The following is a 204,172-nucleotide window of genomic DNA, read 5'->3' on the forward strand; positions in this document are numbered from 1 at the left end:
ATTGTTTGGCTTTAAAATCTTCCTTGACATGAGTGTTGTGATTATGTACGTCCTCCATTCTTATTGGGAAGAAGGAGGTGACTTGTAAGGACCCTACAAGTGAAAAGGTTCTAAATGCATAACACAGGCTGAGAGGTGAAGGACTTCTTTTTCATGATGAAGATCTTTCAGTTCTTCACCGTTCACATACATTTTTCACTCTTGAATTTTATTCTCAGTGAGAATTGCCACCATTTGGAGATTGCATTTTACACTTCATAAATCTTTAAGTGCCCAAAATTGACAGCAGCACACACGGGTATATGTGAGAGCACATGCACACATTATTCATAGCCCTAGCTGGATAGAGAGCGTTCCTTTTCACTTCCAGTAATTCTCAACTAAGGCAATCTCACAGCCATAAATTCCCTGCAGAAAATATGCTAAAACTTAGGCGAGAAATGAGAAATGCTTAATTCTGTAAGTGCAAATGTATTCCACTTCAGCATTGTGAGCAAAATATGTCTTGTAAATTTTTTTTTTTACCCCATCTCATTTTATTGCAACCACACTTAGGAGTGGCGGGTGCTTCTGAACAGAGGGCTTTCAGATATTACAAGAAAGCAATACCAAGAGCTTTGGCTCTTACCAATTCCTTTTGATGGAGGCTTGGCTGACCCACAGTCCCCATGTAGTCACATTATGTTGGTAACGTCCCCCCCACCCATTTCTCTACTGGTACATCTCTACAGGCACTTATTGCATCCATGTCAATGCTGTTTGAAAAGACAAGTATCAGACCAGAAACTCAGGCGAATGAACTCTTTGGAGGAGCTCTTGTGATCCTTTTCCTGCCACTCCTCAGTGTCATTTTGTGTTCTAATGTATTAACTGAAATTGTCCTTATTTCCTTATCGTTTCATGACTGATGGAGAAAAAGCCAATTTCCTTCATTGTGTCATTCTCTATATGGCTTTATGACTTCATTTACTGCTTTAGGTAGGGCTTGTCTGCAAAGCATATTCTTTCTTCCATTGTGTCTTTCTCAAGACTAAGGTCTCCCTGCAGGTAGGCACAGAATCATAGAATCCTTAGAGTTAGGAGGGACCTTTCAAGGCCATCTGGCCCAATTCTGCGACAATGAACAGGGACAGCCACAGCTCCATCAGGTCCTCAGACATGGTTCAGCCTGGAGAGCAATTATATAGAAGATGCATTTAAAAAAAAAGCAATGCCACCTCATCTTGCAGCCAAGTGGGAATGGGGAATGGCTCCACCTTCAGTGATGGAAGGTGTCTGTGCCATGCAGCAAGGATATCAGTGCTTGCTGACTCCCTAGCTATAAGCACATAGCTGTAGTCATGTCTCACACATGACTGTGCCTCTGTTTCACTGGGGAAACAGCACGAGCATTCCTCTATAGAGAAGAGTTGCTTTCATGCTAATTGAATTATAAAGCATTTTAATCTTCAGGAGCCTCTTCGTGTCTCAGAGGAAGAGCAGGGTGGCCCAAAGTACCACTCTGCATCTCAGAGGAAGGTGAAGAGGATGCATGGGCCACCACTGCCTTCTGTGGGAAGCCAAGAGTTGGGTAACTCCTGTAGCCCAAAATTGCAGGAGGCAGTAAAAAGCCCCTCTGATTGCTGCTCTGAGCCTGCAGCCTGCCTCTGTCAGGTGTCACAGTGCAGAGTACCCACACCTGATGGGGAGCAGCTGTCACCTCCAGCCATGTGTAACACAGGTGTGCCAGAGGGGTGTCCTGACCTCCACCAGCGCTCAGTGCTTGCTGTGTGGTACAGAAAGGAGAAAAAGAATACCTTTCTTGACCCACTCACTGGCTCTAACACATGAGTTCTGATTGTTTTATTGTCTTCAAAGAGAGATGCAAGCACTCCATGTCTGCAAGCTCGAGACCCACAGAAAAGCAGGTGAATTTCAATTCATTGTCACCATCACTACAGATAAAATAGACAGCTGTATCTGTGCTATTCTCCGATGGCAAAGGCAAGCTTCCTTCTTCCCCTCCCTCTGAATAGAAATCCTTAGAAGTTTAATTTAGAATCAGCTCCATCTGACATGAAAAACAGTGACGTGATGTTTTTATGTGAATGCACAAGCCCTTCCCACACAGTTTGGAAGAACCCCTGCATGCTTTTGGGTGGCCAGACCCTACACCAGGCCGTGTGGGACAGGTGGCTGAAGGTCTTTCTGGGACCTGAATAAGAAACCAGTAGGAATGAAAAAGTAGAATGTAAAGTGAGAAGCACTTGATTCTGAGCAAATCACCGATATTAACTAGGAAAACCTCCATGGGCAATTGTCCCATTTGGACACCATTTCTATTCTCCTTCACAAAAGCACTGGAGCAGCCTCCCTATTGCCTGTGCTGGTGTGCACTGAAGTATTTCAGGAAGGGTTTGAAATGCACTTTCCTTCTCCACAAACATTCTCATCAATAACAAGAAGGCCATCACTTGGACTCCAGCGCATCACCATCAGCCACAGAAACGCTCCTCTGCCATACAGGAGAGAGAGCAGATGGAATGACAGCATTTAAAACCAATTCTATAGGGAGCACTCGAGCAATAGCAACCTTTGCAACTGCCATTCATTATAGGTGCTTATTGTTGAAGGTGTAAAGAGAGCCATAATTATTGATTGCTCGGCAGAGCGAAGGTGACAGCTAGTAAGAAGTATTAACACCTCACATAAAGAAGCGAATAAGAAATCACTTTTCAGAGAGTGGGTTTATTCTGGAGATAGATTGCAATTTTACAGCCCTCAAGAAAATTAAGTGCAGGAGCAGAAAGGTCTGCTTACACTTTACAGCTGGAGAAATACAGAGATACAGCGCATCGCTTGTGCGTTAGCATTCATCAGTGAATGCTGAGCATTAATGCAGAGACACTGTGGGTATCCCAAGCCATCGGCTTCTCTGAAATTATAGCTGATTTATGCCTTCATCCACAATATTTGTAGTGCTTTTGCTGTCCACTGTACGAACCGTTATTATTACAAACATTGGGAAAGAGACCTGTGCCTTTAGGACTTGCAAATATTTCAGTGACCTATGTAGTAAATTTATTGGAGAACATTTGAGGGGACAAATCGACAGGTCTGGGTCAAATGTAGCAAAGAGTTTTGGCCTGAAAAATACAGAAAAACATGACAGGCAAAGTGCTCCAATTAGATTTGCTTAAGAAAACATTCTGGTATTTCATTTGGAGAATGGCATTTTGAATTAAAGATTGACCATAAAAAATAATTGTGTTAATCCCCTCAAATTCACGGAACATCTAATTTCGGTTTAAGAAAAATGTCTCGAAATGAGCTCAAAAGATTCCATCCTCCTGTCCATTTCCTTTCCAGTTCACTGGGGTGGGGAAAAAAAAAATAAAACTGAATAAATCCTTGTCTCTCAACACTCATCCCCAGAGCCGAAACTTCCACACCCCGGGGCACACCTCTGTTTTTTGCAGTGCTACACATTTAATCCATCAGGTTGCACTGGGGTAGCTGCATGATTTTCACTACAGATTCCAGCCGTATCATCACCAAGAAAGGTTGAACTGCAATAGTAGAAGCGATTATAATTTACAGCAGGATATTGTGGATATAAATTGGACTAACATCCCATAATTTCAGGTCTGTGATCTGAATTACCTGTCCAGACTCTCTGTGGCCAACTGGAGAAAGACAGATATACCTTGTGAGGACATCTCATGTAGCTTTTCCCATCTCACGTGAGATGGGCACAGAGGGAAGGAGCAGAGGCACAAGTAGGCACATAACACGTCGGCAGATGATGGTCACCGTGGTGATGGGGAGAGCCCATCCTTTATGGCTGCTGAGATTTTGTACTGAGGGACATGGTTTAGTGGGGAAACACTGCTGGTAGGCGGATGGTTGGATTGTATGATCTTGGAGGTCTTTTCTAACCTTGGTGATTCTATGATTCTATGTTCTATGCTTGTCCATGTCCTCAATTAATTCCCTGAGTCTTAACCTTAGCATGGGTCTTCACAGAATTATTGCTGGCTCTGCCTGTATCTCACCTGTCTGATTGTCTTTACTGGGTATCTGTCTGATTCTTACTGAGCCAAATGCAGCAGTTCAAATAGCCTAAACATTGAGTACTGTGTCATTCAGTGCCTTAGGGTGTGCAATGCAACAACGGCAGCCAGCAGCTTGTTCATCAGTAAATAAGAGCTAACGCAGATGGTATTCTTACAGCTGAAGTTTCTTCCCCTTTGAAAATGAAAGCTTCATTCTATTAAAACATCTCTCTGGAAGTACAACCTATTGAGTTATTGGCTGGCATTTCGATTTCCTCCATCAGTGGGAAGTGAAATTCAACACACAAACACAGCAACCTTTCCTTTTCCATTCAGTGGTACGTGATGAAGGTCAAAATGCAGTTGTGTTCTGGTATTACATTGTTTAAATATTGCCATAGTTGGCTGTTTATGGGTTCTTTGTGCTCAAGCTGTTATTTTTGTATTTCCTGCTATGCTTGTTCATTATTGTAATACTTTGATGTTAGTAATCAACCCGTATTTTTTAAAAAGCACAAAAATCTGAACACATGCAGCCCAATTATTTGTACAGAGTAATTCCTCATTGCTTCTATAACTGGGCTTGGCTGTGATACAACTCCAAGAACAGAAGAGGTGGAATTAAAGCGACAAATTAGCCTTCAAACCCAAGCACTGAAGTAGTTCAGCAGTCTCATACCTTTTTGAAATTCAGTGGAGCTCAGATTCTTAAATGCCTGCCTGACTTTTAAACAAATGAGACCTACAGGACTTCTAGAAAATACGTATTAGCCAGTTATTCTGAAACAATTTGCTGGGTAATGGAGGACCATTCCAAATGAGAAAGAAAAAGGAAGTAATTGGAGCTATCAAACAGATACAAAGGTCATGAGCTGATCTCCTCCAACCCAGCAACACCCAGCTCCACTCCACCTCCCATCTTGGGTGGAAAACGTGCTGAAAAGATCAAAACTTTCTTCTGTAGGTGCTTAAAGGGTGGTGCAATGCTTGACGATCAATTGCCACAGCGTGAAATGTGGGTTCCATTGTGGTCATTACAGAGATACATCCCCTGAGCTCGGTGGTGGGAAGCTCTCTGACCACTTCCCATCCGACTCAGACTGCTGTGGCATGGCTTTCATCCTTCAACTAAACTCTCTCGTTCCCTCCTCCCCAAAATAGGGTGGTGTTGTCCATATTGATTCCCAATCTGTTCTCTCTGAATGCTGGGAGGAGGCATCTGTGCTTGTTGTCCTGCTGCTCAGGGGAGGAGGAAGGCCTGGCCTCCCACACGGAGCATCCCAACCTTGGGCTCCCTCACACTGGTGTTGGCTTTTGTCAATCATCATCTGCCTGACACTGAGCACAGATGCATCAGGTTCACCCCCTCTGGTTCAGGGCCTTTCTCAATGGATGAGAGTCATGTTCCTGTTTGCCTGATCCTTTTTTTAATTTTAATTTGTGCACGTGTTGCCACGCAATGAACTGAATAATAGGAGAAGTCCCTCTTTGAACTATGTCCCATAGCCTGTTTGATTTGAGGTTGAAGAGGTTTTGGATCTCCCAGAACTATTTTGTTGGAGGGCCTCGCAATCACCTATGAGAACTCTGACTTCAGCTGCAGTGAAACAGATCTGTTTGTTCCTTTGCTCCTGGCAGAACTAGGGTAGGTGAAAATAAACACCCAAATACAAAAAGCCTTAGAGAAGTTAAGAAATAAATAAATAAATTGGATTAATTTAGTTAGCTAACATGCTAACTTTTGGGAGATCTCACTTGCTATGTTCAAAAAATGAAACAGTTCTCTAAACAGAACCTAATCCTTTTGTAGTCAGCACGTCTTACGTCCCGTTTGAGTGAGTTAAGGCACCTATTTTTCTCGTGTTTCTAGAGGAAGTTTCTTTTAATCTTCTGCAAGGGGCGTTGGTTGTATTTTCTTTCTTCTTTAATTTGATAAAGCAAGAATAGCTCAAATCAATCATCAGAAAGGATGTCATACATAAAAGATCCAAATGAGATGGTGGGGGAAACAGAGAAGGTGGAATATTAAACATTTTCCTGGGAAAACAGGAAGGAACTGAGTCACACAGCTGTGCCTTGCTGCACGATGGATCTCTCTGCTATTGTGGTCAGCAGGGCTATGGAGGGGATGTGCCCCTCTGCGTTGCAATGGGAGACCTCACCTGGAGCACTGCGTCCAGATGTGGAGTCCTCAGTACAGGGGAGATGTGGACCTGTTGAAATGCATCCCTGGAGAAACCCAGGGCCAGTTTGGACGGGGCTGTGAGCACTGATGGACCTGTGGGTGTCCCTGTTCATTGCAGGACAGTTGGATCAGATGGCCCTTAGGGGACCCTTCCAACTTCTGACTCTATGATCCCTTGCTCTGACAAGCTTGCAGGGCACCTGGCACCCAATCGGATACAGTTTACGTGTTAGCATTTTCCTCCCTCTGAATCATCTTCCCTGACTGACAGTTTAATTGTGCACCTAAATGAGCAATTTCAGGTTCTTGCTCAGATACCACCCTGCAAGTTGAATGACTGAGATTAGCATTTGAGAGCCTCAGCATTCCGTTAGTCATGCTAGTGGAAGAGCCATCCCAGATACCAAGCACAGAGATTTTCTGCTTCCATCCAGCTGCAGGGAGGCTCTTGGCACCAAGGTGAGCACAGAGGTCAGGGAGCTGGCAGTGCCATGGCTGCTTTGTGCCTATGGGCAAGGGGAGATGGAGGGAACTGAGCAGTTTGGGCTTCAGGACCCATGCCAACCCAAGAACACATTCGGATCCAAGGGCTGTTCCTTTGTGAGCAGGTGTCAGCTAACATGACCACATCCCCACTACTCCAGCCTCAAATTTGCCCCATCTGCTTAAAACAGACTGCAATAACTGCAGCACGGCAGATATCTCTGTTATCATTGCACCTCCTTGAACCTTCCTTTATTCCTGGCCTGCTTATGTTCTATTGCAACTGTTTTCCTGCACCAACGTGCTCATCAAATGGAAAAGTACTCCTCTGCTTTCATTTACAAATATGATATTTTAACTATTTTTTCTAAAATAAAGAATGACAAGCGATGTGCAATGAACAGCCCCACTTATACAACATGCTGCTTATTTGCTTGGATTTTTTTTTAGAGCTCCATGACCTCACACCTGAAGTGCAAAGTTGCCTCAATTTCTGATTGCCAGTTGGATCAGCAATAGAGGATCTATTTGGGTAGCTCTGTTAATGTCCACATTACAGCCTGTAAGTTCTGCTAACAGAACTGCTACGTTTCAACTCCATCTAAAAAAGAAGCAGTCGGGATGATGCTGGTCTGTTCCCATGAGGAATAACTCGGGGCAGCAAAAGGACCCTCCTGGAGGACCTTGGAGCTTTTTTAAAGTCATTCTGGAGTTTTGAAGTTGGATTTCTTTCTTTTTCGTAATGCCTGGGAACTTGCTTGCAGGCTGAGCTCAGAGACTGTGAGTGCTGGGAAAGCCCAGCAGCTTATCATTCCATGAAGGAGGCCTTCAAAATGTGTAAAGAACTATGGACACATAGAGGGATTTCTCCCCTTTTCTCATCTCTCTGTGAGCTCCCAGCGCTGTATGGTTTAAATGCAAAGTACAGGAGCAAGACAAATGCAGGCACTAAACTTGCAAATACCTGTGATCCCTTATCACAAGGCCATAATCCTAAACTGGATCTGCATAGCACAGAGTTATTTCTGCAGTTGGGTGTCCACTCATATAAGCTCTGGAATATGATATCCTTTTCAATGACTGTTTTCTTGTTTTTATTGTCTTCTTGGGTTGACATGTCCTGAAGATGAAAGACAGGAGGTGTGCAGAAAGAAATCAGGGACAGGATTGAGGCTAAAGACAAGGGAGCTCCAGAGGGGCAGCTGGAATGGGACTCCTGCACCAAGTGTAAGGCATGTGCCAGTGTCAAAACAGATCAATCTTAAAAGCTGAAATTCACCTTTCACAGTCCTGTGACTTCATCCCAGACCCGTAGTGGAAGAAGACTGTTGGCAGTTGGAGGATTCGGAAATTTAGAATACACCAATTCATTCCTAGCAGCTCTATACAGGGCAGGATTTCAGCTCTCTTTGAGCACTGCCCTGCAGAGATTTCCAGTTTGGAGATGTCCCCATGGTGGTGGGGAACCTCCCTCCAATGGGCACAAAGAACACTTTGGACTTTGGAGAGTTTCCTTTGACTGCAGTAGGCTGCAGACGACTCTGTTCCTCTCAACAAACACGTTAGCTTGGCTCAATCACCATGCTCCAGCAGTGAGGCTAAGGCTTGCTTTAAAAGCCATGTCTCCAGTTATAGGTTGTGGTGATTTACACGGTGCAAGCAGCTTGGTGATCAGCCAATGTCCTACAATCTGGAGATAAATCGTAATAAAGAATGTATGATTTCAAGCACTCGTGCAAATTAAGGAGTGAGGAATGCGTGTCTGATTTTAATGGTTATAGAATAATAAAGTTATAAATATCCTGAATCCATCATCCATGCACAGGCGCAGACTCACGCACTGTGATCCCATAAATCTTGAATGTGCAGTGGTGACTGTAACACAGAATGGTAAAGAAAATGCTAATGATGTGTAACAAAGAGAAGGGCAAAACAGGAACATAAATACAGAGCTTTGCTAGAGGATAGAAAGAACAGACTTGGTGTTTTATAGAAGAGCACCTCGCCTTCAGCTAGCATCCATTTGCAGCTCGGTGAGGCTGTAAATATCTGAATACTTGATAAGATCTGCTGTTTTGTATTGTCTCATTATTTGTACGTGATAATTTATCTTTGGCTCTGTTGTATCTGTAGTAAGGGAAGCAATGGCATTTCTCAGTCTGCACTCTGCTGCTTTGTGAGCTCTCCCAGGCTTTGTGCTCAGCTTTCACGAGTTGCTAATTGAAGGAGACAAGACTCATGAATCATTGAACCTTAAGTCAGGTTTTAATTAAACTCAGCGGTGTAGGCAATGAAAGCTAAAGGGCTCAGCCTGCGGAGGGGAGGTTGCTGCCTCTCGTGTGATAGTGCCAGCTCTCACCTTCAAAAGAAGGTCTCTCAAATTTGGTTAAGTCACTTCCCTAGCATCAAAAGAGCTAAGAACATTGCAAAATAAGTGAGTGCATAATTCCTTTAGACTCTCTTGATGATCCTAATCTACTTGGCTACTCGAAGTCTATTTCCTCAGAGGGCAACCAAGAATAAAGCCAGGTGAGAATGTGGAGGAGTTCACAGTCCCTGCTGTGCTATGGAAAGATATCAACATTTGAGGTCATCGGTTGCATGGAAAATGGACAGCTCTTGTATTTCTCTACAAGAATGTGCTAGGAAAAAAGCCCAGCACCCCTTTGAGATCCTCCTCTATGTCTGAGGAAACCCCAAATGACCTTTTACTTCTTCACCATCTCCAAAAGAGAAACGACCCAAAGATAAATGCATGAGTTCCTCAACTCATGGAGAACATCTGCAGTGTTATGCTGCCAGTCTAGAAAATGTATTTGGTGTACTGGAGGATTTGGTCGAGCTACCTACAAGGGGGCATGGCCGCATGGGATGCTGAAACCCAGAGAGGGATGACTTGTGTCTGCTTGTAATCATAGCCAACAGTGCTGATAAGGGGAAGGTGCCAAATAAAGCTTTATCTGTCAAGCTTGCACAGCAGGTCAGGAGTGGAGCTGTGAGCAGAGCCCAGATGGGTTTCAAGGCTGGGTCAGACTGGTCTGGTTCTTTCAGAGGTCATAAATTCAAACTATATTTGCATTAGCCTGGTGCAGGGTGGACAGCACAATGAGAGAGTTCAGAGTGGAGGGCAAATCAAAGGCGTTGGAGATCTGCAGGCTACGTAATGCAAGCACAGTAAATCCTGGATATTTACATCCTCTGGAATCAGGGGCATTTAGTTCTTGGTTGCATTTTATGGGAGAATGAGCTGCTATTTTTAATCCAGTCTTGAAAAGAGCAAAAGCAGAACACGGTGTCAGCACCTTGACCAGCTGCAAACTGGCACAGTGAATGGCTCTGTCATACTCTGCCATACAGTTTGCCTGGGCAACACTGCTGGACCTCCACCATAAGGGCCCTATTGGCCCCTCCAGTCCTGTGGGTTGTTCTTGTTTAAAACAGATGGGATTCTTGTCCACCAGCAAGCAGCCTAACAAAAAGGAAAGATGTATCCTTCTCGTCCCTCCTCGTGCCTCACTCTGCTCTGGCATCCCTTGCATTGCCATAAGGACTTGTGATCGGTGCTGGAAGCTGAGCCTCAATTGTTATGAAGAATTCAGCAGGAACCAAGTGAGGAAATAACCAGACTGGGGAGGGCTCTGGGCACCTGATGGAGCTGTAGGTGTCCCGTTCACTACAGGGGAGTGGGACTGGATGACTTTTAAGGGCCCCTTCCAACTCAAACAGCTCTATGATTAATTCTAGGAAAGGTTTAAAAGCTTAAGCAGAATCACAGAGTTCCAAGCAAACAATTTATTTTTGTTTATAACCTCCTATAAAGGTTCAGCTGCTGGATTCACAGACAAACTGGAGCTTAAGCTGTGTTGCACCTAGTTTGTCACTGGGGTAGTGGTGGGACTGCTGTGTGTAAGCAGCACACGGAAGGGTTGTGTATCAACCTTCATTAAACCACTTCAAACCACCTGAGGTGGCTCATTTCAATTATCCATTTAAAAATAGAATTGTTTTTCATTCCCTGCTCTGCTGATTCCTGCCTGCTTTACTTTAGAATCGCTTTGAGGCTTAGAGGCAGAAAGTATCTAAGGAGGATTTAGCTCAACAGATGCTTATCTGGCTGCTTCTCTTTCACACTTGAAATGCTATAAGCTATCTTGCACAGGCTGAGCTTTTAAAAATGGGTCACCAGGTAATCAGTCAGTGGGGAAATCCACACATATAGTGGGGAAGTCTACAAACACAGGCATGCTGAAGAGCAAAACAATGCAAAGCCTCAGCCAAAGTGAAGCTTTCTGGAAATGTGGAGGACAATATGAAAGAACGCAATTTAATACCTCTGTAGGGTTTGTCTTCAGGCCAGGGAGAATACATGGAGTGGGCAATTGTGTCTGACAGCAGTTCTGAGAGTTTCAGGGATTTTTGTTGCCATGGGTTTTTCTCTTTTTAATTGGTCGTCTTTATTTTGTTGTTTTGTTTTGGTTTGATTTGTAGCCGCTTTCAGGTAATTCACACAGAGAAAGAAAGGCACTTCAAGAGTACAAATCCATATGTGAAAATGAACTGGGCGTAATGCGCTTCTCTGGCAGTCGATAAAATGCGAGAAAAACACAGAGAAACTGCAATGTTGAGAAACCTCATGGATCTGAAAAGCCTGGGCTGTAATTTTAAGTAATAATGGGGGACAGATGAGGAGCTCATCGCTTCTAACGAGACCCATTCAGTTCTGTGACTGCCAGTTCGTTCCCCACACCTGAGGGAGCACAAGGGCGTGCAGAGGGACACGGAGCCCAAAAACATCAGTGGAAAGAAGGCCCAGCACCCAGCACAGCCTCAGCCCCACAGTCAGGGGGTGAAATATAAGACAGAAGGGGCATGGGTAGTTTGGGGAGGAACAAGGATGGGAAAATAGAAGGATGAAGAGATAAATGGGGCAGGCCATGTGTAATAGGGCCTAGTCATGCTTGTCCAGATTGGTGCAGGTTGTCTTGCCTCGTTAAAATCCATTTCTGTCCACTGCCCTTGGTAAGGGGCTCCCTGTTCTGCAGGAATTTGTGCCTGCGGGCCTTGAGTATGAGAACTGGAGTCATGTACTCCATAGGTGTGTACGTGTTCCGTGGGTGTGTGTGTCAAAGTGTGATCACTAGTGAATATCAAGCTAGCCTGGCGTGAAGCTTAGGAGTCAGATATTGGTGTGACCATAGGCCTTGGACCCATACTGGAGAGAGCAGAGGCTGACAAGTTGCTACTGTAGAGATGAGAGCATCAATCCAGTTACTGCAGAGACCACGAGGTCCGGGGGTCTGCTAATGGACCCTGCATGTGTGTGTGTTTCTGTAGACCTTCTAGCTATCTGAAGCCAGCTACTGGAAGGATCTCTGTGAAATGTAAGTACAGCTACGAGACGATTCTTTCTTCTGGTAATCTGCTTTGTGTGCTGGAATAACCACCCTTTTTTTTGATTTGCTTTTCTACTGTTACATTCTCCAACGCTTACCCCCTGATGGCCTCCTTTTGGACAAATGGCTCTGGGCAGCCTGGTCTGCTGGTTGGCGACCCTGCACATAGCAGGGGGGTTAAAACTAGATGGTCATTGTGGTCCTTTTCAACCCAGGCCACTCTATGACTCCATGACAATTTCCTAGAGCTACCTTACCAACTGATGCTTTCTCTCCTGCTGCCATTCCCCATCCAGCAGTTGCAGTCCATTCAGGAATACCACTCCAGTGATATCAGGTACCACTGGATAATTTCCCACCAGCTGGATCATCCTTACCCTCCAAAAAGTGTTTTTGCTGCTGGTTGACTGTTCTAAGGAAAGCTGTAAAGGACAAACTTGAAATGACTCCCTACAGCCATTCATCTAAAAGTAAAATTGCTGTTTCTGAACTCTGAGTATCCATTTGACATTTTTGAGGATTGTTTTGAGACTTGGAGGCAGGCACAATTTAAGAAGGAATTAGGCAGATATTTATCTGTCTGTCTCTGCCTAATTTCATTCCTGAAAGTTAATGCTCTCTGTTGTCTGGGTATGAGTCTTTTAAATAAGGAATTTAATGTTGCTGTGGACTGGTCTTTTTTTTAAAAAAAAAAAAACAAAAACAAAACACGAAGTTATTACTTCACAGTGCATTACTGAGCCATTCTGACATATTCTTCAGTTTCTCGCAATAAATTAACCTTAGCTGGCTGTGGCTAACCTCCAAATTCCATACAACAAGGCAGAATCTATTTCTTTATTAGAGCAGTGTAGGCAAATTATTGAAGGTATAGTTTCAAGCCATTATTTCAGGCTTTGATTCAACAGTTTCTCAGCACTTCTTTGAGTGCTCTGTGATACTAGATATGGTGGTTATGCACCTTTTGTATGGGAAATGCCACCTGGAGGTTGGGAGAGCACTCAGAGTCAAAACTGATAGATGGGTCATCTCAGGATCAAGGCAGCTTCTGCAGATGGCTTCTGTCTTCCTTTCTTACAAGTTCTGCTATGGAAAAGGGAAATAAAATGGAAGCATTTTCCAAGTAAAGCCATGGATGGCTAGACAGCTATCTGTATTTATAGCATATGCATCCATTCAGTGCTTGGAGACCTACGGTAAACAGTGTGCAGCAGAAGCTCAATAAAACATTCAGAGTGTGTGAATAGTTTCAGTTCTGAGATACAGGTTTGTCTACACTTGAGTGCCCAATGTTTTTATTGTCTAGTTCAAACAAGACGTTGATAAATTCCTGGCCTGGAAGCCAGGAGTATCAGACAGCTGCTGGCGAGAAAGGGAGCCAACTGGAAACCACCACTGATCTGGCCTGAAACATGAAAATCTCTGTCCTTGGAGATAGTCAGAACACAGCCAGACAACGTTCTGGGCAGCCTGGCTGAGCTTCCAAATCCTGCTTTCAGTGCGAGGTCAGACTGGAGAGCTCCAGAGGTCCTTTCCAACCAAGGTCATTCACCTGGAATAGACCCACAGTATCCATCTGTCATTGTGATATCTCTAATCTATCTCTCTCATCAAATGAAACAGCCAGAGCTATGGGGGAAAAAAATATCTAGATGAAAAGGATATCTCTAAGATGTCTCTCTTGGGCACAAAGGTCTGCGTGTTGTTTTGTGATCCACGGTGCCCTCCTCAGAATACCCCATAGGACTGATGGGTGAGAATATCGATGCTGCTGGAACAAATGAAGTTTGGATGAAACTCACCAACTGGCAGCGAGAGAGAACAAAGGTCTGAGACAAAAAAATGAGGGTTGCTCTACCACAGAAGAGATGAAGTGGATAAATGTGTGAGAATGTAAGTAAATACAAACCAAACAGAGAAGAGAAAGCAGAACGAGCTGTGCCCATACCGCAGATCTTCATGTTCTTCACCCAGGCCTCTGTTAAACTGGGTGACAATGGGTTAGCTTTAAAGACAAATGGTTCTCTTCTCCTCTCTATATATTTGAAATCAATTCTAGATCAGCCATCTACTAATCCTGCAGTGATCTTTGAGGTCTCAGAACAAATAGGAGCTTTCCTGAAAGGTTCTTGTTGTTTCCTGCAGCTATTTCCAATTCAGAATCATAATAAATTAATTCAGCCTTGTGCTCAGCAAGAACCTCGAGCTCAGCCCCAAAGTGTACAAATGCACAAGCAGTTGTTGCTGCTGCAAGCACTCTGTGCTGCTAAAATGCCTTCATACCAGGCTGCAAACGTCTCTAGGGATATATGTAGGTAGCTCCAAAAGTAATGCCTCCTATTTATTTCCATGGAAACTACAACAGCTACAAAGAGCACAACAGCGCTGTTTGACAGAGCAAATTCTCAGCTATGAAACATTTTTCAACATGGTCACCAGTGTCACTGTTCCCGGAGGTGTTGAAGAAAAATGGAGATGTGGCACTGAGGGACATAGTCAGTGGGCATGGTGGGATTGGGTTGACAGTTAGACTAGAGGATCTTAGAGGTCTTTTCCAACCTTAATGTTTCTATGATTCTAAGAGCCTGCATGCTGTGCTCATAAATATGGCCATCCACAATGTGGCTTGTCTTTCACGTCCTGTCACCACTGCTGAAATGCACCACCACCCTTCAGTGTGCTCACGTCCACTCTTTGGTCTCCATTAATGTTCAGCAAGCATTGATGAATGTCAGTGGGTGCCATCTTTTCTGCACTGAGGGACTCAGTGATGTACCTTTGCTTCACACACACTTGATCTTGAGGAAGGCTCCCATCCCCCGTCACATCCCTTCATCCTTCTGAAGGAGGAATGGGCATGCAGAGAGGAATGCCAGACTCCAGGAAGCGAGTCTTCACTGTAAAGCGCTTTTTATCCTCAGGTTTTGCTTTTAATACTGCGGAAGAATCTGCTGCAGGTTCAGAGGTTTAAGAGGAATTTGTTTAAGACTACAAATAAGTATTTAGGGGCTATGAGTCAGATAGTTTCCAAGCTAGCTGGTGGAATCGGTGAGGTCTGGGCTGGGCTCACGATAGAGGTACAGCAGGAAATTGTGAATGCTGGTGATGCCTTTTGGAATAGAGGGGAGTTAAAAATCAACCAGGTGTCCTGGTCTCGAAACCAGCATGTAACATTTGAAGCCCAACCAGGATGCAAAGGCAAAAAGCAAAAGCAGTTTTTTTCCCTTCCTTCTGTCACTGAAGTTCAGTGTTAAGTGCACTTTGTAGATGGTCGCATAAGGAAGTAAGCTGGAGGGACAAAAGATTCTGGCATCTTATTTCTGTCCAGGTGACAGTATCAGTAATTCAAATGAGACACAAAGCTTTCAAGTCAGAAGCCAGCTGATAAATATTTGCTGAAATGCTTTCATGCTGGCCTGAAGTGCATACACCTCTCCAGCAAACTGACCCTTAATGACAAAAGTGCTTTATTTCCCTACTAATCAGCACAGGGAAAGCAATGATCTCACCTTGCACACCTGGCTTTCCAAGTGAGCAGCATCACTCTGCCACACAGAATTACACGTCAGATTAGTTTTCAAGTGTTTAATGCTCACTAACCTCCACTGCTCTCATGTTCCTGGAGTCCTTACCAAAGGATGAGGGTCTCCTCCTTCCTCCCATCACACCATGATGTTACATTAGCAGGTTGCCTAGCATTGCTCAGATGTCCTCTGAAACCATAGGGTGCATAGAAATAGAAATCAGGATCATGAAGGTTGGAAAAGACCAACCCCAACCCACCTCGCCATGCCCACTGATCCCTCAGTGCCACATCTCCACTGTCCTGGAACACCTGCAGGGATGGTGACAGAAAACACACCCAACAGCCAACGACCATCTTTTCTCACCTGTGGAGCTTAGAAAAAAAAACACGCTTTACTCGTGATCAGAGAAGTTGTCCTTCCCAGCTTTTGCTGATACATGTGGAACACACTTTGCACAGAAATACCAGTGTGGAAGACTGCAGAGTGAAAGTAGTTTGTGTTAGGGAATTCTGTTTGTTATTCCTGAGCACAATGTTGAAAATCAAATGTTTGCTGGGTTGGAAAACCTGATTTGAGTGGAAATTATCTGTGACTTTGTAACAGCACAGCAGGAAAAAAAAAAAAGGACTGAAAACAAAACAAGAACTATCAATTGTCTGCGTGGCTTTCTTTGTGAAAATTTCAGTGAGGGCAATTACTGAGTAACTTAATTTATCAGCAAAAGGTATTTTGGGAATCTAACAGCATATTGCCTCCTTGTTCCTGGCAGGTGCCCTTGTCTTAAAAAGAAATTAAGTGATAAGAAGCAGAAAGGGACATAAATCCTGCAAAGTAGAACAGCAGGGACTGCAGCTAGGTAGATGGGATCGGCAGATGGAATCAGATCATCTTTAAACACATTAGGCTTCATTTTGATAGAATAAATCTGGAGAAGAGGATGGAGAAATCCGTCAGGAGTCTGAAAAGTATAGTAGGTGTGCTCTCATCTGAGATGGAAACCAATCCCAACACATCTAAATAGAATCTCTAGTGGGAAGGTAAAGTACAGATGGTGCAAGTACAAGGAAATTAAAAATAGTTGGAGTACACAACTGTGGTTGGGATATTGCTGCGAGAACAGGGTAGAACCTGGAGGTCTGGTTATGTTATTTCTCACACCTGCCATGACTTTCCATAAAGGTTATTTTCAATTGCAGGAAGAATCGTGAAGAGATAACAACAGCACCAAGATGTTTTCTGTGAAAGGTCTGGTATTTTGATTAATCCAGTGGAAATGGCTTTAATCTCATAAACTTCAATTTAAAGTTTGACCGTGGTCTCTCATGGAAGGTTTACTCCTGTCACTGCACAGCACGCCCAACTCATCTTCGCAATGCCAAGCTTCTCATACAACAGGGCTTTGTCAAACTGAAGGGCAATGTCAATGTTTTTAACTGTTTTTAAATGGGTTATTGTCCAACTCTGGTAATCAAAACATGGAATGCACGGAATGGGCACGTGGTGCTCAAACTTGGGGAATTCCCACTGGCATTTTGTACCTGCTGAGAACCAGGTGAAACAAGGATCTAGTAGAAGGACTGCTTCTGGAACCTGAATGACCATTTCTTCACCTAACTTGGGCACCTCTGACACTGCTGCAAGTATAGCCAAAGGTGAATGCAAAGGGCAAAAAAGTACACTGAATCATTTAAAACCATTGTTTAAAATTATAAGCAGAAAAATGGTATAAGAAAACAAAATTTTGGCTTGTTGATCCCATTTGGCCAAGCTAAGAGTATTAAAAAAAAAAAATTAATTTGAACTTTTTGGATGGACCTGTTAACATGGACTTCAGAGGCTGGAAGTGAAGGATAGATGAATTTCCTAGTGTCTATTTGCCTTTTTATTTTGTAAGGGAAGGCACTAGTAGGTTATTACATCCCCTGAACAATCTGATGCAGGCACCTAAATGTGCTGCAGATGCTGTGAAGGCTAGCAGAGTATCTAGTATCAGAGCTGGTTTTTGTTATTCTCCAACAGCTCTGGGTCTTTTTAGTGCTGGGGGCTACAGGCCTGGACTCAATACCCCAGGTGGGGAGTATAATAATAATTACAGAACTCCAAGAGGGCAAAGACATATCCACCTATTCCACATGTCAACAACTTCATACCCCAACACCATGCTACGGTGTGCTGTCCATTTAGATAGTGGTTACCCCTGTAATTGGGGTATCCCTGCTATTGGACACAGAAGAACAAGGTTGAGCTGTAGTCTTAGCCAGCAGCTTGAAGATATTTTCTGTTAATATCCTGGATAAACCACATGAATTCTGAAAATCACTTGGGCACACTGGAAAATGCTATCTTCCATTCCTTCATCTGTGTCTGCATGTGATAATCATTTTCCATGCTGTGGAACCGAGAGAATAAACACACCTGTGTTTGCATGTAAGGCAGCTCATGGCAATAACTGGCCTTACAAGAGTGTGATAATGAGAGTTATTAACATCACTGTTCCAGCTGTGCTGGATGGAAGGTGGCAGAAAGTAGTGTTGTTTCACCCAAAGATGGAAGGGTGTAGTTTCAGCATAGATATGGGTTGCCAATGGATGAAGCCCAGTGACTGTTGGGACATTTGTGCTGCAGCGCTCTGGGTACAACAAAGCTATCAAAGGTGTTCCTAACAAGTGCAGGACAGAGAGAGTTTTCACCACCCTGAATGACTGGGGAGGTGATTTTCCCTTTTAAGTGGTGCTGGTGCTCAACTTTGGGCCCCTCACTACAAGAACTAACAAGAGGGGTGGCCAGCAGGGACAGGGAGGTGATTGTCCCCCTCTACTCTGCTCTTGTGAGGCCCCATCTGTTATACTGCGTCCAGGTCTGGAGCCCCCAGTACAAGAAAGACAGGGAGCTGTTGGAGAGGGTCCAGAGGAGGGCCACGAAGATGATCAGGGGACTGGAGCACCTCCCCTATGAGGACAGGCTGAGGGAGCTGGGCTTGTTCAGCCTGGAGAAAAGAAGGCTGTGGGGTGACCTCATTGCAGCCTTTCAGTACCTAAAGGGAGCCTACAGACAGGAGGGGAATCAACTCTTTGAAAGGGTTGATAACTGCAGGACAAGGGGAAATGGTTTTAAGTTGAGGGAGGGGAGATTTAGGTTGGATGTCAGGGGGAAGTTCTTTACAGAGAGAGTGGTGAGGTGCTGGAACAGCTGCCCAGAGAGGTTGTGGATGCCCCATCCCTGGAGGTGTTCAAGGCCAGGTTGGATGGGGCCCTGGGCAGCCTGGTTTAGTATTAAACGTGGAGGTTGGTGGCCCTGCATGTGGCAGGGGGGTTGGAGATTCATGATCCTTGAAGTCCCTTCCAACCCTGGCCATTCTGTGAAGAATGATGTTGAGTTGCTCAAGAGTTCACAGGCAACGACGAAGCTGGTGAAGGGACCAGAAAGCAAGAATTATGAGGATGGACTGAGGGTACTGGGGTTATGTAGTCTAGAGAAGAGGCTCAAAAGAGACCTTATCAATCTCTACAGTTACCTGAAAGGCAGTTGCATTGTGGAGGGTGCTGTTCTCTTTTCTCAGACAAGTAATGGCACATGAGGAAGGGTCTCAAGTTGTGCCAGAAGAGGTTTAGTTTGAATGTAGGAAGAATTTCTTTACAGAAAGGGTGGTTGGGCATTGGAACACGCTGTCCAGAAAAGTGTTGGAGTCCCCATTGCTGGAGGTATTTAAGACACGTACTGAAATGGTGATAAGGGACATGGCTAAGTGATGGGATGCAGTAGGGCAGGTGGATTGTTGGACCTGATGACCTCAAAGGTTTTTTCCAGCCTTGATGATTCTATGATTCCATGATCAGAAAACTTGCAGATTCTGCTCACAGCAAAGTAACAATTGGGTCTTGAGGGAGAGAAGCCTCAGCAAATATAAAACTGGTCACCTTAAAGACTGCATAGAAATGTCAGCATTCAGATGGAACTGTGGCAGCATTACACAGAACTGATTAACGTCAAGGTCATGGCCATCCAAGGAAGAAGAATGTCACTGCTGCCATTTAACCTGGCAAACAAGCCTCTATTCTGCATGCTGAATCAGATGGCAGCTGTGAATAGCAGAGTAGAACAAATCGCTTCAGTGCATTTGCAGAAGGTCTGGTTCTGCACAGTGACTCAGCGGAAGGAAGGAGTAAGAGCATCTGGATCATGGTGTCATCTCATAAGCTTACTAACCAGGTGGCAGGTCATGCTTGATCTGTGACTGTGAGGCCTGAGAGCTACTCACTGAAAGTCTGAGGACATTCCAGGTGAGAGGAGCTAGGAGCAAAAGGGATCTCTGTGTCTGAACAGCAAAGCCAGATGCAGCTGAAAAATTTGAAATGGGGTTGATCAGAATCACAGAATCACAGAATCAAGGAATCTCGTAATGGCCTGGGTTGGAAGGGACCTCAAGGATCACAAATCTCCAACCATTGCCACATGCAGAGCCACCAACCTCCATATTTAATACCACTTCAGTCTGCCCAGAGCCCCATCCAACCTGGCTTTGAACACCTCCAAGGATGGGGCATCCACAGCCTCTCTGGGCAGCCTGTGCCAGCATTTCACCACTCTCATAGTAAAGAACTTGAATCAGAGGCCCTTATAACTTATGCAAAAATTCCCTTTGTTGCATTCTCTCTGCCAAACTTCACACTTAGCAGAGAAGTCAAACATGAAGTGAACCTACCATTGCAGCTAAGATGCCAGCATTGAAAAGATGGTTAAGGAATGCCTCTATTCTTCTTTTCTGTAGTTCACCACATAGCACAACAGGAGGTGGAGTACTGCATAACGTCAACATTACGTGCAAGTTTGCTGCCTGCACAGAATCACCATCTTCAGCAGCACCACAGTCTGACAGGCTTCCTTGATGGGGGGGTATGGAGAGACCTTGAGATGCTGCCACAGGCAGCAGAGAAGGAGGAGAACTGATTCTAAAGGAGATAAGGGAGTCAATGCTCTCAGCGTTGACAGAAAAGATAACAAAAGACAACAACTGCAACTTGCAGCTTCCAAGGTTCAGGCTGGACACTGACAGTGACATTTTCATTAACAAGAAAGGAAAACATTAGAATAGGTTGCTCAGAGAAGTTGTGTCTCCATCCTCACCTCATCATCCATGATGCACCAAGACAAAACCACATCTGAGTTAACCTTGATGCAGGAGGTCAGATTGGAGGTGTACTGTGGTCCCTTATCTGTCATGATTTAAAGTCTGCTAAAGGTAACAGAAATAATACTTAGAAAACACCTATTTCTTCCTGTTATCACAGTGAATCTTGACATAAGCACAATTGTGGCACTGTGGTCATCAGTATCTGGTCTGGTGATTCCTACCGTCACTTTTAAAATCATCTTAATTGTCCTGGGAAGGAAGAGGGGAAAGATTTAATGCATCTATTTATTATACACTGTCTGTGCTAAGAATTGACACCCTGTGACGGCTGGGAGGACAGTCTGAGTGCTTTCATTATCAAGTTACCATTCCATGTTTGGTTTATACGTACAGCTGTATGGCACAGTGCTCTTCAAGGTGTGAGCTGAGACTGCATGACGTTCTGTTTGAGCAAAATGGCACCGTACAGCACTCATAGGGCACGTCTCATCAATGAAAGACGAGCTAAATGTCAGAATTTAGACATGTCTGCCAATACAGGATCACTGTTATTTATGGGATATTTGTAGAGCTTTTCAGGAATTCAAAGTGGTTGGAGACTTCCTGCCATTTTCTGGGAATAGATAAAGTGGTGTTTGACTGTAAGGAAAGATAACAGCACCCAGGCTTGTCATCTGAATGCCTGAATGTGACAGAAAGTCGTTTGCCTTTCAACCCCCAGGCCCGTGCTCTGCCATCAAATCCAGACTCTCTGGCAGTGAATTGCAGCTCCATACATCCAAGGTGGGGGCAAGGAGAGCACATTCAGCATGTGTCCTTCAGCCCTGCAAAAATATGGATCCCATGAATGTAGTCCAAACAAACTAGGACATTGCTGGCTAATTTAGGTTGGTCATTGAGTGTGTTTGCAGAGCATATTTGAAATGTGTAAAGATGATTATTCTCTGTAGAAATGCAATTCTAGCATCACTGTTCCCTCCCTATGCAAAGAACCAAAATGCAGAGAAACTACCCAAAACATCCTCAACTTCAAATCCCTGTGTTCAAACCAACCAAATAAATGGCTCATAAAGAAAGAACAGACCAAGAATCACTCACAGATGTGATCTGCCACATAAATAATTTCTCTGGACTGTTGCACAGAACAAACATGGAATACCAGGATAAACCAAAGTTTATTTGAAACCAGGAGCAAATATTTGCTGAACATCTCTTGAATATTTGTAGTTTGAATGACCAAGAATATGAGTATATATACCCAGTCTGCTGTGCTCTTGGTATTTAAAGGTTCTTCAGATTAGCAAATGTCCCACGCTTTGGTATTGCCTGAAAAATTTGATTTATATTACAGTCACATCCATAGCTTTATGTGGCCTGGAATAAAATATTTCTAGCTATTCGTTTACACATCACTCCAGCAGGGGAATGAAGGCTTTTTCAGCACGACGGGCTCAACTTTCTCACTGTTTCTCACTATCCTCGCTGCAGTTTGGACTTGCCAACTGTTGACACCGAAGCATCAAAATCCTACCATTGTGGGAGGGTGTGGAATTTGAGCCAGCTGTCTCCCACATCCAGCTTTTAAAATGATGAACAGAGAGAAAAACAACTCCGATAGAGCTGGAGAACCTACAGAACCCTAAAGCCACTCCTGCCCAACGTGAGCTTGGGAGTTTCCATGGGACATACCCAGCTCTGCCCCTGCTGAACGGGTTTGCAGGATGGCAGGATGAACTGATAGAGGGGCTTTCTTTCACGCCTTCTTTTCAGATATCAGCACTGGATTACAGAAGGGAGTTCAGAGAATCCCTGCCCCAGAGCATTAGCAGAAACGCTGTAGTTCGACACCATTAAGAGCCCCCAGATAGAAATATAAGATATATCCCTTCAAACAGAACCTTTCAGCAGTGCCCAGTGGCCCAGCATCACACCTCTCACCCCTCTGCACCTACAACATCCACAACGCCAGCAGTTCAAGAGGGCTCTTATGTTTGATCAACAAAAGGTCTGACCACAGGGGCAACATTTCACTGTTCATTCCAGGAGCTTTAAGACTCCAATTCCAATCTATCTGCTGTCAGATTCAGGTCAGAGAATTGCCCTTGTCCTCCTGTATTACAGATGGATGCTGGTGCTGAGTGTAAGATTTAACCTTTAATCAACCAGTACCATCCAAGAGCACTTGAGAATAGTCATCCCTTGCTCTTCAATCCATTCACTGTCCTCTAGATGCCACCTGCTTTCTGCCTGTATTCTCCCACTTTGTGTTTAAATTAACTCAGTCAAAATGATAAAACAACCAGCAGAAAAAAAAATAGATGGGCTGTATGTAGCATTACCCAGGGCAGAGCTCGGGGGGGGTATGTGTGGGTCCAAACGGGCTTGCAGTGCTGCAGAAGTGACAGCTCTTCTCCCAGTCCTTCTTAGAAAAGCTCAATCCACAAAAAACAGCATCCTGGTTTGTAAATGCATACGGACAATATCCGAAAGCTCTCAGGGAGGAAGCAGCTGCAGATTGCCACAGGCAGTTACAGATGAACTAGCTGCTGCTCATACCATGGCTGTAGGGCCTTGTCAGTACCTGAAAAATCCTGGGGGGAATTTTGTCAGGAGATACACTGCAGTAATAATGCCTGAATAATGCTCAGTTCTCATTACCAGTCACTTTGGTCTTTGCAGTAAAGACTCAAACTGCCAGCTCTGTAAATTGCATATTGCTCCTGTCTGCAAGGAAAAGGACAGCAGGAGCTGCTGCTGCTGCTCAGGTGGTGCCAGAAGCACACGTTTGCACTCCATAAAAGCTGTGTGGGGCAGGAGGAGGGGTGGCAAAGCAGGGCAAAATCCTCTGCCTGCTGTCAACAGTTTGCAGCCACTGATGTTTCAAATCCCTTCACTGCAGTTTCAAAGCCCTCAGACAACACAAATCAGCAGAGAGGCTGTGGATCTCTGATTCTGGAGGTGTTTAAGGCCAGGTAGGACGGGGCCCTGGGCAGTCTGATCCAGTGCTTGGTCTAGTGGCTGGCAGCCTTGCCTGTGGCGGGAGGGTTGGAACCTGATGACCCCTGAGGTCCCTTCCAACCCAAGCCATTCCATGACTCTATGATACGATTCTATGAAGCTCATGGAGTCCCCTGGTTGCTGCTGGGTGCCCTCTGGATGCTACAGCATCTGCTGTGGGCACCTCATTATTCCCAACACTGTGCTCACATCCCTGTGCCCCTCTGTGATCAGTGCTGTAGTGGAGAGAGGAGCTACCTATAGGTGCCTGAAGCACCTAACACAGTCCATAGCAGTGTTACCAACTGCAACAGGGACTGGAATTGTTCATTTTTAATGAATATTGCAAAACGGCCCCAACAACAACAAACCCATAAATTTGTGATTGCGATTAGCCAAGCAAGCACAGCTGACCTTACACAAGAACAGACAAAATGCATCACACAGAAACCTCCTCCTCCCTCTGCAGGCTCCAATGGCTTGGAGGATAAAGCAAATGCTTGTTCTTCAATTAAGCCTAGTTCTTAGAAACATAAAATATTATTACCCAGAAGAGAATATTTACTGCTAATTGCTCCTTTCAGATTTGTAAACAAGGATAACTCATCTGAAGAGTTATTTTCTTCCAAGGAGGACACAAAAGCCTGCTGCAGTCTTTCCACAGAAGATGATTTCTTGATGTCAGATGTTGAATTCTGGCATATACTGCTTGTGGCCAGGGTAGAAGGCATGGGTTATGTCCTGGAGTGTTTCGATAGGAATTTCAGGGTGGGAGGATAGTAAAGGAGTAATAACTGCTGGGCAAGGGCAAACTACAAACAGAAACAGGAGAATAAATCACTCACTTAGGGTTATTTGTTAATTCTTGATGATTGTGTTTCAATTCACTTTGTGCTGTCTTTCTCTGAACTGCCCTGATCAAGTTATGGTTGACCTTCTTTGTCTTTTTAAACAAGGAATTGACTTTGTTTCTATTTTTATTGGACTATATAATCCCTTTTTGGACTGGTGACATTAATATCCTCAGGGGACTGTCTCGGCTCCAAGTCAGTGAGCTGTTTGGCTTTCCTTTTTCCATCTATACACAGCAAAGGCATTACTACTGTCAATTAATTCAATAATCCTCTGGATAGAGGAGCACCTTTCCAAGAATCTTGTATGAAGTGTCTTCTGAAAGTGTCAGGCTCCACTGGACTTCCAAACTGAGCTTTCTGAACTGCCTTAATCAAGTTGAAGGATGATTATGAAAATATGAAAAAAAACCTAGAAAGATGGGATCTTAAACCATATAACTGGGAAGACTATTGAATTAAAATGATCAGGGTACTGGCACAATGCATGATGTTGTGAGAAAGACACAGATCCAGGGCTGGGACAAATTTTGGGACACCGAGATTCTTCAAACTCCGTATGCTGATTTGGGCACTGGTCACAATTCAGTGCTTGTGGGCCTGGAGTGACAAAATGACTGGTGGGGAATGATGAAAAGAGGAATACATCAGAAACACTTCTTGATTCCAACACTTTCGTTTACTTAATCACTGACATAAAAATAGGGTTCTGAGCCAGAACGTCCCTAGGGGTAGAATGTCTCAAAATGAAGGGACACAGAGAAATACTTTCTTGGTATTTGGATGGAGTGTTTCTGCTATTTACATTAAATATTGAAGTTGGGGAGTGTGGGGATCCAGATTCAAGGTTTGTCACTGTTTTCATCCCAAGCACTGCACAGAGGCTGGGTTGTACAGCAGCCTAAGCAGTGCCCAGGGCAGAGCTGCATGCCTGAACATCCTACTTGTTCTCTGCTTTGCTTCAGTTTCTCAGAGTATTCATCAATTGAATTTGGTCTCTTTTCTCATGGACAGATGAAAACCACCTGGTGGAGCTAATAGAAGAGGTCTGACCTTCAGTGCCACATCCTCACCCCCTTTAGCTTCACCTACACTGAGAAGTTAAAGTGTGCCAGGAGCTGTTGCTAGAGTACAAGCATCTCTCCTGTCAACAGGGAGTGCTGCTGGTCACATCTCCAGCCTGAGCCAACAAGCATTTCCTGGATGGGACAGGAGTCAACACACACCAGCATCTGTTCCCAACAGATTTTTTGGATGAGGCCCCTCTCTCAAAGGCCAAGTTTAATACAATGTAGAGTGTTCTCTGCTGGTTGCTGCCCAGGGCCAGGGAATGCGTTTAACTTATGGATATTGCTTCCTTGCTTGGACTCCATTGTACTGATGCAATGCAGTTTTGAAACCATGACCACAAGGATCCCAAAACAAAAAGCAGAACGAGTGGCAGAGAGCTGCTTGCTTACCCACTATATGACGCCCAAAAAGCCAACAGCCTTGTTTAGCACTCCCTGGAGACCATCACACACAATCTCTGTTTTAGACTATGCTAACATGTTGGAGAAATTGCTTTCGAGCAAGCACATGATTACAAGAATCACGCATATCCAATCCTTCCATTTTCCCCAAATCTTCTATCCAAGTGATCTCCAGTTTCAATGATCTCATTTTCCCAAAGTTGTATTTTGTGGTGCTGTCTGTCTGAGTAGTGAAACAACCATAGAAAAATCAACAGCAGTGGTAAAATCTGTCTTAGACATGCGCAAAGGAGGGCTGGGTTGGGATGCCTGGATTGGATGTGGCACAGACTGCTTTGGGATCTTCAGCTCCCTTTACTTAGCACAATGTATCTTGCACTACTCATGGGCACAGGAGGACAGGCACAGAATCTTCAAAGCAGCCTTTCTAAAAATAAAAGACTAAAGCACTCACCATGAGGGTCGTGCTGCTGCTGGGATTTCAGTGAAGAATTTAAAGTCTGACTGCATCTCCAGGGTCAAAAGCCTCATGTTAACACAATAGGGAAATGCAATGTTCATGAGTATCCTATGGCAGAGGAAGGCAGGCACTGTTCCCAGACACATGCTGCTATTTTTAAAGGAGCGCTGTCTTATGAAACAGATGAGCCTGTGTTGCAGTTTTAAGTAGGAAGCATACATGTGTGTTAACTGAGCTAGCAGGAAGATTGTGTGAATTACTGTACTTCTGTATGTTTGAAATGGAGAGACAGCCGAGTGGACACAACCCAAGAAAGTAGAACAGATTGTTGGGATAGAAGAGTGGCATCAAGTTAATGCATTCATATCCCAGATTAAAATCATCGCTGTTTTGTGCACTTATTAATAAACAGCCCAAGAATCAGGTGAAGTGAGGGTGTGCTGAAGCACAGTGCTGCCTTACCTTGCTGCTAAGAGCTCTTGGGTAACTTTACATCAGATCTTAGCAATTGCAGTCAAGATCAGCAAGCCTTAGTAGTTAAGACCTGGTAGATTTTTGTTGTTGTTTAAATGAAAAAAAAAGGCTTGCAAAGGCTCTTTAGCAATGAGAGCAAAACTCGATTTATGATGTGGAAGGAAGGAAGGAGAAACCAAGGAAGCCAGTAAGGCCATCTATCTTTTCTTTGGAGCTGCTTCTTTACCTGCTGGGTATTCAGTAATCCTCCCTGTGACCGTTGTTCAGAAGTGATAGCTTTATCTCAGCTACACCTAAGCAAAAATCACAGCTCCGTGTGGCACTGTCTGCAGCAGCAAAGCTCGTTCATGCTCCCTCACTGTCCACTTCCATCTTCTTACCAGTTGGTTTGCACCCTCACTGGGCTGCTTTAACTCATTGTGAGCCAAACTACAAACCAGGTCCCTAGGGCAATTGGAGTGAGACAAAAAAAAAAACCAAACAAAGGTAAACCCTGTTGCTATTTCTTCCACTTTATGTTTGAAGAATATCTCCCAAAAGCTTTTCAGGTACACCGTCTTACAGCCACATCTCAAGTAATGAAAAATCGCTCACCTCCTAATGGGGGTTTGGGAGTCTTTGTAAAAAGTTGGTCCTGTTCCACATCGTAGTAGGCAGCTGTCGGGCAATAGCACGAGCTATAAAATGCCTTTGTCAGGGAGCAGAGCGGACCAGCTGCTTCCTGAGGCACAGAGAGCCAGGAACCAAGAATGATAACCCAGCATGATGAGACCTCACAGGAGATTCTGTGTCCCAGACCGAGGCAGATCCGGAGAAAGCAATCACAATCAGTTTTGGGAGCACCAGTTTTTTACTTCGACATCAGGCCACAGCTAAACAATACAAAGCATCCTTTCAGGGTCTTCATCAAGGACTCTACTGCAGCATCCATCTCCTTGTAAATCAGCCAAGTACTCAGAATTAGATCACGTGAGCTCTACATGGGGGAGACATCCTCTGTCTGATGAGTGCATTAAGTGGTGAGTGGGATGACATACAGACTAGAAAGCAGAGTGCTGCTCACAAACCTGTGTGGCGAGAGCAAAGGGCTCAAGCTTTGTGTTGTATTTCCATCAATTAGTTCATCTGCTGCAATGTTTTCTCTCTTCCAAGGCCTCCACTCCAGCATCACCTAAAGATAGATACTGTTCTTCCTTCAATATCTCATGAGGCCATTAGAAAAAGCAGTGCCATTAGCCTGGCTAATGAGGCACTAAATCTAGCCTAATAACCACATGCATTTTTTTCTTGCACAAAAACAACTACTCTTACTGGTAACACACTGAAATACCTTCAGTGCATTCAGTTTGCTCTTGTCTGAAGGGCAGGAGACAGGGTGAGGCCTGAGAAATACAATGTGATGCTAGAACCAAAGAGTTAAACAAAATCTGCCTCCCTGAAAAGCATAACAGTCTTTAATTTGTCCAGGTGATCCCAAGCTTTCCACAATACTTGGACTCCCAAGTCTTAGATCATAGAATCATAGAATCACCAAGGTTGGACAATATCATACAGTCCGACCGTCCACCTGTCAGCAATGGATCCCACCATCCCTCAGCACAGCATCCAAACCCTCCTTGAACACTTCCAGGGTTGGTAACTCCACACCTTCCTGGGCAGCCCATTCCAGTGCCTGACCACTCTTTTGGAGAAGTATTTCCAAACGTCCAACCTGAATCTCCCCTGGTACAGCTTGAGGCCAAATCCTCTCGTCCTATCACTAGTTACATGAAAGAAGAGGCCAACAGAATGAACCAGACTTCCTGACCGTAGCACTTCATTCTTGCTGGGGATTGCCATGTCCTTCTCCTGATAGGTTTCTGTAATCCATGCATTTACCACCTTTAGGCTACGATCTGGGGACTCACTCCTCACTACCTGTACACCAGCAAGCACAAAACGTGGATATTTGTATCCCAATGGCTCCATCAATCCAATGGTTCTCAAAACAAGGCATGGGAACAAACTCCTGTGCACCGCTGATATGTGGCTATGGGGAAAGCTGCTTAAGAAATTCAAGTAACTCTTATTTTTTTTATTTTTTCAGGAAAGATTTCAACATCTCAGTTCTGGAGAACATCCTTCCCATTCTGAAATTCTCCCAAAACTTCTCTCACCACCACAAAACAAAACAACTAAGCCAGAAAACATTATCGCCTTAAATCCATTCTGAATTTGAGAAGGTGGAATGCCAGAGAATCTGCACAATACTGCTGGTGCTCTTGATTGTATATGGACAGCAATGACATACTGTTATATCTGGCAGCATCTGTCATGAAAGCAGATAGATTATGGATAAATCCCGTGGGAAAAATCTATGTTCTGAAATATGCTGATGTTCATTCTAGTCCCAACCAAGCTAATTCTGGACACGGAAACAGTATAGTTGTGTCTGTAAGATGTTCCACTCAGATAATTAGCCTTGCTAATTGACCCATCATAGAGCTTCTTTCTGAGAGGTGTATGACCTGTGGCAAAATGAGTTTCCATGACTGTCATCCACAGCTTCCCACAGAAAAGAGAGCACACATAACTCTAGGAGACCACAATGGCAGAGCCAGATGTAAAAAAAGAACTAGTCTCAGAAGATGCACATCCTAGCAAGAATCAACCTTAGTTTATGCTTCTTTTTGCACTGGGGCCTTGAAAGCAGGCCACACCTGCTAAGATTAAGGTGTTCATGACCTGAAGATTTCCATGGAGTCGGCCAGATCCCCAAGGTCAGTTGGTGTGTCTTTCTATTTAAAAGCCCTTACTAACTTTTTTTTCCCTTCAATTTGTCCATTCTATTCATATATATTCCAACGTTCTGTATTTAATAATGTGTATTTCTGTATTTTCTACATTTTCCTTTGCCTTTCTGAAAGATTATAATGATGGGGAAAATATACAGTGTTTTTCCCAGTTCAAGCAGGGAAGAGAATCTGATTTGTCATTCCCCGTCCTTAGAATGTCCCTGGAGACACGCAAGTGGGAAAGGATTTGGAGGAATGAGGGACATGATTTAGTGAGAACTACTGGTGACAGCTGGATGGTGTGACTGGGTGATCTTGTAGGTCTTTTCCAACCTCGGTGATTCTATGATTCTAAGATGTGAACCCAAAGGCAATTTATGGAGAGAAGGCTGTCATCCTCATTTACTCTATTTTTCTTTAATTTCATTTCCTTCTTTCTGTACCTATATTTCTACTGTAATTACATAGTACAAGTTTCTACTCAATTTAAGAGTTCTTGAAGGACTTTAACCATTCCACTTCTGATTAAGTATTTGGGAAACATGGAGCTTAATTAAAATTGGAGAAAGAAATAGATTTTCATGTTCACTTGAAATTCTGACAAGTGGGAAAAAAATCAATTTAAAGTGGATAATAGAAAAACAGATTTATCCATGAAATGAAATTAACAGTAACATCAAATACTGTTCGTTTGGAGGGAGTCACATTTTTTCATTATGATTTCTGCCTTTTGTTTCATGGGACATAAAGTAAAACAAAAACTTGTTTTAGAATGGAAAACAAAACCTGCTGCTCCTGAGAGAGTAAGCAGAGAGTATTTGTATGGATGTTCTTTTCTGATATATCAATACAGTGCTTTATCAAACCTGACGTATTTCCATGATGCATTTTTCTTTTGACAGATTGACATTTCCCAGCGGGAAATCATTCCCCAGGAATGTTTCTGATGGGTCGTTTCAGATGATCTGCAGTTCTTAAAGCAAAGGCAGAATGTGTGGGACGCTGAAAGGAGTTATAACAGTTCCACTGGGATGTGGAGGAAGGGTGTGGAAGCAGACACATCACTGCATTTTGCATTCTGCCTTAATGAACTGCATAAGCAAATACTAGTGCTTCATGGAGCAGGTGACCCGATGCCTCTTGAGACCCATGAGAACACAGCCTATGTAAAAAATCCTTAATGTGAGACTTAATATCTTGACTTTTAATAAGCATTCCCCTACTAATCTGTTAAGTCTCAAGACTTAAATAGCTGCTCAGGAGCTCAGCAGACTGAATGTACTGCTAAGTGAAAAGCATGCTTACTGAAAGGCGTCTATTTCTTGAAAACAAATGGACTGGGCCTCAGCTTTTAAGGAAAGATGCCATGGAAAGCAGTGAGCACTACAGCCTTTTGCACACACAGATGACAAGATCTGGCTCAGAATTTAGACAAGGTTATATCTATGAAGCCACAAGTCGTCTTTGGAACTCTTTCACTAAGGAGCATGAACCTGGAAATCATCATATGCTCAACTCTGAGACTGGGAGAACTACTGATCTTACACCATGAACAGTAAGAGCAGTAGGAGATACTGTAAGCCAGCAGGCTACAAATGAGCACAGCAATTTAAAGAAAAAAAAAATAGCAAAAAAAGCAGATATTTGTGAGCAGTTCCTGTCTTATTATTCTATTTCCATTTCCCAGTGATATTCTGTGATTTTACAATGGACTCTATTGCAAATCCTACACTGTCTGTAAGATCTGGTCAAGGGATCTTTTTCCTTCAATTCAAGAACTAAATCAAAACTACCACAGGTCTGTTTTAAAACTAATGGCAGAAAATGATTCTTTGAACTGTGTAAACTATGAAATTCCTTGACACAGCATATTGTGAGAGGTAATGGTTTACATGAGTGCAAAACAACGGGCATATACAGAAATACATTTGTAAGGTTTGTAGAATAGAAGAAAACATAAAAGCTATATAAAAAAACAAGTATTAATAATTTTTAAATGGAAAGACATAGCCCATTACATAGAATCATAGAATGGCCTGGGTTGAAAAGAGGTTGTAGCGATGTGGTGTTGGCCTTTTCTCCCAGATAACAGCGACAGGGCAAGAGGTGATGGCCTCGTGTTGTGCCAGGGGAGATTCAGGTTGGATATTAAGAAATGTTTCTTCTCAAAAAGAGAAGTGATGCACTGGCACAGGATTCCCAGGATGTGTTAGAGTCACCATCCCTGGAGGTGTCCAAGAACCTCAGAGATGAGGCACTGAAGGCCGTGGTCAGTGGGCATGGTGGTGTTAGGTAAAACACTTGGACCAGAAGATCTTAGAGGTCTTTTCCAACCCTAATCACAGAATCATAGAATCATAGGATGGCCTGGGTTGAAAAGGACCACAATGATCATCTAGTTCCAACCCCCTGCTGTGTGCAGGACCGCCAACCAGCAGACCAGGCTGCCCAGAGCCACATCCAGCCTGGCCTTGAATGCCTGCAGGGATGGGGCATCCACAACCTCCTTGGGCAACCTGTTCCAGTGCCTCACCACCCTCTATGTGAAAAACTTCCTCCTAAAATAGAATACTTAATAGTAGGACAGAGATTGCCTGAGAATGGGTAAATACTCCAGGGATGTAATGTCTGCTTGTCCCATTTCTATGGTATCACACAGCCCGTGAAGCACAGTGGGAGAGTCCTTTGTCCTTCAACCAGGCACAGCCATCCTAACGCAGCCATACAGACCACAGCGCTTTTACAACGCTGCAATTTCAAGGAGGCAACTCCTCATTTAAACTACAGTGCTCACACACACATGTACTGGAGTCAATGGCACCTGCACTTTCCGTGCATTGTGGTTTATTTTTCTTCGTGGCCACATATGCTCCCAGGTGTGGAGGTATGTCCTACCAGAGCTCATTCTGCAATGAAGTCACATCCAGGTATTGAAGCTTGTGAAACTGGGCTCAATAGAGCAGATGTGCTTGAAGGATACAAATGTTTGCTCAACACATTCATCCTTATCCATTTTCCATAGCTGTGTTTCCTCAAGCTCTTGGAAAGTTTATCAACGTGTTTGTCATTGAAGTTTCCACTTACTTTTGACACCACTGCCTGTTGCTACATGAAATGAATGCAAACACCGCAGACCTATTCACCTGACTGCAGACCTATTAACAACATTCTTTGCATGCTTCAGTGATTACAGACAAGCCATACATCTAATAAGTGCTTTTGAACTACTGTCAAGCTCCTTTTTAAACCTCATTAAGATTGGATTACTTGGTTATATTAATCTCGGTGGCCCTACGCCAGCGGTCCTGACTCATACTGGTTATTGTAACACATTGCCTGTAAGAATACAGGAAATGTCAAAGTCAGTTCTGAGGCAGAAAGGCAAAAGCAAGATGCTGCCCCCAAGACATTTCTTCTTTCATAGTACTGTCCACAGGATAGATGGAAACCAGCATCCTGTGATTTCAGCATGCAGTGATAACGCTGTGGAGAGAGATATGCAGCAGAGGAGAGCTCTCTGCCTGCCACCCAGGCACAGAAGCATTTCACAGAATCATAAAGGTTGCAAAAGACCACTGAGATCCCCAAGCCCAACCCACTGCCACCATGCCCACTGACCACGTCCCTCAGTGCTACATTTCCACATTCTGGAACACCTCCTGGGACGGTGACCCCCACCTTTCAGCCTTTACAGGTAGGGAAAACAGAGAAATAAAGACTTGATTTGAAACACAATATGCCAGCAGTGGAACATGAGAGATTTGAATTCCTGGCTCTCAAGGTCTTGCTCAACCCAGAAAACCGAGGCTGCCTTTCTTCCCTTGTTACTCTTTTGTTTTGTTTTGTTTGTCTGAATTCGAAAATCAGGATATTGGATACTGGGGTGGTTTCCTATATCACTGAGAGGACGTTTTCAAAAACATGCCCTGAATCACCAAAGGGGAGAGGTACTGCTGAAATGGCCTTCCTATTCCACTGGGCACTGCAGTGGAAGGTGAAAAAGAGGCACTTAACAGGTGCATTTAAGTTTGCTTTTTATTATTTTTAGGCTTTACTTCCAGAACCTCGAGTCTTATTCTGCAAAGGATTTCCCCCATGGGGCTCACTAGAGCAAAGCCTGGTGCATTTGTTTTAATCCTGACTGTTCTAAGTAGATGAACGTGATTACTCTGGATAGGGAGGTCAAGAGAAAGGCTGTTTGTTGTTTATTTTTCCCTCAGCTGTGGAAGATATTTGAATAGCAAGTATGATCCTGTGCCAAAAAAGGGGATGCATCCTTTTAAGCAAGCACTCAGCTATGGGAAACTTCCTGTACAAGTGCCTTTTCCTTTCTTTCAATAAAAGTATTTTTGTCTGTCTTTTTTGGCTCTGTGGCCTTATGCTTTATGTTTGTCTTCTCCAACATTTGACTCCTGTGTCAGATCAGACTGTTAACTCAGCTTTCTGCTGGTTCCATTCGGTTGCTAACATCCTCAGCAAGGAGGTGCGTGGAAAGCAAGTCCAGGTTTCTGGAGCATCAGGATGTGAAGCATGGCTGTGCAACATCTGACTCCTAGCATAAGTCACATAAAGAGAGCATAAACTGAAAACATCCACGATCTGCCAATAAGTAATCTTCACCTTTTCCTCCTCAGGAGTTCTACAAAGACTTTTCTCAAAAGAAAATTAAATGGCAGTGAGATACAGAATGATAGACAAACTTGAGTTGGAAGACTCTCCCGAAGATCTCCAATCTAACAACTGCTCAGACTGGGCTGACTTCAAAATCAGGCTCAGGGATTTGCCCAGTGAGATCCTGAGAATCCCCAACCTTGTTTTTTAAATAGGTAAGTCACCTGAAGCACTGATAGGATCTCCAAGTCCTTTTCTAATAAATAATGCTGAATACACTGGAACTCTTTCCGACTTGGATCAGAAGAAATGCACTAGCATGCTAGGAAATGATGGTTTCATTTATTTCTGCTGCTTGCTTTCTATCTCCAGAGAGGGTCGTTTCTAGGTTTTTAACTCCTACAAAATGTTTTGGAGTTGAATAGGGCACTCTACTTAGAATTCTTGTGTAGTACTTCAACTCCTATCTTAACTTAATTCAGGCATAATAAGAGCAATGTGATTTTGCAGTCCAGCTTGCATTTTTACCACTGCACCTACCAATGATGCACAGGCAGAAGTGCTGTTTGCAGGTAACATTCTACCTCCATTCTGGTTTTTTGTTGTTGTTTTTTTTTTTTGTGGATTGAGAGAAAAGTCTGTGGGGTCTGCCTACCATTCAGCCAGTATTATTGACAGCTGTAGGTACTTGGAGAATATTATTTTGTCAATCCTGACATGCCTTGTCCAGCTGTTTCAAAGATTTCAAGTGGGAATGAATGAAGCCTTTGTTAAGTCAGCCAATTGCCTTCTGTCTCTGTTCTCAGAATCTAAGATGAGTTGAACAATTTTATACATAAAGCTTCAGTCTTTCACAGCCTAGAACTTGTTATTTTTTTTCTGGGAAGAAGCTCAAGATTCAATCAATTGCACTCATCATCTTATCCGGAAAAAAGTGTCTTGCTTGCTTTCCCCCTATAAAAAGAAGATAAATACATTTGAAAAATCACACATCCTTAAGCAATTCAATTGCATACGCCTTAGTTCAGTCTCCCTACCTCTGTTTTCATTGTAGTGTAAATTGCCTTAGTCCTAGCAACAATCTTTGCCTTTCCTTTTTATATCTGTGTGTAATGCAGCATTCATTGACAAACAGCCAATACCCAGGGAACCTGATTACTGAACAAAAAAAATGAATCTTTGTTACCAGTTCTTTGGTAAATAAGCATGAAATGATGCAAACCTATTCTGTTACCATAACTCATAAGTCATCCTTAAACTTTGGAGGATCCATCCAGCTTCATCTGACCTTTCAGGTGGGAGATTTCAGTACAGACATCTAGCCTGGAAAAGGCCCAACTACCCTAACTTAAAGTAGCATAAGTAAGCCATAATTTCTTGGCAAAATAAGTGATTGTAAGGCCCACAGAATGGCCTATTAGTGAAAATGGAGACAGTTGGAGCTAATGACGTCTAACACAAAAAACCCCCATGGAAAGGAATTATGACTGCTCTTCAGAAGGGCTGCAGAAAATGAAGGCCAAGCCACAGTAAACCCTCTAGCCATCTATTTTAATTAGAACCTGACTGTATTAAGCATTGCTCTGTAAAATTTCATACCCCAAACCATCATGTTTGAAACTGCTTTAGCTGATTGCTGAAATATATAGGAGCAGATTAACGAAATGACTAAAAGGTCCTATAGCTTTCCTTCCTGTGAGGCCTCTCCCATAAAATAAAGCGCAGTTTGGTTCATACTCTGGGTGACAGATGTTCATCATAGGCAACCATTGTCAAAAATGCTGCGAACAAGATGGGCATCAAAAATCAAATGTGCTCTTAAGCTCTTTAAGCCTGTAAGTAAGATTCAAGCATATTGGGCCATGTCTTCATTCACTGTGAACTGTCACAATACAGTTGCAGTGCAGAACAGCCAAGTATGTAGCAAGAAATATAAACTGCCCTATAGGGTGGCTTTTTTTTTTTTTTTTTTTTTGGAAAGATTGGATGGGATTCATCTCATCTAACTCGATGTCTGCAATGTAGATATTCCCATCTGAACTCCTTGCTCTCAGCTCCTCTCATAGCCAAGGGAAGAAACAGACAGAGCAGGGCTGTGAGTCAACAGACTGAGTGTAGACACTGAGTTTAGGGTGATGTGAATGAAGCTGGCCTTTTCCAACTGTACTGATGAGAAATCCAGTGATTACAAAGGGAGCCTGGGTAGATCAGAGCATCTGTAGGTACTCGCTGATAATGATATTCATAGATAATTTTATTCAGCCCTGTCTTACTTAAGATGGCAGTTTGTTCTATACTGGACATGTCGTGAACGTCTCAAGCAGAGACTGAAATACTAACAAGATCATCTGCTTAGTATGCAACCTGTTCACTCGCATTTATAGCTATTTATCAGCATATTTTCCAGCCCTGTTGCTTGCCAAATGGAGTATTGTGCTGCTAATGACTCTAATAGCTAGCAAAACTGAGGTGACTGCACAAAGATAAGTAAAAGGAAGAACATACTATGTTCAAGTGTCTTTTTCTTTCTTAACAAAAGACAAGTCATTTACTTGACTATTGCTTCTTGTCAGTAAGATTTTTGCAAGCAATTTGTATATAATGCAAATGCTGCCAAAGCAAACTCTACAGTCACACTCGGTAACTTCAGGATAAGTTTTATAACTATATGGCCAGTTTGAGAGTCCTAACTTCAAGAAATATTGGATTCTAACTTAGTTTGCAAGGATACTTGTCTTGTTGAAGGGAAGCTGGTACTTATACACATACACATGTTGCTTACATGCCAAATATAGTTTCAAGTGGCTAACTTTAGCCACCCGGAATGGAAAAATGCAGCAAGCATGATCCAGAATAGATGACTGTTATTCTTGGGAAAAGCTGATGCTTTTCTTTGAGAATGACACAACGCTATTGGGCTACAGAGATGAAGAGAGATAATTTATGTTGGCAGCTGAATTCTGGGCAAGAGGATGTGCAAATCCCCACTTCATGCATTCTTCCACTCTGTAAGCCTGGTTCTCCGGTGCGTAACTCCACTATTACTTCATTGAAATCCTGCTGGTATTATTGCTGTGACTGACAAGTGGATGTTTGTAAAACTGTTTCTAACCCATTTACCTGCCAACTGCTGAGGCAAATTTTAGAGGCTCCTCCACTACAGCTGACAGTGTCAGGCAACTACATGAAGAAATACCATGAACATTTCTTGTTTGTTTGCTGTGCTGTGAGCTTGCTCCTGGGGGAAAAAGAAAATAAGAAGTGATTTTCAAATGTGTCACTACAAAAGCTAAACAAGCACAACTCAGTTACTGAAATAACTGAGATCCCACGATTGCAAAGCCAGGCTGGATGTGGCTCTGGGCAGCCTGGTCTGGTGGTTGGCAACGCTGAACATAGCAGGGGGTTGGAACTAGATGACTGTTGTGGTCCTTTTGAACCCAGGCCATTCTATGATTCTATGATTAAATTCAGAGCATCCTACTCAAGAGGAGGATCCTCTCCTAGGATCATCTGCTGAAACTGCACTTCAGCAATGAAGCTTTCAAAGGCAAAGATGAAGCTTGTCAGAAATGACAGGCTTAAATGTGGGGAAATTAGTGAAGGTCTTACTGAATTACCAAGTGCTGGCTGCAGTCACCTGGCACGTGCATGCACTCAACCCACAGCACCTCAACTTGCCTAAGACTTGTGATGGGCTGGGAATGTGCAAATTTGTGGAAACGTGGTTTGGCTGACATGCAGTGCAAGATTCTGTACAAATGTTAAAGCACGCTGTATTTAGATGTGTCCACACAACTTGGCTGCCTCACTCTGGTTAATGGAGACCTACTCCATACAGGCAGTGGAATGTGAGCCCCAAAGAGATTACCTTTGTTGGGCATCAAAGTAGCTCTTGAGGTTTCACTGGATTCACCAGCTCTCCACCAAGATATAAGCTCAGCATTAAACTATGGTGATACCTATGCCTATTCTTCCCAGTCTGTGAGGAGTCCTGCACAAGGTAACTTATTTAAATTGCAGGACTTAATACACTGTCTGACTCTCGATTCAGAACAGAAGCTACTTCAGAAAGAAAGGCTTGGTGCTCTTTGAGGTTTGTGGAGGTCCAGAGAAGCCAAGAGCTGATTGCATTGCCTTGGCAGCAGCATGTACAAAACACCGAGCTGGGCAACCTATCTCAAGGAAAAGCCCTGCACTGCTCCATGAGAATATGGTATCAACATGAGTTCCACAGTAAAGAAAGAAAAAATGTATTTTATGCCCAAGGGGGGGATGCTTCCACCTAATCTTCCTCCTCAGTCCCCACTCTTAAGGTTTATATAACACTCCAGAGACTTCACTATTAGGAACCATTTCAAACAATGGAACTTTCTTTAAATATAATTATTTTCTCCTCCATCCCACTTACATTCTTCATTCAAGTGTAACTGCAGGCACTGAGGAGGAAGAAACTATGTGCCTCTATACTGCCAGCGTGATTTCTATTATCCCAAGCTGTGCTTGTTACCAACTCTGACCCATCATTATTTCAGGAAACCGTTACATTTATTATTAATAAGATCCCTCCAGCTAGCTTTCTTCCCCAGCAGACTTTACGCTGGCTTCAAATGTCATCATTTGCTCTTTTCTCTGTGGCATTCACTCACTCTGCAAGAAGCATGGGACTCCTCCCATTCCCCTTCCTAGCCTGACTTTCCTCAGATCCAGCATACCCAGACCAATGCACCTAGCTCTTCAAAAATGATGCAGCCAAAAAGGGACATGTCAGCACAACACTTTCAGAGACTTGAAGATGCTATGAGCTATCACAGCATCTCTGAAAGGAGTTTATTAGTTTAAGAGATGAATAAAGCACCTCTGATACGTACTACAATCTGGATCCACTCAGACACTGCACAAGATATTTAAACCCTACTTGAGATCCCAACTGGGAATCCAAACAGTCTACCTTCCACAGAAGCTTACAACTTGTGGATGCTGAAAATAGGAGTGAAACCTACATTTTGCCTTGTGTAGAGAGGGCTTATGTAGAGATTGAGACTACACACCTTAGCCCAGGCTGTATGTTTTTTTTTTCACCCAGTGAAAGTCTACCATAAAATGCAAGCACTACCCTGCAAGCAACCATATGCCTGTGTTCATCACTTACTTACCTTTTTCCGACCCCAGGACTTTTCAGTCCGGGTTCAATTTCAAGAGGAGATACAGAATGTGTCTTTCAGAACACTTACAGGACAGATGCAGCAACTGGAGCTCAGTTCCTATAGACTGATCTTAGGACAACAGCTGAATATTGATGGTGTTCTACTTTGTAGATGAGCAGTCCAGTAAAGTCATCCCTGCCATAGCTCTGCTGGGAACACTCACAGAAGAGAGCTCTGGATGTCACCTGGAGAGACATATTTGATATTTCTTACTGGTTCCCTCTCCTTTTACTGTAAGATGTTTCATCCATCTGAGAGGTGTTCTAATATTTCAGTCCAACTCCACCCTTTGGATACTTACGTACTGTGTAATGTCTCTGTTACTATAACTGCCTGTCAAACTACCTGGCTTTATTGTGGAAACTTCTCAGAGTTCCAGGTGTGGCCAGAACCTTCCTGACTTGTTACACCAAGAGCTGGCCATGTCCTTCCACCAGTGAGGATGGATTCTGTATTGTTTCCCCACTGGGACCCAGTAAGAACATTTGCAGGTTTAGGGTTTGAGATCTGCTTAAATCTTTTCAGGACTTGAGCTTTGAAAAGGAAAAAAAAAAACAAAACCACAACACAATGACAAAGAAACAACAACAGAAAACTCAAATCCCCAGATAAGGAAAAAGGACTCACCCTTGTATGGTCATGACTGAAAGTAATATCTGAAAGTCATTTGAGCAAGAACTAAGCAATTGGATCCACGCCATGATCCTATATGGAGACTCTCTCCATCCAACTGGTCAGAACTGTCATGTTCTCCTGCATTCCTACATCTCTGCTTGTTGGTCTCACGGGTCTTCATCTGCTCTCAGAAAGAACAAGGCTTGTATCTCATATAAAACATCTGCTTACGTTGCGTGTATCTATCCGTATCTGTATATATCTCTCTGTCTGCATTTTAAATCTTTCACCAGTCTTACACATAAAGTCAAACAGTATGATGAAGGTCCCCACAAGTTTTATAAAAGGAGATGATTGTGAGAAGAGCAGCCAGAAGCACCTTGACCGAAGGAGAAGCTTGCAACATGAGCTCAACCCTTAAAAAATATAAGGGAATCTGAAGGGGATTGACCTTCTAAGCAACCAACCCAGTCAACAGATAGCTCTGGCTGGATTTTGCAGTCATCCATAAGTGGAAAAGTCCTAGAATCATGACAGAAGGAATGATCAGTTTAATCCTTAGATAGTCATAGTTTGGGGATGTTTTGTACTATTTCAATACAGCGTTAACATTATGAGCTTCTCGTTCTGCGCAGTGTAATAAACAGAGATAAATCATAACAGAAAGCCATGGAGTAGTGTGATGGAAAACCTCTCTGGTTTCAAGGGAACTGACCTATGTCTATGCACTTGCAGCTTCAGGCTTCTTTCACCAGTTCTCATGAATTCATGCCATCCCACTGCGTGTGAGTTTCCAGTCCCGGAGGTGGATGTTTAAATGCAATAAAAACTTCTGCTGGATTTATTCCTCCTTTTGCATTTTCATGAAAGCATTCATATTAATTGGAAGCATGCAACACTGAGTTACTTTGTTTTCTTTTAATAATGAAAGGAAACAAATGGTGGAGCACAATGACAAGAGAGGAAAAAGTAGGAAAGCTTAAATATTTAAATGCATTCAGACTGTTGAATAATTGAAAGAAAAGAGAAAATAATGTGTTTTTTTTTTCATTTTTTTTTTTCCCCAGGTCTACTAGTCTATAGAGTCTATCTATCACCTTGCTGTGATATTCACATTGTATTAAGCTCAACCTCTGCATGGGTTTAGGTACTTCAGTCTCCTTGTAGGTGTTCTGGAGAGGGTGAGAAGCTGTTGCTTTATGCCTTTTGTGATCAAATGACAAAAGGCAAAAGAATACAACACCCCAGAGAAAGATGTCCAGGCACTTCTCACCCCAAGAGAGCCTTGCTAAGCTCATGCAAACCCTGGGAATTTGTTGTGCAAAAGGGACTCTTTCCTCTTTTCTTCTGTGCTACCATGACCTTTATGCCAATCAATTTTAACTGGGGACACATACATACACACACAAAAAAGCAACAACAACAAAGGAGAGTTGTAGAAAGACAATGTCACAGATAGGAGGAGGAGGCACTGACTCCCTGAAAGGAGACCACAAGGTGCCCAGGGTAGGCTTTGCTCACTGGGGGTGACAGGCAACGCATGACTCTCCTCTCAGTGGAAATCCAGCAGCTGGGCTGGGAAAGAAGGAGGTCACATCTACTTCTGCTCCACAGCTGTGACTCAGGACATGGCTGGGCTTTTGGGGACAGTCCCAGCTGCATCTGTGGGCAGGTACTGACACTGATTCACTGGGAAGCCCAGACCTTCTGCCTGATGTCTGCAGTCTGACAATACCACAGATGCATCCGCTGTAAGGATGGCCTTAGCTAAGGATGCTGAAGGCAGTGTGTAATTGGTATCTGTTAGACACGGGAGCTTTTGGGCCCCCACAGGCTCTGGCATCCAAATTGATAAGATTTTAGTTCGCTTATAACTAACAGCCATCCTAGGGCAAGACAGCAGAAGGCCAGATACTCAATGGGCAGGTGTGCTAGTGAGTGTATGGCATGAGGATAATGGGGTGCACCTAGTGGCCATTGCTCCTGTATGATGGTGAGGGTGTATGCAGCACACCTAGAATCACAGAATCAAACAGGAGGGGGAAAGACTGTTTACGAGGGTGGATATTGACAGGGCTAGGGGGAATGGTTTTAAACTAAGATGGGAGGTTCAGGTTAGATATGAGGAGGAAGTTTTTCACCCAGAGGGTGGTGAGGCACTGGAACAGGTTGCCCAAGGAGGTTGTGGATGCCCCATCCCTGCAGGCATTCAAGGCCAGGCTGGATGTGGCTCTGGGCAGCCTGGGCTGCTGGTTGGCGGCCCTGCACACAGCAGGGGGTTGGAACTGGATGAGCACTGTGGTCCTTTTCAACCCAGGCCACTCTGTGATTCTATGATTCTGTGATTAGGGTTGGAAAAGACCTCTAAGATCTTCTGGTCCAAGTGTTTTACCTAACGCCGCCATGCCCACTGACCACGTCCTTCAGTGCCTCATCTCTGAGGTTCCTGGACACCTCCAGGGATGGTGACTCTAACACATCCTGGGAATCCTGTGCCAGTGCATCACTTCTCTTTTTGAGAAGAAACATTTCTTAATATCCAACCTGAATCTCCCCTGGCACAACACGAGGCCATCACCTCTTGCCCTGTTGCTGTTATCTGGGAGAAAAGGCCAACACCACATCGTTACAACCTTTTTTCAGCAAGTTCTGGGAAGTCTGAGTTTTGGAGAGGGACACCGGTTGTGCCTACAGCCCGGGCACGGGGAGCTGCACTGCTCCTGGAGACTTTGGGGCAGCGGAATCCCCAGCAGACGGGAGATGGCCACTATTTCTGGAGGCTCGCATTGAAGGCAACCTCCTCACACCTTGTGCTCGCGGAAAGGGCTCAACACCGCACTCAGCGCTTGGGGAAGGGATGACCTCACAGCTTCAGCAGGGCTGCGCGCAGTGAGGTCACTACAGGAGCCGGGTGAGGGCGAGGGGTGACTCCTTTTACCCCCACTGAAGAGGCGGACGGAGATCCCCGAGCTGTGGGGGTCGCGCTCCGCGGGGGGTTCGGCCGCCTCCATCCCCGCGGCGCTTCAGGCGGAGGGCGGGCTCGGCTCCCCCGCCAGGCTCCCTCCCTCCGGGGGTTTGCCCTGGGACGCGCCGGCGGCACCGGGGCCGGCTGCGGGGCGGCGGTGAGGGGCGGCAGCGGGGCGGGGGGGGCGGCAGAGATGCCAGCGCAGGGGCAGCGCGGCTGAGCGGGCAGCGCCGGCCCCGGGCAGCCCCCCCGCAGCCCGGGCAGCCCCCCGCAGCCCCCGCCGGCCCCATGGCGGGACGGGCGCCGCAGCGCAGCCTCCCGGCGGCGGCCACCGCCGCGCTCCTTCTCCTGCCCGTAAGTGCCCCGGCCGGGGAGGGGGTGGGGAAGCGCGGGGCGGGAGGGAGAGCGGGAGGCGCCCCACGCCCCGCCGGGCGCCCGCTCGGTCCGCGCCGCGGCTCCGCGGGTCCCGCCCGTCCCCTCAGCGCCGGAACGCGCCGGTGTCCCTGCGGCCGCCGAGCCCCGGGTCCCCGCTGAGCTCCCGGGCCGTGCCGTGGCTTTCCTCGCTTTCCCCTTATCCGTGAAGGAGTTTCGTGCCGCAGCTCGGCGGGTTGCCGTGCCGTGCTTGCTCTCCTCTCAACACGTGCTCCGCTTCCATCGCCTCCTCACGCGGTAGCTCAATCCATGCGTCTGCCCTAGCGTTCGCTCCAACTTTCTCTCGAGTAGAACATCAGAGAGATCCTTCCTTCTGATCTTTCTCCATCACCATCCCTGGGATGAGGTCGGCCGGTTTGGGTTCAACCTGAAAACCCAACATTCCCAACCCACGGTGCCCCGTCTGGCTGTGTGTGTGTGAGGTGTGCAGAGACGCATTGATCTGCCTTCTAATTCATGATGGTTACTCCCGTAACATAAAAGCAGCAGATTTCTGGACTGCTCTCGTCTTCTTAGCTGTGCTTTCCCTTATTTATTTCCATCGGTCCAGAGCAATAGTTCAGTTCCCACACAGACAGGAGGACTCCTTGCCATGAGGTTATCAGAAGTACCCAGGTGCCCACTGCTGCCAGACTCATTCTTTGTTGCTGAATAAAAAACGCCCTGTGTTTCCCCTGTAGATTTAATCTATGGACACGGCTTTTTTCTTCAGTTTCCTGTAGCTTTGCATTGGAATTGTTTGTGTAAATTTGGGTGGCTGACTTGTTTCTTTAGTTGCCCTGAAAGAAAGGAAAAAAAACCCACTAGGAGTCACATCGCAATGCCAAGTGTCTGTAAGAGGTGTTTATTCAGAGATGCTTACTTTGGGTATACTCTGAGTATATAGATGGAGGAGCTTGTTGGGAAGGAGCCTTCTTAGGCTTGTAAGTCCCTATTTAACTTGAAAACCTTTCAGAGCTGATTGGAAGTCAATGGCTCCATTCACTTACCTGGTTTGAGCAAAGGCATGGCTGTTCATGGGATTAACTACTAAAGGAAGCTGAAGTCTTCACAGCAGCTGAGCATTGTGTTTTATGGGGACTGCAGGTATGAAACAAGACAGCTTTCTAGCACAGAATTGGATCTGCCACGTGAAAATGCTGGTGCAAATGGGCTGTCAGATTTCACAGGGCCGGTCAGGGGGTGAGGACTTGCTCAGGCTCTGAGATTTATGTTCACTTGAAGGGTTTCTGTACATATGATACACTGGAAAATGCAAGTACTTGGATGTGAAAGCAAACAGGCAAACCACGAAGCAAAAGCAAATGATTCTTTTGACATTCTGACATAGAGCCCTTGCTGAGCTCATGTGATTTGGAGGAGGGGGCACGGAGGGAATGACTGAAGATGGTTGATGGTAGTTTTGCCATGAAATGTTTCAATGATTCTCGTACTTATGTTCTTCACTATGAGAGTAATGAGGTGCTGGCACAGGCTGCCCAGAGAGGCTGTGGATGCCCCATCCCTGGAGGTGTTCAAGGCCAGGTTGGATGGGGCCCTTGGCAGCCTGGTCTGGTATTGAATGTGGAGGTTGGTGGTCCTGCCTGTGGCAGGGGGTTGGAGCTCCATGATCCTTGAGGTCCCTTCCAACCCTGGCCATTCTGTGATTCTGTGATACTTGCCCTTAGCTTGAGGGAAAGCAGACTTTAGCTTTCATTCGTGTAAGACATCTGCTTGTATTACTGTTCTGCCAGGAGCAGCAGAGGTGTAACAATCAGGTCTTCTAACTCTGTGTCTTCATTTTGCAAACCAGAGCTCAGCTGTGCTCGCCTGCTGAAGCTGATGAAGAACAGGGCAAAGCAAGGACCATCAGGTCCACACTTCTTGAGTTTCAAGGTTGTTACATCTGCTGGTACATTAAGATTGCCAGGACAGCCATTCAATCTTCAGGCCGGATGCCCAAGCGTGGCTCGTGCCCATACTACTAAACTCCTTCAGCCTCTAAAATGGGGAAACTGCACAAACTGCATATTGAGATCAGTCCACGGAGCAGCCTAACTCACAGGTCATTCCTGGGGACTGTTTGAGATACTGCTAGATTGCTTGGGGCAAAAATGTGGCCAGGAACCATTCTAAAAATTTAACAGTGTAAATGATTAAGTGCTTAAAACAGACCTTTGCACTGTTTGATTTATTAGCTCCGATGGTGCGTGCTTTACTCCCATTGCTCAGAGCTCTCACTGAGTGCCCGAGGGAGGCATTTTCCTCTAAGCAAACTCTTCATTGCTTTGAGCTCAGCGATCAGCTTTCTTTCTGCTGGAGATTACTGTGGGATCCTGCTGGTGATGTGATGAGCTGAGAGATTCACAAAGAAAGCACCAGGGCAGTGGGTAACACCAGCTTATAAGGGAACGGCGTCTCTGTGTTTCCTGTTATTTTTGTTTTGCTCGTTACGTTATTAAAAAAGGTATTTAAAAAAAACATTACTATTAGAAAAATATATGTATAGTTATGGATTTTTGAAAAATGAATCTGCTGCTTCTTTTTTAATCTTGTGGGGGAAATGAGTAAATGCAGGTGGTAGAAGCACACTAATCACTGCTGAATTTGATCATGTTTAGCTTATGTCACTTTCAGCTTTGCAGCACATAAGACGTAGAAGGAGGCCTTGTGGAAAGCTGCTTTGTTTCAGTGTAAGACTGTATCCAGTAAATGACATTTCAGTAATTCACATTTTCCTCTACAAATCTCAATCGTGTAAACATCTTTCTTTTGTCCCATACCACTTTTGATCGCAGGTGTTGACTGTTCCACGTGAAGTGCAAACATGAATTCTCAGATGTGAGGCTGGAGCTCTGCAGTGGCCCCGTGGCACCTCCTTGCCCCCTCTCCAGATATGCAGTGCTATGTGCCAAGGCCTTGCAGAAGCATCCTCTTTGCCTCCTCATCTTTCTATTCCTAACAGCCAGCCTTGACAACTAAACACTTGCTGCTGCTTTGCTTTGTCAACCTGTTTCTTTGTATGGAATTACTTTTTTCCCCCAGCTAATCCTTTTCTTTATATGTGAATAGCTTTGAAAATAGCTGTATTTGATTTGAGCTGGCAAGCGTTCGGCGCAGAGCTTTAAGTGTTTCACTTTTTTTCTCTGAAAAGTTTGGTAAACTTTGCTGTAGCCTTTATTACAAGGGAAGACAAGTAGGAACTAGCCATTTAGCACTGAGAGTCAGCCTGCAAGAACTGTCCTGCAGATCAATGGCTGCTTGAATTTCATCGACCACGTCCCAGCGTAGGAGAACTGCACTCCTTGTTGCAGTGCAGTGGGGATGAGTGCAATGATCTCTGACAAACAGCATGTCCTGCTTTTGGAAGCACTGATCAGTTCCCAGCGTAGGATCGTTTAGATCAGCTCTCGCAGGCCTGCTTGCCTGCAGCATCCCAACAAAGGCTATTTGGGAAGGCTGTGCAGTGACAGCAGCATTCTGAGAAAGCCACTTGGCAGAGACAGGCTGTAACATCCTGTCCTGACCTCCAGTTCATGAGCACCTCGTAGCTGGGAAAGGCTGGGGACGTGCTGCCCATGCACACCTTGTTCTGACAAGACTCATCCCGACAGCTCTACTGTGGATCTAAATGGGTGGAGGACTTGGAAGCCGACCTTCTCTGGGAACAAGCAAATAAATGGCGTGTGTTTGTACGGAAAGGTGGCTTGGTTTCTCTAAATAAGAAAGGAAATCCCTTAGGTTTGTCAAGAGATGAAAAATATTTCTTCAACAGAGCTGTAAGAAAGTGAAACTAATTGAAGTTCTATGAAGTTTTTACATAATACTGGATGAATAATGATCCACTTTGGGATGTGTATGCTGGGAAAGTAAATAGTGAGTAATGCCAGTGGAGATTAAAATACATTAGCTGTCCTTGCTACAATGCTAAACCCTTGCCCTGGTAATAGTAGCTGAAGTCGCCAAGGACTGGAAGGGATCCACCTGCCTGTGAGAGCTTTGGGATAATTTCTCTTGCTGTTACTCAAGTCCCTGGGACATTGGAGGCTTTGTGATGCTGATATCTGGGTGCTGCCTTAGTTTTGGGGGTTCTGTCATCTCCCAGGGGTGTCTTTTCCAGTGGGAAGTTGTGGGAGGAAGGAGGGAAGGAGGCGAAAGTGAATTAAAGGAAGCGTGTTGATGAACCTGAACAGGCTGTCTGCAGGGCTGGCAGCCAGGCTCTGCTAGCAGGCATCTCAGTGCAGGGACTGAAGTATCAATTCCCTTTGAGTGGCAGTAGCAGGCTCCCACAGCCCAGCCATAGCTTGGGTTTCAGAAGTTTCATGCCAGCAGGAGCAGAGGGATGGTGTGTGAGCCAGCAGCCATGGCAGAGCTTTGTAGTGTGGACATCATAGGCACAACTGTTCAGCTTTCTCCGTTGCAGGCCCTGGGGCTGCTGTGCTGCTCCTGCAGTTTCCTTGTCTTGGGAGAGAGGACATCCGGGAGCCAGGCTGCACCTTCTGTTGTCATTGGATTCTTTCAGAGCAGGGAGGAAGGCCAGAGTGATGGCTTGGAGACAGGACTTTGAGGAGGTGAGCTCCAAATCAGAGGGAGGGAGGATCTTTCCTCTTCTTGCCTCTTGTCTTCTCTGCTGGGAGATCAGCTATAGAGACCATTGTGAACTTGAGAGGCCCTTCATACAGTAACAATCCCCCAGCAAGCCAATTCCACAAATACTCTCGAAGGAAGGAATTAGTGGTGGTCCTAGTGTAAAGACTTAGGATAAGGGCTGATGTGAAGCCAGAGCTGTGAAAGGCTTGCTGCCCTTCCAGATACTGAACAGGATATCCATGGTTATGGGCAGTGAGGAGCAAAACTCTTCAAGTGTAATGAAACTTGAAAGCCTGTCCTTTCTACAGTCTTATTTGAAGACAGATGTGGCCTATGATTCAAACATTATTTTAATCCTTTTTAAGGTCTCTTTAAGGTTTTGGGAGGGATTTGGTCAGACAAATCCAGCTGATGGGTGGCTTTGCATGCTGTGACTCAGAAGGCACACAGTGCATGCAGTGAGTGAAGAATGTCCCCCCATCACCCTTAATCAGCAGAGCACATAGGCAGATGCTTAATGAAGGTGTAATGTCAAGTTTGGAAGACAGCAGTGCTATTTAGTTGTTGTCTCAGTGTAGCAGATGCTCGAAACTTTTTAATTTATTTCTGAATTACATTTCGTGCTCAGAACTAAACATGTGTGTGGCTGCTTTACTGAACTGAGGTCACATTTCCCGTTCCTTGCAGATGCATATTCTGCTTCTCCAGACTTTCTGGAAGAACTGCAGAATACCTGCTAGGCATAAGATCATAGAGCAGCATCTCCCAGCTCATCTGGGGATCAGTAGCTGGCAGCATGGTTTTATGTAGCCACTGGGATTAACTTAGAGGCAGGTAGTGACAAGGAGGTGAAAGAGCTGAAGGATGACTTGAAAAGGAGGCTTTTCCTTGAACTATGTTAGCAATCTGTCCTTCTACTGTAACCTTAGCTGGCTTAGGCTTCAGGTTGCAGATTCCTGTGAAAACTTCTATTTAGACCTTCTGTCACAAATGGAAATTATTTTTTGGTGAAGCAGAGCCAAATGACTGCATACAGCCAAATGCTGCTGCGTTAAGCAAAGCTAAGTAACAGAATTGGGAAGGCCTAAGATATCTTAATCATAGGACTGAATTTTTTTTGGTTCTTCAGCAAGCAAAATATTTCCACTGCGATGACCTTCTGGCACTGTCTTTGAGTTACCATCTCTCCTGCATACATCTTGGGTGCAAAGGAACTGCAGGACAGGAAAGCAACCATCCTCACTACAGGAAAGCGCCATCCCCTCCTCTCCCAGGCTGTCTTCAAAGCATCTGTTTTCATTGGCAAACACTGGTGATGGCAGGAGGCCCTGTAAATCTTTGCCCACATGCCCTGGAAGCTCCCTAGCTGTATTTGAACAAGTATGGGTTTTGTTGAGGAGAGGTGGGATTTGCTTTGAATTTGCTGCATTAAGCTTTCCACTAATTGTATTTTCAAGGCAAAGTTTGATGCATCTGATTCCCTAAACTGAGCTTCTGTGGGTACAGGCTAACATTTCTGGCATTTAATTGGGCTGCTGCTCTGAAATGCTCCTTCCCGATTCTGTTACACAGCTCTAAAAATTGCTGTGGCGTACATTCAGGTGAATACTTGATCTCATTGTAGAAATGGTGCATTTGGAGAGCTTCAGGTTGCCTTCGAGCCAGAAGGATTTCTCAAACTAATTAATTTGAATTGCCTAATGACTAATCTGTCACCACAGATCTGTACTCGGGATGAGTCGTTACGGGGTATAGATACCTACTTTAGCCTGAAACTTTATGTGGCAATGGAGATAGAAGATGGATCTAAATCTTGACAGCTGTGGACAAAATGAATGTTTTGTGGTTGATAACTACAAAACTGGTGTTGGAAGGCTGTTTCATCTTGCTCAGTGTGTTCATAAGGTCATGTCAGATTCATGTCTTCTCTAGCCATGAAGAATGCTTTTACCTATCCTTTTATATTTGTTGTCTAAAGATAATTTCTTTACTATGAGAGTGGTGAGGTGCTGGAACAGGCTGCCCAGAGAGGCTGTGGATGCCAATCCTTAAAGGTGTTCAAGGCCAGGTTGGATGGGGACCTGGGCAGCCTGGTCTGGTATTGAATGAGGAGGTTGGTGGTCCTGCCTGTGGCAGGGGGGTTGGACATTCATGATCCTTGAGGTCTCTTCCAACCCTGGCCATTCTGTGATTCTGTGATTCTGTAATTTAGTAGGGATTAATGTTGTTGAATGTATATATCTGCAGCAGATATCCCTAACAACTTTCTCAAAAATGTTGGCTGCTAGTAGACAACTAAAATACAGCATCTGGAAGTTCTTATATGAGAATGAAAAAGCAGAGTGTATGCATCTGTCCATGTTTGGCATTCACTGCCTCACGAGCATCCCTCCCTTATCTTGATAGCAAATGTTGCACTGTTGTGTGTCATCTTCTCCCACTTCAGCTCTTTCCATGACTTTCCAGTCATGCTGACTTCATCCTCTGCTGCTTCTTATTATGATATAGTTAAATTTCAAGATGCTGTCCATTCCATCTCTATGGTGATCTCATGCCTGTACTGACAGTTTTGCATCCCATTCATACCCATTTGGACTCGTTTGTGTTACTGTGACCATTTCTTTGTGTTTGAGAGAAGAAACCAACCTCTCCAGTGTGAGTGACATGAGATAAAGACCTGTCATGGATTAATGAAGAGCACTGATCATGGCCAAGGGAAAAGATCTAAGATAACCACAGGAGAGGCAGGCCACTGACCAAAGGCTCCATACGTTGTTCTGCAGTCAGAACAGGCCTGCAGACCAATCGTTGGTCTCCTTCCTGAGACAGTAAGGGACTCCATTTCACTTTAATCTCTGTCTCATGCATTGCTTTTGTTTGTTTGTAGATGTCCTCAGTAGAAATTAAGGTAGACATTTCAGGTCAATGTGCAAGACAACACCGAACTGACTTGGTGGGAGGAAGACTTGGAACGGTAGCTGTCTTAGGAGAAATGTTGTGTGAGCAAAGTAGTCTTCTAGTAGGAATCAAGAAGCAACACTTTTTTTGCTGTTCTTTATTATTGTTGTATACTTTATAAACATTTTTAAATATTAATTGTTAGGATTTGCCTGCTTTAAATACAGTTTTTGAAAAATATCATACAGAAGATAGCTGTTCACTGTGGTTAGTGGAGAGAAAATGAAAGCAAAAGTAACTTAAGAAGCAGAAGGTGCTTTTCTCTCTAGCCAAATGAACCCAAGTTGACCCTAAAGCAAATGTGACATTTAACCTTTTTCGTTCCTACACATGCTGTGCTAAACTTGACCTCTGTCTGTTCTTTCCCGTCATCTTAGGAAGCGGACAGCTGAACATGCAGTGTATTTACAGTGCATGGAGATGTCTCAAGTTTCTTCTTTGAAGTGAGCCAAGTGCTTTGCCTGAGAGGAGGCGGAATGGTGGAGAGATAGAAGGGACGAATTACGTCTGCTATGTCAGCTCACGTGGCTGGGTCTGACACAACCATAACAGAGTCTGCTTTCAAGCAGGTTTGCTTGGAGTGCTGTCCCTGCAGGATGGCAGCCCTGGCCTTTCCACATCTCCTGGTCCTGACCATGCATGGCCACCAGGCTGCAAGGCTTTGCTATGGGCAGCTGAGGTTCAAATCTTCCTGCTGGAGATCATGGTATTTGTTCAAAAAGAATAAAATTTGAGAAAGGATTTTTGTTTGTTTTCCAAGACCTGCTCTTATGTAAAATAACAGCAAAGTGAGAAACACGTAGAAGTGGTGAGAAAGACATAGAAGTGGTACTGTACAAAGAAAAGTTCTTTCCAGACCAACATTGCTGATGAATTCTATTGTCATGGTCATTCATTCCACTTCTTATTGAGCTGTAGGGAATTTGGTGATATAAAAAGGGCTCTGCAGTCACTTAACTCATCTGAAAGCACTGAAATATAGTGTCAGCATTCAAAGAGTGTGGCTGTTTCCCTGTATTATGTTAGTCATTCTGCGTAAGTAGAAAAACAAAGGCATTTTGTCTGTTGCCAAGGCTTTACATCCCTCCAGAAGAAGTCAGGAAGATTTTGTTTCAGAGTATGAAAATGGAGGTTTCTGTCATTGATGTGTGACTCCTGAATTTTTTCAGCACTTTTAGTGCTGCCTTTCTTCAAGGGCTTTTCAGGAGCTTCTCTTGCTCCCAATTCAGCTGCACTTTGAGATGTATAATTCTATTGGCTTTTGTCCTTTGTCTGCAGTGGGCACTTCAGTAATTTTAATTTTCAAGCTTGAAAATGACAACATATTTCTTGGTTTCGTCTCTGCACGTACATTTCCTGAAATCTATTTGGTACCATTATCCTATCTTGAACCTGCAGCTTCCTTAAGTGCCACGTTGATGATGCTACTTTTGCTCTTGCTAGCACTTGCCCTCAGAGCAATGGATCACATTACAGGGATGCCACCTTTCCCCATGCAGTCAGTGGAGGCCCTTATTTCAAGTCTTTTATCATAGAATCATAGAATGGTTTGAGTTGGAAGGGACCTGAAGGATCATGAAGCTCCAACCCCCCCTGCTGCAGCCAGGGCAGCCAACCTCCACATTTAATACCAGACCAGGCTGCCCAGGTCCCCATCCAACCTGGCCATGAACACCTCCAGGGATGGGGCATCCACAGCCTCTCTGGGCAGCCTGTTCCAGCACCTCACCCTTGCCCTTTGGTAATTCCTGCCTCTCCTTGACCATGTAACAATTTTTAGCAGTCAGGTAGGCTTTTAAGTGTAGCTGATAAAAATTCAACCCAAGACTTTAACGGGATTTGATTAATCTACTTCATTGTAGACATATACTGTTAGGAGAGCTAAATTGGCTTTGGTAAGGCCATTGAGTAGGTGGCACAAGAAAAGATCCAGTGTATGTGGCTCATTTGTAGATGTCTGCCTTTAGACAGATGAATTAAACCTGCTGTCACAAACCAAGGCAACTATAACCATAAGTTTCTCTGTCATAAGGGAATGTTTGTACCCAAGCTGATTATGAATGGGAACTGCTGAGAAATGCTGGGGGGCTTTGTAGTCATGATTAAGAAATTCTGCACTTTGCTGCTGAGTTACTGTTTGTTTTGTACTGCTTCTGTCTGTTCATCCAGATAGTTCTCCACTGTGAATCTTCTGTGAACCTGCCCTTGTCTGTTCTGCTGGAAAAGTACTGTGAAGCTTTGTCAGCCCGCACCAATGTCACAGGTATTTATTTCTCTGTTTCTCAGTGGCTTCTTGTTACTGTAGGATCTGTTTTCAAAGTGTCCTTGCTCCAGGAACATCTTTCCCTGCTGAGATAAACATAGTGCTTCCAGCCTTGAAATTTCATTGGTAGCAACGTACAGTGGTGTGAGGTGGAAAGAAAACTTTGAATTTTGCACACCTGGAAAGAGCTTCAAGTGAAGTAATAATGACAGCTTTTTTTTTTTTTTGTAATTTAATCTCTTGAGTCGACATCAATAAGATCATTGAAGGGCAGTTACTTCCAAAGCTCCTGTATCTGGACTGGTCTGGACTCAGTGCCACAGGCTGTCTGCAGTTCTCCTGGTGCCACATGGAATAGCCTGCCTGGACAGGCAGAGGTGGCCATAGGAGCCAAATCCTGTCCTTGTATGGCATTCACTGAAGAACCAGGTTCTCTGACCTGACTGACAGCTTATATAAACTAGAGATGAACCTTGGACCATTTCAGTCAGGCCAATGGATTATTTTCTGTGAAAGACATCAGTCCTTCAAATCAAAGCATGTTTAACCTTTTAACTTTACAATTTCTGTTTCCTGATCTTAAATCTTCAAAGCCTGACTCTTTTCATGTTAGGAGATAAGTCTTTTCTGATAGAAGAGGGAGACAGTACAGGGCAACGGGCAGTGGGATGAAGGGAAAATGGAATATCACAGATTCTCCAGAAGGTGAATGCAGCCAGGAGGAGGGACTGAGAAGGATGTGAGGAGGATTTAAGGCTTTCCTTATTCCAGTTTTTGAGAACGGAGCAAAGCACCGATTCATGTGTTTCATTCTTGGCTAAAACGCATCAGCACAAAAATGATTTGGTAAGAGATGTGAAACTGAATCTGACTTTGCTTCAGGAGAGGAGAGGCACAGTTAAAGTCAGTCACTGCTCTGCAGGAGGACTGAGGGTGCATGGTGCAATGAGTGATTCTGCTGGGGGCAGATGTAGGGTTGTTTTTTGCTGCTTTGCACTATGCTTTCCCCACACTAAATCCTCATAGAGGGAGGAACTTAAATTGTCTTGTTATTAATCGTGCAGCTCTCCAGCCTAGAGAAATGACAAAGCAAATGAGGTTCAAGGAAGAAACATTCTTTCCGTACAGTATATCAGATCAGTTGTGTTTGACTTAAGGACAATAAACTGATCTAAATATTCTGATCAGACCAAAGTCTGAAAGTTGTGTTGCCTTAACTGCCTCTTCATCTGCATATAAATGGGTGCATTGACCTGTATTATGAATCTAGCCTGAGCTCTGTAACTCGTGCCATTGTATTCCAGGGAGCAACTGCCTTGTGGCATATTCACTTGTATAACTTCTAATGACCAACTATTCCATTTTGTGGCTGGAAACAAAGGAAAGATAAATGAGGTTTTGTGAAAGCTTCCATAACTTTGAACCTTTCTTTCAGGTGTTCTTTGACTTCTGAGTATTTTTGTAAATACTATTGTAAAACTCTCAATTAATTCCTAGTGTATTCTTTCTTTTCCAGGACTTTTGTTTGCAAAGAACTAAATTTTACAGCAGACTGTCTTAAAAGTTGGCAAACATTTTACTTCTCAGTTGTTGGCAAGAATTTAATTTTCTGGGTTATTTGCATCTATGAATGCAAGGCATCTTCTCAAGCTGAATGCAACTATTATAATAGAATTTTAAGATAAACAAGGTAGAGAGAACTCACAGAAGTCTCTTACAATGCTCTATTATTGTAAGGTACCACTGATCCAAGAAGTAAAGCACTGTCCTAGATTTAATGAGACTCCATTGTTATGTAGAGACAATCCAGCATACCTTTATAGAGTGTTTATGGAATTTGCCTTCCTGTGATGCTTGTGAACACAGCCGTTCCTGCGGTGTGCTTCAAAACCCTATGAGCCTGTAATCTTATCTGAGTGTGGGCTTGTACAAGTAGTAACCCCCTAAGCTGCTTCATTTTCAGGCAGGTTGGACATAGGCCTAGATTCAAGCACAACTGTGGGACACATTAGTTTTTTTTTGTGTAAGTCAATGTGATGGACCACCTAGGTGGTGCTTCTAGAGACTGCATGCTCTTCTTGTCTTACGTGACAATTGCAGGATCTTCAAAAAGGTCTGTACTTTTCAGCTATGAGTCTTCTCATTAAAAATGGAGGTCTATAGTACAGAGATCTCCTCTTTATCATCAGTGAAGCTCTAGTCAAAATTGCAGAGCACTACTTCATCCTAAAGGAAGATCTAAAAGGAGACAGAGTTATTATGCTTGCGAAATGGTTTTGGGTTTTTTTTTCTCTAAAGGGATAAAAGAATAAAAGCTCCTATGAGTAAATCTGTATTGTTGATACCCAGAATTAAGTTACTGTGTGCATCTTGAACTTTGGACCCTTATAAAATCAAGAATATATCACAGTCTCCTCTGCCCAGCACTGTAGATGTGCAGAATCAGACCAGAGCCATTGTCTGTACGTCTGAGTCTTTTCTCTGGCTCACAGTCTTTGACACAGTGCAGATATAATCTTTGACAGAGGAAAATAAATCCACCAAAAAAAAAAGAAATAATCCAAGGAGAGCCATATTGAACGCTCTCTATTTATAGCTGGTAGAACAGAAACATGCAAGTTTTGTAATTGGATATATTCCTTGTCTCTTTTTCAGAAGGTGCTGTTAATTAGTCCAATATGTTAATTTCCTCCCCCTCCCAGACAGATGGGGTAGAATGGTTTTGAGATTTTCATTTATGTGTAAGTGCAACAAATTGCTGAGTGAACGACATTGTAAATTCAGTCTGAAGTGATTTAAACCAAGCAGTTGAAGAGGTGAAATGCAGTATAACTCACTCACTCTATTGGGTTTTGTTTCCTTGAAAAATTCCTGAATAATGCCTTCATGATTGCTTGGGTGCAGCTTTTGAGCTTGATGGGATTGTGTGTGTATTTGTGGACCTGAAGAGGAATTTTATTTTATTCTTACTTCTTTTTCATATGAAAGAGATACTGGTTGAAACGGCAGGATTATTCTACAGTGGTTCAGCTGAAGATGTTCCTGGTGTTGTAATCTCTTCATATGCTGTGACTGCAATTACATTAGTCTCCAAGATGTCCTGTTGACTGTAACTCTCTCTATATATCTGATACACACACTGAGTTACGGCTTGAATTTTTATTCAGAGGATGCGAGTCCTCTGTTCATAGTAATGTGGGATTTGTTGGTTTTTTTCAGTGGGTTTTGTTGTGTTTCCTTTCACATTTTCCTATTTTACGTATTTCCACTAGAGACTACAAGTCCTGTGTTCCATCTGTTCCTACTCACTTTTGATCTCTTGTTCCATTAACTTGTTTGGAAACAATCTTTAAGACCTTGTCAAAAGTGGATTAATCTGAAAACAGGATTTTCTTTCGAAAACTAGAGGCTTGAAAGAAGGTGAACGGCCACTGTAATTGCTGTGTTAATATAGGAATTACATTTTCTGTTTTCTATCTTATCCTTTACTCGCACTGAAGATAGTAATTTGCATTTATGGTATTTAAAGCTATTCAGACAACCCCCTAAATGGGAGATACTAGATCAGATGTGTCATGCATTCCATTTCATGAAGTTCTGGGATTCACTGAAAGAACAAAATGATGTCTTGCTCTTATTTAACTGGATCCTCTCCAGTTTAGGCGTGGTTGCTCGCTCCTATTCTGGTGACTTCATACTATGGTGAAGGACTGGTGTCCCACAGAGAGGGCATAAATCCCTTAAGTAGTGTAGGATTCCATGTGTACAAAATCTGTACTATATGTATGTACAAACTATACTACTTTGATGTTGTCTTCTTAAGTCTTCGAGGAAGCTCTAGTAGAGGGACCCTCTCAGAGTATGAAGGGGATGTGTCCAGTGTTGGATTCCAACACGTCTCCTCAGTGTTGCTGGTCAAGTATCAACTAATCTGACTCCATTTGGAGATTTCTATCATTTGTTCTGTTGCTGAGACAGTGAGTCACACTTGGGGCTTCTCCAGTGCTTCACATAAGGCAAAACAGGAAAGATCCTAAAAGTTGTGTTCTTATTCTTTCTTGAACATCCCATAGTGAACCTCATCAAACTTGTGACATAAATAAGCACTATTTCTTCTGCACAGGTTATTTCTGACCTTTGAATACCACTGAAGTATCATGGATCTAGTTTCATGTCCAGTTAGGAGAAGTACTGGGGAGAGTACGTGGATGTGTGTGTTTGTGTAGAGTGGTGACAAAACCATATGAATTGGGAAACAGATCCTAAAATGCGGGTTTCTTGTTGAAATGGTAATTTGAAGGCTTTACTTGGAGAACCAATTAAATATGTAACATAATTTAACCTCTACTACAAGCACTGTATTTTTCTTAACTTTAATTTGAAATATTCATGTATAAGAAAAAAAAATACATAATTGTAAAGCTTTATTTTAAACATGAAAAACTGTCAAGTGTATCTTCAGAAAATGATTTCCCCATCCTTTTTGGTCAGAAAAGGTATGAACACTTGATACTAAGTACAGTGTTTCTCCCACTCTGAAGCTGGCGATTCATTAAATGCTTTTAGTTCCTTGATTATGTCCCTAGACAGATCTGCTTCAGTGAACTTGTCACAAGTGCAAACATCTATAAACAAATTTTTGTAACTATTTGTGAGAAAATGAACTTCACAGACATGGTGAATAGTTTCATTTTTACATAATTTCTGTCTTCTTGGAGCTTTGTTTGAACAAAATCTGAGTTTTCTAAGTTTTATTTATGGAGGTTTTATCTGTGCTGCTGTAACTGGAAAGGGTTCTCTCGTTTGTGTCTGGAAGACTTTCTTTGTCATCCAGACTCTTTCCTTTCCAGCGTAAGAGCAACATAGGCCTTCTCTTAGGGCAAGCTCAAAGCCTGTTGGAAGGATAGTGAACTTGGGAGTTTGAGAGCAGAAGGTCATAACTGAAAGTGCACGTGGTGAGGAACCAGCATGCTCATCAGGGCTGTCCTGGACTCATGGGATGGGGCTCAACTCACAGATTTGTCATCTTGAGTATTCATGTTTACATGTAAATTAAGTGTCTGATCTCCCATTATTGTCACTGGGATTGGATTTAGCGTCCTGGTGCCCTTTGAGATGCTTTGGAGCACTTAAGACCTGTGGGGCTGGCAGATATGGCACAGAACCCACAAGAGACCTGTGTCTTCTGGAACAGCTGCTGCTGGCTGGAGGAATGTCTCAGGGATCTGGTGGCACTGGGTGCCTATGTGTGGTCATCCGAGTCCTTCCTTACATCTCCATTGACTCTCACTCTACTGGGTGAGCTAGATGAGTTGAACTAGAGGTTCCACTCCATCTTGGCAGCCTTATGTAGGCATTTCCACATGGGACTTTCATTGAGGTCTGACATATATCACGTGGCCCGCAAAATGGGAGTTAAATCCAGATTTGAAATGCATATGAAATATTCTCTAACAAGATGATGGCTACCGAGGAAAACTGTCGTGAATGCTCATATGCTGCAGATTTTGCTTGGCTGACTGTTGTTATTTTTAGAAGTCAGTTTCAATCAATCATTCTTTTAGTAAATGGAGGTTTCATGACAGACAAACATATTCTATAATTGGCTTCCTATCCAAAATGGCGTAGGTGAGACACTCATTGCTCTAGGGGTTATTTATTTCTGTGCATTGCCCTACTCTGTTTCTTGGAAACAGAAAGTTTGGCCTGATAACATCTTTGAATATCCCTCCACGGTTATGGCATGGCAACATTTCTCACAGTTTCCCTTCAGATTTTCCCAGCAGGTTACATTAGCGAGCCCTTCCATTTGTGATGATACTTGGATGAGCTATTTATTTTAAAGTGTGCTCTGTGCTCCCGGTGCTTCAGCCTGTTGGCTGGAGCATGGTCTGCCCACTGGGCTCTCAGGAACATACTTTCATCGCATCCACACAACTCAGTTACTGCTCACAGGCATAAAATTAACCTTGAACAACAGCATTTGCACGAGCAGACCTTGAACTTCCTATTTTCAGATGTTGCAGTGGCACTATTTAAATAGAGGCGATGATGGTGGTTTACTTTCTCACTGCCTCATATGACATACCAGGCATTTAGTCCAGTGCTGCTTGTTTGGACTTCCCAAAATAAAGCTGAGTGCGGTGGACAGTATTGCACAATTCATATTGTGGTCGCTGGTCCTTATAAGTTAAAATGCTACGTTTCTCAAATCTGGGCCAGTTCAAGGCTGAGGTTGTGCGGAAACTCTTAGGTATTAAGGGACTGTGCAAACATCCCAGCAAGGTCTGTGTCCCACCAGCAAGGATTATTTGCTGTTAAAAAATAAACAAATAAAAATAAAAGAAGTCTTGTTTTTGACAACATTTTTATGGGTGAGATTTGAAAACATATGTGGGTGAAGTTTCCCACACTTGCCCCAGATATCCGAAGACTGACCAGTTCTTCCAGAATTCACTGCAAAAAAAACCTCTGGGCTGTAGAAATCATAGAATCATAGAATGGCCTGGGTTGAAAAGGACCACAGTGATCATGTAGTTTCAACCCCCTGCTATGTGCAGGTCACCAACCAGCAGACCAGGCTGCCCAGAGCCACATCCAGCCTGGCCTTGAATGCCTGCAGAGATGGGGCATCCACAACCTCCTTGGGCAGTGAAGCTGTCAGCCTGAAATGAGGCTGTGAAGCTCTCAGCCATCACGGTGGTGACAGCAGCACAGAGAGATTGGGGTTTTGTTTTTCCTTTGTTCTTGTACTTTTAAAAAGAGTACCTATAGTTCACGGTCTGACTTTTGCTTTGATTCTGAATGTGAAAATGTGCTTTAATATGGACTTGCTCCAGTGCCTTGAACCATATGTGAGCACTTCTGCAGAACCTCAGTACACTTCTCAGTGAAATAGCCTTGCCTTGAAGAGGGACCAACTACTTAGAAGTGGTTTTGAACGGACTATCAACAACCTTAATGTCAGTAATCACTCTCCTTGAACTTTGCATTATGCAGGAAGGCAGCAACCCTCCAAACACCTCCATCAGCAAAGCCTCTTAACGGCATCAGCACTGAACTGGCTAAAAAAAAAATCATCTGTAGCACAACTGCATGGAGTGTCAGAGGTGCTGGGTACGTGGGTCTGAGTGTAGAATAGGGCTGCTGATGGCATGAAGTCAGGGCAGATCCCTGATCCCATTAAGGAGTAGAAGCACTGACATCAATCAGTCTGATGGCATTGGCATGGTGGTTCTGTGCTGCCAGCCTGATATGCTGTGAAGGGTAAGGAAATGGGAAAGGAACAGGGCAAAATGCAAATAGCACAGGCATAGCCCATAAACAGAAACATGTTACAGTGGGGACGTGCCACTGAGTTGTATTATTTGGCATATCTGAATCCTGGATCTGTCACTGCTGTGTGACATGTTCTGAGCAAATGCTCGGTAGTGACTGCTACAACACCATGCTTCATCAAATAGGCTTAAATCTTCAGATTTACACGTTTGATACAGTAACTACCATTTGCCCAGTGCAGTTTCTAAATTAGATATTTTCTTACATTTGGCAGATAAAAATATATTTTGCAGAGCTTCTCATTTTGTAGAGATTTGCTGAACAGATGTAGTGCTTTTTCTGTTCACGTTGAATCTGGTCTTAAATGAAAACACCTGCTGTCCTTTCAGTTCACATTTCCGAAGGGTTTGTGAATTGATGAGCCCTCCAGGAAGGGAAATAATACTGTGGCCATTCCACAGAGCAAAGCCACATAGCAACCGTGATACCACAAACTGCACTATTTGGGAAGATGGGTGGTTCATGAGATTTCTAAAACATAAAGTGTAGCAGGATAATTATTATTAGGAAATGGTAGAGGTGGTCTACAATAGGAAATCATTATTTTTTTTTGTTTCTGATTTGTATAGAATGATCAAGACGTTACTGGCTCTGTAGTTTAGGAGTGGGCTTCTGAATGTGTTCTTGTTGGCATCCAGTGGCTCTCACCTTTTTCCTCCCAGCTTTTGGCAAAATTGATGTTTCCATACTGCTTGTGAAGAAGTGTTCCCAAGGCACAGTCAGAGCCACCATATAGACAGATTGAGGTGAGACAGAGCTCTATCCATTTCTGTGTGAAGGTATAATCATAATTCTGATGTGGCTTAGGCCCATGTGTACGGACCCACACCTGCTGGCACTGCTTCACTTTGGCAGTATCTACCAAAAGCTTAAAAAGAAGGGGACCTTCTACTGTCTACCATCACTATATTGAGAGATGTGCTCAGAAATGCTGTTTGAGAATACAGTGGTTGGTCTGAGGAAGAGAAAGCGTGGTGTCACACTGGAACAGGTTGCCCAAGGAGGCTGTGGATGCCCCATCCTTGCAGGCATTCAAGGCCAGGCTGGATGTGGCTCTGGGCAGCCTGGTCTGCTGGTTGGTGACCCTGCACACAGCAGGGGGTTGAAACTGGATGAGCACTGTGGTCCTTTTCAACCCAGGCCATTCTATGATTCTGTGATATGATGCTTCATACTAGCTGATGTTTTCATGGCCTACTGTGGATTAGAAAGTGAATACAGAAAATGGATTAGAGATTCAGCTTGCATTCATCACCTAGTGTAAAGGTGCATCTGACAGCTCATCCTTCCTTGTTTAGCTCTCTGCTGCATCAACTTGTTTGGCCTTTTCTGAATAAAATCTGTTAAGCATGGAATTGATTTGCCTTGGCCTCCAACCCTGCGATGGGGGCATCTTATTGTATTATTCCACATATGAAAAAATAGCTAATCACTAAAGCTAGGCAAAACGCAAAGCTGACCTGTAAAGCTCCAGCTTTAAATTGTTTGGTTTTCTTATTCCATTACAAAATAAAAACTGTGCAAGTTTTTTTTTGTTTTTTTTTTTTTTCCCCCTCCAGGCATTCATCTTACTCATTAAGCTGTCAAAGTATGCAAGCTGGCTCCGTAAGAAAAAGATAATGGAAAATGTTAACAGAGTTTATGTAAGCCTCTAAGACCTGAACTGTTCAACCACTTCGCCCTGCGTATATCTTTACTCATGCAAGAAGACTCAGGCACTGGAGATGCACCCCGCTGAGTGATATTACTCTTGTGCATAAATGTTAGGCAGAAAGATGGTTTGTGGATTCAGATACTTGAAGTACACGTACCCATGGCTAACAGAGGAAACAAATGAGAAACAGATTCCCAAAGGTGTAAATGCTGTGTGGTATCTCATCTCCGTTAATGCGCTGCAGGAATTGAATTCCATCACTCTAAATAGTGTTGTAATGAAGTTGCTAGCCTGTCTGTGGGTTTGTTTGTCCTTCCTAACACCCTGCCACGAGTGCAGTGCAGGGAATGTTTGCATTGCAAGGCTCTCTCTTTAAACTGTCTTGTGCAGATGCCTCTTGTACGTAAGGCCAAGCATTCAGGAGCCAATATCTTCCTAGCTAACACTGTGAAATGCACAGAGGTTTACTGTACCAGAGAAAGCTCATCCTGTTCAGAAAATCTCCTGAGGTTAGTATGATGGCTGGGAGAGTGCTTATGCATCTCCTGCTCTCCCCTAAGCACCCACTTAGTGCTGCTGTTGGAGATGGGATGCTGCAGCAGCTGGAGCTTCAATCAGGACCAATAGGGCTGTGCTGGTCTTTTAAACAAGCCTGGGTTCTTTGTTGGTTATAGAGACAGCCTAAGGCCCACGTGGCTGCATATGTCTACTTTGCAGTGTCAGGAAATTAATCACTCCTAGGAACCTTCTTTCTTTGAAAGCATCCCTGAGGTGATTTAGCAACGTGTGGAGGACTATTACTTTCTGCCTTCTTTGTAAGTAAAGGGGGAAGAGTTAATAATTGAAAGGGAAATATATTTGCAGTTTCACTGTTAATCTGCTCGAGGAGACTTCTTGTGAGTTCATCACTGTGAACATGGGAATGAAATCTTTAGGTTAATCCTCCGTGTGCAGACATGTTCCAGGGAGTATCAAATCTTTCAAATGTGAATTAGCAAGCTAGAACCACAATCTCTGGCAAAGATGGATGGTGTCCTATTCGACCAATTTGTTTTGCTTTTACATGTATATATGATAATATCTGTGTATTTATGGTCATTTGAAGAATGATAGATGTCACGATGCTGTAATTGCCTTTCCTCCAGTAGCCACCGGGTGAACTTGGCAAGCACAATATATACTGCATATTATTTTTCCTTGGGAGAGACTGCCTTATTGGCTCAGAAATGAGGCTGGTGTTCTCCCATGCTGTTTTGATTGATTGCTCTTCTTCTTGTACTTAATTTCTTAGGAAGCCGTCTCAGAACCCAATGTAAAACTTGTATTAGCAGGAAAGATGTGTTTTTTCGGGCTGCTACAAAATATCTTGCTTTAGTATTAAAGACACAAATCTGTAAGATAAGTGGTGCAGTAAGTAGCTCAGTATATGTGCTTTATAGGATAAGCAATGATTTTTTTCATAAAATGACAATTAAAATGAGAATGGCCATCTATTTTGTCAAACTTCTGGCTACTGTTTCCCTAACTTGAAGAGTTATGGGAACATTTTCAGCAGGAATGCAGAATGCTGAGGGGCATCAGCACACACATGCACAGTAGAAATGATTACGCCTTCTATTTTTGTGTTACAATCACTAGAATCTCATCAACATCCGTAAGAAAACGAAAGAAATGCATCCCTTTAATTTGAGAAAACACAATTGGAAAAAAAAATGTGTGCAGTATTATATGCTATTACTTAGTTTTTCTACAGTTCTATAGGCTACAGATGAAACAAGCAAAGCATACTTAAGTTTTGGTCTGCATTGCAGATTTTGGAGCACATTTTAACTCTTCCTGAGGTTTCAGGAGCCCTGAATCTGTTGCCGAGTGTCTTAGCTTACCGTCAGCATTTGCAGTTACTTTTTGTTTTCAGTGTTGCAACACATAGGAATACTGTGTTCTAATTAGATTTCCCAAATGAAATACAAAAAAAAAAAACCTAATGCCAAAAACATCCCTGTGTGGATCCTTTATCTCTGCTTTATATACCATAGAATCATAGGATGGCCTGGGTTGAAAAAGACCACAATGCTCATCCAGTTCCAACCCCCTGCTGTGTGCAGGGTCACCAACCAGCAGCCCAGGCTGCCCAGAGCCACATCCAGCCTGGCCTTGAATGCCTGCAGGGATGGGGCATCCACAACCTCCTTGGCAACCTGTTCCAGCACCTCACCACCCTCTGTGTGAAAAACCTCCTCCTAATATCCAACCTAAACCTCCCATCTTAGTTTAAAACCATTCCCCCTTGTCCTATCACTATCTGTTCTTGTAAATGGTCATAAATGGTGAAAAGTTGAAAGATTTGCCAAGACTTCAAAGCCAATTGCTGGAGGAATATTAGAACTGGAAATGTTCTGGCACAGCAGCCTGCCTATGGTATTTGATTGATACGAAAAAGACAGCAATCAAAAGCAAGGAGCTGACATTTTTACATTACAGAAGTTTTAGATATTCCTACATGAAACACAATGATACTTTCTAATTGACTGATCCAACTGCTCTTGCTTTTGTTTTTATTATTTTTCATCTCCAGAAATCTCAGAGGCGCAAAGATGAAACTGACATGGGAAAATATGGGATTGAATTTGGATTTCTTTGGCTGGTATGAAGTTCCATGGAATGGAAGCAGTGATTTTGGGGAAAGAGGACAGGGAGGAGCTTTTATTGGGAGGAAGTTTTTCTAAGGGCACGTAGCGACAGGATGAGTGGAAATGGAAGAGGGTAGATTTAAAGAAGATATTAGGAAGACATTATTTACTGTGATGATGGTGGTGAGACATTGAATAGGTTGCCCATTAAGGCTGTGGATGCTCCCTCCCTGGAAGCTTTCAAGGCCAGGCTGGATGGGGCTGTGAGCTGGGTGGGCTGGTCTAGAGGGAGATGTCCCTGCCTATAGCAGGGGGTTGGAACTGGAGGATCTTACAGGTCCCTTCCAACCCAAACCATTCTGTGGTTTGGTATAGAACCAGGTTGCCCTTTATTAAAGGCTCAAATTAAAACATTTATTGTTAAAAACTGTTATTTTCAATTTGCCTTTAGGTTTGGTAAAGCAGCCATTAGTGGCTGATGCAACAAATAAGCAAGTGAGAAACCTCCTCATCGTAAAGCTATTTTGTGTGTGTGATGGAAACGGTGTTCCATTTAAAATTTGACCTTTTCCCATGATTACCTTACATCTTGCAAATAGCATTTCTGCTTTGTAATTACCACCCTTTGCTCTCTCCAGCCCCGAGTTAACGGGGCGGAGGAGACGATGCCACATTACCAAAGACTTTGCATGGGGAAGCAATGTTTTTCCATCCCCGGTTCCACTATCTTGCTGGATGATTTTGAATGTGTCATTTCACTTCTTTCTTCCCATTGCTTTCTTCTTTGATTATTTTTTGATATCAGGAATAGTTGGAAGAGAGTGTATCCTTGCAGAGAGCAGTCCCTAACTCACAGCTCTGCAGCTGCCATGTGTTGCTTAGCTCTACTTCGTGGCTCTGGATCATGTGGTTGTGATTGCCTATGGGGAAATTAATTTACTGCTCCTTGCAAATGAAGAGGTCTCACTGAGCTGGTTCCTGATACAGAGCACAGAAGGTAAAGAATCAGTGCTAATATCCAAATTTCCCTGCCTACGAAAAGGATGAGAAGCCTTGGGAGAGGGAAGATAGCATCTCTCCCCACCTGTCCAGTCTCTTCCCCACTCTTTTCTTCCTGCTCGTCCACAGACAACTGATACAGGACATCTCTCTCTCACTCCATCTCCTTAGGACACACAGACTCTCCTCCACATCTCCCTTGTTACATTGTTCTGGAAGTCCCCACCATTCATCCTCCTAAGCCTGCCAAACTGTTAGAAAGATGGGGCTTTGGAGATGGGGCAGAGAAGCCTCTAGAGCTGGGCTTCGCAGGGGTTGGTGTCTGCAAGATGTTAAGGTTTTCTTCTTCTGGCATTTCTGCTCATGATCATTGGTTTAAGACTTAAGGGAGAAGAAATTATCCTGGGATACTACAATCAAAGTTTTTAAAAGTGTTTTTAATAAAAATCTCTATTTCTTCTCACTGGATGCTATGCTAAGGTCACAGTTTCAATCTGAAACATTCAGAAGATCTGAGAAAGCAATATTCTCAGTAATTGATTTCATGGCAGAGTGTTTAAAAACAGATACTCCTAAAAAGTACCAAGAAGCACTTAAACACAACCTTATTAACAAATCAATTTTTAAATGTGACCCAGATTAAAAATAATAAGACACAGTTGCAGAAAAGCAATGTAAAGTAAATGCTGGCAGTGTGAGCATTCAGTGCTTTTCTTTCAGTTCCTCCAATGTACCAAAGGGTTCCCAAACGCTAAATCATAGAATCGCATGATTCCACAAGGATCACAAATACAATATAACACAATTAGTGTCAGAGTGCTATCCATTCCCTCTGTTTAAGAATGTCCAACATCAATTCTTAAGGCAGCGATAGCATAAAGTTCCCCATACGCAAAAGCGAAACTAAGAAAAAAAAATCCACTCTGTTAATGCTGCTGATTGCTACTAGATATCTAAATGAGAATAAAACAAATTTAACTTCAGGAGGACTTTCTTCTTTCTGTGACATCGAAAAGGTTTTGGAAGCATCTTTCAAGTGTTCGTAAAACAAAACAGAGCTTACTTAACTGGCTTTTATTGCCCTTAACAAACAAAACACACCAGAATGTCAGCCTGGAAGAAGAGCAGCAGGATTTTTATTTAGGATACAGTCAGATACATACTTACTGTTACAGGTAGCTTTTAAACAAGGCATTTCCCCTCTCCTCTTACACGCTGAAACTGATTTAGACAATTTGCTTTTCATTCAAGTTGATGGTCTTACTGTCAGCTCCCAAAACAGGTGGAGATTTCTCAAACTGTGCTAACCTTGTCATGATTGACCACAACTCTCTTGCTGTCGTTGACTCACCTGTTGACAGCCGAGTCCAATGAGAGTATAAAATGGATGGAGAGAACAGCAAACTATGAAAGGACCAACAGTAATTTGGTGGGCTTTGCATCTGTGGAGCACTGGAGGTGGTGGAACTCCCTCTGGAGCTCACCAGTTCTATTCTAGAGGTATCCTGGAGATGAAGTCTGCTGACTTCCAGTAGTAATGAGGACAGGGTGAATGTTTTCCTTCAGTTTCATCTCCAAATCAGGCAGATATTGAATGACCTTAGAAATGTGTTTAATTTTCAACAATTAGTGCCGCAGGGGAAAAAAAAAATCTAGGTTTATATCAATCTAAATGTTTTCTTTTGACAAGATAAAAAAATGAACACCCTCAAGTTGAAAATTTCAGACAATCCATTTATTAAAAGAATTACATTTGATCCAGGAATGGAACAAACCTCTTTCAAAGCAATTTCCTTAATGTATGCCTAGTCAGAAAACAAGTGGGACTTGTCTGAGACATTTCTACACTGTAAGGTATGCAGGATAAAACTCACCCTCCAGTTTGGATGCCTGAAATGAGGTGAGATGAATTCTAGCCCACTTGTTGGTACAATCAGTTCTTTGCTGTTAAGGTATCGTGCAAATTTTCTTTTTTTAACCTTTGGACCATGTATTTCTGTGCTTCTTTCAGAAACTGAGTAGTAATTATCCAAGGAAAACGCTGTTCTGAAAAACTGTAGGGACTAATTAGGGAGAGTGGTAAAAGCAGCTCTAAAAATTATTCGACATTTTTCTCCATTGCTGTGGGCTTCTGTCCTGCTTCCACAGTTTCAGTGATTCATGATGAAGAAACGTACTTTAATCCTGAAAAGATACCATTTTTTTATCATCAGCACTCTGTAGTGTAGATTATGTAGTTGAGAGACATTCGTTTTCTCTTGAGGTCTCAAGGGCAGTGCTATTCATACTTCTGGCTTCTGAGAGTTGTAATGGTTGTTAAAATGCAGATGAGCTTCTCCGAAAACATTACAAAACCCTTTTTTTTATCAGTAGAGAAATGGGCACTTGTGACTCATTATGAAACTGAGAACATCCAGTTGTGTTGCTGCAGCTGGCTTGGAAATCCTGATTTTCTATTCCTTGCTCTTTGCCAATCCATGCACACTCAGTGTATATAGGTTCTAGCTCTCTAGGCTAATAGTCATAGAGTCATAGAATGGCTTAGGTTAGAGGGGACCTTAATGATCACCTTGTTCCAAGTCCCCCACCATCAGCAGGGTTGCCAACCATTAATCAGGCTGCCCAGGATCCCAGCCAACCTGCCTTGAATGCCTCCAGAGATGGGGCATCCACAGCCTTTCTGGGAACCCAATTAGAATTATTATTACTCATTTTCAAATTATGATAGTATCTAGAAGCCAAATCAGATCAACTCTGGGTAGATACGAACATGTTCAGAAGAGAAATGTTCTTCATTCCTCGGACAGTGAGGGTTGTAGCCTCTCAAAGACTAGTATATAGTTGCCTGCTTCATTCCCTTTGTGTTTAGACTGGGAAGCACAAGCTTAAATGAAGTTTGCACCCCTTCCCCAGTGCCCTTAGAATTGCAGCACTCCCAAACTGATGGCTGTATTGACAGTTGAAAGGTATCAAAAGGTGCTTTCCACAAAAAATAGAGTCGAGTCAGCAGCAAATCCCAAGCCCAAGTTTTGCATAGGCTGGATATTTTTGAGTGCTTTTTGTGGGAAATATTTCCAAAGCTTTATTTTTCTTCCATTATCCCTACATGTTGCATCCCTATCCCCAGCTTTAAAGATTTATAGTGCAGACGTGTCCCAGTGAGCATGTCAGCCCAGGTATACTTTATAGTTAGTGGGTAAGGGAGACTTGTAGAAGATAATTTGTCTGACCCAATTTAAGTATTTCCTTTAGGGTGACAGAAATCATTCAGAAGAGTCCACTGACTGATCCCTCTCTGCTTTGAGGGAGCCTGGAGGTTTCTCTGCCCCTTGCAGCTGCTCCACAGACTTTTAAACTGGAACAGCTGCATCATCTGTAACTCAGAGGAGAATTGGTGCGAGCAGCATCCATCAATCAATCCTTTTATGGACTTGGTCCCTTATATTCTCTGCAGATTTTGCCTCCAGCAAAGAGTTGTGTAGAACATAATGCATAGAACATAATGCATACAGTCTCGTACAAATCTTCTGGAGAGGAGCAGCATTTTCCTCTAAAAAGTGCAAATTGCTTCTTTTTCTGAGAAGTTTTATGGAAGGAGGCTATTAGGTGCTTATGTGTAAGAGGGTGAAATGGGCTGATCTTCTATCTCTGTCTCAGAATCATTTATTTCAGGTGACACCCTGGCTTTCTGGTGCAGGAATGCTCTCCTATCGAGTTCAGTGGGGACTGGAATTTTAACCCTAGTGGTCTGTACTGGAGGAGTAATCTGTGCTCATGCTCGGGGTGGACAAAGGATACTTCTTACCCAACTTTAGCTATGTTTAGTGTAGAGAACTGAAATTGTCAGACACAACAGAAGATTTTCCCCCAAAGGGTGGTGAGGCACTGGAACAGGTTGCCCAAGGAGGCTGTGGATGCCCCATCCCTGCAGGCATTCAAGGCCAGGCTGGATGTGGCTCTGGGCAGCCTGGGCTGCTGGTTGGTGACCCTGCACATAGCAGGGGGTTGGAACTACATGATCACCATGGTCCTTTTCAACCCAGGCCATTCTGTGATTCTATACAGGCAATGACAGGTGTATTTATACATCCATCTGGTTGAAATGTACACTTTGTAATGTGACCAGCCATGCCCAGATGCTCCTGTTTCTTTCATTGACTATTTCAGCTCTCAGGCAGAGTCTACAGATCTGCTTGGTCAGAGTGTTCTCACCCAGAGCTTGTAGCCTGTGTTTGCACAGCATTCACTGCAGGACCAAGCACAGAGAAATGGTTAACAGGGATACATTCCAGATTTCATAATGGCATTTGGGATAAGTTCATCCACCTCTTTGTTCAGGAAACTGCAGATTTCGGAAAAGCCTTTGAAATTGATACAAACTCCTGTTCCAGATATTGCATCTTTGTTTTCCTGCCTGTATGGCCGTCACCTGCCAAACTCTATCCCAACTCTAGCTGGTCTTGTGTTCAAAGACTGAAGCAGATTCATAGAGGCCAAGAATACCAATTTTCTCACATTATAAGTAGTTTTCCTATCTGTGTTGGAATGTCCTGATAAAATAGTCATAGACAGAACTGCTTATTCAAAGCCATTTCTTCTGAGTGAAGGGAAATAAAACATCTTCTACCACATGTGCCTTCTACAAGGCTGAGGGCTTGTATCTCGCAGCTGAATACATCCAAAGCCACTCAGAGAAGCAATGCCAGAAAGAACGGCAAAATCCACATTCTTCCAGAGATGTGTAGGAGATGGATGAAAGGTTCTTGATCTCTGGAGACACTCCTTCTGGTTCTGGCCTTTTTAACTCGTGCCACATGCAGAGTGTTTGGGTGAATAGGAGAAGAGATCACAAGTAGTCCTGCAGCTAGGAAACTCAACAGAGAGATTTTAGATGTATATATAATATATAGAGAGAGCTACAAATATGTATCTACATGATATATTTATATTTATATATACATGTATATTTATATATACATATGTATAGGGTGCCTTTCTGGAAGTGCACAACTTCCTGTGAGGCCTGTGAAGGCTGCTGTGCTCTCTGCACATCAATAGGATTTCCATTTAGTGGGGAATGGAAAAGAGAAGAGAGATTTTAACCCAGAGTATATGTAAGAATTTGGTTGATCTGTGAGTTACAGTGGGGTAAAACGGAATGAAGCAGGGCTATACCACTGGTTTGCCCTCATCTCAAGGCTGTATCCATCCCAAGTAATTATTCTGGGATGAGCAAAATTGCCTGCCTGTTATTTTGGCATTGGAAACACTTTCTTAACAAAAGATTTAACAAATTCTTCTGTTTCCCTAAGATTATTTAAGTTTAACTAACTCAATCGTTTGGATTAAAAAAGAAAAAAGAATAGGAAGGGAAAAAAAGCAACACTTTGTTAGAAATGCTCAATTGGCAATAGTCTGCAGGTTCTCACAACAGTGTGGATTTAGCAGGGGAATGAAAGCCTTTCATGATCTCTTTCCAAGGGATGAGCGTTAATGCGAAAAGGATGAGATGAAGGATCCATCAGGAAAAATATCAGATCAGCCAGGGTGATGGGTCTCAAGGTGGGGAAATAGATTGGAAATCAGATGACAAAAGTCTGAAAGCACACTTGGTTGAAAAATGAGTTGATCTGTGCAGTGATTTCAGAGTGAAAGGATGTGGTCTGGGAAGGACTGGCTGATGAGGACGGAGGCTGCTGTCCATCTCAAACCCATCATCGCTTCTGTGGTTGATAATCTTGTGTGTAAAATGAAATTCTCTGTCCAGCAAAATTCATCTCTCTTACTGTAGTGACATTTTTTGCTGCCAAAGAAGGGGAAGTGAAGTGCACTTTGTCCACATGCAGATCGTCGTATGAACTGATGAACTCTCCTGTTTTTGTTTTGTGTTTTTATATCCAGGTAACTATAAACAGGTTTTCCTTTTTAACGTTATTAAACTTCAATCAAACGTGGCTTTTGCAGTAATGGAGAATTAGGAGAGCCCTCCAGTGGCCAAGCAAAAGAAATCAACATTGCTACGGCAGCGAGCCAAACAAGGCTAGGAGCTAGGGAGAGAAATATGTGCTACATATTTAAAAGGTAGTAACTTCCACTTCTGTTAGGGGTGACTTATTTCCTGCTTACATTGGTGCCTTTGATCCAGAAGAATTCCATAGCACTTGACCCGTGCTCTGTCCGTCCCTGAGCGTAACGGTATGTATTTACTCATTCATCATTCCTGTCTAGGAGAGCTTGTTTGCATAAAGGGGAAAATACTTCAGGGATGAACTAATAGGTTTTATATTTAATAACTTTGTACAGGAAATGAAAATGAAGAGAACTCGGTCCTCACCAAAGTAATTCTTAGTACTGACATTGCAGTAGCTGCAGAAAAAAAATCTCTTTGCAAAGAAAAAATCAAATAATAATTATTTCTTCATTAAATAGCCTCCCAAAGGCAAAGTTGAGATGATCAGGTGACCAGGTGCTTCTTGCATGCAATATTGCTGTAAGTGATGGTTCCGATGATTTTATTAGCTGGAAGAAAGCTGCTGAAAGAAGTTCTTTTCCAGATATCAGTCCACGTAGTTTGACATCTGCTTCTGATAATTGCCAGTTAGCACCATCAGGAGCGACTCTTCTGGTTGGAGGTAGGAGATTCTGGAAGGTAAACAAAGAGAATGAATGGGTCCATGAGAGAAGTAATACAAGTTATACTCTATTTGTAATGCAGTGTGAAAGCACATGAATGACAAAATATTTAATCATAATGTTCTGTGTTTTCCCCAAATCTTTCTTTAATATTCACTGGGTTGAGGCATGCAGTTTACCAAATACAAAGCAAATTAAGGCATCATGGGGAAGGAAACACAGTTGTGCTGTCACGTAGATCAGAAATGTCACACTTCCCAGAATTAATTTTTTCTGCACCTGTTATTAAGACAGCTATCACAATTTCAGTTATTTCACTTGATGTCAGTTCCTTGCATTTTACATCTGTTCTAGAATGCATCTATTTTAATGATAGCCCTTCTTTTCGAAATTCAACAGTTTCACATTGAATCCTCGGGGATCCTTGGCTTTGATAAAAACCCAGTGCCAATGTAACCAACTATAGACTGAGCTTTCTGTCTAAATCCTTTAGAAGAACAGAAAAACATTATTTATTTGGCTTTCAACCCTGTTCTAAGGTTAATTCTTTCTACGTTCTGACCCGCAAAACAGACTCGGTTTACGAGTGGCTCTAAACTTATGTTTTAGAATAGAAAGCTTCTATAAGCTTTATACAAGGCAAATAAAGCCTAATGGAAAACGTCAGAGTTGAACACCTACACGTGCATTTCAATTAAAGCAGCATTTAAACCCTAGATCAACAAATTGCATCCATTTTATGAGGCACTGAAATGCCTCCTTAATTCCTGAAGTCAGTGACAGTTACGTGTGTGCTTCACTGGAATTCCCCACCACTGAACCATCTCTATGAGCAATAGTTAATATAATCTATCGTGTAAGGATAACGTAGCCATTTTTGTTTCTGCTTTGGCGTGCTCTGTACTGCACTATGTGATTTGTCCTCTTCAAGTTATGCTTAACATCTGTCATATATCTACAGCTCCAATGTCTGTATCAGGTACGTGATATATTGGAATGGAAGAGCTCTGTATGAAATAAAGATTTATCTAACCATTTCTTGGGCTGAATTACAACCTACTTAGTAGGACACCTAAGAATTATGAATTTGAAGAAAATATTTGTCTCAAAATCAAATGGAGCATCATTCTCTGAAAGTAGCCAACTCCCTGTTGAGGAGCCAAGATACACTGCCTTGTCTAGACACCCACATTTCAGATGGCTGAAACTAAGTGAGATGGATCCTTCTGCTGTCATGGACCTCTCAGATATCCAGCTCATACCCATGCAAGGCCTGAGTTATGCTGTGGTACAGAATCAAAATCACTATCTGTGTTCATATAAAGGTTAAAGGACGGCAAGTCCACACTGGTGAAAGATCTGAAGCAAAGTAGATGGATTTGTTATCCCAGAAGGTATCTGAAATTATATAGTTAGCAAGAGTCACAGATTGCAGACAGGCACAAACTAATGCTACAGGCACAGAAAATGTTCCTTGATCCATTCTGTTCTTCTGGGGCTGCAATCTCATACAGTAGCAGTTCAGGAGTGCTTCTCAAATCACAAATGAGAAGGTTCCTCCTCCTCAGTTACCATGACCTTCATGCTATTACTATAATCCACTTTTCATGCCTCATCATTCCACCTTCTGCATAGTGTGACTGGATCCTTCCTAGCTATCTGTGACTGAATGATGCTTCTGAGAACAACTGTCTCACTTTCTGAAATGGACATGACCACTCATAATTTCTTCTGATTAATTCCTAGGCATTTTTTCTGCTGCTTGCTGGCTATCCTCAAACTTCTGCAATAACCAGCTTGATACAAATCTATTTTACAGTGTTTGTGGTGTGTGAATTTCTTTTTACACATAATTATATTCAATATGAGACAATGATGTCTGTAAGACATACATGCATGTTGCTGGCATTGTGACAGTAGTGTCATAGCACGACACTTTTTCCTCATCGTTATTCATGATGTGTTTTGTTCAAATTGTGTTGGTTTGAACTCCCATTAAGTAATAAGCCCGAATTCAATGAGGGTAGGTGCTATGGGCATTGGGAATTGGCTTGGCAGCATTTTGGCCTGTGTTCTAGACATCTGGAATTGGACTCGCTGGACTAAATGTAGACATTTACATCAGCCCTAGTTGCAATATATCCCCTTTCAGGCAGTGAGGATCTCAGGGCATTGGATGGAGCTGAGGGCAAAATCAATCTCATCCTAAAGTAGATGACAACAATAGATCAGGTGAATTTCATTACAAAAAAATTCTATTTCTTTCCACTGGCTGCAGAGGAAACCCAGGCTAATTGGCTCCTCTGGAGATATCTGTGCTGGAGAAACCCAAAGAGATGTGACATGAAACCATTCCAGAGTTTTTTTCCTTCCTTTTCTGCTAACCTTCGTGTGACTTTGGACAAACTACTGTACTGTGCTGTTTTGTTTGATTTTCCTCCTTTCTTTTCTACATCTATAGTGTTTGAGAGGGTGGAGACTCTCTCCTCACGTGTTCATAGATAGACCATTGGAGGAAGGTCCTACTGTTTTTTAGGATATCAAAATACTAACAGGAGAATAATTGGGAATTTCTATGTAACTGCCTCTGAAATGCTGTGTGTTTAGCAGTTACAAAGTCTTCAAATGCCAGTCAACCTTTGTGAAGCTATGAAATACCACTAGCTCTGCACTGAAGACAGAAGCACGATGAACTTCCAAGGCTGCCTGCCGAATCACCCACTGCTTTTTTGCTTCCCAGCAGGACCAATTGAAAATTAGATTTAGTTTCAGGCTTCGGGGAAGATAAAAGGAGCCAATACAGGTTTCTGGTCAACTGGAAAGTCTCACTGGGGACTGTAAGATTCTTTCCACATGTGCAAGATGTATTAGTCAATATATGTAGAAAGCTCTTAGCAACCCCAATAACCTAATCCAGGCTTTTGATTTCTTTATTCCTAAAACGCAGACTAATATTCTTCTCCTTTCCACAGCCTGGTATTTTTAGTAGGTCAGATGAGACTCTTCTTGTGGCTTTCAGGCAATATCCTGCCTGGCAACTTAGTTTATGTTTTATAGCCTGTTTTTAAACATGGCTTCTTCGGGAAGAGACATTTTTGGTTTACTCTTCATCATTCTCCTCATGGACACATTGGCTAATTCCAATCAAAACTGATTGAGAGGCCGAGCTCCAGCTTTTGTGAGCTATAAAGAGGACACTCCATCTCTGAGAGGATGCTGTAAGCTTGACAGCTCAATGAGGACAAAACATTGGCAGGAAAGCTTCATTTGCTCTCAAGGTTACTTCTTCTGCCCTTTGTTTGTGTTTTCTTTATGAAGGATTCAAAGGCCCACAAATTCTTTACATATGTTGAAGCCTAAGCAATAACAGTGAGTCTCCCTAGGGACGTACTGATGGTGGGCATCCTCCCTTTTGTGTAAGGTCCAATTTTTGTTCAGTCTCATATTAAATATCCTGAGTAGAGGTACATAGCAAGAGACCAAATGGCCTAAAAGCAAATTTGCTGTTGTTTTTCCTTGCTGACTTGGACAGTGGTAAGGTACTTCTGGGCACTTAGAGGAAAAGAGTGTTTCCAAGTCAGTTATCATGCATAGTGTCTGTTTTCAGAGGAAATGGTAGATTGACTACAGAGAATTTTATTATTCTCCACTTTTTCTTTCTGTTCTTCCTTTTGACTTGAGACTTACGGGATGACTACTCAGATCTTCCTAGCATGCACTGAAAAACATCACGCTGAAGCAGAGTGGGAGGCAGGGGCAGCAAAAGCTTGACTGGTACAGCCTGAATTATGCCACAAGAAATCTTGCTGCCTAATGTATTGAAAGGAAAAGTGCAGGGCAAGACCCCTTAATCTATACTTATGTGGCAGTGATCCTATTATACCTGACTGAAAGAAAGTGGGACTAATAAGATATGACCTAACCCAATTTTTATTTTATTTTACATTCCTACACCGCAAACAGAGGACCAGGCCATTGCAAGGCTTAAATATACAGATATATTTAACACACACATATACGACCGTAGGCTGCTCTGAAAGTAATGCCTCCTATTTATTTCTGTGGAGACTACAACAGATACAAAGTGGAGGTGACCCAGTGTTTCACAGCTGCTGTGATTGCATCACTGCTGAAATGCACCAGCCACTGCCTCACTGTGCTCTCATCCGCTGTTTGGTCTTCATAAATATTCTGCAAGCATCAACAAATGTCAGTGGGTGCCATTTTTTTCTGCATGGAGGAATTCAATTCCATCTCTTTGCTTCATATGCACTTCCATGTCAGACACCATTCAGTCAGGCTGCCCCTCTGCTGCCATCTGTCTCACAGCAACAAAATGTTGTAATGAAATATTGGTGGGAAGGTTCAACCTCTATTGCCATCCTGCCATCATCCACCTCTGACATCGCGGGCCAACGTAATAAAATAGAAGGTATTACTTCTGGAGCAGCCCTTGGATATAAAGTGGGTCCTTTGTGTTCTTATCTGTAAAACACCGACCCTGAGTTTGACCTTGCATAAAATCACAGCTATTCTGAAATGAATGTTTCTGTGCTCTTGTGCAATGTATGGTGTTTTGCACATTCACTTGAAGCAGCTCACTTAAAAAAATAACATTGGCACTATATGAGCATGTCAAGGTTGGTTCTTTTGTGTGTTCTTATAATCTCCCTGCAGCGTCTCATCATTCGTCTCATAACATGATTCACTTGTACAGGTTTTGTAGCTGTAGAGAATGACAAGTGTATTAATGTGCTGGAGGAAATATATTAATGTGTAGCTAGAAGTCATTTATTATTTATGCTGTTAGAATCTTTTTACACCCACGGTAAATATTTTCCAACTTCTATGAATATGGAGAGATTCATCACCACAAACCTGCATTTTTTAATTTTGTCTTTCTTCACGACAATCATATTCCCAGCAAAAAAAGGCTATCTCCTGTTTCTAACAAAACTGAAACGAAGATTTTCATGTGTATGGCTGATCCTCCCCTTTGCATGCGATAACTTGCAGCTGTGCTCATTTTGTGTTCATCTCGAGTACATGCAGCAAGGGCCAGGTTTTGATTAGAAGAGCTGTACTCTACAGGGGAATCACAGCATCACAGAATCACAGAGTGGCCTGGGTTGGAAGAGACCTCAAGGATTATCAAGCTCCAACCCCTCTGCTGCAGGCAGAGCCACCAACCTCCCCATTTAATACCAGACCAGGGTCCCATCCAGCCTGGCCTTGAACACCTCCAGGGATGGGGCATCCACAGCCAAGTGGAAATGGTTGCTTTAAGAGTCTGTCCTCAAACAGCGTACAGTTCATGGTGAGAAGCCATAGTACAGTATAGTATTTTACCAGGTTATGGCCACGTTGTTGCTGCATTTGAAAGGCTGGTTGGATCTGTTTTACAGTGCATGTTGAGAAACTTTATGGTCCAGAAGCCCCTCTGATAAATCAGTAGCTTCCTTAAAGTGTGTGATCTTGCCCAACTGAATAGTCCCACTAATTTAAAGATCAGATGCTGAAATGCCGTTGCTTAATAAGGATTCTTGGGCTATGTTTCAAACAGAAGAGGTGAGAAGAGACTTCTTGTGCCATTTGAAACCCTTCTGTCTTATACTAAAAAAAGCATAGAGGTAGGCAAATGCAGAGGTAGGCACTAAACTCCCAATTACAACAGCCGAGTGGGGAGGAATTAGTTGATGATCCTGCATTTCTGCCATCAGCTGTAGCTCTGCCTTTCAGTTGGCCTCTCAGGTTTTAAATAGTTCAGTTCCACAAATAAGAAATGTATTTCATCCTCCTTCTCCTTCTCCTCTTTCGTCTTTCTCTCTGCCTGCTGTTTTTCCATCAAAACCACGGTAGGGAAACCTTTCAGATTCGCCTGAGTCTTATCACTGAGAATGTGATAACCATCATAAAGTGTTCATGGCTTTTCATGTGCAAGTCGATTGAACTAAGTCAGGGAGAGCGGTGGTGTAACGAGGTGCCTTGATGGGCAACGTGAATTTCTTGTGCCAATCATTGTGCTGCACAGTGGAAGAGACTGTTGCACATGGAAAGCTTTCATAGATGGGAAAGAGCTCATCACATCAGTGGGTGGGGAGATGGGTGATACAGCAGCCATGCGACTCTACCACATGTGGATTGGCTGGGGAGTGAGAAACTGAACTATGGGAAGTAGTGCAAGAGCTGGCATACGAAGACTTCTGTTGCCAGACAGTGTAGGTCTTGCTCTTGGGCAGAGCTGATTCCTTTTCCAGAAGTGCCATCGGTCACTTTCCAGTCTCCACTGGAACAGGTTGCCCAAGGAGGTTGTGGATGCCCCATCCCTGCAGGCATTCAAGGCCAGGCTGGATGTGGCTCTGGGCAGCCTGGTCTGCTGGTTGGTGACCCTGCACACAACAGGGGGTTGGAACTGGATGAGCGTTGTGGTCCTTTTCAACTCAGGCCATTCTATGATTCTGTAATTTGACTGGATCCAGCCAAAGGAAAACTGTGGCTTAGTACTTAATTGTACATGAGGAAAGTTTTCAAAAGGAGCTGTTCATGAAGAGGCCAAGGTAGAAATGCAAAGAGATCATTCAGCGAAGGTGCTAATTTGCGGACCAAGGATCAATAAGTTATTTTCCCCACCCAGATTTACTCCGAGACTTTTTTTTTTTCATTACATCTTTATTTTTGAGGGCTTTTGTTGTTGTTCAGTATATGTAATACAGTAGCATTACCTGATGTACTGCTTCTGATTTTCTACAGGGAGCTGAATTGAGAAGATGGCAGGGAGAATCATTTTGGATCGATTCTCTAGCTCTTCTCACTTAAATGAAGAAACCATTTTCTTCACTGTGGAAAATATATTTAGTTTAATTCAGTGCTTTTTTGGAGGGGTGTTAAGTGCCATAAAGAATGGTTTTGAAATTAAAGGCAGCTCAGCCTTTGTAATATTGGAACCACTTGAAGAATCTTCGTGTATTTTTGCTGGAAAATACAGGACAATATTTAGAAAAGTGAAGGGTTTACCAAATGTAAAAGTAGCTCAGCTTTTGAAACTGTCATTCTTTCAGTAATTCAGAAAATGATTAATTCCTCCAAAAGCTCATCAAACTCTGCTGCCCCAATCCTTCGGCCAAGATATTGCTGCCAGTGCAGAAGGTGCTGTGCAAACAGTGAGAAAGCAGGCAGCAGGTGAGGGATGGAGGCTGTTGCCCAGGCTCTGTGACTCTGCCTTGCACAGAAGCAACAGGAAAAGGAAAAGGTCTTTGAGGGACAGATCCCTGTGAGTTGCTTGGAGGTTTGGAGCACCTCTCACTCCAGAGTTCCCAAAATAGAGTTTCCTCCTCAAGCCCTGCTCTAAGACAACCAGTATTGTGGTGGTCGTGATGTGTGAATGATGCTGAATACATTTTCTCTCCTGCTTTCTAGGCCTAGTGATGCGTGGGATGAGGAGATCTGGAAGTGCTGACGAAGGTCAATGTGTCAAAAAGCAGATTTCTCAGAAAGGACTGCAGTTTTAGGAACATTCCTTTGGGAAGGAGATCGTAGCTCTGGACAGAGCATTGTTCACTTGTTTCAGAGCATCGTGCTGCACGGGTAGTTGGGGCGTTTGTTGGTTTTGCATATTTAAAGCAAAAAATACTCATTCCAAAATTCTCTCCCCCTCTTGCATTGCCATCTATGAAAATGATCAAAAATCTCCAGTTTCCCAGATGGCAAGATAGTTTTCTGGCTAGTTCTCTCATCAGTGCATGTTGGCAATTTGTTTGTCTTTCTAGCCCAAGTGTACTTTTTTCCTTTCTTTGGATAGCATTCCTCTTTCTGTCCTTGAAGAGTGAAGAATGAAGCCTTTCAATCTTAAGTATGATCACCAGGAAGATCCAGGCCATTGCAGAGTGGGAGATGGATGTTACCAGAAGTTCTGTACTATTGCTTAGAAATCAGTTTAAGCACCGATCTAAAGCTGTGAATGCAGACTGTAAACAAACAGGAGTCCATTGCTGGATCCCTTTTTTTCTGTCAAAATTTCTTTGTTGTCCTCATCTTCAGTTTCTGCATTAATTTCTGCTACTATGGCATGCACTTATTTTGCTTTTCCCCATTAAGAGTCAGATTTCTATTTGCTTCCTAAGATTCTTCTGAGTCCGTGGTCCCAGGTGATCCTCCTCAGCAAATCCATGCTTTTTTCTTAAAGATTTCCTCATATCCTAGTGTCACAAGCCAAAAAAGCCTGGCTAGGTCAAAGCCACTCCTTACCAAGTCCCAGGCTGCCCAGTTCCCACTGAGCTCTCATTTCCCCAAAAGGACCAGCTTTCTGAGCATCTCCATCCAAACCTCTGAGTTTACTCTCACCTCTCCCTTCCCCAGACCTCTCCACAATGCCCTCAGGTTCTCAAGCCCTTGGCACCCCTGCCTCCCCGCACCATGGTTTCCTTGCCCAGATCTCTTCCCCCTGCTTCTGTCTCAGTCTGAACACTCATCCTTTCCAAACTGTTTCTCTCTCCAGCCGCTGGAAACCAGTGTTCTTTCTTTACTTCTTTGTCCCCTTAATCAGAGAAACAGAATTACAGAATCATTAAGGCTGGAGAAGACCTCTCATCTCCAAGTCCAACCCCAGCCCACCCCACCGTGCCCACCAACCACATCCCTCAGTGCCACATCTCCATGGCTCTACAACACCTCCAGGGACGGTGATTCCATCACCTCCCTGGGCAGCCTGTGCCACTGCATCACCACTCTTTCTGAGAAGAAGCATTTCCTAATATCCAACCTGAACTTCTCCTTGTACAGCTTAAGGCCATCAACTCTCATCCTATTGCTGTTACCTGGGAGCAGAGGTTGACCCCCACCTCGCCACAGCCTCCTTTCAGGAGCTGTAGGGAGTGATGAGGTCTCCCCTGAGCCCCGTCTTGTCCGTACTGAACAACCCCAGCTCCCTCAGGTCCACTAAAAGTCCATTCCTCATCCTGTGCCCCACTCACAGTGCCCTGCCCCATCCCATTGTCCCCCCCAGTGCCACCTGCCCTGCTTTTCCCCTACTGAGATCTCTATTTTGATACTCCGGGTCCCTTTGTTCTGATTCCCCCTTCCACCAAACCACCCCATTTTATTATTTCTGCCTCTTGCTCCGGACATAACCCAGCACCCCATCTGCTGGGCCGGGTCCCTTTTTTCCACTCCCTATCCAAGCATCTCTGCTCATCCTCAGCTCTGCACACCAAAGGCAGCAATCGCCTCGCCTTTCCCAATTAAAAAAAAAAAAAGAAAAAGAAAAGAAATGCAGTTTTATTGCTTGTGATGGCTTTTCCTTTTCTCCCTGGCTCCGATTCGCAGGCGTTTTTGCAGAAGCGTCCATCTCTGATGCTCCCAATAAGCACCGGTGTGCGAGGGGAGGGAGGGAGCGGAGCGTTACCGCAGCCCGGCGATGCGAGGCGGCACCGGGGAGCTGCGAGAGCAGGGAACCGGGCTGGGAGACGCAAACCCCTCACTCCGGGCTCAGCGTCATCCCATTGGTTCCTGAGCTGCTGGTTTAAAGCCGAGAAAAGCTCGGAGCCTCACAGGCAGACGGAGAGACTCAGCCAAGTTGCCAGCACGCTGCAAGGGATCGCTGGGTGTCCGCAGCTTGGCGTGTCCGAAAAGGCAAAAAGGAGAGGGAACAAAAAACAAGCAGAATAAGGGGGGAAGGAGACTGACCCAGCCCTACAGCCCCACGGGGGAATAATGGACGTGACCATCTCTCAGTTCATCTTAGAAGAATTTGATGTCAACTGCAGCCTCCTGGATCTACAAGAGACTGTTTTAGAGAGTTTCTCTATCTCTTTCCTGGGCTTTCATGGTAGGAAACATTACCTAGCGCAGGGCTCCGAAAAGCTTGACGAGTGCTAAGATTGGGTTTGCTTTGTGATGCAGTGTGTTGCTTTTGTGTGCTTTCTCAGCTGCTCCTTTTTCCCTTTCTGTCTCTTTTTCTCACTCTGAAGGTCTGTACTGTAATGCCACCACGGATCAGATCGGGACCTGCTGGCCCAGAGCCTCGGCGGGGAAACTGGTGGAGAGACCCTGCCCGGAGTTCTTCAATGGGATCAAATACAACACCACAAGTAAGTGCAAACTCCTTTCCTTCTCCGGCACGTCTGATGTTGAGAAATCACCTGGGGACATCCAAATTATTTCTCCCATGAAAAAAAAAAAGAAAAAAGAAAAAAAGAAATGAGCATTTCCCTGGGAATTAACATTTCCTCCACATTCCAGCCTGTATACTCAAAATTCCTGCCTGGAATGATGCAGATTTCTCAGAAGTTCTGACTTTTGGACACTGATTCTTTTTTGGTTAATCGTAATTTGGGCAGATTGGGTAAGAATGCCCCCATCAATCCAAGGAGGGTGTATTGTGCTGGCTGTCAGTGTGTTTATATGCAGATACGTATGGCTGCATGCCTGTAGTAATGTTGCAGTGCTTCAGCAGTTTGGGTAATTAAAGATCCTCTGGCTTGCAAGGTGTTAAGACCAAACAATTGTATTTTGAAAGGGCTTCCCCTTGGAGAGGCTGTTTGTGTGAATGGGGACAAACAGGGCTGGAAGGTCTATCTGATGAGCAGAAGGCTCTGGGATCTGCTCAGTAACTTCACATTCTCTTTTAAGTCTGGGGTGGCTGCATCAGTGCTGCAAGAGAAAGGGGAGAGGGTACTACAGAGCAGATGAAAGTCAGAGCAGAGGAATATGGGGGCTCCTTATAATCTCTTGGAACTGATGCTTCAGTCTTAGGGGTAAACAGTCGCGATGACTCACTGAGAATGCATTATTCAGGCTGTCGGACCCAGGCACTCATTTCCTTTCCCTTATCTGTCAATATTGTTTGGACCTTTCATTAAGAGGTTTTCATGCATTACTTCCAAAAACGTCTATCCTACTTGTTTGTCACTTCATTTTCCAGCTACTCCGGGCGCCTTTAGCTGGGAGCATTTCATTCTGTGTTCCACTCCTGACTGTTGTTCAGGTGTAAATCTGATGTTCAGGTAGTGTTGCTTTCACGGCGCTTGCAATGACCCTCTCATCTTATTTTTAAACTTGTTGAAAGTGACTTTCCTCTTTCCCCAGGTCAGACAACTGAACAAAAGTTCTGTGCACGTGCTGTGCAAAAGAAAGCATCTTTCCAGATGTGTTCTTAGGGATCCATCATTATTGCCTTTAAGCAAAGTAAGAGAGTTACGGCTGCGGGATTCTGTGTTCTCTGACCTGTGTGCTTTGCAGTAAGATAGATGGCAATGGGCTGGGTTATGCTATCTGTGATTATGGTAAATATGGTAAACATTTCCAGTCTCGGTTGAGACAAACCCCCACCCCCCCATACACATTCTCAGAATTAAGGACAGATCGAACAAGAGCAAGCGTATCAGCATGTACCCTGAAAGAGCAAGCAGAGCAAAGGTGCACTGAAGAAGTAGGAGTATTTTTTTTTCTGTTTCCATTTCTTTGGCGGAGGATGTCAGTATTTCCACTGGATTATTTTTGTTCCTCCAAAAAGAAAGAATAAAGGGGAAAAAAAAAAACCTGATGGTTTCTTATTTATGTCATAAATACACTGGAGAGAATTTAAATGCTTTTCCTGTGCGTGGATTAAAAAAATCTTAAATACCCCAGTGTATTTTGATGAACTGTGTTAATGCTTTCAGTAGTTCTGAAAGCTGTGCTGATGTAAAGTTCTTCTCTGGTCTCTCCATTGATGGCTAATTCTCATCTTACAGTGACATACGTCTCCTCAAATACATTGTTCTTAAGGCAGTGGCATGTTAATTTAAACTGAAGAAATACTGATGAGGTTGGGTTTTTTTGTGTGGTTGGTTGTTTTGGATTTTTCTTCTTTTGAATGGCAGTAATAATTTCTTTGTCATAGCCTGGGAAAATGGACATTTTTCTCTTTCAGTATAAAATGTGAGCATTAATGATGAGAAAATGCATGTCTGCAGGTCGGGCTCACAGTGGGTGCTGTGCTGGTGCCCAGATGCAGCAGTGTGTATAGCTTGAAATAGAGAACTAAGCTATGCTTTAGCTTGCAAGTGGTCTTACACTCCTCCATTTGGGCAGCTCTTCCAAGCTGTGTCACAGAAGACGAGCAGAAGGGCTATCCTGAGGTTTGAGTAGATTTGTACCGTCAGTAGCTCGCTGGGGAACAGTATTTGGTGGTTACAGCTTGGAAAAGCAGTGGGGCAGCGAGCTCAGGTTGAACAGAGAGGGACGACCTCTCTTGTGGTTTGAAGGAATAGATTGTTAGTACATGGAGAACGTGCCTATAATTTGGAGAGGCCAACCGTTCAAGAAACGTTTAGATGTTGCACTGGGGGACATGGTTTAGTGGGAAATACTGGTGATAGGAGGGTGGTGGACTGGATGGTCCTGGAGCTCTTTTCTAACCTTAATGGTTCTGATTCTGTGATCGGATTCCTTTTACTTGCCATATTAGTGGGATGACTAGCTGTCCATTTGTGGAAGGACTCAGTGTGCTTAAAGCCTAAACTATGTGTGCTGGTAATAAAATAAACACAGGGAACTGATTAAAACAAAACAGGGACGTGAAGCTTGCAGATTTCAGAGGTGAATAACCCAGCTGCAAAGTCAAGAGTTGGTCAGGGAATGGCTTGGAGTGGCGTGAGATTTCTGTCTTGGACACGGAATGTAGTTTGTCCCATTCTGTTTTGCATTTTGGTAGGACAAAGGGAGATTTGGTTGTGTGTAACACTGTACCGAGTTGGTTCTGAGAGACAATTCAGACAAGTATAAAAAAACAATCTGGAATGCTCTTCTTCTTCTAAGGGCTTATCCAGTTCTGGTTTGTGATTCAGCTGTTTGTTGCGCTGCCATGAATCCTGTATTTGAAGGCTGTTGCCTTTGAGGAGCTGTAACATAGTGTTAGTTGTGTTTTACATGCTGTTAGCTTATTTTTCAATCTAACGCATATAAAACTTCTGGCTCCATTTCGGTGATCTTTTTTTAGAAATTAAGACCTCAGAGATTCAAAATTTGTACCCATTTTCTATAGGCAGTTCATCAGCTTGAGGACACAGACCCACAGAATTCCTCTTTAGAAAAGATTTTGCATTCCAGGCACCAGAAAAGCCCAAAATGTATGGAGAACATACAGCAGGCTCAGTCACGCTCAACGCTCCGCTCCATGGCAAACCAGCCTCCCTGAGCCCTGGAACTCACAGGTTTATTTCTCTGCCTTATTGTAGTTTTTGTGCATGTAGTGTATGGAACTCAAGGCAGAACCACACATCAGCTCATTGAAGGCTTTGGATGGACCTCTTGCTATCCATCTTGTCAGCTGTTACGTTTTGACCATCGCTCTAACTCAGCAACCAGATGCATGTGAAATCTCCAACACCCTGCAGTGTACCAGCACAAAAAATACCACGTAAGAAATAGTGCATTAAAATATATATATAATCCTGTTTGCCTTATTTTTCATAAAATATTTCCATTCTAACTGCAGAAAATTCCCGCGGCAATGTGCTGGTGTGCCTGTGTTTCTATGCGTCCCCTGGGAATTGCTGAGTGACTCAGATAAGTTTCAGCTGGATTCATAAAACACAGTCTGTCAGTTTGGGAGTATTTCTCACCTCTGACACTTTGTTACTTTTTGGGCTTTTTGTTTTTTTCCTTCTTAATTTGAGAAACACAGTCATGCTGACAAATTAATGTCTGGTTTCTCCGGAGTGCAGTGGGTGAGTATAGGCAGAAAGTTCTTTGGCCAACCATCTGAAAATGATACTATCCACTTAGGGCTTTGCTTTTTGGCAGCGAAGCTTTTGTGTTAAACCTAGAGGGAAAAAGTAAAAAACAAGGGGGAAAAGTTGGTGCAGTGTGTGTGGCTGTGCACTTGTCTCTGTTCAGGATCTATATTTAGCTAAAGATGACAGTATCATTGCTGCCCTCTAGATGTGTTTATGCTTTGACACTGTGAAGCTCTTATTCCTCTTTTAGAAAACAGAATAATTCACTTATTAGGGTATCCTCAAGCTTGATTAATTCAGCAGATGGGCATAATGAGGCTTTTTTCACGGCTCACAGAAGAGGTGGTTGTAAGTATTTGGAGCATGTCACAGGCTAAAGTATGTCTACTTCAGCTCTTTCCTATCATTGCAAATTGCCTTCTGTAATGGGGAGTTCCAGTGTTCATCAGATAGCAAGAGATGGCTCTAGTAGCCATGGCTGGGTGGTTGGAGTTTGGCTAAAGCAGCCAGTGCAGTGGAAAGGGCTTTGTGGTGAGACAGATCCCCAGGCTGGCTCAGCATGGCAGATGGTGGTGGTAAGCCAGAGGTGGAAGCATTGCAAGCCTCTGGTCTATAGATTAAGATAGAGCTGTGGAAATGCTGTCACAGCTTGAAACAGTGATTGAGCACCTGGTGGGTAGGCAGGGCCAGCCCAGGGGAGCTCAGGTGCATGCAATGCACCTGAATGACCAGAAAGTGTGGACTCTGGCTTCACCCCTTCCCAGATCTCATTTAAGGGCTGGCAGTGGAGGTGTGTGTAATTGTGCTGGGTGTCTGTAGAGCTGAAATGAACCCAACGTGGGAACTGGCCTTAGGAGGTCATGCTACTTTTGTGGCGAGTGGGGATAAAAGGTCTTTGCAGCTCTCTCTGTAAAGCCCATCTCTCTCTCTCGGTACATGAAAACTCTTTGAGACAGGCACTTCAGGTGAGTGTTTTGGGTATTGCAAAAAGCATCCTCGTTTTCTCCAGACGCTCTGCTGCTGAAAATAGGCTCGTAAGCATCTAACGGGGCTCTGATCCCTCACTGTCTGTTACAGGGGTGTGCTCACCACCTTTTCCTTCTTGGCCCTGTAACTGGAGGCATTGTGGAGAAGGATATGGGGAGGGCTGGTGACTTAGCAACTGGGCTGCTGTTGGTGTGGCCAGACATGGGAGAGGGTGAGCCACTGGCATGTGTATCACAGCTGTATCTGTTGACACGAATTGCATCACACTGAAAGAAAAAAATCCCTCAGCTCTTTGTTGCCTCATCGCTTATAATCTTTTGTGTAATGAGGGAAGGGTGAAGAAGTGAATTAATAGCACTCTTTCTTTTCCATGCTCCTCTTCTAAAAGGGGTTAGAGGGATTATTTTTCAAGGAGCAGAAGAGCTAATTTTCAGAGGTTAAACAGCCGTTGTTTTGACAAGATCTAACCTGTGCTACTTTTCCTTCAGATTAATTATTGGTCAAAGTTCTTCTGGAGCACTGGTTTTAACCTTCATATAAAACATAAGCCTTGCTTGGAAATCATCAGTCTTAGAGTCTTGTTCAAACTGTGTGGATAAGATCCACCCTGGTAATTACAGAAACATGTATTTCTATAAGTGGCTGGCCTAGAGGCTCAATTAACATTTTCACATTGTGTTCTACCTTGTGTATTTTACCATCCTGAGCAGTCCTGTTGATCACATGCACATGGCTTATTTTCTCCTGAGTGATTATTACGGTTTGATTTCTGAAGGCTACATCCTTGCAGGCCAAGTCCCTTTGTGATAGATGGAAACCATTTATGCTATGGTGGCCTTTCATCTTTAGGGAGAGAAGGAAATTAAAGGTCCATCAAGAGTGCCTTGTCAGCATGAGTGGCAGTTCCTAGAGGCACAGCTGGATGCAGTGGAGGTGTGGGCTGGGGAGAAGAATGAGGCAAGAGGAAGTGTCCAAGTGGCAGCCAGCAGATGCTGAGCAGTGCTGGTATGCTGCCATTTGGACCAAAGGGTTCTTTGCATATTTAAACCACATTGCTGAGATGAGGTTTCGAAAGTTGCATGCAAAGATTTCTCCTTTTGCTAGGCAATGCGTGTGTGTTTTCAGACCTACAGAAGTGTTACTAAGCCCTGTCACCTTCTTAGATGCCTGGAAGGCTTTTACCCCACTGGATTCTTTAGTGACTGGAGAAGATTTGGGTCAAGAAAAGATGCTTTGTAGCCAGTTTTAATTATTGACTCACCACAGAAAGGTAATAAAAGAAAGTCTCCAGTCATGCTGGGGTGACCAAGACAGTATTTGCCAGTTAGGGAGTAAAGAGAACATGAAAGTTAATGGAAGGAGATGGATGAGAAATGGGGGGAAAAAAACACAGCAGAGGGAAAATAAAGCCGGAATTGGAATTCTGGAGGAGGGAATAAAACATATTTTTAACCTCATAAAACTCTCTCTGAGGAGCCTGAGTCTGCGGCTGATGAGGTCAGCTTGACTCCAGTAGAGTTGTATCCAGATGAAAATTTCAACTATCTTCGTTCATTTTCTCTTGCTACTTTAGGTTGAGTTCTTCCACAAATAAAGCAGCGGGAAGCTCTTGATTTCAGTGCATACACAATGGGGAAGGCTTTACATTTTTTCCTCAACTTTTTTTTTTTCCTTTTTTTTCCCTTTCCATTGTGAGGCGTAATTTGCAGTAAAAGATCTCTCTGCTTTTATAGTTGGAAATAGAGTGTTGGAAACAAAAGGAGAAATGAAAATAACTCATCTTTCCTGCTACTATCATCCTGTGAAGTGCGTGATATTTATTGAGCGTAGAACAGAAGTTAATTGCATGTAGTAAAACAAGGAAATTACTAATGCTGTTTCACTCATTTGAGGGACCTTCCCTGCAGCTAATTAAACAATGATTAGTATTTTTGTTCTTCACCAGCGAGCTATGAGCTGGCTTTGCTATAATCCTCTTTTGCCTACTTGGGATGCTCTGAAGCTTAAGCTGGATCTTTGGGGCAGATTTGATACATTTCCCAGAGCCAGAGCTTACTGCTGCTGTTCCAAACCTATGCCGAGGGCAGTTGGAGCTGGCACAGTAGCTGATGTCCTTCCTTTGCCCTGACCCTTGCTGTGCCCTGACCTTGAGCTTGGGGCGGAGCACTCATCTCCTAGGGTCGGTTGGAGAAGTGGCTTGTTGCAGTGGGGTGAGAGAGCCTGAGCCCCATGGCAAAGACTGGATTTTTGGATGTTTCTTCTCTAAGATGCCTACTGCACCTCTCTGTTGCTTGCCTGAGCAAGCTGTTGTCTAAACAGCTACTTCCAGCTGGCAGACAGATGATTCCCACTAATTGGGAATCAGATAACACTTGCACAGTCGTGTGCTTCTGGGTCCGGGGGAGGAATGGAGGAGGCAACAGCTCATGAGAACGTTGGAAAAGGGAAGAACCAAATGCGTTACAGTGGGATACAAAGCTCATCTCAGAGGGTCAAAATGAGAGGGGAAAAAATCCCACCCAGTTAGATCAATGTGGGGAACCTCGCGTGGATGTGGGATTTCTTTGGTTATTCTTCATCATGACCATCTTCCACCTAGCTGTGCTGTTTGAGGATGAGGTCTGAGAGCTTATTGGGGAGAGTGTAGCCAAGATGTGACTCTGGCTTCCAGGGAGTGTCAGCGGAATGGCACTGAGGGAATGGTCACCCGTAATTCTTCCTCTCAGCCACAGGGTGTCACTTAAAGTGCAGGTAAAGTGTCCACAAGCATCTGCACTGAGACACTTGAGGGTGAAATGATGGATGGTGTAATGAGAACCGGTGTGACCAGTGGTCCTGGATGTTGTCCTGCTGTAATCACTGACAGTGATGCTTTAGCAGCTGCCACATCCTGCTGGGTGGTAAAGAGGGCTCCCTGAAGGGAAGCAGTGACCAGAAAACAGTGGAGGAGGAGGAGGTGGAGGATGCTTAGAAGGAGCCTGGCTGTCCTTGGCCTGGGGGAGCGCTTGCTGGGCAGCAGACTGCAGGATGGAGGGAATGGCTGGTCTGGTTTCACCAGGACTGCTAAAGGAAGGGAAGTGCTAAGCTCTGTTCCCAAGCAGGTGTGTGTTAAGTCAGAAGAGCTGAAGCATAGTGCGGAGCATAGTGCAGCCATTTCAGGTGGAGCACCTCCATGAAAGATGCGTAAGTGGGCGACTTGCATTTGGCTGACAGAGGAATTCTTCCTTGTTGCACATCCTGTGCTCATTACCGTGCTGCTACCTGTTGCATCCCTTTGTCTCTCCTGTCTGAGAGTAACTGCTGGATCCCCTCTGAGAACCCTCAGGTGCTTGGCAGATGCTGTAGGTTCTCCCTCTTAACAAGAATAACAAACAGATAAAGGAAATGTGGTTCAATAGATTGCTATTTGTGGCTGCTGAAGTTGCCTGTTGCCAATGGGAAGGCTGTTCTGCAGCTCAGGAAGTCCAAATCCACCAACTAGATTTAGATGCTTATTTGTATTTCCTTCTTTGTTCTTCAGTGGCATGGAAGTATCTTTGATCTTCATGCAGTGGTGATTGTTTGCAATTTCTGTGGCTTGGAAGAGCAGTATTTTTAAGCTGTGTCTGGGTCCCAGCAAAGTTCTAACTGCCAATGTCATGCAAGACTTTGCTTGTGGTCTGCTGTCCTGTGAAAAGGAAGCTCTTACTCAGTTTTGGACCACAACACTGCTTATTACTTGCTGTCAGCTTATAGTAGCCATTCTTAGTAGCTTGGGAAGACAATGAGAAATATGGTATCCCATGGAAATCGGAGGGAGATGGATTTTTTTTTTTTTTAGTAGCTATTTTCCTTTTTCAGTGCTGTTTAATTCCAATCAGATGTTACTTGTGGAATTAGTAACCAGTAATCTCTTGGGACAAATTCCTAAAATCAATAAAACTCAGACTGCATTATGCTGACAAAGTTCTGCAGTGCTTGGAAACAAACTGGAGGGCCGGATGCTGCTCCAGAAGAGACCTGTAAAATAAGAAGCAATCTATTGAAGCAAATAATAAAAACAAAAACTGTCTCAGTATTTTAAAAATAAAAATCTTTCCCTGGGAAAATTACAGAATCGTAGAATTGTTTTGATGGAAAGAGACTTTTAGAGGCCATTGGGTCCAACATCCCTGCAGTGCACAGGGACACCCACAGCTCCATCAGGTGCTCAGAGCCCCATCCAGCCTCATCTTGAGTGCCTACAGTTATGGAGCATCCACCACCTCTCTGGGCAACCTGTGCCAGTGCCTCACTGCCCTTATGGTATAAACCTTCCTCCTTACACCCAGTTGTAATCCACCTGGTAGGTGGCTAAGCACCACACAGTCATTCACTCCCTCCCTTCCCAGTGGGAAAGAGGAGAGAATTGAAAAAAGAACACAAGGTAGAACTCATGGATTGAGGTAAAATAAAATTATTTACTTAGATAGAGGAAAAGAAAATGATAATAACTATGACAAATATATATATACATAAATGTATGTAACCAGTGATGCTCAGCTTGCCCCCAAGCAGTGGAAGAGACAAAGAGATATACTTCCTCCACCTTCAAAACTGCTTCTGCATGATGCCATATGGTATGGAATATCTCTCTGGCCAGTTTAAGTCAGATGTCTTAATTCTGTTTCCTTCCATCTCCCTGGGCCCTTTGCTGAGAATGACCTTGGCTCTGTACAGCATTGCTTAGCAGCAGCTATAAACATTGGTGTGTTATCAGCACTGTTCTACTCCTAGAATAGAAAACATAGCATCATAACACCCTGAGGAAAACAGCTCTATATCAGGTGAAACTAAGACATCCACATAGGTGACATCAGTGGCTCCTCCCCTGTCCATCGATGCAGTTACACCATCATAGAAGACCATTTGATTCCTTAGGCAGGATTTGCCCTTGGTGAAGCCATGCTGTTATCCTCTATCACCTCCCTCTCTTCTATGTGCCTTAGCACAGCTTCCAGGAGGATCTGCTCCGTGATCTTTCCTGGCACAGAGGTGAGGCTGGCAGGTTGGTAGTTCCCTGGGTCAGCCTTTCTACCCTTCTTAAAAATGAGCCTTTTTTCCAGTCAACTCTCTTTTTTTTGTTTTTTCCAACTCTTTGAAAGGATGGATAATATCAGGACAAGGGGGGATGGTTTTAAGTTGAAGGAGGGAAGATTTAGGTTGGATGTCAGGGGGAAGCTCTTTACTGTAAGAGTGGTGAGGTGCTGGAACAGCTGCCCAGAGAGGCTGTGGATGCCCCATCCCTGGAGGTGTTCAAGGCCAGGATGGATGAAGCCCTGGGCAGCCTGGTCTGGTATTAAATGTGGAGGTTGGTGGCCCTGCATGTTGGGGGGGTTGGAGCTTCGTGATCCTTGAGGTCCCTTCCAACCCTGGCCACTCTGTGATTCTGTGATTCAGTCACCAGGTTCATCACCTGACCACTATGACTTTTCAGACATCATTGAAAGCAGCTTGATGGCTACATCAGCCATTGCCCTCAGGACTCTGGGATGAATCTCATCAACACCCACAGACTTATGGATGTTCGGGTTGCTCAGATGGCTGTAGAGCTGATTTGTGCATATAGTGGGAAGACATGGCTCCTCCAGTCCCCACCTTACCACCCTTCTGCTTGAAGGCTGTGTGAAGAGCAGTTACCAGTGAAGACTGAGACAAATAAATTGTTGAGTACATCACCCTATTGACTCCTTGTCTATTGTCACCAGCCTGCCTGTATTGCTCACTAAGGGGAGTATGCTTGCTTGGACTTTCCTTTTCTGGTTGATGTACCTGTAGAAGCCAATGGAAAATGGAAGAAAGAAGAATCTTTCCCAGTGTGCCTGCACTGTCCAAAACCCTGTATAGCTGGAAATTGCTGACCATAGAGTGTCCCATAAATTAATGCAGTTCCTTATCCTCCTGAGTCAACCAGGGAGCAGAGATCGAGCTATGGAAATGAGAAAGACGAAACAGGAAATTACTTTTTTGGTGCACTGTTACCGTCTCAACTAAACTCAGATGTGAACTCCTACCGACTCTTTCTCAGTGCTGAGACTGTTAATTATTGGCAAATTATGCCACTAATACCTGAAACATCTGTGTATCGCGATACACTTGGACAACTGTGAGCTCATGCACTTGTTCTCTGAGTGATGTGGGGCTGCAGGGAGCCAGGTGACTGCTGCCAACTCACAGGTCCTCTGTAGAGTCACAGCCTTTCATAGTTCCTTACCAATGCTTTGCACTAAGGAAAGCCAGGACCCCATAGATCCATATTTGGTTCATTTCAACCATCCAGTGTGATCTTCAGCATTTCCCACTTCAAATAAGCTTCGTGTGTAAATAATTCATAGTTAGCACGTCTGCCTCACGTTGGGCCTTCCTAAAAATGACCATTTCCACCTGTCAGCTCACAGCGCCTCATCAGAGTTGGTTGTGACACCAAGGAAACCTTTCTTGCAGCACTAAAATAAGAAGGGTTGTGTTTTATTGGGTTTATTTTGGTTTGGGAAGGGAAAAGAGAGAAGAAAGATCTTTTTGGATCTGCACTCTGCTTCAGAGTTCCCTCAAAAAGGACAGGGTTGGACCCAAACGCATCTAGGATGTGCTCTGCATTACCAGCCTGGAGGGGAGAGGATGTAACATTCTGAATACAGATATGTACTGCAGGTTCCTCTTTTGTCCTTGTAGAGATCTAGAAGACCATCATAAAGATTTTTCTCTTATAGTTAGGTCATTTCTATCCCATTCTCAGCCTGCGTTTGCCTTTTTTATCCTGATGTTTCTGTAACGCCTCCATCTCTCCTTTCTCCTACAAAATGAATTCTGACAACAATAATCACAGTTTTATTCCCATTCAAGAACCATTTGGAGCTTTCTTTTATCCATTCCATGAATGCTGAGGGAATAGATGGATCTGTGAACTGCACTGGAGAGGCAGGTCTGGCAGAAGAGGACAGGCATCATAGCAGCATGTTTCAGTTTACGCTGTCATGAGAGCATGTAAAATGTTTTCGTGTCACTGGAAATGTGATAAATAGCAGTTTGATTTTTCGGCAGGTGTGTGTAAGGTACAGGAGATCCTTGTTTTGCTGATTCCCTTCTAGATTTCAGCTGCAGACCCATGACTGGGTTGCTGCAATTACATCAGCACTCTATGGATGAGCAGAAGTAGAACAGATGATTGCAAATACGGGTCCTCAAGAGATTTTTTTTTATTGCTATTTTTCATCACTTTTTCAGCTGGTTAGTTAACTGCATGCTTTCTGCTTACCTCACCTTGATGTGCTTCCAAAACCCCGTTCCTGGCTCCCCACTCCTGCAGCACCTTGACTAGGCACTGAATGTGTCCTTAATGGGGCAGGCATATGAATAAGTCACTGATGCTCTGCAGACCGTGTGGAAATCAACCATGAGTTGATCAACGAATTGAAAGTTGATGAGTTGAGAGAAGATGAGTTCCACTTAGCTTCTGGTAAACCTGAGCTAAAACTCGTTTTCTTAAAACTCAGGAGAATAAATTCATTTGGTAAGTTGGTTGTCCACCCAACTCTTTGCATTCAGGAGAAACTTTGAAAACTTTGCACTGATTTAACCAATTTCTTCTGGAAATGAAGTGTTTCTAGTGATTTTGAGTGCTCAGTTTCCTGTTGGGATTCCATATATTTTACCTTTAGAACTGTGTAATTGCTCTGCACCATCTTGTTTGCTTTAGTTCACACTCTGCCTGATTTCTGGGGAATCAAGTGAGACTCACAGGGCGCTGACCTTTGTCTTGTTGCCGTGTTGCCTTAATGAAAATCAACTGGAAAAGGCAGGGCTAATTGCTTTGATTTAATCCTGTACTGCTGATGACTCACTGATGGCTCTTTCTGGAAAGCAGATACTCAAGATAGAAGGACTGGATAAAAATAGCTTTCTTGAGATGGAATTGAATAGTTTAAGTGCTGGAAGTTTCAAGTGCTTGGGTTCTGAGTGTTGTGTAATGCTTGCTGAAAATCTTGAACTCTGAATTTCGTACCCACTTCTACTTCCATCTTGGCGTAAGAAGAATAAAGCTCCTTTCCAGCTCTCAGCACCAGTGACTTGGTTCCAGATGTCCCTGGGATGAGCCTGGAGCTTGCATTTAAGCAGTGAGGTAAATTTTTGAAGTCCCTTTCACACCTGGATGGCTCTCTGAAGTCATCTAGAAACACACACATTGGCTATCAGAATTTAAAGCTCTCTCGTCTTATTGGGACTGACTTGTTTGCAGTGCTGATTTCTTTCCTTTACTCTAAGGGGAAGGAATTACAGAAGGTACAGGAAGAGTGAAAGTATTAATATAAAAGGATAGCAGAGAAAAGAATGGGTAGAAGAAGAGCAGAGAATCATCCTGGCAGGCTGGGAATGAAAAGGGAGGCAATCAGTTGAGACGAAAGTGAGTGGAGATGGAAACCTCATGCATGAGTTGAGCCACGGTGGGAATGGGTGAGGGGACAGTTTATGCAGAAAACTTTACTGAAAGGGTTAAGTTTATATGCAGAAATGACTTTACACAGGGGTTGGCAGCACTGCATGGCAGGTTGTGAAGAGGAGAGTAGCTGCAAGCAGCTCGTAGGTGGATGTTGAGGGATTGGATGGAAAGATGGCCTCAGCTGCAGGCTAGGAATGGCTCGGACTCAGTGCTGCCTAAAAATGTAGTGTGTGAACCCTGATGGAGGGATGGGGCAAGTGTTAGGAGACACACAGAAGGCATTTGTAGAGAACAGCTTCAGTGCCATGCATGCCAACTGTGAGATAGTAATGAAAATGCGAGCAGTCATCCCAAGGAGCAGAGAGTGGGAGAGGGGAACTGTTGGTTAAATATCAGATACATAGACTGTATCTGTACATGTCTGACATGCTGTATGACAACAAGGAATGAAATAATGGTCGCAGTAGCCAAGAGCAGTGTCCCCTGGAGCATCTGAGCAAGCAAAACTCAAGAAAAAGTGAAAAAAATGGATGAGCCAATGTATCTGTCTTGCAAATGAAATGCTGTCTGGTTTGGTATTTAGTGTGTGTAGCCTAAATGCTTGCTCAGTTTGCGTGCTCCTATGGAAAGACTTGTCTACAGATTGTTTCTCTTAATGATCTGTTGCTGCCTCTCCTTTGGCTTTCTGGGCTTTTGAGTCGTTGGGCAGGCAGGCAGCAGGAGCACAGCCCTGTATTAGAACTGATTGTGACTAATTGCCTCAAAAGAGCAGTTTTCACTGCGAATACAAAGACCTGGCCATGGATTGCCTTGTGTGCCCAGGACACCACTAACATGTGGGGTTGTTCTGCTACACAGCTGCGGTCGGTAGAGAGCATTTGTGGTTGTGCCAGTTTGAAAGAGGTGGTGGTAGGCAGGTTTCACCTCTGACTGTCAGAACAGACAGTAAATGAGACCCATTCCATACTGTCAAGCATGATGCTTTGGTCTCCTGCCCTTTGGTCTCACCCTTTGTAAAGAACCTCCAATAAATCAGGATGTCTGAAGCCTTACAGCTCTTCTAAAGACCTCTGTTGTGATTTTTTTGGTTTAGAGTGCAAGAAGTTCTCTGATAAAGTGTCACCTTTATTCCTCAGTGCCATTAATTTCTCTGTTCAAGAAGGACAGTTTTGAGGACAGAATTGGTGTTTCGCAGTCCTTTGTAAGAGTTTTAATACCACGGCTTTCAGATGTGCAGGGTGCTGAGTAGGCTGTCAGAATTCAGTATTGTAATATTATTGTCTCCAGGGCTCTCTTTCAGTAATAGAATCTTTTATTTTCAACAAGAAAACGTGAAGTGAATGGGAAGCACCCTTCTGTGTGGCTATCTGGGGAAACTGAACATTTGTGATTAACATACTCAGAATTACAGAAGTATGCGTGAGCTTAATTTTATAATCTGTGCAAGTGATCATCACAGTTGCCAATATGTTTCTCTATTTGAGCATCTACTTTTGGAGTTCATCTATCGCTCTTTATTTTGTTTTGGTGCAGATCTGCTTGTCTCCAGCACCTGCAATTTTTCTGCGTGCCAAAGGGAATGCTTAGTTATCAAAATCATAATTCTTCTGCTACTTGGTGCTCCTCTCTGCAATGCAGAGTTGTTTGTTTCCTAGGCTACATTTGCTATTGTAATACATATTCTGTTGTCAAATAAACTATCCAGTGGGTTTTGGCCTCATTCCTTGATTCACTGAAGATAAATTATCAAACTGTCTTGCTTTATCAGTGGAAATTGTCTTCAATTTCTGTAAACTGAGCTCAGTTTTGCAAAGAATTTTTTTTTTGAAAATGCATTTCAGATACATCATTCAGCACCAAATGAAGAGGAATTCAAGCTCTCAGGAGATGATGGAGACATTGTAGAATCAAAACAAAGACAATATGCTAAAAGAAAGTAAACTTTGATGAGGCTGTGCATTGCCTTTTCATGCTGAAACCAAAGTAGAGGGTATGTTGACTTTCTGGAGGCTTATTGCCTGTTAGATACAGGAGACCCACAAATGCAGTTGAGTTTTCCAGCAGAGGAGGAACATAAAGAAAATAGGGAAGGGGGAGGGTTGTCCCTGGGGCTTTGCTCTGTCACTGGGATTACACCAGTAATACCATTTGGCATTACACCAGTGGTCTCTGTCCATCCCAAAGCCAAGCTTGTGGACATTTATCAGTTCACAAGTCATCTTCTGGTTTGCTCCAGTTACAGCAGGTGTTGGCTTTAAATTGGTATCCTTTGGGTGCTCTAATTCAGTGGTCATCTCAGCGACATGTGCTCTGGGATGAAACACAAGCAGAGCTGCTCAGTTGTACTCTGCAGTCCTTATTTACGAACAAATGTCATTAACTTTCCCAACGGTTCAACCTTCACAGCTATTTCCATCAGCAGCAATGACTGGGATGAGCTAATTACATAGATTATGCAATTTGGTTGTATATCATACATATAATTTTGTAATGAAGGAGGAGTGCTGAGTAGAAACCATTTGCATCAGCCTGCCTTTGACTAAAAGGGAGAAACTTTGCATAAAATGGCCAAATAAGAGTCAGATCATTGATAACAACAGCTTGAGACAATTCTGTGTCCATTTGGAAGCAAGTGCTAATGTATTAAAAATCTTATTTGTGGATAAGTAGCTTTCAGCTGCAGTACTAGCAATGTCCTGGCTGCTTAAACGGATCTTATGAATGTATGAAAATGTAACCGACCCTCTGCAGTTTCTGAAGAGTTGATTTCATTTTTTGCAAGGCTAGGCAAGCAATTTGCTGTGCTGTGTGCATTGTTGTCATGGTGTTGTTTGCAGTAATTTTTGTCTTCCTTCCTGTATGGATAAGATTGTTGATGATTACTTTCATTCTTCTCGTGCTTCTGTAGTGCCTTGGGATTGGGTCTTTGCTTGGCTCCAGACAAATAATGGAAAATGGCAACTATTAGGAGGCTCTAGAAAGCCTTTAGCAGACCAGAAGATATGGTATAAACGCAAAAAACCTCATTCTGACAGTTTTTCAAAATCATAGAATCTTAGAATGGCCTGGGTTGGAAGGGACCTCAAGGATCATGAATCTCCAACCCCCTGCCACATGCAGGGCCACCAACCTTCATATCTAATACCAGACCAGGCTGCCCAGGGCCCCATCCAACCTGGCCTTGAACACCTCCAGGGATGGGGCATCCACAGCCTCTCTGGGCAGCTGTTCCAGCACCTCACCACTATCATAGTGAAGAACTTCCCCCTGACATCCAACCTAAATCTTCCCTCCCTCAACTTAAAACCATTTCCCCTTGTCCTGCTGTTATCTGCCCTTTCAAAGAGTTGATTCCCCTCCTGTACCCTTTAGGTACTGAAAGGCTGCAGTGAGGTCACCCCACATCCTTCTCACCTCCCTCAGCCTGTCTTTGTAGTGGAGGTGCTCCAGCCCTCTGATCATCTTTGTGGCCCTTCTCTGGACCCTCTCCAACAGCTCCCTCTTTTTCTTGTATTGGGAGCCCCAGACTTGGACACAGTGCTCCAGATGGGGCCTCAGGAGGGCAAAGCAGAGAGGGACAATCACCTCCCTGTCCCTGCTGGTTACCCCAGTAGTAGTTGTAGGTCGGAATCTCCATGCACTTCACCCAAGCTAGCTCATTTCTTAGTGGTATATCCTGCCATGATCGTGGAAGGAGATTTTTATTTTTTTTCTCCCAAGAACCACGGTCTGCTTTGCAGTCTGGAGGTGTGATTTCAACTATTGGCTGTTGCAGGTGCACCCGTAGCCTCAGTGCCAACAGCATCAAATGTGTAACAGCTCCATCTCCAGTTTCTGGTGCTCAAACCCAGCAGGGACAAAAAGACAGAGATGTCAACACCTGGATCTGTGCTCTCACTGCCCAGTTCAGTTGGTTGCATTCCCATTGCTTCGTGGTAGATATTGCCAGCATTCGTAATTCTCATGGAGCTGTTTTGGTCAGCACTGGAGATCTGTGCCTGAATTTTAAGTGAGTTGTAAGTGCTTTAAATTCAACACCTGGCCCGTTGCTAAATGTGCTGCTTTTCAGTCTCAGAAAACCATCAGAATTCATTCAGTGTGCTGCCTGAAAACCATTTTTGTCTCTTAGCAGCTTAGTGAAGTCCTATGGAGAAACTCTCTTTGCCTGAAGCACAAATCCTTTCCTAAAATAGACACCAGGCTGCATTGCTTTGTTATTTTTACTTTAAGTTCTAGGGTGGCTGTCTTAGTTCAAAGGATATCAAAATGGGTCTTTGTTTTCATTGAAACAAACTCACTGATCCGAAGTAATTATCTTCATTCACTGCAAGTACTTTTATAGATACAGATATAGAGAGAGACTTTCCTGGAGTTTCTGAAGCCATGTCCTATTTAACATGGTCCTGAAAGCTGCACATAAAAGCTGAATGTGTGTTTCTGCCTTCTCTGACTTTGCTCCAAAGCTGAACCTCCCTCACTTTTCCCCACCTGCTGCTATCAGCTCACAGCTCCAGGCTTTCCTTGGCTAGCTCCTCTCCATTCAACTCGTCTTTAAGAACTTCAGTTTTCATTGGAGCAGCATTTGCCAATCCGCTTCCCTCACAGTTACTGCAAGGCCATCAACCCCAAATGCTCTGGGATTCTGTGATCTCAGTGTTTTAATTCTGAGGTCAGTGACTTTGGCTCATCCATGGGAAAAATTTTTCCATTAGTAAATAGAAAGATGGTGGATGGATTGAAAGGAGGGTGTGTGAACTGGCTGCTGTCACGTGTAATCACACAGTATTCTCTGCAATTGGAAGCATCTTGTGAATGGTTTTTGTAAATGATTTCCAATACTAAAGTAACAGAGGCACTTGAGGTAATTGGTGTATGCACTCTGCATTGTAAATCTGTTTAAACAGAGATAATGACCTCTGCTTTTCTGGTAGACAGAACTAATTCCTGAGTAATTCTCTGAAGCTGAATGCTTCTCCCTGTCATATGCTGGATGTACAATCATGTAACAGCTAATTAGGGTGATTAGCTGAATTTCACATATGATGACCAGAAGAAACTGTTACATGATGTATCTTATTGTACAGGATATATTATTGTACACAATGGATACCCCATCCCTGCAGGCATTCAAGGCCAGGCTGGATGTGGCTCTGGGCAGCCTGGTCTGCTGGTTGCTGACCCTGCACACAGCAGGGGGTTGGAACTGGATGAGCACTGTGGTCCTTTTCAACCCAGGCCATTCTATGATGAGTCTATGATATAATTAAGATCAGACACTGAGAAGAACCAAAATTCTTGGTACAAATTCTTATAAAAAAAAAAAACCTTGAGGGGGAACTATCCCAGTATACAGTAATTGTGTAACTGACAGCAGGGCTGTCTTTTATTCACTAAAGTTTCATTTGGGAAATGCTATGCAGCAAAGCTCTCCATGCACATTACAGCAGGTGAAAGGGTTCAGCTGTGAGATTTTCTTTGAGTGCAGGAGCTGTGAGAGCAGTTTCTCCTTGGTGTGCTCTCTGAGGTCATCATTGGGAATGCAGGTGGGCTCCATTGGGTGGATGCAATGGAGACCTGTCTTAGAACAGCTGTTTCCACCACCGAATCAGAACTTATTGCTATGGATCTTTATACAGCATTTTGTTATTTAAAAAAAAAATAAATCCAGCATGTACTTTCACGTCTTTGTTCCTTCTGTCTTGTCTAGAGGCAAGGTCTGACCCGCATATGGAGTGAGATGCCTTCAGGGGAGGAGAGTGCACGACTCAGTAGAAAGCTACGTGCCGTCCAGGAGGGGTGTAGAAGGGAGAGGGCAGAGCAGTTGCAGACAGACTGGGTCACCCCACTGCAATTTGTGAAAATAAAATTCCTGGGGTAGAAATGAAAACAAATAATGTTAGGCTTTAATAGAACAGCGCTTACTTGGGCTCCTGAGGCGCCGGGCCAAAAGGAACATTTCCAGAGGAAACTGTAAAAGTGAATGCTTATTTTTCTGACAGAGGAGGCTTCAGGATTTGGGTGCTCATTTCAATGCTTTTATATTGTACTGCAGATTTTTTTCCTGTTCACGTTTAATTGGAAGTAGGTTTAAACTGTCACAACTAGCATGCTTTTTTCAACCAAACGTGGGGTTTTGTACCCCGGTTGTAATGTGAACGTGAAGGCTGTGCGGCCTTAAAACATAATTCACTGCTCTTTAAAGGTAAACAAAGTTCCATCCTAACTTAAAGAAGTAAAGAAGTTAATTCACCTATCATAGAATCATAGAATCATAGAATCACAGAATGGCCAGGGTTGGAAGGGACCTCAAGGATCATCAAGCTCCAACTTCCCTGCCATAGGCAGGGCCACCAACCTCCATATCCAATACCAGACCAGGCTGCCCAGGGCCCCATCCAACCTGGCCTTGAACACCTCCAGTGACAGAGCATCCACAGCCTCCCTGGGCGGCCTATCAAAGAAAAAAACTCTGACATCACCTTTTCCACATTAAATATATAAGGCAGTAGTAGCTCAGTGTTATTTGGGAAGTGAAATCCAAGTTGTGCTGCTCAGAAAAGCATTAGAAATTAAAGACACCTCTTCACGCTCTTTGCATTCTTTGAAATGTGGTGCAGTTTGTCTGTCCATTCACGCATTTTGTCTTTTCTCCAGTGCAGTTGTTTTGGCAAGCTTGGGTTTTGTGGTTCAGGACCAGAATATGAATTAAACAGTCCTCATTTGAATGCCCAGTGTTTAAATAGTGCACACTCCATTTGCTCTCTGGGAGCAATTCCACAGTTGAAGTGGAAAGGGCACTGGGAATAAATCTATCTCGATGAAGGAAATTTAATTTGTGAGTACTCAGTGATGTTGTACTTTTCAGAAGAGAAAAATCTTTTACCAAGGAAAGCAGTAAGTGTAGAAATGGGAGAATGTGGAGTAAATGGAAGCACATGGTGAGCACTAAACATTTCTCCTAGATGGGTTAGCACTTTCTGACATATATAGATCTTCTAGTTCTCTTTGCAAGGAAATGATAAATCTTTTTAAAGTCACTTTTTTGTTATTTTTGTTTTGCTTTGAGTGTTCTAAAAATCCTCTTCTTGCATTCTCAACTGTAAGCAAGCAGTCTTCGTGTCTGTCTCCCATGTCAACATGACAGGAAATCTGCAGTTGATTAAAGAGCAATCAAATCAGCTGCTGAATGAGAGGAGCTCTCCATGGCTTCCTGCCTTATGGTCCCTTTGTGCAGTTATATGTATTACACTTCAAATATGATCGTGCATCACCAAATCTTTTTTTTCTTCTCTGAACACGTAGAGCATTTTCTCCCACCCTACATTCTTGGCTGATGTCCTTGCTGGATTTGCCATTGGCATAAGGGTAGTGCTGTGCTGAGATGCCTGCCTTGCTCTCCTCACCTCTTCCTTTCCTTTCCCAGTGCTTCATTGGTGCTTATGCTGTCCTTTGGGAAGGCGGTGCATAAACCTGTGGCTGGTGAGACATATCTGTGTTTTGAAAGCCTCAGTTCTAGAGCTGAAGAGAAGGCTTTATATAGTCAGCCTGGGGAGAAGGAAGGCATGGGTGTGATAGGAGGAAGTTTTTCACTCAGAGGGTGGTGGAGGCACTGGAACAGGTTGCCCAAGGAGGCTGTGGATGCCCCATCCCTGGAGGCATTCAAGGCCAGGCTGGATGTGGCTCTGGGCAGCCTGGTCTGCTGGTTGGCGACCCTGCACATAGCAGGGGGTTGGAACTGGATGAGCATTGTGGTCCTTTTCAACCCAGGCCATTCTATGAGTCTATGATAGGATTCTATGATATGCAGAGACAAGTTTTCCTTTTCCTTAACATAGTCACCTTTCCCTCTTGGTTGGAACAAGATCCTGAGCAATCTCAGAAACGGAAGAGGAGCTTTAGTGTTCTAGGACATGAGTGTGATGGCTTAGAAACCAGCACAGACAGGCTTGGGATGTTGAGCACACTTACAGTATCCACCCTCCTATTTGCACAGTGTGCAGTTTTTTGTGTCTGTAAGAGATGATTTGGTATTTCCATCCATTTCCTTGCAGGTCTGGAACTACGGGGGGGGTCAAAAGGCAGTAGAGACCCCATGGCAATTGAAGTTTTTGCATTAAACGGCTGCCCAGATGATTTTGTATTACCTTGACTCCTCTGAATCATAAATTGGCTTAAGTTAGAAGGGACCTCAAAGATCATCCAGCTCCAATACAATGACTTCTCCGTAGAAAGAACAGTCCTTCTTGGGGCGGGCTGCCAAGAGGAGGCACTTCTCAGGGCTGAGCATCACTATAAGGATGTCTCACAGCCTGCTTTGAAACCCCGACCCTTTTCACAGCAGGGTTTTATGGAATTGTGTTACAGACAGCCATAAAATCACATATATGTGGGTCTGGTGTGGCGACATGGGAACTGCCACGCAACAATTATCAATCTGTGGTGAACCTCCAGCCAACTAAAGTGAGATGTGTCGGAGATTGCCTACCAATCACTCTTAGTCAAAATGAGCTCGGGCTTTTAAGACCCATCAGAAAGCACAGCCAAAAAACGAAGCTGCTGAAATGCTTTTCTTAGGCTGTCACAGCATGTGCTGACAGAACCCACTGTATGCTACAAAATTAGAAGAGATTTTTAAATCTCCCCTCTCCCTCCCATGCCATTTCAAACCCCCAAAGAGATAATAATTATCAGCTGATAAGAAAGCACCTTCCCACATAACAGCAGGTTTTCCAGATGACGGATGCATTGTGTTAATAAGGTTATGTCAGGGGAACAGCCTCTCTTCCTCTTTTCCCATCTGCCTGAGCTTGTTACAGATTAATCATGGCTTCCTGGCCAACATGTGGTCGCTCAGCAAATTGTGCATGTGGGCATTTCGTATAAGCAGAAAGTTCATTAGGGTGGGAGCTAGGAGATGCCTTGGGGAGCTGCACCAGCAGAGAAAGAGAGCACTGCAGACAGCCCCATCTTGCACTCAGAATGCCAAACACACATCTTGGATCCCCCTTTTCTGAGTCAGAAGGAGTTGTGTCCATGAAAACAACCCCCCACAAAACAATGTGGTCTTTTGCAGTCCCCTCTTAGAACAGAGCTTTATCACTTCGTTTGTGCTATCACTTGCAAATTGAGTAATTCTGTGCTACCTCTCCAGTACTAGTGAATGTTAGATGAATCAGGAACCTAACAGAAATTATATTTCCACTTAAGGTTTTTATACATACTGTCCTAGAGGATGGGATAGGAACATGATTCATGTTTCGTGCTACACTGTAGGGAAAACATGCAAATGTGTCAGTGTTTACAGCTATGGAAGCAATGATATAAGGCATAGGAAGGGGAGCCCTGGGTAGTTTAGAAGTTGGGCATTCAAATTCAGGATCTAACGATTAGATGTGTTAGCAACATAACACATAGCGCATTTTTAAAGTCAGCTGGTGCCTGCCTCTCTTCTTACCAGGTGAAACATCTCTGGACACAGTGTTCCCTGTAGCAGTGCTGTGCTCAGTTTGTGTTATTTATTCAATGGACCTTTTGGAACTGGATTCAGGGGTGATCATGGAAAAGCTGGTAGACAGAGAGGCAAAACTGGAGCTCAAGCCCGGTGCTCTTTAACACAATTTCTTTAACAAATTTTTCTCCATTCCTCTTTGAAAAGAAAGAAGAAAGATGTGAGGTGGGTGTTGCTTTTCTCCTGCCAAGTGTTTTCATGAATTTGTTCTCAAACCTTCCTTATCCTGCTCCCCAGTGGGAGAAGGGAGGCATTTATAGGGAAAAACAATCAACAGAAAGCAAAGTGCTATTATTAGGTGTAATAGGTCTTCAAGACTTAGAATTACTGTTGTATTTCCCTCTGTCTGCAGGGACTTTGCCTTCTTATTTCCAACAAACCTGATCTGCACCAGCTTATAGGAGCTGTTTATATCCTGTCACATCAGCACTCATCTCAGCAATCAAAATTCAAGCCCTTGGTCTTGAGTTTTTAGCTCAACCTGCGGGATGGTGGGGTTAGGAGGGATTTTGTATTATTGAGAATCAAGTTGTCTTCACAGAAATTGGGACAACTTGCCCATTCTTACCCCTTTTGAAGTTATATTTTTAGGAAGAAGGCTGTGGCTCAGCAGAATGGGCTGGCCCGTATCTGCTGAGAAGCACCTGGAGTTTTTAAGCTCTGGTATCACAGTTAGTTATGAAAGCTGGTAGGCACAACTTTGACAAATCAACATCTGTACCATGCCTGCACTGAGGAGAAAGGAGTGAGAGATCAGTAGGATGGAGCTTCACTGCCCGTCAGCGTTACACCAGCCCACGTGTAAGTGTAACAGGATCTGTCTGATCAACCTGGAAGACTGGAATTTTCCAAGAGGAGATGATTCTTATAAAATACTAGATTATGATCCAGACAACAGTCTGAAATGAATACATTGGAACACTGGAATACACACAGGAACAGGTTGCCCAAGGAGGTTGTGGATGCTCCATCCCTGCAGGCATTCAAGGCCAGGCTGGATGTGGCTCTGGGCAGCCTGGGCTGCTGGTTGGTGACCCTGCACACAGCAGGGGGTTGGAACTGGATGATCATTGTGCTCCTTTTCAACCCAGGCCATTCTGTGATTCTATGAATAGGCAGCCAACAATAAAAATCCCTGCAAAGCTGCACAACTGTTCAGATAAACATTCCTGACAGACAAAACCCAAATGCTGACGGTGTGGTAGTCAGGTGTTGCAGATCCTGGCACACGTTGTCTCCTGGCTGAGGACAAGTCCACCTTCAGGCTGCTTTCCCCTCTCTCCTACTGCTGTGCTAATCAGATCATAGTGCTTCTTAATTCCACTGTGCTTTATCTGTGGGTAATAAAGCACAGTTACACCTCTTCTTGTTGTCACTGCCATTTCTCAGTGCGTTCAGTAATTACGGCAAGTGACTAATTGAATTCTGAATTTCAGCTACGAGGCAATTATTATAAAGTTCAAATATTATTATCGGTCCTGATAGCATCCCAGAAGGGAGCTTCATAGCTCTGTGCTCTCCAAGTTGATCAAGCTGAGAAACAAGCTGGGCTTCAGCCCTGGTAATGATATCTCTCCTCCCAGTTTGTTGCTTTGCAGTGACTCAGACCCACCACAGAATGAGGGGAGAACCAATGGCCTGTTGGACTGACCAACAGCGAGAACTTTTTCTTAGATGAAGCCTTCTCACGTTTTCTGTGTATCTCTATACATGGATCTTCCCACATACTTGTAGTAATTTGTGTGTGACCCCGATGAGCACTACTTGGATAATAGCCTTCCTTAGAACAACTAAATCATCCAGATTTCAAGTGTGAGAAGCTTTTAGAAGAGGCGTAGGAGTGGTTGTTCCACATCTAATGGCAGCTCTGTTCAGGACAGCTACACGAAGTGAACAGCCACTGGTCTGCTGAGTCTCTGCATGCCCTGTGGTGACTGCAGTCCCTAGGGATCAACTTGCTTGCTTAAACATAAGATTAGAGTTCTGTCTGTGATGTCCTTGACTGAGGACAAGGAGTCCATCAGGAGCCTTGATGTCCATGCCTTGGACACCATGGGACGTCTTGAATAGAACTTGATGTCCATCTAGCAGTGTGTACGTGATGACCTCCCCTTGCAGATGGGCAATTGTAGAATTGAATAATGATTATTTTGCCGAGTGATTAATAGGTGTTGTAAGCAGGGATGACAAAGCAGTTTCCAGGCTAGTTCCTGAGTCATGCTTCTAAGGAGTGATTGTTTTGGGAAAGGACAACTGGTTTAACACCATTCACACCTCAGTCCTGAACCAGCTCCAAATGAGGATGTAAAGAGACAGAATGTACACTGTATTGGAGATGTCCTTTATTGCACAGGTTTTGTTAACCTCGGATGAGTCAAAGAAGTGAAAAGTTCTGAAAGATGTGTTTATATTTCCCGAGAAGAACTGTGTGGCATTGATTGGAAGGGAATTGGAAAGTCAAAAAGAACGTGTACTTTGTTTTCCATTATTTCATATTCGCAGGAATTTCATGGATCAAAGATATATAGTGCCACGTTTCTGAGTGCTTTGTGCAGTTTATTCCGTGGGGTCTGTCTTAATGTGTTGGTAAGGGTATATTTGCAGGCAGGCAGCCCCAGCCTAGGACAAGAGCGAGCAGAGCAGAGGTCCATCAGCATCAGAAACTCTGAACTGAGATGATGTTGTTTAGACTGTAAACTTTATCAGTATGTCTCATGGGCCTCGGGTTGGAAATCTGGAGATTTGTTTTCTGAAGTGAAGAAGTCTGGAGGATTTCTAAACTCCTTAAAAGTTCCTTTCCTGACTTTGCTTTTTGACACGTTGTGTGACCTGGGTGAATCACTTGAGCTCTGTAGCAGATAAGAAATCAATACAGAAAGTGAGCATCATTAGACTGCTTGAGTTTCTTGTAAAGCATTTTAGAATTTCTGGCAAAGGAAAACAATAGAAAGCTGAGCAGCGGTTCTGATGTGCTTTCAAGCCTGGAGAAACATCAGATTGGTGGGCGGATAAAGCTGAGGTCAGACATATTTTTCTAGGGGAACATTCATTGCCTGAAGTACTATTTGTCTGCCTTCCAACCCCCACCTGTAAGTGCATAAGCATTCAAGATCAATATCAAAAAAAAAAACCCAAAATGACAGTGTGATATCTGCAAACACCCCTTTGTACAAAGGCTGGCTCTCAGGATGGTGTTTGCTGGCATACAGAACAATAAGTGTTGGTCGGATAACTCTTCTTTCCTCTCCTTATTTTTGTCTGAATGTCTCCTTCACACACAAATGAAGTATGTGGAGAGATGTTTTTCTTTTCACTCTCACGCACATCTGAGTGCTGTTACAATTGCATCCAAGTGCTACCACTGTCACTTCTGGTTTCTAGAAATAGCAAGCAGCAGACTGATGCTCAGTGAAGCCTACCTGGCTCCAGCTTGTCACTGCAACATTCAGAAGAAACCCATCACACGTCTCAGGTGGGAAGGATGCACATGAATAAATAATTCATTGCTCATGATTCAGTCCCTATCTTTGGAGGCTTGCTGTTTTTCTGGGACTTTGAAAAAGGGCTAAGAATAGCATACACATGTAGTGACATATCCTTTATACAACACAGCTTTGTTTTCTGTCTCATTGGATCCTATGAGATCTGAGCAGTCAATGTGAGGAGCTTCTGTCATAGACTCATAGAACGGCCTGGGTTGAAAAGGACCACAGTGCTCATTCAGTTCCAACCCCCTGCTGTGTGCAGGGTCACCAACCAGCAGCCCAGGCTGCCCAGAGCCACATCCAGCCTGGCCTTGAATGCCTGCAGGGATGGGGCATCCACAGCCTCCTTGGGCAACCTGTTCCAGTGCCTCACCACCCTCTGTGTGAGAAAATTCCTCCTAATATCTAACCTAAACCTCCCCTGTCTCAATTTAAAACCATTCCGCTTTGTCCTATCACTATCCACCCTCATAAACAGTCGTGCCTCCTCCTGTTTATATGCTTCCTTCAACTATTGGAAGGCCACAATGAGGTCTCCCCTATCATGAAGTTGCTTTTGTTTTTATTGTTTATCACAGTGGATAAGCACCTAAGAAAAAGTTCTGCTTGATACCAAGTGAAATGTCTTCTATTAAACACGGTTTTAAATTGAATAAAAATTATTTAGAGATGGAAGCTCTAACTAAAAGTGAAATAGAACTTTTTTTTTTTTTTTTTTTTTTTTACCAAAGCATAGTGGCTGTCACTTCGGGGTACACAAAATACAACTATTTAGTTTTAAATACTGGAGGAAACACTGGGAGAAGTTGGCAAATCCCTGTGATCAGGAGATTCTAAACGGAACAAATCCACTGACTTGGATTTAAGTTCCTCCTTGAAGGCCAGTGGTGGAAGGAACAGAGCTGAAGTTCCCTGTGTTGTAAAATGGGTACAGTGGCCAGGCTGGATGGGGCTGTGAGCAACCTGGTCTAAAGGGAGATATCCCTGCCTATAGCAGGGGGTTGGAACTGGAGGATCTTAAAGGTTCCTTCCAACCCAAACCGTTCTGTGATTCTGTAATGTTTGAGGATAGAATGTTAAGGGATTTTTTTTTATTTTTATTATTATTGTTCTTGAGTTGTTTTTCAGGAGACAAGAAGAGTTTAATAATTGTTTTAATAGACTTTTCCCACCAAGATGATAGCAAAAATACAATAAAATAAAATCCCAGTATTAGCAGACTCTCTTAGGTTTAGCAGACTCTCCGAAATAGTTTTACGAAGCCATTACTAGAACTTCTTGGGGCTCATTCTTTTTCATCTGGGCTGAACAAATCCTATCAGCAGGGAGATGGACACCATGACCAGCTGTGCATTCCAGTCATTTGCTGCATCCGTGCTTCTCTGAGGATGCCACAGCTCTCCTCTTTTGAAAGTGTGCTTTATAGAGACTTTGTTGAGTGGGGATTTGATTGTCTGGTTGAGGGCCTCAGCACCCAGCCTGCACTCTGGTACCCCTAGCTGTGCACAGCTCAGAACTTAACAAACCATGCTTTATTTATTTATTAATTTGCCTGTTTATTCCTTTGATCCAGCATCAGATGAACTTGTCTCATTATTTTTGGGCACGTGGGATCCAGGACAAAAGGTATAAATAGCTGGAGAAGGCAGATTTCTAGTTTTAATGACGACTGGAAATGCATACCGTGTCAAAGTCATCTCCGTGAGGCACAGCAAGATGATAAATCATATCTATGATGTGATTCTATGATATGATGAAACTCTTCTTAAAAATCAGCTTCGCCCCAGTCATCAAAGATAAGCTCCATTACAGTAGTGCTTGCATGCAGTGCCTCTTGTCTTTCACCTGCTAATGACTGCAAGGATGTGGTTAACTGCCTGCTGAAGATTGTATCCAGTTTTATTTCCCCTCCATTCATCTCTTGTTTATTTCATGCTTTTAATAGAGTTTTACTGACTAAATACAAACCTGCCGCCAGGCCAATCCATACAGATTGGATTATCAATTCACAAGAGATTTTATTTTCTTCAAAACAGGTGATAAAGGAGAGAAAAATAAATAACACACACATCTAATACCCCTCTTTGTAAATTCCATTCGGAAGTGCCACATCATCTGCTTTTGGAAATGAAATGAAAGTCAAGGTTTTAACTCTGAAGTTGATGTAAACCATTGATACTAAGCTGTGTTTTTTAAGTTCTTCCAGAGCATAGTAGTGTCCTGTGATACAGCTTTCATGGCTACTCCGTGTGCATGTGCTTTTGTTGCCTGATGGTAATGGTTACTGATATGGTACTGATGGTAAAATGGTACTGATATGGTAAAATGTTCATGTGAAGACTTGCAATTTTGAAGCAGATACACTGAATACCATCATTTATCACCATCACCCAAATTCAGTGATTTCAAAGTATCAGAATGAGTCTCTAATTTGAGTTCCTAAGTCCAGAATGTATTAGAAAAGTATGGAAATCACAATTGGGACGATAAATATTGAATGTTGCTGAATCATTTCCTCATTAAACAGAAGACTGAGGAATCTTTTAGAGGAATCTCTGGCAGTTCTGTTCATAAAGTGTACTTTGTCGGGGAGGAATTTATTTTGCATGAATTTAGGTAGCAACAAGTCACACTTCATTTTTCTAGACTTTCCCCAGGCTCATCGTGGTATGGATTGGCAGGGATGCTGAAAGGGTGATAAGCAAAGCTGAAAACAGTTTTGATGTCTCCCCCTCTTATCTAAGACCAACTATCTTGAGTGTGAGGAATCCTTCAAAATCAGAATCACAGAACTGTTTGTGTTGGAAAGGACCTGTAAAGGCCATCTGGTCCAACTCCCCTGCAGGGAACAGGGACACCTACAGCTCCAGCAGGTGCTCAGAGCCCCATCCAGCCTGACCAAGTTCTATTTGTATTATGGAATAAACGAATAAAGTCTACAAGCTTCTACAAGACCTTCCTTGTCAAATCTGTATCATTATGGGTTGTTAGAGTTAGGATAGTATGGTTAGGTTGAGGTTGGACTTGATGATCTTGAGGGTCTTTTCCAACCTGAGCAATTCTATGATTCTGTCATTATCCCTTACTGACTTATGGGCTGTTGGGGATACATTGCTCAAATCCAAGTTGATCTACTTCTCTTTATCTAAACAACAGACGGGCCGGGGTTTCTTAACAATCATATTTCCTCCCATACTGATAGAATTGTGATTATCATGCTCTGTGTTCAGATAAAATTAAGTGACACTGTATTTTTCTTCCCCACTTAAGGAACCTTTGACCTTCGTCTTGGAATTTCTCAGTTATTCTCCACTAAGAGCAGATCAAGTTTAATGTAGTGTATGCGTGAGTTTGTATGTATGTATGCAAGTGAAACATTCCTGTAGTTATTTGATAGTTTTTTTCTAACTTTATTCAGAAAAGAATGGTAAAAAATAGACTGAGCTGGGCAAGCTTCTCCAAAAACTGAGGGAGATTTGGCACCGTGCTGCTATCTGCAGTGTCCTCACCATGCTGCAGAGGCTTTTATTTCCTCTGTCTCTGTGTATGTAGGTGAATAAAGGTTTCAAAACTAATTTTAGACAGCTGGAGCTGAAATACTGGTTGGTGTGTAGACTCAGGGCTTGGCATCCTGCTGTCAAAGCAGCAGCCACCAAGCAAGAGCAGCAGTGGAAGATTCAGCAGTGCTGTCTGAAGGGCTGCAATTGCTGCAATTGACTCTGGGAATAGTTCCATAGCTGTCACTGGCTTTATTGATGGAGTATGACCATGGTCTGTATGGCTGAATCATTCCTAAGAACATGAAAATGTCCGTGTTTTAGTGGCTGGGCTGGAGGGGGCGAAGTATATTTTTTGGAAGCTAGCAACCTGAGTGAAGGGCTGAGCACTACTGAGTATTTCTTGCTATTCAGGGATTCCCCTTTTACCTCCTTTCCTGTCCCTTGGCATGATGATTAAGCGGAAGCAATCAAGAGCCAGAAGTGTTGCTAATAATCTGCAGTGAAAGGAAATCAACGTTTTCAAAGTCAAAGAAGAGGCCATAGCTGAGGGCAGAGAAATTAATATCACATTGTGTGTCAGAAGTTGTGTGTATAATGGCTGTCTGTTGCCTATGTCATCATGACTCATCCGCTGCTCATTTTTTTGCTTGCACAAAGATTAAATCTGCTTGTCTGATTGTATTACATGTGTGCAAGTACACACAGGGCACAAATAGCCAGAAGTTACAACTTCCAAAAACCTCTTCATTAATTTTATGTATGTGATCCTTAGAAAAAAGTCAGTGAGGCGAGAGAAGTGAAAATACACTGCGTTCCTCAGCATCCCATTTGTCTAAGGAAATGAAAATTGCCACCATTTGTTTCACTACAAAGAAATAGTGCATTAGCTATCATTAGCTATTGTTGCCCTAGAAAGATCCTGTATCTATTGTCTTCATGGGCATTCATTGTGTGCTCCTACAATGGAGTTCTCCATCACAAATCTTCCTTTTTGCTCCTTTTTCATGAGAATGACTAAGAGCAAATGGACTCCATCCAGTCTCCTGTACACAGAGCTTGAAAGCAAAGTGCAGTAATTGTTACAGCAAGAAGCACATTAAAACCAGTTCTCGTTGGAAAAACAGGTGTGGAGGAATATTCTTCTGCTTAATAGCCAAAGAGATCACAGAGTTCTTTTTGTAAAATCACTAGTGGTTTCTCTCTTCTCTTTCATTACATACTCCAGAGCTGAGGTGTGTCTGCCTTCTATTGCTGTCTCTGGTGTTTTGATCATCGCTACAACTCCTCATGTCCTAATGACTCAGCTTGTCATTGAGTCCAGTCTGTGTTATCTCACCTTTTCTATTCCACTTTTGGCAGTAAGTAGGGGTCTATGAAAGAACCTTTGGTCACTATGGAAAGAATTAAGATGATTGTTCATGATAGAGAAGCAGAGGGGCAGCACTACACTCTTCTCTCTGGTGATAGTGACAAGCCCATGCAGAAGTCAGATTTGACTACGAATCCCAGACTGACCATAGGACTCCCATCCATTTTATTAGTGAGGTTTCATGTGAAAACAGAGCTTTGTGACCTTCAATGGGACCTTTTTGCATTGTCCAACTATGTCAGCCCAGATGAAAAAGGATAGGAAAAGACCCTCTTTGAATATCTGACAGTAAGAAAGAGGAGATCGAAAGAACCCTCAGTAGATGTTTAATGTCACAGTCAGCTAGTGTGAACCCAGAGGAATAGCTGGGTGCCTCCAGTGATTCACTGCGGGCCATGGGAGCCTCGTTTGACAGGATTATTTCTCAGATAGTGATAGTGTTCATTTCTTTGCTGGGAGGATTTTCAGGTGGCCATCCTGTTCTGTGAAAAGTCATTTATCCTTCTGTAAAGAAGGTTGTAATGAGCAGGGGAGGTGCAGTGAGGAGACGGAGGCACCGTGGACTGATAAAGGAGAAGGCACGGTTTGTGGTGGTTTCTAACTCTGTTACAGTCCTGCCAGGTCAATTTCAGGAAGTTGTGCACGTGTTTTGCTTCTGTTTTCATACCTGTAAAATGGAAATAGCGCTGAGAAGTGGAAGGAGTATGTGGGGATGGGGAAAGAAAGCCCAATATTTGTTATCAACCAAAAGGAGTCTTGGAAGGGAGCCACGAGTCAAATGGTTCTTCTTCCCCTGGTTTTGACACTTCCCCTCTCCTTCACCCAACTTCAAGCTATTTCTGTTTGCTGCCAATTTCTCATCTGGGGCATGAGAAGAAGAGTGGTTTTCCTTTTTGGGTGGATGAGTAACACTGATTCAAATGTGCCCTTCCTCTCTGGGTTTCTCATGGATGATATCCTGAAAGTGGGATTCAGGATCAGAGTAAGTACCAAAGCTTCCCACTGTCTATCTTGGAGAGCCAGGTGTTTGGTACAGAGACTCAAAGTCTGCAACTGTTCTGCACAGAGGGCTGCATCCTTGGCCAAAAGGAGCAGCCAAAGTGAGGGACTTTCAGCACTGTTCCTCGGATCTGGCTTCTTGAATGCCACTCAGATCTGCTCTCAGAGAAGAGGGGAAAAGATGTCTTGAGGCATATTTAGCCTGGTATGTTGAATAGTAATAAGCATCAGTGAGGAAAGAAGCCTAATCACCTGCTTCTTTCTCAGGTGAAAATTGCATGTAAAATTGCACGGAAAATGGCAGTCTGTACCTGATTTTACTGTGAGAAGGAGCAGGGACTGCATGAATTTGCCAGTAATAGCTGACAGAAATGGAAACGGAGGACTTTACTTTTAGCCTAAGTTTTCTTAGTTGATCCAGATGTTAGCAGTCATTTCTTTTGGCCATGTCTCTGCAAGAAGAAACCGTGCAAGTAGAAAAGAACTGCATGAAGTTCAGTGGTCTGAACAGATACGGTGTAACCTGGAGCATGTAGGTGAATGGTTGTTCCTGGTTGCTTTCCATGTGGACTTCCCTTCTCTACAGCAAAAAGCACCTTTTCAACTCTTCTCAGTGGCTTTTTTCATTGCCTATTGCCAACAGCACTTTTAAGAGCATTCAATCTGATGCTTTCACTTGACATCTTATTTTCCTGATGGCTGTGTTGAATTATACTGATTGACCATGGCAAAGTCCCAGCAAGAAATCGGATAAAGGGCAGAAAGAACTCATGAAGAGTTCATTAGGAAGTTATATGTATCCTTTGGGGATCTGAATTTCCTGTTTTACTTCAACTTTCTTGTTTTTAAGACAGCTGAAAATAAGCATGGAAAAGTTTGTTTCATGGGACTAGCTGTGCTTTTCATGTTTGGGAGAAGGTATTTTATTCTGTATAGGTACCTCCCTGAATTTTGAGTTCTTACCAGATGTTGAACCCCTTACCCCACTTCCAATGCAGACAGTTCCCGGAGCTCCTCAGGGTGACATTGCAACTGGATGCGAAATCTCTGTTCTTCAGTGAAGTAATTGCTGATTTTCACTCATGGCTTGGGAGAAATGGCACCTTGGAAAGAGATCAGAAGGGTTTTCTTTTTCATAGAAGATGGGTGAATGCATCCTACCCGTTTCTAAGGTCTGTTCATGTGTGACCTCCACAGCACCTGCCCGTCCCATGGTTGGGAGGTGTGGTTGTCTTCCTCCTCTTTCAGATTCCTTGCAGAATTTATCAGTAATGCTGTTGCACTGGAAGATTCTAGAAAATCAATATCCAGTATTGGGTTTACAATGGGATAAGAGGAGAGTGGAGCAATGTTTACTACATGCATAGTATTTTCCTAGTTGGAACACTTAAAACCTGAACCTTTCTGCCTGTGTTTGAATACACCTTTTGTAGACACGTTAAGTTTTCTCTTGAAATCTCTATTCCATGCCTTTGCTGTCTTTCAAACCCATTTTTTTATGGAAACTGTTACCAGTAAATATCTTGATAAACTGATGGTCTCTAAGATGTACTTACATCCCTTATTTCTCTTCTTCCCTCCTTTTGGCAGGCTGTCCTAGTCTTCAGTCCCCATGGAGGTTGGGATATTGCTGATTTGCGCTGTGAATAATCTGTACTGTTCACCTCTTCTTAATGACATGAATGTGTTAGACTGAACTCTAGCACAGAGTGTTCATTTCTCTTTTATTTTGGTCCCTACCAGGAAATGCCTACAGAGAATGCCTGGGCAATGGGACGTGGGCTTCCAAGATAAACTACTCTCAGTGTGAGCCTATTCTGGATGACAAGGTCTGTATTTTTCCTTTCCTTCGTTCTTCTCAGTGTCATTTCTCAGCATATATGAATGCAAAGCCAAGCTTAAGGTTAACATACTAATTTGGGGTTTCTGAGCTGGATTCCATTTCTGTCTCTGCAATGAATCCTCCCTGTGAGTTCAGTCAGATTATTAATCCATTCTCCACATTTCCTACTCAAATTTTTATTAAAAAACAAAGGATGCTTTACTAGATTCTGTCTCTGACGTTGTATGTTTATGCAGATCCTTCTCAGCTTTGTTGAGAGCCTACAGCTGCTACAGTAAATGTTATTAATAAGAGCAATAATACCAGAAGCTTCATTGGGAGTGAAATGTAAGCTTTCATCAGCTGATTCCACTCCCTATACGCCAGTTCTGAAGTCTCATCCACAACTGGCCTTTCCAGATCTCAATGCCATTTTCCCTAAGGCAAATATGTAAAGGAGAGGCAGAAGAAAAATACATAAAAAGCAAACTCAAGTTCCAGCTGTCTTTAAAAGACTGAGCCAGCCTGACATTATATAGGAGTTTACAGAATCAACTTAACATGCAGGGGTAAGCTCCTTCAGAAAAGCTACAGGCAATTATGCAAAGTCCTTTTTTTTGTCGGATGTCACCTTCTTTTGGACACATCACAGGCATTCATCCTCACACAGCTTAAACCTTTTATCCTTCCGTGCCATGTTCTCTTTCCCTTCTTCTTTTGATTCTGTGGTGGGGCACACGGGCACATTTAGGCTTTGTCCTGTCTCTTTGCCAAGGGTGGCCAAGCCCAGCAGCTCAGACCTATTTATGTTTTGGGCTTCTTTGCACTCTTTTGTCATAAGAGTTGTGCCATGCCAGGTTCAAACAGAGGATGAAGACAAGGTTTTGCCTACTGCACGTTGCTTGCAGAACTAATCCAGATTTCAGTCTCAGGACTGTCTGCACCCAGAACAGTCGTAATGTGGCTTGACACCTGTCCCATAAAATCCATGTTGCTGAATGCGGGTTTTCTCAGATGAATGAGAAAGCAGGTAGCTACACAGCAGGTGCTAAGGAGTACCCACTCATTCACTGGCGAGGTGGAATCCACCCCCCAAAAAAGCTAGGGGCTTCAAGAAAGTAAGAGGAATGCACTAGAAAATAACTATTCTCCTTCAGGACTGATAAGCATTCAAGGTTGTCTGGCATAGTGGAGAGGGCACCATGACACCTCAAGCTGAACCACTTTGGGACTGCTCCAGTTCAGCCCATCCTTACAGTTACCTTCCACTGAAATGGAAAACCCTTACTTGCTTTGTGCTTTTCCAGCTGGCTCAGTTCCCTGAACCATCATATTGCAGTATTGCAGGAATTTTGGGGACAAGGCACACAGTGGGAGGGAAGAGGTTGCTGGGATGGAGGGGGCAGCCCATGGTAGCTCTGACTGAGGAGGATTTTCAGTGCTGTGAATTGAGTCTCTTATCAATGAGCAGCACTGGGGGTTGAGTGAGGCTGAGTTAGTGCTGAGTTAGGGAATGGGGTAAAGAGCCAGGCAAAGGCTAAGCATGTTTTTGGTGGTTAGCTCAGGAAACCTGAGCTGACATTAGCTCTGTTTTTGCTTTTAAAAACTTTGCAGCTATGGTGATAGTTTAAGGATTCTTAAGTAGCACGTTCCTTAAACAGAGGAAAGTGCAGATGTTCCCTCCACCCCTGTTTGCAAAAGCTTAAAAATTCATTTACTAGACCTTTAAAGATTGGTGACAGGCTTTACAAATTTTAATATTTGTGAATATTTTCTAAATCTCTGCATAATGCTCAACATTGCAGATGAATACTTGAGTTGCTTTGTGACCTCAAAACAAATAAAGACAGCAAAATCCATATGGATTTCCATAATCCTCAGTTTTGGTTAAAGGTGAGATTTGGGCACAGACATGAGCCTGTTGTTTGTTGTCTGATCCCAGCAGATGCCACATATCTTCAGGATGTATCCCCATGTGTTTTGTCTCAAGCTTGAGCGCTTACCAGAATTCTAAGGAAGGTTGTAACTGGACTTCAGATGCAGCTATCAATACATAATACATGGGGACAGGAACAGGCATTCTCAGGATCAGCCCAGTGTCAAATGCTACGTGCTTAATGGAATCGTGGGGCCATACCACAGAAAACTGCAGTTCTTTTCAGCTTTGGGTCAGTTCCAGGGGGCATAAGATCCTGAAGCACACATTCACTGATATACTGCATTCATACATGAGTGCTTAACCTGTGGCCATAGCTGATAAAATCATGCTCTGGGGCTGTTTTGCTCCTAGATAGGCATCTGGGCTGAATTTAGCTTCCCCTGTTAGCTAGGCAGTGTGGTTTAAGATGCCCCAATGCATCTCCATCCATCTGGCAGTTGTGACACAGGTCTTCTGGGATAACGGTGTCCTTCAGCAGCAGCAATTTGAGGTTGGTTTGTTGCTGGGACTGACAAGGAAGCACAAAGTCTCCTGCATGCACCTCAAGGGATGCCTGTGTGTGTGCCACAGCTGTTTCCAGCCCTTGCTTCAGCCGTTGGTTCGGATTTGGACAGATATCCCAATGTAAATGTCTCAATATCAGACCGAATTCCACCCACTGAATGATCAGTTAACACCTTCTCCAGGCAACCAAATCAGGTACAGAAGCTGATTGTTTGGCATAACATGTAATAAATGGAAAGCTTCTACTTAGCTTGCAGTCTCCTGTATCAGAGATCCTTGCTGCATCTAGCACAAATCTGTGCTCTTGTTAGAAGATAAATGAGAGTCTCAAGCAGCAAAAAGTCTGCCTCAGCCTTCATGAGGAGCTATAAATCAAGAAATATGGGTTTGTTTATGTGGCCTTTGGCAGCTATGGATTTGGCTCTGCTGCTCTTTTGAGGAGGCTTGAAGAAGTGTTGCTGAATCAGCACCATGCTGGACCTAAGTTAACATATCCTGCTGAGGACCACAGTCATGTTAGGCACAGCCACCCAGCTTCCAGCTGGCCAAGAACAGGAAAACAGTGAGCTCAGAGGCAGCTGCCTCTCCCCTCAGTCTGACAGCAGTGAAAGTTTGCCTGGCTTTCTATTCACTTGTTTGGTGTTGAGTTATGATTCATCTCAGCTGATCTTTAATTGTCCAGAAGTTACACATTCGGTCCAACTAGTCGTCTAGCTCTCCTATGCAGCCAAGAGAGCAATAAAGAGGCCTCCTTGAGGAGTGAGTCATTCCTGTTCCAACTGTTTTGCAGAAAGAATTGAACTATCCTTGCACTGCACTTTCCCTGACTGCTGGGAGCCCAAGGCAGTCTGCTTTGCTTGGCCACTGAACAGCAGTCCAACAGGATGAGATGGCTCCCTTATTTTGGACATCAGGGAAGATAGAAGGAAGAAGGAAAGCTGTATTAAGAGAAAGCAGAAGTAGTAATAGGCCAGGCTGGATGTGGCTCTGGGCAGCCTGGTGTGCTGGTTAGCAAACCTGCACGTAGCAGGGGGTTGGAACTAGATGATCGTTGTGGTCCTTTTCAACCCAGGCCATTCTGTGATTCTATGATAGTAGAAGCCAAAGAACACCAGTTTGTGTTAGGGCAGCATCTCATGTAACACATACACTCCTAGTTTGGCCAAGGTCCTGGGCAGCCTGCTCGAGGTGGTTCTGGGCAACCTGCTTGGCCTCTAGAACTCCTTTCCAACCTCAGTCATTCTATGACTCTGCTTCCAAAAGTCTTGAAAGAGGAGATATGGTATATTCAAACTGGTCAAACTCATCCCTGGACTGGTAATGAGGTCATCCTAGCAACAGAAGGAAATCTGAAATGACTGATGTGGAACTTTTTTTACAGTTATAGAATCATAGAATGGCCTGGGTTGAAAAGGAGCACAATGCTCATCCAGTTCCAACCCCTGCTATGTGCAGGGTCACCAACCAGCAGACCAGGCTGCCCAGAACCACATCCAGCCTGGCCTTGAATGCCTGCAGGGATGGGGCATCCACAGCCTCCTTGGGCAGGGATACCCTAGCAAAGCTGAAAGTCTTGAGAATAGAATGACTCCTTCACGCTGGGAAGCCCAGAATGCCTTGAATTTGAGAAGTTGATGCAAGGTAAAAGAATAAAGCTGCACTTCCTCATTTTACCTGGCAGATAGCACTCTCTGACACAGTGTGATTTCAGACATGGGGTATGGAGTGGAAGAGAGCTCCAGTGACATGCCCACTGCCAGCAGTGTCCTTGCCATCCCCTTTTCTATTTCCTTTCTAAGATAATGACTCTCCTTCTAAACCACAAATAGGATTTAATCTGCATTTTAGTGTAGTGCACTAGCTTCCTGGAAGCAGAGGAACATTGTGTAGCAGTAGAAGTTTCTTAGCATTTTAAATGCATCAGCCTTCAAGACAGAACAGTTATGCAAGTATTTACATTAACTCATCTTTGACCAATGTGGCTCATTCTGGGCACGTGTTTTTTCAGCCCTAGAGGTGTTGTCTCCACTTCTACCAGAGATGCAGATTGCATGTAGGCTGGTGGGAAGTGATCTTGCAACCCTGTCAGCTTCTTTTTTCATAGGAACAGAGTCACTTCTTGTTTCTATGATATTCAAATTTGCCTTCAGGAAACCTTGGTTGTGTCAGCAAAGGGAAAATAAATAAATTCAGCTTTTCTTTCAACATGCATATATCAAAGAGGACCTTAATTATTTGCTGGGGTTTTTTTCAGTCAATTTTTTTTGTATGTTTTGAACCATACCTTCTTAAAACTGAAGTAAAGTCAAAATAGAGGTTAGGAGCCAAAGGAGCAATGGAAGGGTCAGTGTCACACAGCAGATGCTTGGTCTGGGAGAAGCACTGCCGTTTCTAGAAAACTTCTAACACTACATGAGCAATTAGTCAGGAAAAAATTAAGCAAGCCACTTTGCCAGAGCATGAACTGAATAGCACAGCATTGCTTTTCAGGCAGACACATCAGTTGGATGTGTTTTCCTCCATGAGGTGACCTGGTGACTTAAAGCTTAATTCAGGAATTCAGGTCTTGGGTTATGGTTGGTTTTTCACTTTCCTCCTCTAGGCTATTCAGAAAATGGGCCTGTGCTTGGGAAGTTTATTTTAGGGCATTTTATAATAGACTTAAAAATACCTTACGTGGTTGAGTTCAGTCCAGAAACAGCACATTACTCCATAAGCTGAAGATACAGGCAGGTTTCAGCGTGGAAATGGTTCCAAGAGGGCTCGCTCTCTGGCAGAACACTGGGAGATGCTATCTCCATAGGACAATGGTGCAGATTAACTACAGCTGTTGGTTGTAGCTTCATCCAAACTTCCATTCACTGACAAATTCCTCTGACTGGAATAAAATGTGAAGGGAAATGGCTAGAAAAAAATGAAACAAAGTGAGCTCAACCGAAATTAGAAAATTGATGCTATTTGCAGGATTTTAGTTCAGTATCTTTATCAAAAGGAAGGAAATTTAGATTCTAGGTCTTTCTTTTCTGAGGAAGGAGAACATCCCAAATGGGGAAAAGTATGCTTAACCTGGAAAGAAACAAGACGTTCCATTCACTTCAAGGTCAAATTTTGGCCACATTGCATCGTTCCCTGATTTAGGTGGGAGCACTTTGTACTTATTTTTCAATCTACAGGATCAAGAACCTACCAATAAAGCCCTCAGCATCCTAAGAAACAGACTCTAATACAGTAACTTTACCACATAGTTGGACCCTGTTAAAACCAAGAGCTCTGTTTCATCAAGTTCTCAAACCTGAGAAGTCCCCACCAGCTCTGTAGCAGTCCGTATCACTTGTTCTGCCCTCAGAGAAAAATAAGGCTCATAGTTTGCAGGAAGGCTCTTCAAAGAAAAATCAGCTCATATGGAAAGGGCTTCTTCTGATTCACTGATTCATTCTATATGAAAATCACACCCATCATACCCATTCATTTCCATATGAAAATCAGGCCATGTGTGAGGGAAAGTAGCATAACCTGCCTCCTTGTAACTGTGTAGGCTCCAACATAGGAACATTCTATAACGTATTGATGTTTTGCAGCTGTGAGAAGATCATTGCCTGTGTCTTCGGTAGCTTTGTTATCCCAAAAATACAAAGTTTTGCAGTTTCACATGATGATGAAAATAAAAGATCTCAAGGAAATTGAGGAAAACGAGGGAAAAGTGATTTTTCTGCTGAGATTTGTAAGAAATTCAGGATAAATCCCAAACAGAAATGAAACCAAGCGTGTACTTTGTGCCTGGGCAGCATGTTTGGCTTGTATGTAGGCATCAGCCTGGGGCTGTTATATCATTTGAATGTCGAGAAAAGTAATTACTGTTTCCTAAACTGATTAACTGTTCCTTAATGTCAGTGCTCAGAGGGTCATGCTGATTTAATCATGTTATCTCTTTACCTCCAGAGGAAGTATGCACACCATTACAAGATTGCCCTCATCATAAACTACCTGGGGCACTGTATATCAGTAGGGGCCCTTATAGTTGCCTTTATGCTTTTCTTGTGCTTGAGGTGAGTAATCTGTTTGCATGCTTCTAACTTGGTTGGGTGTTACTGGGTTACTCAAGCCCTTTAATTACACTGTCCAGTTTGTGTATGATCTTGAAAGATTGTGGCTTTCCTGCTCTGGAGCCTGTATGTGTCTTCAATGGTTGCTGCACTGGATGAGCTGTAATGGTGGCTGCCATGCTTAAGAACTGAAGCTTATTGTTATTCAGGAAGAGGACTCTACATGATTTATTGATGCAGCAAAAAATTCACTGAGCGTGGAATGCTTCTTTAAGGGAAGCTGGGATTTGAGTGCTGAGTTGCAAATTTGGGGGGCAAGTTTTCTAAGGCACTGCGTGATAACATGAGGCGTTTCGTGTTGCCTGGCAGACAGTGCCAAGATCTAGACCCAGGGAGATGAAATTAAAGCTTTCAATTTTGATTTGGGTTAATTTCAATTCTTCTTCCATTAAAGAATTTTGGAATTTTGCTTAAGTAACAACGGGAGCATCTTTGTAGGACCTTTATCTCTGCAAGTGCTCATGAAACAAGGAATGCAGTCACTGAAACCATGTAGAAATGCTTCCCTTCTCCTGGTCAAGTGGGAGTGACCTGGTTGAAGGATATTTCCATGTTGTTTGTGTGGCCTTGTCTAGGAATGTGCAATCAGACCCCATCCAGGACTCTGATATGCTGATAGACAGTGACCAAAGTGAAAACATTGCTGCTTTCCTAGGCTGGAGCATCCCTCCAAAGGCTTACACTGAGTCTTTCCCTTAAGCAGTGCTAAGAGGAGGGATGGTCTTGTTGAATCTTCTTTCACCCCAGTGTGTATAAGCAGAATAAACTGTGCCCATGGGAAGAAAAAAAATAAAGCTTTAAACATTCTCTGGGAACATTTCTGATGCATCAGTTTTAACTTCCACTTCAACCTTTTCACTTAGCAGATAGTGCTAATTCCCATCATGCTTGGAGCCCTGAATTAATTCACACTGGATAAAGAACGCAGATTATTAATTGCAACTATATTCTCTGCTTTGTTGCTGAATCTTTTATGAATGCTTAAGTAAATAAATGCAGAAACAATTAGATGAGCCTGGATCAACATATCCAGCTTCTGTTGGAAGTCGCCTCACTGATCTCTTTTAAACTGTTTTTCTGGTATTTAAATTCTGATTTTACGATTTAAATTTTGCAGCATGAAAAAGGACTGCAGCAATTAAGTAGCTCCCTATACATGCTGTGAATTAAGATATTCAGTCTCTCTACATTTCCATTGCACCATGCAAAAGAAAAATCAATTGCTCTGATAGAACTTTCCAACCTGTGTTAGCCAGCATGAGCTATCTCAGTCTCTGCAGAGATGAGACAAAAGATGCTCCAGTAAAGGCGGTCCAGACTGCATTACTGTTTTCCCCTACACGTTTTCTAGGCTGTGTATGTCTTTATCACCCTTTCCTCTAGAAGTGTCCCAGGAACAAATCCATTCTGATAATTGAGTCTTGTTATCTGGGGCTTTTTTTTTCTGCTTTAGTTGGGCCAGAAGAAGGCATCTACCAATTGGGTGATACGAGAGAATCATAGAATCACCAAGGTTGGATAAGACCTACAAGATCATCCAGTCCAACCATCCACCTGTCACCAGTAGTTCCCTCTAAAGCATGTCTCTCAGCACAACAGGAATGTAGATAATTCCTGCCTTAAAGAAAACCAGCACACTAGAAGACCTTCAGGGCAAAGTCTGATAATTTCTTATATTGGAATTTCCGTAGTGAAAATTTATCATTTCCATATCTCTGCCCACTCTGCCATCATCCTTACTTCATCGTGCTTGCTGAGGGTGAAGATGGAGTACACCTCCAGGAAGGCTCAGATTCTACAACTGCATAGTTTTAGGCTTCTCACTCATCATCTGCTTGATTTGCCCTTTGCTTTGTTAATGCACATGGAGACCCAAAGACAACCCCGTCTCAAATAATAGATAGGAGAACACCTGCTGCCTTGGGAAACAACTGCTGGAAGGGCTGGGAGATCTCTCACACTGGAGGTTTCAAGAGCAGGTTTAGTATATGGCAGGAGTGGCAAGGAATGTTGCTTTGGTTACAACAGTGAGAGGGGTGCTGTGCTTTTGGAGGTGAGTGGCTCCATCACTGTTGCTGCTCCAGCCCAACCTGTTGCACTACACAGCTGGATGTAGTCCTTCTTCTTCCAAATGTGTCTTGGCTCATCTCTTCCCCAGTTCCATCTTCAGTTCCTTATGCCACTTTCTGACCTCCATTCACACTAGCAGTGTTCTGTCCCAAACCCCAGGGAATTTTACACTGAAAGATGTTTTGAAGGGCAGAAAGCTCAGACATAAAAGCAAGCAATGAAATCAGCTGCCATCTGTTTTGTGTTATCAGGAGCCCCCAGAGCAGCTGAGAAAGGAGGAGGGTTCAGCCAAGGACTCCCTTCGACTGGGAAGACCTATTCTAACCCTTTTTTAATACAGCTCTGTCACAAGCCTTCTTCCTGGGCGCTGTAATAAAAAATATGCAAGTAAGCATTTCATTCAGCGCCTAAATACCAAAAAGTGAAGCCCAGCTCATGGGAGAGGAGATTATTATGATTGAATGATTCACTGAAATTTCTTCTAAAGATCCAGGTCACGGGTGTTTCCTCAGGGTCTAAATGTAGGTGCTCTTAAAAGTCTAACAGCCGTGCTGTTACAAGGCACAGCGAAACCTGCAAGCACACGAGCAAGAAGAGATATGCTGAGAAGGGAAAATGAGGCATTTGTGCATAAAGGCAGGTGTGCTGGAGAGCTGTGCTGATCCCCAGCACGGGACCTGGAGAGATTTGCTCAGTGCACTTCAGAGGGTGTCGTTAAATGCATCTGCACTGCTGTGAGCCTCCTGGGTTGTGTGTTCTCCTCATTAATAGTAAAGGTTTAATTCATCCCGCAGGTGCACACAAGCAATTCCTGCTGACGTGGGGCTCACCTTCCCACATAATCACATTCTCACACTACTAGAGAAGTTTTCCATAGGAGCAGCTCTGCTAAAGTTAATACCAACCAAGCTAAAGGGAAGAAAGAAAAGAAGGATTGAAATGCTTCTTTTCACTAATAGTTTGTTTTGCTGTTGCTGAGAATGCAGAAACCCAAAGCTTTCTCTTGCCTTTTTCCTTGTTAGCATGCTGTTTTATCCCTCTCCGAGGTGGAGTATGAGTTCCTTGTAAAACTCATCTCTTGTTATCAAACAAAGTGATGGCAATTGCCAGCAGTGAACTGGCTGGATTTGATTTCCAAATGTTTTACTTGTGCATTGGTGACTGAAGCAGAAGCACCAACTACTGGAAGACGTGTGTTTGTTCTGGGAAATGTCGAAGCCACTGCTGCATTTTGAATCCAATAAAGAAGGATGGCACTTAACGGGAGATTGAAGATTGAAAATGACAGGTCCTCCTGCACAGGTTGCAGGATAAAGACAGCTTTGTAAAAATAAAAGCCACAGCAACTTTTTCTGCTAGCATGGTAGTAATGAAAGTAAATTGAAGTGGTGAGGGAAACTTTGCTTTCCTGTTCTTCCTAATTTACCGCTTTATATTTCCACTTTAAGACACCTGAATTTTTATTTTGCAAGGCAGTGTGCCCTTTCTTTCTGGAATAACAGCTAGGTTACTGAAACCTCACATTTTTTTTCTCCTGACAGATTGAATTATTACTTTTTTTCTTTCAGCAACATATTCACCTTTCTTTTTTAATTCTAATCAGCTCCCAGGGCTGATTGTCTTCTCTCTATTGTCTTCTATCTTCTCTTGTTCCACATTTCTTTCAACTCTCCTGTTCTTCACTCTTGCACACAGTTGGTGAGACTGCTACAGGTCCTAGAGCTTACCCAAAGAAGGGCAGTGCAGTTGAGGAAGGGTCTAGAGCACAAATCTTCTGGAGAGCAGTTGAGGGAACTGGGATTGTTGATAATGGAGGAGGCTCAGGAGAGACCTGGTCACTCTCTATAGCTCTCTGAAAAGATGGGAGATGGGAGTTGGTCTCTTTTCTCGCATCGCTTGTGATAGGGTGAAAGGGGATGGCTTTAAGTTGTGCTTAGGAGAGGTTCAGGTTGGACATTTGGAAAAAAATTCTTCACAGATAGAGGCACTGCTTAGGCTGCCCAGGGAGGTGGTGGACTCGCTGTCCCTGGAGGTGTTCAAGAGCTGTGGAAATGTGGCACTGAAGGATGTGGTCAGTGGGCAATACTAGTGATAGGTGAGTGGTTGGACAAGATGATTGTAGAGGTCTTTTCTAATCTTAATGATTCTGTGGTTCTGTGATTTCATGGAGCAGAGTGATCTGAGAGCTGTCAGAGCCTTGATGATGTATCATCATGGGTAGGTGAACTCTGCAATTCCTACTGAAAAGCCATGAGGTATCCAATGTGATCAGAGCAAGTAGGCTCCAGACGTAAGATACAGTCCTGCTGTGGGTACCTTTCTGTCATGGAGCAAGGGAAAAATAGCAAGTCCTAAGATAAGGCATCAACTAAAATTCACATTAATGCTCTGTTTTGCCCTCCAGTTTCAGACTTTCCACCTACCCTTGTTCAGTCTGCTCTATTTGCTACTTAGAATATCAAAGCTTTTAATGATCATTCAGGTACAGGGCATTTTTTAAACTTTGTAGTAAATACTGGTGATTGAAGAGTATGTGTTTGGTGGATGGTAATGGCTGTGGATTTGAAGATAGCACTCTGTCCAACCATGTAGTGTTGAAGTGTGAGAGTTCTCAAAGTGAGACAGGAATGAAAACGATGGAGCTCTGTAGATAAGCACATTTGCATTCAGATGGTCTTCTGTGAGTACAAAACATCAAGTGCTGTGCTGCTTGAAACCATCTGTGGCAGGGGGGTTGGAACCTGATGATCCTTGAGGTCCCTTCCAACCAAAACATTCTATTGTTCTATGATTCTATGATCTGAAGTATCTTGTCTCAGAGGCTCAGATAAAAGACAGAAGCTCATTTCCTACTGATTAGCCCTAGGCCAATGTCTTTGCTTCCCACTGCTCTTAATCACTCCCTACTCATCTTGTATCTGTATCACTTCTTTCTTAGGCATTTGTATACAGCCTAAATAAATCACAAAGAAGCAGAGCTCTCCTGATGTCCTAGAATAATTACGAGTAATTAAAAGTGTCCCCAGAGAACTATATTCTCAAGATGTGGGAAGTTTCATAAGCTGTACCTGAAATAATAATACTATAGACTAACAATGTGAAGTCTGGCGAAGAATATGATTGCTGATTATAAGTACATGACTGTTGGATAAATATCAGAAAGAGGAGAGCTATGTACAATCATGTGCAGGACTGATGCAAGAGGACATGAGCATAGACACTCTATGGATAGACTTGTGAGTGGTTATTTTTGGATGATTTCCAACCTAGAGAGAGCAGAGAGGTTCAGGAGCAAGGTGACGGAGGAAAAAATGAACTTGCAGTTAAACTAGAGTTTCAAGAATTTATGAAGGTCTTTAACTCAATGGTTGCCTGGAGTTTGGAGGCCAGTTCCCATCCTGAGCTTGGAGTGTGCTCCCAGAAGTGCATCTCTGCTATCACCAAGATTTTAGCCACAAGATGGTGTCTTTGGAGATGGGCACAGACCTGTACAAATCCTGGTCGTGTAAGTGCCCTGTGCAAGACTGTGTTGAATGACGAGCTAAAACTTGTCTGTGCTCTGTTCTCCTATTAATGATGATGGAATGGTTTTGGGAACAGTGGGGCAAATCTTGCAACTTTTCCAAGATTTCAGAGGAATAAGGAGAGCAAAGTTTGGTCTCTGTAAGTTCTTTTTTTTTCTATTTTCTTTTTTTCTTTTTTTCTTTTTTTCTTTGTTAGACATGAATAATGCTCAAGAGTGCCATTTTCTTCCAAAAGAAACATACCCTGTAGCATTTCTGGGCAGGAGAATCAGAATGTATTAAAGCCTGGATGGTCAGAGCTACTCACAAAAAATGCACCTGCAGGTGTTTAACCACTGAAAGGTTTGATTTCCATTTTCACCCAAGGAAGCACACACATCTATATCCCACAAAAACTCTACTGCAGGTGTTCAGCACCTACTCACCTTCTCTTCTGTCTAATAAAAAGTCTTCTATGGTGCATTGTTTTGTCAATAGATGTGCCACCCCTAAATAGGGAATGAATGCTCCTTCTAGTGTGTAGGCTGCTTTTGTGTGTTATGGAAGCAGCAGATTCCTCTGAAGGTGCCCAGGCTGAACAACAGAGAAACATTTCTACATCCTTTGGAGACCTGTCCAACTCAGGATATTCGATGATTCCGCAGGCACTGAGCAGCACGAGGCCAGCAAACATAGGCCAACCACAGGAATGAGTATTTGGAAACAGCAAGTTATGAATGATCTTATGTGGTCTTCCCTTGCCAGATACTCTAATCATAGAATCTTGGAGTCATTAAGGTTGGAAAAGACCTCTTAAATCTTCTAGTCCAACTGTTGACCTAACTGTTGACCGTGCCCACTGACCATGTCCTTCAGGTGCAGTATCTCCACAGTTCTTCTACTGTGGTGACTCCACCACCTCCCTGGGCAATAATGAAGCATTCCACACCATGTTTTGTAGGAAATGAGGCCAAGGAGATCATGAACAGCAGCATCAGCACCTTGGAGTTTGCTTCTTTTGTGTATCTACTGAGGTGTCATCCTCAGAGGGCTGTGGCTAGCTAATGAGCATCTGCTAATCTGAAGATAGTGTGTGAGAGGAGACAAAAATTTTGGCCTGCAAGGAAGCTTCTGCACAGGCTGTGGTAGTGCCTTATAGTTACCCATCCTGTTCATTCTCAGCTTGCTCATGGGTACTTTGGCTGCAGCCTTCCAACACAAGGAACATCAGTGCTTTCCCATTTTGACTTACCAGCAGAATCCCTTGTGCACTGTGTTTAAGCAGAAATAGGGTTTGGAAAAAGCTCAGTGGAGCACAGATAATTCCACAGTGGCTTCCTTTTAGTGCCTGTGCCCATCCTAAGCACCGGTGGAAGTTGCTGCTAACCCTAACCCCTGCCCTCAAAATAAGGCTTCATGGCTTTCTTCCCTTGCAACTGCCCCTCATGTTTCATGTGGGAATATTTATATTACCCTAGGCAACTGCCACCAAGAAACTCATTTTCCCTGCCAGCCTCTCCAGCTGCGTTTCCCATTTGTAAGCAGCAGGAATTCCAGAATATATACATGAGCACACAGGGGAAACCGTGAGGTCCTCAGGGGAGGGCTCCGTGTGGATGAAAACAAATAGGCTGTGACAGACACCCCGTATTCCCAGACAGCCTGGGAAATAGCTGTGCAGTTAGGTATTCCTCCTGCTCCGTGCCATTTATGGATTGTCTACAAGCTTTGCCTGCACTCAAAAAGACTGAAGGGGAAAAATACTTTTTTTTTTAGCATTGCCCATGGTTTTCCTTCCTGCTTGTTCGGCACTCATGGAGTGGGAAGGACTCCAGCTAAGCGCTTGCAGATTTCTCATGCCAACTGTTTTCAGACAGACTTCAGGATGGCATTTAATTGAACATCATTATTAATAGAATACTATGTGAACTAGTAGAAAGTGTCCAAGCTTCTTTAATAAAGTTATCGTTTGCATTATTTCTGTGCAGATGATTCTACTAATTCAGCTAGCTTTCAACCATGCTGGCACATTGTGATGATTGCGAATGTTAATTATTTGTATCATGCTTTGAATCAGACGATAGTAGCTCTGAACATCCCAAAGGAAAAAATAGCACTGTATGCATAGAGTGAGAAGAAAAAGCATGAATCAACAGAAAGGCTACACTGGGTTTTACCAGTGCTGTTCTATAAGGCATTTGGTAGACCTCCATTTCTGAATCAGGGAGATCACCTGTATGGGAACAATGGATAAGTTTCCTGCCTTTTCAGCTCTCAGCATTTCCCAAGTCCAAAGAATGAATTTTCTGATTCTTTGCTTTCTACACCACATCATGCAATTAAGATCATTTGACTGAGATAATTAGCAGAGTGTGCTTTTCTCTTTGAACAGTCAGAAACTCTGCCCACTTCTGACACAGGCTTCAGCCAACTGCAGGAGAGTTTTCCTTGCTTTTCATTTGCAGCTTGTTCCTGCTATGGAAGCCCAGTTATGATATCCTGCGCAGCAAGCGATTCAGGATGCCAGGGGTATGGTATTAAGTCAGAAAATGACATTTGAGCTTGAAACACGATCTGTTCTCAAATCAAATAAAGAGGTCATTATGTGTAATTTCCCACCATACACCTGGCTTTTGATTACTAGCTAGGAGAGCCAATGAGAATTATGTTTGCTTTCACCTTAATTGCTTCTTTGCATCTAAGTTTCTGCTGTAGGGCTGAAGCTCATGCTTTTGTGGGGCGCTGTGGTGTGTGTGCAATGGGAGATGTGTGCTCCTGGATCACCTTGTCTGGCTCTGTTCAGCACAGAGACCTGCTGCTAGTTAAGTAGCAGTCTATGTGGGAAGTGGTATCCTCCCTGCACGTTGGAAAGCTCATCATCTTTCTCTCCTTTCCAAGGAAGCCCTGTTCCTTCTGCCTGCTCATTTGCTCGGTGTCACCTATGCATCTTTTCTGGCATTGCTTGCTTGCTGTATTTCAGGGGGTACGTCAGGCCCAAAGTCTCCTTTCAGGCACAGCCAAAGGTGAAATTGCTGTGTGAACTGTGCTACCTCAGGAGCGTTGCCTTTTGCTGACAGCCTCAGCCTCCATGGCTCATTGGTGTGACTGAATATGGAAGTTCCAATGTCTTTATGTTTTGGCCTTAGTCCTTGAATCTGTTCTGACTGAATTGCTCCAACATTTCTCCTTCCTACTACCCTGGGACCCATGCACCAGGGAAGAGTGAGGAGAAGAGCCCAGCCAAGGTCTCGACCAACACATTTTGTCTGAGAAGGATTAAGAAAATACAGGAGAAAGATTTTTAGTGAAAATCCATAGCATCAGTGCATGGTGTCTCCGCTGGGATGTGCCTGCCTAGAGATGCTGTGGATGCTCTATCCCTGGAGGTTCTTAAAGGCAGGTTGGATGGGGCCATGGGCACTGAGCTGCTGTGGGGCAACCAGCCCATGGCAGAAGGTTGGAACTGGATGATCTTTAAGGTCCTTTCCAGGCCAAACCATTCCATGATTCTGTGCTCACTGGGATGGCATCTACTGCTGCTGGTCTTGGAAGGGGGGCTGCACACCTCCATGGGCAGCAAGGGCTGTAAACAGGCAGAAATGACAGAAACAGTGATACCTGACATGTAGATGAAGATGAAACCTTCTGTCATCCAGTATTTTAGTCTGGAGGACTTAAAATGGCTCTGTAATTCACAATTTCTTCCCAGAAGTGCTTCAGTTGTATCTAAGCATCATTTCAGTCACCCATTTCTTCCCTTTCATGACTATTTGGCTTCCCTGTATCAGGAAAACATCATTTTCTTTATACTGTCACTGCCACACTCCAGATTGCAGTGTCTCCCTGCTGAGGTAAGAATAACACCTCAATTCAGAACTTCTGAGTTGCAAGGAAATGCATTCATGCCATTCACCTGACTTTACAAGAGTTCAATTCACTAACTTGTCATACAGCACAAATTCCACCTTCCCCTACTCACAGTAATGATGTGAGCTCCTTTTCAGGGCTGCCCGTGAAGGCAGTTATTGCTGTTCCTGGAACACTGACTTGTTTGCTTTCTCATTCCGCAAAGTGAAGCCGGTAATTAATCATGGAGGAAGGAGCTGTGGAACCCATTCCCACAGAAGACTGTTGTGTCTTCAGGACAGGTCATTTTTATGAATAGCAGCAGTATTTCAAAGCAAATTAAGGTGTGTAAGTTTAAGCTTGCTTCTACCTACCAAGGGCCAGGAAGAGAACAAATGACTCTGAGAATTATGAGTTTCTTCATCAGGCTCTGAGATAATTATGAACGGGTCGGCTTTGTTCCTCTACCAAACAGCAGATGCACTGCAGCTCTCCACTTTGTTGTGTTGCAAATCCTTCATCCTCTGTCCACCTCTTAGGTATCCGACTACACAAATAAAATTTATGGGCAGGCTCTGGGGACCGTTGTCTCAGCCAGTATCCCTCACAGTGCTTTATCCATCGTAAATAGCCATGCTGATACTCACCAGCAGTTCCTGCACACGAAAGAAGCTTGTTCAGGTGGCTGGCAGGAGCTTTTTCCTTATATACCAGTTGGCTCAGCTACAGTTCTCACTGCTGTGCACTGCAGCCTCCACACACTGCACTACCCTGCTGTGTCTCCCTGCCCAGCCTGAATCTGACATGCTTCTCTCTCATGCTTTTCCTACCCTTGGCTATGAACTGCATTGTGGACACTGTGATTTTTGTGCTAGTACTGGTTAGTAGAAAGAAACACAGAAACCAAAAGAGGAAAAAAGATAACTATTCCATGTCTGGGGTATCCTCACCGTCTGAACCACTGAGAAGTCCTGCAGCACATTCAGACTTGGCACCCCTTGGCAGGGATGATCTTTGAGGTCCCTTCTGACCTGACTTGTTCTATGATTCTATGATACATGTCTCAGCCTGAGAGTAGTGTTGTACATTCAAATCCCACCTATTTACCCTGGCAGAACAGTGGCCCAACCATCACAAAAGCAATTCCTGCCTCTCACCTGTGCCAGGGCAGGGAAGTGGGTTGGAATGTGACTGGGGAGGAACAGCAGATTGTCCTACCTTGCTCCATCAGCTCTTAAGACGTGAGTCTTTTTAGTTGGTCAAAGCATGTGCATACCAGCTGTGCCACACACAGAGTGTCAGAAGGGAATGAGACAGCATTACGTGGGTGCTGATTCCTAAAAGATGTCTTTTGCTAAAGGCAGTGGGTTGTGGGAGCCAACTGTCCACGTTTCATGTCCAAAGCATTATTTGACAAAGTTCGAAGTCTCATATTGGTAAATCCCAGGTGTTGGTTGTATTTATACTTCACTTAATTTTATATCAGGACCATATCTTCCCTCATCACATTGTAAAGTGTTGTGTTGGTTTTGTTTTTAAACAAGGAATTTTGATCTTCATCATTCCCTGCATAACTTGGGAGTTCCCAACACAGACCCTACAATCTTGCTCTTGGTGCTGAGCAGACATCACTAAAAGTCAGTCTCTGTCCTCAGCATCTAACAGACCAAACAAAAGCCAGTGCTGAGTGTAAAGAGATGGGCAAAGGAGACAACAGTGTGAACCAAGAGGCAGTTCTGAGGGCAAAGACTGAGGATAGTGTATGCTAGGGTTGTCTTTGTATTCCAAGGCACAGAAAAGAAGGTGATTTTGATGACTGGGATCCTGCTGGCAGGAAAGCTCTTTCTAAGAACTTAACCAAAAGATCTGAAACAGATCCTGTTTTCTTCTCCAGTCCAATGTTGTGCTGTGTGCCTAGTGGGAATCAGGTTTCTTCCAGCCAGATGTAGTGATGTCCTAGCATATGGATGATGAAACTACATCCCAGCAGAGGCATAGTGCACTGGATCTGTTTTGCTGCTAGAGTTCTCAAAAGCAATTAGTTTCATGAGAGCACCTCTGTCGTTTGACCTGAATTTCCTCAATTTTAGTCCCCTGCTTCTTTCCCCATCCCCAGAAGTAGTATTTCAAACTCCTTCCTTAATTTGCTAATCCTTAACTTGACAGAAGTGATTAAAACAGGAGAACAGAAGCTGCAGGACATTTGTGTGCAGAATGATCAACAAAGAACGAAGCTTAATAGCATGTTTCGAGGTCAGTCTAAAGCCAGATGGGTTCTTGGGGTTCAACACGAAAGGCAGTGGATGTTGGTTGCATGCTTGCGTTGAAAGCCTACCCATGAATGCTGGCCTTTGGCTGGAAGTAAAGTTTTCAAAGAACTGAGACATCTCTGCCAGGTCCGCTGCTAGCACCGGTTAGCTGAGAGCAACACTTTTTGCTTTGTACCCTACATAAAAGTGAATGGATGTCAGTAGCTGGACTTCTTTTTCCTTTTTTCTTTTTTTCTGTATTGACTCCAATCATGAGTCACTGGGGCTCTGAAAACGAAACACTGACTTTACAGCCTGAGTTGTTAAACTCAGAAGCTGTTTTGACACTGAGTTTGTAGGGTTATACCTCAGAGCATCGTTGTGTACGTTGCAGTATGTCATATGTGGGAGGTTTTCCATTTGTTGTTTGCTGGATTGCTGTGAAGTCTTTGAGAGGGTTGTGAGGCTGAAAAACACAAACAGAATTGCTTCTGGCCCTGAGGTTGACTAATCAGGTCCTTGGAAAAATGCAGTAGGGTTTCATGATAGCAAAATGTTTGTTACGAAGGAGGCTGGCTTGCTTGCCATACAAAAGATCTGAGGTAGTAGCCATGTGGGCTATTGGATTGTGCCTTCTCATTTTAAGGAATCTTTGCTGTCAGTGAGATGAGCAGTTGCTAATTACAGTTAACCAGGTTTGAAAGCACCACTTTCTGAATGTGTCCCATGCTCCAAGCAGGGAGGCTGATATGCCAAATGGGGAATCCTAACCTGATGATCCCAGGAAGCACACTGGCTATTTGAACCCCGTATGAAAGTGGTTCTGGTAGCTTGCTTTCTGGAAGAAAGGCATACAGCAAGCACCATATATTTTACCATCCATCTGCTGCTGTTTTGTATTCACACCATTTATACGCATTGTGACTACACTGCAAAGTCCAATTTTTGGCTTTGGCACAGCTGTGCCATTTACCTGGAGATCAGAGAATTGGGCCTGGCCCAGTAATGCTTGTTGGTGAGGATGTGCTACAGGCATCCTCACAGTCCATCATTGCTGAGCATGGAAAAGAAGAACCTCCTTTCTCATAGAGTAAGAAGGTTATGGGTGGGAATAGATTATGAGGAACTTGGCAGGTGAACAGAATTAACTTGTGTATTTTATATACTTGTATACAACTTACTTTATATATATGTCTATATATTCACTATACATAATGATTTAAATCCATTTCCCTGTTTAGGAGTATCAGATGCCTTCGGAATATTATCCACTGGAATTTGATCACCACGTTCATCCTGAGAAATGTGATGTGGTTTCTGCTCCAAATGATAGATCACAACATACATGAAAGCAATGAAGTAAGTGCTTGGAGGTGGTGTGGCACACAGTTTGGAGGTGAGCTGAGATGCTGAATTCATTCAGCTGACTGAAATATACCAAAGGGCACACACTCAGAGCATTTTTCGTGTCATTTCAAGAAAAAAAAAAAAAGGAAAAAATCTTAGGTTTTCTAAATTTCCATTTATTTTCTCATTGCTGAATGTCAGAATTTTTAAAGTCATAATCCGGCTCTAAAAATCTCTCTGATCTTCATTGCCCACTGAGATTTTCCAAATACTTTTGCTTCGAGACACAGTATTGTGGTTCTCAAATATTCTTGTCACAGCATCTTGCAGTGATTGCATTTCTGTGCAAAAAACATTCATTCCAGAGGACAACACCTCCACAAACAGGAACAGAAATAATTGCTTTGGCTGTTTAGGCTTTCGGTCAGCTACTTTGTCTGATGACAGCAGGCACCTTTCTGTCTGGAGCCTGAAGGACTCTGCAGGAAAAAAAAGAAATCAGACCTGAAACAGAACAGTTTTGCCCCTTTATATCTTCGTGGTTCCATTTTTCTGTTAATCCCATCTTCACTGTGAGGTTGTGTGAGATGGGCTGCGTCCAGGGACGCATTCCTCCAGGGACGCAAACTCTTCACTCCAGCTCCTGCTGCTTAGCTCTAGCTCTGCTCCTCTTCTTGGTCCCTTGGGGAGGGCTGAATCCTTGGAGATGAGCTCACTTAACTAGTGGGAAACTAGCACAGCCAACATAATAGCAAAGAAGAGGTTTCTGCTTCCTAAGTCAGCTTTCTTATGGGTGATTGAGGGTAATGGCTGCTCCAAGGGACAGGGCAGATCTACACAGTAAAAAATGGGAGGGGGACAAGAAGTGGGGCGTCTTCCATGCATGGCACTGTGCACTCTTGATAAAAACAAGACGTCACCACGCTTCCATTTCTCTTACTCTTATTTCTTGTTCACTCATGAAACTCCCAACTGATGCTTCTGGTTTAAGTGAGGACATGGAGTTAGTACTGCAATGCCTTGCCTTAACCAGAAGCCCCAGTAACTTGAGGATTTTCACAGAATCACAGAATCACCATGGTTGGAAAAGACCTTCAAGATCATCCAGTCCAACCATCCACCTATCATCAATAGTTCTCACTAAACCACATCCCTCAACGCAATATCCAACTGTTCCTTGAACACCTCCAGGGTCAGTGACTCCACCACCTCCCTGGGCAGCCCATTCCAATGCTTGACCACTCTTTCAGAAAAGTAGTATTTTTAAATTATTAAAAATAAAATATAATAAAGTAGATTTTGAAATGGATTAAATGCACTCACTCATAAAGAAAAATACTTGTTCTCAGTTTTCTTGGGAAATAATTCTATACTTCCTTGGGGAATCATTCTTTTTGATAGTCCCCTTTTACAGAGTTTTTACTGTTCTCAGTAGTATTCTTCTAGTGGAACGTTCTGCCTTTAGGACTGTTTCCTGATAGCTACCTCCACAATAAACAACTTACCATTGTGTTATGGATACATACATGAACACACCCTTCATAGTTTCGCTTTGGAAAGCAAATGGCCTAAAGTGCCCATAGAGAAAAAGCTGGATCCCTCACTGATAGCAGGCAGTGTGTGCTCCTGGAGGAGATGGTTCTGCAGAAATTGAAAACTAGTTAGAACTAGATGATCACTGTGGTCCTTTTCAACCCAGGACATCCTATGATTCTGTGATTCTATGATCCCACAGTTTGGAAAAACAAACAGCAAAGTCTTCAGTACCACGATAAAAGCGAAGCCCAAGATTCTAAATTTTTTTGTCTTATCTATGCATGACTGTATTACTCTTCAAGTAGATACTCCTTTAAGAAGATGGAGTTTTCATTAGTTCCTTCTTTGCTTTGTGTTTTTTGTCATTTTCAGGCTATGAAAGATGGTGGGATATGAGCTTTACTGCTGATAGTTCTGTGCCGTGTGGTTTGCTTTCGTGATAATACTGAAATATTAATGCAGATTTTTACCATTATTTTGGAGTAATTTGTTGCACTTAGAGACTCAACTGTGTTTCAAAATGGCACCACAAAGTGCTCAGGAAAGTATAAAGCAAGGAAGACAAAGGCAGATCCTCACATGGCTCAGTTTGCCATTACTGCTCACCTTTTCTCCGCAAAATATCGCAGGCTTTTTTTGGGAGAGTGCTTTATACAAATTTAGTGGTCATGCTCTTATTGTGATGGAAGTCAGCAACAAAACAATGCCTCCAAAATCAATGAGAGCAGCATAATTTATGGCAGCTCATCACGTTATCTCTGGGGTTAATCAAAGGAGACTACATTTACAGAAACGTAAAGGACTCAACATGAAAACATTTTGCATGAAGTCGTTGTGCTGATGCTGATAAATCAAGAAGGGGAAGTGCTGGAATGGTGGATACATGAGAGGACCGAGTGTCCTCTGGCAAATAAATGAAATGGCATAAATTAATGAGTTCTGCTAATTGGGTTTATTATTTGATAATAACAAATGCACGATTCCGATAGGAATTGCGTGGAGTCGTTAAAATTCATTTTGTTCTGGTTTCCTATGGAAACAGTGCAGAGGGAGATCTGACAGCCTTCGTGTGTGTGGGTCTGTAGGTGTCCCTGCACGTTCACAACCCACGGTGCAGTGCCACTCAGTTCTGACAGAGGAGCAGCAGGCTGAAGTACAATTAGCTGTACAGTTCGTCTGAAAAGAAGAAAGGCTGTGTAAGTTTTACAGCTGAGGGGAAGGGCAGAATAAGAGTGTCAGTGTCACATCGGAGCATTTACATGAGATTGAGGCCACAGGGAAGGACTTAATTCATGTTTATACCTTCTTAGACAGCAAAAGTAAATATGAGACTGAGTGCCTTAGGTAAAATGGTCTTAGTTTGGGAGTCGATCGGGAATGAAACCAAAGTGCTTGGTAGTAGCCAGAAATAGAGGGGAGGGTTTCCTTTTCATTCTACTTCATTTAGGCTAAACAGAGACAGAAAAAAAAATATCTAATTTGCTTACACTAAACTTGGAAAGGGTAGATAACAGCAAAACAAGGGGAAATGGTTTTAAGTTGAGGGAAGGAAGATTTAGGTTGGATGTCAGGGGGAAGTTCTTTACAGAGAGAGTGGTGAGGTGCTGGAACAGGCTGTCCACAGAAGTTGTGGATGCCCCATCCCTGGAGGTGTTCAAGGCCAGGTTGGATGGGGCCCTGGGCAGCCTGGTCTGGTATTAAATGTGGAGGTTGGTGGCCCTGCATGTTGGGGGGGTTGAAGCTTCATGATCCTTGAAGTCTCTTCCAGCCTGGACCATTCTGTGATTCTATGAATAAAGTTCGTCTTCTGCTGAGTTGTTTTGTTTTTAAGTCCCATTGAAAGGATCAGGGCAAACTACATTTCAACTCTTGATGAAATTACACAAACATGAAAGGTGGTAACAAATCCAAAAGGGTTTTTTCTTTCTGTTTGTTGAAGCTCAGTAAACAGAAGTGTCCGTGTTTCTTGCCCAGTAAGTTTTTAGTTCACAGAATTCTGCTGGGCTTGAAAGTGCATCTGTTGCTCTGTTGAATGCCTAGAGATCGTCAGTACCCAAGCAGTTGAAGTCCAAAATGAAATTAACTGAGGGTCAAAAGTTTTGAATTCTTCAGTAGAATTAATTAAAAGGCTGGAGAATGGTGAGACCGAAAATGACATCCGTGCTACCAGCTAACATAGGTAATTAATGTCATGCTTCAGGGAATACACCGAATGCATGCTTGGCCAGGAAGGAATTTTCCCAGACTTCTGTGTGTAGCGCTATGGAAATCACCATCAGCAGCTACTTAATGATTTATTGATGGGATGTTACCATCTGCCTCTCTGTGAAAATTGCCTGTTGCACAGCTGTGCTCTCCCTGCACACTGCCATAGGAGCTGCCTACATTGAGCCTGACCAAAAAGTATTGTTATGTCATGACGAAATTCAGGGCTGATGTGTGCAGTACTGCAACTTACAGACACAAATGGCAGGAATAGAGGGGATGAAATAGTTGATAAACACATAGCTTAAAAGTAAAATATCCTTTTTTTTTTTCTAAATGTCAGTATTGCTCCTTCAGTGGAAGTGAAACGGGACTGCAGCATTATCTTAAATTTTCTTCAAATTGCTCAGCAGATAAGTAGTACTGCCTAAGAGATGCTCAGCTCACAAGCTGTCCTTGGAAATGGCCCCAGGCTACGGCTGTGCCTCTGAGGAAGATCCCCTGTAGTCAAGTGGCTGCCTCCTCTTGTTTTCTTTCCACATGGCTGCTTGCAGACTGCTCAGGAGGGCACGTCTCCTGGCGTGTTAGCTTCCATACATGCTTGGTGCAGAGACTCCTGCATGCTGTGGGCAAAGCCAACCCTCAGCAGAACGTGACAGACATAGCTGTGAGCTCCCAGCTGCAGCTAAGAAACCACAGTTCCAAGTCCCGGGTATAAAGTGCATCCTTTGAATGACTTCTGTCATTGATTTTAAGAGAAGAGCGAGAAATAGTGTTTTTGAAATGGTCTTAACGTTATTTTAAGATGTTATTTCCTGTCTCCTTTCCAGCCCTGGTGTCGGTGTATTACCACTGTCTACAATTATTTTGTGGTGACCAACTTCTTCTGGATGTTTGTGGAAGGCTGCTACTTACATACTGCTATAGTGATGACCTACTCCACGGATAAGCTGCGGAAATGGGTCTTTCTCTTCATAGGATGGTGTAAGTGCCTCCTGCATTTAAAATGGTGTTGTATGGTGCTGAGCATTAAAGTGATGAGAATAAGAGCAGCGAGGCAGATTAAAGGGAAAGGGGGACATGGAGATGGGAACTTCTCAAGCACTGCTGCAATGAAATATATATGGTTAAGGGTAGATGGATCCTTTAGAAAAGAGCAAAAAAGAATGAATTCCAACCTAGCAAGAAAACAAGAGATTCTCTTCAACCTGTTTCACAAGTTCAGGGCACAACTCAAATTTGTTGAAGATGCTGAAAATGAGTTTCATCCCCAAATCCAACTAAATTTACAGTCTTCTTGCAACCTGGGAAACAAAAATTTAAGCAATACCCACCTCTAAATACTCTCTATAAAGTTTTGCCAAATAAACTGGAGGAAAATGAAAAGGGATCAGAATTGCCTATGAACGAACCAAAATGTTCCAGTAACATTTACAGAAAAATAGTAATATGTATTTATGTTGTTAATAATTTTATCAACTTTTCTTACTAGTACTGAATTTCTTTTCTTGTTGGTACCATTTTTTAATACATAAAGAAGTCACAGCAATTGCAGTGTCTCACATATACCGACATAGGACCACTTGCATTTAGTCTACCAGTGCATTAAGCAAGACTTCCTATGCTCATTACAAATCTCTCTCTGTATCTGTATCCTCATCACATAAATGGACTGCGATTAAATAATGAATTTGTTTTGTTGTTGCAGGTATTCCTTGCCCAATCATCATTGCGTGGGCCATTGGCAAACTGTATTATGAAAATGAGCAGTAAGTGACGTTAACATTTGTGTTTATGTGGCTGTCTACATAAATTAGGAAATTCCTACAAGCTGAACTATGAATTTAGAAATTAGACCGTTTGGAAATAGAAGAGGTCAAATCCCCTTCATCTAAACCCAAACAATCTCAAATTTTGGAGCACTATTTGAGCCAGCTCCTAGAAGTATCAATACTTTCCCAAATCTCCTTTGCCAAAGCCCCGTGTTCTCATCTGATAGCTTTGTGTATGATTTACAGTCAGGTTAATCTCCTTCAGTGAGAGTTCTGCTCCAGTAAAACATTGGTGAAAACTACAGTTGAGTGCTAAAGGGCATGCAGAATTCAGTTGTCAGCATGCCAATAATAGTCTGATGGTTGGCGTTTTTGCATTTCTGGTTCTCTCTCTTCCATCTGAAAACAGTAAGTGCTTGAAATTGAAATACAAGGAAGATAAACAAGCATTCCGTGTTGGGATTTTTTCCCCCAAACTTTAATATTGATCAGATACATCTTGTACTTTGCAACTGGTGTTTGGATCAACATCTGCTGGCTGTTACAACCCACTTCTCTTAACCATAAAAAAATTCTTTTCTTTCCAAATCTGTTATTCATATGACCAAAACCTGTCTGTTTATCTGATTGAATGTAAGTGTCTGCCTTGTAGGTTTCTGCACTAATCTGTAGTATGATTAGTGGTGATCAAACAGTAAATGCTGAGTGGGGTGCATTTCATCTCGTCTGGAAGGAGATGTCCAAAGTAGGTTGGATGAATGTGATGTGCACGCACTATTTCTTTCTCCTAGAGAGAAAGGAGTCTAGAAGGAAGAAGGATAGGATGAGTGGTTGAGCTATGGATATCCACACTGTGGGAGGAATTCTGTTCTGCACTACTAAATTCCTCTTCTCTGCTCCCCACTGACTGTGGAACCCTTGACCAATCTCTCCTTTATAGCTTTAGTGGTGACTTTGAAGGTTATAATCCAATTCCCAGCAGTCACACATACTGACAGTCGTACTACACCCTTTCACCAGGAAAAATGGTTTGTGTGATGCCATCCCTGTCTGCAGTGATCATATGAGGGAATCCATGATGTAGTTGCAAAATGGGAAGAAAATCTTCGTTTGGAATCTGTTCCTTGGGTGTTCAAGTCAAGCAGCCTCGGATGACCAAATTTCCCCAATTTCCATGCTCACAGACTTTCCTTTTTCTGTGTGAGTGAAGACTTCAATGTTCTGGGTCTCACAGTCAGGCTCCTTGTAGCTGTTGCCTTGCACAGGGCAGCATGGAGCCGTCTCACTGTGATCGTGATGCACATAGATGGATGAATAGAGAAGCCACTGCATCGTTGGTACCACTGCCTCCTTTCACCATCACCTCTACGCCTGCAATGTGAATGTTAAAGAATCTCACTTCGATGTACCTTACTTAGATCAGAAGAAAGACATGATAGGTTTCTATTGGCATGTATGCCACCTTTCAGCAGTGAAATGTAACTTACCCAGATTCATCACAGCGTGGCATTGTGAAAGAAAGGAGGATGCATAATATTGACAGCAGGTCAAGAAGGACAAAGTGATGCTGTTCACTGTTCTGAATCTTATTTGGTATGTAGACTGCTCTTGAGTCTCTAGGCTAAACCTCTCTGTCTTGGGTGGATTATGAAATGGAGCTTAAACATATAAATTTATATCATGGGCAAATCCGTGTGCTCTAACTCATATACATCATTTGGCTCACATGGTTGCTGATCAGGAAGGTTCCAGGTTTTCTTGGCTGACCCAGACAACTTAACCAAATGCCTTGGGATGCTTTCATTATGCTGATGTCTGGCTTGTCGCAAAACATTCACGATGACCTCATTGCACATCACAGCTGCTCCAAATCTGTTGTGCACTGAGAAAGTCCTTTTGGCTTCTGCCCACAGTAGTGTGAGGTGTAACGACCAGGAGCCTTAGTGTCAGTGGTTGGATCAGAACTGCTGTTCTTCATCACTCTGCTTGAGAAACTGAGACTGTATGCTTGATGCTTTGGTGGCATTCCTTTGATCTGACACATGCACACACAGAGGCAGAACTCTTGTAAATGAAGAGCTGTTGAGGGCAATAAGCTATAAGGCAAAGGACATTAAGTGAAACCTACTTTTCACATCTGTGGTAATGTCTATGGAGGAGAGACTCAGCAAAGTGAGTGAACTGGAGCAAAACAAGAAGTGAATTTGCTGAGAGCCTGTCAGTTGTCATAAATATTCAGTCATCTTCTCAGGCACATGATATTTCATTCAAGCTGTAATGTGAGTTGTTTGGATCCTGAACTGGGGTTCATGTTATGCAACTCATAGTAGCTTAAAATATTAAAATAATGCACAATTGCTCTTCAGTATTGAGGGAGTGTTTGTTTATTCTTGCAGACATAAAAAAGAAAAAAGAAAATGGCTTTACATATGTAATTTCACACAGCTGAGATTAAAATTCTGAGGCACTGTGTAATTGTCAGTGTTTTGGATTTCTCTTTTTGGCTTTAAAGAAACGTGTAGTGCAGGTTTTACTGAAAGAATAAAGGCTTATGTTGGATTTGGAGCAAGAGTTAAGATGACAGACAGTCTGCAACACACCAGCTAAGACCTCAGTCTGGTAAGGTAGACTGAAGGTATGAAGTGCAGCAAAATAAATGTGGATATGTGTAATGTCACCAGCATTTACCTATCCTCTGTCCTTACTCCGTTGATTTAATGGGCAGATTAGAAATGTTTATATTGCAAATTAAAAATATAGCCTAATTATAGCATAACGAGATGAATACCATCCTAGAAAAGCTTTCTGTATCTTTTTTTTCTCTACTGACTACAAAAGGAATCCGGATAGTCAAGCTTGCCTGTGTTGTAGAAGCCTACTTTGGCAACAACCCAATTCCCTCAAATTTTGTGGAAGTGTTTATATATACATGTTATTTCAATCCATACAACTTTGGTCTGATACTGAGCTTCAGACAGTAAATGTTAGTATTTTGCTCTTCAGTATGATCTTGCACTTAAGCAATATTTGAATTCCAGAGAGCAGTGAGCAGCCTTTGCTCTGTAACCTCTTTTGTGCTCTACCAGCATCCTTCCAGATTTTTTTTGGATTTCTTCTAGCCCACAGAGTCCTGCTGCATGTCTCAGTCTCTTATTGGTCCCATTTGAATTCTTCTGCTAGAATAGCCAGCTTCCTAGAAACTCCTTATTAGCTTTTGGTTCTACAATTTTCAGGCAATCTGTAATAGTTGCCTCAAAATGCCCTTCAAAAACATCTCTCAACGCCAAGTTCTGGAGAGTTGCGTTTCCTGCCTTGGCATATCTTAGACTTCATTTTTTTCATTTCTTTCCATCCCTCTAATCCAAAAAAAAAAAAAAAGAAAAAAAAGAAAAAAAAAAGTTTCATTCTATTAAAGCTGCCTTGGGGATTCTTCTTGGAAGAGAAATTGGCTGCAGAAAGTACCTTATTCCAAGTCTCGCTCCTACTGCCAGATTTTGGGAGATTAGTTGCAAAATTATCAATTTACACTAATTTGCAGTCAGTGAACCAGGGAATAACAGATGTGTTTTATACCTATAAAATGTTCAAAGCCCATCATTCATTTGAACCTTAAAATATTACGGAAAAGCAGCCAATTTTGTGGTACTGAATTGTGTTCCTAGAAACCTACTGCGTATCTCAACATTTCTGTGGGTTCACATTGATAAGAGCATTTTGCAGTGAGCAAACAGTTCCTTCTGTTTTAGCAAGCAATGCCTTTTGGAGAAAGATAGGCTTTGGGGCACTGTTGGAGTGAAATTATTTCCATTTGAGCTGCCTCTTCTCTTGTTTTATCTACTTGTGAGCTTCTATCTTATGGACTGCAAACTGGAAGCAACAAGTAATACATCTTTCATGTTTGTAAAAGTGCAGATCTGCATCCATATCAGATGTCCTCTTAGCTCAGTAACTGCCCTTGTTTTCATGTCTCCAGCCCCACTAGCCTTACATTTAGTGACAAGACTAATGCAGAGAAGACATCATTTTTGCAGATTTGTGTAGTGTTCACAAAGAGAAAAAGCCCTTGTATGCTTGAAGTCCAAAAACTACTTCCTAAGGGACAAGATTTGGAGCTACAATAACATAAGCCTTAAGGCGTTATGGCATCATGGCAGCAGAGTTGTCCCTGCTTGGTGGAACCGGTATCCAGACTTTGTGGCTGTGTCTGTAGAACTAAGTCAGATGAGCCTGAAATCACTAGTGGGACCAGTTCAAACAGCATGGACTGAGTAGCCTGTGGACTGTTGGAGAGATTCTCTGGATCACAGTAACTCCAGATTTGTTCCCTTGAATTGTCTGGGAGTTGGCTGTTGTCCGGACTGCAACAGAACCACACCAAGGACAATGTAATGCTGTAAATCATTGAGTCTGTGCCTGAACTTTGCTTCTGTGGTTTACTTGTGGTTTCATTTAACCTAAGTTCATTCCCTTTTAGTAATGTTGGATCAGGTATTTGCTAGCTTTATTTTCTTTGTACTAAGTGTTGAATTTGGTGTTCACCAGCTTGGTTCAAAGCCAGCTGGATGAAATGCTTATTCATCCAGTACCTTAGTTAGACATTATTTCCTTGCAACTTGAGACACACTTGATATAATAGCCCTTCTTTGAAGGGTGTGTGGGCATTGCAACAAATAACAGACTTTTTCCTTAAAAATGATCTCTTTTTCATCCCTTTCAAACCCAGAAGGTTACATCTTTTGTGTCCTCCTGATAGCGGGTTCTCACTTTTCTTGGGAACAGTTATATAGGCAATGATCAAAACAATAGTTGGAACATTGATTTTCTGATGGTCTTGGAAAGTGGAGCTCAGACCTGTGTCCAAAACAAAAGAAGGCTTTGTAGCAGAAAACTCCATCACTGATGATTATATACATAATTAAAGAAGTTAGAATATAACGTATCTCCACCGTGTCCTTGATATTACAATCTACCTTCATTCCTTTTATAAACAGTTTTCTCATTTGTTTTGTTTCTTACAGATGCTGGTTTGGAAAAGAACCAGGGAAATATATCGACTACATATATCAAGGGCCAGTGATTCTTGTTCTTCTGGTAAGGATTTATGTGGGTGGAGCGACACTGTCATCTCCCATTGAGGGATATTTCATAAGCACCTGTGATGTTCCACTTGTGCTTTCAAATACAATAAGACACAAACAAGGTGAAGCACCTTCACCTTGGTAGCCAACACGGCACGTCAAAAATTGCTGTGCTCTGTTTTCGGTTGTTCCTTGACCTTAGGTGTTCTTCTCTCCTTCCTTTGTGATACTGTTTGCCTTCCTTTGTAGAATCTTTTGAGATGCAGCAAGGAAGCACATTCAAAAACAGTAAGCATGCGATAACATCTGCTTCTCCACTTGAGGCTCTTGAGAACTAAATCTCTTCCATCCTGCACACTGATTAAAAAAAAGTAGCAATTGTGGTAAGGAATTGCATTTCCTTGTGTAGTCATCTGCGTCTCCTCTACCCCCATTATTGCAGTGTATTTATCTGTAGGCCTTCGTACTTTAACTTCCCTTCTCAGAGCTGCACACAATTAAAGGCTGTTTATCTGTGTAGCCAGCGCTCTGTCCCTGTGCCAACCAGCAGCAGGCAGAGAAGGTAGAAAGCTTATTCAGAAACTGTTTTGGACCTTCAACATAAAAACGGAGATGCTTTCCCAGAACGTACTTTGTGTGGATGGGCAAGATCAACCTTATTAGAAAGGACAACACGGAAAAAAGCCAATCTTCTTACCACGGTAAGAGCCAGCTGGGAAGAAGACAGATGTCCTGGCAAAGTTTCCAGGCTCAATGGATTCCCTTTCACTTAGGGCACCAAAAAGGGTTGTAACTGTCCTTAATGCTCCAGCCTCCATGGAGTGGGTATAAATGCCTCAGAGCTTTTTCAAGGCTAAAAAGCTTTTTCAAAGCTAAGCCTCGAGTTCTCACCTTGTCAGGTCTGTGCTTTTCATGTGATTCTGCATGAACTTCTCTGTTGCCTAGGATGCCAGCTACTAATTTAAATGTTTCCTAACCTGGATGTAGAAAAGTTAATTGCTGAATTAATTGTTAAGATGAGGGAAATAGATCACACTGCATGTGGCTGGAAAGAGAAAAAAGGTCTGGTTTTATGTAAAAATTCTTTACAGTGAGAAATATATTTGGGGTGACGCGCAATATAATTGTAAGTGAGCTCACTGATACAGAGACCAACTCACATACAAATCCTATTTAAGTAATGCAAATTAGCAATCCTGCAGTATTCAAAACATTTCGTTTTTACATCATGGCCTAGAAGTCTGAACTTTGAATCTACCATAGATCCTTTGTGTGTCTCTAGAAATCCACGAGATCTGTAAAATCCTTGCATGTCACTGCTGGTGGATACCATAGGTAGATCAGAACCATAAGAATAACTTTTTCGTCACCAAATAGCCCTTTCTGCATAATGACACCAGAGAGGAATAACAAATGGAAGAACAGTTGAAGGCTCTGTCTATACAGACCATTTTCTCTGCCTGTAATTTAGAGCAGCCCTTAAAGCCCTTTAAACCAAACCAATAACGAAACCAAATCCTGAGCACACCCCATAGCTAGCGAGCTGGTGCCCAGCCAACCAACCAACCTGACCTATTAAACCATTCCACATTGCCTTGCACTTGAGTTCTAGTTAAAGCACTAATAAGTGATCATCAGTAATTATACAGTGGGGTGGGGAGCAGCAGGGTAAAGTCCTTTTTTGTTTTCCTCATGCTTCCTCCCATCAGAAAGCACTGCAGAGTAGGGGAAGGAGCTCTCTGCAAATGTATTCTGAAAGGTGAATCTGAAAACTTGTGTTACAGTACAGCCAAAATGTGTTGTGGTTTTTGGCTTCTCTTTAGTAACTGTTAAGTCTTGTGTTTGTAATTAAGGATGAGTGGCTTTACAGTGTGTTAAAGCAAGCTGACAGGCTCATGTTGTGCTTGTTATGCAAGTTAAACTGTACATAATGATTCAAGCATCATTTAGAATCACAGAATCTTTTGAGCTGGAAGGGTCATGTAGTCCAACTCCTCTGCCTTATCATAGATGGGAGCAAAGTACTGCATCCAGCTGCCTGCTTTTCTCTTCCTGTAACTGAAAAGTGGCCATTAGAAATGGAGGGCACAAAGATTTAAAAAAAAACACAGCTCTGCCCCTGACCTCGTTCAGTTACAGCTACGGGTTGGATTTGATCTAATGAAGAATTAAAAGTGTTGGGTAGGCTGAGCTTCGTGTTTTACAAAAGGACATCCAGGATTGATTCTGAGAGAGAGCCATCCTAGTGCTGGGATGATAAGGAGATATAAATGCTACTAGAAGAAATCAGTGTCATTTCCAAATGAGGGCTCAGTCTTAAAATTCCGTTAAAGTATATGTCCATATGCAAGCACTCAGCCTGTGGCCATTAAAATGGGTTTCACCCACAGAGAAGGAAGCTTTAACTAATGCAGATAATTGTTTTTCTCGGTTAGTTGAGAGCCAAATGCTCAGTGTACAATTCAGCTGAGTTCTGGTCACTTGTTAGGCAAACCAGAATCGTATTCTTTAAGAGGGATCATTATACCAGCCCATGGCAATACAGAATCATAGGACCACCAAGGTTGGAAAAGACCTCTGAGTTCACCCAGTCCAACCATCCACCTACCACCAATATTTCCCACCAAACCATGTCCTTCAGTACAATATGATTGGAGTTGATAAATATTCTCTGTTCCAGAGGGATGAAAAGTGCTTTTAAAGATTCTGAGCCTCTTTAAAGGATGGGATTTAATCTGTCAAACGTTATTTGCACTGGTTTTGATCTCTCATTTGTCTCTATGCTCTGGACTGTTGCAGTCCAAGAAAGCATAACACCAAGGAAGAGATCTGATCATTACTGGGGAAAATTTAGGTTGGCTGAGAATAAAGCCTTTTTGATCATGATGACTGTCCTGAAGTTCATCGTTAAACCATATTACTTTGTTGTGTCTCAGTGTACGAGGACTTTGAACAATGCAGAAGGCATTTGTTTGATTGATTTCTTTAGAAAAAACTTGAACATTGACCTGCATTAAAACAGTTTCAGAGACAAAGGAAGCTGGATATGAATTCTGATCCTAGGAACCTGTGACAAAGATTGTGAAATAGAAAACATCCTTAGTCATTCTCCATTGTTCAATTCCTGAGTGCACATTGGCTTCAACACATCCCAGGAGAGACTGAAGCATTCAGTGCACCGAATGCTCTGAGATTCAATTTCTGATAAAACCAGAAAATGACATGGTTGGTTATTTTCTGTTCAAAATAGTGGATTTTTTTTTAATTGTTATTTTTTAGTGTTATTACTATGATATCTTTCCTCAGAATGGCATAACCAAGTTTTCATCGTACATCCCTGTCAGAAAGTAAAGAAGGGGCAAAGGGCTGGAAATGCATGCCAGGGAATTGAATGTCAGCATGAATTTATTAAGAAAAATGCATTAGTTACATGCAATTTTAAATGTAATTCCTGTCAAAGAGCTGGTGAATCATGAAAACACAGCAAGACTGGAGGAAGAACCTCAGCATACAGGCTCCAGGGATGGCTAACTGAGCTGCATTTTTTCTCATTAATAGCTGTTGTGAACTGACCCCAGATGTGAACCACACTGTGATGTTTCTCAGAGCTAAGACTGTTATTTTTTTAGTTTTTCAAACAGGCATTTCAAATATTTAGGATTTTTTCAAACGTTACATTCAACTTTAACAGCTATTTGGTTTTTATGAAGTGATATTGCTACTCTTGGTCTCAGATTCTCCAACCATAAAGCAAACTTAATGATGTATCTCTTCCTTCATAATGTGCTTTGAGATCCCTGGATGCTGTAGAAGAATGAAATGCCCTTAAGAAAATGGGCTCACCCTTAGAACGATCTTGACCAGGAAACAGCTGACATGTGGTCTTTGTGATGTGCTAATTAGCAATGATTAGGATTTGGTGCTGAGAAAGCTGGGGCTATTCAACCTGGAGAACAGAAGGCTCTGCAGATACCTTATAGCAGCCTTGCAGTACTTAAAGGAGCCTACGGGAAAGCAAGCTTTGTCAGGGGCTGTAGTGATGGGACAAGGGTTTAAAACTGACAGAAGGTAGATTTAGATTGGGCCTTAGGAAGAAATTCGCTCCTATGAAGTCGGTGAGGCACTGGCATTGGTGCCCAGAGAGCTGTGGGTGCCTATCCCTGGAGGTAACCCAGGCCAGGCTGGATGGGCTGTGGGTAACTTGGTGATGAGAGGCAATCAGCCTAAGGCAGGGGATGGGTGGACTTCAGGGTCCCCTCCAACCCCACCCATGCTGTGATTTTTTTGGGGGGCGTGATCAAAGTTTGCCACAGTACTCAACCACGCCAATGGATTTTTGTAGCAGCATCATCTCTGTTTTATTTTCTTTCTTTCTAATTCCAAACAAGTTTTGTTTCTTTTCTTGAGTGCTACAGGGAACCGAGATGAGATTTTTAGGGAATTAGCTCATTTCTTTAATTAAAATACCCAGAGCTCATAACTCTTCATATGAAGTTAAGATTGCTTTACTTCCCCATTGCATTTAACTTTATGTCATGTGATTTCGTGTGTCATGATTCACTTAGTAGTGTGAGTCCCTGTACAACTCTTTGCAATCAGCTTTTATTTTTGCTATCCTGAGTAGCTTAATATCCTGTCAGCCTGCTCCTCGTTCCCTTTTGTAGGTCTGCACTGAATAGCATAAATCCACTGCTGGCCTCTCTCCATTGAGAAAACAGATTATACATTCCTGCATTTTCATTCTTGTATTTTTTATGTGATGCTATTCCATCCAAACTTAGCCAGATTTCTAAAGGAGCCTTTGGAGAAATGCTGAATTCCTTCCAGAACCTGACTGCCAGTAGGATCTCCCATGTCCCCATGCTCACTCTTTCATAGGACTTCACAAACCAGGTCATTCCTCCCCTTTAATGATTGTAATTACCATCAATTACCAAATGATTGTATATTACCACTAATTTATCTAAGCTAGAATAATCAAGTTCATGACATACATGACCCATCTTCCAATAGAAGTAAAGGAATAGTAACAATTTAAACGAATTACTTGAGAAGGTATTTCCCACTAGTGCAAAGGATGTTTCAATACAGCAGTTTATAATAGCTGTTTGATTTGACTCAGTATTTTTTCCCATCCTGTGTCTTAGTTTATCACTTTAATTGCAGAAGCACTGCATCTATGTATGCATCTATATGCATTTCATGGTTTCTTTCTCTGAAAAGCATCTCCTACTTCTTCACAAACGTCTTTATTACTAATATAATTACTTCTCTGAATATTTTGTTAATTTCCATTGACTTTTCTCACTTCTGCTTGCATTGGATTGTTGATTAGTTTTCCTATTGATTTTTTTTTTTTTAATTTCCTTCTCTTTACAAATTCATAGTTCTTCCAATGCTAAGATGATTGTAGTTCATGCCTTGCAAACTTGTGACATATCTGAGTTTCTCTTACAAGACATTTATCATCATTTTCACTGGTTTGCAAGCATGCTCTCATAGCTACATATCCTTAGGGTGGAGATAAAATGCTAATTTAATTGAATGCCATCAAGAATTTATCACCAATTCTGTCATTACTGCTATTTTTTTCTTCCTCATGTTTAAGCTCTGCAGCTCTTGAGTCAGTAGTGCCCTCAGGAACAAAAAGCAATGCATCCACTCTCACAGTGTCTCTTTCTATAATTTCTAATTCTGTTTGTGAGACACGTTCTACAGCTGATAAACTTGACCAGAAGCAGTTGCCCAGAAAAATCTATCTGAAATTCATCCTGTCAGGTGTCTCCTTGTATTCAGCAACCTTTCAAGCTGGGAAATCACATTTCATCATCTGTGTTGGATGGTTACCCTTTGAAGAAAGACTCTCTTGAGTCTGTTCAGATAACACCTTGAGCCTCTGCAGCCTGAGCAACTGCCAGGTGAATATTCACAGCAATATGCCAGTGTTTTAGGCTGTCATATCATTTTGGTCATCTTCAGTGTGATGGGGGGTGATTTGGTTGTTGAGGGACTATCATTAGTAGATGTAGGAAGTTTTTCACACAGAGGGTGGTGATGCACTGGAACAGGTTGCCCAAGGAGGCTGTGGATGCCCCATCCCTGCAGGCATTCAAGGCCAGGCTGGATGTGGCTCTGGGCAGCCTGGTCTGCTGGTTGGTGACCCTGCACACAGCAGGGGGTTGGAACTGGATGAGCACTGTGGTCCTTTTCAACCCAGGCCATTCTATGATTCTGTGATATGGTTCCATTCAGGTCAGGATGGAATTAGCACTTACTATAAAGAAACACTGCATCTATTAATGCATCTGCATGCATTTCATTTTTGCTTTTTCTAAAAAGCTGATGACTTTAGTTTTCCTATGATTTTTTTTTGTTTGTGTACCATTGTTGTTTTTACTACCATATTTATTTCCTGGTGTTACAACATTCAGTATGTTCCTGGCTTGCCAAATGGAACAGCTGGAGAGAAGCGTTGTTGAGTTATGTGACTAGAGATCCCATGGTGGGTGTCTTGACTTGTAAGAGTCCTACAGTGTTTTTCTTTAACAAAACATTTTGAATATGACATATTTCAGGGGAGACAGGTGTCCTGGAAGAGTAGTGTGAGGATCACAGGGCTATAAGATTGGTAAAAAGGCACTAGACATCTGATGTATGATGCAGGGCTCTAGCAGTAGCTGGTGTCATCCAGACTGCAGCTGGAGTTGGATTTGATGTTAGGTCAAAGCACAGACGAAGACAGGGCTCTGTGTGCTCATGTGTAACACAAGACATTAGGTAGGGAATTAGCCACTCATCTACCACCTTCTCTTTTCCCCACCAAAACTCCATTCTATCCTACACAATCTTCAGGATGCACGCAGTCCTCCTGTGCTTGCCCAAAGCATTGGTCTTTCACTGCTGTCCTAGAGAGACTCATCCACTGACTCCCTGTTCCTAACCATCCACTGTATTATGTCTTGCTCCTCTTAATCACACCTCATTATTCCTGATCAGAATGCATTTTCCATCACTTTGCTGCATGCCAAAAGAAGACATTATAGTGCCCGTGACCTCCAGTAGGGGAACTCCAGTAATAAGAGGCCTCTCTGAGAATCGTGTCAGGACAGTGTGATAGAACAATTAAAAAGAGGCACGAACTGGCAGACTTCATTTGAGGTCAGGATGACAGCTAAGATGACTGCTTTGATGCCAATTTGGGGTATTTAATCCTAGAGGGGATTTTACCACATTGCATAAAAACGCAAAGGCTAAGTAGATTATTATTTACATTCCTGGGAGTGAGGAGGAGGAGCAAGCATTCTGGGAAGCATAGAAATACAAGCTTTCTGCGAAGCATAAAATAAGAAGCCCAACAGAAATGATGAAAATAAACGCAAGCTGCCTATTAAGCTCTCAAAAGAAAAGAAGAGCATAACGACTTTGCATTTAAGTTCTTGATTTTAATGAAAACTGCAAAGAAGCCTTTGTACTCTTTGGAGTAGTGCTGCTTGGAATATTTTGGCTATTTCATCTCTGAGGGAGCTGAATTGGAATTGGAAATGGAATTTGAGTGGAAGGAAATTCAGGGGTTTTTTTGTACGTTTTTAATAACCAAAATCTCTCACTGTAAAGTTTATTTTGGTTCAAAAGGTCTTCCAGGTTTAAAAATTCAGATTAAAATCAATATCTGCCAAAACAGGTGGTCCAAGTGCTTTCTGGATCACTGGCTTATAAAACTATTCTTGAGCTCGGAATTTTCATCCCAGTTCGGGAAAGGAAACAAGAAACCTCCAAAGTCTTGGCAAGTAATGAAAGCTACTTCTTTCCCAGCTGTAACTGGAGAGGGTCTTATTCCAGCAATAAGGATATTCTTAGCACACCACAAATAACAGTGAGAGAATAAGAAATAAGTTCTTTTATGCTATATTCCGGATCTTGCCTTTGGATTGATTTTATCTGCCAGTGCATATCAAGGGAAAAATCCTTAACTCTCTTTTCCATTATGAAGCAGAAAATGTGTTATATAAACAGAACTGAATAAAAATATCAAATCAGATTAAAGATAAGTAAAAAGGATGTGCTGGCTGTCATCACTGCTTCTCTTAAATATCCATTCATCAGCCTCCATTAACAGAATCGATGTGTGCGCTTTGTTAGAGCTGCCCAGTTCTGAGAGAAATTAATGTGTTGACACAGAACTGCAGTAATAACAAAAAAAGTCCTTAAGAGGTAATTGTGTACTTAGTTGGATGTGGTACAGAGGCTTTTCTCTAGGAAAACTCACTTTGCAGTGGTAAGCTCTTTTCTCCTTTGAGATGCTACTGTGTGCATACATAGATGTATACGGAATAAACACCACTGACTTGATGTTCCATGCTTCTAAATCAGAGTCATTCAGGTAGTCCCTAGAAACATGTGGTTCTGCTCCAGCTGAGAAAACAGCTCCATTTTCCCTTCAAAGATTTCCACTTCAAGTTACGTGCAGCAGTCTGTTCCCTGTTTGATTCCCAGATTGTCTTCTCTCCAGAATGAACTCAAACTGTGAATTAACTTCATCCCTGTGAGCTGTGATGTGAGATCCACCGCGGGCAAATGGATCATAAAATCCATCTGATTACGTGTTGAAAATCTATCTTCACGTTAGAATTCTGAGTGCTACTAATAGGTGCAAATGAGCCACATGTCCTTCTGTAATGGTCTTCTAATAGCAGTCATTACAATGGAACACAATCAAGTGTGCTTCTGGTAGGCAAAACCTGAAAAAAAAGTATTTCAATGTTACCCTCTTGCATCTTTTGTCCTGCAATTTTCTGCTTGCTGAACTCTGATGTTGTCCCGTTCCAGCTCTTAAAGACCTCCCAATGAAATGCAAATGGAGGCAAAAAGGAAGCCTTGGTGTTGGCACCACTGAACATTTTAGAAGCTTTCATATAGCATAGTGTCACAGACACTCAGGAGGTACAGCCACCTTCACTCCATTCCAACTCAGGTGGGATGCCCCTAAATGATGTGAAATACCACTTTGGATGGATGAACTTTGTGTGGGTGACTCTTTCAAGCCCAAGCACTATTTTTTCCCCAAACCTGTTCAGGCCTCACTGTTCCTCTCTGCCAGTAAAAAGGCCCTAGCAGACCTTCCTCTGACACCTGGGCAACCTTTTACACTGAGCACTGCTGTATCTGCATTCCCGTTGCTGTTGCTGTCATGTGTGTTAGTGCCACTTGTAGCCCTCACCTGTGCACGAGTTCCTTGGACAAAGCCATCATTTATGCCTGGTAGCTGAGTTCTGTACTTGACGTGGCCTCCATTGCCAGTCAGCATTAATGCTGCCAACCAGCTAAGCAAGCCAACTGTCACCAGGGATCGGGGCAAGCACACGTGAAAGTCTAGGTGAGAAGTATTAATACATCTCTTCTGAATGTCAGCACTGGTTTCTTTCAGCAGCCCTTGAATCGGGAAGCTTAGGGAAAGGAGTGAGGGAATAAAAAATTGATTTATATAGAATAAGAGTATCCCTGGTGAAATAACCCTCAAAATTTTCAGCTCACAATTCTCCGTCTGGACCTGACGAATCGCACAACACAATTTAATTTCAAAGAAAATCAAAAATCCTAATCTTTCTGATGCAGCCTATGGCAATTTAATTTCTGTTCCCTGATGTCACATCAAACTAGAACTCTTGAAACTTGAAATGCTTTCTCCAGTCCGGTTCATCATGTTAATCCCATGTGATTAGTCCTCATATTTGAAACTTACCCTTGCCTAAGAGCCTATAATTCCATCCACCACTTTCCATTATGACTGCAAAGGTGGCAAGTTTTTGATCAATGCCTATTCTGCCTACTCTATGGAAGTGACCCAAACCTGACTCTGAGCTGATGAAGAAGCACAATACTTGGTAGTTTAATTCCAGAGGCAAAGGTTTTCTTTCTGTGGGTGAAGGAGACCCCCACCTCCTGCCCCTCAGTAGAGTCCAAACGTTGCTACTGAAGGACGATGCAGTCACAAATATGAAGAGTTTAAGATGCACATCAAACCAGTGATTTGAGGCAGCTGTCTCTGATGACTGAAGTGAGAAACAGTTGACTTCAATTTCTGAAATACAACAGAGACAATTCTAGTAAGAACACGTATACAAACTGCGCTGTTTTATTTATTTCTTGGACTCCCTGTGGCCCTGCTCTGCTAAGAAAAACATTTTTTAAAATGTCACATAACCCTTAGAGCAATATTGTGGTCTTAGAGCAACATTTTGGTCTCAGAGCAGCATTTTGCTATCTCACTTAACATGCATTTAATGTACAAGATTCCCTACACTGCCAGTCTCCCATTGAGTGCTTACTGCACCATTTGTTATAAATAATACTACAGTAACCACAGGGACTGCTTTGATGGATGCCAAGATATTGTAATCATGGAAATATATCGCATTTCATTGGGGAAAATAAAGAGCATATTTTGAGAACACCTTTATATTAGCAGCTCTGCTGCAGTGCCCATAAATAGTTGGAAGTCAGTAGGAATTGCTCTGTTCACAGACTACAGAATACCAGGAGCCCTCAGAATCTGGAAATGAGAGAGAAATATGTTGATAAATATCTTTTCTCACAAGCTTAGGTTGTGACCTCAGCAATCCAGAGATAACTGCATTTCTATCAGAACACATTGTCAACAAATTTGAGACAAATCAGGATGTTGCAGGCTTTCCCTACTTTGTGCTGGAAGCAACACACGACTTGCTTCTAGGTGCCAAATTCCTCTGCAGGTCAGAGTGTACAATTCAGAATCTTCTTTTCAAATTTTTTTTTTTCTCTTTCCTGTTTACACTGGGAGGAAACTTGTATAAGAAACTCGCTAGCATATGCAAAAACAGCAATTAGAGCAAATCTCAATTCTCAGCAGTGATGTTGCAATGGAAATAATCATTACCTGCCTCAGCAGATTAAAAAGGGAAATGATAAATCCATCGTCTCACCTTTAAAGACAGTGCAAAAAAAAAAAACAACCACCACGTATTTGCAGGTGGGATTCATCTGCTCTGTTTTAAATGTCTCTTGTAGAGTGCAATGAGTACACCCCATTGAATCTAATGGGAGTCCGGTGTGACTGGTTTATATTTGGATTTCTGCACTGCAGTCTTGTACTTTGGGTCTGGGGAGTCCTGCCTAGCCCTTACAGCCAGCCATGTCAGCACACCACAGAGCTGCCAAATACACCATGCGGGGAACCTGGGTGAGCTGAGCCAGAGTCAGGTGCAAAGAGCCAAACAAAGCCCACCCTTATCTCCTTGTGGCACCCACGGAAGGAGTAAAGGGGCGTGAAAATGAAGCTACTTGCTGGGACCATCCATTTTGTTCATTTCTGTTGTGAAGGGATTAATAACTGTTGGGTATTTGCTGCATTATCTGGTATTTCTGGTAACTGCTGCAGTCAGTGATAAAGCCAGGAGGCTGGGTTTGATCAGATTGGAACTGCAGCATGTGCCTTTTAAGGTGTATCTTATCCTTTAAGCCTCTGTTTGACTCACTGATCTTACTTTTTCCTCTCTCTTCCTTCTTTTCCAGATCAATTTTGTATTTCTGTTTAACATAGTTAGAATTTTAATGACAAAGCTGAGAGCTTCAACCACTTCGGAAACAATACAGTACAGGTAAGTCAGCTGGTGCTTCTTGCTCCTTGTGTGGTAGCAAAGAACTGCCTTGCCCGTCCTGTCCTCATCCCATCTTTGTCTTTCCAGATGCCACTATGACCTCAGGAGGGTATCCTTCTTGCCCCACAAGGATATCTATTATATTATATAAATATGTCATGACAGTGAGGGTTAGACCATTCATTCAGCTGATGTGGTGGATCAGTGGAAAAGTGTTCAGTCCCTTCTAGATCTCTTCTGTATCCCAACCTCCAGCTTTGTAGATGCAGAACAATGCAATAGCAAGACTTCCCAATAAATCATGTGTGTGTGTGCATCTTAAGATCTACATTTATAGTAAGATTCTAACAGAGCCAGGGCTTAAAAAAAAACAGGGCCTGCAAAGCATTCATATCATATCTGTAATCAATAGCAGTATCACTGCTGATTACTGTGCACGTGCAGTAGAGTTTAATTATATTTTTTAGTGCTGAGTGTGGGACAGAGGGCTGTTAGTGCTCTTTCCTTCAGCTGGCACCAGCAGTAGTGTAACCACTCAGTGGGCTGCATCAGAGCACTACCCATCAACTGCCAGTTTATGGGATGCCTTCTCAGGCAGAGCAGTTCCCTGAGCTGGCTGACCATGCCACCTCCCAAACTGTGTGGCAGAAAGAGAAGGATGGAGATGTTTAGCCCAGAACAGCAGAAGGAAGGCAGCCTGGCCCCTCTGGCAGTGCTGTGAACTTATATCAGACCCCAGCACTCCCAAAAGAAAATTGGGAAAAGAAAAGCTGAGTGCCTTTCCTCTCTCGCCATTTATAGTGTCTTGCCAAATGGGCCAGTGTTTTGGATCATTTATGGACAGACAGGTTATCACTCAGAGAAATAGTACTGTTTTTGTGGGGTAACATTGTCCATAACATCATTTCTAGATAAAATCTCAGTGTATCAAACTGAGGCTTGAATGCTGATGTCCTCAAATCAGCCTGCTCTTGACTTCAGAGGCAGTTCTGAATGGAATTTTGTTTTCCTACCTGGTTCCTTTCTTTCACTCCTGTCTGGGGTCTGGGGACAAATGTGAAATTAATGCAGTGGTCTGACATTCTTCTTTGTGCATTTTATGAGAAATGAAAGGGAAAAAAATATAGCCTTTTTTCATGCTCAGAGCTGATGCCATGAAACTAAAGTTAGCATTAAAAAAAAAAAAAGTACACCAAAAAAAACAACCAACCTACCCAGCACCAATTCAAATCTCATTATACTGTACTCCCTGCTGCAGTTGGCAGGGATTAGAGATATTAGATTTGGAAGCAATCTAAAGTAACTGCCTTTGTCCTTGAACAGATGATATCCCCACTACAAGCTCTGTAGGTGAATCTTCTATTTCACAGCTGAAATAGAAACCTTTTGGATTCCTGGAAGCTGGAGCAAGCCTTGCTTAACATTCGTTAAGCAAGTAATAAATAGTGTGGCAGTGTGGCAGGTAGTTTGTTAAGACCATTGCTGTCTCATGATACTGGTAGTGTTTTTGTGCTCCCCTGCTTGCCTACCTGTCTTTATCCATCTCTTACAGTCTTACTATCTGTAAGAGATCTGCAGAGACTTAGCAAAATGTGTTGTATGTGCTTGTAAAGTATTTTACACAATGAGGTTGTTCTGCTGGTAGCGTCCCAAGGCACTGTTATAGCCCCAAAAATAAAGATTAGCCTCTGATAATTCTATCAGTAATAACTTATGCTTCCATGTGCACCATATATTTGTTATTGTAAAATGGCCCTAAACCACTGTGTTGAGGATACAGATGCTGCAGAGAGGGAGCATTTACACTCCAGACAGAATCAAAAGGTGGGCATAAGGCAGGTCTTGCTTGGCTGTCCTGGCCAGGTGCAGGATTTATCACATTATCCTCCTGAGGTATAAGGGCTCACTCACTAGGCCTGTAAAGAGTCTCAAAGCTTCAGCCTAATTGTCACGGAGATAGGACGGAAACTGCCTGGAGGATGTAGAGAGAGATAGAAGGGTGTAAAAAAGATTTCAGTTTGTGGGGACAAAGAGGATTGAAAGACAGAGGCTTTCCCAGGACACTTCTAGTCATCAAGCACTGGTCAGAAACAATTCACAAGCTCTCTCATGGTTTCAAAGTGAAGGCTGATGTTTTTTCCCTTCTCCCTGCTAAACTCAATCCAGCCTTTTGTGCTGAACTTGTGCTGCCCTTTGCCTGAGGACTCCAAGAGCCTTCACCTTTCGTCCCACAATAAGCTGGTCTTGAACCTCAGGCCTGTTCCTGTAAATGGAGGCCAAGAAGTGTCCAAAGCTTGGATGTCCTCCTGGGCAAATGCTCAAGTTCTTTGGCTATTATGCAAATAGAGACCTCTACTACTGCCCTTAGAAAATGCTGAGAGTCATAGAATCCTGAAAGTTGGAAAAGACCACTAAGAGCACCAAGTCCAATACCAGCCCATCCCCACCATGCCCACATCCTTCAGTGCCACATCTCCATGGCTCTACAACACCTCCAGGGATGGTGACTCCACCACCTCCCTGGGCAGCCTGTGCCACTGCATCACAGCTCTTTCTGGTGGAAAATGGAGGTACCTACTAGGAGTACTTGTATTCCCTAACTCCAAACACCCGTGTTAAACACTGGGCAGAACTTTACATGTGAATGTCTATCTGAAAATGGTTCTTTTCTCTTGTGACTATACATATTGGACAGATCTGAATAGCTGTGTCTTAGGACATCTTTCATACTACCCCATGTTCAACATGTAGAGGTGCTGAATAACTTAAGCAGGCACCTAAGTTCCCCATCCAGCTAATGTAGGTACTTCCCTCTGAATTGCTCTGAGTCTTGTGCCCGCTCCCCATTAAAGGACTGGGTTTTTTTGGTCTGTGTGATTATAGAGTGGTATAATGTCAGGTAACAAACATGGTTCTCTCCTGTGTTCACTGGTGGTTTCTATTTTCTCCCAACAGGAAGGCAGTCAAGGCAACTTTAGTTCTTCTGCCTCTGCTAGGCATCACATACATGCTTTTCTTCGTTAACCCTGGTGAAGATGACATTTCCCAAATTGTCTTCATCTACTTCAATTCATTTCTGCAGTCTTTTCAGGTAGGAGGACAATTTTATATTTGGGTATTGGCTACTGCTAAAAGGATTCTTAGTGCTTTTCGACCATGAATCTTACAGCAATTAATTATATGGCAAACAATTACAGTTGAAAAGAACTCAGCTTTGTTATTTATGCTTACTTAATAGATGTATACAGCATATCTCATGGAGTGGAGATCTCCCAGGTGTGGTCCAGAGGGATTCACCTCCCTTATCAGCACTGTGTTCACTCTATAGCTACAGCCCCATCTCAAATCAGCACAGAGATAATGTTTCATCCCATCATGAATTGCCTGCGAGAGGATGATGAATCACGCTTCCAAACTGCCTCTCTCTCTTCACAGATTGAGCTGAGATTTAAACTAGATGTTTCCAAAACAAAGGAAAACAGCTCCTGCCTGTTGGGCATACTTGATTAAGACATTAACGATGTCTTAAATATTACCCAGCTCCCACTCCAGCTCTCCTGCAGCACCAGACTAACCAACTCTATGAGTAGTTGTACTCTATTTCCTCTTTCCATTGAATTTTACAGGATTTCTGCCAGTATGTAAAACACAGTGGAAGGTAATTGTCCCAGCTTTCTGAATCTGGTAAAAAAATACCAAAAAAAGGCAAGGTGACTGAGATCATTGAGTTATGTTCAGCCACTTACCTCTGTTTAGGTGTGTTCTATAACCTTGCTTCTGCTTGAAGATCCTCTTCAACGGGAGTGGAATTGTTGCTGTTAGTAATATTTTACTTATGATATCTACAGGCACAAACACTCTGGATGCCCAGAATCTCAGTCCAAATGTACAGCACGCAGGCTGTCAAGCCAAATCTAAGCCTCTGGAAACCAAAAGTTTTGGATTACTGTATTTGCTGACTGCATGTTTAGCTTTGAAGCACAGAGCATCCAACCGGAAATTGAAAATCAAAAAGGAAAGTGACAGTTTTAACCAACAAACAAAAGAATTTCAGACCTTTACAGTGAATCAACTCACGTTTTTCATTCCCTAAAATTAACTGTATTACTCAGTGTCTCAAAAGCTGCTACGCTGCTTGTCTTATTGTTAGCATTACAAAGGCATACATAAGAAAGGATGCATGGTGAATATCTCCTTTATGGTGACAATAATTGCAGACCATTGCTGAAAACATAATAAATGGGACTCTACTCATGGGTTTAAAAATGAAAATGTCATCATGTTGTCATCTAATCTTACATTACAGTCATTACAATCTTTGCAGTCATTAGAGAGGTGCAGTCAATAGATTCCTCAGAGCACTGCAGCTCACTTGAATGTAAGCAATCCAGTGATGCACTTGCCCCCACAGGAGCATCTGAGGCCATTTGACACCCTATGTGGTATGTAAGACATCTGCATTGAGTTGGCAGGCATGACCTGTGAAGGGCTCTGCCGCTCTGCCATTTTGGGGGAGACAGCTGGAAGCTGGAGAGAGGCTTTAGCACAACTGTATGGATGATTTGCTCTACCAGTGTCTGGGTCGTAGCTCTCATGTTTTAAGAGTTTGCTGCAAGATACCTGGAATCTCATGAAATTGTAGGCTAAAGATTTTGTCTGGCTGTAAGAGGATCATCAAGACATCAACAAGGTTGTGTTTATGCTCAGGATGATACCAGGATAAAACACAGCCCCCAGTTCTGCGTGTTAAAATACCGAATAATTGACTGTTTTCTGTTCTTTCCAGGGTTTCTTCGTGTCAGTATTTTACTGCTTCTTGAACGGTGAGGTAAGTAGTGTCCTCCGCTGTCAGTGCCATTAGTTCTCAGGAGGTGGAACCTACTTCAGTGCTTGCTTGTACAACACGAGATGTTTTCACATGGGGCTGCAGTCCCATCAGTCTGTTCTTCTTGGAGAAGTTTCTGCTAACGTGCATCTGAATTTCCCAGCTCTCTTAGTGAGTGTCCTTTGTTCAGAAAGCTTTAACCCATTCTGCTCCAACTGGGAGGCAAGGGCAGAGGAAAAGAAATATTCTCAGATTATATATTTTTTCCTCATTTAAAGACTTCTTTCAATTTTCTCAGTAATTTCAAATACGATTTCTGGGCATAAATAAGCATTACTTCTCATCTGGGCTCTTGTTAAGGACTGTGCTACAGGTGACCCATTTTTTATAAAGGAAATGCCATGCTGAGGTGAGTGAGCTTTTCTGTGAGGTTCTCTCTGAATGAACAATCCCTGCTGTACTCAAAGAAGAGGGTTGGGAACAAGGTCACTGTGCTATTTTGGATTACTTTTAGGGACTAATACTCATGTAAGGAATGTTTCACTAATAACTCTTAATGTTTGACTAACACCCTAAAGTCTGAGAAAATTACATTTTTTTCTGTGGTTGCAATGCCTGCGTCTGATTTATCTGCATTAACACATCTTCTTTGTCCAGTTAAAGTTTGGGCCTTTGCAGAAGTCAATTTTATTTCTTAGTTACTCCTGCTGTGTCAGTATATAATATATAGATGCTGGGCTTTGGTTTCATTGTTGACTCCCTGTGTGCCAATATGAGAAAGAATGGGCATGGCTTCTCACTCAGCTGCTTTCAGTTTTTCTATTATCTTTTTCTATATCTCAGCTATTGGAATCTCAGCCATCTCACCAATATTTTGGCTTGGGTTGGTTGGTTTTTTTATTGTTTTTTTTTTTCCAACTAGAACTAAGACCAGTAGGCAATTCATACCAGGATTTCACTCTTTTGGCTGAAATAGCTCCTTCACTGCAGCAGTCTGAAGTTCTCTGTCTAAGATCATGAGCCCACTTCCCATCTCTTCCAACTTTAGGAAGTTCAGACATAATCAGACACGGCAGTATGAATTATTTATGTTTGTCCTCTATGCCTTGATAGCAACCTAGCAGATCTGGAAGGATTTCTGTACCAGTGATTTTCCCAGTTATATCACACTACCATTGCAATTTACATTTTTCACTTCTTTGGTAGTCAGTTCAAGGTTAAGATACCCAACTTGAGTGATGTGAGGCTTGATTCATTTCCCCAAATATGGGTATCTAGTGTCACTTGAGAGGCTGTCAAGTATTTGAGGCATCCCTGTGGCTCTACCAGATGTGATTTATGACCTGTAAGAAATCCACACCTTCTGGGTGGGCAGTGGGAAACCAAAGGGGATACAGTGGGGTTTCTGTGCAACAACTTCAAACTGGCCAGTACAATCTCTTTCTCATCAGCATGGTCTACAATAGATTTGCTCACTGAAGCAATTCTAGACTTCACTGACAGTATGGACTAGCTCTCTACTCACTCTAATGCTTGCCTAGATATTTGGCTCCCATGCAGACACCTACAAACAGCTGAAGTTGTGAGCTAAATCTTCCCTGTATCCATATGTTTACATCTCTTGTGCTAATTCAGGTTGACTGGCTAAACCATTATATCTGCTTTTTTGAGATAGAACTTAAGGCTAAGTTCCTTAAATATTGCAGCATTTTCTCTTTCAAAAGAGAAAAAGAAATGTGGACTCATGTTATGGTACTATGAGTATGATTTTAAAGTATCATAAGGATTTGAAAGGGTGAAGTCACATGCTCTGTTCTAGCTTCAGATCTGCAAAGCTTAGAAACAAGTAGAAAATTCAATTAAATTCCAGAGACTTTTGAGTTTTCAGTGCCTCTGCCCAGAAAAAGATTATATCTTATAGTGCACTGTTACAAAACCTCTCCCTTGCAATAGTGCCTATCCTCCCCAAATCTCCACACACTCAGAAAGCATTCCAAAAACAGATGATGTTTCTCACATCACATTCTGAAGGTCACGTCACATCCCATTGCAAAACTTTGCCATTATGCTGTGTCTTACTTCCTTGCGAAGGGAAAGGCCTTTGAATTGCCAGCCGAAGGCACAGATGAGGGCTTTGGTGGTTAGCATAGTAAAAGAGCTTTTCCTTGTTGTTAACTTCCGTATCTCAGCAGTCAATGCCATATTGATTTATTGCTCAGGTAGGTACGCAGTGTCTGTATTTCTTAGTCCATGTGAATGGCATCGCATTGGAAAAGAAGTACCAAACTACCATTTGCATTCTCCTGACTTCAGTTGCCCTCTGACAGTCATCCCCAGTAGGAGCGGTGATGAAGGGAATGCCACTCCATCTCCCGGCATCATAAGTAAAATCCACAGCAGATTTGGCTCATTGAATAGTTATTTGCATAATATGATGAGTGCCCCGCTATGAAGACTTTTGTTGGAGAAGTGAATCAGCGTAAATATCCGTATGGAAGTGTGACTGCAGAACTTTCATAAATTTCCTCCTTGTAGAACTGCACGAAATCTTTATAAATATCACCGAAGCCTTGATGAATTATCATCTCTTCAATCAACCTAGCATTCCTGTCTGTGTGATAGATGGGCTGATGATTTGCTATCTCAGAAGTTTATAAATACTTCAAGTTCTCCAGTTATGACAGACTTGGGTGCTTTGAATGCACGTAATAGTCTTTAATAGGTTATTCAACCCACGCAATGCCTATCCTACTCTTGATTATGACACAAGCAAAAGGATAGAAAATACATTAATTTAAAGCTTTAATAATGCTGTGATCTCAGCTGCATCTCTGCCATTTCATATTTGACACTGATGCCAGTAACTGTCTGTAGTAGAGCTAATAGCCATTGGCAGTAGCACTCAATATGGATCACAGATGACACCAAAGTTTCTATCTTTTTTGTGTGTCAGTGTTCTACCTGTTACATTCGGCAAAAGAAAAAGCAGGAAGGAGTTTTTGCTGTGTAACATCTTGTAGCCTCCCCAGATTTAAACCAACTTGTCCTTATGATATAGAGCAGAAATTTATTTCTGTGTGCTCATTTGCCCCAGATCAGAGACATGACACAAGATGTATTACTTGAACAATTCTAATTTCCAATTGGAGAAGGTACCTCCAGCACTCCAACTGAAGATGGTACATACGTAATACAAGATTTCACCATAAAAGGTCCTGGTCTTGATTTTGCAGTGCTTTGGTCTGACAGTTCTGCAGTGGAATCACTGAAGAGAAAAACAAACTATGAAACTGATGATCTCAGTGCTGAATTCAGTTTTCTATAATACAGTATTCTACAATACTGGCATAAAGCTGTAATGAATGGAATACACTTGCAGAACATTGGACAATTCTTACTACACTTCACTGAAAAATATTTAGGATTTTTGAGTCGATGAAATTTATTCTATCTAGATCATTTTGCTTGTAACAATATAATAGTGTATAAGCAGTGTTATGCTTCCATGCTATTTCATCTTCATGTAAGTAGAGATGAGAGTACAGATTTGTAAAAACCACTACATCATCTCTTTAGCATCTGCAGTGAATTCATCCAGTAACTGGCAGTGTGTGTTTAATTAAAGTTTTTTAGAGGGATGTGTAGCATGGGAAGAATCTTACATGGCACATCTTATTTTTCTGACAGTAATCTTCAGAAGTGAATGTTGAAAGAAAACATCACTACCTATCAAGGTCACAGCCAGATCTGAAATTGGAAAAAGGCTTGGTGAAGGTTCTAGACATATGTGGAGGATCCTTAGAGCTGCTTGCTTTTCACGACATGAAATCCAGGAAAAATATTTGTTATAAAAAAGAACCTCAGTTAGGAGCCTAACAGCTAATCAATGAGGACAGTTTAATTGGGCTTCATAGCCCATGGGCTTTGCATAGGGGAGCATTGGGGAAGCCATAGCGATGCTCTATAGCAATTTAATCACTGTTCATCTCTAGGCTCACTGCTCATCTGGGGGTTCTTTGTTCTTTTGTCTCCAGGCTTTTTAGTAGCTTCTGCTCACAGGCAGCATTTCTATTAGCTTATTAATTGATTCCTGATAAAATATCTTTAAAGGAAATGGGTCTTCCCTCTAGCTTTCTTTCCATTGTATCCAGACCTCCTTTCCAGCAATGATCTTTTCCAGAGAGAGAAAAGAGAGGTAAAAGAGTTCAATTATTATATTTCATATTCCAAATATATCTGCCTGTAGGAATCTGTTAGCCTTGGTCTTGCAGCTGCTGTTGGTTGCAGTCTGAAGAGCAGGAGATCAGATCTCAGATGCTTCACCTTCCCCCAAAAATGAAATAAAGTATTTCTGGTCAGCCTCTGGTAACCCTTCAGAAAAATGAGAACTTCACGATAGGCCTTGCTCCAGTCCTCTTACGTCAGCAAAAGCATGGTGGAAGCAAGATCATTAAAGGGGAAGGATCCTTGCCTCCAGAGAATATCTAATAGTTGCTGGATCCTCTATGTAATTTTCAGTAACCATCAGAGTTGACTTTTGAGAAAGTTCTGTGATCCTTGGAAAACCTAGCAACCATAATAGGAGATAATAGCACTGTACCATAGCAAGATGCTTAGGAGTGGAGGTGGTGACGTGTGAAAATGACCCACATTTATAAAGTGATAGTGCTTGACAAATGGATAGACACAGAAGTCCCCACTATCGAACTGAATGACAGAAATGAGGCAAATCCCGATTAAACATTGTGGGAAAAGATCTAACTGGGGATGTGTGAGCACTTGAAGAGAGGTCAAGAGGTGTATTGTGATGTTTATCTTTGGATATATTCAAAATGACTGGATATATTCAAAATGAATTCAAAATTTTAAATCTGGATATAAATTCTGTGCTGGTCTTGGTTTGATCATAGTGTTAAACCTGAAGCCTTCTGAGGTCCCTTCTAAACTTAATTGTTCTACAATTCATGAATCCTATATCTGTATTAAGGTGGTTGTCCTTTATCTCCAGCCATTTCTGGTAGGATGCAGAACTAGCAAGGGCTGTGTCAGAAATTATCCTGCAAAGAGTGAATTCTCAGCTCAAGCAGATTCTAGTATTATCAGGTCAAAATCAAGGATCTACTATAAATTAACATTTAAGAAAGAAAGCAATTATTCCTAAAGAGGAGTAGAAGAAGTTACTTCATTATATGGCACCGTAAATTATTCTCACAGCTAGATGCAAGTCGAGGATAAATATGTTTATTTTATTTCTTTTATATATTGACCCTTTACCCAGGTACCATCTGTCTCTCAAAATCTATTAAGCTCAAAGTGGCTTACTTTGATCTGATCATCTTGGGAGGCTATTCATTATAACAGCCAGCTATGAATCATGACCTAAATGGTTAGCCCATCAATCTAAGCAGACTTCACATTAATCATTCCCAACCCAAAGACATGCATTAAGCATTCCTTTAAAGCACTGAATAAATATGAATATAGGGCTGGACTTTGAGGGCTAAAATTTAATTTCATCTTTCATAATTATTGCTTTTTCAGCAAAGGGGCCCAGCAATTAGTACTACTAATATATATGAGTACTACTGCTAAATGTCCCCGAGGATGACTGGTCCAATATAAAGTCAAGTGAAAGAATAAAGCCTTCCCTTTGGGACCATAAGGCCACAGTTTACTACAGGACTGCAGTCTCCTCCCTGTATCCATCTCCTCACCCAAGTGTGTTCTGGTAGAAATTCACCTTCACAGAAAACCACCTGTGACTCCGTTAGGTCTGCTCAGGCTGATGTCCTGCAAAACAGAGAAGAATGAGCCAAAGCATGGGGAAGAATAGGAACTCATCTAAAGATCCTTCCACACCTTATTTTCCTTTATCTGCTGTCACGACAGCGACACCAGAGCACTCCACAACAAAAGCACATAGCTGTGGCTTGGGTTGATAACGCCTATGGCCTTCCTCTCAAGTGTCTGGTTTGCTTTTTAGCAGTCCCTTTGTGGCCCAGAAAAAGGGAGCAGCATTTACCTCCTGCACAAAACCTGCAACAAATCTTTTCAACTAGTCAGAACTCTGATATCTTCTTGAAGTGTTATATACATTAAAAGGAAATCACACTGTTGTGATCTTTGGAAATTAACTTCAATGTCTTAGTCTGGCAGGTGCTGTAGAAGTATAACCCTGTTACTAAAATGTACAGAAATGCTGCTAAAGATTCTTGGAAAAAAGAAAAATAGAGCTGGAAACCACTTAAAACGGATAATTTTGAGGGAGAAAGAGAAACTCTGGTACATAAAATAGCAGTATGATGTTGGCTATTTGAGGGAAGAAAAGAGCCTACCTTTTTGTGCAAAATTACAGGCTTTCTTACTGTGTTTCCTTTGAGTTTTGCAGACTGTTTTGACTACATCCCCTCCATACCCTAATAGGATGGTATGCTGTCATGGTTTCTTCATTGATAATTTTTTTTTTTGACAATTTTTTCAGACCAGATGTGAATTTTAGAGGTTTTCATATGTGATCTCAAGGTTTGAAAGTCCTCAGTTTGGCAATCCAGCCATCACTCTCTGACATCTGTCTCTCCATCACCCAAATTCCTTCTCTTCACTGTCCAAAAGCAAGCCCATGGAGAACAGTGCCAACACTCCATAGGCAGAAGAATGACAGTAAATCGGATTTGACCACACATTTGGGAACTGTTATTGTTCATAGTAGGCAAAATGCAGAGTTTAAAGTAGTAGGGAACAGTTATTTGGAAAAAAATGACGGAGTCAAACAGAACTGAGCTGTTTGCTGAGCAGCACGGAGAAACTTTGCCATGTCAAGCAACTAAAGGTGCACAGGGATGAAGCTTATAATTTTATTTACGAGGCTGCTTGATAGGCTTTAAGCACTAATGATGATCTACGTACTTCTTTTGACTGTTACTAGCTAATGCTGTTAATTTGGGGTCTTAGAGGAGCTAGTGCTGACTCTGGGATTTGGTACTGACTTTACAAATGCTTAATGAATTGGAGTAGTGCCTCTCACAGTTAACAACTGTCTTTGAAGATGCTACTTTGCTTATCTTTTTATGCTCTACTTCTTTCCCTGTATAATAGCTTTTTTTTTTTTTAATGTTATTAGAGCAGTCACAGCCTTTTTTCTTTCTTCTTTTCTGACTTGAAGTTAAGCAATCTTTTTGTGTCTGAGTTCAGTTATAAGAGATAAATCCGAGCTTAACCATTTCTGCTTCTGCTTTGTTCACATCCTAATTGCAGGGAATTATTCTCTCATTAAAAAATAACTTTCACTCAGCCTTGTAAGTGTAAGCAGAGTGTATTTTCATATGCCCAGGCCATTAGGAATGGCTCCAACTGCACAAGACAGCACTTTTGTTAGTTACTACTTTTTATCCTATCTCAAAGCTCATAAGCAAACCGTATCATAAACAGCATTCAGACAACTGCTTGTTTAGACTCACATCTTTATCTCCAGGTGTCTCTTTATGACTTGATTGGTTTGAAGCTCAAATGATAAATCTAATCTGGCTTCACTGGCTGAGTAAGTACCTGTTCACACAAGTTGCTCAGAAACACAAAAGCCCATGAAGTCGCTCCTCCTTTCCGTGGCCCCATGAAATGCTCCCAGAGGACCACCTCCTTGAAGGAGTTAAGTGGGTCCCAGGCTCTCTGTAAAAGGGTGAATTTCACACCTACAGAATGGGAAAAAAAATACCTTTTCTAACAAAACCTAAAAGTATTTGGTGGCATCTGGGGAGAAATGAGCATTCAGTAGCCACCATTCAATAGCCACCATCCCTCTGCAGACGTTCTTCACAGCACACTTTCAAGACATCAGTTACCCTGTGACAATTCACATATTACTAATAGCATTTGCCTTAGGTGCCCAACATCTAGCTGAGATAGTTTTGCACTCAGTGGAGCAAGTTGAACTAATTTAATTCCCCATATCTAAATCACCTCCTTTGGGGGAGCATCTTTCTTTCTGCATTGACTGCATTGAAGGCATAAATAATTGGCCAAGACTAAGTATGAAGCCTTCAGATGATACGCATCCCCCTGGCATGTTCATGATATATTAGGGTCGCTATGGTATGTACTACATACCCTTAAATCCAGAAGCAGGAAGAAGTACCCCATTGCCACTCCAGGTAGGACAGAGTAAGCAGCACAGCTCACACAGAACCAAGAAAATAACCAAAGAAAGAGATCCTCAGGTCCTTTTTGCCCAATCTGCACCTTCTAGAGGGACTCTGGTAGAAAATACACATTTCCAGCTTCAGGATTCCCTTGACAAGACATTTAAGGGTGCAATTGCAGAACTGTTTTCCAGACTGATACTTGCCAACCAAAAAATGTGGTGTATTTCATCCTCATGGGTCACTTCCAACTGGAGATATTCTATGATTCTGTGATACACAAGCAAAGCTGGGGATGAGGGGTCAGAGTTCCTAAGTGCTACAGGCACTTAGATACAATTCTCTGAAAGCCCACCAGGAAATGGTAGGATTGAAATCAGCTGAGAAATGGAGTGCAGTTCCTCCCTTCCTATGCCATGCTTACAGATTGTATGTTTTAACCATCAATTCATCCATCATTCCTGTTCATCTGAGACACCTCATACTCGCAGTGTCAGGTTTGGGTGAGGAACTCCCTTCTACTGGAGCTCATCAGCTCATTTGAGCATCCATTACCGACAGCACGTTGGAGCTGGTCTGGTGAGTGTGAGTTCCTCATGTTTCAAATAGGCTTCACACAGCACCTGAAGACAGGATACAAGCTTTAAAAAAAACAGGAATCACAGAGTCATAGAATCACCAAGGTTGGGAGAGACCTCCAAGATCATCCAGTCCAACTATCACTAATAGTTCCCCACTAAACCATGTCCCTCAGTACAACATCTAAACTTTTCTTGAATGTGAAAACAATGGCTGTGCAGCTTCAGTACCATATTTCAATGCCATCTTCCCTGCTGTCCCAGTGGTGACCATGGATTCACCCAGGATAGCTTTGATCTACCTCAGAGAGGTGCTCAGCATTGGGAAATGTCACTATGGGTTTCTCACCAGCTGTGCAAGCTCACCTCAGACCTTGTGTAGTTTCCACGGTAGCAGAACCACGTTGAGGTCTACTCTACAACAACATCACTGCTATTAATACCCGAGCTTTAGCCTGCCAGTGGTAAAAAGGGAATAAGAGTGCTCCTTAAATTTTGAGGGATGCAGTGAAGGTAAGTTCTTTAAAGATGGGAAAACATTCAGAGTATGATATTAATATTGTCTAAATTTAGCTAAATTTATAATCCAGACAAATTTATAATCTAAAGCAGAACTAGTTGTCTAGCCTCACTTTATAACTAATGAAAAGAACTATGTATTTTTCATCTTATCACAGTATCTGTCTTACTTTGGTGTCTGCTTTAGGAGAAGATGAATCATGACTTTTGACCATACTGAGTGGTTCTCTCTTGGTCAGGAAGAGAATTGGGGGTTGATAGCTGAGGTATAATACCTACTGTAATTTTGAAGACTTACCTGGCTGCTTGGGTTAGGGAACTGAATTGCTCTCAAGACTCAACAGTAAGTTCAATAGGAGATCCTATAGTAATGGAGATCAAGAGGAATATCCAGAAATTAGTCTAACTTCTTTATTTCAGGCTCTAACTTTGAGTCTTGTCTGCCAGTGTTTTGGCAGAAAAAAAGTTACATTTGGTGTTAGGAGCATTTCCAGCCTTTTCTCCCACTGTGTTTTAGGATTCGTGTTACCTGTCTCTTGCTTATATACATGCATATTCCAGATAGAGGCCCTGGGCTCCCTCTGCGGTCTATGTAAAAAATATGCGCTTAGGATTCATCTAGCCTGCTGTAAGTATCTGCTGGAGGATGATACTTCCATTGACTGTACTGAGAGCCCACAGGCTCAGGTTCGTCTGCACCATAGATGCCAGTGTTCAGTTAGATGGTGTGGGATTCTCCATTGTATACAAGGAAAGCAGAGACAACTGCCTGTGACAGGTCTCTGTAAGACAACCATCAGGACCATCCATTCTGAGAGCTTGATTTAACTGTCTTAAGCATAGATATGTATTGCTATTTGAAATGCTCTGGCATATTTGAGACATCGGATATGAGAGGTGAGGTCTGAGAAACCCACTTTCCTCAGACTGCAGTACTCAGGAGAGTACGGACTGAACTAGATGCACACATGTAGTAATCTGAATCAAGCCCTGCGTTCCAATGGCTCAACTACAGCTGTCATCATGTTTCTCAGTGCTATATAGTGTCCCTTTACTGAGGACACCCGTTTATTCCGTGCGTTCATGTCCTTTCCTTCTTTCTTTTTTCACCAGGTCCGTTCTGCTGCCAGGAAAAGATGGCACCGCTGGCAGGACCATCACTCGCTCCGAGTGCGTGTGGCACGTGCCATGTCCATCCCCACATCCCCAACACGGATCAGCTTCCATAGCATCAAACAGACCGCAGCCGTGTGATACACCCTGCACATATATGCACCACCTGGTGGCCTTCAGGGTTCTTTCTTCAGTCTCCCCAAACCCCTTTCTTCAGACTTTCTTCCTTTACTCTGCACTGCGCAACGAGGTGCCCGTCATATTTTTGTGGACTCTCATTTCCTGTGTTCACGATGCTGCTTTAAGACAACCAGGCAAAAGCCTCCTGGAGTAAGGGGTGGCAAAGCAGATTCAAAGAAGAGATTTAACACTGACTGCACCTTGAGGGAGTCCACGGCACAGTCTAAAACAGCACAGTGGCAGGAACAATAAATTCATTCTCTATTTTTTTTCTTTGTTTTTTCCTCCCATAGTGTGGTGAACAAAACTATTTTTGACACACTGCCCGTCTCACCCTGTACATTGGCTCCTAATGATTTCAACAGATTTCGTGTGTAGATAGCCCATCTCATTGTTGGTTCTTTGTAAAAGTTTCTTCTTTGCAAGAAAAAGAGTATCTGAGAAACGCTGTGAAGAATCCGAATTTATCTACCTTCCCCGTTTCTCCCTTTGATAGACTGGGAATTGGCCAGGGCATTGCTGGACTGTTCTACGTGGGGTGTTTGCCTTGCAAGAACCATGCCCTTTTCATGCATAAGATGTTGAAAAGGACAGCAGTATCTCTAGATAGCTCTATAAAGTATCCTTAACCCTCTCACCCCTGTATTTTCCACACAGTGTAAGTAGCCTTTGGAAGTGTTTGGTTTTAGCTAAGGGGACTGGGCTGGGGAAGGACAGCAGGACATGATTTCTGGGTTTAAAAAATAGAAAAGGGAAGCACTGCAAAAAACAAATCAACCATGAGAAGAGGATGTTTGCATTCTGAAGATAGTGCTATATGCTGCACAAAGATTATCTACTCAGCATTTTGAACTAAAGCAGTTGTATCTACTAGGCTTTTTATGTGATGTTCAGAAATACTGTATATTTTCAATAATAAACACTACTCTGGGTTGGTTTCAATAAAACCAGGCATCATTTTTTTTTACTCTGGGAAGAAAAATGAGCCCTGACTACCTGTAGACTTAAGATTGTTCTTGTATCCAAGATTAAAAAAGAAATCCAGTTTCAGGACAATATCTGAGGAGTCCAGGGACCAGAACTGCAATCAAAGAATTGCCAGATGTGAACCTAGATGTTGTTAGGTTCAGGTCATGCTTCTTTCTAGTCACGTGGTGTGGCTAAAGAAATAAGTCTTATAGAGACTCCGTGAGCTGAACAGCCCAAGCTTTAGCAGGAGTGCAGTAATCAATACAGCTGACTTCAAATCCACGTTGTCCAGACCAAACCCAGACGTCTGGCACCTGAAGAAGTGAACTAATGTCTCTATCAATAGACACTCAGCTTTCACAACCTTACAGTAAACCACTGCAGTGCTAAATGACTTAGGGCACCAACCTCGTACCAGTCTTCTCAGGGCTGTTTCTAGGATGCCTTATTTTCACTCACAGTAAATACTCATTAAGCATTTAACATCACGTAGATAAAGACACCTCGGATGGTTGCCCAGTAAGGGTGCTTCATCTCCATCACTAAACATTATTCCTGAATTATTCTCGAGCTGTACTGCTGTTAACAAGGGAATGAACACGAGCATGCTGTAGCCGCTGTATTTCTTTCAGGTGCACATCAGGGGGGCTTGGAAATTTGCTCATGTTCTGTCTTCAAAAGAAGCTTCTTCCATTGCTTTCTCCTGGTGTAAGGGTGCAAAGATGAATCAAGTCTCATCTGCTTTAGGCAAGACTCTCTCTCCCTGATATCGCAATACCTTTCATTCCCCTATCTCCCTTCAATAAAATAATCACTCAGTGCATGGATTTGGGATGATTCAGATGTGCCTTCTGGATCAGCAAGAGAACTCTCAGTGTGCCAGGAAAATGGCTGTGGATATGTTGGAGTGACAAACTGTTTGTGTGTGTTTGCATACCAGTGTATGCATCGGTCCATGCACATCCGTTTGCGGGTGGATGAATGTATGTCTGTGTATATGAACAAAAGCAGAGAAGTTACATCAGATTTACAACATACTGTCCAGGAAGAAAAGGAGGTTTCTTGGTTTTACTGAGTTACTGTGGAAACGAGCATCCATGAACTTGAAACAGAATTCATCAGAGCTCTTCCAGGAAACACCTTGCAGTGCTGAGTGTTGCAGATAATACACATGCTAAGTGCCATGTGAGAACAAGTGTAAGCTCACTTTGGATCTGGATTAATTGCTTCTTTCTGATGCTATTTAAGCCTTTTTACCCCCCTTTCCAGCTCGCAGCGGAGAGGACATCCTGTGTCCTCCTGACTGTGGCCTCTGGGAGTCAGCAATGCTGCACTGCAGTTCCATGGATGCGAGGCTATCAGCTTAGGGATTGTGTTTGATACTGAGATTTGTGTCAGATGGCAAACACCATTTGAAGTGCATGGCACATGGTGTCCTTCTCTGATGTCTTTTACTTCCAGACTGAGCTCCAGCCCCCAGGAGGTACCAGTAAAAACCCTCTGCACCTGGAACAGATGGTCATTGAGCATTGATAGCAGCCGTTCCACGGGAGCACATATGAACTGTGCTAGCCACCAGATCACAGCAGAGTAGTTTTCAAAGGTCAAAATGCCAAAAAAGAAAAAAATAAAGATCTGCCATTCTGAAAGACACAGCAAGCCTGGGGGCACTCTGTTGGATGATGAGAAAGAGACATGGAACCATTCTGTGAGACCATGTCTGTACACTGGGAAATCATAGAATCACAAAGTTGGAAAGGGCCTACAAGATCATCTAGTCCAACCATCCCCCTATCACCATTACTACCCACTAAGCTACCAAACCATGTCTTGTAGCACCTCATCCAGATGCCTCTTGAACACCGCCAAGGTTGGTGACTCCACCACCTGCCTGGGCAGGGAGATTGAAGGATGTACTTCCAGGCACCAAGGTCAATATGGCTTAAGAGCCAGAGGAAGAAAGAAGGAACCACTGCTTTCTGCAGAGTGACTCTGCGGTCAGGTGAAGATGTTGAGGTCTCAAGCAAATAGGCAATGTTCCCCTGGAGAAGGTCTCAAGGATGAACACAGCAAATAGTTGATGTCCTCTAGAGAAGTCTTCCCAGAACGGGGGAGGGGATCTGAGCAGCAGCCATGCCAAGGCTCCCCTTCAGCATATGGAGAAATTAACCTCCTTCAGCACTCCCAGCATCCCGACAGTAGCAGATACGAGAAGAGGAGGTTTGGGACAGCCCTTTGCTGCCTCACATGTTCTGTTCTGCAAACAGAAGTTTGCTTCATCAAACAATCCCCATAGACTTTCCTTTTAGTAGGTGGAGAGAAGCCAGTACTTTGGAGATCACAGTCCTCTGAGCTCCCCACCCAGAAAATGGCATTTGCCCACACAAAAAGAATGTTATAGGTTCACAAATATGAAGACTTCACTGAAATCCTTCAGATTTTCATGGATTAGTTCACTTCATTCCTTTTCTCATTTAATGCAGAACAGTTGGAGGTTAGCTGGCATCTCTGGAGAAACTTCTGGAAAACAAAGCACACCTACAAATGGTGGACTGGTAGCAAAATACGTGGTTAAAACAAAAAACATGCACATTGGAGTTATTATTGCGTTGAGGTATACATCAGTTTCTTACATTTCTCCACGTGCTAATTAATGTAGCAGGAGGAAAATGCTTCCGATTAGTATAATTGCCACAGAGCACTGCTGTAGTGACCTTCAACTATGAAAAGCCAGAGCTTTAAAAAAGAACTCATAAAACTTTAATGAGTTCCCCAGATGCTAACGAGGAGGCCAGCTTCCATTAAGGGTATCGGTGCTTCGCAGTCTCCAAGGCTGTGAAATGAACATCTGACCCTTCTGACACATCCCCCCTCAGTGCTCCCAGGCTGCACAGGGCCATGTCAGAGGCTGAAGCCATTAATTGCACTCTGGGTATCAGCGTGTGCCAAATGAGTGATTTCGTCTTCTGGGGGAGAAAACTGACAAATTATAAAGCTGTTGGTAAGGTCATATGAAACAGCAACAACACTCTGCAGGGATGTTTTGCTCAGAATCCAGTAGTGTTTTCTTGGCATGGCTGCTAATGAGCTGCCTGATCCAGGCTGAGCAGGGAGCAGAGCTAACGTGGCTCATCCCGGTGCTCACCAGCCACATCCAGCCTGAGAGCACATGTAGATGGTGGGAACTTCTGAATGTCCTTCAGATGTCTTGCATGTGATCTAGGGGTTGACTCAGCTTGACCTTGGCCATACCCATTGACTGCTGGCTTACAGCTCAGGAATTCACTCACTGGTCAGCTAAAGGACTCACTGCTCCACAGCCCTATCCATCTGTGGTACAGAATCACTAGCTAATCCTCTTCAGGGTCTGAAGCAGGGGTTGTTTCTCCCTAGCACAAGGAAGGCAGCATCTTAGCCAACTCAGCAGCAGCACACAACCAAGGCAGTGAGGAGTTCTGGGGCACCCTGAGTGCTGCCTGGCTCCAGATTTGTTTATGAGATCTGCTGATTGCTGTGATTTCATACCTTATGGGCATCCCTACCAGTCTCTTCTCCTTGCCTGCTATCCAGGCTGGGAATTTCTCCATTCTCAGTGTGTGCATTTCAGATAAGACATCAGGGCTTGAAGAGCCTCTCCTCAGTGAAAAGATTATACGTCATTTTGGGAGATGAAAACAAACAAACAAACCACAACTCCACCAACTACTCATCCTGTACTGTGTTGCCACAATAGCAACACTCGAGGGAAAGATGGAGTTCACTCTGAATAGCTAATGATGCCTTTTCTTGGCCCTCAGTTTGTTTGCATGTATATATAGAAGCACACATTTTTATAATCCTGTTGCTTACTTAAGATGTCTTGTGGCTAGAGGATGACTCACAGAGCAAGAAACTCAGAAAGCAAATAAGTGCTGAATTGGGAATAGGACCCCTGAGCACTCTCTCCACTTCTGTAGATTTTTGGTGCCACTCCAAGGAAGATTCTTTTCTTTTTTCCTTTATTAGCTTCTTCCTCCATTTGTCCAGCTGAGCACTTAGAAGTTCTCTGGGGCACAGACCTCTCTTGGTGTACGTCCATAAAACATCCAGCACCTAACGCAGCATGGGCTCTTTTTCAAAGTGCAAAACCACAATACAAAAAATATAATAATCTGAGAGGTGTGCAGTTCAGTGCACATCTGAAACCTGGCATACAGCTCTGGGTCAGAGCGGTGACTCATCACAGACTGCAGAAGAATGAGTCGTGTCCATTGTGCTAACAACAAGCACTGCTAGAAGTGGTTGATGAACACACTATTGCTCATAAATAATGTGAAAATAGATAATTTTTCAAGCTAGCAACCGGTGTTGGGATCTAGGCATGCAGGTGGACACCTAATGGGACTTTCAGACATCTCTGCATAAGCTGAGTGTGGAATTCTCATTGATTTCTGGTGGAGCTGAGCACCTATCAGATTTAGAACCATAGAACCGTAGAATTCTTAAGGTCAGTCCTTTGGTGCACACATGTCTTTCAGCAACAAGTAGAATGTCCCATGAACTGGACAGAAAGGCTCTGCTGGAGCTCAGCAGGCAGTGCTGGACATGGCTGTGTCCCTTTGGACAAACCCAGCCATGAAGCCAAGTGCCGAGCCATCCATATCATTTTCTCTCTTCAGATTTTTCTGTAAGCAGTGTTTTTGTTTTGCAAGAGCTGGTATGTGCAGGTGATACCACCTATATTAGATCCATACCTCAGATCAGTTAACCAGAACAACTTGACATTTTCCCAATAGTTGGCAAATTCGTGTGTCATTCCCAAAAGAGAATTTCACAGGAACTGAGGCTGTTCACAAAACTGAAGGAAAAAACAGGTGGTTCAAAATGCAGTTCCTGGTGACTAAACACTGCATTTCACAGGTCAGTGTAAGCACTGACTTTTCATTAAAAAAAAAATAATTCTAGATTTGACCAAGATTTAGAGAGGGAGAGAGAAAGGATTTACAAAACTACTTATGTGAAATAAGAAGGAAATTCATTACCTGGTGCTTTCTTCTGTTTTTCCCAGTTTCTCTGGCATTTGTGGGTTAGCAGAGAAAGCTGAGATGTCTACATGAATGTCTCCAGACTTAATCCTCGCATCAATACCTTGTAAAATGGACTTGTGGAAATGGGAAATTTTTACTGGTCTTTCCTTTCTGCCTTAGATATCAGAGATGAAAACTGTTTGACCAGCTGTTCGGTCAGTCTGACTGCCATGCACTGCCTGTTCCCAACAGGATGCTTCATGGTGGCTTTGCTTTCAGGAGGTCAGCAGCCTATGGAGGAGATGTGTACCACTGCAGTGACCATGACTCTTAGTCTCCTCCCCAACCTGCCCAACCAGCATGTGACAAAACATTCTCCAAAAAGAGGGTAGATTTGGCACTGAGGGACATGGTAAGTGGGCATGGAGAGTGGGTCGGGGCTGGACTAGAGGTCTTAGAGGTCTTTTCCAACCTTTATGATTCTATGATTCTATGAAAACACAGATTTATTTCAGAACCCAAAAACCACATCATCTTTGGACATACAGACAGATGCCTGGCTTATACAGCTCACTTATATGACAGTGCCTTTTGTTAGAGATATTGGCAGCACTGGAGAATGTCAGTAAGCTTTTGTCACATAATTTCTCCTTCTTCATGTACTGTACTGTGTGGTTTTATTTGTCTTACATTCAAATTTCACTAGAGAAACATAATGTTTAGCTTTTTACAAAGTCTTCTCCTACTCTCTCCCACCAGACAGCATCCAGCACACCCTTAATACATCCAAGGCTTTTTTCTCCTGGATTTTGTTAGCTAGCTTGAGTACGTGGCAAATGCTGAATGGTCAGAAGGCATAGGAAACTCCATGGAAAGTCCTGGAGCTGGAGTAGGCAGTGATGTTCTTGTGTTGGTCATGGGCAACTCCATATGTGCAAGGAAAGTTCATTGCCTGGGATAAGTAGCATGGGACAACAACACAAATGTCCAATACCATAACCAATAAACTTGCTTGAAGGTTGTGATTCAGATCCATATTTTCTCATTGTAGAACCTTTGAGATTATTCTCCCTGCATGTTTTCCATGCTCACTGCTAAATATCCATGGCTAGCAGTACATCTCCACAAGTATGCTGTTCTCCAGGCGAGATTTCACCTTGTTAACAGCAGCTTGCTTGCTCATCCTCATTCATTTTCCCCTCTCAGTGTATAAAGGTTTTCAAAGCATTTTTGCTTTTGTCAGCACTGACAAATACTGGGAAGTTGCTTGCAAAGCAATAAAGACCAAATGTTGCAAATGTTGCATTTTATCAAAGTTTCCAACTTCAAAAATCTTGCAGGAAGGTTGTAGTTCCCCTCCTGCTGAACCCACATAGTCAGAGATGTGAAATGAAACAGATTCAATCTGCCACCCCCTCCACCTTACTCCAAAGGACTGAAAGGAAAGCCTCAAGCTTCTGCAGACCTCAACCTCATCGAGCGACTTCTTCAATAAATCAGCCCTTCCCACACGTTCTGAAATTATATTAGCTCCTAGCCACAAGACAGGCTTCTTGGGAAATGATTACAAGCAGTCCCATCTGCAGCGTAACACCAAAAGTCTGTGCAGTCAAAGGCAGTTAAAAAACAGATGCATCAAAGCTCCCAAAACATGCTTCAGCAAGAAAGGATCACACGTTTTTCCTTTGTCAGTGACTCATCAGCACCATTTTGAATGGTGTTATTTATTCAAAAACATATACAAAACAACAACCCAAACAATCAAACTGTCTCAACTTATTGTTTACAGACAATTTGTTGGAAAGACAGTGTCTGTGTACACCTTGAGAATCCCATATATCTCATCTGTGCCATGCTGAAAGAATCATACCTTTTTCTTGGTCCAGATCACATCTCTCTCCAGAACCACGTGAAAGACTCGTACTGTCCACGTGTAGGTGTTGGCCATTGGGTGACCCTATACTGGTGTTGGCCATTTGGTGGTGATATTCCTGCTGGCCATACGAGGAGTTTGGAGGCTGACTTGTAGACACCTGCATGTAGAAAGACACGTCTCTCAAGCTACATCTCAGAAGCTGGTTGACTTGCCTACACTTAGCTGCCAAGGGCACCTGAGGTGGCCTATGGTGTCTGAAACATCCACAGGGATGACACTGTGGGAAACCAGAGGCTGAGTGGGTCTCCAAAGGCAGTAGATACCTGTAGGTGAATCACTTGTTTAGGGCTTTTCTGTATCAGGAGTGCTGTGTGACACTATCATTTTGTGTCAAGCCAAAGAAAACCACTTTGTATTTTTTTAGGCTCTCTTGTACCTTCTGCTCTTTCTCTGCAGTTGAAATGTTTTGATTACCCTGAATTAGTCATCCAATTTTCTTCCCTTTGTCATGTCCTAAATGAAGATTTTTATTCATTTTGTTTTTTTATCACAGCTTTGGATGGCACTGGGGAAAGGAGAGGGAAAGCCAACAAGAGTTATTTCTCATCATGCTGTGACAACTAATCCAGGACAGTGCAGCAAGAAGAGACCAACACATGCAAACTCAGATGTGGGCTTGGTGCTGGCTTGGGCTTCATCTGATGAGACAGCGGTGTGAGGGAAGGGAGCAAAGTAATGAAGAAATGTACAGTGTGACACCATCATATTTTCTGTTATACAGGTGGGTGTTGCATGCTGGCTCTCACCCCTATGAAGGGATTGCAGTTCTAACAGAAAAAGACACTCTTGAGTCCACCATCACCAGATTTTCTACCACCAAGTTACTCACAAGGAATGAACAATACCATGTCTTACTTTAGTAGATAAGTTACAAGGTCGTGTTTCCCAAGATGGAGACAAGAGAATGCCTCTTCTCCAGCAGTATGACAGCATATCACCTTCAGGGGCTCAGCAGCTGCAGGTGGGACCTGGCTCCCATCTGGTTTGGGGAGCCAGGAGCCTGCACACAGCTCCCACTGACATTATCAGCAACGACACGGGTGACACTGCACCAGATCCCACAGGTCTCACTGCCACATGTTCGCCCACATACGTCCTCCACAATGCTCCCATTTCTCCTGCACCCACCTACTGCCCCTTGTTCCTGCGCACTGTGTTTCCCCTGCTAGAGCCTAAAGCCCATATGTCGGACAGTCTCTGCCCTGCTGTGCTTGTTCCCCAGGAGCTACCAAATAATATCTCAGTAGCAGCGTCATTACATTCCCTTATTCACAGTTCAGAGTGAAGAACAAAGTGAACATCAAAGCATTTCCACTGAGAAGCAACAACCCTCACATCTGACCTCCTGTCATGTTCATTATCTCCTACTCTCTACATTTAAATTCCAGACCGTGCAGCAAGTACACTGAACATAATATAACATTTTATTGACTTTCATGGAGGCTTCGCACACATAATACTCTTTTTGAATTACATCTCTTGTGTTATTGATGAATACTTGATTACTGATACTTGCAGAATCCATGCACATCATTTTTCTTGGGTAATGCATTTCAACACTTAGCCTCATTGATGAAAAAATAAAATTGCTTACGTCTCAGCTAAACTGCAGAAACCTCTACCCTAGCAATTTTTCTCCCCAGAGACAATGGGGATGCACCTGAGTGTAGATGCCCTCAGCCTAGAAGCTGTATTAGAACAAGTCAGACCAGGTCAGTAGAGGCTGCAAGAATAAATGAATATCAGATTCTGCTTGTGTAGAAAAGTTTAAAATTCAGATCTCATCTGAGAATAAGAAAAGACTGACTCCATTCAAATATGCATGACTAAGCTATAGCGTGTTTGGATCTAATGCTGCATCCTAAGGACTCTCTGACTTTCTGAAACCAACGAACTGTGCATGCATCCCCCACCCCCAGCTCTCTGCCTTCCCCTCTCTTACTCAAACACTGGCCATGACAATCTCCATCTGACCATGGTTTTCAATGAACTTCTGTGCATGTATCACGTGCAAGAAGGTAAACAAAGCAGGGCTTCACAATTTGCCCAATGCAGGATTTGGCTGCAGTCTTCTCTGTTGGGTTTATTAGATAATGCAAACACAGCCTGGATCAAGAGTCATTACATTGTGTTTTGCCAGCACAAATTCACTGTAAGTAAAGAATAACTAGTTCGTTCAATTAGTGCTCAGCAGAAAATTGAAAGAAAATTGAAATTCAAGCTTTTATACAAATTAGTAAATGCACAGGCAGCAGTATTTGATAGTCAGACATGTGGAAATTAAAAAAAAACCTTTTCTTTCTCACATATGGATATTTTTCCCTATCTCTCGCTGCCAAATATCTGTAGCCCTGTAGAGAAATCAGTGAGTTTGACTCTTGTCTGTGCCATCTTGCCAACTGGGAGCCTTCAGGGAGCACCCAGCTATCAACCAGAAAGGACCCAGGACTCTCTTGTCCCCATGATACAACTCTTAGAATCACAGAGTCATTAAGGTTGGAAAAAGACCTCTGAGATCCCCAAGTCCGACCCCAACCCACCCCCTCCATGCCCACTGCCCACATCCCTCAGTGCCATATCCCCATGGTTCTGGAACACCCCCAGAGATGGTGACCCACCACCTCACTGGGCAGCCTGTGCCACTGCATCACCTCTCATACTGAGAATACATCATTCCTAATATCCAACCATATATCCAAGTCTGACTGCTGTAGAGTGAGTGCAGATGAATTCTTAATCTCACCTGCATTTGCCACATTGTTTCTAAGTACTGCAAATAATGGCATTGTCATAATTATCATCATCATACTGCTATGTTAATCTAATTTGAACTGATCCAGCTTCAGTTCTGCCTGTGCTCGCATCTACTTTGCTGGAGAGCCATATATGATCACAAATCTCTCTCTTTGATTTCTTCTCTAGATCATCATCAGATCTTTTATCATCTCCCTCTGGTTCAGACAAGCAAACTCAACATGCAGACTGGCATTCCTCTCAGCACCTGTATTCACTGAGCTTGATTTTGCCTTAATCTTCATTCTATGCAATGGTCACGAAGACCTCTCACATGTGGATATCGACACAGTGGGTACTTACAGTTCTACAGTTCTACTTACAGTTCTACAGGGAAAGTCCAGGCTTTTTAGCTTGCATAGCACTCCCATCATAAGATCATAGCATCATGGAATCACAGAATCATAGAATCATAGAATGGCTTGGGCTGGAAGGGACACCAGAGATCATCGGGATCCAACCCCTGCCATGGGTCTGGTTGCCTCCAACAGCTCAGGCTGCTCAGGGTCCCATCCAGATCGTTCTTGAGCACCTCCAGGGATGGGATACCCATACCCACAGCCTCTCTGGGCAGCAGTGCCAGTGCCTCATCATTCTATGCTATTCCAAGTCCATGTGTACAACACTACAGAGCATTTCCAGTTTCTAAGCAATCACTGTCCTATATGTGTCAGAGCTGTTGGATAGAAAAATTCATCTCATGTCGTGTGGAATGCCCATGATGTGGAAATCTACCTTTGAGCTGCTCAATCAATGCAGGGGAAAAGAATGGGCACTCTGTGGCCTCGACTCACTCATAGAATCGTAGAATCACAGAATGGCCTGGGTTGCAAAGAACCACAGTGATCATCCAGTTCCAACCCCCTGCTATGTGCAGGGTCACCAACCTGCAGACCAGGCTGCCCAGAGCCACATCCAGCCTGGCCTTGAATGCCTGCAGGGATGGGGCATCCACAACTTCCTTGGGCAATGAGTTCCAGCACTCATCCTCTTACAGATCCTGCCTCAGGTGTCCAGGGCTCCATGGACTATGACACTGACTTCTCATTAAAAATAAAAAGATTCTCATTGAGCAGTCAAATAATTCATCCTTTATTCCTCAACACAGAAACAGCCCATATTCTGTTTAAGCCCACTAGGATCACCTAATTGATGTATCATCTCATTTTTACATTAGTACAATATGTACAGTAATGATGAATCACACCTACAGTTTTCCACAGAGCTCCATTTGATGAAGGGTGGCAGAAGTGGGAGTAGAAAACGACTGATGAGGTCATCATGCCTCTTGAGAAAACCATTCCCTCAATCAGTCTGTCACTACAAATTTATTTTGTGAAGTTGGACACTGAAATATTTATTTCATGCTATCAGCTGTATTCTTGAATGAGCACTTATTTGCACACACAAAAGCACACAGCAAAAATAAAGTAAAATAATAAATCGTTCTTCAGGAGTGAGGACAAAACAATCTCCAACTGAAAAAAGAAAAGCTCAGAAACTAAAAAAAAAACACAAAAACAACCACACATTATTTAGTGCCTTTTCTCCATTCCACTTTTACAAAAGCTGACAGCAGGAGTGCTGTTCTTTTCTGTAAACATAGTTTCCTCTTCCTCTTCTTGCCAAAATTCTTGTCCCTTCAGTGTTGGGATAGCAGCATGGGCACAGCATTTCCATTTTCCATCCCATGGACTGCAGTAAAAATAGAGAATCATCATGGCAGGGAATTCCAAACAAGCTCCCCCATGAAAATAAAGGAGACTTCCATCATGCCTTCATTTTTATGTTTAGCACCACTGCTGGTCAATAAATAGGTTGGGTTAAAATCATAAGTGCAGCAGCACCAATAAATGGTGATTCGACCATCACAGCCAGGTTTGTTGTTGGATATTCTGCTTGTCCTGTGAGGATGTACACTCTCACACCAGCTCATGGCACTTCTCTGGGTGGAAGCATCTCTTTTGAGTTAATTTCCCTGTGTCTGGGCAATCAGGAGTCCAGAGCATGTGTTACCTCATCTCAACACGGGCATCTGAAATCAATTTTTAGGCATCTGCCATGTCTTTTTCTCTCTGCTGGAAGTGAAGGGAGCTGAGGAGGACTGGCCCCTCTGTAGACATTTATGAGGATGATAAATCACACTGGTCTGGCTTTTGATGTGGTTGCAGACAACGCACACAAGACCTGCTCCACACAGCTGAGGATTCAAGGCACTCACAGGGAGCAAGTCTGTAACCACAGCAGCAGCATAGGATAATGTAAAACCGGCATGCCATAAAACTGTAAGTAGCAGCAATTTTGTTGTATTTAAATGCTTTGTTGACTCTGTTGACAAGTATAGGGTGGGGGGGGAAATAGGCTTTTTTTGTCTGTTCAAGGTCTTGCTAAACATTTTCAATTTAACAAAGCATTGGTGCAGCCATGGAACTAGTCCTGAAAACCCATTTTTCCTGGAGCAGAAACATACTGTAGTCTGAAGAAAAATATCAAGAGCTCTCAGCAAAAATCCCAACCTTTCAAGGTATGTGCAATTTAAAATCCATTATCCACCAATAACACATGAGCTGTGTTTCTTCCACCACTTTTTCCAATGAAAACCTTGTCTCAAAGGCTGGCAGCTGTCATAATGCTTTGATCCATGTTCAAATTGCCACTCTGGATTTAATATGAAAGTTTTAGCTGAGTCAAAGCAAGAGAGGTCTCCTTAATCCCAGGCTTTGACAGCCTTCCTGTCTGCAGCCATCTGCAGATGGAGGAGCTGGGGAGTTGTCATGCTGGAGTCTATTCTAGGATCTATGCTAGATGGAAGATACCAGCCTAATCCTTGTGTTTCAGAGAGAGAAGAAAACCCACACCATGAGCCTATTCCATCCTCCCACACTGCTCCCAGGCATGTCACATCTGAAACAAGCTATTTGCTACCAACACCTAGCATGAGGAGACCTATGGGTCTGTGTTAGCACTCGGTTAGTGGGCTTGGTGGTGATGGGTTAATGGTTGGATTAGGTGATCTTAGTGGTCTTTTCCAACTTTAATGAGTCTATGATGCTATGATTGCAACTTCTGACACCAGCAGCAGCACAATAGCCAAGATTTGCAAATATTTTCCATGTGGAGGAGGAATCAGGACCCCAGAATTTAGTATTATAGGAGACTTTATAAAGCTATCAGGTTGGATATTGAGAGAAATTCCTTCTCAGAAATAGTGGTGATGCAGTGGCACAGGCTGTCCATGATGGTGGTGAGGTGTTCCAGAACCGTGGGGATGTGGCACTGAGGGACGTGGTCAGTGGGCACAAAGGGGACGGAATAGAAGATCTCAGAGGTCCAACCTTAGTGATTCTATGATTCTGTGATTCTATTATCTGAATGTAACTTAATGCGGTTACGCATGCCCACAAGTCCTGATACTAAATAATCCTGAAGTTTGTAGGATGATCCCAACAGTTTTCTGGCAGTATTTTGGCTTCATAAGTGGCTCTAACTAGAGTTGTACAAGATGAGCCAACTCACCCTGCAGCTCACAGTGGTCCATCTCTGCCCAAACTGCAGTGCATTTTTGGAGAACAGAAATATCGGCAGCCCAAAAGTAAAGTGGCATTTGAGTAACTCTCAATTAGCTTTAACTAATTGAGCAAACTGTTCTGACACCTGTATTAAAAATACCCCACATAACTAAATATTGGCCATCTTTCCACATGGATAGGTGCAGTGCAGAAAGCATAGACCAGGCAATGAGCTAATGGAGTCATCATGCTCTCGTTCAGCACTTTGAACAGCCCTGATTTTGGCACCAGCCAGCCTGAGTGTGAAATCACAACAAGAACACAACTGTTTCCTGAAAGCAGCAAAGCAAAATGGGTGAGGATTCCCCTTACAGGAATATTCACACCTGTTCACACTCAGCTTCTCCAGAAATGCCCAGAAGCCAAGCCCAAGAGAAACACATACATGCTAGGAGAGAGAGAAAGGAAGATGTCAATGCTCAGGATGGAGTTCTGTTTGATGTGCCACCACCACGGGACAACAGGGGTTGCACAGGGACTGTCTGGCTGGCTCATTTCTGTTTTACACCACTGACAAAAGGACCCTTCCCCCACGTAGGTGTCTGCTGAACTGAACATAAATTAGGATGGAACATAAATTAGTCTGACAAACCTCTGAAAGGAATCAAGGTTAAAGGACACAGATGAATGCATTAAACTCATTAAACTGTTAAGCACCAAGTGAAAACCACAAATTGCTAAACACAAATTACAGCTAGGTACAGAAAATATCCATTCTTGAGTGTGCCTCTGTCCCATCAGAAATGTCTCTGTGACAGTAGGGCATTCGCCATAAAGATCCTTTTCCCAGCTTCAGCTGTCACAGCCTTGACCCCTTGCCTTCCAGGAGCCACTTACTGGCCCTGTGAAGGACACAGAGCAAAGCAAGGCAAGCCTGGATTCCAAGATCAGCCTGGTTCCATTCCCAAGTGATGAAGCTATATCTCCTTCTGATCCTCCCCTTGTATCTCCTGGGAGTCTGTATCCTGCTATAAGAAAGTGACAAAGCTGAGAGAATCCCAGTCCTGCCCAGGGTAGGTTCATACCATCAAAGCTTTGGGAAGACCCTCATGTTCCCTCTATCACTGAGCCTGTAATCTTTGCAGGTGGTGCAGGATTTAGTGTGCTGTGAGGTCTGCATCGGACTGATGGGGATGGGACTCCTCTGCTCTCTCCATTTCCTTGCCAACATGGAAGCTGAAGTTCTACAGTCTAGTTCCAGCAGGCTTTGGCCTTCCTGTTCCTGGCATCTTCCCTTATAGCTTCACCAAAAAGACAGTTGCAAGGCCTCCATAAAGATGATCACAGGTGGTATCAGCCCAAAATGCATCTTGAAGGGACCCAAGGGTTAAGCTCCTGGGGACAGTTGTCTTCACACCAAGTAGCTCCATGAGTGGCCTGCTGCCTTCATGAAGGACCATTAGCCACACACCAGTGCTAGGAAACTCACTGTGCTGTTTACAGCCTGCTGGTCATGGGGAGGGGCAGCCCGTTGCTCCCCAGCCCAGTGTGCTGTCTCTGAGCTATTCCAACATGGTTGCAGTGTCTCTGCTGAGTGCCTCTCCTGCAGGACCCCTGAGCTCTGGCATCTTCCCCTGTGTTTGCAAGCTTTCCTCAATTAACCTAAAACCCTTAGCAGGTCAAGCTGGCTCCATCTTTTCCCTTTTGTAGTGGACTATTTCCTCCTATCACGTCCTCTAAGGCTTCCTGAGGAGCTCTCCAAGGAGTCTGTGATGTCAAAACACGTTGTAAATCACTTCTCTGAAGCTTTCCCAAGAAGGAGCCCACAAGTGCTGCCATGTCCCTTTGGGTCAATTCCCACCATTCTGTCAGAGCTGCTCAGTGGGTTCTCAGCCTCCGAAAATTCCTTCAGCTCTTTCTCACTGCATTGCAGAGAGCTCAAGTGGGTGCCAAAAGCTGAATCCTGCACTCCCTACATCCTGACTCAAAACAGATATCAACAGAGAATTATACAAGCTGTGCAATGCATTATCCCTGCAGAAGCTTTTCCATGCCTTGTCCTATTAGAAGCCAATTTTTCCATTAAATATGTAAAACCATCTCAGAAAAGGTACAGAATCTTATGCTGTCTTACTGTCTCCAATTTTTTTTTTTTTTTTTTTTTTGAACAACATATTGGCAGCTTCTCTTCTAAAATGAAATGATTGCTTGAGTAGTCAGCTGTGATGAAGAGATGAAGAAGCATTTCTACAAACCTCAGTGTGTTGGTAGCAGAGTGCTGCCTCACTCCTACCCATCTCAATTCAGTTGATAATCTGCTCAGATATTACTTTCTCACCCATTGCACTGTTCCAGCAGCAGTACTATTGAGTAACCCCAGACCAAAGGAGAATTCTGTCTGTCCTCCCCTGGAGGTTTTGAATAAAAGTGTAGATGTGGCACTCAGGGACATGGTCAGTGGGTGTGGTGGAGATGGGTTCATGCTGGATTTGAACTCAGAGATCTTTTCCGACATTAGTGATTCTGTGATTCCATGACTTTTTCATGTAGAGTGCCTTGAGCAGAGCAATGGCATTAGGGAAAGGAAGGGAAGCTGATGAAAAGTCCATATCCGACCTTACGATTTCTTTGAGTTGTCTGTATCATGCAAGGAAGCCGACCGACCCTGGAGAAGACAAGGAGGGAAGGAAGAACATATGACTTAGCTCCAAGGATGCCAGCACATTTCTGACGCCTTGACAAAACTGGTTCTTATCCAAGATGTTCTCTGGTGTCACATTTTTGCAAGACCTAGAGGGCACATCCTTACACTGTCAGAGCTTGGCTGAAGGAGTGTGAGATCCACGCTGACTCCACAGGCAGTACTGAAATGTTCTGTAGAAGTGACTTGGAGTTGCTCTGGTGACAGAGTAACCCACATGTTTTATTTGTTTTTATAGAATGGCTTGTGTTGGAATGGACCTCAAAGATCACCCCCTTAGCAAGGGCAGGGTTGCCATCCACTAGATCAGACTGCCCAGGAGCAAACCCTATCTGTGCAAAGTACTCACCAGTACTCACCATGACAGGGAATAAACCAAGTAGTATCCCACCTGCTTCTGCTCCCACTTGCCTCTGCTTTTCTTCTCCTATATCCCTTGCATTACACAAACCTGATCCAGCAGCAGGTTCAGAGCTGATTCTCAGGATCAATCGACTAAGATGTTCCTAAGCAAAATCACTCAAAGCCGAGCCATGCATCTGCTCACTCTGTGCTTTCTCTTCTCCCTCAGCACAAAGCCAGGAATCACTGGTGCTCTACAGTCAGTAAGGATATAAAGAAACAGATTTTCCTCATCAGCAAATCTTTTAAGCTTGTGCTGTGCTAAGTAATGTAAGTCACATTGCCTGGACAGCATTAAGGTTCTCTCACAAACCCTCACCTGGCCTTAAGATGATGCAGAGGGTTCCCTGAACCTCTTTTAGCACAGAAGGACTGTTGTGTTTAAAATCCTTAGCAAGAGAAGGGTGGTGAGTAAAACAATACCTTTTGTTAATCTAATTGGTGCATCTCAAGAAAGCAGACAAGCTGTTGGGCACACAGGCTGTTTCTTTCTGCAGCCTGCTATTTGGCCTTCAAAATAAAGTGATTTTGAGAAGTCATGCGGAACATAATCAGTGGCTAAATCTGGCAGAAAAACAGGGTTTCCTTGTTTTCCTAAGTTCATAAGAAATGCAGGATGCTTGCCAGGGTGGGGTGTACGTATGTTTATGAGTGTGATTTGCTGGAGGGAGAGGGAGAAGGCAAAATATTTCATGTTTATTTTTATCTGGGGTTAGCAGTGACTCATAAGGAAGCAAAAAGGAACTTAGACCAGTGAACAAACAAAATTCGGGGTGGTGGATTGCATTTGGTGTCTGCAAATGATGAGGGAACCTGGCATTCCTGTTGGCCTCATCAATCCCATGTAGAGTTTGATGCCCTCGGCTTCTTATCTCTGAGCCAGCACAGGGCTGGGAAACTCACCACTCCTAGCACCTAAGGACTGAAAAGAAGAGCCTTCTTTATGCTGGCGGAGGTTCACTGCACGCTGGGTGAAATAGCTCAGTCAAAAACAGACCAACATTTTTAGACTGAACTTTGTGTCGCTGGAAAGTCTCCCAGAAGCTCTTAGATTGAGCAGCTACCTTAGAGGATGTTCAGTTAGTGTTGAAACCAGTGAAGGAGAAAAGACAAAGAAAATGTGTTTCTATAGAGTCTTTAAGTAGTGTCCGTACAGCTCTGTGGGTGGACTTCATGATCTCAAGGTTTTTCCTAATTCTAACGATTCTGTGATTCTTTGAGTGGGCATGGTGGGGATGAGTTGGAGGTTGGACTAGATGATCTTAGTGGTCTTTTCCAACCTCAAGGATTCTATGAATTCTGTACCTGAGCTTCTTATGGGACTTCAGCTTGCTTAATCAGACCCAGCTTGTCTTTCCCTTTCCTCCTCTGGAGCTATGAAGTTTTCAGGGCTGTTCCTCCGTCTTCCAAATTACATCAGATTTCCTCTCCCAAGAGGCCCCAGAGAAGAAGGAATCTGTGTTTACCTGCCCATACAAGGTCCAGTGACATCTCCTTGGCAGGCAAGCAGAAGACCAAGGGTAACATTTAATCCCTAATGCAATTCTTCAATTAATCACTTAATCTGCAATTAGACTAAAACAGGCTTATCAGCTACCTGGGTCAGGCCTTTCATTCCTAATTCCATCCACCAGTCATCATCTCAGTCAGATAGAGGGAGTGACAGGGCTTATACTCCAGAGAAGGGAACTCATTTCTGTATGGTAATTAGAAGTATTAGCATTAAAAATGCAGTTGTACTTCCTCTCACAAGCTTATTGTTTTGAGTGACTCAATTTGAGTGAGTCCAATACAACCTAATGCGCTTATTAGTTTTCATGATGATTTTTCAGAGTGTGACTGTGCATGAAACTATTCCATCTATGGAGTGTCCCATCTGCCACTTACTCTGTGTTTATCTGTGATGCAAAAGCATGTGAGAAGAATGTACATGGCACTGGGAGTTGGACTAGATGACCTTTGAATATCGCCTCCAACTCAAATGATTCTGTGATTCTATGATAACAGCAGGACTGAAGAGGATTGCAAAGGGTATCATGGTTTTGTGTATTCATACTGGACCTTCAAAGGATGCTGGTGTAAACCTGTGCTGTGCTAAGCATCACAGAGGAAAGCAACTGTTACATAGGGGAGTTCAGCTGGTGCACACCTCTCTGTATTGGGAGGACGTGCTCTGAAGGAGAAGGGAGAGGTCAGGGATGCACCTCACCCAGGCTGCTTTCACATCAGCATAAGGCATTGATCCCTGGTGTCAAAGGGCAGGTGATTCAGAGAGGCCAGCAGATCCTGTATGTGACTGTAGGATATATCATCCAAGACTAGGGGTGTGATGAAGTGTTCACTGTCATTAGTTTATATGGGTTGGCCAGTGAAGGTTTGACTCTCTAGTTTTCATATTACTACATGTGCATACAGATAGTCTGAATATATAACATTATGTACGTTGAAAATTTTATCACATGTACTCAGTACACCCAAATGTCAGCACAGCTCTGACATGAGCACCCATGGGTACCACAATTGGCACTGGCAGAGAAGGTGAGCCCCTTGTCAGCAATATCACTTTCCAGCTTTGTGTCATGGACTTCTCTGAGTCGTGTAGTATTAATGATGAGTCTCTTGCTCTCTGAAATGCTTTTTGCAGTGTGTCCATGCCAAAAGCAGGTATGAAGCTAACGCTGTCACTATTCAGGAGCAACCCAATCCAGCTGTGGCTGTCCCTGTTCATTGCAGGGCAGTAGGACCAGATGACCTTTAAAGGTCCCTTCTAAATAAAACAGTTCTATGATTCTATGACCAAAATTTCCCAGGTTTGATAGGAAGACAAGACATGTCAGCTCTGCGATTGCTCTCCTGCTGTCACAATTAAACTTGTGTGGAAAGACATTGTTAAGATAATAACAGATTGAAGCAAACCTTTGAGAGTGTGCTAGTAAAGACTGAATTATTGCAATAGAAATATTCCCTGTAGAAATGGTGAAGAACTTTAGGATAATTTTCAGTCATACCTCCTGTGAATCTTATAAATAGAAACAACACCAGCAAGAAATATATCAGAGGAAGGAAATCAGGAAAAAATATCCTGGAAATCTTCATGTTACAGCTCCATGGAGTTTGCAGCAAGCAGTGGTCAATTTGGCATAGCTATTTGTGAGTGACACAGGAAAGCAGTGCATCTCTCTCTATTTCCAGAAATGCCAAATCATCAATCATAGAATCATAGAATGGTTTGATTTGGAAGGGACCTGTGTGATCAACAAGTTCCAATATCTCCCATTAGACCAGGTTTCTCAAAGCCCCATCCAGCCTGGCCTTGAACACCTCTATTCAAACTGTGTATTTTTTTTCCTGACTACTTCAGGAGACAGAAATAGTGCTTGAGAAAGCAAATATCTGGGTATGCAGAGCCAAGCTGGGCTGGGTCCCAACAAAAACAAAAATATTCTGTCAACCCCATGCCTGCGGACAGGCTGCATCAAAATAAGAAGGCTCTGCTCTGGTTAAGGACATTATTTTAGAAAAAGTCTTAGAATCCGAGCTGCACAGTAGAATGTTTGCTTTGATTCCAGCAATGAGTTTGAGCTTTGTCATTAAACATAAACGGAAGCATCAACTGCAAGCGATCCCTGGTCACTTCATTGGAGAAATGAGGTCAACCAGCCAGGCACAGTGCTTGACCTGGCACCTAACAGAGGCTGTGTGCCAGGATGATGCAGCCCTTCTTGGATTCCTTAGTTCAAGGTCTGTAGAAGAGAAATCCTTTCTGCAAATGGAGCCATTGAGTAAAGCATTTTGATTTGGTCCTGAATGCAGAAAAGAGAGTTTGAAATCTCTTCCCTAGGGAGCCTTACTCTGGTGCAGTAGGAACTGAAACTAACACATCCATCCCTTTCATAGAGATGTGGAAGATTTTTCTCTCAGGAGAGACTGAAGTTAGGAACCTGATACAGATATATTTTTCAGTTAAGCTGTATCTTCTAAACACAAAGCATTTAATCATAAAATGATGCTTACAGCGATGTAGAACAACAGACCTCTTAAACCAGTAAGAATTTTACACAGGAAGTCTTACTGTTTGGGAAGGAAAATAATCATTCTCTGCTATGCCATCTTTAAAAACATTCTTTTAGGCTTTCATTGAGTGAAATTATTTTGTAAAACAAAAACAAAAACAAAAAAAAAACCCAACTCTCATTAAATGTAATCATGATAACTGGTTCATTTTAACTACTGTTAAAATTAATGATTGAAGAGCTTGCCTCCTTCTTTCTCCATTTCTTCCTATGCATATATACTTTTGTCAAGGTCAAAGCAATTAAGCTTTCCTCTTCTGACATAGCTTGCTGCCTGGAAGCCCAGGGGAGCTGGGAAGACAGAGTGTGATTTCAAAGGCAGGATGCTGGGCGGATGGAGGAGGAGAGGGAAAAAAAGAAGCACGCGGGTGCCATTTCCTCAGATAAAATGACGTGCTTGGGAACATTTTGCCCATGTCACTGCAGAAGTGTGTATGTACCCAGTGCTTATCAGTGGACAAGATGCCTCAAACAAGAGTCAAATGCCTGCACAAAGTGAAGTTAATGGAAAAAGGGGCCTGGTTCAAAAGATGCTTTAGAAATGAATGATGTTATCTCGAGTGTTTGGGAGATGACTGAACTGGGCTGAAAATGCATGCAGCCCATGACTGTACCATGCTTTGTCACCTCTCCTGCAACTCTATGAACCTGTGAGCGTGTGAGCATCTGCTGAAGTTCCTTTTAAAAAGCACTTCACTGATCCAAAATGTATGGATTTGGAAAGTGTCTTGGCATTCACTGACTTCAAGCAATGCAAACTCCCTGCTGTAAAGTGGCAGTGTAATGGGGAAAAGAGCCCCCCAGGCAGGGGCTGGAGGTCCCCTCCTGGCTCTTGCAGCTCACTGGTGAGCCCTTCTCTGTTGATTTGCTTCCCTCCTTTCCACGCTGAGCTGTTCTTGCTGTGACAAGACCAACTCTCTCTTGCTGAGGTCTCCCGAAACTAAATGTTGTAGTACTACGAGTAATAAAAACATGCCAGAAAGTTTAGCACGCCATCTAAGCTCCCAAATTCCTTAAGGGATAATGCAGAAACCCTCCCCAAGCAATTCCAGTTCATGCCCTCATCATCGCTTTTTAATATCTGTTTTTTATTAAAGCCTTACTTTGCCTAAAACCACAGATCTCACATGTAGGTTAATTCTATAGCAATGAATCTCATTTGTATGCAAAAATATGTCAAACGATGCACCACTGTTTTCCAAAGAAGCTTTTTCTGGTTTTATGCTAACAATTTTTTTTTCCCTCCCTCTGTTAGGCTGTTATTATTGTCACAGATTAATGTAAGAATAAAAAGTACAGAGCAAGGAAAGAAAGCCCACAAAACAGCCCCCTGTCAAAATCAAATGCTTTGCATTTTGCATTCCCCCCAAACAACTGCAAACCCAATCATTTCTCACATAGTGGTGAGCCATCACTTTTAAAGGTTTTGGTGAACCCAGTTGCTGGTTCCTCTGGTGTAGGAGAGCAGTCCGGCAGCACAGAAAAAGGTTTTTTCATCACCAATAAGAAGTTGTCTCACCTAACTTTGGGCTCTGTAGTGCCTGAGCATTACATGGCATGTCTGCCCTTCCCTTCACAGTACCACTGAGATAAGAGGGCATTTGTGGAGCATGTGTCTTTTTCTTGAGGTCTGCTTTCAGCCCAGATTAATTGTGCCTTAGAAACATTTGGAGGGAGTCACTTACAAAGGGATTTATATGTGTTCTAGGTAAAGGTTTCATTCTTATCCTGATATCCCATTTAGAATTATCGAATCGTAGAATCATTAAGGTTGGAAAAGACCACTATTATCATTTAGGCATATACCTGAAGTGTCACCATCCCCATATGCCAGTTGGCCCAACTGAGTGAGCTTGGCACACACTCAGATCCTTCTCCATTCAGCAGAGAGGTCACTGCCAGCAGAGTCTTCCAGAGACATGAATCCATTCGGATCCCCATAGATCCATGATATATCACCACTCATCAGGGGCTCACAGGCAAAGCGTGCCTGAAACCCTGCCCAATTCTACTAAATTAAGCACCTAAGTCACACTGAAATATCTTCCGTGATCCATTCCTTGAAATGTAAATGCTCTTGTAAGGCAAAGCATGGGGACTGTCCCTAAAACAAGTTGGTTAATGTTTTGCATTACATGACCAAACTACATGAATTATCTTAACTTTCCCTTTAAACAGATAGTTCTAATTACACTTCATAAGTCTTTTTTTTTTTTTTTTCCGGATTCTAATTGTTTCTTGTAAGAAACAGATGCCTAGCAAAACTCCATGCTACATAATGTCTTCCAGTCTTAATCCCTTGAGACTGAGGCTGTACAGGCCAATGGATGGCTCAGAAAAGGAGTGGCTAATAATGTATTCCTGGGTGTTTGGGGGGAGAGGTTGATGGCTATGTCTTCCTCTGTTTTGTTCAATTCCAATTGCAAGTCAGACAGGATGCCTTCAATTTCTAGAAACGATGGGTATATAACTTGATAAAATCCTGTCTGATTAGAAGCATTTCTCAGTTAATGACCATCGATTAATGCTAATCTCCAGTGAGTGACAAAGAAAATAATGGGTTCCTGGTGCCTACACTGTGCTGTCCACACAGATCAGACAATATCCCTTCCTGCATTGATGAATAAGGAGTGAAGAGCATCAGCGCATAATTCAGAAACCTCAGCTGCTGAATCTGGAGCACCTCGTTGTGTTTGCCATGAAATACTTTGTGAGGACTTGGTCTTAACATGTGCTCATCCACTGATAATCATAGAATGTCTTGGGTTGGAAGGGACCTCAAAGATGATCCAGTTCCAACCCTCCTGTCATGGTTGCCAGTCACAAAATCAGGCACCAGATCAGGCTGCCCAGGGATCCATCCAACCTGGCCTTGAGTAACTCCAGAGATGGGAGCTAATGCATCACTGGGAGCTAACACATCAGTCTTCTCAAATCACTGGTGAGCATGGAAAAACATCTTGATGATACCTTCTTCCTTGCAGCATGGAACATATTGCTGGCTATGATGTTCCCATCTCCAGGGATTGTAGATGTTAGATTTGCCCTTGACCAGTGACATCCAAATGTATCCTGGTGTATGGCTCTGGATCAGTACAGCAGTTCTCTACTAGACCAATAGCCAGGTTTTCACCTGTTTCTTGGCTCTTTTTCCCTTCTGATAGACAGACAAAGCTTCAGGTAAAGAAATGCTCTCTGCCCCTGTGGCAGAGAACGGCAGCGCCCTCCTGAGAAGGAAACCACAGCACCACGACCTTCTTGGCATCAGTTTAGAAGAGTTGGCACTGCTGAAGCAGTTGGCTCCAAAGGTGGCTCCAGGGGGTCCTAGAGATCCCTGAAGCAGGACACTGGCAGGAGACCTGATAACTGATAGACAATATCCTAAAGCCAGTGCAAGGGCACAACTTCAATCTTCCAGGAGCTCCCCTCTCTTCTCTTTTGAAGTTACTATGGGCAAATATTTCCATAAATGGGCCTTTACTCTCTCACTGCCCAAGCTTTACAAAGGGAGGCGACAGGAGATTGGCATGTTTTTCCTTAAGAGTCATCCTCTCCACAGAATTGATGTCACCAGCAATTAGAAATTTTCTTGGAGATTTCCAGGGGAATCTCTGTAGTTCTTAGGTATGACCTCGGGGAGGATGTGCCATCAGCTCGGGCTGCCCAGGCTTTGCTCACCAGGGTAGAGCAACATGCTGCATTAATCTGTTCCAGGTAACCCAGCTGTGCCACATTTTATGGAGCCAGCTTTCTCCAGGACCAGTTATCAGTTGTCTTACAAGGCATTACCCTACTTAGTGTTACAGGAAATACAAGTGTATGGGCTATCTGATGCTAATTGTGAAGCAATTATTCCTAATGACAAATTTTATGTTGAGCATGTCAGTGGTAATCATCACCTTTTTGAAGCTTGGGTCACGAACTCTCAAAGCTTAGCAGCCAGTCTTAACACAGCCTCTCTTTGCAGACCACAAAGAGAATGGGTCAAAACTTTGCTTTTCTTGGTCATCACCAATAACTGGAATAGCTCCTCTGAGAAGGCTAGCATTGTGCATCCCATGAATTTTCATCCTACTAATTTCCCTTTTTCTCCCCCTGACAGCTCACAAAAGCATTCATTACCATTGGACGTGGCTTTTGTTGCACTGTGTTTGTACATGAATGCAGTCCAAGACAATGCAGGAAGAGCAGAGCTGGCAAGATCATGCACTCCTCCCACAGTCCTGCAATTACTGTGGATTAAATTAAGAAACAGAAGGCAGTTGCTACAAACATAGTTAAATATAAGTTGAAAACAAATTAGCAGAGATGTGGACCTTCTGTACCAAATATCAGGTGCACAAATGCTGAAGAAGATGGAGGGAGGAATATTTAGTCAAGTGCAAGCATCTGGGAAGTATCTATCTCCACCTGAGCCAGTCACCTTCAGATCTGAAGCCAGTAAAGTCAATTTAGTCAATGGGACATGAGGCACAGTTCAGGCAGAAGAGGTTTAATTTGGGCTTTGTATTTTCAACAAGCATTTCTAAGGAGCAGCTGACACCTCTCCACTGCCACAAATGTGCAGAGAAATTCTAATTCATAACAACTACCTTCATTCCTGATAGGTGGAAGTCTACGAGTTACACAAAACAACAGCTTGTTGGGTTGTTTCTAAATCCAATGCCTTCACATGGTTCATTCAATGATTTCCCCAGGAAAAAATTCTCTTTGTAACTCCATCAGTGAGCAGAGAGGTCTCTTGAGTGTCCCTGAATGTAAGAAGGTCCAAATAATATTCTTCCATTGGAAGAATTCAACAGAGTTCAGTTCCTATTCCCCTGTTAGGAGCATCCCTGCAGTAGATTTGAGGGACTGGAAGATCAGAGAATATATTCTGCTTAAGTATGTGCTTCAAGATCAGTGACAAGAGCCCAGTTCCACTCCAGCTGAAGACAGTATTAAAGTTCTCATCGACTTCAATAGCAGAACAACAAAGCTCTAATGCTTCAAAGGTGCCTTTTGTGGTTCTTATCCTGCAAATAAGCACCATCTGCTCCTTTCAACAGGGAGCCATCCACCAGTTTCCTAATGTCTCCATGGACATGGCCCACATTTATGTAATCACAGCAGGTCCCCCACACTGTCAGGGAGGGGACAGACAGCCTCCCCCTGTACCAAAGGAGCTCTTGAGAATCAACAGGAGATTTACTTCTATCAAATTCATTGTGCTTGTGTTGAGAGTCCTCACATTTTTCAGTTCTGTGGCACAAGTTGCTAACTCAGCCCAGTCCACAGAGTGCTTGGATTAACACTAATTGGGACTTATTAATGCACAATTAGTATTGGTTAAGGAGATATAGAAGTCCTCTGTGGAGGTCAGAACAGCATGGCCTAAAAGCATGCCTTCTCACCGTGGCTTAAGAGCATCCATTCTCAGGTGTTTTTAAAGCTGAGACAACTCTTGAATACAACAAAAACTTCTTTTTATTTTACTTATAGTCCTGGAAATTGGGGATATTCAAAGCTTTCTGAACACAGTCTGGCAGGTTTGCTCAAGTATGAGATAACTCCTGAGCTCCCTTCCAACCTCAGCCATTCTGTGACTCTGCCAAATTCCTTTAGGTAAGGAATGAACTGTCTGTTGAACCCCAATCAAGACTGGGTGTCTTTCTAGAAGACAGGCTATTAATCAGAGCTTCACTTTTGGATATGCTTCCATATGATAAGTTTTCATGGTGAGAGTTGGTTAACAACAAGGACAGTCCAGGGTCTTATACACATACAAAGTAAATCTGCATTTCTCCATCCATGGAGACATCCCCATCCTTGGAGACAAATCAGGCTGAACGGGGCTCTGAGCACCTGATGGAGCTGTAGGTGTCCCTGTTCATTGCAGTGGGGTTGGAGCAGACGGCCTTTAAGGATCCCTTCCAACTCAAACAATACTATGATTCTATGATTATAAAAACAAATCTTGCTCTGAATTCTCATCTCACATCAATCAGTGATACAAGATACAGCCAAACAGCAAGCATGTGCTCAGATGAAACACTGCTATAGAACATTGTTTGAAGTGAGGGGGAAGAAATATCCTTATATTTACTGTCTCAGAGAAGCAGGTCTTTTACCATAAAACAATGCCAGCAAATGAGCTAAGACTAGGAGCTTCAAATTAATTGCACTGAGAAAAAAATCACATGTCCAAAGAGCAATGCTACTCATATTGTTTTCACATCCATTATGTGCTCGCAAAGAATCACGGTTGGATGTCATTATTTTGTCAATTTTGAGAACCAGTGCTTGCTCAAGGTTTTGCTTCAAATAAAGGATATTTCAAAGAAAACAGGGAAAAAAAAAAACCCAACACATGAGAGTGTGTGTTTCCAGCTTTGTTTTCTGACCTTTAATGCATCCTTTCCTTGGAAGGCATGTAAAGTACAAGAAATCAATGTCACTCATTTTCTCCACCACCAAAAGAAGATTAAGAAAGCAAGACAATAAATCACGAAATGTCAAAAATCTTTTCTCCCTTGAGTCAGCTCCCAACAAATCATTGTGACTCTGTAAGCTCAGACTGGAAGATGCTGCACTGTGACTGTGTAGGCATTTTATCATGAAACCTGGGCAGATGATAAGTATCCATAATTAAACGTCAAGAAGTTTTGTTGATGGGTCTCTCACCATAGGGCCTAAAGCTCTAGGGACTCAGAAGAGCAAACGATGCCCATGGTGCCTGAATCTCTAGGAGCATATGTACATTAGAGTCAGAGAATCAATTAGGTTGGAAAAGACCTTCAGGATCAACAAGTCCAACCAACGGCCTGACCTACCATGTCCCATTCCTTAGTGCCACATCTGCACACCTCTAAAATACCCCAGGTGTGGAAGTCCTAAATGTCCTTGAGCAGAAGGGCTCCCAAACATTTTCTTTGCACATTGGCCTCCCTCTGCATCCTACTGTATGTTCATAAAGACCTCATTTCTTCCTAGGTTTTTAAGACTGGTTTTTAAGACAGCATGGCTTGAATCCAGAGGGTTTTTTGACTGTGCTAGTTTGGACCACACTTTAAACATGAATAATATCATAGAATGGCTTGAGTTGGAAAGGACCTTAAAGATCATCTAGTTCCATCCCCTCTGCTGTGGTCAGGATTGCCAACCACCAGATGAGGCTGCCCAGGGCTCCATCCATTCGAACTGGCCTTGAATGCCTCCAGGATGTAGCATCCACAAATGAGTCTTTGGAGAACAATGCAAAAAACTTCAATTCCACTGACACTTCACATTGCTTAGAATAGGCATATTTGTTTGCTATTCTCTAGGCATTTGAGGAAGTCAGAAAAAATGATACTCAAGCTTGCTTCACCAGCTCTGCAGTTAAAAACACTTTGAACTTGAGTATTTCCACTCCCTAAAAATGTTTCTATTACCCTTGTCTTGTAGACTATCTAGTTTTGTAGACTGTATATGGAAATCCTGACTGCCCTTCTTCAAGTGAGGAGGAGTGAGCCTGAAGAACAGAAGGCTCAGAGAGATGACACCAAACAACTACTGAAAGAAGATGGTGGACATGTTGTTTTGAGAAAGGGACCCTGTAGCCAGAGTGAAGGGAATGTGATTCGAGGGATTAAGGGTGGCCAGATCCCAAAGTCCTTGTAAAGCCCCAGCTCCTTGCTCCTCGTGTTGGACATCTGGAGGATCAGATGGTTGGATCCCTCCCACCATGCCTACATATAAGAAGTCCACCACTTTCCACGCTGGTGCCATCATGCTGAGAAACTCCAGGCAGCCAGACCAAGACACCAAGAGCCCACTTCCAGCCCCAGACATGCTTGTACCCACAAGACAGACATGGACAGGTAATGGTGACCTGGATGGGTTGAAATCAGTGCTGGCACTTACTGTGCCCAAGTCACTTTTTCATTTCAGGCCCTTATTCATCTGAGCATGGCAGATACGGAATCAGCCATGGACTCTGTCATGATTCTCATGGTATCAGGATGGGAAGAGGTGAGCTTGGGCTGCACAATGAAGCTGTAAGAGCACCTGAATGAAGCTGCTGAAAACAAAAAAGCTTTTCTTGTTAATCAGATGCTCAAAAGCAATTAGAGAAGGTAGGGTGGGGGAAAATTTTTATTCTCCTTTGTCACATTTGCCTTACAATGAGAACTGTTTCCTAAATTAATAACAACAATCTATGGTGCACTGAGCCTCAGCTAGCACCTAACGTGTTTGCTAATCTCAGGAACAATCACGGTCTGAACAAATAATAGTTTGGGTTCCTGCCTCCCTTATCTCCCCTCGCTGCATTGTCCAGCTCTCCTGCTTTGTGTGTACCCAGCACAGCAACCTCATTCCTTTCAGCCTCTTGATGTGATTAACTGTGGCATCTTTAATAAAACCTGCAGCAATATTTCCATTGTAAAGCAGGGCGAAGATTTCATTTTTCTTCCCCTTCTCCTTTACTTTGCCAAATTCCATTTTTATTTCACTGTATAATTAATCAGCCACTGGAGCATGTGACAGCTCAGCTTATATTTAGTTCTCACTTCTCGTGTGCAGCCTCATTGGATACAGCTGGTTGGTCAAACGCAGAGTTGGATTTATCTGAAAAAACAACACATGAATTGCCAGACTGGGTTGGACCTTTCCTCCACCAAGCCTAACATCTTGTTTCCAGCAGCAGATAGCATTCTGGTATTACAGCATCTACCAGTTATCCATCCATCCATCCAGTTTCATTCATCCGTCTTCCTGCTAAATGTCAAAGTACACAAGCTGGTTATTGGGAACATCTCCCAGCACAGGACAGGGCTTGGACACATCCTGCCAACACCTGTATGTATAAAGGGTTGATGTGACACTGAGGAATATGGGTTATGGGGCATGGTGGTGATGGGTCAACTGATTTGATGATCTTAGTGGTCTTTTCCAACCTTAATGACTCTATGATTCTGTGTTTCCACTGTCCATGTTAGGTCATTGGCCATGATGGACTAGAAGAGTTGGCAGGTGAAGAATGTGGGGAGTTGGGTGTTTGATAAGAAGGGGGATGAGGGAAGGAGCATGAGGGTGAAATTCTTGTGGAGACACTGAGAAGGAGTTCCTATCTAAATAGTAGCTATATCTATATACATTTAATAAACAGAGAGAGATACAGAGAGTGAAAAA

The 204,172-nt window shown here is 43.0% G+C and overlaps 1 protein-coding gene across 3 annotated transcripts; it reads left to right on the plus strand.

The window, feature by feature from the left end:
• The first annotated feature begins 43,201 nt into the window (after positions 1-43,201).
• CRHR2 (corticotropin releasing hormone receptor 2) lies at positions 43,202-173,894 on the plus strand. Of its 3 annotated transcripts, none has more exons than XM_085226939.1 (13): positions 43,202-43,533; positions 53,308-53,401; positions 82,621-82,740; positions 116,417-116,502; positions 122,878-122,984; positions 135,951-136,068; positions 140,628-140,781; positions 141,506-141,566; positions 146,588-146,660; positions 158,195-158,280; positions 161,236-161,371; positions 163,067-163,108; positions 173,451-173,894. In XM_085226939.1, exons 1-13 carry the CDS (start codon positions 43,468-43,470, stop codon positions 173,589-173,591), a joined length of 1,284 nt encoding a protein of 427 aa, XP_085083065.1. In that variant the 5' UTR covers positions 43,202-43,467; the 3' UTR covers positions 173,592-173,894. The 3 variants fall into 3 exon arrangements, with proteins under 3 accessions (XP_085083065.1, XP_010710622.1, XP_003206970.1); XM_010712320.4 differs by lacking the exon at positions 43,202-43,533 and adding an exon at positions 48,104-48,161; XM_003206922.5 differs by lacking the exons at positions 43,202-43,533; positions 53,308-53,401 and adding an exon at positions 82,039-82,478.
• Positions 173,895-204,172: the final 30,278 nt, after the last annotated feature.

Source organism: Meleagris gallopavo, chromosome 6 (assembly GCF_905368555.1).
Source record: "Meleagris gallopavo chromosome 6, MGAL_WU_HG_1.1, whole genome shotgun sequence".
NCBI lineage: Eukaryota > Metazoa > Chordata > Aves > Galliformes > Phasianidae > Meleagris > Meleagris gallopavo.

Coding starts and splice junctions, on each gene's coding strand:
- CRHR2 (XM_085226939.1), top strand. CDS start 43,468: ATGGCGGGACGGGCGCCGCAGCGCAGCCTCCCGGCGGCGGCCACCGCC. Junction 136,069..140,627: donor ACATACATGAAAGCAATGAA/GTAAGTGCTTGG, acceptor TCTCCTTTCCAG/CCCTGGTGTCGGTGTATTAC. Junction 146,661..158,194: donor CAGTGATTCTTGTTCTTCTG/GTAAGGATTTAT, acceptor CTTCTTTTCCAG/ATCAATTTTGTATTTCTGTT.